Source organism: Microcebus murinus, chromosome 5, assembly GCF_040939455.1.
Source record: "Microcebus murinus isolate Inina chromosome 5, M.murinus_Inina_mat1.0, whole genome shotgun sequence".
Lineage (NCBI taxonomy): Eukaryota > Metazoa > Chordata > Mammalia > Primates > Cheirogaleidae > Microcebus > Microcebus murinus.
Window position 1 is genome coordinate 42,150,629 of NC_134108.1, and position 288,358 is coordinate 42,438,986.

Here is a 288,358-nt window from a genome sequence, read left to right on the forward strand (position 1 = left end):
AACCAGCCTGAGCAAGAGCGAGACCCTGTCTCTACTATGAATACAAATAAATTAATTGGCCAACTAAAATAAATATATATAGAAAAAAATTAGCTGGATATGCCGGTAGTCCCAGCTACTCGGGAGGCTGAGGCAGGAGGATTGCTTGAGTCCAGGCGTTTGAGGTTGCTGTGAGCTAGGCTGACACCACGGCACTCTAGCTTGGGCAACAGAGTGAGACTCTGACTCAAAAAAAAAAAAAAAAGAAAAGTGCATTTTGTGGAAAGATGGCTACATTCCTCTGACCAAGAAATACAGTAGCTGTATGTTTTTAATCTATTTAATACATTCCTGAAAATGCAGAAAATGACCAGAGAACAGGTGGACAGCAGAAACTTTTTTCCAGAAGAAACATCTTAGAGGTCAATTCTGTATGTCATACATCAGTTTTGTCAACATTTACTAACAGATGTTTAGTTCAAAACAAAATTTCATGTATGTGCTGCTCTCAATGAGAAGCTAATGTAATTAAGAAAAGGCCACATTACATTTGGCATAATTTATTTAAGAAAACAAGGAAGTTTATTTGGCACTTTAGATTGCCATTAAAAAGAGCACTACTACAAAAATATCTGGCCTTAAAGAGTTAACCCTCAGCAATCTAAAAAATAGCTATCCAGAACAACTCTTTTCTGTACCTTGTAGATTTCAAATTCTTATATTAGGGTTCGGCTTAACTTTATCTTGATGTTAGGCTAATTAAAATTCTGTGCAATGTTCCCTCCTCAAGGCAACTACACTTGTACATATCTTAGGTTTCTGGTGGCTAGTTTCAGCGCTCTGTCTCAATAGACCAGATAAGGTAGTATTTTAGTTAATATGTAGTAAAGTTCTCAGAGTGCTCTAACAAACTTCCTTGTCTTTAACTCACCCTTAGAGTATTTGTCTGTTAATTTCAGTTTTGTTTGCTCTTTAATTTAAAATAGATATTTGATTTCAAAGGTTTCTGTTTTCCCTCTCTGTTGCATTGCTTGATTTAGGTGCTTCTATTTTTTCGATAATTCTTTATTGTAATAGTGCTACTGTTTGCTATAGCATAGGTAGTTAAAATCCAATTTCCTATAGCGGTGGACGGACCTCAAAGAAGCAAAGCGGTGGAGGATCCACTTAAACCTTCCAGTTTCAGACTGTGCATGTGTCACACACTTGCTGAAGTGCATTTGTGTTTTCTACTTTGTATACCTTCCACGGAAAGTGCTCTTCTGAGATCTAACCTTTAGTCAGTGGGTGAGTTTTTTTATGGGAGTAAAAGGAAGCTAAGTTATGAAATAGCTGTTATGTGAATGTTAAGCTTTCAAGTATTCAAAGGTCTAAACTAAAAGGTGCAAATATTATCTCAAAAGGCAAAGAAATTCTAACACCTCAAAACAAAAACGACAAAAGAGCCATTAACTACTCTTTCAATTGAAGAGATGAAGCCCAGAGAATTAATATAGCAAAATGGAGAAAATTAGAAGACCGGCCATCTGAAACTCTGCCATTGGTGAAGTGATGAAGAACGTTTACTGGCTTAATCTGAAACTTGTCAATTTTGCAACTCTTGGCTGCCTATGGATTTCTCTGGGGCAGTGTACAGTTTTGAACAACTGCCTGAAGTCTTGTGTAACTAACCTGGTAAGTTTCACTGGTCCAATATTTGTGTTTCAGGAACTAAAACATATAGGATTTAGCTTGTTATAATTTAACTGATAGAGTCGATTTCTCTTTGTGAGATGCTTTCTCATGAGAAATGGTAGCAAGTCAACATAGATTATTTTTTCTGAAATAAGTTAGGATCTCTTATAATTACAGAAAATAGAGCAGGTTATTTGTTTAAGTTATCTGGTCATAGATTTTTTGGGGAAGGGTCATAGGGATTGAGTAAAGGACGCTTCAATGGAATCAATTTTGCACACTTTAAAACATTTCAATTTAAACTCATTTATTACAAAATCATTAATATTTGTCTTGAAGCATGAAATAGATTTGGCCACAGGGTAAAGCCTTCTAGTTCTAGACTAACAGTAGTAGTTATATTGTGGATGGATTGCTGTATGGGGAGCTGTATGAACAAGGGAGTAGATACATGTTGTCATGTAAAACTACATTTTATTCTAAAAGCAAGAATTATTTGTAAATTCCTTTATTTCTGTGTATTTGCAATTTTTAATTACCGAGTCTTTTGATATGGAAATTGATGTTTTCCTTTTCATTTCTGGGTGTTATCCTTTTGTATATGTATCGTGTCATCTCTTTTTGCTTAAAAGAGTCACTGAATCAACTTTAAAAACCAAATACTCTCTAGACAGGAAAAGATGCATTCTTCTTTTGTCTGAAGACAAAAGAAATAGCAGCTTACATATGCCACTATAGTCATATATTTTCAAATAATGAAAATGATAGCACCAAATACAGTAGTCATTATTATGCTAAAGTATTAGAGATAGAATTCTGTGGTATATTAAGAAAGAAACTTATGTTATACACTTTGGTTTAATTTAAACTGTAGTTTAAAACACTACTTATACTTACTAGGGATAGTGGCATTTTTTAAAGAGTTTGGTATTTTGTATAAATCTTTGCCTAAGACTTCATTGTCTTTAATATATAATTATATGCTTTGTTTTTTTTTTTTTTACAGTTGTAATACAAACTTAAAAATGGAAGAATGGGACTACTAAATGTTTTCTTTTCTAAAAAGATTTTAAATTTTTTGTGATCATAGTAAGAATATGTATTTATTATGAAATATTTATAAGATAAAGAGACAGAGAAGAGTAAAAGAAAAGGCCTATAATTCTACCCCTTTTAACTTCTGATTGAATTTTTTAGTATTTTTAGTATATATTTATATATGTATACACATACACACACACACAGTTGTGCACCCAGATTTTTCAAGTTATATTGTGAGTTTTCCCCTATTCTCTGATGTTTTTCTGAAAGTAGGATTTTTAATATGTTTAGAGTATTCTACCATAACTTATTTATAAACTTCCCTACTATTGAAACTGATTTTGCTTGTTTCCAATATTACAGTCTCTTATTTTATTCAAGTTTTATTTATTCTTATCTTTTTGCGTGGGCTCCTTGATGTCAGAGTTTGGCAGTAGGAGTAGACAGTTTGTTCCTTTGTTGAGTTGCCTTCCGTTCACCACCTACAGAGAAAGGCACAGCTGATGTGGTGGTGACTGCAGGAGAGACACGGTCTGCCAATTTGACCACTGATGTAACAAATGTTCCCTATCTGGGCCTCCCACACAGGCTTGGAGGGACAAAAGTGAGGTGAATGAACAATTGAATGCAGCCATGGATCAGGGGAGAGGTTATGCAAAGTGCCTGAGTTTATTATATTTTCTGTGCTATTTTTTAAAACATGAACATTTGCTGTGAAGGTCTTCTTTGACATCTTTTTTTAAAAAACACACACTCACCAAAGAGCGTTGTAAAAAAGAATGTTAGAATTGCTGGCCCAAATGCACAAATCATAGTGTTATGCTTGAGCATGAGTATCTTACATTGATTGAGGAATCTGCATGTATTAGTTGAATGTATTAACTGACTTAATATTTTTGAATTCTAGATGCTATGTGCTGCATAAAATGACAAATACTTAATGTTCTTGAGAACACTAGTATTGTGAGAATTTTTTTTTTTTTTTTTTTTTTTTTTTTTGAGACAGAGTCTCGCTTTGTTGTCCAGGCTAGAGTGAGTGCCGTGGCGTCAGAGCTCACAGCAACCTCAAACTCCTGAGCTCGAGTGATCCTTCTGCCTCAGCCTCCCGAGTAGCTGGGACTACAGGCATGCGCCACCATGCCCGGCTAATTTTTTATATATATATCAGTTGGCCAATTAATTTCTTTCTATTTATAGTAGAGACGGGGTCTCGCTCTTGCTCAGGCTGGTTTTGAACTCCTGACCTTGAGCAATCCGCCCGCCTCGGCCTCCCAAGAGCTAGGATTACAGGCGTGAGCCACAGCGCCCGGCCCTATTGTGAGAATTTTTATGAAAAGGAAAAACAATCATGGTCAAATGATTTGTGGAAGCACATTTTGCTATGCCCTCTTTTTGTAGATTCACAGAGCACAATAGCATATTTAAAGGCTTTGTTTGATCATAATTTCTCCATTTTCTTTGGCAACAAAACTCCTTCTTTGAGTAACAGATCCCAACAACTGAGGAAGTTGAGAAGTGTTGAGAAGTGATCAATTCATTTCAATAAATTTCCCTGGGTATCTGTGTATATTCATCTCTGTAGTGGATGCATTGGGAATTCAAAAGAATTAAATTATGTGATCAGTGCCCTAAACAAAGTTACAACATGTTGAAGTGTCAAGGTTTCTACCACTAGACTGTTAAAAGCTATTACAAATATGATGCATTATAGTTTTTCAATATTAGAAGATGATGGCAATACATTTTTCTTTTGGGTTGCATCTAAAATTCCAAAGGAATCCACTGAAAGGCTATTAGAAACAATAGGGTTCAGAATATTGTCCTGTTTACCAGACAGGTGATTTAACCAGCTAAGCCATGGAGCCAATTGTCCTGTTTATAAAACAGTAATTTACAAACATCAATACCTTTCTTGTATATCAATAATAACATTAAAGCAAGGTAATGGAATGAACCATAATTCAAAAATTCTATAAAATATCCAGAAATTAGTATAGTTTGATTGGTACAAGAATACACTGACTGGTAAAACAGAATATTATCCAGAAATAAAGTCATGCACTTAAAGGAGTGTGGAATATGATGAAGATGACAACTTCATCCAATGGGGCACTATCCATTTAGATTAAAAAGTAAATCCCTACATCACTACCAGTTTCAAATAAATTCCAGAAGGTATTAAAAAAAGGTATGATTTGAATATAAATAGACAAATAACAAAAATGAAATAAATAAGAGTTTACCTCATAAAAATATTAAAAGAAATTATAAGTGAATGTTTCTATAACCCTTGAGATTGCCTTAAGAAGCTGATTAAAAAATTCAGACTCCCTAAAATGAAATTATCAATCAATTGAATTACTTAGAAACTTTAACTGTTATGACAATAAATAGAATGCAATAAAAACAAAGTCAAAAAGTAGATAAAAAGCATTACATGTAATAAATAAAATTTTACCAACCCCGATATACATAAAAAGCATATAAAATGAATTTAGAACATGAACCACCACTTCAAAAAAGAAAAAATATAAATGGCTAAAAAGCATGTGATAGATGTTCAACCTCACAGCAACCACAGAATTTCAGAGGAAAAAGAAATTATCAATTTTTCTTCTATCAGGCAAAGACAAAAACATTTATAGTTGAAAAATGTATGCATAAGCTGACACTTTTATGAACTGTTGGTTGGGATGTAAATTGATAGGTTTCTATCAATTTAATAAATATCAAAATTAAAAGGGAGCATATACCTTTAACCCCATACAAGAAATTTACCTGAGATGATTGCTTAACTAGCCAAAGATATGTATGTAAAAGGCAATTCATAGCAAGTTGGTACATAATATTAATAAGAGATTTCTAAGCACCTATACTGTACTATAATAATTAATACATTTAGTTGAATCCTCACAGAAGATTATACATTAAATATAATAAATATATGAATATAATTAACTTACTTGTGTCTTAGATAAGAATACTAAGTTTAGACAGCACAAATAACTTTTAAAACATTAGTCACAATGGGAGCAATATCATATGTGGGATTAAAATGCAGATCATTTTGCTCTGTTTCATTTATTAGGGTAGGAAGTAAAGGATGAGATTAGTTGTGGCTGAGGTGGGTAGGATAGAAAAACCTGTGCCAAGAAGTAGGTGTTAGGTTAAGAGGGTCTGAGATCTGGGACTGGGTTTATCTCTTCAAAGTAGATAACTTGAGCAGTTTGGGCTGAGGTACCAGTTTGGAGCTTAAAGTTCAAAGTGAGAAATGTCATGTGATGCCTCCAGATTTATTCCTTTTGCTTAAGATTGCTTTGGCTATTCAGGTTATTTTTTGGTTCCAAATGAAGCTTAGGTTATTTTTTCTAGATCTGCAAAACATGATGTTGATATTTTGATGGGAATTGCATTGAATCTATAAATCACTTTGGGTACTATGGACATTTTAACAATGTTAATTCTTCCAGTACAAGAGCAAGAGAAGTTTTTCCACGTGTTTGTGTCATCTGTGATTTCTTTCATCAGTGTTTTGTAGTTCTCCTTGTAGAGATCTTTCACCTCCTTGGTTAAATACATTCTTAAGTATTTTATTTTCTTTGTAGCTATTGTAAATGGTATTGAGTCCTTGATTTTACTCTCAGCTTGACTGTCATTAGTGTATAGAAATGCTACTGATTTGTGTACATTGACTTTGTAACCTGAGGCTTTGCTGAATTTATTGTCACTTCTAGGAGACTTTTGGTGAAGTCTTTAGGGTTTTCTAGATACAAGATCGTATCACTGGAAAACATGGATAGTTTGACCTCCTCTTTTACAATTTGGATGCCCTTTATTTCTTTCCCTTCCCTGATTGCTCTGGCTAGGATTTCTAGTACTATGTTGAATAGAAGTGGTGACTTCAAATTATACTACAAGGTATAGTAAACAAAACAGCATGACACTGGTATAAAAGTAGAGACATAGACCAATGGAACAGAATAGAGAACTCAGAAATAAAACCATATAGCTATGACCAACTGATCTTCAACAAAGCAGACAAAAACATACACTGGGGAAAGAATGCCCTTTTCATTAAGTGGTGCTGATAACATTGGATAGTCACATGCAGAAGAATGAAACAGGATCCCTATCTCTCACCATATAAAAAATGAATTCTGTGGATTAAAGACTTAAATTTAAGGCATGAAACCATAAAGATTCTAGAAGAAAACATAGGAAAAATTCTTTTAGACATAGGCATAGGCAAAGAATTTATGATTAAGATCCCAAAGGGAATATAACAAGAGCAAAAATAAATAAATGGGACTTAATTAAATCAAAAAGCATCTGCAGAGCAAAGAAAATAATAAACAGAATAAATGGGTAGGTTTACAGAGTGGGAGAAAATATTCTCGATCTATACATCACACAAAGGAATACTATCCAGAATCTACAAAGAACTCAAACGAATCTGCAAGAAAAAAACCAAACAACCTCATCAAAAAGTGGGCAAAAGACATGAACAAAAAGTTTTCAAAAGAAAATATACAAATGACTAACAAACATATGAAAAAATGTTCAACATCATTACTCATCAGGGAAATGAAAATTCTTTAAAATTTTTATTTTTATTTTGTAGAGATGGTCAGGCTTGGTCTTGCTTAGGGTGATCTTGAACTCCTGGAAATGTGAATTAAAACCACAATGAGATACCACCTATCCCCTGTCAGATATTAAAAAGTCAAAAAACAGTAGATGCTGGCATGGATGCAGAGAGAAAGGAATGCTTATATGCTATCAGTGGAACTGTAAATTAGTACAACTTCTATGGAAAACAGTTTGGAGATTCCTCACAGAATTAAAAGTAGACTTATCATTCAACCCAACTGTCCCACTACTGGGTATCTACTCAAAGGAAAAGAAGTCATTTTTGTCAGAAAGATACCTGTACTCGAATGTTCATCGCAGTAATTCACAATTGCAAAGCTATGGAATTTACCTTAGTGACCATCAATTCATGAGTGGATAAAGAAATGTGAGATATATATATATACACATGCACACATACACACACACCACAGAATATTAGTCATAAAAAGGAATGAAATAATGTCTCTTGCAGTAACTTGGATAGAACTGGAGACCATTATCCTAAGTGAAGTACCTCAGGAATGGAAAAACAAATATCACATGTTCTCACTAATAATTGAGAGCTAAATGTTTGGTACACACAGGCATAAAGAGATGTAAGGGACATTGGAAACCAAGAAGGGGGGAGGGTGGAGGGAGATACAAACTTACTTATTGGCTGGGCCCGCTGGCTCACGCCTGTAATCCTAGCACTCTGGGAGGCCGAGGCGGGCGGATCACTCGAGGTCAGGAGTTCGAAACCAGCCTGAGCGAGACCCTGTCTCTACCAAAAATAGAAAGAAATTAATTGACTAACTAAAAAATATATATATAAAAAATTAGCTGGGCGTGGTGGCACATGCCTGTAGTCCCAGCTACTTGGGAGGCTGAGGCAGTAGGATCGATTGAGCCCAGGAGATTGAGGTTGCTATGAGCTAGGCTGATGCCACGGCACTCACTCTAGCCTGGGCAACAAAGTGAGACTCTGTCGCAAAACACACACACACACACACACACACACACACACAACTTACTTATTGGGTGCGGTGAACACTATCCTGGTCATGGGCACACTAACAGCCCCGACTTTAGCATTATAAAATGAATCCGTGTAACAAAAACATTTGTACCCCTTTAATATTTTGAAGAATAATAAAAAAACAAAGTGAGAAATGTGAATTTGGTGCGGATTGTGGAAGGCATATGGACATTGGCTAAGAGCACAGGCTCTGGAGGCAATCTTTCTGTCCCCTTAAATCCTAACTCAGGCAAATCACTAAACCTTCCTGTGCCTCAGCTGTAAAATGAGGTTAATTATAGCACTACCTTATAGGGGTGTTGAGATGATTGAATGATATTTAGTGTAAACACCTATAAGAGTGCCTGCAACACAGGAATAATTTCATAAATGTTAGCTATGATGACTATGAGGAGGAAGGTAGACAGAGTGGAGACTGGGGAAGGGTGTTGACCAAATCTGTTTCATCAGAAACCAATAGACTTGACTCTTGAAGCTACCTTGCGCAAGGCCACTGGATTGGTATTCTATTCAACCTGTCAAATTTAATCTTGAGAAGTGCCATCAGAAGGACTCATTATTGTTACAATGTGCCTTTATGGTCATCAAGAAATGTCTCTGTTGTCATATTATTTAAAATGGAACACAAAGACTACCCAGTGTTCACTCTTTTGATTTTATGATTTAAAGTACATTTTTGAAGGGACTGAAAAAATTTAATTATGAACTCACTATCTTTCACTTGATTTTATATGATTGTGATTTGATCATATAAATGGGAATCAAAACTTTATTTTGAACAAAATCATGGGAACAAAGTACTATGAAGCAGTTGGTTGCAAAATTAATCTAAAAGATATAGTTCTTACTTTCTAAATACTATCTAAAACCAAAATCATGTAAGCATCCTTCTTTCTCTACAAATGTAAGAGGGTCAGGAATGAAGTATAAAGGAATCTTTGCTCACACATCAAATGAGAAAAAAGAAAGGCAACATTTGTTCTTTGCTTCCTATGTCTGATTACTTTTTTTTTTGAGACAGGGTCTCACTTTGTTGCCCAGGCTAGAGTTAGTGCTGTGGCATCAGCCTAGCTCACAGCAACCTCAAACTCCTGGGCTCAAGCAATCCTGCTGCCTCAGCCTCCTGAGTAGCTGGGACTACAGGCATGTGCCACTATGTCCGGCTAGTTTTTTCTATATATTAGTTGGCCAATTAATTTCTTTCTATTTATAGTAGAGACGGGGTCTCGCTCTTGCTCAGGCTGGTTTGGAACTCCTGACCTTGAGCAATCCGCCCGCCTCGGCCTCCCAGAGTGTTAGGATTACAGGCGTGAGCCACCGCGCCTGGCCTGTCTGATTACTTTTGAGTAAATCCCCACAATGCTAGGCCACTGGATGATGCTTCCAAAGGACTTTTGGAGCACCCTTAAGTGGGATGCCAATTGAATTTGTGGATTTATTCCTTTAGTGTATATTAAACACTCATTTCCATCAGGCACTGTTCTAGGTGCAGGGATGGAGTGAGGAGCAAAATGGATGGGAGGAAGAGAGAGCTCGGTGAGCCTGGTGTGGGAGGGCTTCACTCTGCCCCTTGAAGAGCACAGGCTGTTCAGAAGACCACACAGATCCTTAAACCACTGCCCAACCCCTCCTCAGGTTTTCTACCATCTCCTGGGACATACCGTGTTGGTAGTGCTTGGTTAGCCAAGGATAGATGCCACGTCCCTTGCTGGATTAATCACTTCTCCTATTCAATGGCTCAAATTCAGCAAACCTTTGAGGGGAGATTCTGACCAGCATCAATGAGAGTTATTAAAAATATTCACTTAGCGGTGGCTCACACCTGTAATCCTAGCACTCTGGGAGGCCGAGGCGGGCGGATTGCTCAAGGTCAGGAGTTCAAAACCAGCCTGAGCAAGACCCCGTCTCTACCATAAAAATAGAAAGAAATTAATTGGCCAACTAATATATATAATATAAAAATCAGCCAGGCATGGTGGCTCGTGCCTGTAGTCCCAGCTACTTGGGAGGCTGAGGCAGGAGGATCGCTTGAGCCCAGGAGTTTGAGGTTGCTGTGAGCTAGGCTGACACCACGGCACTCACTCTAGCCTAGGCAAGAAAGCGAGACTCTGTCTCAAAAAAAAAAAAAAAAAAAAAAAATTCACTTAGTTCTCCTCTGCCCATAATTTTAAGTCAGTCAGTAAAGCACAGGATCTATGAATATTAGATCATATGCATGCAACACTCTGGGTTCCTATCTGATTATCATAGGCTCGGTATTGCCATCCTTTGTGAACCTTCCTGTTTATAAAGGACCCTACTCAAACTATGACCAAGGAGAGGATAAGTAATTTTAAGGTTTCTTAAAACTTAGTTTCCATTTCTTTTATTTTATCCCAGAATAAAAAGATCTTAAAATTTGTGAATATGTGAGAAATAGAGTAATCATATGTTTTATTATATATGACATTCAGAATTTGTATTTTCTCTCTGTTCTTAATGAGTAATTTTAAAAAAGAAAAAGCTGAACACAATTCATTTCTAATCCAGGATTCCTTTGACTTCATTAATTGACAAATGGCACAGGTTTATTTAGTTCTGTGTGAACATGTCTCCCTTGTTTATAACCATTCCTGATAGCCATGCCCTTGCTTCCACCTTTGTAGTTTCTGCAGAATTCTTAGATATTACATCTATGACTTGCACTGGCATTCTGTCTGGTTTTGTGATAAATTTAATGACTTTAAAACATTTGACTGCATCCTGTATAGATAAAAAACACTGAGGAGGCAACATAAATCTAGGAAGCTTTTTATTTATTTAAAAGTTGTGGTAGTTACACTGAACCCAATATATTGATAGTTGGTGTTTCCTTTTTCATTTTAGGGCAGGCAGCTCGACATTGGCACACCATATAATCTGAGTGAACCGGTGAGTAATGGCTTCTATTGTCAAGAATTTTACAGTGTTTGTTTTGATAAAAAAAAAGGGACGATGGTCAGGTTTTATGGCAATAAGAATAATTACTAAGTAAGGTTTCATTTATTTGTCTTTGCTGGAAGAAAGTCAACTGACAATAGTAAGAAGTTTGAACTGTAGAATTTATTTAAAAATGAAGTGTGTTGAGCTGGAAGCAGCACAGGAGCTAATTTAAGTCTGTGATTTTTGACTCTCCATAGCTGTATGGCTTTGGACAAACTACCTAATATTTCTGAGATTTAGACTTATTATAGGTTATCTGAGATAGTCACTAATGTTTCTTCTAACAATTACAGTTTATGGTTTTATTACTTTTCTGCACATATACTCATTCAAGAAGTGTTTAGTGACTCAAAGTGTAACTATGAACAAGGCCCTCTGCTAGGCACTAGACATTTACTCATTTAAGAATGAGTAAGATAGGATCTCTGTTTAAAAGGACTGTCAACCTTTTGGAATGCATAGTTAAAACAAGAGAGACAGACACATCCATAAAACTGTGGCCAGATAGCATCATGAAAACCAGAATAAAGAGAAAGTAAAGAGGAAAAAAAAGAAGAAGAAGAAGAAAAAAAAAGAAAACCAGAATAGTGGTGTAGGGTAAAAGAGAACATACAAGAGTAAAAAAGCACCGTACCTTTCTGCAAGGCATTCACACTAAAACTAGAACGAGGAAGAGTTTTCTAGAATGACTAGAGGGAAAAGATATACCAGTCAGAGGGCCCTTTGTGTCAAGACACAAAGGTGCATGAAGTAGCCTAACTTGTTCAGGAAAGTGAGAGTATTTCTGCTTGCTTGGAAAATGGGGCACATGTGTGGAGAGTGGGGAAGTGGGGCCAGATCATGAAGAACTCTGTATGCCATGCTTGATAACTTGGTCTCAATCCACAAGATGATAGAGGTATATAGAGTTTTAGAAAAGAGAAAGGTGTGACCGACCAGTTTTTGTTTTGAAAAGATTACTCCAAATGTGGAAACCAGAGGGGTCCTTCTCGAGGCTGTCGGTAAGTGGTAAAGGGCAGAACAGAAAATGAGGGGCAGTGAGTGAGGAACTCAGACGGATGTTAGTTAATGACAAGGTGAGTCGATTGGACTTGGTGACGGGAGGGGGAGGGGATGAGAGAGGGAGAAGGTGCCCTGGTTCCCAGCTTGAGCAACTCAGAAGATTGTAGCATGTTAACGGGAAACACAGGAGAAAGTAAATCCGAGGGTGGAAAATGAGGAACTACTAGGTTCACATGCTGAATTTGAAGTGCTTGTAGGGACTTCACTGGAGATGTCTAATGAGCAAGTGGACATCTGGTGTGGAGCTCAGGAAGGAGCCTCAGCTGCAGTCACACATTTCTGGGTTGTGGCCACCGATGACAGCTGAAGCTGAGGTAGCGGATGAACTCACTCGGGGAGAACTTGAACAGTCAGAAGAGAAAAAGTGAGAGGATAGGACACAGACATAAAAGGGGTGGAGAGACAGCAAAGGAGATTGAGCAGGAACTGGGAGGAAGGAGAAAGGGATCCAGGTGCCGCTGTGGCCTGTGGAAGAAACGGTCAACACAGTCACAGGCACAAAGAAATCAAGTAAGGTAAGGAGAAAGGTGTCAAATCTGGCCCACAGCAGGTCAGGGCAGCTTTGGGAGAACACTGTCAGGGGAGCTGAGGGCTGAAAGCCGGCTAGCAGGCAGCACACTCCCCAAACTGTCTACCCATTTAGGTTTCGACACGCTACCATCTGGTCCAGTGCCCAGTTGTGAGTTTTGCTTGTTGTATGAGGACACCTTGTGGACCCAGGATACATATTATACCATGCTGTTTTGAACTTCTCTGTTGCCAGCTACCCAGTGGGCAACGTGTTCCCTGAAGATTGGGGGTTCTCTGGATTCTAGGTCTGCCACCCAGGGCTTAACTCTACTCAGCAACCCTGCTGCCCTGCAGTGAGCCGCAGCAAGCCCTGCTCTGTCTGTAGACAGCACAGCTCAGCTTAGAATCCCAAAGGTCCTGATGCTTTGGAGGCCTTGGCTTCCTTGGTAGATTTCTATTTCTAAAACACAAGGTGATACTTTTTGTTACTGTGTTGCATTTTCAAGTGACAAGAAAGAGTCATTTTCTTCAGTCACCATTGTTTGTTAATATCTCTTGCAGTGCATTCAAGGATGTCATTTTTGGAACTCTGTAGATCAGGAGAATTGTGCTTTAAAGTGTGTAAGTATTAATTATGTTTCTGTTTTGATACTGATGTTTCCCCTCCAGAGAAAATTTGTCTAAGAGGAGTCCTACTTGCATGTCCATTGGTTTTCAATTTAGTTTGCCTGACTGTAAGGGGAAAATATGATAGCCTGAGTAATAAGTAGTAATGGAAAAGAAACTGAGATTAACATTGTTCATGCAACTAGAGGTCAAGGAAGGTTAATGTGAATCGTGGAACCCAGGATGCCCAGAGATATCCAATTGCTCTAAAACTATAAAAGCCTTTTGAATATTTGTTAAATTTCCTAGACCTGCACTTCTCAAATCTTAATGTGCAATTGTCTGGGATCTTGTTCAAATGCAGATTCTGATTCAGTAGGTCTTGAGTGGGACCTGAGATTCTGCACTTGTAACAAGTTCTCAAGTGATTCGATGCTGGTGGGCTCCAGATCGCATATTGGATAGCAGGTCCCTAGGTCATGTTCTAAGTTTCCATGCAGGGAACGTTGTAGCAATTCAATTCAGAGGTCACAAGCATCTGGTTTACTCCACTTTATGTAGGAAATACATCCTCAGATACTTTATTTTTCATTTTTAATTTACTCTGGGTTTACCACTTAGTGTGTAATTTGCTTAATCCCTTGGTACTTTACTTTCCTCATCAATAAATTAGGATAATAATAGGATCTCCCTTCCAAGTATAGTGTCTGATACTCTGTAACTGCTCTGATCTTATGGATATGAATTTTGTCATTTAAAAGTGTGTTGCTTTTTTCAGGTTGTTCATGTCATAGGTTAAATCAGTAAGAATTGTGGTAATCTTGGGGAATCCTTATGTCATTTTCTATTAGTGACTCAAATTATTCATCAAGATTTAACTAAGGCCATTAATCTTTCCTTATATGTGGTCCTCACAGTTTTTCTTACGTAGTGTGTTTTTGCAGACCTCTGTTACAGAAGGTAACTGTGCCCACCCTCACCTTTGTGGCTACATGTCTCACAGAATGGAAGTTGTCAAAAGGTGGAGCATATGTTACCTAGAGTTAGTAGCTATTATGTCTTTTTCAAAAATTGCACCTTAAACAATTATTTGTCTAGTTATGTGTTTAATATATTTTACTCCAACAGGTAAGTCCTACCAGGGCAGGCAGCTCTCTGTCTTTTTCAGATGGTATCTCTTCCACTGGGCACAGCATGGGGGCGTAGCAGCTGCTCAGTCAGCATTTGCTGGGGAATGAATGGGAAGCACCATTTGTTTCCAGGCAACAATCAAGGAAGTGGTGTGGATGGTGGAGGGACCAGTTTGGACAGAGGAATCTGCTGGGCTGTGTTAGCCAGAGCTGTTGGTGATTTTCATTTCCAGTTCTGTCTCCCTTGGGTATCTGCAAACACTCCTTCACTCTCTAACCTGATCCATCACAGATTACCTCACATCATGCTTTACATTTTTTCCAGTGATGCAAACAACGTAATTTCTAGAGTTGTTCATACAGTAGTCTCCCTAGACAGAAGGCCCAGCTCTAGGCTCCCTCACTTTTGTTTTTTTGTTGGTTGTTTATCAATGGTAGGACAAGAAATTAATTTGGATGAAATGTACAGCTAAGCATCACTGAAATTCTTTAAAACTTTCAAGATTTTAAGTCGTTTTATTGTGCTCTTTTTTTTCTATGCAGAACGATACCTATGCCACCGTTTGTGAGGTGAGTTGGCAATCACAAAAAAGATGTCTTGAATCACATATCTTTCTCTCTCATCTTTAAAAAGCTATTAAAATAAGAATGAAGAAAACTGAGGTATTCTCAGTTCACAGAGACATTCTTCCTGGGAGTGTTATTACTCTACATATAAAAATGACTCTACATATAGAAATTCCATTTTTGGTGCAAATATTTACTATGCTTTGTGTATCTATGTATATATACATAATGTATTAATATATAAAAATTAATGTATGTATATGTATACACACATGCTCACAAATCTACATATATATTACTCTAATCTGGTTTGGAAGGTTATAGTTCCTGGAGGCTGGGGAAGGAGCAGCAGAGGAGGGGGGAAAGGAAGGGGCACATGTAGGGATACCTCTGCTGATACCATTTTCTTCCCCACATGGTATATCGTGCTCTATCATTAAACATAGTGCATTAAAAGAGAACCCTTTGATTGCAATTTTATTTCTTATTCAACAACATTTTGAAACATAGCCACCCTCCACCCCTTTGACAATAAGTGACTTCTCATGCTGCCTTTGGCTGCCCTGCCCAGGTCTCCGCACGGTCTGCTCAGTCTGTCTCTGCTGCACTGATTTCCTCCTCTCCTTCAGAAAGACCTTGAGATTTTGATCTTTCCCTACTTAGTCTTCTTCAACTAAGATTACCCTTCCTAGATTTCCTTCTCTCAGAATAAGGTTATTTGACAATAGGTGATATGAAGAAGCTACATTGTTTCTTATTTTTAAACCTATGTTGTATTCTATTTAAACACCCTTGAAATCAGTGAGAAGAATGATCTTATCCCGCCTGGGAAAGGACTATAATTTTTCATCAATTATTAAACAGAAAAATTCCCCCTTAATAGAGAACAAAAATGAAAAAAAATATTATATTGGAATATTTTCTCATTAGTCAGTGGTTAGTTATTTTGTATCTGAGTGATTCTCCTTGGGAGTGGGTGGAGGTGGGAATTGGCTAAGAAAAGACACAATAGAGGGGAAAACTCACCCCATATATAAATAGACAATTAAAAGTATCTCCTGATTGAGATTTAAAAAACAAACAAACCTTGAGAACCTCTTTATGTAATTAAAGCAAAATTTCTCCCAAAGAACAGTCCCTGGGAGGATTATGCCAGTGTCAGAAAAACCTAGGAGAGAGAAAGTCTTGAGAGCACTGAAGCAGCCCAGCCTGGGGTTTGTAATGTACTAGCTCCTTATTAATCATTATGCTGCCCAGTTGTCTATGCTACTATAATGTGAATCTTACAGTGTTATAACTTACATAATTGTTCTATTCTCTTTATATTGTTGTACTTTAAATAAAGTAGAACTGAATAGGAACACATGCAATATAGAAGATGTAGAGATATATATTTTAACTCAGTTGTCCACACCTTTAGGAAATCAAATTATTGATCATTGATTAATCAAACCTTTAATCATTAATATTTCAACCTAGAGAGCTTGGGATTTTTGCAATTTGTATTCCCTGGAGGAAATAGTCTTGAAAGTGATAGCTTAGCAAAATATAACTTGGAAAATTATGATAGCAAGTGAGGTGACTTATTTGTGATAGTTTAAATCACAAGTTAGATCTTATCTTTTTTAAAAAAAATTTCAGAATATTACGGGGGTACAAATACTTTGATTACATAAATTGCCTTTGTATTGCCCGAGTCAGAGCTACAAGTGTGCCCATCCCACAGACTGCATGCACCACATCCTTTAGGTGTGAGTTTACCCATCCCCTCTTCCCTCCTCCCACCTGCCTGAAACCTGGTGAATATTACTACTATATGTGCACATAAGTGTTGATCAATTCATACCAGTTTGATGGTGAGTACATGTGGTACTTATTTTTCCATTCTTGTGATACTTCACTTAGAAGAATGGGCTCCAGCTCCATCCAGGATAATATAAGAGATGCTAGATCACTATTTTTTATGGCTGAATAGTACTCCATGGTATACATATACCACATTTTATTAATCCACTCATGTATTGGGCACTTGGAGTGTTTCCACATCTTTGCAATTGTGAATTGTGTTGCTATAAACATTCTAGTGCAGATGTCTTTTTTATAGAGAGAACATCTTGGCCTTCTGACTAAGATCAAGTATAGATCTTATAATTTCTAAAAACCTTTTCATGGCTTATTGCTGTTTGGAAAAAATTACAAACCACAAAGGTGTGCCAGTTCTACTGTGTCCCTGTCTGACCTCATCTTGCACCATCCCCTTCGTTTTTGTGCTGGCCACTCTGGCCTGGTCCTCTTCCTTGGCATAGGAGGCACACGCTTGCCTCAAGGCTTTCGTCCTGCCATTGCTTCTGCTCTTGCCCAGATCTTTGCAAGCCCAGCTCCTTCTCATGACTCAAGTCTTGGCTTGAGAATCGCCTTTGCACAGTTCTTCCTGATCACTCTGATAAAGGAAATCACCTTCCTTCCTAGTCACGCTCTGTGTTTTTGACTCATTTTATTTTTTTCCTAGCAATTTTCATTATCAGAACTTAAAAAAAGGTTTGTCCCTTAGTTATCATCTATCCCTTTTTAAGAGAATGTAAATTTCATGAAGTCAGGGAACTTACCTTTCTTGCTCACTGCCATATTCTTAAGACCTAAAACAGTGCTTGGCATATAAAAGGCCAAATGTTCAAATATTCTGGAATGAATGAATGATTTTTAAGGAAACAGTGTCATAATTCATATGGAGGATTATGGGTATGTCTTCCTTATGTTACAGAAGTTCTATAAGCCACTGGTATCACATGTGCCAATCTGGAAAAGCAAGGAACAGTAAGGGTGGTCCACCAGTGATGGGATAGATAGATAGGAGTATAAGTGGGAACAGAGGCAGCGGCTGGTGTAGCCCTGGGAAGAGTAAACTTGGCCTCCACAGTGGGAACAGCAGCTCAGTAACCTGTAACATGCAGTAAGAATGTCCCATCCAGGCGCTTAAGGCTCAGATTCCGTGAACTTCTTGAATCCAGCCACTTCTGCTTTCTCTCTAGGCAATGGGAGCTTGAGAAGCATTGGTTAATTTGCTGGAAGTCTAATGTTGAATTGGCTCCATGGGTGGGAAAGAGAGAGAGAGACAGAGAGAGAAGGAAAAATTAGCTGATAGCTTTGTTTCTACTTGAGATAATATTTAAACTCTCAGATAATGGGAATTTTATTACATATTTTCCCTGAAAAAAATCCAAGAAAAATAGGGCCACAATTTCCCCTGATTATCAGGATTAGCTGTATTTCCAAACATATCTCCTTTTTTTCTTCCTCAGTTTTTGTTGTTGTTGTTGTTTGGTTTTAATTTTAGAGATGGGGTCTCGCTCTTGCCCAGGCTGGTTTCAAACTTCTGAGCTCAAGCGATCCTCCCGCCTGGGCCTCCCAGAGTGCTAGGATCATAGGCATGAGCCACTGCACCTGGCCCCTCAGTTTTCTTGAAAAAAGATTTATATTATATTATAATTTTGCTGTCACTTTGTTTATTCTTTGTACTTAATGAATATGTTGAATATACTTTACTGAAATTTACAAAAAGGATGTGAAAAGTGTATAAAACTTTAAGTTAAATAATCCTGAGCACAAACTGAAGTATTTAAATTAATCCTTAACTAAGCAAACCTGGGCTTATCAGGTGTCAGTTCCTCTTAGAGCACAGATCAAACATTGGACAGTTAGTATTTGCTAGCTACAGCCCACCTTTTTAAGGCACATGTATTGTGCCATGGTTTTTACTATTATCGTGAGAAACAATAGCATGTTGTCTTAAGTATTAGAATTATAAACTGAAAGAGAACAGGAAGATGGATCATGATTGTGTTGTAGTTTTACAATGTGTGCATTTTCTCCAGGTGTGTGTATGTTTTGTAGCTAATGTTGATACATATATTAAGAGTTGCAGGAAATTTGTGTTTCAATTATCAAATTGTGTACTCTGTTTTCCTTTAATGAGATAAAATGTTAATCATCAAAAAAAAATGTTAATCATCATTAGGCTTTCATATCTTAAAATTCAACACTGGTATTAAGATAACCATTAAATGTTTACCTACTATAAAAATTTGTAGTCAACTTTTAATACTCTAAGGAAGGCATGGATATACAAAAAACTTAGGTAATCTCTAAGCATCATTTTAGGCTAGAGTTTTAAGTTTTTAGCTCATCAGAACTTTGACTAAGATGCAAACATATAATTGCACTGTTGAGCTAAGTGTTTTTTCAAACTGAGGGCTGTGACCCACTAGAGGGTCATAAAATCAATTCAGTGAATCAAGAGTCACATTAAACCAAATGAAACAGAATAGAATGGAGTAAAATCAAGCATATAAGAACACCTCACAGGTACAGGGTTCTTTTGGGGATGATGAAATTGTTCTGAAATTAGATTGTGTTATTATTACAGAACTCAGTGAATATACTAAAAGCCACTGACCTGTGTGCTTTAAATGGGTGAGTTTTAGGACATTCGAAAATATATCAATGAAACTGCTAAAAATCTGGGGGGGAGGTAAGTATTAAATATATATTTTTTTCAATATGTATGTGTATACGAAGTTGCTTTGTGAAATTACTTTTTGCTATGGAGCACGATCAAAAAAAGTTTGGGAAGTGCTGGTCTAATCTCACTAGCAAGTGGGAACCTAAAGTATTACGCTTGACATAGTTGATAAAGATATTCTTGTATATCAGGCATTCAGCTTTCAAAATTTAGTTGAAACTTACCAGGGAGACTAGAAGCAAGGCCGTGTTGACTGGTATGCTACCTGTCTTCCACAGCGAGAGTCCTGCGAGATCGGCTGCAGCAGCGCGGAAGGGGCCTATGAAGAAGAAGTACTAGGTAAGAAGGCACATGTGGCTGTTATTACATGTCTCTACACCATTCTTGGGATAACAAAACACCTCTTAAAGTACCTAGACGTCTGCATCTCAGTAAGATCAAAAAACATATATTTAAAGAGAAAATTCAATAATTTCAAACATGGAGGCAATTCTGAAAAAGACTAAGCATGACTCCTCTTTCAGAGCAAAAATGAGAAAACGTGGGACATGACTGATATTTAGAACCAGATTTTGTCCTCAAGTTCAGTAGTTGCAATTATTTCTAACTTAATGAGAGACAAACATACTTCCTGAGCAGATAGTGTCAGGGAATGCCACTGTTTCAAGGAGCTGAAAGTATAGGAATATTTCACTTAATGTGCATTTCATTACTCAACCATCAGTTATTCAATAGAGTGCCTGCTATATGCATGGCCCCCCCAGAGGCTCTAGAAATTTGTTAAATGTGTAGAAGCTATACTTCTCAGTGTTAGATTTTGAGTACATAGAGGACCTTGGTATATGTCAGCTCCCTCTGCCTGATTTCAGAGTAGGTAGGGCATGTCTAAGTGGCTTTGCCCTATTGTGTTAGTTTTCCAGGGGTTTCTAAGGGCCAACGCTTAGACAAGCCATAGTCTGGATGTTAGCAGATATCTTTTCTAGAACTCCTTAGGGTCTCCTCCCACCAAGAAATAGTTCCCTTCAGACTGGGAGACACTTGGCTTTTCCATACGTTGTAGTCCTTCTTTCCATGCCTTGCTCCTTGCTCTTATTGGCTGATGGAAAGTGGAAGGAGGAGCTCAGTTTGCTGTCCTGACTTGCTTCTGCCCTTTAGTGCCCCACAAATGCTCCTTGACATTTCCATAGAGAGGTAGTGATATTATATTTTTTTCTTCTATGTTGCAGGGGTTAGCTATGGATAAAATTTATATTTTGTGGTTTACGAACTGTGCACCAATGTGCTCCAGGGCATCACAGCAACCTCACAGGGAGATATGGGGTATTTTAAATGCTTTAGGGAAACTCAGGGATAGTCGACATCTATTGGACATGGTTGGATCTACCAGTTGGAGGCAGTTCACGGTGTAAACAATAGATCGTGCTACTTACATTTCTCTCCATGGTATCATACCTTTGCAGTGCTGCTGTATTTTTTGTTTTTGTAATTGCTGTGATTACAAGCAAGTACCACGAGAAACTTGACATGGAACAAGAAAGGAGGATGATGATGCCAAGTCTCATTACAGGAGTGGAGAAGTTGTGCAGTGCATAGCAGGCACACAAATCCCATTAGTATGCAATTAGTAGGCATCCTGTTTATTTAAGAATGAAATGAATATATGATTTTTATCTTTAAATTTATGCATTTTTCAAGTAGCTACTAATTTTTTTTGGTATACATCTTATTAAATTATAACCCTTAATAAATGGAACTGTTAGGTAATACTTTTGGTCCAAGGAACCATGAAAAAAATTAGAGAAACTAAGGACACCAGAACTGATGATGCTGGAAATCTTTGATTTACACTCTTTTCTTATATTCTAAAATTATCCTACCAATTTAATTATATAATTCTGTTAGAATACAAGCAGAATCAAGGGTTTATCTTAAATTTCTCATTGGCTATGGATCAATGCCTATGTACTACTAACGAATGAGATGTACCAAGTCCAAATGCAGGCATGTGTGCTTACAGACCAGATCTGTAGTCTGTTATAATGAATCTTTTTGCCCATGCACCTAAGGCTCTGTTTGTCTTTAACACATGGGGCACCTGGTATATTTATCTGTGGGTCTGCCATATTGTTTAATGTTAGATACCCTCCATGACCCTTTCCACATGGTTAGAAATGATAATAACTAATAATTTTTAAAAATAAATATAAATTTTTTATCAGACATTTAGAGTCGGGCACTTTTCTCATTAATTATAAGTATTAGTTCCTTTTGTTTTCAGAGGTATAAATACTATTAATGTTATTAACCTCATTTTACAGATGAGAAAAATCGAGGCATGAAGTTTAAATACTTTCCTGGGGCTGCATAGCTAGTAAAGATGTAGAGAATTATAACCCAGCTGTCTGACTGTAGAGCCTTTTCTTGCCTCCTCTGCCATGTACTGAAAGTACAGGTAGCTCAGTGCAGCTTCTCTTTCTCACTGGGCTCACTCTTGCCTTGATATTTTAGAATAAAACTACTTTAGCTCTGTTTTTAATATTCATCACTATGGCTTTGAAACGTATGTCTATATTTAGCTATGAAATTTACATTTACTTGTACTTATATAACTCCGACCAGTTCTGCCCAGTTCTCAACTTACATCATTTCTGATGCCTCCCGGTTATCGTTCCTCACTCTGCTGACAACTCCGTCATTGGACTCCTTTTTAGGGTGTCCACAGCATATTCCAATTCCTGCTACTGAGAATCTCACACCATAAAAGGAGGAAATGAGGAGCTGTGCTTTGCTTATGCAGTTATAATAGCCAAAAATGAACCATAATAGAAGAATCAGCAGAGAAGGGTTATGCTAGGCCTCTCTGTGTACTAGGTCTTTAGATGACAATGGCTTTTAAATTTCCTGGATCCCAGAGTATGGACTTTAATTAGTTCATATCTGATATCTGCAGTGATGAGAATTGTGTCCATTTTCTTTTAACCAGAAAGAGTGAAGTTCTAGGAGTTTATATTTAACCGTTTTAAGCTCCCTACCAAATTTACCATGATTTCTAAACCAGAGTGGTGATTTATTTTTCTATAAAAGAAAGCTGAAGCATTAAATTATTCACCATTTTGGCAAAATAGAAAAAGTAAAGTAAAATAATTGCATCCCAGTGGTACAAATCATTCAGAAATCTCACCCCTAATATAGTGCCTGGCAAGTGGCACCCAATAAATGTGTGCCGCCAATTGTAATGTCTCTAATGTTTAGAAGTTGTGAAATGTTTTCCAATGCAAAACAACTGGACAGAGTCCTTGCTCTGTATATACACAAAAATTTGTTGACAAGATGGGCAGTTGCAGCAGAATTATAGTATAAACTTTCAACAATATCTTGGGGTTGTGTCCTGGGGCAATGAATGGTTCTGTTGTGCTTCAGACATGCTCTTGGCACCTGCCCCCCTCGCATGTAAGGGCAGGGTATTGTAAGAGAAAACTGGCCAGCTCAGAACCCTCTGTGCCATCCGTTTGTAGAAAGGAAAAGACTATGTTTAAAGATAACAGTGAATTCTGTGGGGAAAAACCCACCAGATTGATTTTTAAAAATAAATCAATTGAATATGTATGTCATTCATCATACAGGTGAGTTACTGTGGCAAGATGCAGCTGTAGCAAGCGAAAGCTGAGAGTCCTAAACAGGTACACTCTCTCCTGCTTTGGTGGACAGGAGTGCATAGTGAGTGAAATCTTGTTTTCTCCCCAGAAAATGCAGATCTCCCCACTGCGCCCTTTGCTTCTTCCATTGGAAGCCATAGTGTGACATTACGATGGAAATCCACCAACATCTCTGGAGTGAAATACATCATTCAGTGGAAATACACACAACTTCTGGGAAGCTGGACTTACACCGAGGTATGAAAAGCTATGTTTGTACCTAAATACAGCCTTTTCCCCCCTCAAACCTTTAAAAGTGCCCAATTACTATGTATAATTATAGGCATTCTAGCGCTCACACCTGTAATCCCAGCACTTTGGGAGGCCAAGGCAGGAGGATTGCTGGAGGCCAGGAGTTGAAAACCAGCCTCAGCAAGAGCAAGACCTCATCTCTACCAAAAAAAAAAAAAAAAAAAAAATAGCTGGGCATGGTGGCGCATGCCTGTAATCCCAGCTACTTGGGAGGCTGAGGTAGAAGGATTGCTTGCAGCCAGGAGTATGAGGTTGCAGCGAGCTATGGTGATGCCTTTGCACTCTAGCCCAGGTGACAGAGCAAGACCCTGCTTCCAGAAAAAAAAAGGGGGCATTCTAAAAAAGATTCAAGCATAAAATGAGTGGTTGGATTAGATGGACTTTAGACTTTAATCTCTGCTACTCTGTAACATGCTATGTGAAACCCTTTATTTTATGAGGAAAATATAATACTGGACATATGCGTATATTCCTTCAGCACAGCACCATGGAACCACTCATCCTGTCGGCCATTATCTGTCCATCCCAGCTAAAGGGATTCCAGGTAGCATGGAGGGAGGGAGGAAGGTTCTCACAGGGGTTGGTCCAATTTAGAAGTGCTGCCTAGGGCGGTCACCCAGGATTATACCTTCTAGGAAAGCATAAGATTCATTAAAAATAGTCCCAAGACACTAAGTATGTGAACATGGAAAAATTTAAGTCAATCTTTGAGGTAAGTGCCAAATAATTGAACACATAATTTTGCTTTTTTGAAAAAGGAGAGAATTTCTGAGTCAGTTATGCAGGATGATATCCAGATGGCTCAGCTCTAAGCTCTGGGCTTCTATTTCATCGGGCCTGGCAGGCCCTGGGTGGCCCAGTGTCCAAAAGGCCATCCACCTTCTACAAATTCATCTGTGCTCTTACGTCACAATGTGTGGTGGTGATTTTGCCAATGCCGAGTGTTGGTCTCTCGTTGATCTAGACCGTGTCCAAGCCCTCGTACGTGGCAGAGCCCCTGCACCCCTTCACTGAGTACGTTTTCCGGGTGGTTTGGATCTTCACAGCCCAGCTGCAGCTTCATTCTCCTCCAAGTCCCAGTTACAGGACTCATCCGTATGGAGGTACGGTGTGCACACATGGCACGTGAAAGAAGGACCTTATTCCAAAGCTTAGCTTTAGTTCATTTTTATTTTAAACAATGAAATAAATCTATTTCTCTATTAATCGATTCATTCAACAATTGAGTACCTAACTATGTGCTGAGTAGTGTTCCAGGTGCTCACAGTACCTCTGTGATCAAAACAGACAATGGAGCTCACATTTTCGTGGAGGAGAAATACTCTACACAATGAACGTGAGAAATAAGGGAAGTACTATTATATTGTAAGTAGGATGGTGCTGCGTACTCTGGTAAGAGGAACATTTTTTGAGCAGGGTTTGTCCTTGGAAGATTGAAAATGGTGGGTGGGAAGAGAAGGAGAGGCCAGTTGCGGTATTAAATAAGGTGGCCAGAATAAGCCTCAGTGAGCTGATGGGGTGAAGTTTGAGCAAAGACTTGAAGGAGGCCAGGGAGTTGGCCAAGCAGATATCTGAGATACAGCCTTCCAGGCAGAGGGATGGCCCGTATGGAGGCCCTAAGGCAAGAGCATCCTGGGAGGCTGGTGTGGCTGGAGCAGAGTGAAGGGGGCAGAGGAGCATCAGATAAGGCCAGAGAGGTGGTGGGGCCAGATTAGTCTGCCTCAGAGGCTTTTGTAAGGACTGTAGCTTTCGCTCTGAGTGGAAGGAGAGTCACTGCAGGTTTTGAGCAGAGGAGTGACATGATTGAATGTGACCTGCTCTACACATTAAAAGTATCACCCTGATTGCTGTATGGAGAGTGAACTGTGCACATGTGGGACACAGCAGGGAGACCTGGGAAGAGGCCACCGCGGTGACCCTGGGAAGGGAGGCCAAGGAGTGGTAGTGGTGTGGTAAGATGTATTTGGATTCTATTTTTATTTCTTGACATGATTTTTAGTCTTTAGTTTCCTAGGTTATAAACATCCTTGGCTGCATAACAATGACATCTGTAAAAAGATTCACCTTCATTTTTGTTTTTTACAGGAAAGTTGGTTATTTTTGTATTACATTTTTAATGCCATTGAAGGGAAGGTTGGTACTTTTTTTTGCTTATTTAACAAGTATTCTGTAAGCACCTATTACATAACAGATGTTGTTCCAGGAACCAAAGATGATAAAGTCCCAACACTCCTGGGGCTTCCATTCCAGCTGTGGGAGACAGTCAGCAAGTAATGAACTGAAAGTGTTTGCTGAGGTCATGAGGGAACCCAGTAAATGGCATCCCTCTTTCCAGACTGAGTTCTGAACCAATAGGAGATAAAATGAAAGGGTGAGCAGGTGGGAGCAGGAACATCATCATTATTTCTGATAAAGACCAAGTTGGATGATGTAGCTTAGCATGAAAAGTGGGGTGAAATTGCTAACTCCTTGCTCCCCAGCTCTGACTTCAGAACAACCCACTGAAGGGAGATTTTGAGTCTACTGAGCAGACACTGCTGTCTCTTGCTGATTTTGCTAGAGAGGGAGGGATAAGGAGACTGAATTGCTTTTTTCAAGAACTGTGAATCATGACCTCCACCCTGTGGAGAACTGTGGCACACGGCTGCTGCCACCAAGCAGGTATTGGTCCTTCCCCATGGGGAGAAATGGGGTGGGGTAAGAGGTGGGAGTATTCACACAAAATTCATGGGTAGATGTAGCACTGAGGAATGAGGATGCACTTCACCAAACAATAGAGTGTAATGTCACAGAGGAGTGAGTGCCAGGAAGAACAAGTAGGATAGCAATAGAGAGGGCCAGGGGCAGGGACCTGTTTTAGGTGGAGGGCTGGTCAGGGAGGCCTCTCTAAAAATGACCTTTGCGCAGAGCTTGGAAGGACATGAGGCAAGAAGCCATGCAAATATCCAGGGATGAGTTTTCCAGGAAGAGGAAAGAGCAAGGACAGTGGCAATAAGTTGGGTGTATCTCGGAGAGGTTGGAGTGGCTGGAGCACTGTGGGTCTGATGGGGAAGTAGGAGAGGGGATCCGGCAGGCAGCCAGAGGCCTGGGCACATGGGGCACCAGGCTGTGATGAGGAGTACAGGCTGTATTCTAAGTATGACAGCAAGTCTTTGGAGAGTTTTAGGCAGGGAAGGGACTGGCTCGAGTTTCAAAACTTTCAGTCTGGCTGCTGCATGGAGAATGGACGGGGGTCTGGGGGGTGGGAGTGGGCGAGGGAAAGCGGAGGAAGCCAGGAGGCCAAGCAGGTTGTGATGGCGGCTCTGACAAGCATGGTCATAGTGGAGCAGGGGGAAAGCTTTGTCAAATATTCTGAAGACAGAGCTAATGGGGTTGCTGGATGGACTTGGTGAGCAGGAAGCAGGGAAAAGCTTGCTAACTGACTTTCAGTGTCACCATCCACTGAGACAGGCAAGGGTAGAATAGGAATGATTTTCCTAGAGAAAATCAAAAGTTCTGTTTTCGGGCGAGTAAAACTTGAGATGCCTATTAGACATCTAAGTGGAGTTTCTGAGGAGGCAATTAAATGTATGGATTTGGAACTCAGGAGGAGGTGGGAGACGTCCAAACACCAGTTTGGGGGTCATCAACATACAGTCTCTGTGTCCAGCATGGGCTTGGCAGGAACGTGGTTGAAAAGAGGAGCAGGTCAGGGTGTCAGCCAAAGAGTGTCCCAGTACGTGGTGACCAGGAAGAGAAGGAGGGACAGCAAAAGATACTGAGAAGGAGGAAACTCAGGAGCTTGAGGTGTCTAGAAGACAAGAGAGGCAAGTGTTTCAAAAATGAGGGCCATTGAATAGGACACAGTCACATTATCTCTGGAAAGCAACAAAAACCTGCTTTTCTGCTAGGTTCCAACTTCACCATTTTCCCACCTTTATTCAGAATGTAGCCCTATCAGAATACGGCCTTAACTTAGCTGCCCTCTGCTGAATACTAATATATTCTTACAGCAGTACTAGTTCTGAGCAAATGCTATTGTTCTCTTGTTCAAAATATATTCACGGGATATCTATAGGTGCATGCATGCTGCCTTTAGGAAGCTTACTGTCGTGTAGAGGAGATAAAGCATGTGCTTAACTACCCCCACACATGGCAACACGTGGTTGAAAACAGAGGAGAGGTACTGGTGCATTCCTATGGAAGTTTGGGGGAGGGAGATATTTCTGGAATGAAATATTGAAGATGCCTCTCTGGAGGAAGTTTCCTTTGTTGAGTTAGAGCTGAGGTGAGGAGAGGACAGAGCAGGCCCAGGTGTCTGCAGGAGCGGGGTCGTGGAGATTGGATTCTAAGGCGTGAAGGGAAAACGGTGATGACTCCACCTGCTGGGAGCACAGGACACAGGAAGAAAAATAGTGAGAGTAAAGTTGGGATGGCAGGCGAGGTCCGGATCACTAAGAATCTTAAATGCCCAGGCTGAGGAGTTTGGACTTTATTTAGAGAACGGTCAGAAGTTATGGAAGGTTTTAAAGCAGAGGCATCAATTGCTTTACATGCTTCTCAAAAAGAGAATTTTGGCAACTCCTCGTAGAATAGATTGAGAGAATGAGAGAGATTGGAAAGTACACAGGTAGAGACCAGCTGGGAGGTTATTACAATATTTTAACATTTTATCAGAGATGATTTTTAAAAGCAGTACATATCTTGGGACAATCTCTGATTTCTTCTTTTGAAGATGTGACTTCCACCCCAGGAAAAAGATTCTAGCCTGGAAGCCTCACGGGAGGCGAGTGCAGACAGACGCTCAGGGAGGGCTGTCCGGTGCCCTCATCCTCAGAGTTAGCTGAGGTGACCCAGGAAGACTGTCCCAGGCTGAAAGTCCCTAGCCCTCAGGTCTGGAGGTGCAGCTGTGTGCAGAGAGCCTCGGATTGAACCGGGCTTTGGACCTAAGCAGAGTTGAGCAGCTAAAGAAGTCTGTGAGGGCATTTCCCACTTTCCCTGACGAATGCCCTCTCCTTGCTTAGCAGATTTCAGGGTTTGTGTGGCCACCTCTGCTGATTATTCTCTGACCATCCTTGCTTAGAACTACAGGTCAGATGCTAGCCGAGGGCCATGTTTGAAATGTTCCAGATGATAGTAAAATGCATCCTTCCTTGTTCCAAGCAATGCCTCATGTACTCCAACAGTGCTGGAATGTTTTTAGTGCTGGAGAAATACCATGGGCCAGGGCACATGGCTGGTCAAATCAAAATAATGAAGAAGGCAAATTTTGTTTTCCATTTCTGGGCCTTTTTCCCAGATATGCAAGTGCACATGCCCTCCAGGTCTTCCAGACCCTACAGGGGGTGTCCTTTTCATGAATAGCACCTCATGCTTCTGATTCCTTCTCACTTTTCTAGCCACATGAAAACTTAGACACTTATTTATTTTGTGTTCATTGCTTCATAGCTCTCTCTCGTTCTCTATTTCTCTCTCTCTCTCTCTCTCTCTCTCTCTCTCTCTCTCTCTCTCTCTCTCAGTTTTGGAGACAGGGTCTCACTCTGTCACTCAGGCTGGAGTGCAGTGGCATCATGATAGCTCACTCTAAGCTCAAGCTCCTGGGCTCAAGTGATCCTCCTGCCTCAACTTCCCAAGTAGCTGGGACTACAGGCACATGCCATCATGCCCAACTAATTTTTCTGTTTCTTGTAGAGACAGGTTCTCACTCTTGCTCAGGCTGGTCTTGAACTCCTGGCCTCAAGCGATCCTCCTGCCTCAGCCTCAGCCTCTGCTTCTGGCCTCTATTCTCTTTTAGCTATGGGAATTATATGATTTTAGATGATGTTAATGCCTTTTAACTGGGGCCTTGCAGAAGATAATTTCTTAACAAAGAGGATTGATTGTTAGGAAAGGAATACCAGCCTTTCAGGGAGGATTTTTTTTGGTGGGGAAGATTTAGACATTGTATCTTGTCATGGCATTTAACTTGCTTGAAGTATAGCAGATCACCTTTGGGTGTTGATCCTAACAAGTTAAGTTTTTTGACATCCTGATTCTAATTCAGTGGGAGATATTTCCTTCTTCCATGTTCACCAAGGTGACTGACTCCGTGGAGCAGAGGAGGGACATAATGATGTTTGTGTTTACTGAAACTTAGTCCAAGAGTTGGAGAGGAATTGTAGCAGAGAAAGGCTGAGAGATCAATTAAGAGATCTTGTGAAAACTCATCTGAACTCTCTCATTTCTCCCAACTCCAAGTCAGTGGCAATGTAGAGCATTTGCCAAAAAGGTTCAGAGGGAGCGAAGTCTACTCAAGAGCAAAGTGACATTCGAGTGTGTCTTTCTATGTCAAGAGGAAATAAAAGAGTGTAGTTTCAGGAGTTTGGGAATGAAAAGCAGGTGGAGACATGGATGGGAGATAGGCTGTCAGATCATTTGTTTTCCTTTCTGTTCTTTGCCACTTAGGTAGCTCCTAGGGTCTGTGAGTGAGATCTCAATCATGTCTTGCACACTCCTTTAATAATGCCAGGGCAGGGGTGTTGCTGCAGCTCAGTCGGCCTGGATTCTCGGGACCTTGAGAGCTAGGGTGAGGAAGGTGTAGTTGGGCTCATCAAGAACTGAGGTCAAAAAAAGTGGAAAAGATTGTTCGAATTCTGGCTTATCTGAAACCCACATCTCGAGCTGGAACTAGTCAGGCTATAGCACAAAAGTGAGTAAAAAGGCCCCAGGACTGACTTTTGGCACTCATGTTAATCATCAACTCTAGTTCTGTTCAGATTCTTTTCTCCTTCCTAACCTGGTTCCATCCCAGGTTAAAACTCATTTAGGTCTCTAGAGATTTTTGACAAATTTTTTTCTAGAACATTTATCCTATTTGTACATTTCTGCAATTAATTTTATATTATTAATTAGAAGTGAGGAAAATAACATTTGCAAGAGCCTCTAGGGAAAGTAGTATCACTTAGGGATCAAGTGTTGCAGCTCATAGATATCTTACCACCTGCCCTCTAGCACATATTTTGAGTATTAACAAAAATATTTCTGTTAACTTTTCAAAAAATAAGACTCTAAAAAAAATCCTGTTTTGAAAACATAAACCCTGTACATTTTTCTGCTCATGATATCACCATTATCTCTTCCAGTTCCTGAAGCTGCTCCTTTCATTAGGAATATTGAGAGCTCAAGTCCCGACACTGTGGAAGTCAGCTGGGCTCCACCCCAATTCCCAGGTGGACCTATTTTGGGTTATAACTTAAGACTGATCAGCAAAAATCAAAAATTAGATTCAGGGACACAGAGAACGAGTTTCCAGTTTTACTCCACCCTACCAAATACTACCTACAGGTAAGAGTTAAGTGGTACAGAGGAAAATGTAACCTGCATAGCTGCAGGCATGATAATTATTTAAGAAATATGGTCCCAAATATTTTAAATGTACTTTGAGAAGTGCCACTGACTTCATGCTATTAGGTTGAAGTCCTTGTTGCTTATCTGCTTACTAGATTACATCATCCTAAGCATAAAGTTCTCAAGTTTGTCTTTTATATTCAGAGGATCCTTATAAATATGGGCTAATAAAAACATCATAAACCATGAATGCTGTTTTTTTGTTTAACTCAATATAAAAAAGCAGGTAGGTGAAGTTCTGTTAATGGTATTTTTATTAACCACTAGGGGGATTATTTTATTTTTGTTAGCTTTTCTAGCATTTACTAAGGCCTCTTTAAATTAGGAGAGGAATGAGGGTCGTCCAGATAGCAGAGTTCAGGTTTTGACCTCAGTGACCCTCAACTGTTCTCTGGGGAATGCAAACAAGGGTGTGATTGATGGTCATTTCAGTGCCGAGCAGTGGCACCAAGTAACCAGATACGTGCATTGCCACACGGTCCTTTAAATAGAAACGTTATTTCTCCTTCTATTTTTATCTCATGTTCACACCATGCCATGTGAAACACATCTCTCTAAATTGTTTTTGGAATAGGTTTTCTATTGCAGCAGTAAATGAAGTTGGTGAGGGTCCAGAAGCAGAGTCTAATATTACCACTCCGTCCCCAGCAGGTAACAGTCCAGGTTGCTCCTTCTGCTACTCGGGAATGAGGGCTGGCAAGGGTGGGCTCAGAGCCGGGCATCCTGGTCCTCTAGTAGACCTCAAAACCCCACCTCTTCCACCCAAATGAATGTTCTCTTTTGGGTTCTTGAAAAGTTTTCAATTTTAAATGAATCTAAGCATTTGGCAAATCGAATTAAGTTCTTACATTGAAAAATTTCAGATTAGAATTTGGGAATTTAAAATAAGAATGAAAAAATTTAGGGATTTAAAAAATGGCCTTAAACATATGCTTGGTTTCAGTTGAAATCACTAGTGATTGTGACTCAACATTTACACACTTAGGGGATACATGTAACTTTTCTGCCCTAATACCCATTTTACATTATGTATAATCATTTAATACATATCAGATACCTTTTTTATCATCCCCTTAAGGTTTTTAAATATATCTGGACTTTAATAATTTAAATTTTACCATTCACATTTGCATTTTATCATTTGCAAGATTATCTTTTGTTATTGTTTTGTAAGCACAATTTTTTTGGCTTTGGTATTTTAATGATTGCTTTGGGAGATTGAATACTTACTGTATGGTGCATATGTGAGCAGGATTATAAACAAAAATGCTTTCTAAGAAGAATTGGAAATTTTGGGGGAGACTAGTTTAAGAGTTTTGAATAACACACACTATGAGTTTATTTTCTATTTTCGCTGAAACCCCATCTGCTGACTTGACTGCCCCTTACTCTAATCTGCATATGCTATGCCAGTGCATATTAAATATCATCTATCACCAGCCTTTAGTTTTTTGGCTGTTCTAGGCCCTAGGAAAGGAGAGGTATTTTTGTTATTCAAGAAGCATGTCCAAAGGGCCAGTTAAATATAGAGCAGAGTTAAGGTTGTTGTTACTGTGATTATTGCATAACATTTATTAATTGCCCTAAAAGTATTTACCCATGCACCCTGCATCAATCTCCAAGTGAACAGGACATCAAGCAGAGTTCTGCAGCCTTTAAGTTTTGTTCTTCTAAGGACTTGTCTCCTATCTCAAAAGGAGAGAGGCTGAAGGCAACACAGAGACAAACAACGTCTGTCTATCTGTGTGTGTTATGCAATAACCAACTCTGGCCTGGACCCCTCCACCCGGCAAATTCTCATGGCTGAAGTTATGGGCTGAGCTCTTACTGGGGCAAGGCTATTGAGAATGGTGATACTTCATGTGATGTTATTTTGGGGCTCTTTAGGGGAACAGACACACAAATCTTACTTGATTGATCCTGTACTTCCTACCCCCAATCATGGAATAATGTGGATTATACCATAGATGCAATGCCCTGGTGCCTTCAGGGAAAATCTGACCAGTCTCTTTCAAGTACTAGTCCCCTGGCTTTGATGGGTGGGATTGATCTTTTTTATAGTAGTGGACATATGGTTGGTCTGTCTCTCTGCAAATCATGTTTTCTCAGTTCAAGAAGAGGAACAGTGGCTCTTTTTATCCAGAAAAACTTCTCTAAGAAAGAGATCTTTAAAACATTTAGTAGATGAAGCACATTGCCTTCAGTCGGATGCTATACACCACAATATTACAGGTCAGTATATCAGAGAGAAATGATTCCTTACTGTGAAAAGATCCAAAATTTCCCAAAGAAGTACTTCTAGAATAAAAGATTAGAAGAATATATTTTAGTATTTCTAGAATAAATTCTTCTAATATCTTAATATATTAGAAACATTTAGAGGAATTTTTCCTAAAATAGAAGAAAGACTTCCTTTTTAATTTCTTTATTGAACATTAAATACATAAATTCTCATTCTTACACGTTTTCATCCTAGTCATTACATAATAATGTCTGTGTACTTGCATGACTCTTCTAGGAATATCGGTTGATGTCCACCAGCAAGCTGTTTATTTCTCTGCGGGAACTCTCATATGGGTGAAGGAGGCTGCTGACATGTCTGATGTGTCTGACCTGAGAATTTTTTACAGAGGTTCAGGATTAATCTCTTCCATCTCCATAGACTGGCTTTATCAAAGAATGTATTTCATCATGGATCAACTGGTTAGTTTGACAATTTAAAGTGAATAACTGTTAATATGCATATCTTGGTATATTTGCAAGTAAACACAATTCTCCCATTCAATAAATACTCAAGTACTTACCATGCTTTAGACACTAGGTTATCAGTGAGTGATAGATCTGCCTATAGGAGGGTCTAGACTTTGCCTAGTACTAGTCCTTACCTACCATTAAGTCATTTTTATTTGTGATTTTTTTTAGAGTCATGGGCTTATACTAATGATGATTCATCTTCCATAAGATAGTAGTAGTACCTGTGTTATCATTAGGTAAAACTGCCCATCATAATCAAAGTCAGCTGCAAGCATTTTAAATTATATATAATAATGGGGGTAACTTTAGTGGGTATCTGAAAATACAGTACTACTGGAATCTTTGAGAAGACACAGTCTTGAAATGTTTCAAGTTCTACTTCTGTTATCACAGTGTGCAAAGCCATCACTATGGCTGGAAGCCCATACACTTGGATACAGTTTAAATGTTAGAAATAGTTGAATGTCTTTGCAAGACAGGAAAATAGGTACTTGTATCTCACTGATGCCAATAGTATATAAATTCATTAGGCTATAGGATATAAAACTTCCTTTAAGGGCTTTGTTATTTGTTTGTTTTGGAAAGCACTCAGTGACTAGCACAATTTCAAGCATGGACCAGATGCTCAGGAGATACTTGTTGGCCAGATTGAATACTAATCCTACTAATGTATTTTTCATTTTCTAGGTGTATGTCTGTGATTTAGAGAACTGCTTAAATATTGAGGAAATTACTCCACTCTCTCTTATTGCACCTCAAAAAATTGTAGCAGATTCATACAATGGGTAAGTGTTAGCCTTGTAAAAGATAAATTCTCCTCCATTGGCAATAATCTTTGGGAAACTTGCTTGTTAATGAGACATTGTAGTACCAGATGAGTCAATCTATGCATCTCATTATAGGTAAATTTAATTAAATCCAGGCAAAGTTTTCATTCTCTAGAGCCAGGAGAAATTTTTTTTTTCTTTACTTGATCAACTCCTCCTCTAGTTAAGTTATTCCTCTCTCTTTCACAGCCAAATATGGAAATATGGGAAAGACCTCTTGTCTGGGACTCAGAGACCTGGGTTGTAGTCCTGGATTTGTCATTTCTTTATGGTGGGACTCAGGGTCTCAACACACCCGTAGGAAGCACTTTCACAGCACCTGTTTCTTTTGCTGAGCAATTCAGCTCAAGTTCATCTTTCTCGGCTGGTTCTCATAACTATCAAGAAGGTGATTTAACAAGAGAGCTGCTAGCATCCACCTTAGGAGACAGGAATTGATGGTTAATAACAAGTAAAAATTTTCAGCTACAAATAACTTTTTTTCTCCTGTTGCAAATGAAATGGACACATTTTAGCTCAGTTGTCCAGTTAAATTGCAGTAGTACCTTGAGCAAATAACTTCATGTCTGTGACCATTGGCTTATCAATACATACAGTGAAGGTAATAATACTTACCCAGTTGGGTTATTTTGAAGATGAAATGAGGTATTTGCCTGGGAATGTATTTTGTGATCTCCAAATGAACATGAATGTGAAGGATAAAAAAATATAAAGTTATTATTAAGGTTATTATTTCTCAAATATGACCAGATAATAAGTTAATAACTAATAAGCAAGACCAATGTTTGTAAGGAATAAGAGTGGAGGTGCACCACATGTACTCATGGCAAATTGGTATTAAGTGACCAACACTTAAGTGCACATATGGTAATAACATTCATTGGGTCTCGGGCAGGTGGGAGGCAGAGGAAGGGAAAGGTATATTCACACCTAATGGGTGCAGTGTGCACCATCTGGGAGATGGACACGCTTGAATCCCTGACTTGAATGGGGCAAAGGCAATATATGTAACCTAAACATTTGTACCCCCGTTATATGCTGAAATAAAAAATAAATAAATTAGGATGGATTTTGAACTTAAAACATTTCAGACTGTGGACCATTAACTCACTAGGCCAAGAAAAACTGATTTTAAAGTTAAATGCCTTTGAACTTTAATTTGCAAAAAGTTTTTACTCATAAGGGCAAAATAATGATTTGGACTTTAATATATTTAGAATGTAATACCTCTAAATTTTGATATGTTAATGGGAGGCTGTTTATGTTAAAATCTGAGTCACTTCTGCAAGAAAAAAAAAAGAGTAGAACTGAATAAAGACCAGGACAATGATTTGACAGTTGTGATGAGAGGTTGGAGTGCTGCCAATCCTTGGGGTTGTGAAAAGAATTTTCCAAGCAAAAGTATACTTTTGTGAGCACCTGTCTCCATGATCACAAATTCTAAATTAGCTACATTCAAATTAATGGTTAGATGTTTTAGTTAAAATTTTACAAATTTGACTATCAATGAAATGTTTTGGCAGTATGTTTTCTTTTTCATTATTAAAAGACCAACCAGTTTGTTACTATGAGGTTTGATTCCAAATTAAGTGTGTTTCTTTAATTCTTCCATTGACTCCTTTCTCCTGATTGCTGGGTGATCCTGTCTAGCTGCTTTGGTGACTTGTGGGGTATTTTTTCATAATTTGTAAAATGGTAGCTCTAATGACTGACTCAATTGTAGACATTAAAAAAAATTTAGTCCACTACAACTGTGGTTTTGCTAGATAGTTGTAGCAAAATGATAACTGTGCAATTTAAAAAAATAAATGGTTTAAATGTTTTTGCTTTCTTCTATTTATCATTCACAATTCATGAGAAAATTTACTGCCAGAATTAGATGTAAGAATTTGTGCATTTTGGAGGAGAGTATTTTATAGTAAATACTATGTTAGCACTGCAATTTATATACATTGTGCTTTTCTTTAAAATCTTTAAAGGCTCTTTCTGTTCTTAAATTCTATGATTCCTTAAAAAGTCACTGAGAATAATTTAGAGACTAAACATTACAAGTGAGGCTGAAAATTTTCCAGTGTTCTAACTTCTAACTTGAATGAGTAGAGCGTATCTTTAGTAATTACCTTTACCCTTTTGCACCTTGGAAAATCCTATACTTAGTGACTCTAGAGATAATGGTTCCGATTGTGCAACAGAATAAGCAATGAGCTGAGGTCATTCATCAATCTTTGCACTGATTCACATCAGGCTCCTTTTGTTCCTGTGCTAGGTATGTCTTTTATCTCCTGAGAGACGGCATTTATAGAGTAGATCTTCCTGTGCCATCCGGTGGGGAGGCTCAAGCTATGCGCATTGTGGAGAGTTGCACATTAAAGGACTTCACAGTGAAGCCACAGTCCAAGAGAATCATTTACTTCAACGACACCACCCAAGTCTTCATGTCAACATTTCTGGATGGCTCTGCTTCCCATTTTGTCCTACCTCATGTCCCTTTTGCTAATGTGAAGAGCTTTGCTTGTGAAAACAATGACTTCCTTGTCACAGATGGCAAGGCTGTTTTCCAACAGGATGCTTTGTCTTTTAATGAGTTCATTGTGGGATGTGACCTGAGTCACATAGAAGAATTTGGATTTGGTAACCTAGTCATTTTTGGCTTGTCCACCCAGCTGCACCCTCTGCCTGGCCGCCCGCAGGAGCTGTCAGTGCTCTTTGGCTCTCACCAGGCCCTTGTTCAATGGAAGCGTCCTGCCCTCGCCATAGGAGCCAGTGAGTGTGCCGTCCTCAGGGTGGTTACTGGCTTTGCGGCTGGAAGGACAGGAAAGCTTGAACTGCTTGGCATTGTGATTTAATTCTGAGAGCCCTATGTGGTTACTCAGTCATCAACCAGAAGCAGCTACTTAGCCAAAAAAGGTGTTTATACACTTGTTCTGCATGTATTAGTTTTGCATTAGGAGAATGTCTATACCTCCCATATATATCCCAACAGAATAGTTAGAACATTTGTTGAGTGTCTATTAGGAACTAGGCACTGACATTCTAGTCAGGGTGACTAGTTATGCAGATAGAATACTTGGGTTGAGATGTTTGTATCCATCAAGATCTTGCATGAATTTGAGCAATACCCTAAAATCCTCTGTGCTTAACGCTCCAACTCTGGAGAGACAGTTTGTGTGGTGAGTTAGCAGGTGGACTCTGCAGTCAGCTGCCATAGATTCAGTGGCGGGTCTTGCCACTTATTAGCAGAATAACCCTGGACACTTTCCTTAACCACTCCATGCCTCAGTTTCCACAACTGGAAATGGGAATATTAATTATATCTTTTCATGGGATTGTCATGCAGATGAAATTAAGATACATAAGTAGCACACTCAGAACGGTGTCTAGCCCAGAGGTCAGCAAACTTTTTCTGTAAAAGAAAGGCCAGATAGTAAATATTTTCAGCTTTGTGGGTCAGCTGGTCTCTGTCACAGCTACTCAAACAGCCCTAGATGATATGTAAATGAATGACTGTGGCTATGTTCCAGTACAACTTTTTTTTTTTTTTTTTTTGAGACAGAGTCTCGATTGTTGCCCAGGCTAGAGTGAGTGCCATGGCATCAGCCTAGCTCACAGCAACCTCAAACTCCTGGGCTCAAGGGATCCTTCTGCCTCAGCCTCCCAAGTAGCTGGGACACAGGCATGCGCCACCATGCCGGGCTAGTTTTTTCTATATATATTATTTGGCCAATTAATTTCTATTTATAGTAGAGATGGGGTCTCGTTCTTGCTCAGGCTGGTCTTGAACCCCTGACCTCGAGCAATCCGCCCACCTCGGCCTCCCAGAGTGCTAGGATTACAGGCGTGAGCCACCGCGCCCGGCCTCAGTACAACTTTATTTACAAAAACAGTGGGCCAAATTTGGCCTGTGGGCTATAGTTTGGCAACCTTTACTGCCCTAGATAATAGCAAGTATTTAATAAACATTGGCTATTTTTTCTTTAAGACAAAATTAATTATGTCTGTTTGCTGCATATCTCAAAGATGGCTAAAAATGAACAGTCAATTTTTTTAATTGATTGGGCTTTTTGGTGGGAGGTACTATACAAACACTGGGAATTATTTTAGCAATTCATCATTAAGCATTTTTTTTATTAAGAGCCTGATGATTATACCTGCTAGTGTTACAGACAATCCCTCTGACAACTCTGTGCAGCTAGGCGTACATCTTTGCCTGAAGAGCAGTTCAAAAAACAAAACAAACAAACAAAAAGAGCAGTTCTATTTGTTTGGCATGAGATCTCCTTCAATGGAGCAAAATGACCTGCATGGAAGGAATAGACATTGTCCTAGCCTTATTGATAAACCAATGCTGGTGATTAGCCAGGTGATGGGTACTACTGCCCAATTACTCTCCCTGTTGAAATGAAGCTATAGATGAACTTACTGATAGTCCTTGGTTAGCCCTTGTGGATGTCATCCTGGTCAGTGATATTGTTGAACTCTTCTAATTAGGCCCTTCTGCCTGGCAGAACTGGACATATGAGGTGAAAGTATCAACCCAAGACCTTCATGAAATCACTCGTGTTTTCTCTAACATAAGTGGGACCATGCTTAATGTACCTCAGCTGCAGAGTGCTACGAAATACAAGGTTTCTGTGAGAGCAAGTTCTCCCAAGGGGCCAGGCCCGTGGTCAGAGCCCTCGGTGGGTACTACTCTCGTGCCAGGTGAGAAAATGTTCTGGATTTAGGGAGTGATTCTGACAAAAAGAGACTTAGCCCAAGTGTCCTTTAAAATTGCTTGCCTTAAATGTGGTCATTAGAATGAGAGTATGTTGCCCTCTTGAGTATGTGTTTATTGTCTGAGATTAGGAAAGCAAAAAAATCACTGTGTGCTTATTTAATTAATGTTTCTAACCTGGTATTTTAAACTTTCCAAGATATTTTTGAGGAAATACCATCATTTTCTTCTTCTTCATGGGTTCTTCATTCTCAGGGTTTATTAAGCATATTGCACTCCTGAACTCTGAAGGTCTTGCTGAGGGAAGTTGAGGGCTGTGAATTATGCTGAATTCTATCCTTCCATTGGCTGAAGGATAACTGTACCACTTACACTACTGTTGTTCGCACAGTTGCTTCTGGGCACTCTGAATGGGACCGTGACAAACAGTAGCCAAAACCAAAAACCAAAAACAAACAAACAAACAAAAAACCCAAATTCTGCCACGACCATGCACTGTTATAGAGGCAACATCCCCATATATTTCTCTTCACATTCAATTTCAAATATTTCTGTAAAAATCAGAAAGTATGCTTAATATGAGAGATTTTTCTATTAAGCAGATAATTACTCATATTCTTCCACAGTATTTTTCAAAATGCAGATATTCTTTTACTTTATAAAGAAAATCTTAGGGTATAAGATGAGCACCTAAAAATATGCCTTCTGTGATAGTTCTTTTAATTTCTTTTTTACCAAACAGCTACTGAACCACCATTTATTATGGCTGTGAAAGAAGATGGGCTTTGGAGTAAGCCACTAAATAGCTTTGGCCCGGGAGAGTTCCTGTCCTCTGATATAGGAAATGTGTCAGGTAAACACCAAGCCTTTTCTTCACTTGGGTGACAGGTTTCTACTCATAAGACTTTCCATGATAGTCAATAAATCAAAAGATTGAGTGTTTTGGTATTAGATCAATAATGAAAGGGAAAAATATTGACTGAACTATACTGCCAGTGATACTGTTAAGAAAAGGTCAGTTCTCAAGTATGAATTTTATTAATTCATAAAATGTGAGGCTATTTATTGATTTACACCCACTTCAGGAAAGCTCTGGTACAGTGCTCCTGTGTTCATCTGTCTTGCAGTCATAGCCTATCTTGTTCCACTAAAACAGTTGTACTTAAGTAATTTCCTATGCGTTTCCATAAGGCTGGAGCAAGACACTGCTGTATAGAGTTCTAAATAACATGTAAGAAAGCATTTGTTGACAAAGGGGATTAGTAAGTAATGAATGGATAACATTGTCTAGAAGGCATTAGATGGAAGAAAAGTCTTTTTTAATTTAATTTAATTTTTTTTGAGACAGAGTCTCACTTTGTTGCCCAGGCTAGAGTGAGTGCCGTGGCATCAGCCTAGCAACCTCACAGCAACCTCAAACTCCTGGGCTCAAGCAATTCTTCTGCCTCAGCCTCCCGAGTAGCTGGGACTACAGGCATGCACCACCATGCCTGGTTATTTTTTCTATATATATTAGTTGGCCAACTAATTTCTTTTCTATTTATAGTAGAGATGGGGTCTCACTCTTGCTCAGGCTGGTTTCGAACTCCTGATCTCGAGCAATCCGCCTGCCTTGGCCTCCCAGAGTGCCAGGATTACAGGCGTGAGCCACTGCACCCGGCCTGAAGAAAAGTCTTTATTTTAGGGTTGTGTAACAGTGATCTTGCCTGAAGATGACATATTCTATAATTCTGTAATTATATTATCTATTTTCTTGGGCATTAAAGTACAACAGCATTTCTGACCAATGTAGGAGCTGGCCTTAGAGGCAGTATAGTACTAATGGAAAGGATGTTCCTTTGGAGTTGGCTTGAACCTGGGTCCCCCCTCTTTTCATCTGTGAGGTCTTGGAAGAATAGGTAATCTCACCTTGTCTTAGATTTACCTTTCAAAAATGGGGATGATTCCTGCTTCATAACTTTGTTTCAGGAGTTAGGTGAGATATATAAAGTGCCTGGGACAATGTTTGGCAAAGAGGAGATATTCAATGTATGTTAATTCCTCTCCCCTGTTCCAAGGGTTAAGATTTTGGGATAATATTATTGCAATATTCTTGATAGATCCTTGAAGTTCTAGTGAATGTCTAGGTCAGTATATGCTTTAAAATTATATTGTGGTGCGTATGTGATTTGTTGACTCACCATGTTTCTGTTGACATATGTGAAAAATAACTGCTAATGATTTACTTTGTTTTGAGACATGGATTGGTATAACAACAGCCTCTACTACAGCGACATGAAAGGGGATGTTTATGTGTGGCTGCTGAATGGGACGGATATCTCAGAGAATTATCACATACCCAACATTGCGGGAGCAGGCGCTTTAGCTTTTGAGTGGCTGGGTCACTTTCTCTACTGGGCTGGAAAGACATACGTGGTGAGTTGAAGCCTGGCATTCTGGATGCTCTAGAAAAATGCCTGCCCACTGCAGTGACATGCATACATTTTCATGATTTTTTTCATACTTGGCGTATCACCTATGCTGTTATTTATTTAATGTTTGTCTTTAAACCTGCTCACTTTTAAAATGTGTCTATGTATAAATGAAATTTGGCATCACTGTTTGTTGTACTAGTTTGTATTTAAAATATTGAAAATATATTTCAAATGCTCCCCGGAGGGTCAAGGTCTTGGCAGGAACTCAGAGCACTCCAAAGGCACGATTCAAGGAGACTAAGTGAAGTGACTATTTTCAAAGGTGTGGACAGGGCTGGGGAAAAATGGACAAGGGATGGTGAAGCATCACCAGGGTTAGCAAGCATGGATATAACTCCAGGTGTGACAAGGCAAGAGGAAGAAGCGGGGGGATGTGGCGAGGGCTGTAGCTGCAGGGGAGCTGCTGACATGAACTGTGACTCTGTGTGCAGAAGCTCAGCCATTGTCAAGATGCCTGGTCTGGCAAGAAGTGAGCTAAGGGAATAAGTCCCCCAGCTTCTCTTTTCTCCTGCCTTCTGATCTCCCAGTGATTCCATTGGCTGAGCCTTACCAGAAGCCAGAGAACATGGCAGCCCAACTGATACTGTCTGTAGATATCATCAGCCTCTGGGGGAACAAGTAGGGTGGAGCAGGGTGGAAGGTAGACTGTGAGGAAACATGAAGACATCCAGCACACCTGTGGGGTGGTACACTTTGAAGAGAAGGGTGGTGGTTCATGATGAGAACACTGGCCTGACAGATCAAGAAATATGGTACTGAAATCATTTTCTAATCAGAAGGGTGTTTGTTGTCCATTTTTTATTTGTTTGACAATCATTTATCTACTACCAACATGTTGAAGGCCTAAGAGTAGGCATAGTAGGGAATATGAAGTAAATAGTAGACATAACTCTGCTCTTCTTAAAAAGTTTAACAGCTTTGTTGAGGTATAACTCATATACCATAAAATCCATCCTTTTATTATGTAGAATTCAAGGTTTTTCCATATTTTAAATGTTGTGCAGACATCACCACTTGTCCCTGCTCATTTGATGAGATAAAATATGTATACAAAATAATAAAAGAAAAGCAATATGGAGATACCTTAAAGCAATACAAGTGAATCTACCATTTGATCCAGCAATCCCATTACTGGGCATCTACCCAAAAGATCCAATGACACTCTACAAAAAAGACACCTGCACTTGAATGTTTATAGCAGCACAATTCATAATTGCAAGGCTGTGGAAACAGCCCAAGTGCCCATCAATCCAAGAATGGATTAATAAAATGTGGTATATGTATACCATGGAGTACTATTCAGCTCTAAGAAACAACGGTGATATAGCACACCTTATATTTTCCTGGTTAGAGCTGGAACCTATACTACTAAGTGAAGTTTCCTAAGAATGGAAAAACAAGCACCACATATACTCACCAGCAAACTGGTATTAGCTGAGCAGCACCTAAGTGGACACATAGGTACTATAGTAATAGGGTATTGGGCAGGTGGGAGGGGGTACATGGGTATATACATACATAATGAGTGAGATGTGCACCATCTGGGGGATGGTCATGCTGGAAACTCAGACTTGTGGAGGGAGAGGGGGAAAGGGCATTTATTGAAACCTTAAAATCTGTACCCCCATAATATGCTGGAATAAAAAAATAAAAAAAAATAATAAAAAGCATATGAAGCAGTGTATTTAGAGGCAAAGCAATAAGGTATAGTCTGGATCCATAAGTGCCAGAGATGTACAAGCAGTATGGAGTTGAGTGGGGTTAACCAGAATAGGTTAGTTACAAATAGTTTTGAAAAAGGAAGTGGAAAGTGGATATAAAAAATGGTGTCAAGTATTAATATTTGCTCTGTCTCTTATAACACTGTTTAACTCCAGGACAAATTGTTTGCTTAACCCAGTTTACTTGTAAAAAAACAGGGAACAAAAATCCCCATAGGCTTTATGTGAGGATTACAGGAGCAAATATTTTAAATATAGTACCTGGCACATTATAGGTCCTCAATAATGATGGCAATTAACATTAGGGAGATACACTGATAGAGAGGAGCAAGGAGAGATGTCATCACTTATAAGGATGCACACATTTTTTTTCAGGAGTCCAGGTGAATGTGTTCGTATCCAGCAGTGTTCTGATTGTCTGGATGTATAATTAGGAATAGCAAGTATTTTAACTCAAAATGAATTCACTTCCCTGCTTTTTGGAGACATGAAAAGAGATAAGCTCCATGAGGGCAGGTGCCATGCCTGTTTGCTGTTATGTTTCCAAGGTTTAGCATACTACCCAGCACATAGTGCTGACAGCTATTAACATTTGTGGTTGCATGAATGAATGGATGAATGTAGCAATTTACTAATACAATAAATTATTCTGGAATAATGATATCATTTGAAAATCATTAACTGACCAAACTATTATGTTTTGTAGATACAAAGGCAGTCTGTGTTGACAGGACACGCAGACATTGTGACTCATGTGAAGCTGTTGGTGAATGACATGGTGGTGGATTCAGTTGGTGGATATCTCTACTGGACCACACTCTACTCAGTTGAAAGCACCAGGCTAAATGGGGAAAGTTCCCTTATACTGCAGGCACAGCCTTGGTTTTCTGGGAAAAAGGTAACAGATTAAAAATGAGAATTGGTCATTTCATAATACTAAATGGTGCTATTCTATAGTTATGATAATATTATCTCTGCTTATTGTGAGTAGTTAGGATAGAATCTTAAAGGAAATACTGTTACAGTATGATCATACTATAATAAAATTTCTCTAAGCCTTATTTGATGGTCTTAATTGATTACATAAATTCAAATATATTAACACTATGGAGATTTTTATAGTTTGCTTTATTTTGAGTGAACCCACACTTAAAAGCATTTTAATTTCTAACTTTTTGTAGTCTTAAGGGCTTCTATTTAGTATTTCAGAGCTTCATATTGGGTGGAGATTAGGTGTTTTATTATTTTTAATCAGTTTTGGATACTGACTATTCTAAAAACTGTATGACACGTAAGCAAATTATTTGATTTCTCTGTGTCTATTTCCTTAACTGAAAAGTGGCATTATTAACTCTAATCCTACCTCTTAGTGTTGTTATGAAGATCATATGAGATAATTCATGTGAAGTAGTGGGAATAGTTCCAGGTACATGGTACATGCTCAATAGTTAAGCTTTTATTATTATAACTCAATCTGGAAAATACACCTGATATAGGAATATTTCTAAAGCAAATGTTACTTTTAGTTCCTCAACTTCTAGAAGCAATATCTATTTTTCTTAAACCTGTTTAGCTACCCCTTGGGTATCCATCTAAATTTCTGAATCTTATTTTTTTATCAGAATAATAATATATGTCCACTGTAGTAAACTTAGAAATTACAGAAAAGCATTAAGAAGAAATAAATCATTTATACCATTTCTACCTAATATATCCCTTAATTTTTCTTATTTTAAATCTTTTTTCTATGGAGATAAAATATATGTAATACAGAATACCAGACCATTTAAAAATATGTACATATATGAACTGATTGTTGAGTCACTTGATCACCTATTTCCATAGGATACCTGGGCCATATAATTCCTAGGATATGTAGAGACCTGATTGGTAATATAGATTATAACACAGATATTTAAGAGACAGAATTTATGCACCATATCCAAAGATTAGTCATTCTTGTCTAATTATAAAAAAATCCCTTAATTCTATTTTGGAGTCATTTGAATCTGAATACAAAATATATATATATGTTTTATGTCTCAAATATAATTGTTAGGAGAAAGCTCTTTCATTTGTTAAAAGCACATTGAAGATAATATATATCGCAAGAGTAACTGCCTCCCCACCCCCGGGGCTTTGTCAGTAATCTTTCCACTGTCCTTAAAGATACAGTTGTTTGAGTATTCCCACTAGTGAGGAAAAAGTTCTGGAGTGACCCTGAGGACTTTTCCATACATGAGTGGGCCATTAGGTGTCTCAGCATGTTTTGGGAAATACACCCTTCTTTAAATTCCCATTCTAAACCCTCTCCCAGGCTGGTGAGTGTTGTTGCTGCTTCTGCAAATCTATGTTCTGGTTCCATGGTTTGATGTCTGATGCATCTACCTTCATTAGTGCTGGTGGATGTTTGGAAGGCAAAGGTCTTCATGTCACTGTTGTTCATTTATGTCACTCACAGAATTATCATGTAGTAATAAAATACTTTGTAATCAGCAGATATAATGAAATACAATCAGCTGATTATTTATAGAAAGACACGATTATTTGTGTGATGAAAAAGGAGAGTGAAGTAAGACACTCATCTAAAGTGGAAGGATACTTTTACTCATGTCTGATGAGTTCAACTCATACTATATAGTACATTTTATCATAGAATTAAACTTTTAACATAAAAGATTTAGTTTGGCTCGAAGAGTTTGTTTCCAAGATATGGATGTTATTAGACATAACAATGGTTACCAAAGATGTATGGAACACCCTCTGACTCGGTTTAAATGTGAGGCTGCTGACTGATGCAGAGGAATGACCTGACACCTGAATTTTACTTATATTAATAGTTGGGATACCCGGGCGTGGTTGCTCATGCCTGTAATCCTAGCACTCTGGGAGGCCGAGGCGGGAGGATCGCTCAAGGTCAGGAGTTTGAAACCAGCCTTAACAAGAGCAAGACCGCATCTCTACTAAAAATAGAAAGAAATTAATTGGCAAACTAAAAATATATACAAAAAATTAGCCGGGCATGGTGGCGCATGCCTGTAGTCCCAGCTACTCAGGAGGCTGAGGCAGAAGGATCGCTTTAGCCCAGGAGTTTGAGGTTGCTGTGAGCTAGGCTGATGCCACGGCACTCACTCTAGCCCGGGCAACACAGTGAGACTCTGTCTCAAAAAAAAAAATAAAAAAAAAATAGTTGGAATAATTTGTTGTAGTCTAGCAAAAAGGAGTTGTAGAATCTCTGTTTTAAAAAAAGAGATGAAATAGAGTCAATTTGTAATGTAGAAACTCTAGTGCCTTCTTCTTATAAATAACCAAACATGATTAATCTGATTTCATGTTAATTGAAAAAAGTAATAACCTTCTTTTAGCATGAACAAGATATGATTCAACTCCAAAAAAGCTGGGAATTTCTAGAATAGGTTTTTATCTTCTGGGGATGGCGTCTGTAGAATTGTCCTGGGGATAGAAGGCTGTGATATATATGACAACTGAAGGGCTCCTGCAGTTATGTGCCTTATGACTGTTTCTTTGCAGCAGTATAACCTGTCAGGAAGTATTTTTAGTTCTCAGACACCTTATTGTATTCTTCTTACATTTTTCACTGGCTCGTTTTTGTTTAAATGCTACATCTTGCTAAAGATGTAGCCATCAAGTTAAATCCTGTCTGGTACCTCTCAGCCTCTAGGTATGCTCTAGTGAAACTTCACTACTCAGACCAGGTTCCTAGAAATCTCAGATTATTTGAAAAATATCTATAAAGCCAAAGAAAGAAAAAGGTTCTTTGGTAACTTTTATCTCATGCACTCTGTTTAATAGAAGAAGCAGCCTATCCTCATCTAGACAACTGGATGTATTAATATTAAGATATGGATTGCAACAAGAAAATAAAGAGCAGTAAGAAGTGGTTTTCAGATGTCATCTGGAAATAGGGCTTTATATACACATGACTGTTCAATTTTAACACATAAACACCCTATGTGTATGATCTTTATAAAGTATATCAGATTTTTTTTGCAATTAATAGAAAATACAATTCAAAATGGTTTAAAGCATTGGTGGCACACTGGAATTACATGGGGAGTTTTAAAACATGCTGGAGACCAGGTTCCATCCCCAGAGATCATGATTTAATAAAGTGCAGCCGGGGAATTGAGGATTTAAAAAGACTTCACAGATGATTCTAATGTGCATCAATATTGGAGAACAACTGGTTTAAACAACAATGAAATCAATTGGTTCATGTGGCTAAAGAATCTAGAGCCATAGCTAGCTAAAGCCATAAAGACAAGGCTTGACACAGGCTCAATGTTTCAGATTCAGTAAAGCTGAAGTGTGGTTAAGAATTTGTATTTGTACGAAGTTTCCAGATGGTACTGCTGTTGCTGGTCCAGGAATCACACTTTGATAACCACTGGAGCTAAGTGCATAAAAGTGAATAACAGATACTCCCTGATTTTTGGAGAATTTTAGGACACCAGTACTTATCGTCAAATAAAGTAGTAATAGGCATAATCACATAATTTTTATATTCAGCAAAAGGTAAAAATCACTGAGTTTATTATTCCAAAGAAGAAGTTAAAGAGAAATCTGTAGTTTAAGTGTGACTTATTCACAAATATATGCTTCAAACATACATTTGGTTCATTTTCTTACCTTATTTTCCATTTAGGTAATTGCTCTAACTTTAGACCTCAGTGATGGGCTCCTGTATTGGCTGGTTCAAGATAGTCAATGTATTCACCTGTACACAGCTATTCTTCGGGGACAGAGGTAAGTAGTATCCCTTAAAGGCAATTGGTTGAGAAGAAAACAACTTGCCCTTCAGTTATATAAATGATAATGCATGAAAATTCATTTATTCTTTGAATAAACATTTACTAACTATCCACTGTGTTGCAGCCATTGTGCTTGTGGGGAAAGGTAGGTTTGTAAACAACTAATTACAGTAGAGTATGGAAAGTGCTGTGATGAGTGCCTTGGAGACACTGTGGCGAATGCTACTCAAGAGCCCAGGAAGTGTATGGATGAGTTTTTCTGCTGCTTAATAAAGTAGTGTGTACATTATAGAGTGAAGGCAGAAATCTTCCTGTGATGTCACAAACAAAAACTAGAGAGTGGAAAAGACCACATGAGTTCTTCTTGATTTGTGTCCTCAAACTAATCCCTCTGTTCTGTTCTTGTTGGTATCTCTACATTTTCCATATTGGCACTGTCAGATATTTTTTGTATAAATTTTATACTTTCGTTATTTAAAATTAAGTATATTTTACATAATGTGAAATGCTCAGTTCTTAAGCTCAGATCTTAAGTGTTCCATTATATCAGTTTTGACAAATGCATTTTAAGGCAATAGAACATATTCATCATCACAGAAAGTTCCCTGTGCATTTTCCGAATAATTTTCCCCACCCCAGAAGTTTGTATTTTTTGTGTCTGGGTTCTTTTTTTTTTGAGACAGAGTCTCGGTTTGTTGCCCAGGCTAGAGTGAGTGCCGTGGCGTCAGCCTAGCTCACAGCAACCTCAAACTCCTGGGCTCGAGCGATCCTTCTGCCTCAGCCTCCCGAGTAGCTGGGACTACAGGCATGCGCCACCATGCCCGGCTAATTTTTTTATATATATATCAGTTGGCCAATTAATTTCTTTCTATTTATAGTAGAGACGGGGTCTCGCTCTTGCTCAGGCTGGTTTTGAACTCCTGACCTTGAGCAATCCTCCCGCCTCGGCCTCCCAAGAGCTAGGATTACAGGCGTGAGCCACCGCGCCCGGCTGTGTCTGTGTTCTTTTACTTAGCATAATATCTTTTAAGATTAGTCCCTTGTATGTATTAGTTTTTCCTATTTATTGCTGAGTAGTATTTCATTGTGTGAATATGCCATAGTCTGCTTATCCATTCCAGGATAAACATGTCTTGATGGGTATTTGGATTGCTTCCTAATATTGCTGTTGTGAATAAAACTGAATATTTGCATACAAAGCTTTTTGTGGATTTATACTTGGATAAATATCCAGGAGTGATATTGCTGGGTGATAGGGTAGATATATGTTTATATTCTTAAATAGTTGCCACCCAACAGTTTTTCTAAGTGTTTGTGCCAATTTACATTCTCATAAAAAATGTATAAGAGTTCTGGTTGCTCCATATCCTCCCAACAGTTGACCTTGGGAATCTTATTTATTTTCACCATTCATTGGTGTTAGTAGTAGTATATCATTGTGATTTTAATTAGCACTTTTCTGATGGCTATCAATTTTTATCACTTTTTCATTTGTTGTCAGTCATCTATGTGTATTCTTTCATGATGTGTCTGTCAAGTATTTTTCTCCTTTTTAAACTGGTTGCCTTTTCATTATTGAGTTGCAGGAGATCTTTGCCCTATATATAAGTATTTGGTTGAATATATGTGTTGTGAATATTTTCTCACAGTGTTTGCCTCACCTATTTATTTTCTTGGTTGTGTGTCTTAATGAGTAGAAGATTTAAATTTTGATAAAGTCCAATTTATAAATTTTTTTCTTTTATGGTTGGTGCTGTTTTCTATAAGAAATCTTTGCCTATCCAAAGGTTGTGAAGATTTTATACTATGTTTTTTCTAGAAGATTTATTGTTTTAGCTTTCATGATTAGATCTGTGATCCAGCTTAAATTGATTTTGGGGTATGGTGTGAGGTAGGGGTTAAGATTTTATTTTTCTTTTTATATGTATATCTAGTTGTTCTAGCACCACTTGCTGAAGAGATTTTCCCTTTCTTTATTTAATTGCTTTGCCACCTTTATTGAAAATAATTTGAATGTGTATATGTGGGTCAATTTGATGAAATGGGATCAGCTTTACCCAGGTGCAGAATTGTTAGTATTGTTATTTCCACAATTTATAGGTCATTAAAGGAGAAGTTAAATTATTTGCCTAAAGCCAAATATTTACTAATTGGATGAGCTGGGTTTCATGCAGTTCTGTCTGTTTTTGAAGCATCACCCACACTGCAAATTCATTAATTCACGGTGGGGCATAGTTTTATTCAGGAATGAGAATAACCATGTGGGCATGTAGGCCATGCCCTCTTTGCATTGTGTGAACTGGGTTAGGTGTGAGGTGATTGCTTGAAGAACGAGGTATTTGAGCGAATGTTCTTAGGTAGACTGGAAGGATGCCCACCCAGGCCAGTGCCAGAGCTGATGACAAACTCTGCTCCGACAGAGCTGTTATGTGTCTCTAGGGCCTGGAGTCCTCCTGGCCAACACATTCAGAAACTGTCGTCCCTGTGAATTCTGGATAAATGGCCATAAATTCTTGCACTTTGGGTGTCTCCTTTTTTTCAAATCTCTCAATACAATAGGCTTTCCTTTTAAAAGTCACAATTATTCCTGAACCCTAACTCTTACTATTTCCAGCATGATTTACTGCATTGTCTTTGGTTGGTCTCAAAGCCTTTCTGCTTCACATCTGTAGGCTATCTTTGAGCCTTGTGTACAGATGGCAACTTTATACTTTATACATTGTTTTTTACTGGTTTCATTTCTGAATACTAATCTTATTTCCAAGTCCTGTAAGTACCTTCCCTCACATCTTTCTTATGCTTATGCAACTGTTATAGGAGCACATGGAATAAACCAAAGATGTGATCTCTATACTAATCGAGTAATGAGAATTCAGCTTGTCTCTTTGGTGTAGAGTTTTACCAAAGATCACAAATCTTTTATAAAAGCTGAAACCTATGTAAACAGTCTTAACTATTGCAATATTACATTTATAAGAAAAGCCCTTAGAAAATTTACTTTAGCTCAACTGCTTTAAGAAAAGTGTAAAAAATCAACTTAACATGAAATTAAAAATAATGACAATTACTGTCGCAAAGTATTTTGTTTCCTTTCATACGTACATACACACACATACTCACAAATACATATTCTTAGGAGGACTTGCATGGACCAGCCCTTCCCCTACTTTAGACACACACACTAACTGTTGTTGTGTTTTAGCAGTGTTGGGAATACCATCATCACAGAATTTGCAGCCTGGAGTACTTCTGAAATTTCCCAGAATGCACTGATGTACTATAGTGGCCGGCTCTTCTGGATCAATGGCTTTAGGATTATCACAACTCAGGAAATAGCTCAGAGAACCAGTGTCTCTGTGTTGGAAGCAGCCAAATTTAATCAGTTCACAATTATTCAGACATCCCTCAAACCACTGCCAGGTACAATATTTTATTCCTGCCTACCCTTTCTCCTCTACACCTTTTGTTAAATAAATGGTTAAGATGGGAGTTTTTCTTAAGAATTATGTTTTAAGAGGAACAAAGCTTTCTGTTGGTTTTCTTGCAGTCAGTTTAATCTTAACCCAAATTTGTAGCCTTAAAAAGTCAGAAAAAGATAATTTTCAGGATATATTAAAGGAAAGAGCAATTTTGTTTTAGTTCTAATTATCAGTAATTTTTATAGATTTTCCATGATTTCTATATTGATCAATAATCCTAAGTCCTTTCTCCTTCTATTTCTTTCTTTTTTTCATTCCTTAGGGAATTTTTCCTTTACCCCAAAGGTTATCCCAGATTCTGTTCAAGTGTCCTCATTTAGGATTGAAGGAAATGCTTCAAGTTTTCAAGTTCTGTGGGATGCACCCCCTGCAGTGGACTGGGGTGCAGTTTTCTACAGTGTGGAATTTAGTGCTCCTTCTAAGGTATGGTGTTGGTTCTAGTAACTTCTACTTCCCACATAGACTGTACCATCAGTATCAGCCCTGCCCACATTGATTTGTACTTTCTTCACTGAGCCAACCCCATTTTTATCATTCCCATGGCATTTGGTTATTAAGATTATTCCCAAGAACACTTGTTTACAGCCAGGCTGCTTAGTGCTAACTGCTGTGTGGGACATACTTTAACTGGTCTGTGTAGTATAAAACATGGGACTGACCAAAATTAGCATTTCCAAAATTGCAAGTTTTGATTTTACATGTGAACCAAAGTTTGGAGATCTTAGTTAATAGGAACAAAGTATTTTATAATTCTCCCTCTAAGAAAATACTGTTTTGTGCTTATATTTTAGTTCTTGGCTAGTGAACGGCAGCCTTTACCTGCATTTACTGTGGAAGGGCTGGAGCCCTATGCCTTATTTAATCTTTCTGTCACTCCTTATACGTACTGGGGAAAGGGCCCCAAAACATCTCTATCACTTCGAGCACCTGAAACAGGTAAAGGGTTAAAAATCCCTTTTTTTTAAACAAAAGACAGAACCTCACTTTCTATGAGCTGGAACGGACAGTTAATAATATTTTAAAATAACTTTCAGTTTCATAGATGTGTTTAGATTCAATACCATTTCAATGACTTTTTGGAGATTAGAATAGCACCATTAACATAAATTTACATAATTTATTCCAAAAGAATATTTCAAAGATTTCTTAATGACTGTTTCATTTGATTGTAGTGATATATAAGATGCGGAAACATGTCTCAGGTAATTTATAAAATCCTTCATAAGGAAAATGGGCACTTAAGAGCAGAGATTTTTTTGGAAGGCAGGCTGTTCTCATAGATGGTAACTCAGAATCTTGTGAGTGAATAACCTATGTCTAAATTTAATGTTTTTGGGGGAATATATTTTATTTTTTTTATTTTATTTTTTTATTTTTTTGCTCCGCCCCCCCGGGAATATATTTTAAAAAGAATACTAGCTAAAAAGAATATATTACATGTATACAAAGCCCAGTTGTATGTATCGCTCCTTTATTAAAAATTTATTACATACTAATTATGTGTCAGAAACATCATTTCATTTGGTTCTAACACAGCTCTTTGGTAGGTAGGACAGATGATATTATCTTGTGATTATACAAGGGAGAAAATGGAAGCCCAGTAGTTGTCCAAATAAAATAGCTACTAAATGGTAGGGGTGGGACTTAATCTAGACTTTTCACTACAGTTTCATCCAATCTCCATTTAGTCATTGTTGCAAATGTTGGTAAATGAGAGTATCCTATTGATTTAATTCATGTAAACTTCCTAGTACAGGACCTGGCAGACAGTAAAAACTCAATAAATATAGATATCCACTCACCATTGCAATTTTTACTGTTAAGATCTTTTCAACACTATTCATCCATGAATCACACAACAGGAACATAGAGGAGCCTGGGAAGGTTCTGGAGCAGTTAGGTGTGCTCTGTTTGAGACTGTCTCAGGATATCAGCTTTGGTTGGATTGTTCTGTGGAAATGGACTTGACTGCATCCACCAGGGATCCGCTGGGGGCAAGGGTTAACTGTGCTCTGCTGGATGCTGGAGTGATAAGGAAGAATGATAACATTTGGCTTTTACATTCAGGAAATTGACAATATAGCCAGGAAGTTGTTCAAATTGACCAATATTTATTAAGCACTTACTGTGTGCCAGTCCTATACTAGATTTGGGGGGATTTAACAACGGATAAGAAAAGATGCTTTCTCTGATGGAGCTCATAAAACAGTGTAGAGATAAACACATACACAGCGAACAATAATAGAAACAAGACAGTGATAACTGAGTAGCAGTGGCACAGAGTGACTAGATGGGACTATGAAACCTGCACCTATGTCAAACTGACTCAGGCATTCTTAGGAGAGGGAGATGCACATGGACTTGCATGGCCAGGCAAGGCCTTAGGGGAGTGGGAATTTGAGCTGGGCCCTGAGGGATGGAGCCAGAGGAGATATCCCATGTGAGAAGCACAATGTAAGAAGGCCTGGAGATTGAATAATGGCGTGAGTGCTGAACTAAGAAGCAATGTGATTGGAATGGGGGAGGGGGTGGAGACCTTGTGGAGAAGTCCTAAGAAAGAAGGGGGACAACTAGGGTAGAATGACTTGGCAACCAGACAGAGGAATTTCTTTTGATTAAAGAATGGAGAGAGATTGAATTGCTTGGTTTGGCTCTAGAATAAATGAATACTCTCAACCTATACCCTTGGGGTGTTATAAGCCTTCTCTAAAACTTCCTGCCTTCTAGGGTATTCAGGGTGAGAGGGCCTAGATCCCTGAAATATGCTGTATTTTATACCCTGAACTAGCTGAAGGCTGATTAGAGTCACTGCCATCACTGCTGATGGCTGGCATTTCCACCTTCAGGGAAATGACTCAGGAAGAGAGTGAATAATACGGCACTTTATATGGAGAACCAGACACCTTCCATTTACACAGGGCACAGATAAGAAAGATGTGCTTAAGTGGTAGTGAGAAGGATTTGGGTTGGACATAAGGTAGTCTGCCTGTCAGTAAGATTTGCTAAAGTGTCAGGATAGGTTCCTAAAGAAATGGAATATTCTATGGAATATTCTCTTCTGAAGACCTTTAAGAATGAGATAGATATACCTCAGCTCTCTGGAATGAGAGGTATTTATTGTTCAGTTGTTCCACACCCCTGTCATGAGTGGTAAAAGTCGACTTTATATTCTTTTCTGCCCTGTGTGTCTGCTTTGCAGTTCCATCAGCACCAGAGAATCCCCGTATATTTGCATTACTAAGTGGAAAATACCACAACAGGAATGAAGTTGTGGTGGAATTTAGGTGGGATAAACCTAAGCACGCAAATGGTGTGTTAACAAGGTTTGAAATTTTCTATCAAATATCCAACCAAAGTGATACAAACAGAACATTTGACGACTGGATTGCTGTCAATGTCACTCCCTCAATGATGTCTTTGCAACTTGAGGGCATGAGTCCCAGGTGCCTTGTGGCCTTCCAGGTATGAGGGAGAAAACAGAGATATGGGAGTCTTAATCATGCAAACAGAAGGTTAATTAAAGGACTAGGTGAAGAATTCTGCCACTCTGTCAGGAATTTGGGGTACATTGTGATCAGAGGGGTCAAATGGGTGGCACAAATTCAGAAAGGAGAGGGGATGGTGCGGGTAAAGGACATCTGGACAACTTTCACACACTCAGGATACTTTTAAGATTCAGAGTAAACCATTCTTTTTCTTTGAATCTTTTTCAAAAGAAAAAGCCAGGTCTCTGGGTGTTCCAGTCAGTTACCAAAGCTGCAGTGCTGAGAATCATCTGGATGTCCTGACTTGGAGCTGCCAATGGGAATACAAGCTGGGGGTTGGCATAGGTGATATCTCACAGTTACCACTTATCTATGGATAGAGCAGAAAAGAGAGAATAGCAGTCAAAAAAATTCCATTGCCACCCTATTCTGACATTTTAAATTTCGTATGAAATAGCTCTCCACTTATAATAGATGGCTAGATAATTTTCATACCCTCATTGATGACTGTGTTGATGATAATGTACACATTTAGAGTTATTTTCCGTTTTTTTCTCAGGGAAAATGTTTTGAGAAGTGTTTTAGAGATTTGAGTTGCCTATGGATCTATTTTCTTTTTGTAAAATTCTAATTTAGTAACTATTTTGATAACTGATTACATATACTAGTCAAATAAGTTATACATGAAAGTTGAAGATAATACATATTCCTATTTAAGAATTATGAGTGTTCCAGTTAAGTAAATGTTCTGGTTAAGTGTATCTGTCTATATTTATATATAGTTTCAAATTTTAGTCACCATAGAACTGTGCAAAGTGACATGCATGGATATGTATGTTTCATTTAACACAGTCCTGTACAAAAGCAAAGACTGCTTATATATATATATATACATATATATATACACATATATATATGCACAGTTAGAAATTATACACAGATAGATATAGTAAAATACATTTATTTATTTATAATTTTTTTTTAGAGACAGGGTCTCACTCTGTCTCCCAGGTTGGAGTGCAGTGGCACCATCATAGTTCACTGCAGCCTTGAATTCCTGGGCTCAAGTGATTCTCTTGCCTTAGTATCCTGAGTAGACGGGGCTATAGGCATATACCACCAGGTCTGGCTAATTTTTTGTTTTTTGTAGAGATAGGGTCTTATTATGTTGTCCAGGCTAGTCTCAAACTCCTGGTCTCAAGTGATCATCCCACCTTAGCTCCCAAAGTAATGAATTACAAGCATGAGCCACTGTGCCTGGCTGTAAAATGTATTTAATACTAGACGTATAGGAAAAATAACCCAATGTTTTATTGATTGAGAGACTACTTGAGGCTGTATATTTTGATGCTATCATTACAGATATCAATTTTCTTTGTAGACTATTGTACACATGCAAAATTTGGAAATAGAAATTAAAATGATTTATCATACAATAAAAAATATCTATAAAAATGTTTAAAACTTTACTGTTAGGATGTGGCATAGTCCAGTGGGAAGAAAAACACACAGATCTCAGAAGACTTGGTCCTTATGCCAGTTTCTACATATGTCTTTGTGGATGAGTTACTTACCTTAATTATGATCCCAGTCAAGTCTACTCTTAGTATGTTGTGAGGACCAAAAGAGATAATGTATGTGAAAATGGTTTGAAATGTATAATCATTTTCAAATATAAAGTTTAATTATTTTTTAATAAATCCTCTTCTTAAAATGTACAGTAAATTTAGTTATTTGAAGCTTCTAACTGTTGAATTCAAGATAAATGCAAATTTACCATAATTTGTATAATTTTGTTTCTTTTAAACATTCTATAAGATTTAATTTTGGAAATAGCTGAAGACCTTTTAAAGTGTTTAATTGACAAATAAATATTGTATATATTCAAGGTGTATGACATGATGATCATACACACTGTGTAATGATTATGACAATCAAATTAACTAAACATCCATCACCACCCATGCTTTACATAGAATCCTCAGACCTTTTTTAGTAATGCTTTTGTTTGCATGAAATGTTTGCACCATTTCTTTGTACTTTTCTAGATGAGAAAACCCAACAACATGAGTATAGAGCTCTATATTTCCTCTTAGTGATTTATTACTATACATTGATGTAAAATAACTATTTAAAACTATCAGGAGTGACACATGAAACATTCAATTATTTGTCAATCTCAGAACTTAATCATTGCCGCTGAGAACACTGTTGAATGCAGTTTTTTATTGCCTTTGCTTAGGTTCGAGTCTTCACATCTAAAGGGCCAGGACCATTTTCTGACATAATAAAGTCTACAATATCAGGTATTTGTTATATAGAATCTGTGTGAATAACAATTTAAAAATGTTTTGTGCCCATTGGTATTTTCAGGGATATGAACACTGTCTCTGAGTTGAAGTTAAGGTCAGATAAAATTATCAATTTTGATTTTCAACAAAACATGTTTAAATAAACCTGGGGGTAGAGAGGCTACAGTCCTCACTCACTGAGACAATGTACCAGATGACCCAGAGGGAAGATGGATTTCAAAACTGCCTGATGCTGGATCAAGAGACTTTGCTAAACTTAAAGTTAGTTCCTCATACATATTATCCACTTGTTTTTTGTTTTCAGAAATCAACCCATTTCCTTACCTCATAACTCTCCTTGGCAACAAGATAGTTTTTTTAGACATGGATCAAAATCAAGTTGTGTGGACATTCTCAGGGGAAAGAGATATCAGTGCCGTGGGCTACACAGCTGATAATGAGATGGGGTATTACGCTGAGGGAAACTCACTCTTCTTTCTCGACTTGCACAATCATTCCAGCTCTGAGGTACTTCACTATGTAATTCTCTTAAAGTGAAGAAAGTGGAACATTTGCATATTATACTAACCTGTAATTAAAATAACTGGCTGATGGTTCTCATTAAGATAAGAATGATTGGGAAGGACAGATCAGATCTGTAATCATTTAGCCACAAATGAATACAGAATAGATTTTGGGAAAATGTCATTCAGGGTTAATCTAGCAAAACAGTTACTGGGTTTAAGGTACTGTATTTTATATCCTGAGAATATTGTGGTAAAAATTTACAGGCTTTGCTCTTAACAAACCCAGTTTGGTGTTAGTCTAGCACTAGGAAGGCAGTATTGCATCCTGATTAAGAGGGTGAGTTTTGGAATCTTACTACCTAGAATTTAATTCTGGCTCCACACTTACTAGATTTGTGACCATTGGCAAGTTATTTAACCTCTCTGGATAGGTAATAGAGGGTTCCTGTGAAGATTCAATGAGATAATCTGTGTCAAGCACTTAGCACAATGCCTGGCATATGGTAGGCATTCACTGCGTGTTAGCTAATGGAGAAGATGGACTAGTATGACTGCCACGCTGAGAGCAGGAGGTGAAGTCACAGAGAATGAGCACCCCGTCTAGACTGGAGTGGTGGAGGTAGGATGGGAAAACATCCTGGGGACAAAGATGATGAGCCAGGGAAGGTGGGCAGAGGCTGAGGGAGTTGCAAGTGCAAAGACAGGAAAACGAAGAGCCACAGCTCTTGGAATGAAGGTGGGGTGAGGGTTGAGGAGAGGTGGTAACACTGGAAAGGGAAGCAGGAGCCAGAGCATGATGGGCCTCCTTGCCTGTGCTAAGGAGTCAGCTGTCAACCTGGAAGCCAGCAGCAAGTCATTAAAGAAATTTAGCAGGTTATTAACATGGATGTGTTTTAGAAAGACCTGCCTGTTAGCAGTGTGAATAATGATGTGGGAAGGGTTAAATCTGAGAGAGACAATTAGGAGGCCATCCCAGAAATCCAGGTAAAAAATGAATGTCACAGCTTGAGCAGGGCCATGGCAGTGAGGTGAGAAGGAAAGGACAAACTGGAGAGAGGTTTAACGTGAGACTAGCTCACTGGAGGTAGAGTGTGAGGAAGAGGTCAAGGAGGAACCGCATTCATCGAGATTGGCTCATTGGGTGGATGTTGGACATCCATAAAAATATAAAATGCAGGAGAAAAGCAGGTTTGGGGTGGGTAATGAGCTCTGTTTTCTGAAGTCATTCATGTGGAAATGTCTAATAGGCAGTTTGACTTTTGAATCAGTAGTTCAGTGAAGGCTTGTGCCTGAAGGTGTGGATTTGCAGCAGTGGTCTACGGATTCTAGTTGAAATTATCTAGTGAAAATGTGAGAAGAGGGCCCATGTTATAATGGTACATAATCTGGAATTATTGATGTTTTGGACTACAAAGGAGAAGTGCAGTAAATAAGTGATATGCATGATTATAGAAAAGTCTTAAACTTTAAGAAGATAACCACTATCTCTTCAGCTGTGTTCTCTACCTATTGTTTAGCTCCTCCGAGATGCACTGGTTTTTGATATCACAGTTATTACAATTGACTGGATTTCAAGGCACCTCTACTTTGCACTGAAAGAACCACAAAATGGAATGCAAATATTTGATGTTGATCTTGAACACAAGGTGAAATACCCCAGAGAGCTGAAGATTTGCAACAGGAATTCAACAATAATTTCTTTTTCTGTATATCCTCTTTTAAGGTATGTAAGTGTATTTTTTTCTATTGTGATGAAATAGATATGAACATATTTAATTCAATATCTGTGGTTTAATATTAGAAGTTAATGACAGAAAAATAAGATGCTTAGGGTTGTTCTTGGCTCACTATATTATCTTATAGAAGTAATTATGCATATAAATTATGAGCCCACAACCACAATTGTGTAAACTTAATCCATACTGATAATTTGAGTAACTTAAAGTTAGGCTCGTTCCCAGCAGGAAACAGTAGCAGATTTTTATACTAGTGTATATAATAATATTATCAGTTGGTAAGGACTGAGAGAGTGGCAGGAGATAAGCAGGGAACAGAGGGGCAGCAATATATTTGCACAGCAAAAATTATTCTGGGCTCATCCATTTTAATTAATTAGTATCCTCATAACATAAGCTTTAAGGCCTCCATTCAGGAACTGAGTGACAATTTCCCAGGCTAGAAAGATATATTTTTGTTTCTAACACAAACTTGGGATTAGGCTATTTTGAAGCTAGATTGTTAACTAGTCTTAAGAAGCAGAAACAAACAAGAGGAGGGGAATAGAGATGGGCATTGATGATAAGTATGCAAATATATTTCATATTTACAGCTATTAATGAGCCATTTAATACATTGCCTAAAGTCATTATATAGCTCAAGGCTTTAGCTATAAACCCATTTATTTAAAAAATCATTGGAAATGCTATAAATTAGACTTCTGTGATCTTCCTCATCTCAGAAAGTTATTGGACACTTGGACATGCTCTTTCCAAAGTCTGCATTTGTCCCTCCAAGCATTAGGAATGGTTGATCTTCATTAGGAACCAATATTTGATTTTACACACTAAGTTAAAGGGACTTTTTTCCCCCTATAGTCGCTTGTATTGGACAGAAGTTTCTGATTTGGGCTATCAGATGTCCTACTACAGTATTATCAACCACACCTTGCACCACATTCTGCAACCCACAGCCACAAACCACCAAAATGGAAGGAACCAATGTTCTTGTAACGTGACTGAATTTGAGTTAAGTGGAGCAATGACTATTGATACCTCCGACCTGGAGAAACCACTGATATATTTTGTTAAAGCACAGGAGATCTGGGCAATGGATTTGGAAGGATGTCAGTGTTGGAGAGTTATCATGGTGCCTGCTATGATTGGTAAGATGCTGATGTGTGTACATAGATCTTCATTAATAACAGCAGCTTCTCCCATCCCATTAAAAAAGACTTACATTCCCCATATAGTCAAAGAATATACACATGGGATTTGCTCTGGACCGTGCCAAGTGTTCTTGTAGAATTCAAATCAAGCTGTTTCCAGGAAAACTATATGTAAGCATTCACATAATTTTCTAAATATGTGTTTTAAAAAAGTTTTGTAATTAATAATAGAGCTAAAATTTAATGAATTAAACTATATATTCTAGCATATTCTAATGCTACTAAATGCCTTATCTCCTTTAATCTTCATAGCACTTTGATGAGATAGGTGCTAATGTCCTCATTTTACAGATGAGGAAACTGAGGCTGAGAAAGGAAAAATAACTTGCCCAAGGGCCACAGTTAGTAGAGAAGTTGAAACTGGGCCTAATTACAACATCTACAATCTTACCAGTACCCTATTTTATTTCTATTTTGGATCCATTGACTTCACTTTCAACATGAGTTGGTCAATACTTGGCAGATCTAGCTGTTGAAATTTACATGCTTGTGGAAAAAATGTTTGAATGTTTAATACAATTTGGAAGTCTCCTAATTAGAAGTAATTCCAACAGAGAAAAAAAATGCGTTCCAAATATTTCATATACTCTTGAGAGTCTACTCTTCCTTGGCCAATATGGTCATCACTAGCCACATGTGGTGATTTAAATTATAATTAGTTAAAATTAAATAAAATGAAACATTTAATTCCTCAGTTACACTAGCCACATTTTGAGTGCTCAAAAGCCACAAATGGCTAATGGCTCCTGTATTGGACAACATAGGCATAAAGCATTTCCATCATCACTGAAAGTTCTGTTGTTTAGTGCTGGATTACACAGAGAAGTTTTGAAATTGCAATTACATGTGTGTTATAATTTCACATATGGTTTTGTTGACATGTCACCCAGAACCTTTTAGAAATAATTCCTATGTACTCTCAATGGGCTTAAGAGTACAGATAATGTTTTAAATTTCTCCTCTTGGGTAAATTGCTTGATTCTGTGAAATCTGTGATAAACACTCTTTTCTTGACCAAACTTTAGTTATGATCCTCTGAGCCTCTTATCATTTTTTTTTTTAGAGATAGGGTCTCACTTTGTCACCTAGGCTAGAGAGCAGTGGCGCCTTCATATCTCACTGTAGCCTCAAGCGATCCTCCCACGTTAGCCTCCTGAGTAGCTAGGACTACGGGTGCACATAACTATGCCTGGCTAATTTTAAAAATTTTTTGGAGTGACAGGGTCTTGCTATGCTGTCCAGGCTAGACTTGAACTTCTGGCTTCAAGCAGTCCTCCCACCTTTCCCTTGCAAAGCACTGGGCTTACAGGCATGAGCCATTGCACCCAACCTGAGCCCTCTTTTTGGCTACACCTTGACCTTGGCCTTTCCATGTCCATTCTTGCTCAGTCCAGTTTTAGTAAGAATCTTACTAAATCAGCTTAGATGGACTCCCCGACTTTTGATATCTGATCAAGTTCTTAGTGCCCCACCCTTGATGTCTAGGCCCTTTGCCTACCTTTAGCAAAGAATCCTGTTAGGCTGGTTTAACAAGGATCCCTCCACCTGTGATGTCCCTTCTCAGTAACTTTCCATCTGTTGACTCTCTCACTTAGCTTGTTGGCTATAAATCCCCACCCGTCTTTGTTATATTGCAACATCTGTCTCCCGTATTGCAATATTGCACTAGTCTTGACTAAAGTCTTTCTTTCCACTTTAAGAAGTGTCAGGATGATTTTTTGTTTAACATCTGATACGTAAGAATTACCTAGTGGGCCATTATCATATAGGTATGAAACTAGTCATTTTTTCATAAATCCATAATTGAAATGTATAATTTTATAATTAGAAAATTAAAATGACTTTAGAGATCATTTAGCTGTGTCATGATGTTGCAAGAAAGTTTTTCTACCAAAATAGTACTGGAATACTTGTTTATTAAAAAAATCACTACTTTATAAAGAGGTCTGTTTCATTTTGTGGACAATTCTGAATATTAGATTTTTTTCCCTTATATGTAGCCAAAGTCTTCTCTCCATTCATTGATCTTAGTTCTGACCTCTAAATTTATGAAGAATAAATTAATCACTTTCCACATGACAGCCATTCAACTATGCAGATGTAGCTGTCTTAGCCCATTCTGAGCATTTTCTTTTGAGGAAAAATTTAAGTATCTATAACAACTTCTCAGGTGATATGGCTTCTAGATCTTTCTTTGTCTTAGTTGCCCTCCTGTGATTTCACTCCATCTATGTTAATATCCTCTTAAATATTGCCCTCATAATGGCATGCTGTACTCTCAATGTGTTCTGATCAGTGCAGGGGCACTCTGATGCTCTGGGTCTTCTTTCTACTGTAGCCGAAAGTGGCATCAGGTCTTTGGGCTGCCCGCCACTGGAAAACCTATAGTCTTTTTCACATTAGCTATTGTTAAGCCGTATCTCTTTCATTTATCCATTTGTAGAGTTAATTTTCAATTTGAATTTAGGATGTTATGTTTGTTCCTATTAAATTTCAATCCATTTCTTAATTCTGTTGTGGTATTTTTCAATTTCAAGGCTATAACTAAACCTGCCGGTGATAGTAGTAATCATGTATTATCTGAAAACTTGATAAATATGTTTACTATGCATTCATTCCAAACCTTTGGTAAAAATGTTGAGTAAGGCACTGAGCCCCATATCTATTATCTAACACATCCCTCAGATTGCTTCACTTGACTTGCAGTCACATAGGTGGGTTTAAATCTTGGCTCTGCCCTTTGCTAATTTTGTGGTCTTGAGCAGATCATTTAACTTCTTCAGGTCTCAGTTTGCACGTCTACAAAATGGTGATAATAGTATTTACCTTATTGGCTTGATATGAAGCTAAAATGAGAAAATACCTCTAAAACCCTCAGCCAAAAGGCATAAAAGTATTTTTTCATATTGAAATAATAGATTCAAACTTTAGCAGTTATAATATAGAGAAAAATTTCATATATTATTTGAAGTGGAAAATTTAAGATATGTATTTTGTTCTTTACATTCTTTATGTTTTTAATCAACAGGAAAAACACTTGTTAGCTTAACTGTGGATGGGGAATTTATATATTGGATCATTACAGCAAAGACCAGCACACAGATTTATCAAGCAAAGAAAAGAAATGGGGCCATCTTCTCCCAGGTGAAGACCCTAAGGAGTAAGCATATCTTGGCTTACAGTTCAGTCATGCAGCCTTTTCCAGGTAATAAATTCACATGCATAATCAGCTTGTTCTCCCAGTTTAGAGTCAGAAAAATCTCATAATGTATCCTTTGCCAAAGCTGTCCTTCTAACCCCTTTGTTGCTCCAGTCTTCAGTGCACACTGTGATTGCTGTTTGCCCTGGATTACAAATTACCTCTTTGTGTATACACAGCTTGGGCTCTGATAGGCAACTTTAGACATGGGAATCCTGTGTCCTCTTGTTCTCTCTCTCCTCTTTCTCTTCTCAGTCCCATAATTTCTTCCTATCTTTTTTCTCCCTTGGTGATATTTATGGCCTCCCAGTGGTATCCAAAAGTATTGCATAAAACCTCATGTCTTTTTAAAAGTAATGTGCCATATTTGCTGTAATATTATGTATTATGCATTAAGTAGTATTATGCATTGAATTTTTATGTATTAATAAGTATTGTAAATATAGTATTGTGTAGTACCAATTAACATATGTAGATCTATGCCACCATTTTTATTAAATTCCTATCTTTTTTTAATGTGTCACTGATGAAGCTTTTTAGTGTTGTACCCCTAATCCTTCTTTACCCATAAGCTCTATGAAATTTATTATGTGATTTATTGTGCATTTGTATAATATAATGATTTATGGGAATACATGTATCATGTTATAGCAGAATTGACTATTTTCTACTGCGAGTCATAGTGAAATATTTTTGAAATGTCAAAAACACACAAACAAAAACATTATTGCATTGCCTCATTGTTCTCTTTCTTTATCATTAAGGTGTAAAAGTCATTCTAAATTAAGTATAGCTCTCCTCTTGGGAGGGACAGAAATGAATGAAACAAATTCTCTTTGTTTAAATGTATTTATTTATAAAATATGTAAATTAAAAAACAATTTATAAATAAGCTTAGTTCACATTTTTGTAAAATAATTTCTTTGCAACCTTGAGAAATTTAAGACATTTTAAAACTCTTTTTGACTTCTGGTTTCTGGCCCAATATATAAGAAACTTGAAAATTGCAACTCTCTCCTAATAAGTAAAAAGCTGAGCAAACTGAAAACTCAATGATTCTTAGATTCATAGAGAAGTGGGGTCACAGGCTGACTCCCCAAGCTGAAAAGACAGACAGGTGGATATAGAGAATCACTTTTACCAGAGCAAGAAATCATAAGCAGAAACCTTTGTGGGAACCAGTGTTGTGGGTAGGAAAGCCTAAATTATAATTGATGAATTGCTAGAGGCTCAGTGTGAGCAACTCAGAGTTAAAAACTCCAGGGGGACCCAGTCATAGGGGTACCCTCACTGTTTTGTGAGTTAGCTAGTCCAGGGGCATTCGCTAGTTCTCACAGTGAATATCTTAGAAAATCTCCATGTGTTTCCAGCAGGGGAAGGGTAAAAGGAGCCATTTGGAAATATGATGGAACATTCTGTTCTTAACAAGATCTGCCCTCAAGAGACATTATTTCATCAGAGCTAAACCTGCTGGGATTTTATCAGTGACTAATTACCTGGGGAAAAGAAAAACCCACCTCCATCCCACTCTAGCCATCCTGTTCCATCTAGGGGGGTGGAAGGGACTGAGAAGAACTTGTGAAGTTCACAATCCAGAGACAAAGACTCACTAAAAGACTAATCTAGGACTATAAATGCTTCCCCTCCCCCATCTTACCACTACACTACTAAAGGCCTATTTACAGTAATTTCTTTTACCTAGTACATTATGTTTAGCTATCAGGAAAAAAATTACAAGGCATACTAAAAGGTGTAAGACATGGATTGAAGAGACAGAGTAAGTGTCAGAACCAGACTTGAATATATGAGGGATGTTAGAATTATCATACTGGGAATTTAAAACAACTATGATTAACATGTTAAGGACTCTACTGAATAAAATAGTCAGTATGCAAGAAAAGATGATCAATGTGAGCAAGGAGATGGGAATTTTAACAAAAATGAAAAAGAAATGCTAGAGATAAAAGCACTGTAATGAATGAGGAATGCCTCTGGAGGGCTCATTAGTAGACTGGCCATGGCTGAGAAAAGAATCTCTATGCTTGAAGACATCTCAATAGAAACCTCCAAAACTGAAAAGCAAAGACAAAAAGATAGAAAATACCAGAACAGAATATGCAGGAACTGTGGGATGACTACAAAAAGTATAATATATATGTAATGTGACCAGAAGGAGAAGAAAGAGAAAAAGGAATAGAAGAAATATTTGAAAAAATAATGACTGAGAATTTTCCCCAAATTAATATCAGATACCAAACCACAGATATAGGAGTCTTAGAGAACACCAAGTAGGATAAATGCAAAAAGCAAAGCAAAGCAAAGAAAACCAAACCCAAAACAAACCCTACCCTAGGCCTATCATATGGAAACTGCAGAAAATCAAAGATAAAGAAAAAAATTCTAGAATGAGCCAGACAAGAAAAGCACTGTGCTCATTGAGGAGCAAATATAAGAATTATATTCAGCTTCTCAGAAACCATATAACTGAGAAAAGATAGGAGTGAAATATTTAAAATGTTAAGAGAGAGAGAGAAAAAATCCAACCTAGAATTGCATGCTCTGAGAAATTGTCCTTCAAAAGAGAAGGAGAAATAAATACTTTCTCAGACAAAATTGGCAGGAATTTATTGTCAGTAGACTTGCCTTACAAGAAATGTTAAAAGACGTTCTTTAGAAAGAAGGAAAATTATATAGGACAGAAACTCAGATCTACATAAAGAAAGAAAACTAGGGAAGGAGTAAGTGAAGGTAAAATAAAAGTTTTTATGTTTCTTATTTTTGGTTGATCTAACTGGTATAAGTTTATTCAAAATAATAATAGCAACAATGTATTCAATTATGTATGCTTATGGGTGTGTATGTGTTTATATATATATATGCTTATTTATGCTTATACATAAGCAAAATGAATGACATCAGTGATACAAGGGCTGGAAGAAAGGAATTAGGATTATTTTGTTATTATAAGGTACTTGCACTAGCAGTGAAGTGGTATAGTGTTATTTGAAAGTGGATTTAGATTAGTTGTAAATATATATTGCAAGTTCTAGGGCAAACCACTAAAAAAAAAGATAAAGTATAACTGATTCCTAACAAAGGAGAGAAGACAGAATCATAAAATGTTCAATTAAAATCACAAGAGGCAGAAAAAGAGTGGAAGACAAAAATAGGAATAAAGAACAAGGTGACCAATAGAAAACAGTAAAAAATATGGTAGATATTAATCCAGCTATAGCAATATTCATTTTGAACATCAATGTCTAAATGTACCAACTAAAAGAGATAATCAGAGCGAATCAACAAACCAAATTCAACTAACTATATGGTGCCTATAAGAAATCCGCTTTAAATATAAAGATACATAGAAATCAAAAGTAAAAGGATGGAGAAAGATATTAATATATCATGCCACCACTAATTGAAAGCAAGAAGGGGTAGTTATATTAATTTCATACAGAGCAGACTTCAGAGCAAGGAAAGTGATAAGAGGTAAGGAGGGACACTATGTAAATTGTCTAAGAAGACATAATAATCTTTAATGTATAAGTGCCTAATAACAGAGCATCAAAATACATAAGGCAAAAACTGATAGAGCTGTCAGAATCAGATGAAACCAGAATTATAGTTGGAGATTTAAGCACTTATCTATCAGAAATGAACAACAGATCCAGCAAGGAAGAAAATCAGAAAGGATATACTGATGAACTCGACAACACCATTAATTAATTAAATATAATGGATATCTATCAACTACTTCATCCAACAACAGCAGAAAACACATTCTTCTCAATCTCAAATGGAACAATTCACCAAGATAGACAATATTCTGGGCCATAAAACACACCTTCAGATATCTAAAATAATAGAAATCATGTAATGTCTGTTCTCAGACTACAATGAAATTAACATGGAAATCAATAACAGAAAGATAGCTGGAAAATGTCAAAACACTTGGAGATTAAACAACACATTTCTAAATAACACATGGGTCAAAGGAGAAATCTCAAGAGAAGTTTAAAAATTTTTTGAACTAAATGAAAATGCAAATACAATTTATCAAAATGTATGGGTATCAGCAAAAGCAGTGCTTAGGGGGAAATTTATAGCATTGAATGCATATATTAGAAAAGAAAAAAGATATAAAATTAATCATTTAAGCTCCACATTTTGAAAACTAGAACAAAGAAGAGTAAATTAAATCCAAAGTAACCAGAAGAAACAAAACAGAAAGAAGTGGAGCATAAATAAGTGAAATTAAAAACTGGAAATTAATAAAGAAAATCAATGAAACTAAAAGCTGGTTCTTTGAAATGATCAATAAAATTGGTAAGCTTCTAGCCTAGCTAAGAAAAAAAAAAGAATGGTTACAAATTATTAGCATCAGAAATGATGGAGGGGACATCACTCTAGCTCCCATGGACATTAAAGGGATATTCAAGGAATATTATGAACAACTCTATGCTCACAAATTTTATAACTTAGATGAAATGGACCAATCTCTTTAGAGACACAATCTGCCAAAATTCACACGAGAAGAAATAGACAATCTGAATATGCCTATGTCTGTTAAAGAAATTGAACCAATAATTAATAACCTTCTGAAGCAGGAAGCACCTGCCCAGATGTATTCAGTGGTGAATTCTACCATGTATTGGTGGAAAAATTATACCAAATTCTACAATCTCTTTCAGAAGATAGAATCAGAGAGAATACTTCCAGTTAGGCAATAGAACAATTTCATTCCATGCAGCCAGAATTACCCTAATAATAAAACTAGACAAAGATATTACAAGAAAAGAAAACTTTAGACCAATATCTATCTTGAATACAAAGGCAAAAACCTCAACCAGATATTATCAAATTGAATCTAACAATAAATGAAGATAATTATATACCATAATCAAGTGGGATTTATGCCAGGTATGCAAGTCTGGTTCAACATTTGAAAATCAATTAATGTAATCCATTACATCAACAGGCTAAAGAAGAAAAATCAGATGATCACACTAACATATGCATCAAATGCCAAAATATGTCACAAAATTCAACACCCATTCATGATTAAAAACTCTCAGCAAACTAGGAACAGAGAGGAGCTTTCACAAATTGAGAAAGAATGCCTATAAAAATCTAAGGCTAACAACATACTTAGTGGTGAGAAACTAGAAGCTTTTCCACTAAGATCAGAAACAAGGCAAATATGTCCACTCTTACCATTCCTTTTTAACATTATACTGAAAGTCCTAGCATGCAATAAGACAAAAGGACATATAAAGCATATTGACTGAGAAGGAAGACATAACATTGTCTACGCTCACAGATGACATGATCATCTACATAGAAAATCTGAAAGAACGGAAAAAAAACCCTCCTGGAACTAATAAGTGATTATAGCAAGTTGCAGGACATGAGGTTAATACACATAAGTCAATCACTTTCCTATATACTAGTAATGAACAAGTGGAATTTGAAATTGAAACACTGTAAATACTATTTACATTAGCACCACAAAATGAAATAGGTATAAATCTAATAAAATATGAACAAAATATATATAAGGAGAACTACAAAACTGATGAAAATAATCAAAGGACAACTAAAGAAGTGTAGAGATATTCTGTGTTTATAGGTAGGAAGACTCAAAATTGTCAAGATGTCATTTCTTTCCAACTTGATCTATAGATTAAATGCAATCCCAATCAGAATCTCAGCAAGTTATTTTGCAGATATTGACAAACTTATTCTAAAGTTTATAAGGAGAGGCAAGAGACCTGGATAGCCAGCACAATACTGAAGGAGAGGAACAAAGTTGGAAAACTGACACTACCCGACTTCAAGACTTTCTGTAAAGCTACAGATACCAAGACAGTGTGGTATTGGTGAAAGAATAGACAAATAGATCAGTGGAACAGAATAGAAACCCCCCAAAGAGACCCATGTAAATATAGTCAAATGATCTTTGACAAAGGAGCAAAAACAATACAATGGAAAATAGTCTTTTCAACAAATTGTGCTGGAACAACCACATCCACATGCAAAAAGTTTAATGTGGACACAAACCTTAACACTTGTCATAAAGCTCAAAATAGATCACAGATCTAAAGGTAAAATGTAAAACTATAAAACTCCTAGAAAATAATATAGGATAAAGTCTAGGTAACCTTGGGTTTGGCAAAGAGTTTTTAAATATATGATTCCAACTATATTACATTCTGGAAAAGTAAACACCACAGAAACAGTAATAAAATCAATGGTTGCCAGGGGTTAGCGAGAGGGAGGGAGGGATTAATACGTGGAGCACAGAGTATTGTCAGGGCAGTGAAAATATTCGATGTGATATTATAATGGTGGATACATGTCATTACACATTTGTCCAAACCCATAAAAGGTATAACACAAGATTGAACCCTATTTGTTAACTTTGGACATTGGGTTATAATGATGTATCAATGTAGGTTCATGGATTGTAACAAATGTACCATTCTGGTTCCAGTATTGATAATGGGGGAAGGCTATGCATATGTATGGGCAGGGGGTATATGGGAAATCTCTGTACTTTCCTTTCATTTTTGCTGTGAACCTAAAACTGCACTAAAAATATCTTTTAAAAAAGTCCATTCAATATCTGTTTGATTAATATAATACCATCATTCTTTTCTTTGAAAAGAAGTGTCAACCTTATTTTGCGACACTCTAGTTACATTATTAAAGGTACTTTAACTCCATCTGCTGGAAATTTTAAGCAATTACCAGTTATCTACTCATTTTCCTGAGGCACAGGGACACATGGAGAAGTAAAAGTCATTGGAAATCAAGAAGCGGGGTGGGGTAAAAACCTACCTAACAGGCACAATGAACACTATTCAGGTGATGGGCACACTTATAGACCTGCCTTAAGCATTATGAAGGCTATTTATGTAACAAAAACATTTGTACTCTCTTAATATTTTGAAATGAAAAAAAAATGGCATTATAAAAAGAAAGAAAAAATATTAATAAAAAAAAAGTCTTCTTGTCCTGAATAACATTCCTAACACTTCAGTATATCATATCACATTGGTTAAGTAAAAATAAAAGAATGACAAAGTACCAATGACCTTTGAGTCAGATTACTGTTCTGGCTGCTGCCATGAATGTTCTCTGTTTAGACTATAATCAGCACAAACTGAATACTATTGAATAAACATTGATTGAACTGGAGAATGGCCCATTTTGTAGCATTAGTGAAGTTCTCCATCTCCAAACTCTCATACTCCCAAGTATCTTCAAACTTAGATTCACAATCTCCTTGGGTATTCCCTGTTACTGGAAATTTATGACATAGTTATAATTTTAAACATTCTATTTTTGGGCTGGTTTATTATAAAGGAAATAATTCAGGAAGAGCCATATGGTAGAGATCCACAGGGCAAGTTATGGAGGGTGGGCAGCGTGAAGTTTCTATGTCCTCTCCAGGTACACCATCCTCCCAGCACCTCCACATGCTCAGCAGCCCAGATGTTTCTTTAAACATTCTTTATGCATTTTGGAATTCCTATTTGGAAGGCCCAGATCAGACCAGTATTATTTTCCCTAATTTTTCAGTAGTTTCACTAATGATGATGATCATGGTTAACATTCATTAAAAATCCTCACCATGTGCTAGCGAAAGAGTAATATAGAAATAGGTATCAAATATCTCTTCTTTACAGAGGAGCTGGAGTAACCTTCCCAAGGTCAAAAAGTTAGTAAGGGAAGGAGCTGGCTGATCAACTCATTTTGCATTTAGACATTTACCCCCTTATTTTCTTGTTCAATGCAAAGGATGTACCTTATATTTTGATATCACAAATTAATAAAGATCTACAACATTTATTAAATACCTAATATGTGTCAGGCATCCTCTTGGGGTTCTGGGGAAACAAAGAAAAATCAAGCATAGTCTCAGCCCAAGAAGCTTACGTTCTAGTGTTAGATAAAGAAATCACCCAAGGGAAAACCAAAACCAGAATCAAATGTGCTCTGGTAGAAGAATGTGTAGCATGTGGTAGGGACACAGAGTCAAAGATGGGATAGAGCAGTGGGCAGGAGCCAGATTACAAAGTGCTGTGTATGATGAGTCAAAGAGTTAGTTAATTAGTGTAAAACTGTTAGATTTCATATTAAAATCATATTTGGAGTTAGTTGCATATCGTGTTCTCTTTATGCGATGATGCTGTATTTTTAGATGATGTTTTACGTGAGTCTTTTTTTTTTTTCTTCCCTGAGACAGAGTCTCGCTTTGTTGCCCAGGCTAGAGTGAGTGCCATGGCATCAGCCTAGCTCACAGCAACCTCAAACTCCTGGGCTCAAGCAATCCTGCTGCCTCAGCCTCCCGAGTAACTGGGACTACAGGCAGGCGCCACCATGCCCGGCTAATTTTTTCTATATATATTAGTTGGCCAATTAATTTCTTTCTATGTATAGTAGAGACGGGGTCTTGCTCTTGCTCAGGCTGGTTTTGAACTCCTGACCTTGAGCAATCCGCCTGCCTCGGCCTCCCAGAGTGCTAGGATGACAGGCGTGAGCCACAGCACCTGGCCATTACATGAGTCTTAATCAGAGTGAATAGGTTAGAAGCTGCATTCAGCTGTAAGTGACATAAGCATGATTTCAGAGGCTTAAACTGAGCCTATAGTGTGGTTGTACCATTGTCATGGTCCTGTCCATGGCTGGACTTTACAGTGTTTTCCCAGTTCTTGGGCTCCTGACTTGGAGGAATCACAGCGTTGGCCGATGAGACGGAGACAGATGACAGACACCCAGCAAGTGTAGGTGAAGACTTTATTGAAGGAAAGTTTAAGAGTGCAAAGTGAAAGTACATTTCCTAAAGGGAAATCGGTCTGTCTCTGATAGTGGAGTCTTCTGCTATGTTTGTCCTTATATGTTAGTAGTATATGTTGATATAAAGGTCAGGTATAATTACTTATGATAATACGTCACGGGTTTTGGGGTCTGGATTTTTCCAGGTATGGACATAACTTAAAGGTTATGTTCCAGACATTCCTTTCTCCTATATGGGTGATGGGGAAAGTCACCGTTTATGGTGTTTTTCTATTTTCTCATTGGTGGTCCCTGTTCCATGGTCTAATTACCCCATTCTTTAAGACTGAGATAACTGTTTCCCTGGTTATTTTCTGCAACTATTTCCTTTTGGTTGTTTTTCTTTAACTGTTTCCTCCTTCTTGCTTTTCTGTCCCTAACACCACTGCACTGGTGTAGAGCAGACGGTTCCCACGGTAGTCTCCGTGAACATGTTCCCTGGAGTTGTGCAGGATGCAATGTGTTTGGTGGTATGTGGTGGCCAGGCGGCTCCAAAATAACATCAAGCACCAGGACTTCTGTCTTTCCACAAACTTCTTTGGTGTGTCTTTTATTCAGTTCTCACAAGATCGCTGCTGCCCCTCTAGGCATCACATCTGCCTCCTAGGCGGGACAGAGTGAAGGGCGGGGGTGTGGGGCGGAGGGTCAGCTCCTTGTCAACAGTCAGTCGATGGCTCCACCCACCTTGCATTTGATTGGCCAGACTGTGTCACATGCTTGCCTGGGCGGCAGTCAAACCTCAGAAAGTGAGTTTTTCCTCAGGCACATCACGCTGAACCGCAACAGAGGTATGTCAAGTAGGAGAGTATTTGGAGACTAGCAGTGACTGCCACACGTAGTATCAACATTAGCCATTTTTGTTTGTTCAAAGAGAACAAACATCATTTCAAAGGCATTTTCGTATTCATCCTTTCAAGCAAAAGTTATGTATATTCTACAAATTTCTTTCTAACTTTGATATTACCGTTGCTGCTAAATAAACCTACCGTTCCTATGTGATACATGTACATGCATATATTTAATCTTTGTTCTCTTCTTGTTTTAGATAAAGCACTTCTGTCCCTAGCTTCAGATATTGAGGAACCAACTATACTTAATGCCACCAACATTAGCCTCACAATCAAATTACCTCTGGCCAAGACAAATCTCACTGGGTATGGCATCACCAGCCCGACTCCAACATACCTCGTTTACTACACGGAAGTTAATGGCAAGAGAAACAGCTCCAACTTGAAATATAGAATGCTGGTAAGATTGGAGCTAGCGGTCTTTGTCTTTTCACACTATGCCCTTTTTTGACATCAAATTATCAGCCATAGTAAAATATTTCCTATATGGTCTGAGATGCATTATTATGCAAATTCTTACAGCTGTTGATTCAGCAAAACATATTGTGTTCTAGTCTTCTTGTCTGGGAGTAAGTTAAGCTTCAAGGAAGTATATTAGCCCTGGCTAGTTCATGTATTGCCATGGTAACAGTTTTCTGATTGTCATGAAAGAACTGGGTTCTTTCCCCTCCCTGATCATCTAATTATCCCCAGAGAATGATCAAGACTTATTTTTGTGGCATATCTGGCAGATTGAAGATTGAGGAGTAACAAACGAATTAGACAGAAAGAACATTGCCATATACCTCTTCTCCATAGCATTTATCTAACATGAAAATTTTATATTTTGTCTATTATTGCCTATCTGTTATGAAATGCACTGCTATGCATAACCTATGTCTGTTCTTCAATATCATTGTATCCCTAGCACCTAGCACAGTACTTGGCACTGTCTAGGCATTCACTAGATATTTCTTGAATGAATGAATGAATGGGCATTATTTATTCTATCATTGGCATTAGTGTTTCAGTTTCCTTAGAGATGGAATCATATGTATCCAATATTTTGCTTTGTGCTTGGCTTTATTTAGCCAATTCAAAACGTGAAATTGACTTATCATCTATTCAACATTAAACACTGTATGCTTTGCCATTAAGTATATGTGATTCTTTGTTACTTCATTTATTTTGTTTATTTTAACTTTTCTTTACACATTTCTAAAAGGAGTTGTTCCAGAGTTAGGTTGAAACATTTGGCTGACCAAGATTGGGTTTGTGGCATTGGACATTTCTGTTACTAGAGTTAATCTATGTTATTGTCTTCACATTGATTGATATGGGTCTGTGGCTGTGGTTCTCAACCTTGATGGCACAGTGGAGCTTTATAAAAATTCTGGGTCCAGTGTTCACCCCAGATAACTACCGTGTTTCCCCGAAAATAATACCTACCCATAAAATAAGCCCTAGCAGGATTTCTAAGCATTTGTGCAATATAAGCTCTGCCCCGAAAATAAGACCTAGTGATGGGCGTGGCTACACAGTGTATCTGCACAATCCATGCATTTCGTCTCGGGGAGGTAAAGAGGATGAGCAGCCCTTCTCATCTGCCCCATGGTGACAGCTACTATCCCAGAGGTGACTGGAAAGGTGGGGCAGCCCCACCAACAAGGTTGGCTCCCCCTGTCAGGTCCTGGCTATCCTGTGCTGCTGCAAGCTGAGGCTTTGAAGGGAAAATAACACATCCCCTGAAAATAAGCCCTAGCGTGTCTTCTTGAGGAAATATAAATATAAGACCCTGTCTTATTTTCGGGGAAATACGGTAGATCAGAATCTCTGGGGGTAGAATCCGGGCATAGTATTTTCTTAAAACTTCCTCGATAATTCTAAAGCACAACCAAGTGGAGAACCACTGGTCTAAGGAAAGTCTTTTTATTCTCTTAAGCTTTATTTCCCAGAATGATTAGATAATATAACTTAATATTTTGTTGTATTCATTTATGTGCAACATCTTTACAATACCAACTTGCTGAATTTCTACTGCAATTTTAATGAAATAGTGTCTTCTAGAAATTTAGCTTCTTATGTGAAATGAGTTATGCCACAAAATTGACTGAGGGCTGCCAATCATTTGACATTCATTCTTGGATTTATTAAACTTCTGAGGTGTGGGTAGATTAGGACAGTGGTATTACCATCAATAACCTAGAATTTAAAATAAATTAACCTTTTTGAGTCTTTAACTTTTTTCTCTTTGATTACATAATTTTTACTTATTTGTATCAAATGTAAGAATGAGATATTGATTTAAAAATTTAATTACAGGAATTTCAGGACAGTATAGCCCTTATTGAAGAATTACAACCATTTTCAACATATATGATACAGATAGCTGTAAAGAATTATTATTCAGATTCTTTGGAACATTTACCTCTGGGAAAAGAGATTTGGGGAAAAACTAAAAGTGGAGGTGAGTTATGGCCTTGGTGCGGGTTTCTAGAGTGGAATATTGTGATATGTGTTATGTCTATGTCCATATTTGTTTTTTTATCTGGATGCTAAGTAGTCTTATGTGAGATTTTTTTAAGTTTAATAAGAAAAATGTATTTGTAGAAAAATATGACCTGTTCCATATTCTAACTTCTGAAGATGACTCATAATATTCCATCAAAATGGAAGCAACTAGAAGGTGAAACATCAAAATCAATACTGTTTGACCAAGGAACACATTCTTTGATCTCACCACACAGTGTCACTCTTTTTCCATATGCTCAAAGGTCTCTGCACATGTGGTGAGCTGTAGGGAAGCCAAGCTTTTTTTCTTCGTGAATTTTACTGAGGCCACTGAGATTGAAAGTTTTATAACATTACTGCGTTAAAGAAAATAAGTCTAGAAACTAAAAACATGTTCTAGGAGGAGGCAATTATTATGAGGTGATGCCATTTCTTTCAGATCTCTCTGATAGTATTCACCACACTCACCTGAATTGGGTTTTTCATCATTGGCCGTATCCTTGAGCTAGAGTCAGAGAATGATTTGGTTATTAAGCAAAAATAAGCAAGAGCCTTTCAGCAGCCTGTTAACTTACCATTATATAAGACGCTGGCTTTCCTTCTGAACGTCTGTTAGTCATTCTGCTCACATGATATGATTATTCCTCAACCAAGACTCAATTACTTCTTCCCGGCTTTCAGCACTGTTGCAACATCCCTTATCATTCCTTGCTATTTTATTTCAGTACCAGAGGCAGTCTGGCTCATTAACACAACCGTGCGGTCAGACACCAGCCTCATTATATCCTGGAGAGAGTCTCCCAAGCCAAATGGACCTAAAGAATCAGTCCGCTACCAGCTGGCAATTTTGCACCTGGCCCTAATTCCTGAGACTCCTCTAAGACAAAGTGAATTTCCAAATGGAAGACTCACTCTCCTTGTTACTAGGCTGTCTGGTGGAAATCTATATATGTTAAAGGTACAGTGAGTATGTTGGACACCCTTTATTGCCATTTTCAAGGGCAAGGTTCTGAAAAGGTTAAGCAATTGTTCTTCTTTTACAAAAAGGTTTTGGCCTGCCACTCTGAAGAAATGTGGTGTGCTGAGAGTCATCCTGTTACTGTGGAAACATTTGGCACACCAGAGAAGCCTTATGCCTTGGTTCCAGAGAACACCAGTTTGCAATTACATTGGAAGGCTCCATCTAATGTTAACCTGATCAGATTCTGGTTTGAACTCCAGAAGGTAGACTTCTTATGCAAATCTTTATTTTATGATATAGAATAAATGGGAAGGCTTTTTCATATGTTTAGAGCATTCTTGTATATAAACAAACAATATATTTGACAACATTCATTGATTTAGGTTTGTCATGTAGAAGCAGTAAATTATGCAATTTTAATTTCTGATGGAAAGCATTCCCAGGAAAATTCATTTGCTTTTAAAAGGCTCCATGTAAAAGGGTATAAATTATAGGGTGTTGATTTCATAATATTTTACCTGTTTAGATGTTAACATGGTTGTCTGGTTTATAGTCCATAGCAATTTGGTGTTTTCTAGGGAAAAAAGAATGAAGGAAATGAACAAACAAAAAGCCAAGACCTTATTTAGGAGTGTCCTTCCAACCATTATAGGGCTGTGCAGTGACAGGAGAGAAGTAAAATGTAAAACCAGCTTATTCTAAAGTAGTTTGATGTTGGCTTATAAACTTCAAATAGTTCTTCATCTAGCATTCTTCATGCTTTAACCAATATAAAAATACCCATTGAATTTTAAGGTATCAGTTAATCTCATTACTTTACTGATAGGGAAAGTTGACATCGACTTTTATAGTGATAACACTTAGAATGGACTAGGGCCTATGTATACGTACACATTTGCAAAGATTGGTTAGGAATGTTTTGTTCAGTGGTAACTTAAAAGAAAGTCAGTATAGTCATGGTCTCACTATTTCTTTAAAAATGAAGTTGTCATCCAGGATGTTTTTAGAATTTATTATATAAGGTATATTTTATGGTCTTATACTTTTTAGATAACAACTATGAAAATGTGGAAGACTAAATATCAAGTTGATAAAACAAAAGGCCATAGCTTGATTGGGCTTTTTCCATTGAGCATGTTTCTGATGATTTGTTACCTATTTAAAAAAAATGGTCACCTTATAAAAATGCAGTTAAATTGGAAAAATTGGAGAACTGCCCTTTTTGGGACATTTATTTAAGTAAGCTTAATGTATAATAGCTCAGTCTAAAGTCAAGGAGAGGGATATAAAGTTTATTGCCTCTATCAAAGAAATGAAATGGAAAAGGACCTTACAGATGATGATGGTCTAGCCTCTCATTTCACTGCTGAGAAAGCAAACAGAACCCATGAAGAGCTGGATCTCACCAGCCAGACACAGAGAAGAATCCCAGGGCTGACTCACCCCTACAGCAGTCCTGCTGGGGTGCTGTCCATGGAAGGAATAGGAGTCATTAAGTCACCCATCCCACTCCTCAGAGTTTGGGGAGGACAGCAGACAGGAACCTCCTAGTCCAGTGTTCATGACTTTCATGTGATACTTTTTTGTGTGCAACCTTCCTCTGTTTTTGTGCTTGCTCAACATAGGTTCCAGACAGACCATTTAGAAAATTATGAAGCTGAAAGTGCAAGATATAGTTGTTATTCCGTGTGTGACCACCTATGAGTACTAACTGATGAGTACAGTAAGAGGCTGAGGGTCGATGGGTGACATCTAGTCAGAAAGCGCTGTCTCTTTTAAACAATTTGCACCTACCCTCATAATGACAGGATAACTGGGAATGATCTCATAGCCCCATACTGACACTCTAAGGGGTGGATAATGGGGGGGGGGGAGTATATGTTTTTTTAATTAATTTTTTTTAGAAAGAAAAGAAGAAGAAAATAATAAACTTTCAATCTGTCTTTTCTGTCAAAATTTCCTTATCTGGAAATGAGGGAATTATAATAGAACATAGGGCTAAGTCTCTATCTAGATCTTACATTCCATAGATATAAAAAAACAAAACAGTGTATAGAAGAACATATTCAACTTAAGATCGAGGAGAAAAAAGTAATTTTGCTTCTGTACATTTTTTTATGGAAATCCATTAAAATTGTGTTTTCCCCCATCTTTCCAGGAAAATCCCTTCCAGAACCCAAAATCTCTGAAGTTTCAGACTCTCAGACATCATAAGTCACTTCCCCCTCACACTCCACCCAAATAATTTGAAAATCTCTCTGTGGTAGCCTTCACCCCTGCACTTGTTGGCCTCTGACAAATGGAAAGTTCTGACACCCTGTGATTTACTGGGATAGCCTGTGGCTAAGTTGGTGGTCTGCCCAGACATTCGTTGCTTCAGTGAGGTCAATATTCTACAGTTTTCCAGCAGTGCCCTTGGTCAAACACCTCCCCAACATTCGAAGGACCCCTGATAATTTCTGGATAGTATGGAATGTTAGGTCACCTAGACTATTAAAGTAGTTTCTATACCAAATCATTAAGGAGGCAGGTGACCATTTTTTTTAAATAGGCAACAAGTCATCAGAAATATGCTCAATGGAAAAAGCCCAATCAAACTATGGCCTTTGGTTTTATCAACTTGATATTTAGTGTTCCATATTTTCATAGTTGTTATCTAAAAAGTATAAGACCATAAAATATATCTTATATAATAAATTCTAAAAACATCCTGGGTGACAACTTCATTTTTAAAGAAATAGTGAGACCATGACTATACTGACTTTCTTTTAAGTTACCACTGAACGAAACATTCCTAACTAACCTTTGGGGGCTGAGATGTTTTTAGCCAGGAATTAATTTTTTCTCTCTCTCTGAAGGTTCAGGGTAAATATTATGGATTCAATATACCTGTTTTATTAAGCTATATGTCTCAGGGATTGATACATTTATGACTTTAGTTCAGGCAATGTCCCTGACCTCAGCATTTCTATTTTCTTCTTTTTCATTCCCTCCACTCCCTTTTCCCCCTTTCTTTTTGTACCTGGTGGTCTACTTTCTGAAGGTGCTATGGAGAATCATTCCTAACGGAATAAAAAACTAATATAAAGTGTCCTTCTAATGAAATGATGTGACCTGATGAGTGTCAGTTGAAAAAGGAGTTATAAATTAAGTTTATTTATGGAAAATGGCCTTCTTAGGAAACTCAACCATGGAAAATACACTAAGAACCCTTGACAAAATGACACATCCTCTGTTTTTTCTTATTTGTATGTTAAGTAAAAAAAAATCACTATTTTCAAATAATGATATTAAGAATCCAAATACACATATTTTTAAAAAGCAATGTCACAGGGAAAGAAGTTTTAGATACCTATAATTAGAAGCCCAACATCTAAGGTGGAATGAAAGCAAGATTTCCTGTATTTAACTTCTAACCTTGCTACTCAGTAGCTGCCTGATGGTGGGGAAAATTTTCCTTCTTTTAGTGATCTGGGCTTCCTATGTATAAAAATAAGGAATCTGGTCACATGTCTGAAGAGGATGTTAGGAGGAAAGAAATGTTTTAGCTTGTAAGTTGCTGTGGATTTCTTCAAGGAAACAAAACGTATAAAAATATAATTATTATAAAAGTAGCAAATCTCTGGAATTGAAAGTTCATTGTTTTTATCCATCATTGTCCCTCAATGAATTTGCATTCTTAGCCACCTTGATTTAATGCAGGTATCTACTCTTAGGGATAACAAGAAGTCATAGCTCTGAATCCTCCCTGATAATGTATAGTCACAGGTGCGTTTGCTACCTTGGGTTTATTCTAAACTTAAACTGTCATTTAAGTCAGCTGTAGATTGTCACAAAAAATAAAACAGCTGTAAGTGATGGGATAATGTTTGGAAACAAACATTCATAAAGAAGTCTTTATTCTTTAATATAAGGTAAATGTTAAATTTTAATCACTTGCTATAAGCCTTAAAACATTTTTCTGTTTTAAGAGGATTTTCTTAGAGAAACAAAAATGTTTAATTGAGAATTCTTTTTCTAGTGGAAATACAATGAGTTTTACCACATTAAAGCTTCATGCAGCCAAGGTCCTGCTTATGTCTGTAACATTACAGATCTGCAACCTTATACTTCCTATAATGTCCGAGTAGTGGTGGTTTATGTGACAGGAGAAAATAGCACCTCATTTCCAGAAAGCTTTAAGACAAAAGGTGAGTACTAACATATTGAACACACAGAAAACCCTGTAAGTGTCTCAATTCTTTTCTTATCACTTTTTCCACCGATCCTAGAGGTTGAAAATCTTCTTTAAAAACAGTATATTACTATTCTAGAGCTTATGTGAAGAAATTGAGAAGAGTTAGGAGACCTCACAGGCAGTAATGAGGTAATACTGGCCTGGTCTTACAGGATCCTGAACTGGGAAAAATTATTTCTCCTTTCAGTATTCTGATTTTATGTCTAGCTTTGACATTTTGAAAATAGTGTTACTGAGTGTTCAAAAAATGCTTATTAAGTGGCTATTATATTCCAGATGCTAAAAATGAAAAATCTAAAAAGTCCATTAAATTAACTAGTGTTCTGAAAGATATACTATAACTTCAAGCTGGTCCCTATAAAAATGGAGAGAAAATGCTCCAAAACTTATGATAGCTTCTTTATTTGCATTTATCACTTATTTTGTGTTAAACAGAGATATATTGTTAATCCTATCATTAATTCATGTAATCCATTAATAATAAAAACTTTAGATACTCATTTAATCTATTGTCTTTCCTCTTAATAAACATGTAATATAGAAATATGTCAATGCCAAATATTTATACTTCTAACATGTCAATCAGTATTTTCTTTTTTCCTTCCAAAGCTGGAGTTCCAAGTAAACCAGGAATTCCCAAATTATTAGAAGGGAGTAAAAATTCAATACAATGGGAAAAAGCTGAAGATAATGGAAATAGACTTATGTACTACATCCTTGAGATCAGGTATGCCTGTTTGCAAAAGTGCTTTGTAAACTACAAAGAGCTAAGCAGTTGATTGTAAGATGATCAAAAGTAACAATGTATATTAAAGTATCTTTATATATAAACACAAAGGATCCTTAGTTTAAGGACCTTGTGCACATCACTACATTCTTTGTACAATTCCTAGAGGTCAGTCTCGGCACTCTAATTATAAGGCAGATCACATCATTTTCAGAACTCTGTAACTGCTTTCAAAACTTTATGAAAATCATTTGATCATAGGCTCATGCAACCAATATTTACTTAAATAACTACTCTGTTTAAGAAGTTGAGCTGATATTTAATGTTAGATAAAGGTAAGCATGTAAGTTTCTGATGATAATTCGTTTTAGCAAGATGAATGCTCTCTAGTGAGAATTGTAGATGAACTAGGCATTTTTCATAATGTAAAATTAGGTCAAGGTCTGAAATTGTCTGAAGTGTATAGGTCACACAAGATTCTCTATCCATTGTAAAGATTACAGTTTGCAGTGTGTTCCCAGGTACTGAAAATGCACCATCAGTGAAAACCAGCCTCTGATGAACATCCATAGACCCGGCCAGTATGGGGAGCTTGGTGAACCATAACTGGCTCAGAAGGACTTATTTCATGCCAACTTGAGGGGAGAATTCCAAATTCCAAAGTCCCTCATGGGACTATGAAACCATCTTTTAAGAAGCTCCAAGGACAAAAGTCACTTCCATAATTACAGTCCTCGCAACTTGAGCTTCAGATCTATTTTTGCTTCATCGTGCTCTGGCATTCCCATAACCTTAAAAAATTTTCCTGCTCATGCTAGAGAATTTTCTTGGCTGTATTTCTAATTGAAACTTTCTTGAAATTTCCGTTATGATTTTTTCATGAAGAGTGATACATTCTGACCTGCAGAATGGTGTTGGTTGTCTGTGGCTGTAATTGTGTTCACCAACCAGGCCACACTGTGGTTCTTGCTAGGACCACTTTAGTGTGTTCCTCTCAGTAACACCTTAAGTGTTACTTAAGTAACTACATCTAAATACTTTCCATACTCCTTGCCCCAGGTCTCCACTGTCAGGACATGGACTATAAGATGACAGAATGAATTGTTGTAACTTCAGTATCTCAAAGTAAGTTCTTTAGTCAGGACACTCTAGTTGGACTCTGTGTAGTGCAGTGATAGTGCAAAGTATACAAATTTGGGAGTTGAACAGATGTTATTAGTTTCCTGAGGCTGCCAGAACAAAGTACCACAAACTGGCTGACTTAGAACAACAGAAATTTATTCTTACAGTTCTAGAGGATAGAAGTCTAAAATCAAGGTGTAGCAGGACCATGCTCCTTCTGACTGTTCTAGGGAAGAATCCTTCCTTGCCTCTTCTTAGCTTCCGGTATTTGCTGGCAATTTTTGGTGTTCCTTGGCTTATAGATACTTTGCTCCAATCTCCACCCTCTTCATCACATGCTGTTCTCCCTGGGTGTGTTTGTGTCCAAATTTCTCTTTTCCGATAAGGGCACTGGTCATTGAATTAGGGCCCACCCTAAACTAGTATGACCTCATCTTAACTCGATTACATCTGTCAAGACTTTATTTCCAAACAAGGCCACATTCCCATATTTTGGGTGGGCATAAATTTTGGGGGGACACCATTCAATCTAGTACACAGACCGTGTTTAAACCTTTGCTCTTTCCCCTTTTGAACTTAAGTTTTCTCACTTGTAAAATGGGATGATAATATCTACCTCTTCAGGTTGTTGTGAAGATGCAGTGAATTGAAACATTATGCAAAGCACTGGTACAGTGTGTTATAAATGGAAGGTCTGAACCAATGTCAGAATTCTTCCTTCTCTTCCTCATGGCCAATAACTGTGAAGAGCCACTTCACAAATTCTTAAGGGCCTCTTTCTCTGGGATCCAAGTTCTTTGGAAATTGCCAATGTGTAACATGAGACTTCACAAAATGTACAAAAATGCTATGCTTTACTCAGGATGGACTTTAGGACCCTTAGTTCCTGGGAAAAGTTGTGACCAACTCTGCTGCCCTCATACCCCTCATGTTTTTGCCTGTTCCCTGCCCCCATGAGGCTCAGCCCTCACTGTCCTTGTTGATCTTTCAGAATGACCTCTCAGTTAGCAGGAGCAGAACAAGATTCTCCTACATATCCCTAAGCTTACTGTGGGTTGGTACCAAGTCCTGAAACTGTTGCGATCTGAAAATTTGTCAGTGAAATGTTTTTCAATGTCAGAGAAGACATAATTGGAAGAACTTGAGCTTGCCTTCCTTCAGTGATTCTGTTAAAAGCCATTCCGGTTATATCATTTGAACCCAGCTCTTGTGCTTTTTCCATGTTTCATATGGAGGACAGTTGGATTGACATTGAGGTAGGATGTAGGTCAATACAAAAGGAAGCAGTGAACCTTAGAATCTCAGATACAATGATAACTTTCGCAGCTGAACTCCAACTACTTCTTTATCAATTTCATAATTTGTATTTTATCCATACATGTATGAATAAAGGGCAAAAAATACAGGACTGAAAATTAAGAAAATTGAAACTTCCTAGTTATAAATTATAGAATAACTGTCTTATAAGTTTGGGATTCTGAATAAAGTTTACACATTCTAATTAGTAGGAAAAAGATCTTCAGATTTCTCTTGGCCATTGATTATTCATAACTTTCTTGGTGGGCTGAGTTGGTTAGCTCCATGCTCCATGCATCACTGGGATTTCTTTATAAAACCATGCTGTGTTCTGTAGCCAAATCCTGTGAGAGGTATGAGATCAAGGGCAATGTGCGTGAAAGTATGCTCTGGAGTTCTGTCATTTGAATGATATACGAGCAACTAGAAATAACACATATATTGTCATGATATTTTATTTACTATCTTACTGTTTCTTTTGCAGAAAGTTCACTTCAAATGATTCACAGGACCCTAATTTAAGTTGGAAAATGACATTTAATGGATCCTGCAGTGGCATTTGCACATGGAAGTCCAAAAACCTGAAAGGAATATTTCAGTTCAGAGTAGTAGCTGCAAATAATCTGGGGTTTGGTGAATATAGTGGAATCAGTGAGAATATTATATTAGTTGGAGGTATGTTACAATGTCTATCTACACACCAGCTTATTACATAAAAGTTCAGTCATAAAGATCAGTACATTCTTAACATTGGTAATAGATAAATGGTGACTATATATCTTATCATCCAAACTATCAAACTATTCAATTCCTCTGATGTGATCTTCCTAAAACATCATTATCATCATATCATTTTTCTCCACAGTAATAATCAGCTACTCCTTAATGCCTACCACACCAAGTCCATGCACCTAACTAGGCTTTCAAGGCTGTTTACAATCTGATCTGACTCTATCTATACAGCCTTATTATCATGTTCCTGCTACTCTCATCTTACACACAAGGCCTAAAACTATTCTGTCTCTTCTATTTCTATTTGAACTTGTGATACATTATGATTTTAATCATATAGGCTGGAAATCTCAGTGCCATCTGTGATTTTTTTCCACTCAGTCACCAAATTCTATCAATTTTACCATCTCAATTCCTCTCTCATGAGTTCCCATCTTCCTATTTCCACCCTGGCTTTCTTAATTTCAGGTATTGTTTCTTGCCTGTGCTCTTGGCTTAATCACACTGCTGACAGTTGATCTAGTTGAAGCACAAGCTGGAGTACTTAACCCTTCTCTGAAATACAATGTTCCTCCATTCATTGCCTTCAGAATCAACTACAAACTTGTGTGTGGCATGTAAGGCCATCTGTGATTTGTTTTTCAATTGTGGTTAGTCTTTGCCAATCTTTATCCCTATGCTGCGGCCATATAAGTCTGGTAAGAAGCTTTTATGTCATGGTCTTTGGCTTTGTGCTTCCCTCAGCCTAGAATACACATCCCTACCATCTACCCTGTGCCCGTTAGCTGGGATTTCCTTTCTTTCATTTTCTGCCAATTGAAGTTCTTCTCACTTTTAAAGATATAACTTAAATGAATCCATAGTGCTGCTTCAATGATGTTCCTTAGGCAAAGTGAATTATTGCATTTTACACATGCACATTCCATGTAAAAGTTAGATTATTATTATTTGTATTATAGTTAGTTGTCTACATATGATCTTAGCAAACTTTCTGTGAAAAGAACCAAATGGTAAATATTTTAGGTTTTGTAGGCTACATCCAATCTCTGTGGTGTGTTCTTCTTTTCTTCTTTTTAAAAACAGTACTTTAAAAATGTAAAACTTATTCTTAGCTCATGGCAGGGGTGTGACAGTGGGTACAAAATCAGGCTGCAGCCAGATTTGTCCCTCATGCCATAGTTTGCCAAACTCTGGCCTACATGTTTGTTTCCTCTACACAACTGAAACTACTAAGAGAAGGTACTGTATCTATTCCTAAGTTTAATACCCATGAAATTAAATGTGTTTGAGGATATTATTTAAAAAATCCAAACTATTTAATATATGTAGACTGAGATATCTTTGTCCCAAATTCATTAAAAAGATATGCATGTTCTCCCAGTTATTTATAGGTAGAAGGTGGAGTGGGTATATTCCAATGGTGTGTTGGTAAACTGGCTCTCTGGGAAAATAAAAGCAAAAACACCTTGATTTTGATTCTCCATGGTATAAATACTCTCTGCATGTATGATTTCAAGTTACCAACTGTTTAACAACTGGCTTGCAAGAATCTAGTAATAGCTAGCTCTGGCCTATCACTCTGTGTGTGCTAGTATAACTGAAACTACTTAGCTTTATTCTGTGTATCAATTTCTTTTTCTCATTTGTATCATTAGATGGTTTTGGGATACCAGAAACAAGTTTTATACTTACTGTTATAGTTGGAATACTTCTGATTGTTACAATCCCATTGACTTTTGGTAAGTATCATAGATTTTAAAAGTAGGTAATAAACTGTTTACTTGATTGTACTGATTAATTTATCTCTTAGTTTATCTAATCTCCTACATGAAACATTACCTGATTAAATAAGTTCATAAAATTGACAATGTTACCTTTGGTTATACTCTTACAACTACTAACTTCTGTGAATTTTTTTCTGATGTAGCTATAACTACTTAATGAAAAATGTACATTTCATGGTATACTTTAGTTAAAACTACATGAAAGGGCACAGACTTTTAGCTTTCTTTGAAACATTATTGTTTATGATTGGCTGCATAACAAGTGTTTTGTAGCTTATAGTTTGAAATAAGTAAAAGAAAAATAACCCTAGGTACGAAAAAAGTGTAGGATTAATGGGAGGCCAGTGACAATCTTTGGTCAGACTAGTTTTGGTTTCTAGGCAGACAGCCTGGTTTGGAATGAGCAGGGCCTCTTTTGTAGAAGATCCATTTCTGGCTTGTAGGATCTACTCTTGCTTTCAGACATTTGATCTGCTTATTTCAAGTCCCTCCTCATTTATAAATGACCAGGAGAGCAGAAGAATAGGTTAAGTAGATAGAAATTAGCTACTTACCACTATTCATTTTATACTAATATCCTAGTCCTAAAAAGTACTTTTTTTTTTAAAGATTTAGTTTAATGATGAGAAAATGCAGTGACAATCTCAAAAGGAATAGTCAAACATTGGGCCTGTAGGGTTATCATAGTGATTGTACGTTCTGCTTTATTCTTGTTTCAGCACAAATATTAATAGCACTTTTTTCAGTCTCCATAATGTCCTGATTTGGGTAATAAGATATATGGTCCCCTTATCTATTAAGAATCCTTGACACACCAAAGCATTATAAGAAAGGCATGGTACTTATCAGAAGAGAACACTTAAGCATGTATCCAGGAAGCTTATTTTGTTCTTAAATAAGGGAAAGTTGAAGGAAAGTTACAAACATAAAGTTAAACTCTCTCAGGATAAAGAAAGCCAATATTTCACTGTGTTCTAAATCTTTATCCTTTCTCCAAACTAAGTGGAGTTATAAGCTATCAGAATGCATTTTGAAACTTGATTTGAGATTTCTTTTCAAAGATTCCACCCAGATAATATGTGGAACTCCTTCAGCTAACTTGGAAAGCTAAAAATTTCAGCTGACCCTGCCAGGATTTTAACCTGTGGTTCCAGAGAGTCTAAGTATTGCACAGCTGAGGTTTGTGCCACTAAGCCAGCCCCTCCAGAATTACGCATATGACTGCAGTGCATTTGGCAGTTGGCATATAGGCTTGACTATCTGCTTTCCTACTGAGAAGGAGCATTGCATGAAGAATTCTTCATCTGACCTTTGCGAGCTTACTTGTATATCACCATTGTTTAAACCCATCACTCTAGTGGATGAACATGAAATAATTTCAGACAACCTATTGTGCTTTCAAGACATCCTATGGATATCTGACTTTCTCAGGACTTAAAGGTCTTTCTTCTGTTTGGAATTCATGGATTTTTGAGTATAGCTAAGCTAATTCAGTTCTTTGCTTTTAGTAGCAGTGCATGTGGTTTTGCTAATAAGAGTGTGTGAGTGCATGAGGAAAGATCGAGTCATTACAATAATGAAAAGTAACAATGATTTTAAAATTTGTATTGTGCTGAGGGCTCTCATCAGTTATATTTGTAACTATAAAATTGAGACAAAGTTTTAAAAATAAGCACTGGCAGCCTTTGCTTCAGTGAGTGGCCATATCTAACGTGCAACATTAGCCTTGTGCTAGGAGTAGAGGGAAATGTAAAGCAATAAAATACAGTTGCTGACCTCAGGATCTTGCCATTTAAAGATGGAGGCAAAATATACCTGTGTAAAATGATAGCAAAATATGTGCTAAATAACAGTAAAATACAATCTCACATGAAATATACAAGACAATGACAGAGAAGAAGCACTAAAAGGCACAATTGGTCTTTTAAGTTCATATTTGAGAAATCAGCAGAGGTTGCAGAGGTCTCAGAAAGCATCACTGAGCATGTGAGGCTTATGGTGGGCTTTAAAAAATGTATAAAAGCAAATTATGTAACCAAAACGTGTGTACCCCCATAAAACTCTGAAATAAAAAAAAATGAAAGGAAATGGTGACAGCACTTCAAGTTTGAAAAATTCCATTGGCAAAGGTAATTTCAATCTTTCACTTTGTGGTCCCTCAGATGGAATTTCACTTGAACAAAACTCTGACCTCTTGGGTACAGAAGCTACTGTGAAGTAAAGTTCGAATTGTAATGATCATCTCTCAAAGCATCCTCGCTGTTTTCAACTTCTGAGCCAATATTCTAGTACAGATGGGTGATCTTATTGACATAATTGTATTTTAACCTTAAAAAACCACTTTCTTTTATAAAAATACCTGCTAATTGTATGAAGAAGACATACAAATCATTCATAATTCCACAGCTGGGGGTGGGGCACTGCTACATTTGGTAAGCTTCATTCCAATAGTTTTCTATGTATTTGAGTATGTGAATATGAACAACAATGGATATACGCTTTTATACTATGCATTTAAAAAAATGTGCCATCATACTGAAAGCATTTCCTTAAGTCTACTGAGAAGTATAACCTGGATATGACTGAACTCAAAAATGAATTTGTTTCACTAATAATTATTATATCGTTTGTTTTGGTTTATTCTGACTCAGGTTTATGGGTGAGAAATCAGTTTTGAGAAATCAGTTTGAGAAATCAGTTCTAATATTAAGAAACTTTAATTTGTTTACTATAAGAAGTGAGATGAAAAGTCATGTGGTATATAAATTGTGTACTTTTATATGGCTTTTTAAAGCCTGGATTTAATTAGTTTTTCTATCATGGGCATATTTTTAAATCAAGTTATAAAAAATTCTACTCTGCAACTGTTCTACCAATTGTGTGCTTATTTATAAACATTTAAAATGCATTTTTGACATTTCCTAAAGGAAAAAAGAAGCAATATTTTATTTTATAAATTATGTCATTTTTTCTTTGTAGTCTGGCATGGAAGATTAAAGAATCAAAAAGCTCCTAAAGAAGGTCTAGCAGTTCTCGTAAACGAAGACAAAGAGTTGGCTGAGTTACAGGGTCTGGCAGCTGGAGTAGGCCTGGCTAATGCCTGCTATGCGATACAGTACGTAGCCTGGGCCATCATTGCGGAGCACCTAGACGAAGGGTGGGCAGCAGTGACAACAGTGCCCCTGTATCCTGCATTGCCCAGGGCAGTCCTGGTGTGTGCCTATTATTCTGACAGAATTACTAATAACTTCCCTTCCACTCTCAAATGTGACCTGGAATGGTTGGCAGATTATGGAGTTATCCTGTAAGGCAGGGGTCCCCAAACTGTGATGAGTTGTATAATCATTTCATTATATATTACAATATAAAAACAATAGAAATAAAGTGAACAGTAAATGTAATGTGCTTGAATCATCCCAAAACCATCCCCTCCTCCCAGGTCTGTGGAAAAATTGTCTTCCATGAAAATGGTCCCTATTTCCAAAAAGGTTGGGGACTGCTGCTGTAAGGGAAATACAGAAAAATACATTGTTTTCCAGTGTTTTATAATGTAGTTCAAAAATAAAGAATGAGATAAGCACTATATTTGAGAGAGTAGATGGTAACATGGTTGGTTTAATTGGAAGCAGTAATCGAGGGAAGAGGAATTCCAAGGGCCTTGTGTATGGGCTGTTAAGTCAGTCTGACTCTGTTTCAGAAGTTGCATGGTGATTGCCTAAAAAAACCTCTTTAAGAAAAATGAGTTTTGTACATCTGTTGTCACCATAATTAAGGAAAATATTTAAGGGTCTCATTGCATAAGATACTATATTATGATCTATGCAAAAAGGAATAATATATCATAGGTCTTGATTCTAGAGATTTATAATTCAAGATATAAAAACAAAGGATTTGAAGTAGACACAAAGGTGACATAAATCAGCCATTCAGAGGTGACTTTTCTTTGAGAAAAAACTCCGCATATCTGCTATTCAAGGTTCTCTATTAAAAACTCAAAGCATTTGTAATATAGAGGATTTTTTTTCTCACAGTATTCCAAGTGAGAAGATTAACTTTCTAAAAGTTAATCTAGTGATGATAGAGTTGATTTTTGTGGTCACAATAAATTTTGTTGTTCATAAGATATCAGGTGTGTGAAACAATTAAAAGGAAAGCTCATAGACTCAGACACATTTATTCCTAATTTGCAATAGCATTTACATAAATTGGCAGTTTGAAGAAGTCAATAACTGCTAACTTTGATAGGAAAAGCTACAATAAAAATCTTGAGGCAATGCACACATATGCATGTTTCTATCAAAATGAAGAAGGCTAGAAATGGGGACACATGTTCTGTCAGTAAAAGATGGTAGAATAGAAAAGTGTAATAGGAACACAAAATTCCATGTCATTATGTTGCATAGGATACACAGTGCTGCAATGCCATGAGATTTCTTTTTCTTGCTAAAATGCAAACATTGATACCAACACAAACTTGTAAATCATATGTATTTTGTTAGAACAAAAATATTGTTATTTTCTAGTACTCTTCCAACCCAAGAGGAGATTGAAAATCTTCCTGCCTTCCCCCGGGAAAAACTGACTCTACGTCTCTTATTGGGAAGTGGAGCCTTTGGAGAAGTGTATGAAGGGACAGCAGTAGACATCCTAGGAGTTGGAAGTGGAGAAATCAAAGTAGCAGTCAAGGTAATGTGGATCTTTGAACTCCTTGACATGTTATGTCACCATATCCACATGGATTTGCATGGATGCAATTATAATAAAAGCGGAACGCTCTTAGTTGAAAAGAGGACTAGTAGAATGTAAGCACCTATCCATAGCTATAGAAATCACATTTTTAAAAAAATTCCTACATTGGTTCAGTAATCAACAGAAAATCTTCAGGGTTTACATTACCTCCAAGGCTACTAATCAGCTAAGGCCTGGCAGACAGTTATTTTCCTTCAGATATACTGTAAGAGAACTGTAAAACAGTTTTATAAAACATGTTTGTAAAACATATTCTCAAGGTACTAGACCAGGGTTCATCAAATATTTTCTTAAATGAGCAGATAGTAAATATTTTAATCTTCCTGGCCATATAGTCTCTGCTCCAGGTACTCAACTCTGCCATTGTATTGTCATAGACAACATGTAAATGAATGAGTCTGGCTGTGTACCAATAAATATTTATGAACACTGAATTTGAATTCACATAATTTTCATGTGTCATGAAATAATATTCTTCTCTGGACTTTTTTTAACCATCTAAAAATGTAAAAACTATTTTGAGATCACAGGGTCTACAAAAATAGGTGACAGACTGGATTTACTCACAGGCTGCAGTTTGTCAACTTCTGTACTATACAAACATTCATCATGGTATATATTTAGTGTGTATTTAAGGAAGCACTGGATATACTTTCATTTTTATAAAACTTTCTTTTGTTGAGGGGTAATGAATCTTTTATGTAATTGAGAAATATCCTGATCACTGCTTGTTAGAGATTTATGGTTTTGAGGGTGGGCTATACAACTAGAAAAGATTGCAAAATTCTCTCCACTTTCAAATTATACCATTTAAAAGTTCTTCCACCTCAACTGTTTTAAACTAGTGTTTATTTTTCTCTCATAACAAGATACTTCTGGCTTTGGTGCAGTATAGTATGTCAGGTAAGAGCCCAGTTATCTCTGAGATTCTTGTTTTTTGTACATGCTTGCTGCCTCATGGTCCCTAGATAGCTGCCAGAGAATCTAACATCACATCTTCATTCAGGCCAGGGAGAGGGGGAAGGATGGTGCCAGATGTATATGTTCAGGAAAGCAAAAGTTTTCTGCAAATCTCTCTCTCCCGCTCAGCAGTTTTTCTCTTACATTTCATTGACCAGCACGGAGTCATATGGCCATTCCTTTGCAAAGGAGGCTGGAGAATTTCAAAATACAATTTTCATGATTAGCTTAGACCAATTGCTTAGGACTGGGCACCTTGTCTCTAAGAAATAAGGGAACGTATTATTAGCAAGGAAGTGGGGGAAACAGATACGGAATAAAACATTTTGAAAATTAAGAAATTGGCTTAATTTCCAAACTTGGTCTGTTTTTAAATTTCTAAATTTTGGAGGGACTCTGTTTTAAATTTTACTAGATCTTTATCTAGCAGCTTTTCCTACTTGAACACTAGCACTAACAGGAACTAAAGTTTGAGTAGGTTTACAGAGCACCTGTGCATGATTTATCTATGATCTGTTTCTAGCTTTGAGGGTAGATATTGCAAAACAAAATGAAACAGAACAAAGATTGTCTCCATTAACCCACTGAACTCACAGAAATGTCTGCTATACTGATTCCTGACTTGTTTTTATGTTGTACAGACTTTGAAGAAGGGTTCTACAGACCAGGAAAAGATTGAATTCCTAAAGGAGGCACATCTAATGAGGTAGCCCTGAAATAATTTTCTCTTGATGTGGGTAGGAAGCTTTTAAACCTGCTTGGTCAATTTTTAACACCAAAAAATAACATGAAATAGCAGATCATGCTTAAAACAAACATGGTTGAAAAGTTTAAATGAAAATATGTGTGTAGTAACAAGTAGTCTATAGAAGTCAGTCTTCTGAGCCTGGGTGTAATCAGTCCTCAGACAAAAGGTCCTCCTTTCTTTTATCTTCAACAAGGAGTATGTTTTGCAACTGACTTTTGAAGCTGTTCAGCTTTAAACATGCTTGTGTGCATCTAAATGTGTGATAATGGGTCAAATAGATATAGTAAGAGAATTTTCTTAAGTCCTAGGATGTCAGTGAAAATATCCCTTTTCATAGTAAACTTGTCTGCATGTTTGTCAGTTTATGGTCATGAAAACTGCTCAAGGACATCTTAAAGGGAAGACTTGAGGCAGTGGTCAATGGGGTCCTGAGCTCTAGGTTCCGATCATTAAATTAGGGCTCACTTGTTTCATGTCTTGAGAAAACTGTGTGGCCAAACCTGTATGACTGAGTTGTTTCTCTGAAAGCGAGAGACTATATTTCATACTTGTGATGACCCAAAACATGAGGTTTTCAAATATCTTTTCAAGAAGACTGTTGGTCAAAATTACTTTCTTTTCCAAAACATAAAATACTTAATATGAATGTTATTTCTTCTAAAAACCAACTTATTTTATCCATATGCATTGGCCACTAGGGGTTGCCATATTACCTCCCTAAGGCAAGCACACAAACCAGTACTCGGAAAAGGAAGCTTTCGTTTATTAGAGAAAATAAGCCAGGGGTTTTGAAGGACACTATGAATGGATAAGAATTGCTGTACTCCATTAAGACCCTCAGCTAGGATTCCTGTCGCTGCCTTGTCATCCAGCCTGTGTCTTTCTACTTTTCAGCAAGTTTAGTCATCCCAACATTCTGAAGCAGCTTGGAGTCTGTCTGCTAAATGAACCCCAGTACATTATCCTGGAACTGATGGAAGGAGGAGACCTTCTTACCTATTTGCGTAAAGCCCGGATGACACCGGTAGGCGGTGGAGTCCATGATATTGGTATTGGTTTTATAATGCAAATGCCCTATACTTTTCTACTAATTTTCCTTAAATTCAATAGGCTACAATTTTGGCTGGTGGTAAAACCTTAGAAGACTTCTATGGAAAGAAATCTTAAACTTCTTTCATGTTGGATTGGGGAAATTAGAACCCTGGCCCAACATCCTGGCATTTTCTGGTCATTTGAGTCTGTTTTTAGTATTTAATGGGAAAATACACCCCTTGTTGCCAGAATCATGTTCTTAGAGAGCATGGGGATCTTAGAGAGCAAGGTGTGTGGAGTTGGAAAGGTACATATGCCTGTCTGTCCCAAGAGAGGCTGAGAAATGCAGAGCAGCTATGATGAATGACAAGTGGCCCAGTGTGACTGAAGTACAGACTGTGAGAGGAGAAAACGGTAGGAAACAGATGGACTTGGAGAGAGGCTGTGCGGCATGGGGGTGCTGTAGGGGAGGCTGTGCTCAGGAATTTATAACGGACTGTACAGGACGTGGGTCACAGCAAAACAAAGTAATGAAAACATAGGAGACTGGAGACATGGGGGTCTTGAGGAACCAGGCTGGACTCAGTTTGCAGGGCGCTGGGACCTCAGGCAGAAGCAAGCAGTCACTCCAGTCTGCAGGGCTTTGGGGCTCTCTGTGGATCTTTAGGAGCTTACATTCCATGGGAAGTTTTTGAATGCATCAGATTAGGGATGATTTTAAAAGGCCTGAACCAGGGTAATTTTAGGGAAATGGAAAGGAGCAGATAGTGTGTGCATATAGCCTCAGGACAGGAACTTTAAATTTTTTCCCTATGATACTAATAAAAACTTCTACTGGCTTTTTTTTAAAAACCTAGACATCATTGCAACCACTATAGGCTCAAGTGTATACTTGTGTTGGCTTTCTTAGATGAGAGGAGTAATCTGTGACCTTGAAATAAAGTATTGCTAATAAATAATTTATATGGGGCTTATATGAGAAAAAAGCCCATTGTCATGACTGGCATGATAGAGTGCCATTGGGCCAATAGTTAAACTAGCTAGCACTGATTAAATGATTATTATTACTACTGATAAGGGCAGCTACTGTTCATTAAGTGCTTGTTACGTACCTGCCACATTACATATCTTACCTTGAATCTTGCAAGGTCAGTATTATTGCCCATTTTACATGTAAGAATGTTGCTTATGAGTTAAGCAACTTGAGCAAGTTCACACAACTAGTAAGAAGAACTAGGTTTCACATCTTGATCTGTTTGACTTCACACTCAGAGATCTTTCCAATAAAGATCCCATATTGTCTCTGCTTGCTACACATCGTCTGTCATTTATTTATGTATTTTGGAATAGAATGTATATAAATTTAGCTATTTCCTCTTTGAATTTTTATAACCATAACTAAAAATTTTTCCAAAACATCATATACATATAAAAATATGAATATTTATGTATCCACATATATTTGCACTTATATTGTATATTTTGTGCAAACTAGAAGAGCGCCTATAATTCTTCTTTCATTTCTTACAGTTTCATGGTCCTTTACTCACCTTGGTTGACCTTGTAGACCTGTGTGTAGATATTTCAAAAGGCTGTGTCTACTTGGAGCAGATGCACTTCATTCACAGGTACAATGATATTCTGGATTCAAGGTTATTGTGGATATTGGCACAATAATCACCTGTAGTTTGGGCAAAACACACAAGATGATTAAACATTTTCATTCCTTCAAAATAGCAATCATTTCTGTAAAAAAGTTTTTCTTCTCTACAGACCTACTAGTGTTACTTCTTTGATCTCTGGAACCTTATTATTATTATTGTCATTATTATTAAATATAGCTTCTTCCATAGGGATCTGGCAGCTCGGAATTGCCTTGTGTCTGTGAAAGATTATACCAGTCCTTCACGGATAGTGAAGATTGGGGACTTTGGACTCGCGAGGGACATCTACAAAAATGACTACTATAGAAAGAGAGGGGAAGGCCTGCTCCCTGTTCGGTGGATGGCTCCTGAAAGTTTGATGGATGGAATCTTCACTACTCAATCTGATGTGTGGTGAGCTTAATGGGACGCAGAGAAACCTGGGTAGAACCATGAAACGTCAGAGGCAGGGGGGATCTCAACAGGACATCTAATCTTGCTTTTTTTATGTGAGAAATCAGAAGGCCAGAGAGACTAAGTGATTTGTCTTAAGTTAAAGTGAAAATTGGTGGTCAAGGACTAATGATTCTTGATCTCAGCAGTTCACAACCCCCCAATCAGTTTTGATCCTTTTGGTTACTAATGTTTATGAAATAGATACATTTACTTCCAAATATTTTACTATATTCCAAAGATGTAGAAGCGTATAACTAATAGGAATTGGTACTTATGAATTAATGTCCAATTATATGCCCAAATGTCTACTATTGGGGGATGTTTTGTCATTAATTTATAGATAAATTTTAAATCATGGATTGCAAAAAGAATAGGACCTTGGGGAGGTTTGGGCATCTCCTTATTATTTGGATGAGACCCCTCATTTTTGCTTGTGGACTCCCAACTTTTCATTAGAACTGCTCAAAATGTAAAGATTTGTTCAATGACTTATAAGCTGGGCTTGCCCTAGGCAAGATTGGAGATGAGATAAAATTGGTCCTCAGTGCTGCTAGTTTCTACTCAGGCCTTCCCTCTCCATGTTTACTAGCACTCTCTTTTTCAAATGGGGGTGGGGGAGGGATGCTAAAATGCTCTCTTGCTCACTCCTAAGTATGTCTGCATATTGATGCTCTGAAAGCCTTAGGTAATGGAAGCCTGAAGTAGGGTTTCAGCCAGGGGGCGAAACAGAGTGAGCATGTGTGCAATTGTTTGCATGTATAGGTGTGTGTGCATATGTGTGTGTGTGTGTGGGTGCATGTATGCTCCTGTGTGTCTGAGTGTGTGTGTTTGTGTCTCTGTGTGTGTGCATGTACGCCCCCCAAGCCTCCCTATCACTTTTGAAATGTTGTTCATATGCAACGCTTGTCCTTCTCTTTTCTTAAGGTCAACTTGCTTTTAAATCTCCTTTTATGGGGCCTTATGCCAAACATAAAGTAGACCCCAAGAACCCCAGGAAAATGATGTCAGAGAAACTACTATAGACCTATGTGTGTAATAAGTATAATTAAAGCAAACTCTTTAATATCCTTAGGTCTTTTGGAATTCTGATTTGGGAGATTTTAACTCTTGGTCATCAGCCTTATCCAGCTCATTCCAACCTTGATGTTTTAAACTATGTGCAAACAGGAGGGAGACTGGAGCCACCAAGAAATTGTCCCGATGATCTGTAAGTTAATTATATTAACATGAGCACCCCCAAAACAAAAACATGTGTACATGCAATCTTAGGCCTCATTGGTATAGTTTGTTAAAATAAAAACTAGAATTTATATATTTGTACACCCCACATAAAATGTAAATTGATTATGGCACTTAATTTACTAATACATGGTTTCTTTTAGTTGTATATATACATGATGTTTTACTCAGAAAAAAAATTTTAGAGAGTAAGATATATTTATACTTCTGGTTAAGTGAATTCCAATAAAAGCTCTTTCTCTCTATGTGTATACACATACATGTTCATTTTATTTTGGGAGATCCGATTTGACTAATATCTTAATCTGCATACTAAAAGGTTCTACTAAATAGGAATATATTATTTAAGAGTTGGATTGCCTCCGTTGCTATAGCTGATATTGACTGGTTGGAGATAATATTACTAAAAATTGTTCAGGTTATGATCTGTTTATGAACTTAACACAAAGTGATTAAGTATTAGTGACCCTATCAAACTGATCTTGGCCACTATTCAATTCTCATAGTGATCCTTAGAAGAGTGAGTGATTTAGGTGTAATTATAAAAGAAAAAAATGCCAAGTTATTATGTCCAGTACTAATCTGCCTACTTGTGGAGAACTTCAGCAGAAATAGCAAGTCTTGAAACTTTTTCCAAGAGGCATTTTACCCAAGTTTCTAAAAGTACAAATAACCCACAAGTATAAGCTTTATTATGTGCACAGTACCATGTTAAGGGTTATATAACTTACAGAGGTATTTAAACCAGGGCTACAGCTCTTCAGCATCTCAGAATGTATTTTGAATGAAAAGACATGCACATGAAGCAGTTGGATGACAAGCCAGCATGTAATAAAGTGCTAAACTGTGTGGTACAGACAAGTGCAAAAGGAATTAGCAGTATGCGGATGCACCCCACGGCTGTACTGCCTTGACTATGCTGTGTTATTTAGAGGATTATTCAGACTGGAGCCAAAAGATGATTAAGAGCTGGGCACCTTGGTTGGATGTTCTACTGGTGAATGTTTTTGTATTATTTAAATCTTCCAGCTAGAAGATTTGAATCACTGCTTGTTTCTGATTTAGCTTTTATAGCCTCTGAGATATTTATAGGGAGATCAGATAGATATACATCTGACCAAGTTTGGTAATAATGCCTAAAAAAATAATTCATGATCTTTTTAGGGGGGAAATGAGAAAGAATTCTGTACATTAAGGATAAGAAATTATACAATATTTGAAAACTTTTGATGTGGAGCTTGAGGGAAAAAACCCCAGCATACTGAAATAAATTTTAAGTAAATAGCTACAAACTACTCACTGTTTTGTATCTCTTATACATCTATTAAATACTTAAGACATTTTCCCCAGAATTTCAATTGTGCAGAATTTCCTATAAGCTGTTAGAATTTTATATGGCACATTCCCCCCAGCACTCCTGCCCCAAGGGCTGATGTGCCTCATCATAATCATGCAGTAGTTGTGGACAGGCACCTTAGGAATCAATCACTGAATTACACATTTTCACTGATGTGTTTGATTATTTTGTTTGGGGAGAGGAGCTAAATAACAAATTGCTGAATTGTGGAGCAGGAAAATGTAGGTCTGTGGAACTTTGCTCTATCAAAAGGTATCCAAAAATGCAACTACAAGGATGAGGAAGAAGGAGAGCTAGAAAGCTGCTAGAAAAGTATTTGTGATTACGAATGGAAAAAGATAATATTCTATATAGTTTTATGTTAAATAATTTATCAGATGGATTGCTTTAATCTTTATAAAAATACAGTTTCCTTGGGACCAAAATTTTCCATTGGTGGTTTTGAGGTTCATTTGAACATTATTAATACAAAGTAAACAATGCCCCAAGAGCGGCATGACTCTTGGAGCCCCAGGAAGGGTTAAAGATCCATTGCCAACCAGGAAAACAAGCTGGGCTAGGAAGTGGAGCTCTCAGCGATGCCATTCAATCTGGCCATGGCCTTAAGTTGTCATGATAAAGATTAACTACTCTCCTTAGAGTACAGAGGGAACTGATTTTCATTTGAAGCAGTTTTCTGAGATCACAGGCCCAGCTTAGAGGGTTGAAAATCTGCGCTGAGCCGTGCTGCACCTTCTATTCACTGCTTAAATACTCAGCACCTGGATGCACTGTGGGTCGGTCAGGTGAGCCCATGGATGGCTCTGCTGTGCTCAGCTATTAATGGAATGCTGGGTTCAGAGCATTCCTGCCCTTGGCTCCACAGCCTGGGATGTAAACTGGAAAGCCCGCCATCTCTTCACCCTTTAGTTTGCACAACAACCACACCAGTCCTGAGAAGAAATGGGATCAAAGGGCAGTTTACTTCAAGTGAGAGCTCTTTGGGTTTCTGTGACAGACATATCACAGTGGCAACTGGAATTACTGGAGAGTCCCTCAGATGTAGGAGGCAATAACAAGAGAACATGGAAGTTCACCATCTTGTTTTTACCCCTTAAAAATGTGTACAGCTAGATGCTAAATGGGTCTCTCTAGGATTGGGTACAAGGAGTGAGGGAATTCTTGGAATTGTATTTTATGTGCTTTGTTTAAATACCTATAGAAACTCGACACTGAAAGGTACTATGATTTTTCATTTGTTGAACTTCAATTGCTTTGTGAATCCAAAGACTTCATTACTCATAGACACTAATACTGAACATAGCTAGTGAGTCCCATGCTATTTTGAAAAAAAAAATTGCAGCAAAGAGGAGTTAATGGTTCTCATGGTGAGTAGAGAAATTGGAACCTAAATCATTTAGCCAAATAAAATATAAGTGTAATGAGTGAGTATTTTTCTAGAATTAGAGCAACCAGCCCAGGTAAATGTTAACAAACTTGAAAGATCTGTAAGTTTATTTAGAGTAATATGTTTGATTATTTGTGACCATCACCTAGCATGCATAAATAGCATGCATATAGCATGCATGACGTGTAATGGTGACAAGTGCATATTTGTAAGGGAAGACCCTCTATACTAAAGCTATAGTTGTTGTTAATTTACTTGAAAGATATAGGGAATCATTTTTTAGGATTATTAAATTCTTAAAAGCTTCTTCATTTTATTCCATTGCCAGTTTATTGCGGAGAACACATATTGTATTCTTTATTTTTAGATAACTATTGCTTTATATAACTTCTCTTTTCTTAGTCTTCATTTGTCCCTGGATGGTGGAACAGAAAGATTTTATGTACTAACAGGTCTTATGTGTTTGCCATGAGAAAGTTAAGAACAATGATTAGATTCAATGTAAATTAAAGCCTCCGTAGATGAAAAAAGTTAGAGATAGCTGCTTAAGTGAAATGCACAGATTAAATAAGAGACTGAATTTTTGGAAGGTAGAGTGAGTGGGTGAGGGGCAGGTGGCTAAGAGGCAGCTGTAAGGATGGCTTCTCTCCCCTCCCTCTACCTCCCCTACATCCACTTCCTTCTTCCTTTTTTCATTTTCCTTTTTCTTTCTTTATCTCATTCTAGAAAATCTCCATTAAGTATCTTAAATCCTTTATAGAATAAAGCAGATTATAAATACATAAAGTACAGTAGTCTCCCAATATTCATGGGGGATACATTCCAAGATCCCCAGTGAGTGCCTGACACGGTGGATAGCACCAAACCCTACCTATACTATGTTTTTTCAATCATATAACTGAGATGGCTACCAAGTGACTAACAAACAGGTAATGTATACAGTGTGGATGCTCTGGGCAAAGGCATAATTTATGTCCCAGGCAGGACAGAGAAGGATGGCATGAGATTTAATCATAACAGCATTCAATTTAAAACTTGTTTATGAAATTGTCTATTTCTGGAATTTTCCATTTCATATTTTCAGACTGCTATTGCCCATGGGTGACTGAAACTGTGGAAAGCAAAACTGTGGATAAGAGAGGACAACTGTAAAAATGACATAAGTGAAATATGATGTCTTGAGAGATTCTATTATATCTATGCCTTGGCAATATTTTTGAATCACCACCTTATTTTAAGAAAAGAAATTCTTCCTGTGGAGAATTACAATAGTTTACTTTCCCTTCTCAACTCTGAGGACAATCCTTAGATTAGTCATTAAGATTTTACTTTATTGGTTTAAATTCCATGATCTGATATCAGTTATAATATCTTATTTCAAAGTCTAATGAGCCTTCATTGAGATCTCTGTACTGTTTCTGTTTCTAAATGGCACAGGTTATAATGAAATATGTAAAAGATTGTATATGGCACATGTCTTTTGGTTATTTCTTAGCTATTTTAATTTTTTAAAAAAGAGCCAAGTTTAGTACTCTATATCTAAAATGTAAATTATATATGTAATATATATGAAAAGTCATCAGCTCAATACATTGAAAACAGACCAATGTTAGGTTTCCCCATAATATTCTGATATTGAGTACTAACTCTGACCTGAGGTGCTTTTCAAGAAATAAAATAGATGGAAGTGGAGTTTGCTTGCCGTATTATAATGGAATAGAGATTGCATTACAATTCCTAAAACATATACTATCTATTTTAAATACAACACCTGTGATGATTTCTGGGCCATTTACACCAGTGATTGAGTATTATCGTGCTCTAGTTCCATTGGTGTTACCTTAGTCCAAACCACCATTATCTCTTACCTGGCCAACTTGCCCCTCTATAACCCATTGTCCACGTATTAGCTGGAGTAATCCTTTAAAAATACAGAGATCTTGCTGGCCTTAAAACCTTCAAAGGCTTCCCACTGTGGTGTCACAAAATCTGGCATTGTGCTTGGCCTATGAGACCTGCATGGTCTCACCTTCCCCCTCTGATCTCATGCTCTCCACTCAATTTACTGCACTTCAGTGACACTGGCTTTCTTTCAGATTCTAAAATGTGCCAACCTCTTTCCAAATTTAGGACTTTACACATGCTTTCCCCTCTTGTAGTGTGTTCCCTGACTTCCATCCACACCCTATTCCCATGACTAGCATCTTATTTTCCTACAAAGTTCTTAATGTCATCTCTGCAGACAGGCCTTCTGTGAGCAACTTCCCAAAAATGTTTTGTGTCTATCAAAACTCACATTTGTTTTCATTAGTACTTAGTAAAGAACTTATCATCATTTGTAATTGCATATTTCTCTGTTGAGGTAGTAGTACTAATATTTTAAATACCTCCCAATCTGTGTTTCTTTATCAGTTCTCTCTCAAAAAAGAGAATGGGTACTTGACCTTTTTGGTGAGTCAGTAGACTTAAAAACTATATTTGAAGGAGAGAGGGGGCTATCTTGTGTCTTTTAGCTCCTTGTTAGTGTATTAAGTATCAAGTGTTAATTGTATGTATAAAGACACACACTTTTATATAAGGATAGTCTAATAAAAAAGAGGAAGTGAGTAAAATCCTTATTCCTTCTGAGCCCTGGGGAAATTCTCTTCTGATTCTAGGGAATCAGAAAGAAGAGAATTTGAAGATAAAGGCAGGAGGGTGAAATATTGGCTATCTGGGTCCTGAAACGTCCTCTACAGACTTCAATTAGATTAGGCAGGCAACACCAAGGGCATGGAGTGATTGCCCACCTCCTCCCCATTTGGGAGGATGGCAAGTAGATCATTGAGCAGAGACCCCCACTTTGACAAAGGGAGACCCAGCATCGTTAAGAAGGGAGAATGACATGTCCAGACAGAAAAGGTCTAGCTTATGCTTCCAGACTTCCTTTGTTTCCCAGAGTATGAACATTTTGTTGAAAGCTAGAGATTCTGCCAAGAATCGCCATGTGAGCATACAACAGAAACAAAAATAGACTCCCTGTATTTTTTCAGTGCATATAGGGCACAATAGAGTCTCAGAGAATTCTTCAGCTAGAGAGAGACAATGGAGGACCAGTTCAGTGGGGAAGGGCCAAGAGAATAGAAAAATAATTCATGGACTGCTGATAGTAGCTGATGCCTGCAGGATGGACCAGATCAGTCACTTCTTACTGAATTCTAGATTGGCCACTAAAAGTCACACAAGCCTCTTACCTGATGTATAACCTTACACTGTCTTGGAAAGGAGGTCAGAGAGGGTGGGGATGGACTGAAAATAAGAGAGAGTGAGTTATTAGCCAGAAAAGACTGGATATTACTTAAAAAGATTATTTAAAATAGTGGATTGGACTAGGTTGGTTATAAACTGTATTGTATTAAATAAAGTTTCTTCTGCTAGGTGGGGACTCTGAAAAATACCTAAGTAGTTACAGACACTATAAATGAGTTGCCATTTTTGCTCATATGCATTGTGGTGTGATAAAATTTGTCATTGTCTTCCATTTACATATCACTTATGAGAACAGGAGCTACATGTCCACATCCCTAGCTTCTAATACACTGCTGGTATAAAGTAAGTGTCCAAAATCTTTGCTGAGTGAATGACTGAACACTAGCTAACAGTGCTGCATAGAAGTTTCTTAGAAAACCATTGAGGACAAGATAATGTTAAACAACCAGCTATGAATGTCTGGGGAACTAAATCTCATAATTAATATGATTGTGTAATAAAGAGTACCCAGTGTCTGATATCGACTCTGATTTCTACCACTGGTTCTGCCACTAAATATCTGTGTAGATTGGGGTAAATATTTTAAATCTCAACTTCTTCAATAGTTTTTATGGCTGTTAGTTTCCTTGTGTGTTGAGTAGACATTGTCCAACCATCTATTATCTATCTGCTTATTTGGAGCAATAACTGTTGACCTAAGACTAGCTTTTCAAAAGAAAGATATTATCTAATAAAGACAGTAATAATGCAAGCCACTCTTAAATAAGAAACAAAAGCCTTTGTTCTGATTCATTTATATAAATTTGTATTAATGGTGGAAATCTGGTAATAACTTAAATTCTTTCATTTCTGAAATGACCTTACCTAGGTTATCAGTAATGATATCCAATCACCATTTATGTTCTCATCTTTACCCATATATCCAGGTGGAATTTAATGATCCACTGCTGGGCTCAAGAACCCGACCAAAGGCCTACTTTCCATAAAATTCAAGACCAGCTTCAGTTATTCAGAAATTTTTCCTTAAATAGTGTTTCTCAGTGCAGAGATGAAGCAAACACCAGAGGAGTCATAAATGAAGGCTTTGAAGGTAAGTTTGATTCTTCAGAATTTTCTAGTGTTCTCTCCACTGTGAACTGAACAGAGTTAAAATGGAATATACACATAAGGCATTTTAAAGTAGGTAAGAAGAATAATGTGATTCTTATGATTAATAATAATCATCATGATTGTTTATTATATTCTTCTTTGAAAATTATTTTGTATTGCACACTAATTTAAAAAAATTAAGGATAGTGCTATGGTCCCTGGATTTATAATCTAAGGTAGTAAGGAGGAGAATGAACATGTCGGATGATATTTTCATGAGGTCTGTTCTCCTCCCCCTCCTCCCTTCCTCACACCAGTTTGGACCTCAAGTACAGGGTGGAGTTAATTATAGACTAGGATATGGTACACTGTCATCATTGATCTGTGCAGGGCTTCTCTCTTGTTTGTTTGTTTATTTAGTCCTTTATCCCCATATTTCTCTCCTGTTCTATTTCCTCCCTCCCCACTGCCAGGCTACCATTCTAATGTCTCTGGTCTGTTATCTTTTCATTTGTACATTTTTCTGCAAAATGCACATGAATATTTTCCTTTCCTATTTCATTAAGCACTACATATATATATATATATGTGTGTGTGTGTGTGTGTGTGTGTGTGTGTGTGTGTATATATATTTGAGTCTCACTCTGTTGCCCAGGCTAGAGTGCTGTGGCATCAGCCTAGCTCACAGCAACCTCAAACTCCTGGGCTCAGGTGATCCTCCTGCCTCAGCCTCCCAAGTAGCTGGGACTACAGGCAGGCGCCACCATGCCTGGCTAATTTTTTTCTATATATTTTTAGTTGTCCAACTAATTTCTATTACTTTTTTAGTGGAGACGGGGATCTTGCTCTTGCTCAGGCTGGTCTCAAACTCCTGAGCTCAAACAATCCGCCTGCCTGGGCCTCCCAGAGTGCTAGGATTACAGGCGTGAGCCCCAGTGCCTGGCCAGCACTATAATTTTAAGATCCACCCATGTTGCTATGTGTATGTCTAACTCTTTGCTTCTAACTGCTGAGTAATTTTGCTACAATTATTGCAGTGGGCCAGGCCTAGCTAAGATCTAGTCTGATTCTATGAGTTCAGTATTTTGGTAAATAAGACAATAATCTTCTGGAACCATTGTACTGTGATGGAGCAGACTAAGCTTTTTAGGTCAATGTATAGTAAGAAACAGAATTAGAGCATGTTAGTCACCTCATTCATTTCCCAAATCAGATTTACCATATGCTTGCCTAATTTGCTGTAGAAAAATGATTTTTAAAATGTTCCTCTTTAACACCTGCACTCGAATGTTTATAGCAGCACAATTCATAATTGCAAGGTTGTGGAAACAGCCCAAGTGTCCATCAATCCAAGAATGGATTAATAAAATGTGGTATATGTATACCATGGAGTACTATTTAGCTCTAAGAAACAATGGTGACATAGCACATCTTATATTTTCCTGGTTAGAGCTGGAACCCATACTATTAAGTGAAGTTTCCCAAGAATGGAAAAACAAGCACCACATATACTCACCAGCAAATTGGTATTAACTGAACAGCACCTAAGTGGTCACATAGGTACTACAGTAATAGGGTATTGGGCAGGTGGGAGGGGGGAGAGGGGCGGGTATATACATACATAATGAGTGAGATGTGCACCATCTGGGGGATGGTCATGCTGGAGACTCAGACTTGTGGGGGGAGGGGGGGAAATGGGCATTTACTGAAACCTTAAAATCTGTACCCCCATAATATGCTGAAATAACAAAAATATATATATGAAAAAATGTTCCTCTTTAGCTGCTCTAGAACTCCTTCTTTTTATTAAAAATTTGAGAGCCCGTTTGTTTATTTAAATGCAGACATTCTTGCTTAGAAATAAATCTGGTAAGATGGACCCTGACTCAAAATCTCCTGGAAATTAGGCCTCTTGCTATCGGCAGTGACTGACTATAACAGGGCTGATGGCTGTGTGCCGTCATCTATGCTCACCGTGTAGCGCACAGCAAGACCTTCACCTTGAGAGCTGGTTTGCAGATTCTAGCCGGGGAGCACAGATATTGTGTATCTTTGAGCAAAGAACAGTCCTCCTCTACTGGGGAAGATCATCTTATGCAGCTTTGGGAGAGAGACACATGAAGCAGTGAGGGAGGAAGGGGACACCTGCCTAGCCAGACAGATAGCTGTACCCATCCTGGAGATCAATGGGGTGACAGATGTCACAGCCAGATCACCCTTACATCTGAGACCTTCACTTTGAGTGGTATACTTGACTAACAGCAGGAAAAAAGAAGAAGCCTGAGGACAAATATTTACTTGTCTAATGCTTCTGACTACATATTTTGGGTGACTTTAAATCATGATGCGAACATAAACTTCTGATCATGTAAGTTCTTTAATGTAAACTGCTAAGTGACAGATTAAAAAGAGCTGTGTTTGCCTTGGCCATGCATCACAACTCACATCAGAACAAACCTTGTTAATAGTCTCACATTGGCTCCACCCACCTTCTCATCTTGGGGCTGAGCTGATTCTAAGAGAGCCAATGGTAGAGCACTCTGGAGTTATAACTGCTACAGCAACCACACCCTTTTGGAGAGTTCTACACCTAGCCTTGCCTATGTGAAGATCACATGGAATTTGGAAAAATATATCCTTTCTCATTTTCTAGACATTTACTTAATGAAATATTTTTCTGAATTAAATTTTGGTAGTTAAAAAAAACTATTTCAATGGATAGTTGTTGACTTTTGGGCAAGGCATAGTGGTAAGCACCTATATTTAATGTGCTCCATTTGTCTGTTTTAAAGAAAAGAAAGAAGCAAGAATATTTTTTTCCCTTGAAAACTGGAGTCAGTTTCTTTAATTTTGTATGCAGAGTTTAATAGTGAACTAAGCTTTTAATGGTGATTGGGAAAGTTGTTCTTGGCATAGGACTGTGTCTCTATCCACAGGAAAGATGGGTGTCACCAGTTCACTATTGATTAATACTGTTTCACTCAAGCCATATAAATCTGCTCCTGCCTGGCCTGGTTCTTATTTGTTACAAGTTCAAATATGGAAACTGTAGAAGAATCATGATCCAGGGTGGGTTGTCAATATGTAAAATGAACTCTTTTGTTCCTAAGACAGACAAATGGCTGTAACTGGGTTGAGTTGAATGTATGGATATCTGAAAGGTAAGCGGCACATGGTTTTGTTTGCTTGGCATTGAAAGCCTCTTTTTCTGACTAAATCACTGCTTTTATCATTAGAAAGCAAAACTTGACTGTTAAGACTCAAATTTGCTTATGAGTATCATTTTTGTAGATATAGATTGAACATAATTAGTTATATTTTAAAGGTATAAAAAAGAATTTTATGTTATTTTACATCAACCAAAAAAAAATGACTCCTGATTCCTTTATGGTTTTTCTTCTAACTTTTCTAGTAATTAATCTCTCAGTAACTGTCCTTGCTATATTATTTTATAACTGTACCTACATTTTAAAAATCTTTATTAGAAGAGTAATTTATGCTTCTTATAAAAAGTATAAAATTATCTAAGCAGAGTAAAAACTAAAAGTTTTCTAATTCTTCCCTATCTCATTCCCCAGTGCTAGTCATAGTTAATAATTCAGTTATATACTTGTAGATATTTTGTGCGCATATATGACCATTAACAGAAATGCTGATTTATGTATGTTTGCATACATATTGGGTGGAATAAGAGATAAAATTTATGTTATCCAGAGGAATTGGTGGTCTGTAGGTTCTCTAGTCAGTTCTTCAAGATTTTTTTCTTATACATAAGCTTAGTTTTAAGGATTTAGTGAACAGATGATTTTATATTACATACTCTGCCAGAAGCCAGGAGAACAAGCACTGTGTTTTGTTATCGAGAGGGAATCCATGTTCTCTAGGAGCCCGGAGGAAGATTGCTGAGTCCACACTGTGGCAGAGGGAGAGTCAAGAAAAGCCACAGGGAGGCTGTACTTCAAAGCTGGGTTCTGCAGGGAGGCGAGAAAAAAGTACTTCAGGATAGAAGGAGCAGGGTGTAGAAAGACATGGAATTTACACATGAGGGTAGGAAATGGCAAAGGATGAAATTAGAGGGATATGGATCATACTAATCAAGGTAAGAAAAGAAAATTAATAAAAGCTGAATTAACGAATGATAACAGGTATAGAGAGAACGAAAGTGAGTCCAGAGTTACCACAGAGGTAGGTGTGATAGGACTTGGTGACCAACTGGGTGAGGAAGAGAGGGGAGACAATGGTGATTCCCAGTGAGTTGAGAAACTGGGTGAAAAACAGTGCTGTTCCTGAAGATAGGAACAGATTTTAACGTGGTTTGAGCTGCCTGTGGGTTACCTGAGTGGGGAACCTGAGGATACAGTTGAGAGGGTTTGTGCTCAGTGTAGCCAGGTGTAGCTGCAGTCATTTAAATTAGAGTATGGGATAGGAAGAGAGTGAACAGGAGATAGGACCCAGAGAACAGCCGGTATAGGAGGGACTAACAAAGAAAGATGGTGGGCGTGAGGAGGAGAAGCCAGAAAGGGAAGAGGAGAGCTGGAAGAAAGTATTGCTGTGGAAACCCAAAGGAAAATAGTTCACCAAGAAGGAAGTGGTCAAATATTACAGAGAGGTAAAGCATTCCAGAGGGATGCCTGGATTTTGTGGCTGACTTGTATTTTAAAATTCAACTCTTTGTTCATGAAATCCGTTCCTTCTAATGTGTTGAAGACATTTTATAAAAATCAAAGAGGCTGTCATAATGGATGATAGTAGGCCTAAGAGCTTAGCTTTACCTTAGGTTCTTCCAGAAGTCTCCATGGACCCTTGAGAATATCTTTTTACTATGTTGCATTGCCTAGTTCATCTACAAGGCTGAGATAGGTAACAGATAATGCTCACACTAAGTATACATAAGAAAATCCTTTTTGTGTAAAGTTTTAATTACAATCATAGCTAATTTTATTTTAACATTTTTTAAATGCTACTCACTGTGCTATGTAGGTTAACTCTGTAAATCCTCATGACATTCTTATGAAATGGCTATTCTTAGTAACCTATTTTACAGATGAGAAAAGTGAGGTATATTAACTTGCCCATGATCATACTGCTGAGATGGGGCTAGAGTTTGGCTCTATTCTAGAGCCTTTGCTCTCAGCCTTCACAAAGCCAAGGCTGTGGGAAGGAAACTGTCCACACAAGCTCCCCAACTATGCTCTCAATAGTGTGCTGCACCACTAAGTATAGTGAAAGAAATTATTGCTTATGGCTTGCTAGAAAAGTTGCACCATTTTTTCCGCTGGTTATATCAAATTTATTTAGGTGCCAAGTTGTTGGCAGAAGGAATTAAAATTCTGAATAATATTCATAAAAATAGAGAAGCATACATAAATATTGAGAATAATGATACAGGAAGAGTCTAAAAGGGAACATAATCAAACTATGATAATCAGACAGAAATAAGCAATTCTGGGCAATACAGTTTTAGTAAAAGAGAAATCATCATTTTATTGCTTACAATGAATGTAAATCTTGAAGGTAAAGAATGTAAAGAGATACAGAAATCACTAAAAAAATTTGATAATTGAGATTATGATTGAACAAGAGAGGCAGGGAACAGACAAGAAATAGAAAGGCAGAGTTTGTATATTTACGAAGGATGGAACTAATGGAATGGTCCCTTCAAGGCGAGCCTAAACTTAATTATGTTTTTAATAAAAGAGAATGTGTTTAATAATAGTTTGCTGTTTTGCAGACTGGTGGGCATATTTAGCCTAGCAATAAGATGTCTGTCTTCATTGTTGTTGTGAGAGATATATAAAAAGATAAGAAAAGCCATTGGAAGGACTTTTTTTTTTAAGAAAAAAAAAAACACCAAGTGAGGGGGCTTAGGATTACAGGGACCAATAATACCGTGCCTATCCTATGGTCCTACTGACCTAATGGGGTGTAAAAGGGATAGAGAGAGAAGATTAGTAACATATCTGTGCATCTAGTAAAAATATCCCAGTGACTTCATCCAAACATTTGTGTAAACATCACCTCATCAGTCCCAGAGAGTTCTACAGGAAACAAATCTAAATGCTCCTCTGCTGTTCTAAACATAGCCAGTCAGCCGGCATATGTCTCGTCTGCAAATACCCTGTCTTAGTTGGAAGGCTTTATTTTAATATTTGCTCTTAAAGAGGTTGCTGAGTGCAAGCTGTTTTTATTGAGGATATCTGCTTTAAGGTCTGACCCATAGGTTTTCTATTAAGTAATTTTTAAACAAAAATAAACAAACAAAATGAAACAACCTCTTGCTACTGCCATGGTCTCTCATAAGCTCTTCATGCAATGAGAAGATGTACTAATTGCGGAAGGCTGGCCAGGGTCAAGTTACTAAATATTGCTGCAAGTACTATGAACCAATAAAGTAGTTAGCTAATGATTTTTCTTTGACATGTGACAAGAGAATTTCCAAAATGAATTTATTTGCCTCATATAAAAGATTCTTTTTAAAAAACTCAAAGCAAAAAAAAAAAATTAAAAGTTAAAATAATCTTTTGGTAGGAAGTTTTCCAATATACTATTTATGGGGTTAAAGGTATGGCAAGGAAGCTACTGATATGAGTGGGTAGACTATATTGTAGATTTAAATTTTTGTCAAAATTCTAAACTTTTCTTTAGCAGAATTTCTTTTAAGCCTGTTAAGGACATCCTAATTTCCTCAATTATCTGGGCTACTGGACTACTTAAAGTCAATTACCTTATTTCTTCCTAATTTTTTTTTATGTTTTCCGTTGCTATTATTACATCTACCAAGTTATTCTTAGAAGTTTCTCAATGGCTTAGTATATATTGTCCAATAATTGTAATGATTGACTCCTTCCACAGGTATTCAGCACTTAGGTATGAACCAAACTTGGCATCTGAAAAAGTTATTTCTATTGGGGAGCTATTTTATAAGTCTAACTATTCATGGGGTTTGAAATATACTATAATGATATTTCAACAATGAAGAGGAAAATGAGATGAGGCCAAAGAGCCCAGGAGCCTGTCTGGCCATCTTGTTCTTCAGCAGTTTGGGGGTCTGCAAGAGAAATGCACACGTGATACAGAGCAGGGATGTAGCTCATATGCTCTTACAATAAAATTAGCTTTGTAGTTCAGGTATGGAACTTGAAAAATAGGTAAGTCTATTAAAATTCCATTGGGAAAAAATAGGTACAATGGTGCTTCCCTTAGTCCTTTGAAATGATTTCATTTTCCTCATATTTTAGTTTAAGTTCATTTCAAATAAACTAAACTTGGGGGTACATCAGGGCTAAGCACAGAAACTTTATTTCATTCATTGCTGTATCATAAATACTTAGAACACAGCCTGGAATGTAGTAGGCATTCAGTAAATATTATCTTAATAAGTGATTAAATTACTAGATCTAAAAGTTAAATCTTTAAAAGTAGACATTTCATCTGCTGCTGAAAGATGAAAGAATGAGTATTTTACACAAAAGGGCCTTCCTAGGGCCACTTAATTCCTATCACAAAGACCACGACCTGTTCCAGCTGTTATTTTAAAGTGGATGCCACCCTCTATAGCAATATGTCTGCTTCCCTACTAGACTGCAATAGCCTCAAGGAACAGGAGATGCGTCTTATTTATCTTTGTACTCCCAGCACTTAGCAGTGCTCATAAATGTTTGCTGAACAATGTGTAAAGTTGGTGTTGCTATAATTCTCATACAGCCTATAAGTTATTGCAAATAAATGAAAATAAGTACATGCTAGAATAACCTTCGTATTTTTTCACAGGTGAAGGTGGCAATATGATTTGCGTGAATTCAGGTGACGCTATGTCAATTGCTTTAATGGAAACCAAGAACCAAGAAGGGTTAAACTACATGGTACTTGCTACAGACTGCAGCCGAGGTGAAGAAAATTCTGAGGGTCTTCCAGGCTCCCAGGACTCTGAATCTTGTGGTCTGAGGAAAGAAGAGAAGGAACCACATGCAGACAAAGATTTCTGCCAAGAAAAACAAGTGGCTTACTGCCCTCCTGGCAAGCCTGGAGGCCTGAACTATGCCTGTCTCACTCACAGTGGATGTGGAGATGGGTCTGATTGATAGCGCTGTTTGGGAAATACAGAGTTGACATAAACACTCCTATTAAGTAGTTACTGAAAGAAAACTCTAGTAGAATGATAGATGTCATGGTGGTCTGCAAGTCCAAATTAACACTGCAAAGTTTCTGAGTTCTAATTTTGGTTCTGTGGGCCATTTGGTTTCAGTCTAACAATCCCTGTACCAACTGCCTGACCTTCAGTAGAATTATGAGATGAACCACTAAGCATGTGGAAAGCTTAGGAAGACTCATAAGTCTGGAAAGGAAACATGGCTCTCCTTCCCCCTGAAGGTCCTTTAAGCCATTGCCCACCCTTCAGTCTGGGCTGTAATAAAAGCGTCTTGACCAGATGGTTAGAAACAGAAATAGATATGTTTAGGGAACTGAAGGAGAAGAATAAGAAGTAGGTTTAGGGGGCCAACAGAACTACAGATAATCTCAAAGGGGGAAGAGGAAATAACAAATAACTCTACAAATACAGAAGAAACCAGCACCTGTGACATGAGAAAACACTTGGAAAGCTATTACTACAATAAAACATTATCTCTAATCACTGCTGTAAAATATGTATTTTTTGTGATTTCTCTTTTTTTATTTCAAAATATTATGGGGGTACAAATGTTTTTGGTTACATGGATCACTTTTGTAATGCTTGAGTCAGGGCTATAAGTGTGCCCATCACTCAGATAGTGTTCATTGTACCTGTTAGGTGGGATTTTCACTCATTAATATATTTTGTATTTTGGAGGCTTAGAACAACAGCTTCAGTCATATTGATAATAGGATTACAGACTTGAAAAGGCAGAACCTATAACTGGTGAAAGTTTATTGGAAAAAGCTGATTAATAATCTAACCTTCATCTAAAGTTGTTCAAGGAAAAGAAATAAGCCATAAGAAAAATCTTTGAAAATACAGTATAGTACTGGAAGCAAATACTATATTGCTTATGTTTTAACAGTGCCAGATGAACAAAAATTTACCTAGATAAAATCAATATGTTGGTATAATTCTGATTAAAATGCTTTACTCAAAACGTCTTTGAGAAAACAGCCTGTTTATGGCCCCAGATGCACTCTATATTGCTTATCCACATTGGCTTGCCTTCTCCTAATGGAATTTCCTAGCCTATTCTTCTCTGCTTATCTACATTCCTCTCAACCTTTAGGACTAGCTTATATTTCAACTTTTTGGAAGTTCTGCCCTAAGCCTCTCACCCCTCTCTTCTCAGAATGGCTATCGCATTTATTGTCTTTACATCTCATTTGGCAGTAACCACATATATTCTGTTTCTATATTTTGCCCTCTTAAATAAATTGCAAGCTTTCTGAAGATACAGTGGTGTCTTCTACCCCTTCGTATATTTTCTATGCCAAAGTAGGTATTCTTGTTTAATGGACTGATGGGTTGATTTTCTTATCATCTTTTCCAAGGATATTTTAGAACAAGTCTTAGCTTGTGGCTCACACTGGGCATGCCAGAAAATTGGTCTAATGACAAGGGGGACCCATGAATAATCTTTCAATCCTGAGTCATCTCTTCAGACCTAGACAGACAGATTATAGGAGTCAGGGTAGACCTTTGAGATTCACATCAGATGTAGGGGAGTCCTGCAATTCTGGAAGCCCTTGAAATGATGATGAACATATGCTAAAGGAGGCAAACATTTATTTTATCATTCTCAATTTCTCCCCTGTCTCAAATCCATATTTTATCCTTAGAATGGCCTCTATGAATGTAGGATAAGTGTTAGATGCCTCTGACTTCTCTATGACATCCTTTCCTTGGTAAAAGGAAGCATGTCCAACATTCCTTTTTGCAGTTGGTCAGGGCTACAGGGAGCCTGGTCAGATGCCTTATCCCAGTCCTTTTAGGCTTCTTTACATACAACCAGAAGAATTAAGGGGCCAAAATATACTACCCAAATGCTATTTATGCTATTGTAAATCTTTTAGGATATTTTCTTCCGAAGTCTTTTTTTTTTCAATGTGAGCTTATTTTCATGGATGGGATAGGTGTAGTTAAACCCTCCAAATCTTTTTCACTTAACATTATTGCATAAGCTTTCCCTCTTATCGATGAAAATTCTTTGTAAATATTTCTAATGGCTGCATAAAATTCCTTAGGATGGATATGCTATAGTTTAATGCTCCCTTATAGCTCTACACATTCATTCATTTGCTCATTTGATAAATATTTATTGAGTGCCTACTATGCAGCAACTACTGTTATAGGTACTAAGAATAGAGCAACAAAGAAAGCAAAGTCTCTGCCTTGATGGAGGCTACATTCTAGCATTCTTGTTGGAGGAGGAGATATAATAAACAAAAATATATATACAGCTGAGGAGTAAACTCAGCAGTGTTGCAGAGCTCAAGATGTTTATATGCTCAGTCAAGGTAGGTCTGTTGAGAAAACTTGGGACCATGAAATATAGGATAGGGGTACTTGAATGGATGTTTCCAATATTTTGGCTCAGCAGACCCTTCTGATCCCTCAGAGCTGGTAGAAGTAGCACACCCCTCCAAGGTAAGAGCTGACACTTTCTCTGTAGAGAAAGATATTAACAGAGGCCTCTTCCCAACCAAGCAACAAATACCCCCTTAGGAGCTGCACTCACCTTCTCTCTTGACTGCCAGGTCAATAACTATGCTGGATAAACTTCAACATAACTTGATTACGCTGGGTCTAATAAACAGGAAAGAGATTAAATCTCAAATGAGCTCTGAGAGTTAGCTGACATGTATTGCTGGGAGCCAGGGTAGTTATGCTGGGATTACATTCTGAAGATGCTTGATCAAGGGGATGGGAAGATAAGACTGGGTAAGCAAGAATTCATTCACCAGGTGAGACTCTGCTGGGACATGAGATTTAATTTCCTGGAAAAGACCCATGGAGATGAGGCAAACTTGTGGCTAGAGTGGTCTCAGAAGCCAGGAGAAAATGAAGGCCCATGCTGAGTTTCCTTGTCAGAAGGTAAAGGAAGGAATAAAAAGGATGAGGGAAGCAGGAATGCTGGCATGGACATATTATGCGAGGCCAGAAGACCCGCCAGAGCACACAGCATTCACCAATGTCATCAGGAAAAGGGGCCTCACTAAGAAGCTCAGTGATGGCCTATGCTGCTGACCACAGCTGTTGGCAGGAGAGGCTGTCCCAGAGCTGGACTTGTTAACATTCATGGGCAAGCCTGAAATCGGAGAGGCCAGATGACTACATTTGCCTTCCAAAAACCATGGACCTGTATCACCATGCTGATGAAGAGGCAGCCAAAGGGCTTGAGTATAGAGAGTTATGGAGACAGTTAATAAGGCATGTTGTCCCTTGGACAAAACAGATGGGCAGCCAGTCCTTAACATCTGTAATCACTAGAAGGCTATGTCAGTCAGAGTTCTCCAGAGAAACAGAATCAATAGAATATAGAGATAGATGATAGATAGATTGATTGATTGATAGATGGATGAGAGGGGATTTATTAGGGGAATGAGTTCATGCTACTATGGAGACTAAGAAGTCCCATGGCATGCCATTTGCAAGTGGGAGAACCAAGGAAGCCAGTAGCTTGGATTAGTCCAAGTCTGACAGCCTGAGAACCTGGGGAGCAACTGGTGCAAGTTTTGGAATCTGAAGGTCAAAAACCCTGGAGATCTAATGCCCAAGGGCAGGAGAAGATGTGTGTCCCAGCTCCAGAAGAGGGAGAGACAAATCTGCATATCCTCTGCCTGTTTGTTATATCCCAGCACTCGGCCGACTGGACAATGCCTGCCCATGTTGGGTGAGGGTGGATCTTCTCTACTTAGTCCACTGATTCAAATGTCAGTCTCTTTCAGAAACACCCTCTCAGACATACCTAGAAATAAAGCTTTACCAGCTAACTGGATATCTTTTAATCCAGTCAAGTTGACACCTAAAATTAACACAAAGGCAAAAATGGAGGAGCAGGGGGCTGATGGGGTCTCTCTGATGAGAATCACCATCCTCGCTCAGTTCCCAGATCTGAGCCAATGTTCGAATCTGCAGCTCATTGACTGAAGAATGGGACAGTTCCTAGGTGGAAGGACCCTGCAAGATCACTGCATGTATGTACTGTAATGATTCCTCCACAGGAGGAATCATTACAGTACATACAGCCACTTACTCTGGTGATTGTACGCTGAAGGAAGGGAGAATTCCCAGACATTCCAGATGACTGGACACAGTGTCTGAGTTGACATTGGTATCCAGAGACCTGAAGCACCTTCAAACCCTCTCTGTTAGAGTGGGGTTTATGGGGGTAGGTATTATATTGCATCCTCACTAAAGTATAAGCCATAATGTGTCCACCGGGTCCACAGCCCCACCCAGTGGTCATTTTCCCACTCTCTAAATGTGTAACTGGGATCAACATACTTTGTGGTTGGAGTAGCTCCCTCATTGGGTCTTTGGCCTGTGGGGTAAAAGATACCACAGTGTAGAAGGCCAAGTGGAAAGCTCTGAAGCTGGCTCCATTCTCCTTCCCTTCCCTCAGTCAAAATTGTAAATCAAAAACAATATAGAATTCCAGGGGGTTGACAGTGATTAGCACCACCATTAAAGATCTAAAGGTTGCAGGGTCATTGGTTTCTACCATATCTACATTTAATTCACTGCTTCTGCAGAAACTGGGTAGATCCTAGAGAATGACTGTAGAGTACCACGTGTTAAACCAAATAATGACCCCAATTACAGTTGCTATGACAGATGCAGTATTTTTGCTAGAACATATTAATAACACTTCAAGTGCATGGTATGTGTCTTGGCATCTGTTTCTCAGAGGATTGAACTGATGTTACCATCCCATTGATGAGACAATTAAAAAGACTAATTAGAGCTGATCTTCAGGTTGAGCCATGTGTAGCTAACAGCCTTGATGAGTGTGTGTGCAGGGGAAGCTAAATCAAAGTGGGTGCAAGAGAAAATAGAAAAGCAAATGGAGAGAGAGGAGATGACTGATGTAAGGCATCTCGCCATTTCAAGGTAACAGAGAAATGAGATAGCAATGAGATGGGTCAAGGGAGGGGTTTTTTGTTTGTTTGTTTTTTGGTATTTCTTTTTTCCCCTGGAGACAAAAAACATTGCAGCCTGTTTTATATTAATGATTCAGTAGAGAGAGAAAAGAGATGATGCAGGAAGAAGAGAGAAAATAATTGTTCAAGTGATGTCCTTGAGCTGAACACAGAGATGGAGGCTTGGTATGTAAGTGCAGGAAAAGGATATTCGACACTAATTGGCTCTTACTAAATGTGACAGAATCTCTCCCCACTCATTTTAGTATGAGGATTTTCTTTACTGGAGCCAGCTTCAAGCCAGCTTTTTTTTTTTTTCCAATTTGTACTCCAAACTTCAGATCAGCCTATATTTTTAAATTTGTTTGCACATAATAAAATAAAATATTTTAATGCAAAAATTAGTTTTTTTCATAATAGTTGGTGGTACCCGCTCAATGTACTTAATATCTAGTTAAGGTTGAAAAATATTATAAGTAAAGAGTGAATAGGATGATCTTCAGGACTACTGCAACCCTTGAAAGCCTAAAGTTGCATCAGAAGACTTTATAGTTATATAGTAAATGCCAAATAAATGGTATCGACATTAGGTCGTAAGAATTCCCATAAATGTGAGACCACTCATTGTGGTCTGGTGTAGAGACCAGGCTTCATGGAAAAGGTAGAACTAATCTAGACATTGAAGAAGAGATAACATTTGGATAAGAGGTCAGTGAGTGAGATGAAAATTTTCTAATATGGTGGGAAGTAGGAATTTACAAGTACCTTTTACAGAATATAAGAGAAAACAGTTGCAAACTGCTGTAACCCAGGGGAACGGTCAACCAGAAGAATTATGTTTAGGAACTCTGGTAATTTCTAGATTGTGTACCATTGGGCTGAGATCTTTTTTTTTTCTTTCAGCATATTATGGGGGTATAGATTTTAAGGTTTCAATAAATGCCCCTTCCTCCCTCCCCCCACAAGTCTGAGTCTCCAGAATGACCAGGCCCCAGATGGTGCACATCTCACTCATTATATATGTGTATACCCACCCCCCTCCTACCTGCCCAATACCCTATTACTGTAGTACCTATGTGTCCACTTAGGTGGGCTGAGATCTTATCCAATGGTGAGCGGCACATCCTCCTGACAACTGAGACAAGATAGCTCTAACTTCATTCGGAGCACTGATATGGACATACAGGAGAAGAAAGCACAAGAAATAGATCAGGAAACTAAAAGCCAACATGCAAAGCGTTTTTTAGTGTTACTTTTAATTCAATTAATTGAATTCAAATTAGAAATCCCTCTGATAAAGGAAGTGACAAAAATTAAATATGCACTTTAGAATAAGACTAAAAAATGTAGTCAGAAGCTTTTATGGAGCTTTTATTTAAATAATGTAAAATCGTATAATTTTGTTTTAACATTTAATGTCTTGCTCTTGCTGCTGTTCTGAGACACAGGAAGATTCAGTGGTACCTACACTTTCTGCTTCATTCTCTTAAGACCCAAAGCCTACATTAACTGGCAGCATGGGCAGATATAATAATATGGCTGTGAAGCATTATTTATTTTTCTTTTTTAGTTTGAATACATTTTACATCTCCAGCAAAAGGGGGAGATGGCTGTATCCCATGGTGGATTTTTAAAGTTTTCAGTCCTATTAAAAAATGACATCATTCCTTTATCATCAAATGACCAGACATCCCAAGTTTCAATGTGGGATAATAGTCCCAGCATTGTTGTTTTTATTAATTAACTAGATAATTTAAAACTGTTAAATTTAAAATTGTGAATAAATTGCCATCTCACCAATTCTAATAGAATATAATTTCTTAGTTGTTTTCCCTCAGGATGTGAGTCTTTTTCCCTAGATCCTTTTTTATGCTCTTAAAAAAGTATGAGTGAGGAATATTTTTTAAAAGAAGTCTTTAAACAAGGAAAAACAAATATCATAAGCTCTGTTCTCTATGTTTCTTACCAAAATGTGTCTGTCAATGCCCTTTTGTTATTTTCAGAGTGTGGAGAAGAAACTGCCTGAGGTAAAAATGGAACTTCATACTCCACAAAACAAGGTGAAATAATACTAATAATACAGCACTTTTAGGCAGTGCTTCCAAACATATCAGGAAATTCCATAAAAACAGGTACAATGGGAAAAAAGTCAAATGATATTAAAAGAAAAAATATCCAATTGCTTTCTAGGACAGGTTACACATTGGGTAAATTGCACTAGAAGAAAAAAAGGGAAATAGGATTTTACCTAGTAAAAATAAACATTTTCCATCCCATTTCTTGATAATACCATTATTGGCATAGGGATGATAACGAAGTTGCCAAAAATAAGTGCAAAACTGACGTTTGAGAATCAGCAGGAAAAAAAATGAGTTTGTGACATTCTCATCAATCACCTCAATCATAATTATTGTTTGTAGCAAATCTGTGTTTAAAATTTTAAGATTCTTGGCTGGGCGCGGTGGCTCACGCCTGTAATCCTAGCTCTCTGGGAGGCCGAGGCGGGCGGATTGCTCAAGGTCAGGAGTTCAAAACCAGCCTGAGCAAGAGCGAGACCCCGTCTCTACTATAAATAGAAAGAAATTAATTGGCCAACTGATATATATATATATAAAAAAATTAGCCAGGCATGGTGGCGCATGCCTGTAGTCCCAGCTACTCGGGAGGCTGAGGCAGAAGGATCACTCGAGCCCAGGAGATTGAGGTTGCTGTGAGCTAGGCTGATGCCACGGCACTCACTCTAGCCTGGACAACAAAGCGAGACTCTGTCTCAAAAAAAAAAAAAAAAAAATTTAAGATTCTTGATATTTTTCTTTAGTGAAAATGATTTTTATATGAGGTATTCTAAAGAAGTTTTCAAATTATAAGTTAAATGATATATTTTCCTAGTTGTAAATATAGAGATTAAAATATGTACACCAAAAATCCATGTTGATAAAAATTTCTAATAAGTAACTAGAGTGGTGCAAATATAATCAATAAATAAATTTAATTCATTAGTTTTTTCCAAAGTTTAGTTTAGCTTTAACCTTAATTTCTTATATGTAATAATTATATATTTATTCATTTATGCATTTTTGATAGGAAATGGAAATAATGGTAGGAGGATAGTTTGAGGAAAACCACATTAGCCATTTTGCAACACTTGGAGAAAAGTAGAACTAGAACTTACTAAGAGATTCTAGGATCAAAAGAAATGGAAAATATGCTTGCTGTTTTTCTAGGTGAAATAACTGAATTCCAGTAAGGTAGAAGAAATTCAGTTGCCTTAATTTTCTTTTTTAGAGGAGCTTAGTTTCCATAAGAACACATAGGAAAACTCAGAGAAATACTGAAGTTTGAGATAGACCTGACACTGTATTGTGGAGAACTTCAGATTTTTCTCTTACTGAGTTTTTTTTTTTTAAATGAAAAATTCCAAATGAAGGGTAATATGTTTTAACAAAGTAATAATGATTCTAGTAAATTCCATATATATATATATATATATATATATATATATATATTTCTCTAAAGGCTAAACATTAATTCTTCAACAAAATATTTTATTCTTTTCTCCTAAAAGAAAATTTGCCTATCTCTTAAAGTAAACTTGGAGTAGCAGAACCACCTCTGCCGGCTCTAGTCAGGGGCCACTCTGCCTGGATGCGATGTTTAGAGGTCATGGGTGGAAACAAATGGGAGCTGTTTTTGGAGGCTGCCTTGCCTTTTTAGGTCATGAGGGTCTCTCTGTGTTTAGGGTAACATGATTGAAGGCTCCACTCCAGCTCCAATTAGCACCCTATAATTTATTAGCTTCTGCTTTAAGATTATGCGTTAACTTCACAAATATTTCAACCACGGAAACAGCAGCTATCAAGTGTCTCTTTCCTGATCCAGCCCTCTGGGGCTGGATTGAAATACAAGGAAACAGTGGTACAGTTGGTCTGTCAAGTGAGAATAATCATTTGTGCCTGTGCTTGTCTGAGGGCATGATGTCTCTGATTTCTCTTTCGGTCTGCATCTGTGTGAGTGTTTGTTATATCTGTGGATAAATAGATTCTATTGTGTGGATACCATATTTGTATTGTTAGGGTTTCATTTATTTCCCGGCAATAAGGAAGAGCCAGTATTTAGGAAAAGTGAAATTTGTGTTTGTTTAACCCTGCTGCTTGTGTAAATGTCACAACTTCAGTTACACACAGACAGCAACTGTGATAATGTGAAAATGTCTTTAGGGACATTTATTCCTTTACTTAAGATTTTAGGAAAATATAATAAATCCTAAAATTCTAGCAAGGAAAAATGGAATATACAAACATTTTGACAAGTACAATCAAAATGTGAATTATTCGCATGCAAATTGTCAACAAACTGTTAAAGCAATTTTATAAAGGGATCTTACATTTTTCAGTTTCATTTATTTTTAAAGTCTTTTCAAACACCTTTCAATTTTTCTTCCATGCTCATGAATTACATTAAAATGCACTTCATGGAAATGGCATTTATATAGAAAGCAGTTTGTCTAAGATCTATCTATTTATTTTTATCTCCCCCAACTCCAAAATAACCAATCACTATGGCTTAGAAAAAGGAACTTTATTTTGATAGAATATGTATGGGTGCCTGCATAGAAATGCAGGCTTTGTGATTCTAAGCAAAATGAAAGTTAAAGTTATCTGAAGAGTTGTTTCCTCCAGATGCAAAAGGACACAGAAAATACAGTACTTACCCCAGGAATCAGTGAAAAGAGAAGTGTTCAGTCAGGGGGTCTGGGTCCCAACACCCACCACCTCTGCCCTCTCTCCCATCCAGGCCTGAATTAATCTTAAGTCATCGCTAGAATTTGCCATGCATTGAAATAGAACTTCAAAGGGGAAATGAGATGGGATGGCAACTCCTTTTAAACTGAAGGAGTAGAACAGATAGAGTTCCCTGAAGCTGGGTGACTGAGTTCTCAGCCAGAGGGCAATCGGCAAAAGGATTATGTGGTGGTGGAGAGCCATTTCTCCCCTTTTCATCACCTCTCCCCTGGCCTAGGCCAAGTGCCAAGGGAAAGCTGTGAGTGAAGGGGACACCGGTGCCGTGGGGTACAAATAGAAGAGAATGCAATATCTCAGACCCTAACCAGGTATAACACATGTAAAAAGTCACATTTGCCTTTTCTCATGCCATCCCTCATTTCCTTGAATGTCCTTTTATCAACTGCTGGAACTTTCTCTAATCTACATGGTTTCACTACTATTAGGAAGATAGGCATTGAAGTTCACATTTCGTGTGACTTGGTGGGCCAGAAGAATGTCAGTAAGGGCTAGTAATTCCCCAGAGTTCTCTTGGATGCCCTGATTACACAGAACTAAATCATTATAGTTCTAGGTCATCTTGCATCTCCACTTTAGGAAGGTGTAAACTGCAGGGAAATGCTGTGCTTCATGTGTCATACGTGCCAGGTCTCTGGAGCCTGGACTGGCTCAGCAGTCTGGACGGTCTGTTCGGGATTGCCCCAAAGGCCAGTTCCAGTGAATGAGTCTCCTCACCAGCAACCTGATATTCGGGTCAGATGCAGCTGAGGAGAGAGGTTGCAGTAATCAGAGCCTCGTGGCTGGGAAAAGGCTCCCTGTGGGTCTGACCACAGACCTTGTGTCAGTGCAGGTGGGGCACAGCTAAAGAGCCTCTTCCAGTGACGAATACTTACAGAAGATGTCTAGTGGAAAACGCACTGCTTGTTTTCTTTAACAGCATACTACGTAGCAAATTCTGAAAAGCGCACTGAGGCTGAACGCATTCTATTTATGCTTGCATATACCAGTGATCCATGCCAGTGGAACATGGATTAAAAAAATCCATAGAGAAGTCCAAAGTTAATTTTAGTTATTGCTTCAATGTCCAAACCTCAGGCTAACTCTTACACCGCTTGGTTAGATTGGGTGTGAAGAATTTCAGAGCAGTGAGGGCTGTTAAATACTGATGTGAATTAATAAGAGAAGCAATAATACTGCCCTCCTGGAGAATAGAGATCTGCATGAATGGTCTAAAGGTAGTGCCATTTGATGGAGTTAGGACAATGTCCTAAGACAATTCCTTTGAGATCTGGGATACTGTAAGTTCTACAAAGCATTAATCTTTGCTTTCCTGTCTTTTTTCCCTTCTTACTCATCTATTGTAATGGAGAAAATAAGACCAAAGTTGAACAGCAAAGAGACAAGTAGTTACTGCAATGGATAGCAGTGCAGTCATTGCACCTGGGCTACTGCGTTGGCATTCTGGCTCTGTTACTGACGAGCTTCGTGACTGAGCAAATTATTTCTCCTCTGTGTGTCTCAGTTTTCTCATAGGTAAGAAGGATATTATAATAATAACTACCACATGGAATTATTGAGAGGCTTAAATGAGTTAATCTGTACATAAAGCCTTCAGATCAGCACCTGATGCATGATAAATAATTAACATTAGTTATTATTGTTGTTATCACATCTGGTACAGCATGATCATAGTTATAGTACCTTCCATCTAAGCAAAAAAAATACCATTTTTGTAATGATCATACCTACTTCACAGGTACCCAAATGATAGAAAGGGGATGGGTAACTCTGCCAAGCTTATGCTTGGAATGAGGTCCCTTAACTGCTTCCAACTCTTGAGACTATTATAATATATATAAGGTAATATATACATTATATTTGCTTCTTATGTTATAATGAAAATCAAGATTTATACTAATATTATTATGATTCCATAATGTGCAAGGGCAATTTGCACATCATACAAAATCTTTCTCCTGGGCATTACTGTGAATAAACACAACTAACTTTGGTATCAAGAGAATACAAAGAAAAAGACTCAATTTCTCAATAATCTTTTTTTCCTAGTGGAAGGTTTGGTTTCTTAGCCTAGCTTATTAAAATATAAAATAACCAATATTTCAAAAACACTTTTAACCAATGACTCTACTGTCTTAAGAGCTTAGAATTTTAGAAGTAACAATAATTCCCTCCTGTCTGACTGAATGGTCTGTACACCTCTGTTTCTAACTCGCTGAATGCTAACAGGTAAGCGCTTGGCTTCTGTGGCCCGCAATGTTCTCATCTGTGAAACAGAGAGAAGGTACCTAACTTCTCATCTCCAGGGTTGATTTAATGTGGGAAGAGGTTAACAGATTTCACAGCACACACTTTGGAATAACAACAAAAAGTGTATCTATATATGCATATAGATACATATGCACATGTGTAATGTAATATCACCGACATTGGATCATACTACCATAAATTATTTTATTTTACTAGAGAAAAACTAAGGTATTTATTTTCTTTTATGAAACAACATAGTGAACCCACAGTAAACAGACATCTTTAATGTTCATTTCTTCTTCCTCGTCACCTGCAGCTTTGCCCACACACAGACCTCTTCCCCTGCCCCAACACTAAAGTGACCAAATCACAACCATAGAGACAGAAAAATATTCGAGGTATTGGAAGCTCCATGGACATTTCTTCCCCTTGTGATGGTTCTCAGTTCTTTTCCATGGAGATCACTGGGGTCTCTTGTTGCTTTTTGCATCCAGAGGATAGAGGGAGGGACAGAAATTGTGGGACAGAAGGCAGAGAAGGGTTTCTTCTTTCATCGTAAAATGTTCCTTGTAAAAAATATGATATATATACATATATATATAAAATATATCCAGTGCAATTGCAATTGTTCTGCCAAACACTGGGAAGTGCCACCTTGGTTGATGTATTTCTGGAGTTTTAAACAGTTGTCCTACAACAGCTGCCTTGCAGTAAGACTTGGGCAGGTGGCTCCAGATAAGCCACTTGCCACTCACATTCAGGCTGAGGCTTCCATGTTCAAGGTCCAGAGGAAAAAGTGTGCCTCTGTGTCTGGAGTGGGTGTTGTGGGGTGGGGATGGGCAGGGAGGGAGCTGGAGGCTGAATGGTGAGGAAGAAGGAATTGACTTCTCTTTACTTCTCTACCACAGTCTTCGATGCAAATACACATACTGTTTTAAATCTGAGGATATCCACAACGTCAGTAGTGCTATGCTCACACTACCTAATGAAAGAATTCACATCAGCATAAAAAAATATTCACACCAAAAAGTCTCCTTTTCTTTCTCCCTTTCCAAAAAAGCTTATGATATCCTGTCACCTGACTAAGTGATCTCACCACAGATATTTCCAGTGATTTGGCCAACGTAATTCAGAGTCTTTGGATCCACTCTTTCAGCAGCGGGAAATTTCTGTAGTTGTGGCTTTTGGTTTTCCCCATACACCAAGAAGTTTGAAGTCTCTGCCTTTCCCCCATGTCCTCATCCATGAAGTGAGAGGGCACAGGTGCTGAGCCTCCAGGCTGGTCAGAAGAGACAGGGAAGGGGAAACCCTGGGTCGGCAGATCAGCTCAGGAGGGATGCACCACAGAGGGAATAGCGGCGAGCTGCAAACCAAGATCACAAGCTGTTACAAACCCACTCCATTTGGGCTCTGAGTGCCACAACTGCACTGCGCAGAGACCTACAGGGGAGAAGGCGGGCTGTCTAAAACCAGTACACATCCTTGCTTTTGTCCTGGGGCTGCACACCTGAAAATAGAAGATGAGAGAAAGAGAGAGAGAGAGAGAAGAAGAAAGAAAGAAGAGAGAGGGAGAGAGAAGGAGTGGGGGAGGGAAGGCACAAGATATGTAAGGAAAGAGAAAGACAAACACCAGTTTTATTGTGAAAGTCCTGGCCTTCACCAAAAGTTGGGTAAATGAAAGTAAACACAAAGCAAACAGAAAAGTCAAATCTTCACCTGAGGGAAGAGGGAGTGGGCAGACTACAAGGCAATGAATGACTGCACTTATTGTATAACTATCTTTTCATTTGCCCTAAAAGTAAGAAAAGAAAGCAAAAAACCAAAGCCTTATTTGGAATACTTTTCAAATTCAACTCTTTAAGCCAGAGATTTAGTATTATCATATTCTTAAAGTTTTACATTTTTAAAAGACCTATTTAATTTGGCAATTTAATTGATATTAGAGTCACATATTTTTCTTTCCTTTTAACTGTGATTAGGTGACAAGACCCCGCTCCCCAAAGCCATAAAGGATTTTAAACTACACTCTCTGCAGGTACTCTAGATCAGTGCTGTCCAATAGAAAACAATGGGAGCCACAGGCATAATTCTAAGTTTTATACCAGCCACAGTGAAAAGAAGCAAAACGAAACAAATGAGAATTCATCTTAATAATACATTTTATTTAACCCAATATATTTGATATGTAATGTGTTGAAAATATTTCAACAAGCAATCAATATAAAAATATTAATGAGATGCACTTTGCATTCTTTTTTCACACAGTTTTTGAAATCCAGTGTGTATTATACAAAGATGGCACATTGTAATTTAGTCTAGCCTCTTATCAACTGCTCAGTTGCCACATGTGGCTAGTGGCTACAGTATTGAACAGCGCAGAGCTAGAACTTTTCCACAAAATTTTATTTTTAAAAGAAGTCTTCTGGAATAGTTACCAGTCAGCTTAGGGCAGGGTCCTACCGTCTCATCCCACCCACACCGATAGCACAGGGTCATCTACCAGCGGAAACGCAGCCATGCCATGCAGACCCTCCGACCACAGAAATGGGGACCAGGGCTCAGCTCAGGGTTGGGTACAAGACCAGGGGGGGCTCCAGGAAGGTCACACTGCCTCCTCTGCTTACCTGAGTCCACGCTGAGGCCCAAGCCCTGGGCCACGTCCCCCGCGGGGCTGGCGAAGGGCCCCCCGGGCGCGGCCCACGCGGCGCCGGCCGGCTCGCTCTTGGCGGAGAGCTCGCAGGGCGGGCTGCCAGGCGCGGGCGCCGGGCCGGGTGCGAGGCGGGCCGGGCGCCCCGAGGCTGTGGGCATCAGCAGCGGCCCGTAACGGGGATCGAAGTGGGGCGCGTAGACCTCGTGCACGCCGGCAGGGCGCGGGTAGGCGGCGGCCTGGGCGCCGAGGGCGCTGCCCAGCGCGTAGGGGTGGTGCGGGTGCGCGTGGTGCGGGTGCGCATGGTGCGGGTGCGCGTGGTGCCACGGCTCCGTCGTGCCCTGGTGCAGGTGGCTGTGCAGCGCGGCCGGCGAGTAGGGGTCGGCGGCTGCGAAGGGCAGCTCCGAGTGCGCGGCGGCCAGAGGGCTGCCCAGCGGCGCGGGCACCGGCGCCTGGTACGCGCTGTTCCAGAAGGAGGCGGGGAAGCTGCGCTGGCTCATCGGGAAGGAGCCGTCTGCAGGCCGGGGAGGCGGAGAGGAGGAAAGGAAGAGAGGTGCATGTCACCGCCACAGGACGCGAAACGCGAGCCCCGACTCGCACGGCTGAGAGCTCAACTGGCCTGCAGCAGCGCCTTTCTAAGGGGGGTGCAACTTGTGAAAGCGACATCAGGGCACCCCCAAATGAGGTCTTCCGGGAACCCCAGGGAGGAAGTCCGCTTCCTCTGATTTCCCAGAGGCGTCCTTAGCGCGGAAACCCGGGGAGTGTGTCAGGGAGAGAAAGATCGATCGGAGAGCCCTCCTCTCCCAGACCCAAGTTTTGGGGCGCAGGGAGCTTCCCCCGACTCTGGGCCGAGGTACAGTGGTAGCCTCAGGGCAGACGCGGCCTCCCTTTCCCAGCCGCAGGCTCTCCGCAAGCTAGATACCTCTTCCCACTTTCGGTCGGCAGCCTGGGGATCTAGCTAGCTAGCCACTCTCGCGTTTCAGCCTCCCGTGCTCCAGAAAATGTGCCCCTCCAAGGTCCCTGATAGACTGAAAGCCATCGGACATATATCGAAGTCTTGCCATGATTAGTTTTCTTTCTAGAATCCTTCCCTCAAATATTTTTTCCCCAAGAACTCAAGCAAAAGAGTAAACTAGACAATATTCAAAGGGTAGCTGTATTATTAGCATAGAGAGACATGAAGGGACAGGTTTTTCTAATTGAACTTTCTACATCAAAGTAAGGACACAAGGAGTAATAATTAATAATAATAATTGTGAGTATCACTGTTGACCTCTATTCTCTGGTAGCATTTTAAGAAAAGAGCATTTACATCAATTTATTTGTTGCCATTAGTAGAGAAGGAGAGAAAGACAGATATTTAATTCAGGGAAGCTTTATTGAGCATCTCCTCTGTGCTGTATACTAGGGAATTCGAAATGATTTGAAAATGCATTCTAAATGGTTAACAGTCTTCCTGTTAAAAATATTTTGCCAACTGGAGAATAAAAAGAATGTTCTGTATTTAAAACTAATGCTTTTGGATCTTGTCTAGAGCAAGGCTTGTGCAAACTGCCAGGCTCTCTTAAGGAAAAAATGTGTGTGTGTACCGTGTGTGAGGGTTGTTATTTCCTTCCAAAAGACAAATGAAAACAAATGAAAATTTGTTTTCTTTTCTTTTTTCTTTTTCTTTTTTTACAAGAAAGTCCTCATTTCTCAGCTTGGTATACACCAAAAACAGCTTAGGTTAATGGTTCCCCCACCCTTTGTCTTGTTGGTAATAAAGGGAAGTAGAGATTTCAGAACAGCAGGGAAATTTACTTGGCTTGTCCAAGAAGTCATTGTCCTAGGCTAAAGTAGTGCTTTGTGAGGAAGGTAGAAAAATGAAGAGGAGATGTGTTGTGGGAAAAACTTTAGAGATATTTTGGCAGTACCTACATTTTTCTTTCTTTGTTACTCTATTTGCTTATTGAGATACTCCTGCTTCAAGATTTCACAAGTAATTGGAACTTGGCAAAAGGTATAGGTCAGCTTTAGGCCTCTCCAGTAGGTTTTGCTTGCAGGGGAGGTCAAGCATTTTTTCCTCTGAGCAAATTTTCAGAAATTGGAGAGTTGCTCTATAAGTTGTTGGTGGTGAAGATTCTCTACCTCCTGGTTTGGGAGAGTGTTGGAAACCTCACATTTTCCATAGCACATTTACATACATTTTAATGTTAAGTCTTACAGCCTTCTCTGGGGATAGTTAGGAGGGCAAGCGTTATTCTAATTTTAGATTCCAGTAAATAGAGTGACCTTACAGAGGTTAAGGGACTTGCCCAAGGTCATACTGTTTGGAAGTGGTGGAGCCAACACACAAACCTACGCCTTTCAATTCCAAGGCTAGTGTTTTTTCTGGATTACTGCTCTGCCTCTTTAATGAGATCTTATACCCATTCCCTTTCCCCTTCATTTTCCTTAACCTCCTCTAATTCCTCCCCCCCTCCTTCTCTGACACCTGGTATTCTTTCAGCTGCATATCGTTGGGCCTCTGTAGCTGGACCCCAGGCAGAGAGGGCCCTCCTTCAGGCCCTCCCAGCAGGGCCCCACACCTACCTTGCCAGGGCCCAGAGTTCCTGGGTGCTTTGCTACTGGTACAGCTGGGGGAGTAGCTGCTAGGTTGGCTCAGGGCCCTGCTGAAATGTTCATCCACCACGGAGCTGATGTCCCCCTGGAAATAGGTGAAGAGCACGCAGCGGGAGTTGATGTACTCTGCCTCTGGTGGGCACTCTTTCTCTGGGCTGCCTTCTTCCTCTTTGATACTGGCTGGGGTTTGGCTGGAAAATGAGGAGCTGCCGCTGCCACTGCTGCTGGGGCTGGCATTGCACTCTTGAGCTTCCTGCATTTTGGAGTAATAGGCTAGTTTCTGCTCAGAGAAAGAAAGAATAGAGAAGTCAGTTTCAAAAGAGTGTTTGGACTGAACTCCCTCATCCCAATCTCTAAGATAGCCATGGGGAAACTGGCATCTGTGCCTAAGTCTTGTGCTCTCAGCATAAAACTAGCAATAAGAGGGTGACACAGTAAGCAGTCCTCCCAACCTACACCCGAGCAGGAGCAGGGTTCCATGGAGGAGACTGCTGTCCGTGGTTGCTCAGTCCCTTCAGAGTTGCTGCTGGACCACAGGGAAATTTCTCTTAAAATGTCTGGGTGAAGGTCTCAGAAGACACCTAAGCAGCCAGATTATGAGCTGAGTTTGACCTCATAGCTGGGCTCAGGGCGGATATATTTTTAAAAGCAGACTCCAAGGGTAAAGGGCGCCCAAGTCCAGTTTGGGCCTGACTGTTCCCTGCCCGAGAATCCAGGGCAGAAGCACAAAATGCAGGACTAAATATCCTCATGATGGAATGGAGGAAAAACACCCACAAAAATCCACTCCCTGCAACCAGGAATGTAAAAGAACTGAAATGCCACAAAAAGTTTGAAATACATCCATTTAGTAATGAATCAAATGGGGTAAAAATGTGGGATAACATTGTAATTGGGGAAAGATAGATGATTTTAATAAATGCACGTTGACATTTGTTTGGTCGCCCATAAATTGTCCACTTAAAAGTCTCTCCGTTTTAAAATATATCTCCTTTTAAGTAAGGAAAACAAACAGTGGATTGTGAATATTTCCACCCTCACCATCTCCACACACATTGAGGAAATAATTAAAAGGAGCAGAAGGAAGAAATGTTAAGATTCTGGCTGTGGGGTTGGGTAAATCGTGATGTCTAATAGTAATTTTAAAAACTAAGTGCAGCTGCTGAGAAGATTTTCTTGGAAATGAGCAGTAGATTGAATGTGGTGTTAAAGCTCTCTGCAGGCAGAGATGGCCTTGAAGGGGGGCCCAAGTAACATAAAAATGAATGGAGATCTTAATGCAATAGATTGGTCCAGGGTCCAGAAGGAGAAAGGACCAAAGAGAAAACCAACCCACTTCTCTCCTCTTTGCAATAGTCTCATCCTGGGAATGAGCTCCAGTAATTTAGTAATATCACCACTTCCTCAATGCCACATTCCCAACTGGTTTATGAGGGACTCTGGTGGTTCCTAAAATTTACATTGAGACTAAACAAACTCCAGGCTGAAAAGTTTAAAAGAGAGAAACAGGAGGGAAGAAAACTAAAAGCAAAACCTACCCGTTCTATCATTAATTCATCAAGCAATTTCCCAGTAGATATTCTGAATTTGCAGACAAAATTAACGAAAGCATCGACCAGAGCGTTGGGGCATATTTCAATTTCCCCAAAGCAGGAGTCCAGGCCCTCACTTCCCAACCTGGTCTGGACTCCTACAACCTCCCCAGGTGTATGATTTCATTGTTTTCCTAGACTACTGTCCTCGGTTTCTGCTCTGTCAGCTGACGAAATGGAAGGAAAAACTGTTCATCCAGACGCAGCCCAAAGAAGAGAAACTGGTATAATTAAACGGAACTTGAAGAGTTTACAGAACCAAGGTTAAATGGCCTTAGAAGTGAGTTTGTTGAAGGTAGGGCTAACTGATTCAGCTACTCATCAGGGTCAAGAAAGGCGAAGTATTGTCTAAAAAGCTCGCCTCTGTCTGGTCAATCGCACCGCAATAATACTTCCAGAATGTTGAAAGCAAATACAACAAAACGAACGGATTCTGAGCAGTGCCCTTTGAAACGAACTCGCTGGTTCTGGAATTAATTGTTCTGATAGCCCGAGAATTGAAATGGAAGAAATTATTCCGGAGATAAGCTTGCAGGCATGAGAACGCGCGAGCCTTTGCATCTCACAGAGAAAGAGACTGGTCTTTGCCGTTTTGTCACTTTCACCTTTTGGACCACGGTTTGGTTTTCCCCTCTTGAGCTCTGCCCGCAGTTCCCCACACCTGCCCTCGGCTCGGAAGAATCTGGAGTCTGACATACTGCATGAAGAAAATCCAGCCTGTGCCACACGCATCTGATTATCCCAGGGAAGACCCAGGCGCACATTAGCAGGATTTAGCTGCCTTCCCGAGAGAGCAAATGGGCGCGCTACAGGGGTTAGCGGACTGTGCGACCAACTGTGGGGCAGCGCGGCAATCCCCGCATCCGGGCGGCGCCCGCCGCTGGTCCGACGCCCGGGACGCGCCTGGGACGTCGGCGCACAGGGAGGCTGCGGTAAGCTGGGGACCCGCCACCGGCCCCCACAGTCCTGGCCCTGACCCGGAGAAGATACGTACCTGGTGGTAGGGGGTGTAGGCGGCTGCGAAGTAAGGCTGCGGAGGACCGTAAACTTGGTACATAACATCCAGACAGCTCATGGCTCTCCGCAGCGGAGACGGTCGAGTGTTTTTTCATCAACGCTCCTTCGGCGGGGCTCAGCGGGGCTGCATGGGCGGCGCTTGGGCCCGAGCTCCCGAGTCATCGGCGGCGGAGCGAGGGGCAGCGCGCTCGGCGGCTTGGGATCCCGCTGGCTCGCTCCCCTCCCACTCTGGCGACTCTAGCCCGACCGCGCTCCGGGACGGAAGCGCCTGGGCTCCCGCTAGTGGACATTTAAACCCCACGCCCGGCTGGCGTGCTGACGCCACTCCGGGCCCACGGAGGGGGACGGGGCGGTGGGGGGCGGGGACCGGGGGGCCAATGGGGAGCGAGGGACGCTGGTCGGAGGGGCCACCGGTGTGTTTCCTGAGACTCCCCGCAGCGCGCCAGTGGCCAAGGGTGCGGAGGACCGTGCAGTCGGAGCGGTGGGAGCCGCCGGCTTCGCACCGCAAACAGGGGTCTACCAGGCTAAAACAGGAGAGGGAGGGCGGGTTTGGGGCTCTTATACTCAATCAGAGAAAGAAAATTGGGGAAAAGGTCTCCTGGAAGAGCCCTGGTCTCACACTGGACAGTTGAATGTGCGCGTCTAGTAATAACGAGGTGGGGCAGGCTCTGCGCTCATGGTTCCTGGCTGCGCTGGGTGGACAGGGACTGTGCGGTCCCGTGGAGTCACCTAGCGGACCCGAGTCGTCGCAGACAGGACGTGGAAGGAGTCTGGGGACTCCTCCCGGGGCGGAGGAGCTCCCTCTGCGGGGAAACGGTAGTCGCTGAAGCCTGTAACCGCCGTGCCCTGCTGCCCGTCCTTCGCGCACTCTCCGACCCGGTCCTCTTGCCGCCTGCCACTCACCCCAGTCCCGCTCCCCTAGGCTGTTCCCTCAGGCTCCTCTAAAGTTCAATCCTGCCTTCTTCTCTTCGCGGTCCTCCATCTGAATGCGCTACGTTCGCGTAGATCGCGCCCGGCCTCTAGCCACTCGGGTGGGAGCTGCTTTCGAGGAGTGCGGGAGGCCTCGCCCAGCCCCCGACACCTGGCTCTCCATACCCGGGTCTCTTCGGCAGGCGCCCTTTAAAGTTTTGGTCATTTTTAAGGACAGGGACCCACTGGCTCTAAACAGAGGCATCCTAGGAACTGCACGCAGTCAGGGCTTTCCGCTGCCTCTTCAGCCGCAGATAACAATAGCTGCGATGCTGTGGTTGATTTTAGAGAGGTGAAAGAGCATGCACTTCAGTTGTGAAACACCCACAGCAGTTCTTTCTCCCGCCCTGAGAACTCTGCTGGCTCTGAGCTCCTTCCTGACGTTCCCTCCATCCTCCCCAAGCCTTCCCCCCAAACCCTGGGAAACGGGGTTTAACAGTGTGGGGTCCTCAAGTCCTTCGAATTTAGGTAGGCACTAAGACGAGGCTCTCTCTATTGGCTGGGTCAAGTGGCGGGAGGGGCGTCACGGGAATAGTGGCGGGCCAGGCTCCAGGGGCTGGGGCACAGGCTGGGAGCACTGAGGGCCCAGACCCAAGAGAGGGGCGGCCTGGATTACTGCCACAAGCGAACCCTAGTTATTCTCCAGTTTAAATTCAAAAGAAAGTCTTTTGAATTACATCAATTCTCAGGCTATAAAACTGTGAATAAATGCAACTTTGAAAATACATTTGTGTTTAAAAAGTGACTATTTTAAGCCAAATTGTTTCAGGGTTGAATTTTTGGTTTTGCCAGATTATAGTTGGGGAATGGCTCCATGTCTCCAACTCGGTTTATAAATGGTGAGCCGTCTTGAACGACTGGAGAGTTTCCTTAAGTAGCTGCAATGCACTCTATTTTAATGAAAATTAAAAATGAAGACACTTCCCTAGGACAGTTTTACGCAAGTCTCTTTTAAGGGGCCAGGCTATCTAAAGGCTGAGTTCCGCCGGCTTCTTGAGCTTCGGAGGATCCAGGTGCACGGGTGAAGCTAGACACCCCGCCCACCTCCACCCCAAAGTGCCCGGCCAGGAGTTTCGGAGGAGGAGCACAACCATCTATCTGCATTTTTGGGGGGACAAAAGAGCAAACTGTCACTCAGAGGGCCACAATGCACCCTTCTGGATGCGGAGGGTTGGGCACTCCAGGTCCTAGTCGCACTCGCCCCTGCTGCACATCCTCGCTGCGGGGCTGCTCCGCCCAGGCCCGCGCCTGGCTCTAGGCTTGCCCTGGCCGGCGCCCTGGGATCAGGTCTAAGGACTTGCAGGAGCCCGGGTGTCCACGCTGTCGCCGCGCCCAGGATGCTACGCAGCGGCCGGTCGGTGCGGCTCCGTCGGGTCCCGCTCCCCCTTTCGCGCAGGGACTGCAGTCCATCCTTGCACACAGAGGTCCTGCTTTGGTTTTCTCCTATTCAGGACATCTCTGGGCGGGAGCACCAGTCGCCAAGGCGCGCTCCTTCCTGCGAGGCCGAGGATCCGCAGCGCGGAAGGCGGCCCGCTAGCATCGCGCGGGAAAGGGGCAGGAGGCAAGCACGGGAGAGCTCTGCTAGCCAAGGCACAAAAACTCTGCTCTTGTCCTCGCCTACCTCCCAATAGCTACCTGCTATCCCCTGTACCGCGCACTGTCACATTTTTGTTTTACTTTGGCCATGGGACTAAAAGACCTTTGATTTTTCGGCAGATTCCGGAGAAAATCACGACGACCTCTTCGAGTTCAACAAGGCCCACCAAACAGTTATTTTCAAAAAGGATTACAGAAGCAGCGATTTCACATGTTTTGAAAGAAGAAAATAGAGAATGTTATTCTAGTTACCAACGGGTGCTTTTTGTTCACTTTTCTCAATCTCCCCTTACTTGAAACTTGTTTTTTTTTAAAAAATCTCACTGTGACTGAAAGTATGGACAGCACAGGAGTTTAAAAGGAACATAAGGAACTGGGTCAGTGAGCATCAATCTTGAATTTGGGCAGGAAAACATTCCTTTTCCACTAAATCCAAAGTGAAGGAATAAAAATAAACAGCCCAGAATTTTAAAACACACCCCAAAATAGGGAGCATGTTCAGTCTCTTCTCTGTATCTGGAAAGCTGTCATTTACACGAGGATAGTACTTTTCAATCTTAGGAGACAGCCTCTTGTTTCTGTGCTGAGGCAGAAAGTAAAACACAACTAAATTTAAACCCCTCCACTCTCCCAGTCATACAAACCACCATGACATTAACATGCTCAAATAAGCCACATTTGTATTCAGAGCCTTGGGAATGGGCTACATGTTGAAGAAAAGCACAGAAAATTCTGTCTCCCCTTGCCTCTCGCTTCCTCTCCCCAAGAAAAGACAGAAAACCAAAGAGTTAAAGTACCTGAATTGAGGTCCCAGGAACAAATGGATGGACACCTGCAGAGAAATAAACTATTACCCATCTCATTGAATTGTCTTTTAACTCCCTAATTGGGCAGAACAAGTGTCAAAACTTCTTTTAGAAAGGAATTCCACTTTATGATAGATTCCAGGCAACTTACTGTACTGCCAGGAGGGAGCCATATGGAAATAATGTTAATCCCACACAAATTTCCTTTTAATACCCTAGTTCTAGCTTGCAATTCTAACAATACTAAAGTTGTGAAAATAAAAGTTACCTTTATTCTCAAAGTTAATAAGTGAGATTAAATTATTTTTGAATGAATGAATAGGCTTCAAGATAGCATCACAACGAAATACTTTGTTTTTGCTTCAGAAATATTTGTTTCTCATTGTTATAAGCTAGCTGATTTCATTACCTCCAAATTTCTCTGTCACCTGCATCATCTTATTCTGAAAACTGCACAGACATTCTTTATGGGAAGGACATATGACCTGATTCAGTTGGGGAACTGCCTTGCAGCCAGCCAGGCCCTTCCTTGTCCATGGTTTATTTGGAAAATGAGAGTTGGTATTTCGTACTGCCTTATTCTGTCAGCCAAAGGGGATAAACACAATGCTAACCTCATAAATTTTATCCTGAACCAATTTTTTTCATGTGTTTTAATAAGGGTAAATGTGTTTGGATTTAAGAGAGTAGCTGACAAGGTTTCGTGGATTCAAGCTGTTCATATTAATAATATTAATTGAAAGCATTTCTGCAAAATCCAGGTTTTTAGGCATGGGGTCTATTACTTGATATTCTAGTAATGGCCAATCTGAATGGTTATTTTATTTGAAAGAATTAAAGGGAAAAAAGAGAAATCCATATACTCTAAAACCTCACTAAGAAGCTAAGTGGAGAAATTACAGTTGGCTTAGTGAAAAAACATGAAAAAGAGAGTTCAATTATTTTCATACAAACTTATAGTAGCTCGTAAAAGTGTTTCCAAGTAAAAGTCCTCCATGGCTAGTTCAAATGAACAGATGAGACTCCTTTATAATTATTGTCATATATGTGATTATTATAAGAATGTTAAACTTTACCTCATTTATATTTTTAAAACTCTATTTTCATGTTATGTACAAGTCAACTTTAGCTTTGGTGAAATGATCACAACTTTCTGAATTTAGTTTTCTCTTGAATTCATGTTGCCGTAAATGCCCATTTCTAAGATTGAGAAATATAATTAAAACCATATTCATCTTTCAGAAATGAGCTTTTTAATGTGTCTCTATGAAATGGTTAGCAGATATGATTACATAAATTCAATTCATATGACCCAATCCTTTAAAATGACAACAAACAGCAAAAAAGGAGATTTGACATAGATACATGTCAAATATTTTGGCTTGTCATATTTTTATGAGAGAAAATATTAGAAGAAAATTTCCATTCTATAACATTTACTTAGACACACAGAGTTAAGTCAGAGAGCATATATATCACTTATTTCTTAATAGGAAGAGGTTGTTTTTTGTCTTTACTTTAAAAAGTCAATCCAATTGCCTATAATTTCTGAGCCTATTTAAAACTTGTATTTTTCCTTGAAGAGACAGCCTGGAGATAATACCCTAGTAACTAACATACCTATGAAACTGCATTTGTAAGATTCAGGGACATAGAGGAATTTGCAGATTCAGAAGGTGAAAGTAGATAGAAGGATTTAAACTGCTGATTTAGATATTTGACAGTATTTGTGTTGACCCATTCCCAAACTCCTGTTTATAACTTGACTTCAGCAGGATGCTAAAGAGATTTAAAGGAGACCACAGCAGTAACAGACAGAAGGCGAAGATATCTGAGTGTGATGTCATGTCACATGCTTCAAGCGGTCTTGAAACAGCTTCTTAGAAAACTCTCAAAGGAAGTTTCTCTTGGCATACATAGAAGTTTTAGCATGGACTGCTACATTGTCAATGTTAATTTTTAATCTCTTTGGTTGTTTTGACTGATTTTTAAACCAATTTCATGATGACATACATAAACTAGGTTTATCTATGCCTTGAGTATGTCATGTAGTATGAGGTTTGATGATGCATCAGGACACTAAGCCTAGCAGGCTGCAAAGTAGACTATACTTTTAAGTTTTGTTCTTAACTTCCTATGATAAATACTGTTCATCATGTTTTAAGGTGAAAGTCCAGTTGTTGACTATGAAAATTTTCTAGTTAATCAATAAATTGGATTATACCTCTATTTTCTTTGTGTAAAGGAATATTTACACAAAGAGCTCACTTGAGAAAAACTTTTATAACTCAAACGACAACAAAAATGTCTTTTGGGCATTCTAAATTGTCAGGGCTTCAGATAAATTTAGGTGTTTCTGATACTACACTTGAATAATTGCATTAATAATAGATAACATCTTGAATATGCAGTACAGTACTTTATATATATTTTATTCAATCTTTCTAACAGCCCTATTATTATTTTCATTTTCTATGTTAGGGGACTGACATTTAATGGTTTAATAATACTTCTGCAGTCATAGAACCAAAAAATGAGAGAGCCAGCACTCAAATTTGCATTTCACTGATTTCACAACCCCTTCTCTAAAGCTAGTTATCATGGTTTCTTACTCTGAGACACAAGGATTTGCTTAGATTTAGGTTCTATTTAGGGAATTGCTCCATAAATGCTCAATTAAGATCTTAATGGTTGTGCAATGTTCCAGTAATTTGCTTAGCAGGGCCTAGGATTTAAACATATGTTTATATCTGGTATTTTGATACACACTGAACTGTACAAGTAACTTGAAAGTACTAACCAGATTTCAACAGGTTTATCATAGCAACATCTTTTGTATTTATTTTCTTCTTATGTGTAAAAACTATGTCCCCATTACAATCTGACAATAAGAAATTATAATTTTTATTACATAAGGTTAGAGGTTATTTGTCATTTTTATTAGGTTTACCTTGAACTAGATATTCTTATATTTTGTAGACAATAATATGGGTCAGAGTTTCATGGAATAAGTGTACAATTCACAATCTAAATCCTTGCAATTGTGGAAATGAAGAGCTGATCTACAAGATTCAGAGATTTAACAGACAGAAAAATATCTGAATTTTTAATTTTTAGTTTTTTAAAATATTGAGATGGGAATCTCACTATGTTGTCCAGGCTGGTCTTGAACTCCTGGGCAAGTGATCCTCATGCCTCAGTTCCTGAGGAGCTGGGACTATAGGCATGTGCCACTGCACCAGGCTGAATTTTTAAATAAAGCATTTTCTTCCACATTTTTCTTAGTTTTATTGTTTGTGATGGACATTCTTGATATATTGTTTGGTTTTGTCTATTCATAAACTACATGTAAATTGATTTATACTGCATGTGTTCTATGACCTGTTTCTTTCACTCAAATTTTAGGTTTTCATCGTTTATTCATGTTGATATGTAAATTATAGCCCATTTATACACTGCTGTATGATAGTCTATTGTAGAGAATAGCACTACAGTTTATTCATTTTATTGTTAAGTTCATTTGAGATGTTTATAATTTTTGATATTTAAAAACTACAGGCCAGGTGGTAGGTGGCTTACGCCTGTAATCCCAGCACTTTGGGAGGCTAAGGCCAGAGGATCTCTTGAGCCTAGGATGTTGAGACCAGTCTGCACAACACAATGAGACTGTATCTCTACAAAAAATAGAAAAATCAGCCAGGTGTGGTAGTGTGCGCTTATAGTCCCAGTTACAAGGGAGGCTGAGGTGGGAGGATCCTTTGAGCCTGAGAATTGGAGGTTACACAGTGAGCTATAATTGTGCTATTGAGCCACTGCACTCCAGTCTGGGCGAAAGAGCAAGACCCTGTCTCTAAAAAATAAAAATACAGCTATGAACACGTCTCCTGGTACATATGTGTACAAGAAGTTCTCCAAAGTGTATACCTGATAATGAAATTGCTAATCATAGGGTTTATACATGTTTAACTTTCTGAAGTAATGACAAAATGTTTTTCTAATTGATTGTACCCATTTATACTCCTAATGGAAAGGATGAGAGAATTCCCTTTCTAAATTTTCTTGTCAACTCATGGTCTTGTTGATTGTTAATTTGGCTGATATGTTATATGTGTATTGAAATCTTTTTTTTCATTTTCATTTCCCTGATTACTGATGACAGTGAAGCATTAGTGTTTCCTCTTCTGTGTACTTTGCACATTTTTTCTAAGACTTCATTGCTTATCTTTTTCTTGTAGATTTATAGGAGTTTTACATATATAATATATGGATACTAATCCTTTGTTAAATGTGATATAAATATCTTTTCTCATTTGTAACTTTTCACTCTTTTAGGTTTCTTTTGATGAACAGAAGCTCTTCATTTTAATGTTGAGAATCATTTTTTCTTTTATTGTTTTGCTGCTGTGCTTTGCTTACTAAAATCTTGTCTTTCCTGAGATCATAACAACATTGTTCTATGTTATCTTCTAAACATTTTGGATTCCTTCCTTTCACATTAATTTCGTTAACTCATCAGAAATCGATTTTTAGTGGTTTTTAGTAGAGTGTGAGGTAGAAATTCATATTCTTCTATATAAATAATCTACTGTCCTAGCAACATTAAAATATAATCTACTATTTTTCTACCAACCTGCTGTCTGACAAAAATCAAATTTTTATATATGTATGGATTTGTTTCCTGACCCTCTCTTCCGTTGATTATTTCTTCCTTAGCAAATGCCACATTGTCTTAATTAGTGTAGCTTTATAATAAGTCTTTAGAAATGGCAAGGCATGTTTCCACACCTTGTTCTTCATTCTTAGAGTATTTTGACTATTTTTGGATTTTTTAATGACTATATAATTTACAAGTTCCACGACAAATCTTCTAGATCAATTTGGGGATAATTGACATCTTTTTGCAATTGATTCTTTCTATGCAAGAACATGAAATAGGTTTTTATTCATTTAGGTCTTTTAAGATGTTTTTAAAAAATGTATTACTAGGCACTTTACATTTTTTGTTATTTTTGTTAATGGTATTTTTCTAAAATTATGTTTTTAAATTTACTGATGCTGGTGAAGAAAGACATACTTGCATATCAATTTTTTTGTATCTAGTTATGTTGCTAAACTTATTTATACATACCAACAATTTACTTATAGGCTTTTGCATATTCTATGTGGACAATAATATCAACTGTAAATGGTATCAATTCTCTCTCTCTCTTTCCTTCTTCCCAAAATTATAACTTTTGTTTCTTTTACTTGTCTTTACTGTCTGAGAACTATGGTAAAATGTTGAATAAAAATGGCACTAGATGACATTCTTGCCTAAATTCTGATTTTAAAGCGAATATTTCAAACATTTAACCATGAACTATGTAATTTTTCCCTCAGGTTTTGTAGATGTCCTTTATTGGTGAAAAGAAGTTTTTGTCTGTTTCTAATTTGTTAAGAATTTATTTTTAAAATTAGTAATAGTTGTTGAATTTTATCAAATAATTTTTCTGCATCAATTAAGGCGACCTGATGAATTTTCTGCTTAGTTTGTTAATGGAGGGAATTACTTAATTGATTTTCTAATATTAATCAACCATGGTCATGATGTCTCATCTTTTTCACACCTTTTAGAAAATTTTCCATCCATGTCCATGAGTGAAATTGTATTGTTATTTTCCTTTATTGTAGTATCTTTAGCTGGTTTTGTTATCAAGACTGTGCTAGCCTCATGTAAAGAGTTGGGGAATCATAACTGCATGTCAAGTCTCTGATCCTCAGCTGATAGAAAAGGAAGGAAATAGACTTTAGGTAATCAAATACATTTTGCTCTGAAATTCAAGGAACACAGAAAATTATCTTCTTTAGGAGGAAGTGTTCCTTGTTTAACTATTGCATGATAGAAGCCCATAGTTGTTAGATTGGGTTACCATACCAATTTATTCCAATGGACTATCATGGCAACCAATTCAGTGAAACATTTCCCATAAAACCATTTTTGTAAAAATTCAGCTCATTTACAATTGCAAGAGGATTAGGTTACTGCTTGTAGTAACTGCTCATTTATGGCTTCAGTCTCATAACAATGACTTTAAAAACATTTTACTTAACACATTCCACTTCTATATAAACAAGATAGGCTTAAAATGAGATGCCTTTCTCATCTGGGTAAATTTGAGACATAAGTGCACTTCAGAATTTAAATGGAGTGGAATAAACAAGTGAACCATGCAAAAGTGACCTAACTTGCATCTGCATTTCCAGTCTAACTGCTGAGGTTTGTCAGGAGAATGTGAAGACATCACTTTCTTACACTTACTCTTGATTTCCAACTTGTAGTTAAGACCTATCTAAATAACACAGGCATTGATGGGGTGTCAAAAATTGAAGATGTTAGAAGTTGGAGAAAAATTATCTACTAAGTTGCAGCATTGCAACATTTCTTTATATTTTCTTCCCTTTCTCTTTAGGTACATAAAAACAATTTTTTATTAAGGTGTAACTTATATACAGAAAAGTTCATCCTTTGCAGTGTATAGTTATGTCAGTTTTGGCAAATGCATACAGCATAACCCCCAACACAATCAAGATATAGAACAACTTCATCACTTAAAAAAAAAAAATCACCTCGAGTTCATTTATACATGCACTCCACACCATCAATAGGCTGTTTTGTTTTCTTGCCATTTGTGTATTTACTGGAATTGGACTTTTAATTTCTTTCAAGAATTTTTCCTTTGCATTCACAACTTGGTTAACTTTGGCACAAGAAACTGGCCTAACTCAGCTTTCTACATGCCTTCCTCACTAAGCTTGATCACTAAGCTTTAAGGTTTTGACTTAAAGTGAGCGATATGTGACTCTTCCTTTCATTTGAACACTTAGAGGCCATTGTAGGGTTATTAATTGGCCTAATTTCAATAATGTTATGTCTCAGGGAATAGGGAAGCCTGAGGAGACAGAGGGAGATGGGGAATGGCTGGCCAGTGAAACAGTCAGAGTACGTACAACCTTTCCCATTAAGTTCACCATCTTACATGGTCACAGTCTGTAGTGCTCCAAACAATTACAATAGTAATATCAAAGGTCACTGATCACAGATCACCATGATAGATATAATAATAATAAAAAAGTTTGAAATGTTGAGAGGATTACCAAAATGTGACAAAGAGACTTGAAGTGAGCACATGTTGTTGGAAAAAATGGTGCTGATAGATTTGCTTGATGCAGGGTTGCCGCAAACCTTCAATTTGTAAAAAAATTGCAGTATCTACAAAGGGCAATAAAAAGATGCACAATAAAGTGAGGTGTGCTTGTAGTCCACTCCTGCCCCCTCTCATTCCCGGACTCTGGCAACCACTGATACCTTCTCTGTCCCTGTAGTTTTGCCATATAAACAGAATCATACAATATGTAGCATTTCTTGGTGTGGCTTCTTTCACTTAGCAGTATGCATTTGAGATTAATGTAAGTTGTTGTGTCAATTAAAAGTTTCTTTTTTTACTGCTGAGTAGTATTCCATTGTAACCATGTGCCGCAATTTGCTCACTCATCCACCAGCTGAAGAACATTTGGGTTGTTTTCTAGTTTTTGTATATTTCGTTTTCCTTTTTTTTTTTTTTTTTAAGATCAAGAAGTAAGCCACAATTTACACCTCAATAAAAGTATCTGGTAGGTTATTTCCCAGTCACACAGTGGGTCCCTTTTAGGCTTGAGATGTGAGCTGCCTTTAGATACAATGCTGAGCTTTTTTCTTACTTGTGCTTTCCTTGGGTTTGCCTATTACATTTTAAACTTTTGTGTTACGCTGCACTTCAAAACCACCTTTTCAAACCTTTCCACGTGGTCAGTCTTTTGAGTAAAGCCATGCATGGGACAAGAGTGCAATTGGAAGCCCTCGTAGCTAGCGTTTGTCTAAATATTTCACAGTAAAAATCAAGCCAACAAACTGTTCAGTGGAATAGATTCTATCTTCCTACTTTGAAAATATACTTTATAACAATGCATAAAAAAATAATATGTGAAACTATATTTGTGTAACTTAAATTTGCAAAAAAATAGAAGGCAACCAGATTATGTTATTGCACACGTTTAGGCATTTTGTTAATGGGGTGATGATGTTTGGCTGAGTAACAGTTTAGCAGAATATGAACTTATTTACATATGAAACTTATTACAACTTGTAATATGTAATATGAACTAAGTAATATGAACTTATTTCAACTTATTTTTTTGCTTTTATTTCAGCAAAAGTGGTACTTATGTCATCGTGAAAATTTTAACATAATTTGTTTTCTATTAATAATAATGTTAAACTGAACAACTTTCCTTGAGTCATTGTAGTTCTTTGATAGTTTTTATTAATTTCAATTTGGAGGAACTTTGCTCTACAGAGGCAGTAGCAGCTGGTACTGTCAATAAGGTTCTTAAAGAAATAATTAGATTTGGAAATGAACCATGAATTTCATAAATCAGGCTTAAATATTGTTATGGTTTAACATATAAGAAATTACTATTATTACTGAAAACATTGCAAGATGTTTTAATTTTACCATATAAATTTCTAGTACTTATATCATAATATCTAAATCTCATACAGTACTTATGTCTTCTTTCAAAAATTTTAATGTCAATGTAAATTAAATTGTATTTAATTTATATTAAATATTTAATATAATAATATATTAAATAAATTAAAATATATTAAATAAATACAATTTATTGTATTTATAAATACAATAAATAAGTTTCTTGTACTTGTAAATAAAATTTAAGAAGAACAATATATCAATCAAGTATAACTTGATCTATAATGGCCAGAAAATAGTATAAATAGAAATTTGTTTCAGAATTATTTGTATGTGAATCAACTGCAGTCACATAAACTTCCCTCATGCTTTAATTTCCTTATAATTTATTGGAATGTTACTTTTATAGCATATTTTACATTTTTTAACTTAAAAATTGTTTTAAACTTAAAAACTTAAAAAATTCTTTAAACAGTGAAATCACTTAAGTTCTGTTCTCCTTTTTGATAAATTTTTCTAATATTATTAATAGCAAGAAGCAGTTCATACCAATAACTATGGCTAGTTCAAGAGCAAAATAAATTTTACTTCCTGCCAATGTCTATGACTCACTCTTAGAGGATCTTTTGTGATTTGGCTTAATTCTCCTCATGTATCTCATATCTTGACTAGATTAAATTTAATTGCTTTAACAACAGTTTGTCAGGATTCCTCTCATGTGTTTGAGAGTGGTTTTCATATCACATTTATTTCATCAAGACGTCCTATTCTTGAGCAGATCCAGAAAATATTGTATGAAATTAAATTTTTTCCCAAAAAGTCATTATTAGCTGCAAAGTTGGACAAGTATCCTAGTAACAAATTCAAAGTATGCATTGTACCTGGCAAAAAGAATGCTTTCTGGCCGGGCGTGGTGGCTCACGCCTGTAATCCTAGCACTCTGGGAGGCCGAGGCAGGCAGATTGCTCGAGGTCAGGAGTTCGAAACCAGCCTGAGCAAGAGCGAGACCCCATCTCTACTATAAATAGAAAGAGATTAATTGGCCAACTAATATATATAGAAAAAATTAGCAGGGCATGGTGGCACATGCCTGTAGTCCCAGCTACTCGGGAGGCTGAGGCAGGAGGATCACCTGAGCCCAGGAGTTTGAGGTTGCTGTGAGCTAGGCTGACACCATGACACTAACTCTAGCCTGGGCAACAAAGCGAGACTCTGTCTCAAAAAAAAAAAAAAAAAAAAAAAAAGAATGCTTTCTGGTTTTCAGCTAAAATTCTGGCTTGTACACCTTTTTCTTTACCAGCAACATTAGTGTCATTACCTTAGGCTTCTCCTCTAAAACTTTTAAAATTACTTTTTCGTTCTTTCAGTCAAAACCAAGGAAATATTAATTAATTGCGATATTCTTGTTTTCTTCTCTAGTAGTTTGACAATAAATGAAATCAGTTATAATTTTTCTACATGGATTTATCCCTGGTACAATCTAGTTGAACTAACACTTGCTTTTTCAAATCATATCTATGATAATTTCTTATTTATCAAATCAATAATCCCACTTTGAATTCTCCACACTAGACGGTGATTATTTGATTTACTCTGATTATTTTCCATCTATCTTAAGTGTTTGGCCATTGTACCATTGCATTTTGAAATCCATTCTATTAAATCTTGATATTGTCCACTGGTTATTATATATATTATACTGATAGTTCTGACACTTATTTAAACAATGTTTATATAGTATTATTTTTTAAACAAAATTCTACATTAACATTCTATATTGACATTTAATTTCTTTGTTGAACCCATTGTTTTGCTGTTTATTCATTTCCTTTTTCAGTTCTAGAAATTGTATGTGTACTTTTTTTAACGTGTGTGGTGACATTTAGTGTTCTTTCAATTGAGAAGATAACTATTTCCTGTCAAAAATAGCTTGACTGGCTAAAGCTGATTTTGAGGATTGGTTGTGAAACATAAAACAGCAATAGCACAACACTCTGTATTTGAAATTGTTATTTCTCTGCTTAGAATGCCCCTGCAGTCCTTACCACAAGTTACTCCCTCCTTAATACAAGCCTTGTAAAAATAGCTCCTCAAAGAGGCTCTTATCAGTATTCAGTAGCACAATAGTGTGACTATAGTTAACAACAATTTATTGTATATTTAAAAATAACTAAAACAGTGGAATTGGAATGTTCCTAACACAAAAAAATAATAAATGCTTGAGGGGATGGATACCTCAATTACACTGATTTGATTATTATACATTACATATGTCTGTATCTAAACATCACATGTACCTTGTAGGTATGTATAACTATTAGATGTTCATAATAATTAAAAAGTAATTCTGATGCATGATAAAGTTAAAAATAAAAAAACTTTAAAAAGGCTCTTACTGAACACCAGGTCTAACAGCATCCAGCCCCATCACTTCCTATGGTATTTCCTTATTCTACTTTATTTTTCTTCATAGCACTCATGACTAAGTGCTTATCATGCATCTCTCCCACTAGGACTTTAGCTCCATGAGGACAAGGACCCCACTTGTTTTGTTCACCACTGTATCTATAGTACCTAGAACAGTTAGAGTGGGGACTTAAAAATTTTTTAAGGGAATGTGCTCTCTATTCTAAAACTTCTTTCTTTAGCTCACTAATGGATTTCTTTGGTCTAGGCCAAAGGCCCTTTGTTATTTCCTATTATCTTAATTCCTCTCTAGTGGTGATTCTTATATAGTAGTCCCCAACCAGCTGCATCAGCATCACCTGGAAACTTCCTGGAATTGCAAATGGTTAGGTATTACCCCAGACCTATTGAAGCAGAAGTTCTGGAGGTAAGGCCCAGAAATCTCAAAATTCCTCTAAGTAATTCTGATGCATGATAAAGTTTGACAACTGCTCTATGCACAAATGAGTTAATGTTGTAAATTACTTTCTTAATTTTACAGTTCCCCTGTGATTTGTATTAAGGGCACTAGAATTCTTTTTCTTCCTTCTCTTTTTTCAGTATGAACAATTTGGATGTAATCGATCAGACATTACCCTAGAACTCCCACTTAACCCTATTCATGAATCAAACATGAAAAAATCTTTGACTATATGTTTAGAAATAAATTAAAATTATAACCTCTTGTCTCCTCCTTAGTAAGATAGTAAATGATGCAATTGGTTTAATATATTTTACAGTTTATTTGTGCTCGTGACAGATGACTGCTTCAGGGCTATGGTTTTTTATTTATTACTATTTTTTTCTATTTCTTTCTTTTTTTTATTTTAGCTCCTGCAACTTGAGAGGAAATATATTTGAGGGCAGAAGAAAAATCTGTCCTGGGATCAAGCTAGGGAAAGAGCCAAAGCTTTCACTGCTGTACTAGTAGAGAGAATAATTAGGATCATAGTGGAATTTCCATTTTATAAATTCTTAACGGTCTCATTCCATATCCCTAATCTTTCTGACAGTTATCTAAAAAAGATCAAGAATTTTATTATTCTTTCTTAACTAATGTGCTTCATGGGTTGCTTTTGTGATATGTCATGCACTCTAGGGTTTATGAATTAAAGTGTGCTAAGTCTTACTTTGAGGGCCTGTGAAAGTCTGTCCAAGCTTCATGTCTAATCCAAATCTCTTAATTGGTGTGGAAAGTCAAAACAGCACAAAGATTGTCCTCAAAATGATGAAATACTGGTTAGTCATGCTGTTTTACTTTATTTGGCTTAAGCTGGCAATGGAATACTTTTTTCTAACATGTGTTTGAGAGTGTGGGGAAATATATATTGTCATATATTCCATATTTATTAAAAGAGAAAAAGGTTAAAGAAAGAGGTTAAAGAGGTCATTTAAAAGCACGGATTCTGAGGGAGGGAAATTAAAAATATGGCATTTGTTGGAAGTTGGCAGTTGTTTGAGGACAGCTAAGTTTCTTCTCTCTGTTTGATTTGCCGTATTTAAATGTCTTCCTGCATGAATTCTACTCTTAAATGTTATCAATTGTTCTCTGTGGGCTAATAAAGTGAATCGTATTGCTTTTTAACACACACACACAAACACACACACACGCGCGCGCACACACACGCAAGCACAGAGCTAGCTCCACCTTTCATATCTTCTCAGCATAAATCTGCTGACTTTTCCTTTTTCAGTTTTGAAGGATTTGAGAAAAGGACACCAAATCGCAAATGAGAGAGATGTTCTTCATAAAAGGACTGAGGTTTCTCAGAGATTCCATTTCAGTAGTCATTGAGCCAGTGAGTGGAAAGATTATAGTTTCGTCATGCACACATACACACTAGTGGCGGATGTAACTTCCTTCATGGAAATGACGGCATGGCAGAAACATGCCCTAAACTTCTCAGGTGCTATGCATTTCACCTTGTCCCTACTTCTGGATCACAGCTGACTGGTGTTACTTGAATTGTGGACAGGGCTGATGTAATGTGAGCTTTGAATGTGGAAAGAGCCCTGGATGTGGAAACATAACATCTGAGGGCACGTTTCCCCGTGGCTTTTTTTCAGCTCTGCTATCTGGGGTCTCTTTTGACCTTCCATGTTTTCGTCTCTAAAGTGGAGATGCCATCATGTGTCATTCTTATTTCCTAGGTTTTCAGATGAAGTTGTGAATGTGGAAAACTTTTGTAAATGCTGTGCATGGCTCAGAAGGAAGCTATTATTAGTAGTATTATCATTATTAATAACCGTAAGGCTTTTAAGAGATAAGATGTGGAAATGGTGGTGGGGGCAACCCTGAAAGACATCCACTCACCCCGAGCACAGGGAGAATTGGGTCCTGTTGAGAGCAATTGGGAAGCATTGAATGATTAGTTGCTCATTTCCCACGTTCTCTAAATGACATTTCAAGGCTCCTAGGGACCCACGGCTTCTCACTGAGCTTTCTGCATTAATCCCAAGGCAGTGAGGAAACTCTGAATTTCTCCCTGGGCTGCCACTTTGCTTTCTTTTTCTCAAAACATCCCTATAACTCTCCTAAAGGCTGTGTTGTGCAAGGATGTTTAAACCTTGGACTTCTCCAGTGAAGGGATGGGGAAAGTGGCTGCACACTGAAAAATGCTAGGCATCTGGAAAGCGTGCCCAGAGGATGTAATGTGCCTTGGTGACCAACTGGCTGACTGTATCCTGTTCTCTCATTCTTTTATTCCCTCCAGACATCCTCGGTTTCTTTTCCAGCCCTGAGTAGTAATGATTTCTTCATCTGGTACAGCCACTGGAGAGGGAGAGTGAAGGCCTTCTCAGGCCACACCAGCTACACTCTATTTCTATTGGCCAGGGGGGATGATGGACGAGCAGCAGATGTTGCTGTCAGCCCAGCTCCATGGCTTGGCCTTGGGAGATTATTGATACTTACCGGAGGCCAGTCAGCTGCTCAAGTGGAGGACCCCGGGGTCAACATGGATCCCAAATCCAGGCTAGTATCCACACAGACATCACCTCAAAACTTGAGGCAGAGTATACCCCTCAAAGTCTGTACTCTTAGAAAAGCAGCTATATAACAGTCACTGATCTCCCCATTCTAGAGTCCCTCAGAGGTCCTAACACCAAAGGAATGTTGCCTCTTTCCTGCCCCACTTCCTGTTTATCACCCACACTCTATCACACAGATTTAGTGAATGCAGAGCTCCTAAGACATGTCTGGCAAGAGTAGTAAATACAAGTTCGTGCAACACTATTCACAGTGTTGAACTGGCTCCAGGATGCCTGGTCAAACTCTTTACATTTTGCCTAACTTTTGCAAGCCAGCCAAAGAGTTGCATCCAGGAACTAAGGTTAGCCTGCTAATCACCAGTTTGCACACAAATATGTGATATACCTACAATACTAAGACCTAGTTTGTGCTTTGGGTTTATGGGCTGGGGGAGGTGAAGATAGGGCTGGAGACTGTTTCTTCTTTGAACCGGGCATTGCTAGATCCAGTTCCTGTATGTACACAAGATGCCAGCCCTAGAGGTCTCTGATGCATTTCAATCAATCATCTTTTTAGGTTGAAAGTAGAGCCTGGGACTGATTGACAACAGCAGCTGCTGCCGGCCGTCACTCTCTGCATGGCCAATAAGAAAAGTGCAGGTCCTGCCTGTGTAGGAAAGGCAGACTGCTGACTGACAAATGAAGAAATCATTACTCAGACTTTCAAGAAAACCCCGCAATGTCATGATGGAACATATGAGTATGTCAGTCCTTTGTAGGTCCAAATACTATTCAGATTTAGAAATATTATGTCTATTTACAGTGTATTATTGCATAGTAATTTCTCAACTTATTATATGATTGCATGGTTTAGGGTCAGTGTGTTATTTTGGGCAAAATGACATAGCTCATAGGGCTTCCTAAATATATTTTCAATGTTGAGGATTTGAAATAAGAAACATAAGTTATTATACATTAAACATGACTGGTAAAACACATTATAGAACTAATCTATCCTTTAATGTATTAGCAATAGACTAAGAAGTGAAGTGAATATCTTTAAATTGGCATTGCAATAAAAAATTTAATTTTTTCCCTAGCAGTGAGTGACCCTTCTAGAATGTAAAGGTGAATGGAAATAAAAAGAGTTCCCAGGAGCAGCCAAGATGGCTGACTAGTGACATCGCTTGTTGGACTGTCCCGGCTGGAAGGTGGTATATTGGACTGAGGAAAGCAGAGAGCAGGTACAGTATAGGTGGGGATTTCAGGGAGAGAAAGCAGAAAGCACCAACCAAGAAAAATGGTGAATCTGGAAAAGAGAAAGATAAAGAGGAGAAGACAGCAGCATGGACCAAACCCAGAGAGGCTCACAGCCCAGTGAAAGATTAAGGAGAGACTTCCCTTACCCTACCTAGGTACCTTCAGTGGAAAGTGGGACACAGACATATTGTGGGTGCTTCTACCCTCTATGAGCCCAGGAAAGGCAGCTAAATAGGACTAGTGAGGTGAACCAGTGAATCCCAGGAGTCTGGGTATTAAAAAGGGACACTCCATGGGAGCGTGCCATGAGAGACTTGAGTGCCAGCTTTCTTGCACCTGGACACTTCCTCCTCTGTACCTCCTCTGCTTATGGTATCAGGAAATGTAATTTTGGCTCAGATTGGCTGGTAGCAGTGGTCCTTCCTCCCTTCCCCCATGCAATCATGACAATACTTTGAACCAACAAACACACTAACCGCTGCTTCTCTAGGATGAATGCATATTCACGGCCAAGCCTGCCACTGAGAGTGGGGCTGCTACAATTTACGAGTACCCTGCCTGCTGGCATTTTGTGGGATTGGGTGCTAGCAGGTTGGACAGATGGGCTGGACTTGATGTCCCATAGACATGAGAGTGGTGCAGGGGGATGAAGGGGAGAGATCTTGGTCCCAGACTTGGGTGGTGAGGAAACCCTTGCATACATATCCATTGGGGGATTGTGGAGAGGTGCTGAAGAATAGGGATCTATGAGTATGCCCATCCTTCACCCCTGCTGGAGAACTGCCATATTGAATAGGGACACAGCATCAGAGTAAATTAGACTAGCTCTTGGTTCCATAACAATCAAATGTCCTGGACTATCAGCTGAACGGGAGCTGTGGTCCCTTCCCCCAGTTATTATAATAGGGAGTGCAGCCTGAGCCAAGAAACTTGTGAGTGGCTGCCTCTCCCCAGCAGGAGCATAGCCCTGGAAGAGGCCCCTGCAGACACAGAGGCCTACTTCTCTCCACTTGGGGTCTTATGGTGAAACAGGAGTGGACAATAGGGGATCCCTCTACCTACCAGCACCCTGTGGAGATGCACGCTAGTGGGTCAGACACATGGACTGAGGGGTAGTTCTAGGGTTGGTCTCAGGTGGTGAGGGAGCCCACATGGACTGTTCTGATTGGATAGTACTGTGGAGTTTCAGGGAGATAATATGGAGAGCACTCACCTCACCACACAGAGAAACTGTGCTAGTGAACAAGGGTGGAAAGAGTCTGGTCTGGGGCCTTGGCACTCAAGTGATTAGGCCCCTCCCTCAGGAACAGCCTTCCTGGCTTGGAGAAATTGCCCTGAACTTCATCCAGCAGCTCCCCTTTAGTGGCTGGATAAGTAAACTGTGAGCATCACTGAGGTTTAGGAAAGCCTCTTAGGCTCTCATAATCCAGCTATGATTTGTCTTACTCCTCCCCCATCTCAGGGGGCATAGAGATAAAGCAAACCCCTGGGAGCTACAGCGTCCCTCCTAAATCTTGGGGTATTCATGTGCCCCACCTGGGATACCAGAGCTTAACCATGGGCACAAAAGACCATCTTGGCAGCTGGCTTTTCCATACAAACTTCAATCAATAATGGGGGAACAATCCACAGTTAAGCATAGTGCCTTCCAACTCAAGCAAACAGGGAATGAATGATTCATACTCAAAAGTACCACTCACCATCTCAGAGATTAAGCTGGAGGGCCTAACTAACTACAGACTATTGGGAGGAGGTTAGAGGCAGCAGCTAAAAAGTAACCTGAGAGGTTCATCAAGCCCGCTAGAACACTCTAGCAACAACTCATGATCAACACTCCCCTTCGTGGCATGCTCAGGGATTGATCTTTAGGGAGCCAGAGACATGCCCATAAGCCAGGCCTATCACCCCTAGGTCTCAACTGAGAGATCAGATGAGAAGGAATCAGTGAAAGAACTCTGGATATATGAAAAATTAGTGAAATAATTTGACCAAAAGAAAACAATAATTCCTTACCAAGGGATATCAACCAAAACAAATAGATTGAATTGACAGATGAAGAATTTTGAGTATGGATTGTAAGGAAGTTTGGTGAAATGAAGAGAAAATAGAAGCCCAACACAAAGAAACCACAAAGCAATGCAGGAAATTAATGAAAAATTCCCTATAGAAATCGAATAATAAAAAAAAAAATCAAGCAGAACTGCTAGAAATGAAAAATTCATTCAAGGAAATACAAAACACAGTGGAGAGCTTTAAGATAGGCTAGATCAGGCAGAAAAAAGAATCTCAGAGCTTGAAGACCCCACCTTTGAGCCAAACAAGTCAGTCAAACAGAACAGAGAAATATGATGAAAAACAAAGCCTATAAGAAATATAGGATTATGTAAAGAGGTCTAATATAAGAATCATAGGTATCCCTGAGGGCAAAGAAGAAAATACACAAGGGTTAGAAAACCTATTTGAGGGAATAATTGAGGAAAATTTCCCAGGCTTTCCTAGAAATCTAGATATCCAGGTACTAAAAGCTCAAAGGACTTCTGAGAGATTCATTGCAAACAGACAATCACCACAACACATAGACATCAGACTGGCCAAAGTAAAGATGAAAATTCCAAGATGGCCTCCTACCAGGAGTTACTGGCCTGGTGGGACAGGGCCGTCAGTGAGTTCCTGCATGTGTATGCCAACAGAGAACATGAACAAACCTCAGAGGACAATAGGATGAGGAATGTCAGCAGTCCAGGGAAAGAGGTTAGACAGATGGAGAATGGCATGCTGGTGATCAATACCATGGACAGACAACTACAGAGACAGCTCAACTTAAGATATCACTGTGTCTGGCTACTCCATTAGAGCTCATTGGGGGAATCTTTGCTTCCCACTTTCTGCACCTGGATCTGCTGCACAATGCCCTGTGGTTGCTCATGGAGTTCTTTGAGTGGACCCCAGTGGGAACCTGGTGAACCATTTCTCTAAGACTGGACACAGTATACCCAATGATCCTGCAGGTTGTCAAGATGTTCATAGGCTCCACTCCTCCATACAAAGTGTTAAGGGACCCTCTTTTGAATCATAGATAACACAACAAATAAACAAAGCCCTACATCTAGAGTGAAATTTACATACATTCCGGAGCTGATACAAAAAAGTGGGATAGGGTATTGCCACTTGTCCTCCTCTGGATAAGGATACCCCTAAAAACAGGCTTAAATTAAGCCCCTAAAAATAGTTTATGAGAGCCCCTTCCTGGCACTCTGAGTTAAGTATGGTAATATAACTGAGTAAAGAAAGCAGAGGAAAACAATATGTCAAATGAATGGGTCAGGTGCTAACCACTATACACATGAGTTTGCCTCTTTCAGGTCCCTGCCCTAGTTGGAAGCAAAAAAGTGAAAAGGACCCTACGAAGTGTCTCTAACAATTAAGACTTTATTAAAATTTTCACAAATGAAAACTATGGGTCCATCATACCAGAGTAAAGAGGTGTCCCATGGAAAAAGATGACCCAAGATCCCAATGGAAGGGCCAGCCTCTAAGTGATCTAAAGTATGTGTTTAAGAAAAAGGAAAAATAAAAATGTTGATATTTTTGCTAACTTTTATTTGATTGTTTATTTTGTCTATAATAAAGAGGGACAACTTTTTAGTGAGGATTTTCCCAGGCTACAGCCTCTTCTGTTGATTAGTCTTGCTATTGGGTTCGTCATTGTAAACCTTGTTTGGTACAAATATTTCTGAATTTACAGAAGCTGGTTTCTTGGATTACCTACAGGGCACAACCAATAGTTCTGTACTCAGAGGTCCCATGTTTCTTTCTAACCCTTCCCTGTATCAGTGTGTACAAGGCACCAGTCCATTTTGCATTGTCAGTCCTCACTGTTGTAGTTGTTGCTTATGACTTTTTTCACCTGGTAATCTGTTGTTGTAAATATACTGCAAAAACTGTATAATGACATACATAAATATAAACCTTCCATCTAAAACATCACCCCAATTCAACAGAAAATAGCTTGATGATTACATTGTCCCTCCTCCCATAGACATGAAAGCATAAAATTGACATGGGAGAAATATGTACCAGAGAGAATGGCCTGAAAAAGTGGGAAAAATGTTTTCTGTCTCTTTAAAACATTACTCACTCTTTTTGGGGATTAAAACCTGCATCTCTGCTTCAGGCCAGTGGTTAGGAGGGGCAATGTTTTTTGTTGTTTGTGCTACAGGAGATGTCTCAGTGGAACTGTCCATGAGGGTGGAGATCTGGGAGGTCTGGGTGGGCCTCCCAGGTGGGCAAGGATCATGAGATTGTCTTCCCCAGAGATGGGATGGATCAGAACCATCAACGTAGTTGAACAACAATTACCTAAAGCTGAATGGCCTTCCTTTAAAAATGCTGTGTTTCTGCTTATTATTGAGAAATTCGTACTTTGAGACAGGAGTCTGCCATTCTCCCCTTTGCTGGCAAATTAATATATCTCTCTTTCCTTTTCCCCAACCACTTGTCCTCACTCTTCTGATGTAGCCTTGAAGACAAGTGTCGAGCTTTTGGTAACAGTGGTGCTCCTGGAGAGGGCATGGAAGCTTTGTATCTCCGCCCTGTACCCTGCACCTATGAGGCCCCATGCACCTCTTTCATCTGGATTTTTCTGAGTTTTATCCTTTAAAATAAACTGATAATAGTAAACTATTCCCCTGGATTCCATGAGCCATTCTAGCAAATTATTAACCTGAGGGAGGAGTCATGAGAACCCTCATTTATAGCCAATTGGTCAGAGGTGCAGGTGATCCAGGACTTGCAACTGGCATCTGAAGTCAGGCCAGTCTTTTGGGACTGAACCCAACATTTGTGGAATCTGACAACTCACTCAGGTAATGTCAGAGTTGGATTAAATTGTTGTACTTCCAGCTGATGTCAGAGAATTGGTTGGTGTAGGAAAAAATATATTTTGTGTCATAAACATTGAGAAAGAAAAGAAATGTTTGTGTGAGGACTGCAAGCTTATTCTAAATTATCAGGCCCAGAGAGGCACTGGAATGAGACAGCAGTCATGTCCTACTCCCCCCCCACCCTTGGGCTAAGTAATTATTGCTTGAAATTGCTTGTTATTACCACAAGTAACTATAAATTAACCTAACAATGCCACACATAACAAATATAATGTATAGCCAATCACTAATCAATGTTATTTCCATAACCCAGTGAGAATTTCTGACAAACAACTTTGCATCAGCCCACTCCATGTCCCCTCCTTTTGCCTTTAAAATCTTGCTTGTAACAGGCCTGGCACGGTGGCTCACATCTGTAATCCTAGCACTCTGGGAAGTCAAGGTGGGATAATTGCTTGAGCTCAGGAGGAGCCTGAGCAAGAGCAAGACCCTGTCTCTACAAAAAATAGAGAATTTATCTGGGAGTGGTGGCAAATGCCTGTAATCTCAGCTACTTTTGAGGCTGAGGCAGGAGAATTGCTTAAGCCGGGGAGTTTGAGGTTGCTGTGAGCTATGATGACACCACAGCACTCTAGTCAGGGTGACAGAGCAAGACTCTATCTTCAAAACAAACAAACAAACAAAAACAAAAAACCCAACTTGCTTCTAACAAAGGAGCTCATAACCAAGGATACTTGGGTGTGAGTCTTCTGGGCAATTGTCCTCATCTTGCCTCAAGTAAACTCTTCAAAATTATAATTTTTGCCTTAGCTTCTTCCTTTAAGTCAACATTTCTGGTGCTGTGAGCAAGATTCATATTTGACACTCTCCTCATACTCAGCATCTGGCCAGCTAGAACCCATTGTGTTGTTTCTCTGGCTTCAAGAGCATTGTTGAGTTAAGGGATGAGTCCTCCTGAATTTGGAGCTCCTGAACTTTGTTTGAACTGTTCTTTCCAACCCTTCCTTTCTAGAATGAATGTTTCTACCTCTGTTGATAGACAGGAAAATAAAAGGAGAATTTTCTCTGTTTTTGTCTCACAACAAAATGTCTGGGTCACAGTATTTGACAGTCTGGCACTGGTGGTTTCACTTCGTTTGGCCTAAAATCCTATAACATGCTTTTAAAATTGCAGCTGCTTATTATTTCTTGTAATTTGGACTTTTATTTTTATTTGTGACCAATTTCTGTTCATTTCAAACTGAAAGGTGCATGAGGGTGAGTTCTCTCACCCCAAAGTTAAGAGACATCTGCTCCCTTTAAACCCAACTGGGTGCTCTAGGTGGCTAGAAATTTTGTGGAGGTGTCAAGACATTTGTCTGTGATGTGTAGTGGTCTCATGGGGCTTTCCCCCAAGAAGAACACTTGCAGAGACTCTGCTCAGCCAGAAGGTATGCATAAGAGTTGGCTACCTGGTATTTTGAGCACTCTGCTGGCAAGGTGATAAGAGATTACAAGTCACGTAAGAGAGCAATTCATGACTCTTGGGTGACACCTTGAGGAGTGACACTCATAAGCAGCACACTTTGACCCAAAACACATTTCCAGTCTTAGCCACTTTTGAAAAGTTTCTAAATTATAGGGACTCAAGCTTCAAAATTTGAGTGCTCTTTTAAAGGACATTATGTACAACATTTTGGGACATCCTCTTGTAAATATCTAGGAAAATGGACCCACATGACTCAGAATGGTCATAAGCAGCAATGACTGAAATGAGGGTCCTTTGAAATGCTTAAAATAGTTTATTTGTAGACAAAATTGGAAACAGCTGGTTTTAGAACCAGACAAATTGGGAGACTTACTTCCAATGACACCTAGAAACTACTAAAAGTAATTCTGAGAAAATTGCCTCCATTCAGGTGGTAAACAAAATGATATCTGATGTTATTTCTGAAGTAGAAAAGACTTTACAGAGCTTCTTTCTTCCACATGGAACTTCCACCTTTATGTCTTCTCTTATCTTAACTTCTCTGGCCTAACTTGTTTCTCCTTCTACCACCACTACCTGAGGAAAATATCCATGTCTCTGACCCCCTCCATAAAACGCTTATTTTGGCAGCTCCTTTCAAGGTAAAACCTAAAGAAAGAGGTGAGCCTGCTATGTATATGCCTTGCACAAAGATTGAACTTAAGAATATCATAAAAGATTTCCAATTCTCAGACCCAGTCCAAGATCATATAGGGTTTGCAGAAGAATTTGTACAAGTTATCTAAGATAGTGCCTTTAGGAAGGTAATTAAGGTTAAATGAGGTCACAAGGGTAGACCCTTATTGCAGTAGGACTGGTGTCCTTCTAAGAAAGAAAAGAGACACCAGAGATCTCTCTGGGTTAGGCATACAATAAAAAACCAGTAAACGTTAGCTGTTATTATTTTAGAAAAATAAACATAAATGCCCAGATAAATTTACATATGAGATTTACTATGATATTAATTGTATAATAAAAACATTAAATAACCCAAGTGTCTAGCAACAGAGAAATATTTAAATAAATTGTGTAATATTTATAAGATGGCATGTCAGTTAGCTGTTAAAACAATTTTTTTCTGAAGAATGTTCACTGACATGGGAAAATGCTAATTATATCTTAAATGAAAAAAAAATAGGCCATACAATGATCTATCTATGCCTACACCTATTTCTATATATATTTATATCTATATCTATATGTGTATACATATATACATATATGTAATATATATGTAATCTCAATTATATATGTCATATATTAGTCTTACAGATTATGGTTCTATATGTAGATTATATTATATACTAATATTATAGATAATATATATAATTACTGAGATTATATATATACACGCACATATATACGTATATGTATATTCCCAATCTTGTAAAAGAAAAATTCTAAGTATACAAAAATGGCTGGAAGGAAATTACCAAAATATTAACAGTGGTTATCTCTTTAGGAGATGAGATGGCAGGTATTTTTTACTGTCCTCTTCATTGAGCTCATTTCCTCCCTCAGTGTGAAGAGATCACTTTTGCAGGCTCTCATTTGAGGACAGTACCCCCTGAAATGAAGCTTCACCCTCTGCAACTCATGGCCACCTCTCAAGCCCTGCCAGAGACCTGCAGCTGATCTGTGTGACTGAGGGAACCTGGAGAGAGAAGAAGGGAGCAGAGAGAGGAGGAAGACAAGCAGACGGGGAGGGACCACTGATACTCCACAGGGCAGTAACACATGAGCAGGAACAGTGAGGTGTGGCATCCAGTATGTAAGACTCTGTAGAGGCTTCACAAGGTCTGGTGAGAATTGAGGAGTAGGGAGAGGTGCATAGAAGGCACGCACCTGGAAGTGTAGTTTAGGGGGTCAGATATCTCCCACAACATGTAGTGTTCCTTTCAGAAAATCAAGCAGGTATTCCTTTCCTCTGCTTCGTCCTTCAGATCCTTCTCTTCACCACACAGGGTATACAAATGCCTTTCAGTGCTGCCCTCAGCCTATGACTGCCAGTCCTCCTTTAATCCCTATCTTCCAGCACCCTGCACACCCAGCGCTCCACACATTCCCTGGGGCCAGTACCAGCTCCCAGGGTTCTGTCATCACTGGAAGATTAGATGGTGGTTGCTAAGAAGAATATCCAGGCATAACTATAGCCAATTAACTCCAGCTCATTTATGGTATTTCTCAGTTTGCCTGGATTATGAGTGGGTGAAGCAATGATTTTTAAGTTCACTGTAAAAGCTGATGTCTCTTGATGATTTATGAAAATGATAGTTATGTTCTATGACATTAATTTTACTCCAACTCCAGGATACAAACCTTTATTCAGTTTATATTATTTGCAGAATAATAGTATAGTAGCATAGTAGGAAGCACCATTATATGGACTTGAATGTATATTTGAACTTTAATTCTGAGAAATGTCTAAATTTGCCCATATTCCTTTCTTAAGGAATAATATACCACAAGAATTGGTACAATGGGAAATGGAATGGTCAATTAGAACTTTGTGTTCTAAAATAATTTCTGATTTACTCAAACAGAAAGTAATTGAATGCCATTGATTGTGGAGAGTTGTCTCAAGACCTAATGAAATAGTTCAGTTGGACTTATTTTCTACGTTTTTACATATATGACCAAATATATTCTAATACTATCAATTTCCAAGACTTAATGGTCAAATGGACAGGAAAAATCAGATTATTAAAATACCAAGTATGCTGTCTTTTTCATAGTAGACATTCAATGCATTTTTGTTGAATGATGATTGCATAGTGGTTTTCAGAATGGAGGCTGGTACTTCATTTCCCTGTGTGTGCAGCCCAGGGATGTTCATTGTGGAAGGATTCTCAACTTTTTGGTGGTAAGGAATAGAAGAGCTCTTTAGAAACCTTTCTCTTGTGGATGACAGGCTGTTGACATTTATTGGATGCTGCCTAGGTGCTAATCACCTCACTCGTTTACATCCTTATTTCTTTCATTTTCCTTAACCTTGCCTCCTTATGGGCTAGTCCTGAATTAAATGAAGGCAATGTCTCCACAGCTTGGAAAGTACAGACATTTCCATGGCCTTTGGGGTAAATTTATAATGATTGGAGTTGGGAGAGGGGAGTTGGCAGGGTACCAGCTTGGGACCAAAAAAAAAAAGGAAAAATTAAATCAAACCAAATCAAACCTGAGCATCCTGAGACTAGGACTAGGGAAGTAGTGAGGACAGGAAAGGAGTATTTATAGTGTGCTGTCATATGTGACCTTGAAAGGGTCTACCGCAAGTCTCTTCTTTTAGAATTTGGCTCTCTTTATCTCATAGGATCTTTTTTCCAGTTTGTTTCTGTTGAAGTATAATTGACAAATATTGTATGTATTTGAGGTACACAACTTGATGTTTTGATATTCATATAAATTGTGATGTGATCACAACAATTAAGCTAATTAACATATCCAAATTGGAGAGTTACATGCAGAAGAATGAAACTGGATCCCCATCTTTCACTATATACAAGAATTAACTCAAGGTGGATAAAAGACATAAATGTAAGATCTGAAACCATAAAAATTCTAGAAGAAAACCTAGGAAAAACACTCATGAACATTGGCCTAGGCAAAGAATTTATCCTAAAGCAAATGCAGCAAAAACAAAAATAAATAAATGAGGCAGAATAAACTAAAAGTTTCTGCACAGCAAAAGAAATAATTAACAGAGTAAGTAGACAATCTATAGAATGTGAGAAAATATTCACAAATCATACATCTGACAAAGAACTAATATTCAGAATATAAAAGGAACTCAAGCAAATCATTAAGAAAAAAACAAATAATCCCGTTATAAAGTGGGCAAAAGACATGTACAGACATTTTTCAGAAGAAGATTTACAAATGGCCAACAAACATATGAAAAAATGTTCAACATCTCTAATTATCAGGGAGATGCAAATTAAAACCACAATGAGATACCACCGTACTACAGTCAGAGGGCTATTACTAAAAAGTAAAAAAAAATGATAAATGTTGGTGTGGATGTGGTCAAAAGGGAATGCTTATACACTGTTGGTGGGAATGTAAATTAGTACAACTTCTATGGAAAACAGTATGGAGATTCCTCAAAGAACTAAAAGTAGACCTACCATTTGATCCAGCAATCCCACTACTGGGCATCTACCCAAAGGAAAAGAGAAGTGCCCTCTTGTTTTTATTGCAGCACAACTCATAGTTGCAAAGATATGGAATCAACCTAAGTGCCCATCAACTGATGAGTGGATAAGGAAAATGTGGTATATATACACCATGGAATACTACTCAGCCATAAAAAGTAATGAAACAATGTGTTTTGCAGCTACTTGGATGGAACCAGAAACCATTATCCTAAGTGAAGTAATGCAAGAATGAAAAATTAAATACCACATGGTCTTACCTATATGTGGGAGCTCAGCTGTGGGTATGTAGGGACATACAGAGTGGTACAATAGACATTGAACACTCAGAATGGGGGAGATAGGAAGAAGGCTTAGGGAAGAAAAGCTATCTATCAGGTGGAATGTAAACTATTTGGGTGATGGATACACTAAAAACCTAGACATCACCTCTATATAATTCATTGATGTTAACCAAAAACCACTTGTACTCCTAAATCTATTGAAATTTTTTTTTAAAAAAACCACATCCATCACCTCATATAGTTACCATTTCCTTCCTTCCTTCCTTCCTTCCTTCCTTCCTTCCTTCCTTCCTTCCTTCCTTCCTTCCTTCCTTCCTTCCTTCCTTCCTTCCTTCCTTCTCTTCTTTCTTTCTTTCTTTCTTTCTTTCTTTCTTTCTTTCTTTCTTTCTTTCTTTCTTTCTTTCTTTCTTTCTTTCTTTCTTTCTTTCTTTCTTGTGGCAAGGACACTTAAGATACATTCGCTCTCATGGAAAATTTTTAGTATACAATTTATTGTTATCAACTAAAGTCACTGTGATGTACAATAGATTTCTTGAATCTGTACATCTTACAAATACAAATGAAATAAATATGAATTAGCCCGAAGACTTGGAGGGTGTAGGACAGGGAGGGGAAAATGTTAAATGAATATTAGATTCTTTCTTCTTCCTGAAGCTTTGCATAGATCTGTCACCACATTCTGGGGTGTCTTCTTTGAGCTGAAAAGGAATGGGAGGAGGAGGGTGAGCTCAGAGCTTAAAGCTGACTCTGCTCTACCTACCGTGACCTTCGGCAACTAGACCCTGATACTTTCAGCTGCTTCAGTTACAAAATAGGGATAATATCCACCTTATGGGGCTTTTGAGGATTAGAAATAATGTGTTAAAAGTGTCTACCACACATTTGGTACTCAAAATACCATGGTTATTTCTCGATTGCCCCTAAATCCAGTCCTTCAAAATCAAATCACTTTCCTAGACTATGTAACAGTTCCTTAGCTGATTTATCTGCTAGTCTTTATGCTTGATTAGACATGAAAGTAAACTTTCTAAAATACAAATTTAATGTTCCTTCCTTGCTTTGAAATCTTTTGTGCCTAAAGGATACCATGTCTTTGTTAAGACATTCAAAGAACTTTAAAACCTGTTCCCTACTTTAAAAACTCTTTCCTACATGGAGTTCCCTGTCCCTAAGGCTGGCTTCATGGGCAAGTGGCTGTGCAGTCACACAGGGCTCCTGCACTCTAAAGGGATTCCATGCTTGGTTTAATCCTCTGCCATGAACTTCTTGAAGTTCTTAATGATTTTATCTTTGAACTTGTGTTTTGTAAGCCATGCCACATGAAACAATGGAGTGTGGGCATGAGCAGCGGGGGCATGCCAGGCAGCAGATTGCACATGTGTGGGCTCTGGTCCGTGGCAGCAACAGCTGGGCAGTTGGCCTAGCTCCCTGGCACACATGTGCCTAGGGAGCCTGGGGGTCCTGGGTCCCCAAGGAGGTGCCCAAGGCTGGAACTTGTGCCCGAATTGGCAGTGACAATGGCAAAGCAGAAGCAGATGCAGCAGCAGTGGCCATGGCCCTAGGATAGAGGAAGGATTTTGCCTGAGGCCAATGCCAGGACCCTGGTGGGAGGCAGGCTTGCCTGCTGATCCCACACGGGTGCATCTGCACGAATGGGAATTGTCCAGCCTGAGCACAGGGTCAGGAACTCTGGAGATCAGGCAGTAAATATTGTTAGTAAATTATTACAAAATAAATACATATATACAAATATTGCATTGAAGCATATCAGGCAATTATCAGAATTCTGCAGAGTTTTGAATTTCAGGTTTTGAAAACTCCTGCAAAAAAGCAAAGCAAAGCAGATATCCACAGGCTTTAGAAATAGAAATTAAATTAAAAGGTTGTCACATTTGACAGAAAATAATGCTATTTTTATATGAAACTGCACATGAACCATTAATTAGGAGGACAATTTTAAAATTAATTTTTCCTTGTAATGGAAGACAGAGCCAGAATGCTTAACACGTATTTTGAATTATATGCAAATTGTGAAGCTGCTTTCAGTTTCTTGTACAATCTCCAAATTTTAAGAAATGTCAGAGGAAACATAAAAATGGCATTGTATAAATTTATATTTAAAATTAAATTCTGATTTACATGGAGTTGATTTGTATGAAGAGTCAAATCTTTTAAAAAATGTTTCCACAAGAATCATCAGCTCTAGATATAATTTATATTATGAAATAATTGATCAGAAATGTATCACAGTGTTGTCTTAGCCTGCAAAATAACTAACACTTCTAGTAAGTTTGCATTAGTGGAAAGATCATTCCGGAAATTTAAAATTATCAAAATTTATTTATAATCTTGTATTTGGCAAGAATGGTTGCTTTTATTTTATTTTTTATTTTTATTTTTTAATTAATTATTTATTTATTTTATTACCTCATATTATGGGAGTACAGATATTGTTAGGGTTACATATCTTGCCCCTGCCCCTCCGTCACCACCCCGCTATGCCAGAGCTTCTAGCGTGTCCAGCCTCCAGGTGGTGCGCACCATACCCACTGTGTAAGTACATACCCTTCCCCTCCTCCCCACTTCCACCTGCTCACTTCCAGATTACAGATTTTTTTTCCAGACATTTTGGTTACAATGTATATCTTTGCCTCTCCCTAAAAAGGGATAGAGGTAATCCCCTCCCCTCTATAATGTTCACCATTTCCTTAAAATGTGGGTCTCTCCCCCAACTCCCTGTTGCACACTACCATTTTTTGGGCACCATAGTTTTAGTCAGTCAGTACCAATTTGATGGTGAGTAGATGTGTAGCCCATTTTCCAGATCTTGTGTTGTCTCACTTTGTATTATGGGCTTAAGCTTAATCCAGGATAGCATAAATGGTGCTAGCTCACTGTCATTTCTTAGAACTGAGTAATATTCCATTGTGAGCATATACCACATTTTAGTTATCCACTCATGAATTGATGGGCACTTGGGTAGTTTCCATGACCATGCAATAGTGAATTGTGCTGCCATAAACATTCGGGTGCAGATGTCTTTATAATAGAGAGACTTATGTTCTTTTGGGTAGATGTCCAACAATGCTATTGTTGGGTCGAATGGTATTTCTATTTCTAGCTGTTTGAGGTATCTCCAAATTCTTTTCCACAAAGGTTGCACTAATTTGCAGTCCCACCAGCAGTGTAAGAGTCTGCCTGGCTCTCTACAACCTCGCCAGCATTTGTTGTTTGGGGATTTCTTGATACAGACCATTCTCACTGGGGTTAGGTGGTATCTCATTGTGGTTTTGATTTGCATTTCTCTAATGATTAGAGATATTGAGCATTTTTTTAAATGTTTGCAGGCAATTATTCTGTCTTCTTTGGAGAAGTTTCTGTTCATTTCCAATGCCCATTTCTTGATGGAGTTGTTTGATTTTTTCTTGTTTATTCTTTTAAGTTCTAGATAGATTCTTGTTATTAGACCTTTATCAGAAGTGTAGAGAGTGAATATTTTCTCCCACTCTGTGGGTTGTCTATTTGCTCTAATTATTGTTTCCTTGGCAGTGCAGAAATTTTTTAATTTGATCAGACCCCATTTGTTTATTTTTGATGCAGCAGTGATTACTTTGGGTGTCTTCCTCATGAAATCTTTGCCTAGACCAATATCTGATATGGTTTTTCCAACATCTTCTTCTAGGATTCTTAAAGTTTCATGCCTTAGGTTTAGGTCTGTTATCCATTTTGAGTGAATTGTGAGAGGTGAGAGGTTGGGATCCTGCTTCACTCTTCTGCATGTTGCTAACCAGTTTTCCCAGCACTATTTATTGAAGAGAGAATCTTTTCCCCATAGCATATTTTTGTCTGCTTTATCAAAGATTAGGTTATCGTATAGAGATGGTTTCATCTCTGGAATCTCAGTTCTATTCCAGATATTGATGCTTCTGTTCTTTTGCCATTGCCAGGCAGATTTAACTATTATTGCTTTATGGTACAGCTTGAAGTCAGGAAGACTGATGCCTCCCAGTTTGTTCCTTTTACTTAAGATTGCTTTGGCTATATGTGGTTTTCTCTAGTTCCATACAAAGTGAAGAATTATTTTTTCTAGATCTGTTAAGAATGCTGATGGTATTTTGATGGGGATTGCATTGATTCTGTAGATCACCTTAGGTAATATTGACATTTTAACAATATTGATTCTACCAATCCATGAACATGGTAGATTTTTCCATCTGTTTAAATCATCTGCAATTTCTTTTTTTAGTGTTTCATAGTTCTCCTTTTATAAATCTTTCATATCTCTCGTTAAGTATACTCCTAGGTATTTAATTTTATTTGGGGCTATAGTAAAGGGCATTGGGGTTTTGATTTGAGTTTCTGCTTGTTGGTTCTTGGCATATATGAATGCTTCTGATTTGTGTATATTGATTTTATACCCTGAAACTTTACCGAATTCATTTATCAAATATAGGAGTCTCTTGGATGAATCCATGGGGTTTTCTAAATATAATATCATATCGGTGAAGAGTGAGAGTTTGATCTCATCTGCTCTGACTTGGATGTCCTTAATACCCCTCTCTTGCCTGATTGCTATAGCTAGGACTTTGAACACTGTGTTGAATAGGAGGGGGGAAAGTGGGCATCCTTGTCTAGTTCTGGTTCGAAGAGGGAATGATTTTAATTTTTCCCCATTTAGGATGATATTAGCAGTTGGTTAGTCATTAATGGATTTGATAAATTTAAGGTATGGGCTGTCTATGCCTATTTTGTTAAGAGTTTTTATCATAAAGGTATGTTGGACTTTGTCAGATGCTTTTTCTGCATCTATTGACAGAATCATATTGTCTTTGTTCTTTCTTTAATTTATAAAGTGAATTGCATTTATAGACTTGTGTATGTTGAACCAGCTTTGCATCCCAGGAATAAATCCCACTTGGTCATGGTGAATTATTTTTTTGATGTGCTGCTGAATTCTATTTGCTAAAATTTTATTTAGGATTTTTGCATCTATATTCATAAGGGATATTGGTCTGTAATTTTTGTTGTTGTTGTTGCATTCTTTCCTGGCTTTGGTATCAAGGTGATATTGGCTTTGTAGAATGAGTTAGGCAGAATACCATCCTTCTCAATGGTGTGGAATAGTTTCTGTAGTATAGCTATGAGTTCATCTTTGTATATTTGGTAGAACTCTGAAGTGTAGCCATCTGGCCCAGGACTTTTCTGTTTCTGGAGGTTTTTAATTACTGCTTCAATTTCTGAGCATGTGATTGGTCTGTTCAAGAACTCAGTTACCTCCTGGGTGAACTTAGGGAGGTTGTATGAGTCCAGGAATCTGTCCATTTCATCTTCATTCTATAGTTTTTGGGTATATAGATTTCTATAGTAGTCAAACATAATGTTTTGTATTTCTGTGGAGTCTGTTGTGATCTCTCCTTTTTCATTTCTTACTGAGTTTATTAGAGTCCCTTTGAATTCCCTTTGAGTTCTTGTCAGCCTAGCCAGAGGACTGTCAATTTTGTTGATCTTTTCAAAAAACCAGTTTCTGGTTTTGTTGATCTTCCATATAATTCTCTTGTTTTCCATTTCATTTAGTTGAGCTTTGATCTTAGATATCTCTTTTCTTCTGCTCGGATTAGAATTGGTTTGGTCTTCTTTTTCCAATTACTTGAGTCTATTCATTAGGTTGTCAATGTCTACTCTTTCTATTTTTTGCATGTGAGCATTTATTGCTGTTAGTTTTCCTCTTGGATATGCTTTTGCTGTATCCCACAGGTTTTGGTAAGATGTGGTTCCATTGTCATTTTGTTTAAAGAAATTTTTGATTTCCCTCTGAATTTATTCCTTGACCCAATAGTTATTCAACAGTAGATTGTTTAGTTTCCATGATGTAGTGATGTGGTGTGTATTTCTGTTAGAATTGAACTCTAATTTTATACCACTATGGTCAGAGAAGACACATGGTATTATTTTTATTTTCTTGAATTTTTTGAGGTTTGCTTTATGGCCTAGTATGTGATCAATTTTGGAGAAGAATCCATGGGCTGCTGAGAAGAATGTAAATTCAGCTTTATTTGGGTGGAATGTTCTGTATAGATCTGTCAGATCTTTTTGGTCAATAGCTTTGTTTAGGTCCCTTATTTCTTTACTTAATTTCTGTTTGGGGATCTATCCAGTTCATTTAGTGGTGTGTTGAAGTCCCCTGCTATTATGGTAGTATTGTTTAAAGTAGTATTTAGCTCAGACAAGGTTTGCTTTATGTAATTGGGTGCTCCTGCATTGGGTGCATAAATATTAAGAATTGTTAGATCTTCTTGTTGGATTTTCCCTTTCACCATTATAACGTGGCCATCTTTATCCTTTTTTACTTTTGCTAATTTAAATCTAATGTTGTCCACAAATAATATAGCTACCCCTGCTTTCTTTTAACTTCCATTTGCCTGGATGATAGTTTTCCATCCCTTGATCTTCAGCTGGGTGGCATCTTTATGGTTTAGATGTGTTTCCTATAGAAACTTACTAGGCTTATGGAATACTAGGCTTATGGAATTTTATCCACTCTGCCAGCCTATGTCTCTTCAGAGGACAGTTTAAACCATTTATGTTTATTGAGAGGATTGAAATTGGAGTAAGATTTCCATTCATATTGATGGGTGAAGTCCTGTTGCTTTGTCTTAGACCTTGAGCCATCATGAAGTTCAAGGTGTAGACTTTAATTCTTTGAGAATTTTATTTTGAGGAGTGTCTATTGCCCTGTTCACCATGGAAGGCAGGTCTGAGAATTTCCTGTAGGGCTGGTCTGGTCTTTGTATATTCCTTCAGAAATTGCTTGTCTGAGAAGGATTTTATTTTGCCCTCATAGATGAAACTTAATTTTGCCAGATAAAGGATTCTAGGTTGGGATTTGTTCTGTTTTAGAAGATTAAGGATAGGCACCCACTCCCTCCTGGCTTGTAAAGTTTCAGATGAGAAGTCTGTGGTTAGTCTGATAGGCTTTCCTTTATAGGTTATTTGTTGTTTTCGCCTTGCTGTACAGAGGATTGCTTCTTTCACATTTACTTTGGTCAGCTTAATAACCACATGACAAGGTGATTGCCTATTCACATTGTGTCTCCCAGGAGTTCTGTGCACTTTTTGTATTTGGATATCCAGCTTTCTAGCTAGGCCCAGCATATTTTCCTCCAGTAGGTGGTAAAATAAGTTTTCCAACCCTTGTGAATGTTCCTCTTCCCCTTCTGGAATCCTGATCAATCTGAGATTTGACTTTTTTTACATAATCCCACACTTCCTGTAAGCTTTGGTCTTGTCTCTTGTTTTTGTGTACCCTTTCTTCCTCTGATTTGTTTAGCGTGTAGGTATAATCTTCAAGCTCTGAGATTCTTTCCTCAGCATGATTTATCCTGATTTTGAGACTTTCCACTGTATTATGGAGTTCCTTGAATGTTTCCTTCATTGCCAGAATTTCTGCTTGGTTTCTCTGAAGGTTGCTTTTAATTATATCATCTGAATATGAAGTTCCTGAATGTGTCCATTTTTGACCTTATAAATGAATTTGTAGAAAAAGAGCCAGAAAAATCATATAATCAACCAAGATATCACATTAACAAAATATTGTTATTCGTTGTATTACATAAAATCATGAAACCAAAAAAATATATTTTTTTACAATTTACAAGTTTATTAGTTATATATTACTATTATTCCATTTCTTTTTTTTTAAGGAAAAAGATTTATATGTCAGTATATCTCTAATTGAATTTTTCTCTCTGCTGTTTGAACCATGGGCCTCACATTTACATTTTGAACAAGGTCCTACAAACTACATAGCTGACCCTGCCCCTCCACCATCACTCATCTCCAAGAAGTAGGCACCTCACACATACTTCCTTCTACCACCAGTGATGTCTTCTCTTTGGTTATGTTGTGTCTCCTGATTACAATGCCCTTCCTGCCTCCTCTCCAAAAAAATCCTATCACATTTTGCCCATACATTTAGTATAGCTTTAGTATTTTGTGCCATCATTAACTATTTGTGTCTCTCTCCCTTTTGCTGGACTCTGATCTCTTTAAGAGCAAAGACTTTACTTCTTCAATAGTTACTATTTCTTAATACTTAGTACTGTACTTTTTATGTTTTAGAAGCTTAATGAATATGATTAAACACAGAGATTAAGGAGAACACCAGTCACCCAAATTAATAATGAGATGCAGATAATTTGGCTGAAGCATTATCAGAGTTTCTTCAGCTAATCTGGTTGACTCAGCAAGTGTCCTGTTTTACTGCTTTATTCCTGGAGAAGTGACATGGAATTTAAGACCTGAAGGATAAGGAAAGTTCATCAGCAAAAGAAGATTGGGGATAAGAGCACAGCATCAAAAGCAGAAGGGATGCCAGGTGCAAAGGCCCTGAGCAAGAGAGAGCACAGTGAGTGTCAGGAACTCTAGGGTTTTCCTCCTCAAGGTATGCCCTTTTTCCAAGAAGATGGCCTTCGTAGAGAGGGAAGAATTTTTTTTCTTTTTTCTTTTGTCTAAGAATATAAGATTAGCTATTTCCCCTCCCGGGACCTCCAAATAAACTTCCAGGATCCATCTCTGGGTCGACAATGACAGTGAAATATTTCACAGTCAAAATGTTTAATGTAATGCTTAGAATTTTCCTTATCATTAAAGTTTAGATAACTAGATAAGTGTCTGGATCATCTCCAGGTATTAGCTTATTAGCTAATATTATTAGTCCAGTTAAATGGTTCACTGGATATTAGTCTGCATAACAGAGGTTCATTTCTGGGTATGTGGTAGAATGGTGTGACTTAGATCTGTCATCAGAGATGGTTATCCTAACTTCCATATCTGGAGTACAATAGGAAATGGGTAGGAAGGAAAAATCATGTCAATTCCATTTCTATTACCAATGGAAAAATCTTAAAGGCAATGCCTACAGAGAGGAACCCAAGTGTGGTTTTCTAGATCTAATGTGAAGCTCATATATCTTTCTGAGTTGAACACAGGTGACATATCTTAAGAGTTTCCCTATTTTTTTTTAGAATTCAGAACTTTAATTATATTTTAAAATGTGATTGGTTGTAGTATAGGTTGATTCTTTGATTTTTGCAACTGTACATAACTAATAACTATAAAAATTTGGAAAATTCAAAAAAGGATTTTATGCTATATTGGGTTACAGTCTTCTCTATTTTTTTCTGATCCTTGAGGTGGTTTCATTCTTATATACATTTTCTTAGGCGTCCCAGGGAATCAGCCATAGGAAAAAAACACATTTATAAATGTGTTCTTTTTATTTTTGGCTCTATAGCCTTTTTTCCAGCATATGGCAAAGTTTCTGTGAAAGAGGCCCTAGAAAGTTGGGGAAACATGAAAATATAGCTAAATTTAAATATACATAAAGTACAAGGTGTATTTATAAATATATAAATAATTTTCTCAGTAGATATACTTCTATTAATAATCAACAGAAGGAAAGAGTGGTGAGTATGGCAGTTTATACTTAATATATTAATACAAAAGAAAGGCCTAATGAGAGAGAAAGAGTGAAAGTAGATCAAGGAGTTTATTTCCTACAGCAAAAAAAGAACTACTATGTGTTATATGCTGAGGTTGTCAAAGGACTCTAAAGATGTACCCTGTGAAATTTGAGAAGTTATTAATGAAATAGTATAGCAAGGTAAACTACATTAAAATATTTTTTCCAACCATTCCAGAAATCATAGTCCAAGTTGGCATGTCAAGGCTGGTAGGTCATGCACTTTTGACTGTAGCTCAGATTGCTGGGAATCACATCCTCCTTGTTAGTTTCAGATGACAGCTCACGATACAGGAGAGATCCACTTGTAAAGAAAGAGAGAAGAGGGAGAGGAAGATTTAGCACTGCATTTTCACGGGGCAAGAAATTCCAACCTAGCTCCAATGTGTGTTGGCCTGTTGCCTGGGATCTTGTTAAACACATGACCATCACTCTTCTGCCTATTTCTGGCCTGGATTTGTAGCTTGGTGGCTAAACAAACCCCAGTTGGAGCTAAAATTAGGCAGCCAAATTGTGACAAGACATACTTGTCTTCAACAAAGAAGAGATGTCTATTTAAGAAAAATTGGATCTATTCGCACAACGCAGGTCAGAGTAAGTCATATGTATTTTAGCAGACTGTTTCTATTATGCAGAAATTCAATTCAAATGGACCAATGAACCAGACTGCTTTCTGGCTTCCAGCTGTCTATTATTGCCACAGTAGCCCAGTTGTGTTGTAAATGGTCATGTATGCCTGTAGGAGAATTTAAGGAGTAGAATCAATATAAGAAACTATTGACACGGATGATGAAAAGCAGATCAAATAGATATAACCATATCTTTCAGATAATGTAATTTAATTATTTCAATGATGAAGGGCTTTTATATTGTGGGAGAAATGTGTTTGGGGTTTGAGAGTTAAGGCATTCTCTTCCATTTGACTAGTATCTGATAGAAGAGGGATCATCAAATTTATAGCAAAGGACAGTAAAAATAATTCTTTATATTTGTGTAATTAAAATATTTTACATATATTTTTTCAAACTTCTCACTAAATATTTTTTGACTGCCCATTTCATGGGTATGGTATTATGGAGGAAATCAGAGATCAGAATTTTTTTTCCATCAAGGAACATAGATATATTTAGAGAGGCAAGAAACAAATGCAGGAAAAATTAAACAACAGCAACAACAACAACAACAACAAGGACATAATTCAGAAGTTTCATATAACAGCAGCACAGATAATTACAAGGTAGTGAGTGTTTAACTGACTGATTTTTTTTTTTTTTTTGAGACAGAGTCTCACTTTGCTGCCCAGGCTAGAGTGCCGTGGCATCAGCCTAGCTCACAGCAACCTCAAACTCCTGGACTCAAGCGATCCTTCTGCCTCAGCCTCCCGAGTAGCTGGGACTACAGGCATGTGCCACCATGCCCGGCTAATTTTTTTTTTGTATATATATTAGTTGGCCAGTTAATTTCTTTCTATTTATAGTAGAGATGGGGTCTCGCTCTTGCTCAGGTTGGTTTCGAACTCCGGAACTCAAACGATCCGCCCGCCTCGGCCTCCCAGAGAGCTAGGATTACAGGTGTGAGCCACCGCGCCCGGCCTTAACTGACTGATTTACTGCTACATGCCATCTATAGAGGAATTTAGAGGACAATAATCACTTCTGTTTTCTGTGGATTATGGAGGAGAGATTTTCAAGAATGTGTAGGTGGAGATTGATGGAGAGAGTGAAGTAAACAAAACAGGGAGGCTAAGAAAGGGTGGAGGGAATGGTGAATACCTTTCTCTGATGGAAGCTTATATGGGGAAGCGGTTGTCTTCATGTAGGACACATATATGGAGGTGCACAGTTGTATATTTATTTGAAAGGTGGAGCCATTGGAAGTCCAGAGGAAGCCTGAAGACATAGAGCTCATTGTACCTGTGCAGGGACTCAAGCCTGGGCAACAAGATTCAAGCTGTTACTCTTTTCATCATTTAATACTTAAAATCACAGGGAACACACAAGCAAGTGAAAAACAAACCAAACAAAATCAACCACATTAACACCTCCCCTCCAAATATAATCACTCCAGAGTTAAAGAATCTATTCCCTTGGTAATGCTAGATTGATTTCTTCCTTCTAAGACTTAGCTGTGAACCATCCCTTTCTCTCGACACCTCCAGAGTTCAAGCACAATCTATCACTAGGCTTCCAGAATGGGCACCTTCCCATAGGTACCCAACACTTGTGTTACACTGCAACCTTCAAGCTTGAGATACTTTCCACCTGCAATAAATTATTTCAATACTTTACCATTTGGAGTTGTGGCCCGTAATCCCTGGCTGCAGAACTCTGCTGCCTCCTCCCACCTCCCACCATCGTCCCCCTACCTCCCACCATCCTCCCCCCAGTCTGTGGAAAATTTTCTTTCATGAGACTTAGGAACTGGGAGCTGCACAGCAGGAGGTGAGTGGCAGGCAAGCGAAGAAGCTTCATCTGTATTTACAGCCACTCCCCATGCTTGCATCACTGCTGCCTGAGCTCTGCCTCCCCCGTCCCTTCTCTGTGGAAAAGTTGTCTTCCATGAAACCAGTCTCTGGAGCCCAAAAGGCTGGGGACTGCTGATGTAGAGGATTTAGTTCACTCTCAGTAGTGACCAAGAAGGACACAAGACATTTAAATATGTTGGGCTAAAAACATACCATGTTTTAAAAGTTCCTATGTGTTTCTAGCCTTATGCATGAAGAAATATATGAATGGGGAGTTGAAAAAGGTTTTGCTGGGCATCTTTCATTAATCAAAATTCCATAGTTTGATTATATATCCAGATAGAAATAAAAATATGTTTATTCCATGAAATGGCTACTGTCAAGATTGCAGTGATCTGGTTAAAACCAATGGACACATTTTAATGCTGATTTTATTTGATCTCTCAGAGGTGTTCAATTGATGAAACTCCCTTCTTTTTGAAATATTCTTTTCCTTTGGCTGCTATAACACCACACTCGCTGAGTTTTCCTCCTACTTTGACCCCTTTTTCTCTTTGCAGGGCTTTTCTTCACTTGGGGTTGTGTCCTGGGCATTTTTATACACCTTCCCCAGACAATCCCATCTATTTCCATTATTTAAATTAACTTCTCTATGTCCATGACACCATTAAGTTTATCACTAATCCACACATATATTCAACTTTCTTCTGGAAGTCTGTTTGGATGGCTCATGAGCACCTCATTGTGGCTACCCTCCTGTCTCTGCTCTTCTTCCAGAGTACCTTAGCTCTGTGAATTGCACTACTGTCTGCCAGTCATCTATGCCCCTCTGTCAGGATGTGGCTTTTGTCCTGTTGATTCCTTGTCACTTCCATCCTCATATCTGGTGGGCAGGAAGAGAGCTAGCATGCTCACATCAAAGTTATACTCTGGGAGAGATCACTATTAGGAGAAGAGAGGTGTGTTTAGACTGTAAGTTCTTTACTCTGAGAGATACCAGGATCTAATACTGTTATCCAGGGTAGAGACAAAATGTGGTTTTGCCAGCCTCTGACAAAATGGGTTGGAATTTCACTGGCCTTAGCCACAAGGAGCAGATGCAGAGTGGAGCCTGGAATAAGAAGGAAAGAGACTCTGGGCATCTATCGGAGAAATTTTTGAATTGAAACAGTAAAAATACATTTCGAGCAGGCGACTAACTCCCAATAAGGCTAGTTTCTTTCTGATGATGCACTAAGACCGCATGGCTTTTAAACACCATGGGACATGTAAGAGCAGGATCACACTAGAAATCTTTGAGTCACTATTGAGCCTTCCTTGGTCCTCATTTCAAGCATTCAATTGGCTATTAAAATTTACAAATTCTTTCTCTTAAAGATTTTCAAATCAGTCCAACTCTTTGCAATAATCAATAACAATCTCTCATTCCAGGGCAAAATCAGCTGCCGCTGAATTCCCAGCACAGCATCTTAACTGGCTTCACTACCTTTAGCTTGTATCTCCTCCAAACCCCATGTGGCAGCCGCCACCTGTAAGCGGGCCATTCCCATGCTTCAAATTCTCCTTCAGCTTCCCACTGTCTGGATCAAAAACATTCTGAAATCCTTTCAGGTTGTCAGATGTGCTCTCCCCTCTTCTTAAAATCTTTTGACATTTTGCCTTATTAGCCTAGAAGATAAGTCGCTCTGTTTTTATTTCACTAACTCCAACTCATGTGTCAGGTATATTCCTGTGACTGCCTTTGAGAGTCTTTCCTTATGCCTTCCACTCCCTAACCTACCTTAGATTAGATGTCCCTGTTCTATAGCAATTTTCATGTCCCCTCATAGCACCCATACTTGTTTTTAAGTTATTTTTAAAAGGCAGTCTTCTTCACTGGCCTAGAAGGTCTGTGGAGTCAGGAACCATGCTATCTTGCTCACTACAGCGTATCCATGCCAAGCAGGGTTCCTGAGAGTTGATGAATGAACACTTGTTCTGCTAAATCCAAGGGAGACCCCACAAGTTATGCTGTGAAAAAAATGTAAACCATTTTATATGAGCTTTGAAATAACCTTATAATGAATGTATGAGGTATTTAAAATAACTACACGATAATTAAAATAATCTAATCAAAGTACCTAAGCAAGGTCAAAACTTCTACTGACCTTGCGTATTTGCAGCCACACTGAACAATTATATTCCTTTATTCAGACTATTTAATGAGCACCTATGTACACTAGGCTTTATTCTAGGTGTTAGGGCTACGTAAGTGAACTCAAGATTTTTCAGGTAGCTATTACCTGTGTTTCATGGGACTTCCATGCTAATGAGGACAGATAGACAATAAACTAATAAGTATAAATGAGATAATTTTATTAAATAAGTGCTGTGAATAAAACACAATAGGGAACTATAATAAAGGGGGAGGTTGGAAGGCTGTTACCTAGGAAACGAGACCTGAAAGATGAGAAGGGTGGGGGAAGATAAGGCAGAAGCAAGAGCAGGGCCTCTTCCAAGAGAAGTAGGTGCTATTTTTCTTAAAGGTCTACTTTATAGAGGAGGAAACTGACTTAGAGAATAAGTGATTTTTTCACAATCATGTAGCTAGCAAATGTCAAAGCCAGGCTGTTGGATTAGAGAGCCTTTGCTTTCACCTCCAGCTGCGCAGCCGCCATTGGTGTTTGGCATCTTCCACACCCTCGGGACCAGGGCCCTGGCATGGCCTTTGGCTGCTCTCTGTGCTACTGAAGTGTTCTGTGCCCCGAAATTGCCTCTCATTTCCTACCACGGCATCCTCTGACCTCAGAGCTCCCATTCCTCTCCTGTGCCAGAGCTCAGCCAAGAACCTTAGAGAAACAGAATCTGATTGATTGAACTCCCACAAAGTTGTGACAGTTCTTGCCTGAAAAAGGTGTTTTCATTTTAAAAATGGAATTTTATTTAGGAAGGGCCCTGCATTTCAGAGCTTTTCCATAGTGCTTTTGATATTAAGAAGCTCATTTAAACCTCCCTCTTTGCAGTACATTTTAAAAAATATCCATTTTTTAGCTTAGGGAACTGAAGCTTCAGTAAGCTAAAGTTGTTAATCCAAACAAACTGCTTACTGGTGGAATTTCAAGCAGGCAGAATGAAGGGAATACTGTCCCCAGTGGATGGATGTGGCTTTCAGGCATATGGCCTGCTCTACTTGTATATACATACAGCAACTGCTGGCCCAATCCCATTTTTCTACTTCCTCTTAACAAGTAGGGACAATTTCTTCACCAGCTGCCCGTGTCTCTGTTGACACTCCCTGATGCCATGCTCCTGGTGCCATGGAAAGCTCTCCCCTCTGCACCACCTGCTCAAAACCAGGTTTCCCCTTCAGGCCCTGCTCAAACACAACAGCCCTTGCAAACATTTCCAACCTCAGCTGTTAAACCAGAGTCCATCAGATGGGTAAATACCCGTGACAAACAGGTGAGTAAATTATTTTGCACATCACCTCTCTTCCCAGTTATTCTTGCCATCTCCTTCCCACCTTCCTGTTTATTAGACTCTTCCCTTTGATTCTGTGCCACAAAAACCAACACTCAGTTACATGGCATTTAGTTATTTTCATCTTTAAGCTATTTTAATCTCATTCTCCCAGTTCATGTAAGTTATAACACTTTGCTGTATACTAGCAATCCTCAAGCTTTTTGATTTCAGGACCCTTTTATACTCTTAAATACTATCAAAGAGCTGTTGTTTATGTAGTTATATCTATTGATATTTATCATGTTAAACATTAAAACTGAGAAATTTAAAATATTTATCTATTAATTTATTTAAAATAATACATCCATTATATGTTAATATAAATCACATCTTTTAATAAAATATAACTACATTTTCTGAAACAAAATTTATTTTAGTGAGGAGGGTGGCATTGTTCTACATTTTTTTTTTCAAGACTCTTCAATATCTGGCTGAGTGTGGTGGCTCACACCTGTAATCCTAGCACTCTGGGAGGCTGAGGTGAGAGGATTACTTGACCCCAGGAGTTTAAGACCAGCCTGAGCAAGAGCGAGAACCCGTCTCTACTAAAAATAGAAAAAAATTAGGCAGGCAACTAAAAAAAAAAAAGTAGAAAAATTAGCTGGGCATGTTGGTGCATGCCTGTAGTCCCACCTACTTGGAAGGCTGAGGCAGGAGGATCGCTTCAGTCCAGGAGTTTGAGATTGCTGACACCACGGCACTCTAGCCTGAGCAACAGAAACAAAGCAACTCTGTCTCAAAAAAAAAAAAAAAAAAGATCTGCTTCTGCATTAGATCTGTTGTAATATCACATGTGCTGCACTCTCTAGAAAACTCCACTATTTACTCATATAAGAATAAGAGTGGAAAAAGCAAACAGCAACTGAGTAACATTATGAAAATAGTTTTGACTTCATGGAGTCCCCTCAAAATGGTTTCAGAGAGCCCTATGGTTCTCAGAAGCACATTGTGAGAATTATTTCTTTATAATTTTCTTATTTCTATCTTAATGCTTGTTTCTCCCCAAGTAGACGCTCAATATATACTTATTTACTCATAGACATTGAAATGTGATTGAACCTTTTCTGCTTGTGATTTTCTTTATTGAGTTATTCTTCCACATAACAGGATACAGAACCCCATCAATTCCCAGGCAATTCAGCATGATAATGGTTTACTTTGCAAAGCAATGAATGTATGTGTGTAGAGGGGTGGCAACAAAATGAAACATAAACCTTGCACTGTGTCATGTGAGGAGGGCAGTGCATACTCGAGCAGGAGCATGAGAGGGTGCAGGGAAGGTGGAATGGGGCCAGGGCTTGGTGTGTTAGTGCAAGAGGTGCTCAGTCAATGTGATATTAATGCTCAAGAGCATAGCGTGAGAGTTGGTGAGATCTCAAGGGTCATGGAAGACCCACTTGCAAGGCTGGAATGAAACCTTGCAGAGGAATTTTCTCTCTAATCAGGTACAAGTTTCAAATGACTTGACTTGCTATTAAAGTATTTTCAGATTTTGTATGGCATAGATGTAATAGCTATTAGGTTATTAAGTATGAAATATCTGATTTCCTTGAGTACTAAGTTTGACAGTTGATATCTTTGATATTTCATTCTGACACTTCCTGTTTTATTTATATTGTGAAGGTATATCTTTATTCTTTCAAACATATGGTTTGGTTTACGATTATCTTTTGAAGTACTTTTAGAGCAATTTTTGTGAAACTGTGGATAAGTAAAAAATTTGTGTTATTTTCTAATATGACTTCCATCATGGAACCAATTCTATGCAGACAGCTCAAAGTATCAACAAAGTCTTTCAGAAGGATATGGCTAATGAATGCATAGTATGGTGATGGTCTGAGAAGTTCCGTTCTGGTGATTTTAATCTTGAAAATGAGACACATGGGCAGCCTGAGACCAAGGTGAATAATGATGAACTGAAAGCTGTAGTGGAAGCAAATCCATCTCAACCTACGCATGAATTAGCAGCAAGGTTTGACATTACTATTCCAATAATATTGGACTATTTGAAACAAATCAGCAAAGAAACTGGATAGACGAGTACTGCATGAATTAAATGAGCCTCAGAAGAGAAATCCTCTCAAAGCTTGCCTTTCTTTGCTGTCACTATATAAAGGTGAACCATTTCTATATTGTATTGTTATGTGTGACAAAAAATGGATTCTTTTTGACAATCACAAGTGTTCATCAAAGTGGTTGGATAAAGATGATGTTCTGAGACACTGTCCAAAACCAAATATTCATCAAATAATGGTGTCTGCTTGGTGGTCCAGCACTGGTATTAAACGCTACAGCTTCACAAAACCTGATAAATTCATTACAGGGGATGTCTGCTGCAACCAACTGGACAAAATGATGAGGATGTTTGTGATTAAGCAGCTGAGATTGGTCAACAGAGACAGGCCAATCCTCTTGCAAAACGATGCTCAACCACATGTCACACAAACAACACTGCTCAAACTACAGATGCTGGATTTGGAAACTCTCTGTCATTCACTGTATTCACCAGACTTTTCACCAACTGACTACAACTTCTTCCAGTCCTTGGACCACTTCTTGCCAGAAAAAATATTCAATTCTCAATAAGCTGTGAAAGACACCTTTTGTGATTTCATTGCCAGTCGCTGTCCAGGCCTCTTTGCAGCTGGCATAAACAAATCACTGTTAAGGCAGCAAAACTATGTCAATAGTTTAGGTGCATACTTTGATTAATTGTACTACTTCTTGTTTGGGATGTAATACCCTAAACTTTTGATTTGAAGTTAAACATTTCCTATTTAATGACCTAATCATAAAGTTTAGTAAAAGATATAGAGATGCCATGTAATTGGGTACTCTTGAACTCTTTACAAATAACCTTTGCAGAAGAGCCAATCAGACATGGCAATGAGAGAGAATCACATAATCAGAGGGTGAGGACAGTTTTCACTGTGGGAGCTATGCCCTGGTAGGGAAGCCTCCCAGCGCAGATTTACTAACAAGCCAGGAAGTTAATAATCACTAACTGGATGGGTTGCTTTGAGGGCACATTCTCATAAATAGGAATGGAAACCTCCATAGTATTTTATGCAGCATGTGACAACTTTAAGTCATGGTTTGGTTTTAGTTACAGCATTCGCAGGAAAGGTATGTGAATATAAAGCTATTCCTTAAGATTTCAAAAAGTTTGTGAAAGTACCAATTGACTTCCCAGAGCTCCAGGACTATTTCTTTAGAAAAACATCAGAAAAGACTATAGCAGAAAACTGAGGCACCAATGACATTTACAGTGAAATTTGTGGTCAGCCTTTGTGCAGGGTCACAGGAGTGACTGTAATTCTTTGGTTAAAAATCAGACATCAGTAATGGGAAGGGCAGAAGTTCCCACACTGGTGGGAATTCTTAAGGATTTATGTGCCAAAGAATTTCCCTGGTAAGGATGCATATTTGTCCTTCATAAAGGAACTAGAATGCAGGTGAGATTCTCCTTTGAGACATAGCCTTGTGTTGCTCAATTCAGGCATGACCTTGACACTTGAGAAGCTGTGCCACTCTGCTGCTTTTCTGAAGCCAGCTGTTAACACCAGAGGTGTCCTGACAAAGGGGAAATGAGATTTAAGGCTGACCAAGAAGATGGAGAGAGGGAAAATGTTTTGTGACCATCTTATAACTTCATTTTGTGCACATCTTATAACTTCATTTTATATTATCTTTTCCTGGTCTGGAAGTTCAATTGGAAAACAGAGAATATTTAATTGACTCTAAGATATTGTTGAAAAGTACAAAATTTATGAATCATCCAGTCGTGCTAATGTGACTGACTTTTACCACACTGACCTTTTCCCCCCTTTCACTGCATTAATTATGTGTTGGTATTAGCTGGATGTAACCTTAACATATTAAGTATTATTAGTTGTTTTTTTTTTTTATTTTGCAGAATTTCTTAAAGGAATTTAAATTCAGTAATCCATAACAGGATGAAAACATATTTCCTTGGCATTCTACAAAACAGAAATTTCACTGTTTTTCTTTAAAGAAATGACAGGGAAGACTCCTTTCTAGTTTGTGGGGAATCTCAAGGAATTTATGAAATGTGTTCTTTGAGTCATCAACAAATTGGAAAAAATAGAAAATGTCTGTAGAAAATGAAACAACCTCCCCCCAACTCCCCACCAACCAAACAATGAAGGACAGCTGCTGACAGGGAGACTGGATTAACAAAGGAGCAAGTGTATGCAACGCAGCGGTATTTGCCCAGACTCTGCGTTTCTTTCAGCCTCCCAGGCTGGCAGTGGTGACAGAGCCATCTGTCCTATCATTTTGCCCTCTGTAGTCAGCCATTAATTTTCCACAAGGGCTCTCAGTGACAGCTACCTCATACTGACCATACTTGGACACACGGTGTATGACATGCTTTAAGAGAGTAGCTTCAAGGATTCAAGGCTAATGACACTGAGTCAGTGGAGAAAGAGAGGTAGAGAAATTTCTAGACAAGACAAAGGTGGATGAAAAGTAGACAGACACTGAGTCACTTGGGACACTGCTATTTACACTTGTGTTACATTTTGTCTTGAAATCCCGTGCCACATGGGTATAACTCTTGTCCACATATATTGGGGCTGATAGACAATGGAAGAGTTGTCTGAATAAATAGAAAGAGATGCTAATAGGTTATTCCTTAAAGCCAGAGAAAGGACAAAAACATAAACTCTCCTTCATCATGCTTTGACATGATTTTTCTTTTTTATAACAAGGTCTACAAGATCGTCCTTTCTCTACTTCCCAGTGTGCATTCTCTCTCTCTTTCCCTCTCTCTATCTCTCCCCCTCTCTCCTGCAGCTGTTCTACCCTCACTAGAAATAATATGCATAAAAAGAGTATTCTGCAAATATGCATCAAAATTGTCATGCTATTTTCCTCCTGCTTACACTGATGCTACAGAGTGCTCAAGTTTGGTTTTTAGAGCTCTAGGTTTCATGAGGTAAGATTTCAGGGATACATTTAAAATAATCTCCTCAAAATGTTATTCTGATAAAAGAACATGAGGTCATTGAGAATATTCCTGGAAAACCAACGTTTCATTTTAGGGAGTATTCAATAACCTTCTTGGAATTTTTTTGGTTGTTCTGGAATTTTATCATTTTCAATGCTGCTCATAATAAGTGAGCTACTTTTTCTGGGAAAAAATAGAATCATTTAGTGGTTTGGGGGATATGTAGAAATGTGGCAACTTGAGCTAGGAATTCTACTTCAGTTTTTTCTGTGTGTTATGGAAGGCAAAACTTTGTATGTCTAACTGAGATCACTTGCAAAATGTCTTCTTAAGACTCAGGCTGGAAATTAGGCAAAACTATAATCTAGGAAAAGAGTTTATTAATCAATACTCTTGATTATTAGTTTCAGAAATTATTTAATATAATATCATCAAACCTCAGAGGTCATTGAGAAGGTTGGTAGACATATGAAAATCAAAACGTTATACAAGTAGAACTATGATTTGACCCAGCAATCCCACTACTGGGCATCTACTCAAAGGAACAAAAGACACTCTATAAAAAACACATCTGGACTAGAATGTTTACAGCAGCACAATTCACAATTGCAAAGATGTGGAAACAACCCAAGTGCCCATCCATACATGAGTGGATTAATAAAATGTAGTGTATATATATACACCATAGAGTTCTACTCAGCCACAAAAAACTATGGTGATCTGGCATCTCTTGTATTATCCTGGATAGAGATGGAACCCATTTTACTAAGTATCCCAAAATAAGCACCATATGTACTCACCATCAAATTGGTATTAACTGACTTAACTAACCAACACTTTAGTGTACATATAGTAGTAACATTCATCAGGTGTTGGGCAGATGGGAGGGGGCAGGAGGAGTTGGGTATATACACACCTAATGGGTGTGGTGAGCACTGCAGGATGGACACACTAGAAGCTCTGACTTGGGTGAGGCAAAGGCAGTATATGTAACCTAAACATTCGTATGCCCTTAACCACTTCGGCACAGCGCTTACCGGCCAGGAAACCTTGCCCACAGAGGGTACTCAGAGTCCGCACGATAGTTTGTGCTGTGCATTGACGACAAATCCATTTTGCTCCTGTATGATAAGGAAACCTTTAAAGCAGTGAAAGCTTGTTTTACTATACAGGCAGCTTTACTTGTAATGTAAATCAGAATAGGTAACATATACATATATGTTTTCATTACATTATTTTTAAATGTTCACAATTGTATTTTGATAAATGAAAAATTAGAAAAGTCATATCACGGCTGTCGGCTAAAGTCGACGCTCAGCTGTGCGCGTTCATCTGTGGCCATCAACTATAGTCGACGCTCGTACCCAAGTGGTTAATATCCTGAAATAAAACAATTACAAATTAAAAAAAGTTATAAAAACAGAAACGAAATTGGGAGAAAACACAAAAATAAAGGAAAATTACTTGCAAATAATGAACTCCTACAAATATATATATAAGAAAAATATGTAAGAAATATATGTAAGAAAAAGAAAACACTAAAATGGGCAAAAACATGATCAGGTAATTCACAAAAGAATACTAAAAGGCAAATAAATATGTGAAAATATGTCTAACCTTACTAGTAATTAGTGAAATTTCCCCTCAAGGGAAGATTTCAATAAAAAACAAAAGGCAATTTTGCCCATTGTTTGGCAAGTATTAAACATACATCTAGCGTTGCAGAGGGTCTGGAAAAACACCAAAATGTATTATGAGGACCTTCTTTGGTCTAACTGTACAAAGACACACCAACTGTAAAGAATATCTTTGAGATAATTGGAGAAATTTAAAATATGGATTGGGTATTAGTTGACATTAGGGGATTTCTATTAATTTTGTTAGGTGTGATACAGGTTCTGGATCTGTAAAGAGAACTTCATATCAGTTAGAGAAGCAAAATGAAATGCGTACAAGTGAAATGGTGGATGGTCTAGGATTTGCTTTAAAATTCTCCACAATAAAAAATATGTGGTGCAGGATAGATGAGACAAGATTGACAAAATGCAAATAATTGTTGGAGATAAGTAATAGATATATATGGGTTTATTGTACTATTCTCTCTATTTTGGTAGAAAATGAGTCAACTTTTCCATAACACATTATTTGAAGAACATTTGAGCATAGTTCTTTAGAAAATAGTATCTTTCTTCCTATGTATTTGTATTTATCTAATCTATCCATCTATATCTATTTATATCTATTCATCTATCTATTTATGTCTACTGTGTTTCCCCGAAAATAAGACAGGGTCTTATATTTATTTTTCCTCAAGAAGATGCCCTAGGGCTTATTTTCAGGGGATGTGTTATTTTTTTTTAGGTATGGTACAACAATCTACATTTGTTCAAATATAGTTAAGTTGTCTTCTGGAACATCATCATAACTCTCCAAACCCCGAATTCCATCCTGAATTTCTTGAGACTCTATTTTCTTTAGAACCATTGGCCCCAGTCTCTCATGTCGAGCAATAAAGCTCTCATGGGGCAGATGAGAAGGGCTGCTCGTCTGTCTTTTTTACCTTTTGGGATGAAATGCATGGGTTGTGCAGATATGCTGCGTAGCCACGCCCATCACTAGATCTTATTTTCAGGGTAGGGCTTATATTGCCCAATTGCTTAGAAATCCTGCTAGGGCTTATTTTATGGGTAGGTCTTATTTTCAGGAAAACATGGTATCTATCTATAACTAGCTATCTACATCTATTTATATTTATTTTTTGTCTATCTATTTTCATCTTCACTATCATCATCTAATCTATCTCTGTAATTGTATAAAAATGGAAGCAAACAAACCAAACTGTTAGTTACTTCTGGAAAGGGCAATGTGACAAGGGGAGGAAAAGGGGTCTTTATGTTTACTTTATATTCATCTATTAATATATGTTTACCACATATTTTTTCTTTTGCTTCCTCTCTCTCTTTCTTTCCCTTGCCTCTTCCTCCCCTGATTCTCTGTTGGATTGATAATTGTCTTTGCTTCTTTTTTTCTCCAGTGCTTGGGATCTTATTAGATCTGATTTTAGATCTTTGTTCTTCTGGTTATTATCCTTAATATTTTAACACACATTTAAAAAGTTGATGTCTAATATTAATTTATATCTATATTTTCTCCATAAACAAACAAAATATATTACTATACTTTTATTTATCTATTTGTATCCCAATTTCTAACTCACAGTTTGATTGATTTGTTTTTATTCACTACAATTTCTTTAACACTGTATCATTCTTTTTTCCCCCCAGGACAAGGTTTGCTGAATATAGGAAGGTACATTAAAAATAATTTTTTCACAAGTCTTTAAAATGTAGCTCTGTTGTCTTCTAGCTTATATTATTGCTGTTTGATAGTCTTGAACCAATTGGAATTTTTTTTTAAATTTTAAGTAACCTTTCCTCTCTTTCTGGAAACTTCTAGAATTTTCTCTTAATTTTTGGTATTTGAAATTTCACAATGATATACTTAGCTATAAATCTTTTTTACTTATCATGACTGGCATTGATGGAGTATTTAAAATTGAAAATTAAAATTAAAATTATGCTTTTCTACAGCTCTGGAAAGGTTTCTTTGATTACTTCTATATTTTTGCTCTTTTCATCATGAAATACCTATTAACACATATACAAATTATAGAATTTCTGGATATAACTTTGTATCTCTTTTTTTTCTATTTTTATGCCTCTTTTTTCCATAACATTCTGGGATAATAACCTTGTTTGGTGGGCCAACTTACTGACTTGCTTTTCATTTATGGTTGCTCTACTGGTCAATTCATGTATTGCGTTCTTTTAAAAGGTAACAATGAGATTTCAAAATTTTCTAAACTTTTTAGTAGTTTCTTTTTCAAGGATGCCCCATTCTTTATTATCTCTCTGAGAATGTCAATTATATTTATTTTAAATTATTTTTGTTTGTCCTGTTTCATTTAAAGTCTATTTATTATAATACATTTTCTTCTTGATTATCAGTCCTTTCTGTTTTCTTCAGACACTTGGTGCTACCTGGGTGTGCACTCAACTTTGTATTTGAAAATTCCTATTCATGTGGACATGGAGGCTAGATCTGTGTAAAAAATGGTTTACAAATGTGGCTAGATGTGGTGTCGGGTGTGCATATATTTCTTGAGGGAGGGCTACCTATTCTTCTGGTGTAACTAATCATTGGGATGTACCCTGCCTGTATGGGCTAAGTTCTCATGCTTACTGTTACTCAAATTTGCTATAATGGATCTATTTTATTGTTATGGTTATTTTTATGTGTCAGTTTGACTGAGCTTTGTATCAGATGCCCAGATAGCTAGTAAAACATTTCTGGGTGTGTCTGTTAGGGTGTTTCTGGAAGAGATTAACATTTGAATTAGTAGACTGAATAAAGAAGGCTTACCCTACCCAATGTGGGTGGCATGATTGTGAACCCAAATGGAACATAAGAGTGGAAGAAGGGTAAATTCTCTCTATTTCTCCTTGAGCTGAGTTATCCATCTTCTCCTGCCCTTAGACAACAGAGCTCCTTGTTCTTGGGCCTTTGGATTACAACTGAATTACACCACTAGCTTTCCTGTTCTCCAGCTTTTAGATAGCATATCCTAGGACTCCTTGGTCTTCATAATCATATCAACCAATTCCCACAATAAATTTCTTATGTATCTATATATGACTTATGGTTCTGTTTCTTTGGAGAACTCTCAATAATACAAATACTTTGTAACTTTAAAAACAATAAAAAGTAAATTTCGATGCATTAAAATATTTTTAAAAATGCAATGTTACTGTTTTATTGCAATAACTGACTTATGATGGTTCAACTTATAATTTTTTAACTTTACAATGGTGCAAGAGCAATATGTATTCAGTAGAAACTGTACTTTAAATTTTGATCTTTAATCTTTTCCTAGGCTAGTGAGATGTGGTAAGATACTGTCTTGGCTGCAGCTCCCAGTCATGTTAATGTAAATGTTCTGAACATGTTTAATGGCTAGGCCAAGCTATGATATTCCAATTAATATATGCAGTCTTGGTTTACAATATTTTGACCTTCACTTGGGTTTATTGGAGCATAACTTTAAGTTGAGAAGCATCTGTATATGTGGTTATGGGGGAGGTGAGAGAGGGAGAGATAGAGAGAGAGGAAGAGACAGAGAGGTAGGGAGGAGGGGAGATACAGAGAAAGAGAACATTTATATATGCCAGAAAAAAGAAGATAGATTGATAAGGGGATGTTAATATTACTATTCCTTCTTTGATGTTGGTGGTCTAGGGAAAATTCTTACTAACTCAAATTTTATTTATCAAGGCAGGAACTAAATACTCTACACTTTTTAAACAAGCACCTCTTTGAAAGGTCAAACCAATCAAGAATTCTTAATAGTAAGACTTCAACACTTTGAAAGCAAGCCAAGTATCTGCTGTCTCCAGGAAATACATCTAACCCACAAGGATTCATTCAGACTCAAGGTGAAGGGATGGAAAACACATATTTCATTCAAATGCAAACCAAAAGAAGGCTGGTGTAGCAGTTCCGATTTCAGATAACTTAGTCTTCAGATCAACAAAAGTAAATAAAGGAAAAGGTGATCATTACATAATGGATAAGGGAATAATTCAACAAGAAGACATAACAATCCTAAATATGCATGCACTTAACACAGGTGCACCCAGATTCATAAAGCAAACCCTACTTGATCTAAACAAAATTATAAACAGCAGCATTGTGATAGCTGAGGACTTCAACACCCCACTAATAGAATGGGACAGATCCTCCAAGAAGAATATAAACAAAGAAACTATGGACATAAATGGACCTAATGGAACAAATGGACCTAACAGACATTTACAGAACATTCTAACCAAAAACTACTGAATATATGTTCTTTTCATCAGCTCATGGAACATTCTCTAAGATCGATCACATTCCAGGCCCCAAAACATGTCCAAATAGATTAAAAAAAAATAGAAATTATACCAAGCATCTTCTAAGACCATAGTAAAATAAAATTAGAAATCAATTCCAACAAAAACACTCTATACAAAGTCATAGAAATCAAACAATTTACTGCCAAATGATTATTGGGTCAAGGAGGAAATTAAGGTAGAAATCAAAAGATTTTTAGAACTAAATGAGAAAAGAGATGCAAGTTATCAAAAATCTGTGGGATTCAGCAAAAGCAGTCCTAGGAGGAAAATTCATAGCCTTAAGTGCCTGTATCCAAAAGACAGAAAAATTACAAATCAAGAATCTAACAAATCATCTCAAGGAATTGGAAAAGGAAGAGCAAATCAATCTCAAACACAGCAGAAGAAAAGAAGTACTTAAGGTTAAGCAGAACTAAATGAAATGGATAACAAAAGAATTATACAGAAGATTAATAAAATAAAAAATTATGTCTTTGAAAAGATAAACAAAATTGCCAGTCCTTTCACTAGGTTAACCAAAAACAGAAAGAAAAGGACCCTAATAAGCTCAGAAATGAAAAAGGAGATATACAACTGATGCCACAGAAATACAAAATATCATCTCTGAATATTATAAAAATCTCTATGCACATATACTCGAAATTGTTGAGGAAATGGACAAATTCTTGGCAGTAGACAACCTCCTTAGGCTCAATCAGGAAGAAGAAGAACTCCTGAATAGACCAATATCAAGTAATGAAATTGAAGCAGCAATAATAAATCTTCCAAAAAAAAAAAAAAAAAAAAGTCCCGGAACAGATGGCTTCACAGCCACATTTTACCAGATGTACAACAGACCTACAATGAAGAACTGCTACATATACTGCATAAATTATTTCATAACATCCAGAAGGAAGGAATCCTGCTCAACTCATTCTATGAAGCCCGTATCACCTTGATACCAAAGCCAGGAAAGGACACAATAGTAAAGAAAACTACAGACCAATATGCCTTATAAAATAAGGCAAAAATTCTCAATAAAATCCTAGCAAACTGAATTCAGCTTCACATAAAAAAATCCATCATGATCAAGGGGTCTTCATCCCAGAGATGCAAGAATGCTTCAACATATGCAAATCTATAAATATGATTCACCACATAAATAGAAGCAAAAAGAAACACGATATGATCCTTTCAATAGACACAGAAAAACCATTGACAAAATTCAGCACCCTTTTATGACAAGAACTCTTAACAAAACAGGCACATACCTCAAAATTATGAAAGCCACATATGACAAACCCTCAGCCATCATCAGACTCAACAGGGAAAAATTGAAAACATTTCCTCTTAGAACTGAAACCAGACAAGGATGCCCACTGTCATCACTTCTATTCAACAGTGCTGGAAGTCCTAGCAGAGTGATCAGGCAAGAAAAGGAAATCAAAGGTATCCAAATGGGGAAAAAAGAGGTCAAACTATTGCTCTTTGCTGATGATATGATTTTTTTTTTTTTTTGAGACAGAATCTCACTCTGTTGCCTGGCTAGAGTGCTGTGGCATCAGCCTAGCTCACAGCAACCTCAAACTCCTGGGCTCAAGCAATCCTTCTGCCTCAACCTCCCAAGTAGCTGGGACTACAGGGATGTACCAGCATGCCTGGCTAAATTTTTTCTATATATTTTTAGTCAGCCAATTAATTTCCTTCTATTTTTAGTAGAGATGGGGTCTTGCTCTTGCTCAGGCTGGTTTCGAACTCCTGACCTTGAGCGATCCACCTGCCTTGGTGATATTATATCTAGAAAACCCCAAAGATTCTGCCAAGACACTCCTGGAATTGATAAATAAATTCAGCAAAGTCTCAGGTTACAAAATCAATGTGTGCAAATCAGGATTCCTATACCCCCAAAACAGTCAAGCTGAGAATCAAATCAAAGACTCAATACCTTTCACAATAGCTACAAAGAAAATAAAATACCTAGGAATATATTTAACCAAGGAGGAGAAGAAAGACCTCTACAGGGAGAACTATGAAAGATTGAGGAAGGAAATTACAAAGGATGTAAATAAATGGAAAAATATATAATATTTATGCTTTGACAGAATCAACATTGTTAAAATTTCTATACTATCCAAAGTGATTTACAGATTCAACACAATCTCTATTAAAATACCAATGTCATTTTTTTCAGATCTAGTAAAAATAATTCTACTTTTTGTATGGAACCAGAAAAGACCATGAATAGCCAAAGCAACTTTAAGCAAAAAGAACAAATCTGGAGGCACTACGTTACCAGACTTCAAGCTATACTATAAGGCTATAGAGACATAGAGACATACACCAATGATTAAAAACAGAGAACCCAGATATAAAGCCATCCTTCTATTGCCATCTGGTTTTTGAGAAAGCAGACAACAACATACACTGGGGAAAAGAATCCCTTTTCAATAAATGGTTCTGGGAAAATTAGAGAGCCAGATGTAGAAGACTGAAACAGGATCCACACCTCTTACCACTTACCAAAATTATTTCATGATGGATAATGGACTTACACCTAAGGCACGAAGCTGTAAGAATTCTAGGAGAAAATGTTGGAAAAACTCTTATATCAGACTATGCAAAGAATTTATGAAGAATACCCTGGGCCAGGCGCGGTGGCTCACGCCTGTAATCCTAGCATTCTGGGAGGCAAGAGGAGAGGGGATTGCTCAAGGTCAGGAGTTCAAAACCAGCCTGAGCAAGAGTGAGACCCCGTCTCTACTATAAATAGAAAGAAATTAATTGGCCAACTAATATATATAGAAAAATTAGCTGGGCATGGTGGCGCATGCCTGTAGTCCCAGCTACTCAGGAGGCTGAGGCAGAAGGATTGCTTGAGCCCAGGAGTTTGAGGTTGCTGTGAGCTATGCTGACGCCACTCTAGCCTGAGCAACAAAGTGAGACCCTGTCTCAAAAAAAAAAGAAAAAAGACCCTAAAGGCAATCACAGCAATAACAAAAATAAACAAATGTGACCTGACTAAATTAAAAAGCTTCTGCATAGCCAAGGAAACAATCAATAGAATTTATAGACAATCTACAGAATGGGAGAAAATACTTGTATGTTATACATCCAGTAAAGGGCTAATAAGCATAATCTACAAAGAACTCAAGCAAATCAGCAAGAAAACATCAAATAATCCCATTAAATAGTGGGCAAAAACATGAACAGATGCTTTTCAAAAGAATATAGACTGATGGGCAATAAGCACATGAAAAAATGCTCAACATCTCTAATCATCAGGGAAATGTAAATCAAAACCATAATGAGATATCCACTTAACTGTTGTGAGAATGGCTTTTATCAACAAGTCCCAAAACAACAGATGCTGGCATAGATGTGGAGAGAAAGGAACACTTATACACTGTTGGTGGGACTGGAAATTAGTACAACCTCTATGGAAAGTAGTATGGAGATACCTCAAAGAACTGAAAGTAGACCTACCATTGGATCCAGCAATCCCATTATTAGGTATTTACCCAAATTTAAAAAAGTCATTTTATCGAAAAGACACTTGCACTTGAATGTTTATTGCAGCAGAATTCACAATTACAGAGATGTGGAATCAGCCCAAGTGCTCATCAAAATATAAGTAGATTAATAAAATGGAGTATAAATATATCATGTAGTACTACACAATCATAAAAAGGTGAACTAATGCCTCCTGTAACAGCCTGGATGATACTGGAGACCATTCTTTTAAGTGAAATATTGCAAAAAGGAAAAACAAACACCACATGTCCTCACTATTAAATTGGAACTAATTGGTCAACACTCAAGCACGTATGGAAGTAAAAGTCAATGGAAATCAAACAGGTGGGAGGGGGGAAGAGGAGATGGGTAAATTCATATCTAACGGGTATAATGTCCATTATCTGGGTGATGGGCATACTTATAACATTGACTCTAACTGTACAAAAGCAATTCATGTAACCAAACATTTGCACCCCTGTAATATTCTGAAATAAACCCCCCTCAAAACCAAATAGAAATGTTGTCTTAAAAGTAACTTTGATTCTAGATGAATAGTTTTTGTTATTCTTTGTACTCTATTGGTTCATTCTTCTATTAATTTAAGCACCATCCACTCAATTGACCACCTGATATGAAATACTCATTAAACAACATAATTCTATACTTGTGTGAGGCTGTCACAATGGTATTCATTATTAATTTCCCGGGTCAGTTTAAAAAAACTAGTAGAATTTGAAGTTTAGTTTCAACATGTATTATAATGAGATGTTAAACTACTTTCACAGAACTTTCCTTTAAAGAGAAATGATAAATGAAATAGTGTTAAACAAATTTTTGACCATAGGACTTTGCAGAATCTTTACTGAGCTGATTTTCACTGTTAATATTCCAGTGGTGATAACATGATGAATTTCTTAAAGTTATTTCACCAAGATATATACATTTTTTTGTCTCCCAAGGAACATCTTGTGCACTAGTGTTCAGTGGACTATACCTGGCATTGCTAGTTTACTTGAGAATTACCTTTTTGTTTTCAGTCTTGTGGAACATGCTTTGTTATTTTCTTCTTGAATACTCCAGTAAAAGGTAAGCAGAATCAAGAACTTTCTCTTTAATTTTTTAAATAAACCATTCTATAATCTATCAAATAAACATAGCATGGTACTCATATAGGGGAATCCGAGTGTAGACATTATTACGAAGGAAGGTATTGTATCTCTAATACGCTTTTTTCTTTGATGGCCACATGGGGGAGCTAAAAAGAGGAAAAGATTTCAATTTTTTTTCTCAAATAGGCCATTTTATGCACTTTTATATTTCCAGCATGAAGGATTTAATGGCAGCTGCTACTTTTTTTCAAGCTCATGTCAAAAGGTCTATTGACAATATTATATAGTGGAGAAGAAAAGTATCAATAGAACATCAACTCTACATTGCTGCAAAATTCAGGGGTGTAAGTGGGGGATGGTGTGTGTGTGTCTTAGTGGATCAGAGACTAAGGAGGTATAAATTTTCATAAGGAAGCCTTCTCTATTTATTTAAGTAAGAATTGTCAGAATTTGTGTTTCAATATGACAGGAGAAATACAGGCAATGATGTAAAACATTTTATTATGTACTATTTTATATGCATTAAAAAATGAATGTAATAAGTAATCAAGCATAATAATAAAGTAATTTTAACCAGAGGTAAACACTATCCTGGGTTTTGTGTTTATTATTCCCAGTCTTAAAAACATAACAGTTTTATCACATATAAACAAAAAATATTTTTTAAAAGTTTTTTTTCTTATTGAGCTTTATAAAATTGCTTTTGATTAGTCTTTTGAGCATTTTCCCCCCAACAACATTATGTTTCTAAAATCTATACAAGCTATACATACCTGAAGCTGTACTTTGTTTATTTTCATGGCTGTATAATATTCAATTTTTTGTCTGTGCCACAAGTAGTCATCTGTTTTTTTGTTTATATATACTTAGGTTTCATTCTTTTTTTCTTTTTGTGAATATTGTGTACATTTTCATAAAATGTCTTATGATGCAAATCCAAAGGAATTTTTTTTTGGTTTATAGGAGAGATAATATTTGAAGAGAGATAATATTTGAAGAAATATTACAACATATAAAAACTACATAAAGTCTTAATGTAGGGGTTCCACATTTCAATGGCCCACCATGTCTCGGAGATGCCTGCCTGGTGGAATCCCTCCGACATTCCCCCACAGCCAGAAAACACGTCCAGGCTGCACAGTTTGGGCAGCTTTATTTCTGTCTCTGTTTTGCTCGGCTGAGATGTCGAAGATCTGGGCTTGCCTTGCCCTTTCCCTTTGTTTTCAGGGCTACAGGCACGGTTTGGAGGGTCTTCAAAGCTTTTGTTCTTTGCATTATAGGCCTCCAGAAGGTAGAAGTGGTCCAGGCTGCCTGTTGAGTAGTCCTGGACACACTCAAGCAGGTCCTCCCTGTACTCTAGGGTGCAGTGGCCCTGCACAGCTCTGAAGTCCACCACGGCCTCCTTGTAGCTCCAGTAGAGCAGGTTGATGTCTGAGTGGTAGCTCGCTGGGGTGGGTTTGTGAGTGTTCTTGGGCCTGTAGAACTTGTTGAGCCTGATCTTGATGTTGGCCTCATTGGGCTTGCCATTGCTCTTGGGGCAGAAGATCTCCTTTATCCGGCTGATCTGATAGGGCCCAGGGGCGTCCAGGTTGCTCCCTTTGATGTAGTTGGAGTACTTCCCCTAGTGCTCCGGGTACAGGTCTTTGTCCACAGGCTCCTTCTGGGGCGTTTCACGGGGCTGGACAGCTTGATATTGGACTTGGAAGCCTCCAGCGGCAGGTACATGCCCTCGCCCACCTGATGCTGAACCCCGTTCTTGGTGGCCCAGTAGTAGAGGTCATTGAGGCCGTCCAGGTCATTGAGCTGCTCCAAGACCCTGCGTATTTCTTTTTGCCTCATTTCAGCCAGACAGACACAGCTTGCACAGAATTTGTACTTGTTTTCCTCTGTCAGCTGGGTTTTTGGAGGTGACTCAAATCTCGTATAGTCTTGATGGTACCACAACTGGTAGAAATAGGTCTTCCTGTCATCCCCTGCCAGCAGGGACTCAGGACCTATGCCCCCCTCCAAGGCCCACTTTTCCAAGGTAGCTTTATAAATGATCTTCACTTTGCTGTGAATATACGAAAGCCGCATGTCCTCACATTCCTCTACCAGGAACAGCTCCAGAGGGGCTGATGTGGCCCCAAGGACGGTATGGTAGCTGTCCTGGCACAGAACCAGTGGGCATGGAACATCTGCTGTCCTCCCACAGTGCTGTGACCCTTGCCAGATACAGCAGTTTGTAGGAATCATCTGGAATAACGGATACACAGTCCCCTACTTCCAGGGTTTCTGCATCAATGCAGACTTTCTTGTAGTAACTCTTCTGCCCATTAGTCTTGACTGCTTCTCCAACCCAGGAGAGATCTGATTTTTGTTTTGTTCCTTTTTCTTCCCCTGGTGCATTTTTTTGGGTGATGGCATCTCTGGGATATTTTCATCAACTTCATCGTCGTCTGCCTCCTTCACGGCCATATTGGGACACCTCTTCTCCTGGCACGCCTGCTTGCTCTGTCCACTGTCCCCAACCTTGACCATGTCCTTACAGGCTTTACACTTTCCACACTCGGAGTGTTGACAAACCTTGTGGATGCCACACTGCCAGCGTTTGAAGGCATTCTCCTTCTCTTCTCTGTCATCCTTTTCGATTTGCTCTGTGAAGAAAGTGTCAAAGATCTGGTAGACCAGCTTGGTGGTGGTGGCTTTCATGAGTCCTTTGTCCTTCTCCTTGCAGACTGCCTGATGGTCTGATGCCTCTCAGCTCACCTCTGTCCTGAGCCACCCCAGCCAGATCAAGCAGGGCCCTCGTGCAGGGGCTCAGGAAGGTGGGCTGTTCGTCACTGTTCCTGGAGAGTCATAACTCTCCACTTGCTCCACACAAACTGCGTGTGTCGCAGAAGGGAATCCTCTGTGAAGCCGGTCAGGTTGAGTCCCGAAGGAGGAACAGTGGTCTCGATTTTATTGATCAGGTCCTTGTAGGTTGGTTGGGATTGCTCTGCAGGAACTCGACCACGATCTGGCTCACGTAGATCTTCTGCATCAGCCCGAAGATAGACGTGTACTCCGAGCTGGGGTCCATCAGAACATACTTGGCAAATGAGGTGCTGAAGCTGATGAGAGCCTTTTCACCTCCGTCAAAGCCAGTGATCCATCACTCATTGATGGGAACACCTTCAAGAGATAGGTCATCGTCACAGATTGGTTTTGCTGAACTGGAAAAGGAGAGCTGGCCATTCTTCTCAATGAGGCTGGTGTTGATTTGGCACAGGTGACCATACTTGCAGTACACGCTGAAGCACGTCAGTTTGTGCTGGGGAAGAGCCTCATAACTATAAAAACCAGATTCGTTGGCATCAAAGATGCCACCCTCCTTAGCAGGGCACAGGCAGTGGTAGAAGGGACCCTCAGGTGTGGGCTCACTGCTGTCTTGGTTGTTGCAGGGGTTGCAGCTCAGGGAGCAGCTGCTGGCCAGGAACAGGCACTTGGGGCTGATGAAGTGGCCCAGACACAGGCAGGTGGGGCTTCTTGGACCAGAGATGCACGTGGGGCCTTGGAGACAGCTCAGGTTGCCACAGCTGCGCGTCGTTCTCACTCGTGTGCCCTGGAAGCCCACATGGCACCTGCAGATGAACCCACGGGTGGTGTTGGCAGCCACGGCACAGGTGCCCCCATTCTAGCACCCCCTATGTTCCTGGGGGCAGGAACACTTGTAGGCATTGACAAGGTCGATGCAGGTGCCCCTGTTCTGGCAGGGGTGTGACAGGCACTCACTGATCTCCTCAGAGCAGTTCACCCATGGTTACCAGCCATGCACTTGCAGCAGTAGCCACCCAGGTAGTCGGTGCAGGTGGCCCCATTCTGCCAGGCAGGCAGTCCCAGAAAGCCATGTTGACACCGTCTGTGCAGGAGCCACTGTTGTGACATGTGTTGGGCTGGCAGTCGTCGATGTCGGTCTGGCAGTTGCCCCCGGCGTAGCCGCCTGGCAGTGGCAGCGGTAGCTGCTGTGGGTGTGCAGGCCGGACGCGCCATGCCGGCACGGGCTTCGCACACTCGTTGATGTCGATCTCGCAGGTCGGCCCTTGCCAGCCCACCGGGCAGATGCAGGAAAAACTCTCGTAGTCCACTGCCTGCTCTTTCTGCAGGGGCTGGGGGCACATGGGGCCAGGACCACCTCAGAGGTGGCTCCTGAGTAGGGCAGTGGGCAGTTGCACTTGTACCCGGCAACGTCGTCAATGCACCTGCCCTGGTCCAGACACGGGTTGGACGCGCAGTTGGTCGCTGTTGGTCCGGCGGTTGGGGCCGCTGAAGCCTTCCCGGCACGTGCACCCAGAGTTGCTGACGCAAGGGTTCGACTCACACTCGTCGTTACTGACGTCACAGTTGGCCCCACTCCGCCCAGGGTCACACTTGTACCCGTTGAGGGTGTGCCCATCCCTGCAGGCCCCGTGGATGCAGGGGTTGCTGCTGTACTCGTTGACCTCGGACAGGCACGTGGGGTCGTGGTGGCCCTTGGGGCAGCGGCAGGTGAAAGCATTGATGCCGTCCTCCCAGGTGCCCCCGTTGTGGCAGGGGTTGCCCGCACAATCGTCTTTGTTGATGTTGCATCACGCGGGCGTAACCGACCAGCTGGCCGCTGGCGCTGGGAGCTGCCGGGTACTCCTCAGGGGACCCCAAACCCAGTCGTCCCCCGCGCCCCGCGCCCCTGCGGGCGCCCGGCTGGCAAGCCGCGCTCCGGACCAGCCCAGGCGACGCCGCCACAGCCCGCACCCAGACACAGATGTGGGAAGATAAATGAAGGGGGCTAGAGGTAAAATAAATGTCAGTGGAAAGGACAGCTACCATCACTAATGGCTGAAAACAGTGAAATCACTTTCAGAGTTAAAAGACTGTTAAGAACCCAAGACAGGGACTTCTGGTTCTGGTAGGAAAAGAACACCTGTGAAAGACCGATTTTCTGCAGAAGATGAAGCTTTGAGTAACATTGCCAGAGAGTCAGAGGCAAGACTGGCAGAAGTGGGGCGCTGTGCTCCCTGCTTGAGTGCAGTGTATCTACATAAATTATTTGGATTTCTTCTTCAAGGGAAATTTGTCTCTTCTTACATATTTATTTATTTACCTGTTCATTTAACAATTTATTTATATCAGTATGGACTCATGGGTATTTGTATTACACTTTAGGTTATAATCCAATTCAACTTTATTTTGTTGCTCAAATTTGTTCATCTTTTTGTCATTTGTCATTTGGAGCTTGGCCATTTGGAGTTCTTTTAGTTTTCTCCTGTGTCCCTTAGATATATTCCCATCAAGATAGGTTTTTAATTTGTAAATTAATTAAAAAATTTTGAGCACTTCCTTACTTTTTGGCTTTATAACATGCTCCAGGCTTATCTTGTGTATTTTATGCCCCAGCCTCAGCATCAGTCATTTCTCAAAGAAGCACTGATTCCTTTTATTGGAAAATGGTGTTAGAAACCAAGATCTGGACACTAGGTGTGCTCATTGCTACTGGGGTGTCATTGCTTCTAGGCATTCTCTGCTGAGAGAGTAATGAAATATACGTGTATATGCAAACCCATATGAAATATATATATATAGTCACATATCTATAAATATTTCTATATGTAACTATCTGTATTTATATTAAAACAAATGTAAATACATTTCTAATCCACTACAAAATGAATCATTCTAGCCTCCTCCCCTTGCTTATCTGTAAATTACCAATCCAAGTGTGAGAAATCTGGCTGTCACCATCCATTGACTTAATTGTTTAATTCTAGTGTATGTGTATATTGGCATCAGAATTGCTAATCTGTATCCCCTGTTGTAAATCACTGTATCAGCTAAAAATCCTCTTTATAAGCTGTTCCTTTTGCCTTTAGCTTTATGGACTCTACTATTTTCTAAAGCTACTGAGGGGAGCACCTTCCTCCCCATGCTCCCCAACTTCAATGTGGTTATTTCACACATTTGTAATATAGTTAGATTGTTTGCTACATTCTGCATTCTATCCTGTGGTTTCCTCAACCTCCTGAATTATTTTTTAAAATTCGTATACATTAAGAATCATTTTTTTATGCTATAAAGTTATATGGGTTTTGACAAATGCATAGTGTTATATACCTGCAATTACAGTATCATACAGAATATTTTCACTTCCCTAAAAGAAACCTATACTTTGCATAATCAACCCCTCCTTTTTATCTCCAAACCTCTGCCAACCACTGATCTTTTTACTTTTGTCTTTGCCAGGGTGTCATATAGTTAGAATCATACAGTGTGTAGCCTTTTCTGATTGGCTTATTTCACTTAACAACATGCATTTAAGGCCCATGTATGTCTTTTTTGTGGGTTGATAGCTAATTTATTTTTATTACTAAATAATATTTTCTTTATGGGTCTATGGGTTTATCCTTTCGCCCACTGAAAGACATCTTAGTTATTTCCAGTTTTAGGAGATTGTGAATAGAGCTATTATAAACATTTGTGTGCAGGATTTTGTGTGCACATATTTTCAAATCAATTGGGTGAATATCCAGTAGTACAGCTGCTAGATCATATGGTAAAACTATGCTTATCTTTATAAAAAAACTATCAAACTGTCTTCCAAAGTGGCTATATTATTTTGCATTCCCAGTAGCGCTGAAAGAGAGTTCCTGTTGCTTCACATCCTTATCAGCATTTGGTATTGTTGGTTTTTTGTATCTTAGCCATTCTAATAGATGTGTAATGGTATCTCTTTGTTGCTCTTAAATAGTTATTAAATAATGAATTAAATCAAATAACCATTTGTATTAGATGATATATCTGATTATCATTTGAGTGTTTTTAAAATGACTGAATTTTTAAAAATACTCTATTGTGTATGTAATGAGTGAGATTTGCACCATCTGGGGGATGGTCATGCTGGATACTCAGACTTGTGAGGGGAGGGGGAAAAGGACATTTATTAAAATCTGTACCTCCATAATGTGCTGAAATAAAAAAATCCTTAAAAAATACCCTATTTATTTTATTTTGAAGATATACATATATATCTCAATATGTTTAATGAAATGTAAACACTTATGGCAGCTATAGTAAGGACAAGAATGTGATTCTTCTATATAAATACTTTTAGATCATTTGTCTCCTGTAAAATACACTATTAATGCAAAGATTGATTTTAAATGTTCTTATATGGTATGTTGATAGTTCAGTTTATTTAATAGAGGCTTAAAATCATTATTATTTTTCCTTTTTTATATTAAAATTTTGGTTTCTTTAAAAGACCAAACTCATGGAGGGGGGCAGGGAAGAAGCTAAGATATTTATATATTCCCCCAAAAGAAAAATTCTGTAGAAGTAAAATAGCACAATAATCAGGCAACAGAAAAATGTAGAGGGGATGAACCTGTGTACTAAATTGTTTGATTATTAAATATTTGTTTAATGATAAATGGAATCATTCATTCAATTCAACAAATATTTTTTATGTTGTTCCTGCATAGTAGACAGAAACTGAGACACTGGAGACCCAGCAGTGAATAAAAACAGACAAGGATTCTTTCTCTTAAGGAGCTTCTGTGCTCATAAATGAAATTAGATGATGAATTAACAAATACTACAACATTCTTTTATGGTCGTGTCACAAACTCTTGTGGTCCTTAATTATCTGAATAAAACATTTGAAATTTTATTTCACCATATGCTACTTGTGCTTTTACTTTTTTCTTTCATTCATTTTTTTTCTGCCTTTTTTTGTAGTGATTTTGCCCTGGAAATCCCCAGGCTTGGTCATGTGTGTGTCTGCTTCTGCATAGTAATAACCAGACAGCTTATTACATCCCTGCACTGGGGGCATGGGGAACATGTTTCTGGGAAGAGTGAATGATTTTTCACTTCTGTCAGAGAGATCAAATTATCAGCAGGGCTGTTAATCTGCCTAACTGCAAAAATAGCTAGAAATATGCACAAATGTAAACATTAAAGGGAACTCTCATAATTTGCATAGTTCTCATGTTTGTCCATCAGTCATCCTAAATGCCTGTAAGCTGTTAGGCTGGATGTGAATGCGCTGCAGCTTGGGGAATTGCCATTTTATCTTCCAATAAGACACTTTATTATCACCATTAATTGATTAAACATTTTCAACACTCTCTCAGTAAACCAGTCACACCATCTATTTCTACCTTGGGCTTCTGTTCATGGTTGGAGCGTGCCAAACATCCAGACTAAATGAAAATACACCCTCCAGGAACCATGCGTGGCATCTCTCATAACAAGCTGCAGCACCTCTCTGAAGCACGGCTGCTATGCCATGGGGAATCCAGGGAATCTTTAGCCTAACTTGCTGTGTCTTGGAGCCTCTGGCAGGAATAGAAAGGGAGTAGTGGGAGAGGAATCCTGTGTGTGGATGACTGTCATACTTACCTCTCTCATTTTGAGGGAAAAGGAGCAGTGGTTCAAGGAACAGACTGGGTATCCCTCAGATAACTGGGATTTGTGGAAGCAATCTTGGCAGTTCTACCAGCTCTCTATGGCTGCCCCAGCACTGAGTATCTATGGTCCTGTGGATCAAAGGAGGGTGTTGTTCACCAGTAGCTTGTGCCTTACCCATTTGACATTCACTATCAAGTCTAAATAAAAAGATAAATGATTCCTGATTGCCTCTCCGTTTCAAAGATAACTCTAAAACCTGAGAAGGACAGTGGGGTGGGGAGAGCTTGGCTACATCAAAAGTGTTGAGATGATTCAAAGGGCTCGTGCTGACAGAGCAGGGGTGGCTTGACCTTCTGTGGGGGCCACGTAGGCAGCCTCCCACTGGTTGTTATTTTGGGTGCTGGAAAGCCTGCCTGCCCTGAAATATCTCTCCCTGCTGTCTTGCCAGGTTCTGTAATTCCCACCACGAGAGCCATCCTCTACTTAAGGCATCCTGTCTCCAGGAGGTCCAGGTTATAGTGCATCCATCCATAGGCAACGCTGCACATTTAACCCCTAATCGCCCATGAGACTGGAGCCTGCCTGCAGAGAACAGCTACCAGCTGTTCGTAACTTAACACTGCTTTGCTAAGAGAAGCTTATTGACAGCCTCTTCACATAAGTGGGGGAAATGGGTGCCGTAAAGCTACGGATCAGGAGCACAGTGGCTTCCATGGCAGAGGCCAAGTCATTGCAGTGATGGTGCCTCCACTTACTACTCCCAGGGCATGGGGAGATTAGACTTTGGATTCTAGGGGAAATGTGGAAATGCAAATGGAATCAATAAAGTGCCCCTAAGACCATGGATAATGGATCTAATGTGGAATCAGGGAATGCTTGGGTCATACCCTTTATCAGGCCTTATCTCTAAGGAAAGAAGACAACTATCTAATCAGCTTGATTTGATGTTCCCCCCAGTATCCTGTCACTGGTCAGCAAAATTGTAATTTTGAGAATTACTTCCAGATGATAGTCAATATTCTTTTTTATGGTTTGATTTTTTTAAATTTTTTCTTTTATTTCATCATATTATGGAGGTACAAATATTGTTAGGGTTACAAATATTGCCCCTGCCGCCCCTCCCTCCCCCCGATGTGTCCAATCCCCTGGTGGTGTGCATCACACACGTTATGGAAGCATATACCCCTCTCCTCCTCCCCGCTTCCGCTTGCCCACCGCCTGATAAAAAGTTGTTGTTGTTTTTTTTACATTTTGGTTACATTTATTCTTTGGAATGTAAACCTATTTTAATGCCAAACCACCTTAGCTTTTGTTTCTCAGTGTTCCTCAGCGGCCTGCCTCTTATTAATCTCAGGCTTTTTTATGATCACTCTCATTTCGATAGAATTTAGAAAACTAAGTGTGGTTGGATTTTCTTCGAATTCAGTTAGTAATGCCCAGAAGGAAAGTCTCTCCAAGCAGTCCCCCTTTCAGGTCATTTTTATGTACCTTCATGTTGTCCACTATCCCTGCCTGGACACTGAACCTTTTGTCTAATTTTTCATAAAGGCTTGATCCATTGTTGTTCCATCTTCACCCTCATTCCAGAGCAGAGGACTGTCTCTGTGGACAACGAATCAGACCATATTCACCATCATTTCTAAGTGAAAGGTGTCTGTCAGATAAAATCTTTTTAAAAGTTATTTTTTCAAGATGCTAAGCAGAATAATTAATTTAGGTTTTAAATGTTCCTTGTTAAAATGAGACATGGAAAGGAAACTTACAAAAGACTAGAGTGTCTATAAAAGTGAAAAGAAAAAAAAATAAAACAAAAACATACAAGCTCAAATGTCAGCTCTCCAGTTTAAAGAATGAAAAATATAACTCACGATGAGCTGCAAAACCTTCAGCCCAGGACTAATTGACTTACTTGATATTCTGCCTTGGATACAGTAATACTCACCCAGTATGGTTCCTAAATTCGTAAAAAGATACACTTTGCAGTAGCAGAGGCTAATGAAATTAGTTTGTTTTCTCATTAATATGACCAGTTTCAGTCCACTGGTTCACGTGTATGTCTACTTTATATGAAAGAAAAAGTCTGCCTGTAAAATAAATTTTGAGTTTCAATTGAAAAAAAAAAAGATGCCTGAGGGTCTCATTGTAATTACTCCTTTGAGCATAGAGTCATCTGTTAAAAGAAAAACATGTTATTGGTGGGAATAACCAGGTATTTTTCAGAATTGAGAGCATTCATGAGAATCAGTCCATCTCAGATGATGGCCTTAGGGAAAGTTTAGAAGGGTGGGTGCTATTACCACTGCAGCTGTGTGTGAGAGAAACATTCTTCACACGGTGCTGGAACTACTGTTGGTACCCAACAGCCTGTTCTGGGGGTGAGCCAGCTTCCTACTAAGTGTGGTTAGCGGGTCACATACTCCCTTCACGAAACTAAATTCTTAGGATAGTATTCGGGGTTGCCTTTTTCTTCTTGTGGCTTTGCTTCTCTTCTTTCTTGGGCTTGGTTTCTCACTCTGCATTCCCTGCAGGGTCTCTTTCTGCATTCCCTACACATTTGCCCCTCTGCTTCCCTTTCTTTCTACTGGGGACTCATGGCGTGACTCAGAGCCTGGCTGGACACAGCAGGTGCAGACAGCTTCCCTCCCGCAAAACACGCTTCTGTGGTGGCAACACGCCTGTGCCTTACAGGCAGCCCACTGGCAGCGTGGCAATTTAAAAGCAGAGTCCCCAAAGCTGTTCAGCTAGTAGATCTGCTCTTAAGGCAACAATTATGGGTCACCAACAGAGAGAAGGTAGAGAGCAGGGTCCGCCTGTAGGTAAGCAGGACAGCAAGTAGAACTAGAACTTAAAAGAAGTCAGATCCACTTTGGTTAAAAACTTTGTAGCTGTGCCACCTTGAAGAAGTTACTTAATGTCTTTGAGCCCTAATTTTCTTTTATGAATTATCATGATAATTATGAGTTCATGATAATGTCTGCTTCACAAGGTATAATTAAAAACAATCACTTTTATAGAAGTGATCATCACTATGATTTTGGTCCATAAAAGGCATTTTAAACTGTTAGTTGTCATTATGCTTATTAAGAGCATTTTCCACAGAGTGGTGAATAGAGTAAATATTGGAAGTTAGGAAGGAAATTTGATTGGAAAGGGAAATAGAGATGTGGTGTTAACTTATGGTTTAGGCGGGACTGAAGTAAGGATTTTTTTAGGATGAAAGAAACTTGACCATGAGTGTATATTCAAAGAAAACAACCAGTAGAGAAGTTAAAGATGTGATATTAAAGCAGAAGAGGAAACAATTTTTAAATCAAGCCGCTGAAGGACTGAATAGGAGGTGGATATGAACTTAATTAACAGCAAGGATCGGCATTGGAGACACCACTTACTTTCAAAGAAAGGGGACATAAATTAGGATAAATATTTTAGGAGTTTGGAAGTGGTGGAAAAAGAGAGTACAATGGTACAAAACAGAGGGGTCTGTGTGTAAGAGAGAGAGAGAGAGAGAGAGAGAGAGAGAGAGAGAGAGAAATAGAGAGAAATTTATTTTAAGGAACTGTCTCTTGTGAGTGTGTAGGCTGGCAAGTCCAAAATCTGCAGGTAGGTCGGCAGGCTGGAGACCCAGAGAAGAGCTGATGTTGCAGCTAAAGTCTGAATTCTGCTGGCCGAACTCCCCCTTCTGCTGGGGGATTCAGTCTTTGTCTTTTTAAGGCCTTCAACTGATTGGATTAGGCCCACCCACATTATGGAGGACAATCTGCTTTACTCAGAGTCTACTGATTTTAATGTTAATCTCATTTAAAATATACCTTCACAGAAACGTCTAGAATAATATTTGATCTACTATTTGGGTACCTTGGTTTAGCCAAGCTGACATACAATTAACCATCATACCTGGTAATACCTCTCTCTAGACTTTTACTACTGCCTCTTGATGTCAAAGAAGAAACCAAGTAGGGCTTTCCAGGGTGGGGATGGTCACCCTTTCTGCCATGCTACAGGGTGGCCATTTTAAAGCTTTCTTTTTCCCTCAAAACCTTTACCTCCTGCTCTTTCCCATCTTTACTGACCACATCTAGCTCTTTGGACCTTGTTTATGAAAACCCAACGCTCTGCCTTACTGCCCTCGTAATTCTGCCTGTGTGGATTCTCAGAGGCTGATTCTGAGAATGACCCCAGGGGCTGGGCCCTGGTGGGGCTTAGTCAGCAATGTGAGCAGAGCTGGTCCCTACTGTGCCGGAGCTGCCTCATTAAAGACAGGGCTTGGAGGTGAAAAGCTTTATTCCTTGTTATCAGTCCATTCAGTCATTTAGTCTCGGCCTGACTCTGTAAATGTGACATTGTTACTAACAGCTTGAGCCAAATTTGATTTATTGGTGAAATTAAATTCTATACTTCTACAATGATGTCAGTACTTCCTGGGTCTTAAACAAAACAAAACAAAACAAAATGAGGCAGAGCAGCAACTGCAAGCTTAACCGGTTAATCCATAAGTTGTTCAGGGCCAGTTGCTCTCTAGATGTCATGAGAACAGTGCCCATTCTTCTTTGCTGAACATAAAGAAAACCCTCTTCTTAAAATTCCCAGTGCAGTCTAGCCGTTAAGATAAAATACTAAATACAAAGTACTTTGTGAAATCCTGTGATTTAAATTTCTGGGTGTCTGTTAATGACAGGATTGATATTAAAGCAAATTTTCTTCAGAATGTGACAAATTTTCTTCACAGAATGTGACAAGATTTTTAAATAAGTAGATAAATATTTGAGGCATAATAGATTATTATTGATGTTCAACTGGCAAATTTGATTGATCTGTTTAATAATATGAAGATGACAATAAGTTAGCCATATGTCATGTTAGCCACATAATAAATTAATGTCAGTATTTCTACACTCTGTAAAATCATTTCTGTCATTTTTACACTGAGGAGAGTACAGCTTCTTCTATACTTTAGCAAAAGCCAGCTATGAAAAAGCCATTATGTAGTTAAATAAAGTGAAATTTATATAATCCCAACATTCATCTAAAAAATATTGAAAAAGTCTTGGGGGAGGGACTCAGATAGTCCATTTTAGTGGGGACACAATCTTACCGCCTGGTAAGTGGAACTAATGGGGAAAGACAGGATTGTGAAATCTGAGATTCCAGTGGCTCCAAAAAACTTAGGTTTTTACTCATAAAAGTAAAATAGGACTTGTAACAAGTAAGTCTTCATATAAATCTATTATTTCTTTGTGTACGTGTAAAGTGTGACTCTGATCTGCAGCCTCATGGTTGGCTTTTTTTTTTTTTTAATTGAAATTGAGTAGCCTGTTTAGAGCAAGAGCCCACTGGGGGCTTGGGAGATTGCATACTAGATTTCAATCTAGTATAGGCAATACTTTTAAAGCAAGGTAAGCTCAATAATGTAAAAGTATTTTGTATAAAGTTTCCAGTGGTAATTTGGGAAAAGACTTTCTGGACCATGGGCACACAATAAGGTTAAGTAGATCCAATTAGTGTTGTATATGCAGGACTTTGCTTCTCATTGACTTGACTGCCCATTACTCAGATCCCCTGAGAGGTTTCTGGGACACAGGAAGTCATTTCAGTCCATCAGTGGTTGGACTGCGATTTTTGCCATGAATTTCAGCCATTTCACACACGTTCTTCAATCCCAGGAAAAGAGAATTATAATAAGGTGACTTAACTCATCAATACCCTGTGATACAAAGGTATTCCATTCTTAAGAAATCTGATGGGAAGAGAGTAAACATGAGAGTGCAGGAAAGTGAGGCAGAAGTTGAATACAGAATGCACAGAACAAAATATTAGAATGGATTCTGATGTGTATTTAAGGATATCTATGTCCTGTCTAAAGGATCTGGCCCAGATTTCCTCAGTCTTTCACTGAGCCTTTGCTACGGAAGAATGATCATTATTTTAGGCCAAAGTCAATTTTTAAAATTTTCTTTCATGGTAAACATATATTTGTAACCAGGAAGAAAACTATTTGCAAGAGTTGTCACACTGTTGAAATGAACAGCCTTTGTTTATGCTATTCAGAGCTTTCTTTAGGCTTGATTTTTGTGAATCTCCAATATGAGATAGTACTTGAACTAGAATTTAAACTAGAAATTTAACATTTCAGGAAAGAAATAAGGAGAATAAGCCATCTTGTACAAAAACAGGGACAGGAAGGCCACACAATTTACATGGTTTTCCATCTCTGAGCACTAGTTTATATTATACAGAGTATGGTACACTAGAATCTACATCCGAGAACATAGGTTTTTCTCAAGTCACATTTGTTGAACTATTTCCACTATACCCATAAATTAAAGGAACTTAAGTTTTTCTTTATTAGAATCAGCAAAGCAAAAGATTTCCCTAGAACTCCCTATAGACTCACGATCTGTGTCATGTGGCCACCACTCCAGGCTGTATGTCACATGGAGCAAGTGAGTATTCAACTGGGCCAATTTCCCCAACAGCAGAATCAGAGCTCTGCTGGCAAAGAAGAAGACAGGACAGAACACGGGGTAGGCAACGGTGTCGGCCACACTAATCATAATAAACAGCACTTGTTGGCTGATCTTAGCAAACTTCATTAATAGATACCAACCCATATTTAATAATGATCATCGGTTCTCTGAGGTGTTATATAATAACTAACACCACATAATTAGACTACAGAGCTCCTAATATTTCTCCATTAATTTAGAAATATCTAATATGACTTTGAGAGAAAAAATGCCATAAAACTATATCCTATGTAATGGTAAGAGAGAAAAGGAGAAAAGGAGAGATAATATCCCTGTGGATAGGAGAATGGGGAAACTGAGTCAAACAGATTAAATAAGGTTAATCGGGTTTCTTTACTTCAAGGCCTTTCAGAACCTTTGAAATATAATACGCTTTGAGAACCTCCAAAGGTAGTATTGCTTTGTATTTCTTCTCTTTAAATAACCATCTATTGTACCATTTACTTAATAAAACTTTGAGGGGAGAGGGAAAAATAGTACATTAAATATTGAGACTGGATAATGGCATGTTTATCCACATGATTACATTTTTCTTATTTTTTTCTTTGCTCTTTTATGGTAGCATATTATTTTAATATATTACTTCATGTTTCATTTTACTTTCTGGTAATGACTTTCATTTTTCCCCCTAAATCTAGAAGTCCTTCCACCACTAAAAATAGACCAAAATGAACCCTTATTGGTCCTAGGGAAGGAAACATAATCCCAAACTCCTGGAAGCAACAATGGTTCAAACTCTTGTTTTTTGAACAATTAAATAGACCTTTCTAAATTTATACTCTCCAGAGACAATGTGCAGGAAAGATACAACTTTCCAATGGAAGAGGCAGCTGGGCCCTCGGTAAAGTGATTTTGGAATTTGTTTACAACTATTTCTTGAGTACTATGTGCCATGAACTGTAAATATCAGTAAGCAAAAGAGCCAACCCCTTATGGAGATTATATCGTAGCAGGGAGAGGAGGACACGAACCCAACGAACAAGCCAGCAGGCCAGAGGCGTGGTGGGTGCTGTGCTGTGCCGCCCAAATCCTCTTCATGAAGCCCCGTTCTTTCACCCGGCCACTGATTCCAGTCAGCCTTCACTGTCTGCCCTCTTTTGGGATCCCCTTGGCTAAAGAAAACTACCTCAGCCGAGGTCACATTTGCTTTTAGGGACAGCCCGCATCCAGGCATGTGAAAGCCCACGCCTGTCACCCCACTCCGAGTGTCACGGCTCCAGACCTCCCTGTGCCGCCTGCTGAGACCTTCCGTGGGCAGCTTCCCGTTCAGCTTCTCCCTCTCCCCGTGTCCCGCCAGGCTTCCCTGCCCTCGCTCGCTCCCAGCAGTGCTGGTCTCATGCACTCCCTGAAGAGCATCCTGCTCACTAATCTCCATCCCAGAATCTGCTGCCCAAGGAACCTACTTGAGAGAGCAAGGGATAAATATCAGGATAAAAAGGAAAAGGGGGTGAGCAGCATTGTGGGGGCAGGTTGTGGCATTACCCAGGGTGTCCAGAGCATGGAGGAAGTGGGAGCTGAGCAAAGATGGGAAGGTAGTGAGGGAGTTATCCAGGTAGGATTTAGGGAGCAGAACATTCCAGGAAAAGAGAACAGTCGGAGCAAAGGCCAGGAGGTGCATGCATGCCTGGCATGGGGAAGGAGCACCAAGAAGGTCAGTGTGGCTGGAGCTGAGTTGAGGAAGCCAGAGTTCACTGGGGTGGAGGGGTCTGATTATGTGGGGCTTTGCCATCACCTTTATTGCATGCAATAAAGAGCAATTGCTAGCTTTGAGCAGAGTGTCAGAATCTGACTTGTATTTTAGGCAGATTGCTCCAGCTTCTGTGTGGGACACAGACTTCATGAGAACAAGGGACGAAGTGGGGAGCCCAGGCAGGAGACGATTGCAACAGTCCAGGTGGGAGGTGGATGGCTTGGGCCAGAGCATGGGCAGGGGAAGCGGTGGTGTGATGTAGTTTGATTCTGGGAACACTGTGAAGGTCTCAGAGCCAATATGATTTTCTGATGGCTTCAGTGTAAGGGCCGGATTAGAATTTTAAATAAGTTGGCTTGAAAGATCAACTGCCAAATACTAAATAAAGAAACCATACAGTTTATGTCTAAATAATACATTGTGAGGAGAATATACCATGAACCAAAACCTAGTTATGACTCAAAAGAGGACTAAAAATTTGACCAACTAGTGGCAAGAAGGAGATTTGGAAAGGATGTAACTCATTTGTAGTATGTTTTTAAGAAATGTGCAGCACCCTGACCTTTTCCTGAGCTGAAACCCTGGGGGCTGACTGGGCAGTGAATACTCAAGATAGGTTTAGGGAAGTCCTTACACAGATGGGACTTCTGCCAGACTTCCCACGGTGTGGCCTGGAAGATGGCCAGACGCAGGCAAAGCTCCTTATCCAACAGAGCCCCTGAACAGAGGATCATCAGTGAGTGAGGCAGGCTTCTAGGTAGACAGTGTCCTCTGATTCCTGGGGAGGTGTAGGGGGCGTTTGAAAAGAGGGTCATGGACAGAGTTGCTGTAGTAGAGATCTGTATGAATGAGAAGGACCCAGAGCATGGGACCTCTGAAAATAGAGGCCACGGAGGGACCAGCAACCTCAGCAGTGGCTACCTGCACATGACAACAGATGGGCCGAGGCAAGCTGTCCCTTGGCAGTGGTCAGCACAGATGGAGGAGTGCATGGAGCAAGAGCCCCTATCCGGGTACCAACATGACACACAGAGTTTTACACTGGAAGAGACTGGCTTATCTTGCATTGGCCACTTTAAGGTTTTTTTAATATGTAAATCGACAGTTTATAATTGTATAAATTGATAGGGCACAAAGGGCTGTTATTCATGAATACAATGTGGAATAATTAATTCAAACTAGTTAACATATCCATCATCTCAAATACAGTATATAAAATTTCTTGTGGTGAGAACATTTGAAATTTACTCTTAGCAATTTCCTATGATCAGTGCAAATGAGAGCTCGGGAGCTAAATTAATTCCACTTAAAAAAATAAAGAAAATTACACTTTTGCATACTGAATTTTTGTGACTATGAAATTCATATGTGGTACATAATTATTCATCCTTTAAGATCACAAAGTTTGAGCCTAGACCTTCTGCATTTTCAGTGTCTAAAGATTTATGAATTATTTTGGTGATAGCACTCATACATAGCATTCTGATGACATGCTGTTTTTACAAACTGGCTATCTTGACCTCTCCAGCATCTTTAGGGTTGATTTTATGAATCCGAAGCATATTTGAAGAATGCTGATCATTTTGACTCCATTTCCTGATTAGATCTGCAGTTACTCTTTCCTCCCCTAAGTAAATTATCCATAGCTAGAACTTAAACTCCTTCATTCGAAAGGCAACCCAAATAAATTTTTATATTGAGGTATAATTTACACCTAATGAAGTATAAAAATTAAAGAAAACATTTGAAATTACGATGGGATGAGTTCTAACAGTGTAGACACCCATGAAACTATCGCCAAAATCAAGATGCAGAACTTTTCCATCTCCTCCAAAGATCCCGCATGCTTTCCTGCAATCTCTCTCTCCCTCAGCCACCAGCCCCTGGCAACCACTGATCTAATGTCTACTACTACATAATAATTTACACATAAAAGAATTTTATACAAATAGAAATCATAAGTATGTACATTTTGGGGTCCAGCTTTTTTCACTTAGTATAATGCCATGTTTGTTGTTTGTGTCAGTAGTCTGTTCTTTTTTTACTGCTAGGTAGTAATTCCATTGTATGGATTCATTCACTTATCACAGCACAGTGACAAGTATAGTGGGTTGAATTGTGTTCCCCAAAAAGATGTGCAACATTTGGGGGATGGTCATGCTTGAAGCTCTGACTCGAGGGGGGAGGCGGGGCAAGGGCAATATACATAACCTTAACATTTGTACCCCCACAATATGCTGAAATAAAAAAAAATAAAAAAATAAAAATAATGTAATGAAAACATAAAACAAAAAAAGATGTTGGAATCTTAACCTTTAGTATCTGACCTAATTTGTAAATAGGGTTTTTGCAGGTTTAATTAATTAAGTTACCATGCAATCAACTGGATTACAGTGGGCCCTTAACCCAGTCACTGGTATTCTGATAAGAAGAAGACAGATACACAGAGATACATAGAAGGTCACCTGATGACAGAGGCAGAGATCAGCCACTTCAAGCCAAGGAATGCCAAGGGTTGCTCAGCAACCACCAGAAGCTAGGACAAAGGCATAGAGTTGATTTTCTCCTAGAGCTTCCAAAAGGAACCAACCTTCTGACACCGGTTTCAGATCTCTAGCCTCCTGAACTCTGTGAGAAAAAAATAATTCTGTTGTTTAAAGCCACCCAGTTGGTGGAAATTTGTTATGGCAGCCCTAGGAAACTAACACACTAAGTTTTGGGCTTTTTGAATAAAGGTACTCTAATATTCACACACATGCTTATGTGGACGGATATTCTCATTTCTTATGGATAAATATCTAGGAGTGGAATGGCTGGGGCATATGTTTAACTTTTAAAGAAACTTTTAAGTTTTCTAAAGTGGTTATACAATATTACATTCCTACTAACAGGATATGAAAGTTCCAGTTGTCCCATCTATTTTCTAAAATGCTGGTATTTTAAGTTTTACCCATTCTAATATACATTTAATGGCATATTTTTGTGGCTTTAATTTGTATATTCCTTATTCCTATTAGCCTTTTATACGTCTTTTTTTCTCTGTTCAGATCTTTTGGGAAGTTTGCCTTGTTATTATGGATAAAAGTCCTTTGTTAAAATACATATTGCAAATACAGTCTTTGTCTTATGGCTTGCTGTTTTATTTTTTAATCAGTGAATTTGGGGAAGAAAAAGTTTTAAATTTTGATGAAGTCCAACTTACCAATTTTTTGCACGTTTTCTGCTTTTTATATCCTTTCTGAGAACAGATGCAAGTTCACTTGTGCTTCCAGTGACTATTATTTGCTGCACTTTTCTTGAATCTATGTTCCACAACCCTACTTTTATGGCATGGTATGCACAAATCAATTTTCATTTCAATGTTATAGCTCATTGCAATATTTCAAAGATATTTTAAGCACAATTAAAGATCCAGATTTGAGTTTAATTCAAATAACTCAACCCAAGTGACAACTGAATCACCTGCTGTATTTGGCAAATCCATCACTGAGATCACATGTGCTTTGCATCCTTCTGATGGTGGGCAGTGTGTTGAAATGCTGGCCTTCATTCACATCTCCACATCCACTCGATACTGGTGTGTATTAACACTGGAGCCCCAGCCTTGGCCTAGGGAAGGAGAGATGAAGACAAAGACAAGGAGTGTGGGTAAGGAGCAGTGGTGAGTAGTGAAGAGCTTTTTGAGAGCCAGCTGCAATTTTAATATAACTTTGGTCAGGACAAAAGCACTTTCCACTTAAAGAATCTTCCTTTGGCTGCAACAGTTGCTATTTTAGAGTACTAAAAACTGTGGATAAGTAAAACATTTTTAAAAAATTGCACTGTGTGTTGGTGTGAGCATGGAGGGAAGGTTTAATTCCAAACTATGGGAGAGGAGAAACTGTAAATTCTAAAGATGCTGCTTAAATTGAGTGTCCATTCAACTCCCATTGATGCATAGTTAGATTCTAATTAAAACATCCTAATTCTACAAATGGCAAACCTATAGCAGTAAAGTGCCCATAAAGCTTAATTAAGGACATATAACTGTATTCATCTATGATAGGTTATTCAAGTTTATATCACAAGGAAAATAATCCACTAATTATTTTGCAATTTTGTTTCAATATTATGAAGCTCAATTCTCTTTCCTTTTCAAACTCTCTGGCACTCCTTGAAGCTGGGTTGAAGGACCAAATGACAAATTGGGAAGAGGTGTTAAAAAGTTTACATTTTGCAGCCATAAAAAACAGCAAATGTGGTGGAGCTGGGATTTATGGAAATTGCTGCATTGTGGAATTCCAGAAGGATTTAGTCAATTTGATTTTGTGTTTGACTCCCAGTAATGGGAGTAATGGGAGACATTCCAAATCCATTGCTTTTTGTGGATCAAATGTATTGTTTTTTGGCCACCCAGCTGGGACTCAGCTAGAGTGAGAAATTATCTCCTAAAGTTTTGAGTGCCTGGAGGAGGGATGAACTCTCCTGCTGGAGTTTGAGCTATAAAGGCATTGTAGAGAAATGTCAGAGAAGAGCAAAGACACCTGCTCTGGGTTCTCTGTAAGAATGTCATGCTCCCAGTAAGAGGATGCCTTATGTGATTTAGCATTGAAAAGGTCCTAAGCAACTGAAATGAGAATCCAATTGGGAACAAGGAATCTGCTTGTGCCTCAGCAGTACTGTAACAGTCTACAAATGTAACAGCAACAACCAAGGAAACATTTCAGGTACTTGATTGCTGATCTTTCAGGTTACTCAGGGTCTTCTCTAATTTCTATTCATTCATTCAACAAATATCCACAGACAACACACTATGTAGCCAGGCACTGTTGCTGGCACTAGGGGTACTGCTGAGAATCTAACAAAATTCCTCCCCTAACATTCCTCCAACAATTCCTCCCCTAACATGTTAAGGAGCTAACATTCTAGGTGGTGGAAACAGACCATAAACGAACAAACAAATATTAATAATTACATATTCTATGCCCAATAGTAATAAATACTATGGGAGAAAAGTACAGGATAAAAAGGATGGAGAGGCAGTTTTGGAATGAAACTTTTTTGGAATGCAAACAATTTTTCCTCTTCCTTAAATTTTCACAGTTCACAATGCATTAAGGCAAACCAAGATGTCCCGACAGACACAGTCCTTAGAAAACATGTTGATATAATGATATCTATAAATGTTTTGTTTCCACATGTATTTTCTTATGTGGTCATCATGAGCCCTCTCATGGGGTAAGCAGAACAGGTACACTCCTCCTGGTTTTATTGATGGGACTATTGAGGCTCAGAGAGGTTAGTGATCTGCTCAATAATAAGCAATTGGTTAGAATCAGACTTTAAATAATATCATATGCTGTGCTTATACTACACTATTTTTTCATCCACTCAGAAAATATTTATTTAGTGCCTATAATGTGGTGGGTCTGGGTATGGCTATAGTGTCAGTGGCAAAGAAAACACTCCCCTAGACTCTCAGTTCTTAGAGTGTAGTGGAGCAGATTTTAAGCAAATGATTCCAGGTGAGGTGAATACTGTAAAAAGTGTTGTATGCTGGGGAACTGAGAAATGGGACCTAACTTTGGCCTAAGAAATACAAAAGAATGAGAATGAGTCACTGAACAATCCAGATATGGTTAGGTAAACACAATTTAACATTGCTCCATTAAAAAATCCTAAATATAGCATATTTAAAGTGAATTGGTTAATCAAATTGTATTTATGTGTGCACCATTTTAAAGATTGAACTTCCATTCTCAAATACTTGGTATGTATGCAATTCTTCCTTAAGCCAAGACTGGATAGCTCTGGGGTCAGAACATCTTTGGGGTACACTCACAGGTAGTGAGGAAAGGACCACTGCTTACTCATCAACTTTTTAGCCATATCCATAATAATTACCCATTGTATAAGGTTTCACAATGGTAGAGGAATGATTTACCCATGATATTTTAGGATTGAACTAATTTATGCAAACATTTAAGGACCTGAAATACATCCCTTAAGAACAAGCTAGACAGGACCATTGCCCATGGGGTACAAAAAGAGGCCCCTGAATACTATATAATTTGGGAGAGTCCTGTTCTAAATGGAAAGGATAGTCAGAGTTTTCTATAGAAACAAAGGGTTTGAACCGGGAAAACAACATCATGGTGAAATACGAAAGGAGGAAATGGTAGTAAAAACAGATGAACAAGTAGTGAAGCGGGAGCCAGGGCTACCAAGAGTAGGTCAAACCAGCAATACATGAGTCAGTTCAACAGATACAAGCATGTTTCTATTTTGTAGGGCCAAGCATGGTAAGTTAGGGCAGCTTAAAACAGTCATGCTTTTAAGATAAAAAAGTAAAAAATGTAGGTAATTTGATAATTGTGTGCTCAAATCCTAAATGGACACCTTAGTGAATTTCTAGAGAGGGAACATAGCACCAAGATCAAGAGGCAAAACTTACTTGCATCCCAGAAGGCCCCCTCTTTCTCCTCCACCTCGCTAGCCTAATATCCTAGTAGTATATATTAGCACTGCCAGTTTTTAAGATTGACGTAAACGGAATCATATGTAATGTAGTCTGGGGTCTGACTTTATTTATTTATGTTTGAGACAGAGTCTCGCTTTGTTGCCCAGGCTAGAGTGAGTGCCATGGCGTCAGCCTAGCTCACAGCAACCTCAAACTCCTGGGCTCAAGCGATCCTCCTGCCTCAGCCTCCCGAGTAGCTGGGACTACAGGCATGCGCCACGATGCCCGGCTAATTTTTTATATATATATTGGTTGGCCAATTAATTTCTTTCTATTTTTAGTAGAGACGGGGTCTCGCTCTTGCTCAGGCTGGTTTCGAACTCCTGACCTGGAGCAATCCGCCCGCCAAGGCCTCCCAGAGAGCTAGGATTACAGGCGTGAGCCACCGCCTGTCTGACTTTCTACGTTTAGCGCTATGCCTGTAAGACTCTTCCGTGTTGTTACCTGACAGTTGTTTATTCCCTTTGCTATGTGGTATTCCATTATGTAAACAGCACATGCATCCACAGCCAATTTATTCATTCCGCAGTTGAGGGGTGCGTGTGGGTGGCTGACGATCTCCTTCTGAAGTCTGTCTTGGTAATAAAAACAAGCTGGCAGTTTCATGATTTGTTTTTAGCCCACATCAAGGCAGCCGAGCAAATCATCCTTGGGGTTGAAATGGCAAGTAGCATCTCATAAGGGCTGCATCAAAACGTCAGGTGAAAGCGGAGGGTACCTGTTGGGGAGGGTACCGGGCGTGTGAACCCTCGGCATAGATGTTCGTTACCTGTACTTGGCAGGCGGAGGCGGAGGCTGTGCTATGGCTGCGCATTAGGAGTGTGGTCCGCGGTAGAGCGGCTCAACGCTGGAGCCATAGCCGGGGAAGGGCAGATCCACGCGGGAGCCAAGGGGAGGCGCCCCAGCCGTGTGTGCGACCCGGCCAGGCTTGCGGCGCTGGCGCTCGGGGAGTGGGCGGGCCTGGGGCCTGAGAAACACAGCGGCGTCTCCAGGACAACGAGAAGGACGTGAACAACGTGGGCCACATGCATTTCCTTTTCGCTCTTATAGCAGCAGGACATGCTCACCGAATGGAAAAAGAAAAAGAAGAAAAAAAAAAGAAATATTCTAAAGGGAACCACCTTTAAAACGCATACATATTTCTGTCTTTTCTTCCTAAACATTGTTGTCTTCAATTTATATCCTACTCTTTTCAAGGATAAAGTCACTGTTCAGCCGTTTCCTTTATTATAACTATAAAAACATCATTATATCTGCATTATTTCATCTAGTGGAGACCATGTATTCTCTTAATCTTGAAAAATTTCATATTCTTCACTTTATTTTCTCCTAGTTTTTTGAAAAATTCATTAAAAGTAATGTGGAAACAAAGGTCTTTGTACATAGAGTTTTTCCTCCATTTCAAATGACCTCTTTGTAATAGAAGCTCAGAAGTTAAGAGCTTCTTAAGAATTATAGGGCCTGAGAATATCACGATTTTAAAAACTCTTGATGCTACTTTGGGAAATTTTTTAACAAAAATATTTTGCTAGTTTTCTCTCTTATGCCAAGAAGGGAAAATTCCCTTTCCAGAGAATATACTTTTTATTACTTTTGTTTTCTGATGGAGTTCAAAGACCCTTCTAATGACAAAGAACTAAAATGACTTCTGAATTTTTAGGTCTATCATAGCTGTACCTTTTTTTTAAAAATAGGCTCAATATAGGTGTAGGTGGTAATGTGATGGATAAATCGCAAAATAGGCTCCAACTGTTTTCATTGTACACTCTGTCAATAAAAGATTTTTGAGCACACATATTGAGCACTAATATTTGCATGTTTGTTTTAAAATAGATATATGTACTACTCTATTATGCATGTTATAACACATAGACAAAATATACATTTCAAGGGTCATATATAGATAAAATACATATTTAAAGTGAATTCAATTTATTAAGAATATAAAACCCATTTGATCTCATTACAAAATTTTAGCAATAATATTTTTGGAGGTGAATCATGTGATGGAAAATGCTTATTACAGAAAATCTTGGTGTAAACCTTTGTGAGACAGACTTTCAAAGACCTAGTACTAAGTTAACTGTAATGGCTGAAAAAAAAATACTTCATACATAGTTCAACAGGGAGGAAGTTTCGTTGGCTGCATTTACTAAATACAATGCTTACTTTTCAGTCCCATTCAGTCCTTTTATTGTGGTTGAAATTTGGTTAGTACATTTCTGTCTTCCCAGATGTCAATCAGCTTTTCATTGAAACTAAGGGAGAGATAGTGCATTTTTATATTTTTAACAAAGTGGTTCAAAACCCGATGAAACTCTTCAACTGTAAGCTTTTTGAACTGATTTTTCTAGGTGATAAAAATAATTTTCAGCAACAAAATCACTCAGTAATAGAAACTTTTCCAAACATTCATTTGAGTGGACTGATTTCAGGCTTGCTTGGAAGGAGGAGCAATGGTTTACTTACATTTCCCTCCTTGCTTCTTAAAAATATCTTATTTGTTGGACCTGCATGCTTGAAGGCAGGGTTCAAACATTAGTTGCATCAGAATTACTGGAGAGTTTGTGAAAAGGTAGATTGCTGCACTCTACCTCCAGAGTTCCTAATTCAGCAGGACTGAGGTGGGGCCCAAGACTGCATTTTTAACAAGTTCCCAGGTGATGCTGCTGCTGCTGCTCCACCTTGAGAACCACAGCTTGAAGGTAAGAGCTAAAGGGGAAAAGATGAATAGGTTTGAAAGACTCTAGGCTGGAAGCCACAGTTTGCTTTAGCTGATGGGTAAGGAGTTGCCTTGCCTTTCCTGGGTGAGGAATATGGAGGGCTGCCCTGCCAAAGATCGCCACCCTTGGCAGGCTCTTTCAGATACTTAACGTGGCTCTGAGAGGAGTGTCACTGTCAAACTTCCCTTTGAGAGACTGACAGACATATCACATCTATACATTTTGGGAAATTACGTAGAGGGTTTCTCTCTCTCCTTTTCTACTGTCTCTTAATGCAGATAGATAAGTTTATACTGAATAGTTATATGATTGTTAGTTTAGATCTGATATATATATATGTAAAAATATGTATACAATCAATACCCTTTTAATCGTTTCCTCTTTGTATTGTAAATCTTGTTAGGAGAAATGACCTTTATGCTTGATTTTAAAAAACTGTGCTGTCGTAAGTGCCCATATTACCTAGAACACTTATTGTTTAATACTTCTAAGCACTCATTTCCATCATGATGCTGGTTGCTTAAACACTACAGGGCTCCATATTTATTTACTGAGGATATAAGTTATAGATCTGTAAAAAGAGGGAGCAGACATGTAAAGAGTAACATCAGTATTGATAAAAGTGAGTTTTGTGATGCTAATTAAGATTGTCTAAATGCTACATCTAATATTAATATCTGGGCTCACTCAGAACTAGAGTCAAATGTAACTATCCTAACTTTGCCAGCTAAATGAATTGCCATCCAGAAGATACTTTCTCTTAAATGTCACCTACAGCTGACTCAGTGAAAGTGAGCCATGAGCATTTGAACTTGATCTTGAGAACCAAATTTTTTTCCTAAATAATGTTATTATTATGAAAAAGACTATGTGTGGTACCATAATCTCTGCTGTAAATATTCTGTCTGTCATGTGGAGAGGTGTTATTCTGGCCATGAAATCCTACAAATTGCTTGCAGCTGTTCTTCCTGTTCCCACCTTGCATTACAAAATGGCCACTGGGAACAAAAGGCTAACTATTTTGAAGTCCTGGTCAAATGCTGCTGTTTTGACATCTGCTGGGATCTTATCATGCTGGATTGTTTTACTGGCCCCAATTCTTTACCCCTCCTGGTACTCAGACACTTTGCCATGTAACTGTCAGTATTCTGTAACTATGGGAGGAGTGTCTCTCTCTGCAGCTTAACTTGGGGCTTGGTATATCATTTGTGCAGGCCAGTAGAATGAGGCAGAGATGAGAGTGTGTGAGTTCTGTGCCTGCCTCTCAATGCACCGTATATGTTTCTGCCTATCCTCTTGTACCTCCCACCATGATAAGAAATAGCTGGGTTAGCTTGCTGGTTCCAGAATGAGAATAAGAGATACATGGACTAGAGCCGCCCTTGCCAAGTTGTGTCAGCCAAACCCAGCTTAAAACAGAGCCCTTATTTGATCCTTAGATGCATGAGCAAGCCAAGCCTAGATCACCTGATCCCCAGGTGACCTGTAGATGTGTGAGCAAGGCTACCTGTGATCAGCAGAGAATCCCAGCTGAGCTAAGCCTAGGTCAGCCAATTTCTGGCCAACCCACAGGGGTGTAAGCTGTAATGATAGATGATTATTATTTTAAGCCACTGAATTTTGGAATAGTTTGTTATGCAGCTATAACTAACTAATACACTTATTGATGCCAAAAACATTGCCAAAATGTGACAAAAAAGGAAACAGAAATGGTGTGAAGGACTGAGAGCAACATGTCACAAATTTCTGCATAAAAAAATTTCATTAGTAAAGTAAATGAGATTTCGATAAGGAAAGAAAAGAAAAATATACAAAATATTTATAAAGGCAAATATACAAGGATGAACTAATGTAAGATAAGAATAGACATGTCATTTGGACAAATGCACATTGGATAGTGAAAGGAATGGTGTTTGAAGAATTATGGAAAATCCCCAGGCTCTCATTTAGACAGTTAAGCTGACTTTCAGAAAAGAGATCTACTCTAGGAGGTATAAGACAAAAATGTTGAAAAATTTACTTTTTTACAATATAGCTTTAAGAAGTACTTCATTTATTCAACTCAATGACTGCTGATTTCTAGGCATTAAATATTAATAAAATGGTTATGGTTGAAGGCATTTTGCTGAGATAAAATAAAACTATCTTTAATCCATGACATTTAAGATGACTTATAAGGGACTCTGGTAAAAGCTTTTAATACAACATAAACCCTTGGGAATGTGTGAACTTTTGTTTATTTATTTATATTTAGACTCAATGTAAATAACATGAAGGAAAACGTGAGTTAATAGAATCAATATGATAAAAAATGACTAATATTTATGTGATCCCTTCTTAATTTGCAGTATATTTTCATATATTTTATTTACAAAATTATTATTGAAGGAATTATTATCTTTATTTTACAAATAAAATATCTGAAGCTAAGATAATTTAAGTAATTCAAAATCCAATTACATTTGGCTCTAAATTTAGGTAGGGATATACACATCAGCATTGCCCTTTTTCAGTATAAATATTGGGGACAGAGACAAAGTTTGAGGTAAGTCTTCACTCTAAATTATAGAAGAAGTTCAAGTTGAAGTATTACCATTCTAATATAATATACGAGAATTGTGTAAGCCTTGAAATAACATACATTAGAAATGATTAGGACTTTTAGGAAAATACTTAAAATATTGTGTTCTGAGAAAGCTAAAATTTATCATATATTTAGAGTGCCATAGTGAATAAATCCTGAGAATTTAAATCTGCACTGTTTGGTTTTGGTACTTAGTCACAAAGTGATTTTTTCAATATATTTTTTGGATATATCATCTTATAAATCTATCATTTATAAGACCAGGAACCTAAAGTATTTTTTCCATCTAGAGCAGCAACGTGTGCCTTGTGGTGCTTTGGAAATGCCTTGAGACTTTTACTCTATTTTTACCTATAAATAGGTTTGCACTCCATCTAAATCAATTTATGATTATATTACCCTTTATTAGGCTTTGAAATATTACCATAAATCATCATTTGATTATTCCACTCTTGTATTCCCTAAATGCCTTGGATGGAGCTAGACATAACAGATATGTACGATAAAAATATTCTTGAGGTCTTTCACTAGTGTTATTTTTCTTTTTTTTTTCTTTTCTTCAGGTGAATTTCTCTTAAAAAAATATATATCATTACAGAATATTACAAGGGCACAAATGTTTAGGTTACATATGTTGCCTTTGCTCTGCCTGAGTCAGAGCTTCTTTTAAAGGATGCCAGGCTCAGAGCAGGTAGGAAACAAATATTTGTTAAATTAATATATCTAGCCACGTTAAGAAGCAGCTAGCTGCCAGCAGTAAGTCAATCTGTGTGATAAAAACAGATTGCCATTGTGCTAGGTGCCTCACTCACGTATGTCACCTCAATTCATCCTTATAACAATACCACACAGTAAGCATTTTCTCCCTGTTTGCAGATGAGGAAAATAAAGCTCAGAAGTAATTTGCCCAAGTTCATGCAGCAGGTAAGTGGCTGAGGCTGGATTCATACTCAGGTTTATAAGACCAGGAACCTAAAGTCATTTGTCTCTAGCTCCTTTCCTCAACAAATCAGGACATCTGAGCTATTTCCTTACATCATCTCTGTAAAAGTGGAGAGTATAAAATGAATTGTAAAATACAGTTTTCAATGTGTTCTCTTATTACTTAACCTGAAGCAGATCTTGCAGATAGGCCAGAGATTTTAGGACTGAGTGCAGGCTCATGGCTTTCACCATCTCCTACTATTCAAGCCCATGAGCTGAAGTTTTCTAATGTTTATTCACAAATACGCATTCTGATGAAACACAGAGCTTTCTAAAATACTTGCTTGCCAGTGGATCTTTAGAGATTTTCCAACAGCTGAGTACCCTGGAGAAAACTCCCTCCTTTCATTCCTTTTTGGGATCTCACACGTCCAGACTCAGCCCAGTGTGTGGGATGGTACAGACAGGTAGGAGAGGAGGGCAACAATGGGGACATCCACCTTCAGAGGACCTTACAGCAGAGATCAAGTTGGTGCACACAGTGGCTGAGCTGAGATTAAAAGTGAAATATTTGATGATTTCCAGCTATTTTAGTGACCTCCTCCTTGAGCTTCCAAACCTTTTGTCTTCCCTTTGGATTCTTGCAAAGAAGAAAAGAAGAGCCCAGAGATATGCCTTGATTTCCACCAAGATTTTATATCCCATGTATTAGAAAAGGCCATAAGTAGGAAATAATAATAGGAAATAATAGGAAATAATAATAGGAAATAAGTTTGATCTGGAACGGCCAAACAAAAATTGGCATAAGAATTCAGTGTCCACGTTTTATAGTTGCATTGCAATCACCCAGCAAGTCAATAATAATAATTTCCCAAAGCTGCCTTGGCCAAGTATAGCCCCTTTGCCTTACAACACGCTTCCCTCTTGATGTCATGCTGCCTCCTCTTTGGCATTTTACTAGATCTTGTGGGGCTCTGCCAAGGGCACCAGACAGGCTTTCTGTCAGGAGTTTTTCCAGGCTAGGAGCCAAAAAAGTGGTTTGGGGTTGTCCAGAACCTCCTTAACTGTTCTTTTCAGCTCTGATCATTTATAACAGAGGCAGGACATAATGGCTTATGTCATTCGGTGGTTTCTGACTGTTTGTTAATAGGCAACATATAGAAATTTGTGAGAAGAATGTGGGCTAGCAATACCAGCATGCAAGTTATAAGGAAGGAAGGTTTTAAGAATGCGGTAATGGGAAATATCTGCCAACCTGATCTGTCCTCACAAAAAGGAAGAAAAAATCCTCTAGTTTTGCCAGTGTGAAAGCTCCAATTGCAACTAGTAATGAACCTGATATTTGAGTCTCTATGTTCATTGTGGCTTTCCCATGGTGTGAAGTTGGCTAGACTTGCACTGAAACACAGACTTCCCACTGGAACTCTCAGACCCAAGATGGAAAGCTGAGTTGCCTATCAGTAAGCAATATTTTTTTAAATCTTGGAACCTTTTCACCATGACATCATTTGGTCTCACAGCTCAAATTGCTTCCTAGCTGGTATTTTTTCCATCTAGAGCAGCAACGTGTGCCTTGTGGTGCTTTGGAAATGCCTTGAGACTTTTACTCTATTTTTACTTATAAATAGGTTTGCACTCCATCTAAATCAATTTATGATTATATTACCCTTTATTAGGCTTTGAAATATTACCATAAATTTGAATGTGGAATAAGCTATGATGAGACCAAATTCAGCTGACACAAAAATATTAAGCAAAAAACATCAATTTAAAGTTTATTTAATTTTAAAATATTAGCTGGGTAAATAATTTTTATTTCAATTCATTTCATCTAACTCTTGATTTAATTTGTTGTGGTTTCCATTTTGTATCATTTTTTTAGGGATGGTGGTAGGTTATTATTCATTGCATTCTGTGGGATTATTTGGTTTGAATTTTGATTTGTGTTGTTTATCCAAAGGATACCTGCAATTGGTAGTTTAAATTGCAAATCACAGTTCAAAAATATACATGCAGTTTCAGATAAACACTACCCTAATTTTTTCATAGATTACTTGAGTTCTGTTACGTTCAACTGCAAAAAGACAAACAGAGAGCGCCTTCAGCAAGATGAGCCATTGCTTTATTTTTAAAGCTCGCTTATGTCAACGCTTCCTATCCATGACTAGGTTGGCCACCATTATTCAGGGGTGAGATCAGAGTCCTTTTCTTTCCTAGAGCTGCTTGCCATTTTCCCAACACCTGCCTTGCAAGTGACAGCTCTGTGGGTGTCCTCATAAATTACAAATCATGTGCCTTGGTCCTGATGCCTTGGGACAGGCACAAAGTTAGAAACTGTCCTGTAACTTTAGAACTGTAGCTGCAGGATGGGACAGCTGAGCAGAGAACAGAGATGCATATCAGCAGGGGTCCTGTTAAGACTCTATCAGGCCACCTGCCTGATGCTGGTGGACAATTTGTACCACTGGAAACTGAGTCGAAGTTATAAAATGAAAAGCAATGGCAGGAGGAATGAATGGATGCATCTAAGAGGAAGGGTTTTTATTTCCCCCTTTTAGGGTAATCTTTGTGACTATCATTATATTGTAAAAATGAGCTCCCATTTAGCACCGTCATTTTGTTTAAAAACTTTTATTGTATTTGCTAAGACTGGTGATGACTTGCTGATATATGAATGGGATAAGGATTTAACTTCCTCCTTTTTTAAACTTTCTTTTTTCATGGATTCCATAATAAAAGCTTGAAGTAAACATAAGAACAGCCAAACAGTGTAAATTATATAAAGAGTAACTGTCTTTCCATACCATTTATCCTACATATGTTACAGTGCTATAATAACTGATATCCAAATAGGAAAACATGATGTATAAGTTAGCTATGGCTGTGTAACAAGTCACTCTAAAAAACTTAGTGACTTAAGGACCATTTATAATTTTCTCATGGTATACAGACCTGATGGGCATTTCTATTAATCTAGGCTGCAATCAGCTGAACTCACTCAAGAGTCTGTGGTCAGCAGTAGGTCCACTAGGCAGCATTGATAATCTTGGCTGAATTCTCTCACATATCTGGGGCTTTAGCTGGGATAACTGAGCAGACTTGGCTGTCTTTTTCATATGTTACATCTTCTAGCAAACTGTTCTGAGCATGTAATAATGATGAAAACATAGGGACATGAGGAGAATCATAGACATACAAAAGCTTGTTAAAGTTTCTGCTTATGTCAAGGTTTCTATTGTCCTATTGGTTGATATGAGTCATATGGCAAAACCAGAGTCATTATGGGAGTAGACAGACTAACAATGAGTGTAGACACATGAGGCACGAGCAATTGACCATACATGCACAATGGATTTTCCACACATGAAAAGAAAAGCATAGGTTTTCCATGTGAATTATTGATGTGATATGTATGATTAGGATTTATTTTAAGGATTTTATAATAGTCAGTTTATAAATCAATCATCTAAAATGATTCAAAAATTAATTTTCAGGAAAAAGAATACCAATAATTCAACATAGATAAAGAGATTAAAATACCTTGGCTCTCATAACACTGAGAAAACACCTTTGGACTAAGATATATGCAGGCAGTCTGAAATACCTCTTCCCATTCCTTCTCCCCACAACCTGTTAGGTGCTATTTTTTCACTTAGCATACGTTTATTTATAATATTAGGACTCAGACACAAAACTCATGTTCTTGAAAATACTTGGATATATTATAACAGCAGATCCTGATATTTCTAGTTTTAAATGAGAAAAAAGTTAGAAGGAGGATTAGGAGCCTCTCCTTTCTTCCACACCTGAAATATGTGTTTTCCAGGGATCAGGGCTGCTGTTGACCTGCATCGATATTTAATATTACATTCCTGGAATAAATTAAGTGATTTGCTAATGCTACGCATAGCAAGAGAAAAAAAAAACTAATCAAGTTTCCTGATATATGGGTTTTGGCAGGTGTCTAGTCTGGTCATAGTGATATAGGATTTTCTTTTTTGACTCCTGCTGGAGTGGAACTAAGACTCAGGGCCACACAGGCAGGCATGCACTATGTTCTGATTTAACAGCAAACCTCACTTTCTTCTCCAAGACAGAGCAAAAGTGTTCATGATCTTGATGAGCTCTGTATGCTCTGTTTATGTTCTCTTAGGAGAACAATTCCCCTAGTAGATACAATTCTAGAAAAAGGAAATCCAGTGATCACCTGTTGTGTGCGCATTTATTTTTCTTTTCTTTGTTTTTTTTTTTTTTATTAAACCAGCTATCATTTGGCTGTGAGTTCTGCTATCCCTAAAGCCACACTTTGTCCTGGGAATCTGAAAATTGAGTGACAGTTTAGTGCACCAGCAGCATCAGAGTCATCTGGGAACTTGCTATGAATGCAAATTCTGGGACTTCTCACTCCATACCCACTAAATCAGAAACTCTGGAGGTGGGATCTAGTGCTGTGTCTTAACTAGCTCTCCAGGTGATTCTGATGCATGCTAAACTTTTAGAACCACTCATTGGAACTTCTATAGCTGTGATATCCAATATGGTAGCCACTAGCTACATGTGGCTATTTAAATTCAAATGACTTAAAATTCAGTTTCTTAGCTATACTAGCCATATTTCAAGTGGTCGATACCCACATGCAGCTAGAGGTTACTATTGGATGGCACAAATATGGAGAATTTCATTCATCATTACAGAAAATTCTATGGGACAGTTCTTTCTATAGCTTTTTATGTCTCTAGCTGAATTTCTGGAGCTCCAGGTCCTCCCAGCAACCTTTGCTAGAGTGCCTCACATAATGATGGGGCAGGGCCTTGGCTTTCCTATACTTGGGGGTCATTTATTATCTTCAGACATCTGAAGGTATTTGGACATATTGAGGGGTTCCTTTCTTCCTTGTATATCTCTTATTTGCTGTTTGTTCCTTGAGGCTAGAGGTAGAAGCCAGGCAGCCCATGTTAGCCATATCTCACTCACAGATGTTCTAATTGGCACTTTAAAATTGGGATACTTTACATAAAAATTAAAAAATTTTCCTTCTCTTGAAAAAATTGGAGCATCTGGCAACTTACTTTTCTCATGGATATAATCTGCTAGGCTTGGAAGCAGCTTCCCCCTTTAGCTGGATGGGAACACCTGAATTTGCCATAGGCCTCACCTGCCCAATTTCACTCACTCATGTTCCCTGTATCACTCCCCATTTGAATTTGAGCAGGATGCTATGGGCTTTCCATCCTTTCTTCCCTTGTTCCTCATTTCAGGAGCCACTGGGATTCTCACCATTTCTAAAAAGCAATCCTTGACAAGCATTCTGATGACAGAATGATTTGTAATTCCTTGATGCAATAGGTTTTTTTAAGGAAACTTTTACCAGGCCCTCTAAAGTAACGAAATGGAGTAGACCAGAAAAACACAAGTGATACATTCACAGATGCCTTCTCACTTCTGGGGCAGGATCTAGGACTAATAACTCCCCCTTGACTCAAAGCGAGACTTTCTCAGTTTCACTGCAAAGCCTGTAAGTCTCTTCCAGCCTCAGGAATCATGAGCACTTTACAAAAACACCAGAATATTCTTGTTAAGTCCTTGTAGAGAGCAGAGAAACCTGACAGAGTTGTATATGATGGCAATGGAAATCTTGTATTATGAGAGAGAGAAAGAAAGAAGTTGGTGCTATTTTTTAAAAAACACTACTACATTTTACTCAAATAACTGTTTTGATAAATTGCAGAACTTTCTTTTTACTGAGGATCTCTCTAAAGTCAGTCTTTATTCCAGATTCATTTATTTTATTATATACTTTATTACACCAACATTCATCATGGAAATACATAAACTTTGCTGGGATTTTATTCTCTTCTCTGAGGTTGGAGAGAGCATCTGTCTCATGGTAGACAAAACATCCCATGAGGAAACATTACCTGAGTATGAACTGGCGAGTGATGTGTAAAAAGCAGATATTCCATCAGTGTCATAGAGGGTTATTGGCCCAGACTCACAAGCCAACATCGACTATCTTAATTTTGTTGGTTTTGACTAACTAGGTCTTGTAATGCTTCTTTTATCACACTCTTAATGAAAAGTTGAAAGTTAAATAGAACACCCAATAGAATAAAAGAGAGAAAACAGTTAGAAAATGTAGAGTTATTCAAGAATCCTTTCCTAGAGAGATGAGTTAAGAACCTAGTCTTTGGGTAACTTAGTTTGGGAGAAAAGAAATAGGAAAACATTTAATCCCTCCAGTGTAGTTTTTTTCTGAAATCCAGATCCGATCATATCACCTATCTATTTCAAACCATTTAATGACTCCTACTGTTTGTCACTAGGATGAAGTAAATATTCTTTAGTCTCTTCCAGTCTGGTCCCAACTTGCCTTTCCAGTTTCATTCCTTATTGCTGCTTCTGTCACTCATACCCCTAAGCACACTGACATACTCATTTCTACCAAACCCCCTGGTAATTATGTACTTTAGCGTGCACTATTCCTTCTGTCTGGAATACTAATTTCCATTTTTCTTTCAAAATTCTGTTCATCCTTGAGCACCTATCTCAGATTATCTCCTTTGTGAAGCTTCCCATCTCTGTATGCAAAATTGATTGTGTTTACATTTGGGTTCCAATATCACCTTGAGTATTTTAGCAGCTGTACTCTTTTGTAGCTGTGGATGTGCATAGCTCTACTATTGGACTGTGAACTTGCTGATGGGAGGCTCTTTGCTTTATTCATCCTTAGTGCCTACATTTGGTCCTGTAACACAGCAGGAAGACATTGAATATTTGAAACAATGGTCATTAGAAATATTAATCTCTAAATACATTCAAGTGTGTGTATATGTGTATGTATATATGCATATATACACATATATTCATATTATTTCTGGTATTTTTATATTGTTTCTTAGGAAATTATGTCCCATGCTTTTAAGTGACAAGCCATGAAAGTAAAAACTGTAAGTGTATAATTTTCTTTGTGTACCACTTTGAAAGTATTTCATATAGTGTGGATACTTGTATCAGTTAGCTACTGCTCCATAACAAAACACCCCAGAACTTAATAGTTTAAAGCAACAATGATTTAATATTTATTCCAAGTCTTTAGTTTTTCTAAAGAGTTCGGCTGATCTTGGCTGGCCATGCTTGTGGGTCTGCCAAGTGGCTGTTTGAGGGCCAACTGCACTGTGATGGCCTTGCCTGGAGTGTCTCGGCACTGCTCCAGGTAGTGTCGTGTTAGTCCAGGCTTGTTTTTGTGGTGATGGTGAACGGACAAAGAGTAAAAGGAAATATGCAAGTGATTTTTCAAACCTCTGCTTGCATAATGTTTGCTACTTTCTCACTGACTAAAGCAAGTACATGGCCAACATTAGAGTCAATGTGGGAAGGCACTACTAAGGATTGTGGATACAAAGGTGTATAGAAAATAATGCAATCAATCCATCACAATACTTAATAAATACATAAAGATAATTATATTTCACATGTTGAAGTATAATAAATAGAAGATGGTGCTTTTCTTCTAAGGCCTATTGTAATCTTAATCCAGTTTAATGAATTCTTTTAATCCTTATTTTCCTTCATCTGTAAAGGATAATAATACCTACTATATAGGATTTCTTTGAGAATTACATGAAATATTTAATATGCAATTCTTGACATGAAGTCATCTTTGACATTCATGTGTTTCTTGTTTCTACCCTCTTCCTCTCTCTAGACTCCAGTGTAAGCACACTCAGTTTTTCACTGTCTGACCATGTTACATGAGGCTACTAAGAAATATTTCAGTGGTAGAATAGATGTATTTCAGAGATGAATCAGCTGACTTAGACATACAGAGGTAGTGTCACCTTGAAACGTCTCGAAAAGAAAATTCTCATATTGTATAACATCGGTGAATAGCATAATTCATCATTATTACATGTTGCAGTCTTTGCCAGGAGTTGTGGGCACAATCTGATCCCACGTACTTTGTTTTATGTGAAGATGTTGCTTAGTAACCTTGTGTTAAGGGAAAATAGACAAGAAAGCTATCTCAGGCATTTCTAACTCAGGTCAGCACCATTATACACTTGGTATGAAACTGGGAAATTTTACTCAAAGTCAGTGGACTCAATACTCTTTCGTGGTTCCAGCATTTTATTCTGTAACACAAGATTTAAACTTGGAACATTACTTACTGAGAAAGTTTAAATCATTATTAAATTTAGGTAGCGTAGCTATTGTTCTTTAGTATCTTGCACTTTACTTGACACATAATAAATACTCAGAATTGGTAGATATTGATTGCTCAAAATCTAACAGCTATTATAGAAAGTCTAGTTAATAAAAATTTTTATTTAAAAGTCAAAGGTATAATGATGAGTATGTATTTGTTTATGAAAGGATATTAGTAATTGATTCATCATTTATTCAATTTTGTTTATAAATGATACTATTAGTGACAGTTTCATGAATTCAATTCAATTAAACAAATATTTTTTGAGTGCCTTTTAAATGTCAAATACTGTGCTGGCCACTGGGTATGCCAAAACACAAAGAAACATCCCTTATTATGTGGGTCAGTGAAAAGCACTGATGACGGGCCTTGTGGTGACAGTGAACCAGGAAACCCCTAATTCACGATGACTCTTGGCTGTCATGATTGCATCATGTTTTCCCTTCATGGATTCAGTTTCCACTGCAGGTCTGGAGTCAATTTTGCAATAGGGGAAAGGTTAGTAGATAAAGGGTACATGGCTTTACTCCAAAACCCTAATAGCTAATTATCTAATGACTGGCCAAATGTGGGCCACATTCTTATTCTTATGCTATTGTGTGTTGTTAGGAGGTAGGACTTGGCAAAGATAAGATCTAGGACTCCTTTGGATTTTGTTCTATCCCATTATGATGACACACAATGGGATGAGTAGTTCTTCAAATGGAGAACTGGGAGCGGGGGATGTGGAAATGGATACTGGCTGGATAAAATATAACACATGTCTAGCATAGCAACCATTTGATTCCTAGCTACCTTAATGATTTCGTGATATTTGTGTCTCTTAGAATACTATTACCTCTTTGGCTATATAAATCTCCTCACCCTTTTAGGCCTCCTCAAATTTTACTTTTTCCCTGATAAACCTATAACTTTTCGAGACAAAATAAGAAATCAATCATACACTGTCCAATGGTACTCTCTGACAGACACTAAGCTCCCAGAAAACACAGACAGTATGTTACACATCTTTGGACTTTCTACAGGAGGGAGCTCATTTCTCACACTACTTCTGTCTAGCCAATCTCAAAAGCCTTCAGGCTGGCTTCTAGGTAATAAGAAGGCTGCCTACCATAATGCCTACCTTAATGAAGGGGTCCCAGAAAAATCTGCCCAGTACATGAGCATTAATTTTTCACCTCCCCTTTGAAAAGGTTTTTCTTTCTATTTCCATGCTCATTTATACTTTCTAATGGATTTATAGAGATGTAGACATGTTTACCTCTTCTAACTTCTAACCTCTAACTTCTTTTAACCTCACTAAATTCATACGGCACATAAATTTTAAATGTGCAAAAGTCCCCATAAGGTGCAAATTAAAAATCACCAAAGGAAAAGTTATTTTCCTTAAGAAGACAAAGTAATGCTGTCTTAGGTAAGTTCCTGTAAAAGCAGACCTGAGACAAAGAGGTGAATGCAAATAGCTTATTTGAGAGCTTATCTCAGGGAATGGCAGGTGGGGAGTAGGGAAGTGAGACTGTTGGAGGAATAAGATTCTAAAAGGCACATTTTTGAGCAGGAACTGAGCAGCTGGGGCTCAATGCCCAAGGGAATTTTGACTGATTGGTCCAAACATCCTTCATAGGTTAGGGGAATTTATCCTCCATTCTCTCTCATTAGTCATTGGCTGAGGGCTGGTACTGAGGGTTTAACTCTAGTACTTCCAGCCTGCCCTGCATACTAGTTGGGAGAAAGCCCACAGACATCCAGTTGCAGTAGGATATTGTTAGTCTGTGTTGGGACCATGAACACTGATGGGAGATGGGCTTGGGAACCCATAGAATCTCCTAGAAATGCAGGAGCTATCAGTGGATTTAAGTTAAATGAGATGATTTGGGTCTGTTTTCCTATTTTGTTTGTGAGTGCTTTAATTTGGAGACAATAAACAAATACGTTTCTTCTAGGATTACAGATTACACAAAGATTCTATAATACTACTGGATGAAGTTTGTGTTTGTGTACATGTGTATCATGTGTATATTTGTATGTGTCCTAAAGATTAAAGACAAATTTTCAGTGAATCAAAAGAAATTTACAAAGAGTTTAGGTTAAATAGTTTTAGTGGATTTTACTTATTTGCCGGAAAACTAAATGAAGTTACTCAGTAAAAATAGCCCTTGTCTCACTAATGCCCACGCCAAGCTCAGGCAATTATCGAAAATGTAGCAACTTTTTCTTTGGTCAGCAATTACATCTCCTACAGGGATTAGCACTCTAACAAATGTTAGTGCTTAAGTACCACTTAAAAGATTTTGAGAAAGTGTGATCCCTGAGATATGTATTATTTTAATTATAAGTTTAAATATTTACAATAGATTTACTATCTCACATATTGAAAATATCAGCATTTACAACACATCAACAAAGCTGTTAACAATCACAATTGGAAGTCTTTTATTCACAACACTTTCATACTTTTTTTGGAAAAAAGTATACAAACTGAAAAACACTTAAAAATATTTCCTTAAGGAGAGAAATGTTAACACTCTTCTCAAATCATGGTTTTTATTATATTTTGTTCAAATTTTATATTTTCAATAGCTCTCAAAATTTCCCTTGGAATATTGAGGGTTTACTTAATCCTATACTTTTTCAATAAAGTAGGGAATTTCTGTTTTGAGTCTCTATAAAATAAAATTCCTTCTTCCACCAGAGTGGAAAAGGATAGCAAGTTGGATGTTTGGTTTGCAGGGAAGGGGACTAAGTCACAGTGCTACTAATACAAATATTCAACCAAATCCTCCAGTTTTTCAACTTCACCACTCACTGTGGTGCCTTCTTCACTCCCTGGTGCTCCAATTCCTGGAAACTTTCTTGAGCTTGCATTCCATCTGCATCTCACTTTTAGCACTTCAGGTAGCTTTCTCAGCTGTGCTAAGGCAATGGGAACTTGTACACCTATTTTCCTTCTTCTGAATATGTTGGTGGCACCTCTTAACTGTTCACATTTGTGGATTAAATATTTAAATACCTTTTACTGTTATTCTAGTAAGGAGGAAGTAGAGATAGAATACACACACACACACACACACACACACACACACACACACACACATAGACAAGGGCTTTGCCTGACTCAGGGACTCATATTCTCTGAAGTATACATCAGAGAGATATTGGACCTCTTTAATCCCCATGACTTAGTGGACACAAATATTGGCATGACTATATGATATTAAGAGAATAGTTTTAATTTTCCTCTTATCATTTTCAGAAATTGAATAAAATATTTGAATTGATGACCTTCTGCTGGATTTTAATCATTTTAAATTGTGTTTTCTGTAGAAATGGAGGTCGGTCTTATGGGTAATTTTTCTATGTGGCTTAGGGCTAAGTGGTCTTCTGCTTTTTTTCTAGGTGGAAGAGTCAACATAGTTATCTTACTAAAGTTGGAAGAGGAGACTGTTGCTTCTATTTTCACCCTACTTGAAAGATAAGCAAATAATAAACCATGGTTTTAGCTATAATTGTGTAGGGACAAGGACATGCATGTACACACAAACCATTTTTTTTTCCTGAAAACTTGGAAATCCTTGTAGGCATTGCACTTTACACAGAAAAATTTGTCTGCTCTGTAAAAACAGGAATTATCTAATTTATAGAAGGAACTATTTCTGGTTGCTTCCATATAGACATGAGGTATAGGAATAGAAGTGCAATGAAAAATTCACCCAGAAGAAAAGCAGAAGCCTTGAGCCTGAATACACAGCTTTTCACTGAGCCAGCTGCTCAGGAAACATCAGCTTGAGATATGTCCAAATACATCAATTTGGTCTCTAATTCTGGGCTTAAATTTACCAACCATTATTGAATGTCACTGAAGTTCCCAGAGACTAAAGAGGCATCAACCTCTCTGTGCAGTCTGTAAGGCTCCCTGTGAGGAAACCATTATTCTGCTACTCAATTAACTGCTAGGGAGACAGAAAACTATGTGACCAGGAGAGAAAGCCTTCCTTTGTGGGCTAATCAAAATCCAATGGCTTCTGAAAAGGGCTTGAAAAGATCATTAATTAGGAAGGATGCCTAAATTTGGCATTCAAGGAAATGGTGTACAAGTCTAACAAGAAAGGCACAAAGAATAAAGTCTAGGGACCATAGGATGTCCAGACTCTCCTCCCCAGCAAGGCTTCCGAGCTCCATTTGGATCTCTAATTATTGGTTAACCATTCACATTTGATTATAGATTTCTGAGGCTCTATTTATGTGTTTATCTCTCTGATGTTTATTTAATCTCCCCAAAGAACAATGCATCAGACCAGGAATGGGAAATAAAGGTACAATTTATGTATGAAATTGCTATAAGCAAAAAAATTAGAGAGATGGAGGAAGCATGGGAGGCATGCTATCTCAGCCACCACTTGCAGATGACTTTTTGACTTTAACTCCTGGGCTATAGCTGATGATCATTAATGTTATTTGCATAAATGATCAAAATGACTTTTTTTCCTTTGTCAAAATCATTCTAGTTAGTCATAGATGATGCATATTCCTTAATAGTATGTGAAAAAGTGGAGAATGCAAAAGTTGAATGTGAAGACACTCAAGTGGATAGAATCAAGTAGTTCTAAATACCTAAGCAGATTCTCCTTGGATTTCTGTTTTGCCTCCATATTCACAAAGCAGCTGAAAGGGACAAAGTGTGAATCTGTAAAGTATTGGAGTTCAGAGAAAAGTTTAATTATAATTTTGGTATTTGTGGGTTTTTTCCATCCATAGACCATTTCCTGAAGACAAAAGGCCCACAACTATCCCTACTTGACATATGAACATAATGAATTAGATAGAAATTTTTTTCTGGATTTAATGACTGATGGTTTTGATCAATTTTAAGAAATGTTAATTTATGTTTTGTTAGTAGTTCAAATTATGAAGCTATCTTAGATAAAATAAGAAAATAAGACTTGGTTGCTTTAACAAAGACACTAACACTATTTTAGTGGTTTAAAGTTGACAGCTTCTTTACCTTTCCTGTGAAAATTCAGGGAGGGTAATCAGAATTGGTGGATTGTTCTGCTCCACATGGTCATGGGACCAAGGCTCTTGTCATTTGATTTTTCTACTATCCCTCAGGCATTCTACTTGTTTACATGGGTCAAAACTAAGTTGCTGTCACATTGGGTTGCAGTTGGCAAGAGAAGGGCTCCCCATTGGCCTGAAAGGCCAGCTGTACATGGCATACCATTTCCACTCATTGGCAAGGGTTTAGTCCATAGCCAGGCTTAACTGTGAACAGGGCTGGGAAACTGACCCAGATCAGTGGGCAACAAACTTTTTCCATTAAGGGCCAAATAGTAAATATTTTAGACTTTGTGGACCAGACTCTACCATTATAGCATAAAAGCAGCCATAGACAATAGTAAACAAATTGTTGTAGCTGTTTTAATTAAATTTTATTACAAAACAGGCAACCAGCCTGCCAAGCCCTGACCTAGACTGCCACATGTGCAGCTCCAAGCCTATCGCTGTGGAAGAAGGGGGAAGAAAACTTTGTTCAAGGCCAGCAGCTCCTATTACAGCAGTAATATTTTTAAAGCCAACTTTAGGCTTCTTAGGTAACTAGAATTTTTGCCAATTCTACATAGGAACCACACCAGTCTCATATTTGATTTGTAAATCATTTTCTAGATTAGAAAGAGAGAATAGAAACCAATAACTACTACAAATCATGATATTTAATAAGACAAAAAAGCTTCATTTACTGTTTCTTCAAACTGCACTGACTTTGGAAGTTGGAGAATATTTTTATTCTCATGAGGTTTTCTAGATTTCCTTATGCTGAATAAGAACATACTTATTTTTCTTTTAATTTTAATATTTTCCTTATCTTGTTTGATTGACAATTCTAATACCTTTTACTATTAGGCTAACTCTCCAATAAAGCTTTTGCAATATTTCCTGTCAATGGATGGATTTAAAGTCTGTACCATATAATCAGACTCTTGGAATACATATTCTGTACAGCAAAAGTGATTGTGATAAGGCTAGCTATAGATTGTTCATGCTCTTCCAACCAGAAGTGAGGTGTACCTTCCCTCCCCGGTTGAATACTAGGATATGGCAGAAGAAATCCTGTTCCAGTTTCTGGGACCAGTCTATGTCTTTTTTCTTGGAACATTCTCTCTGGAAGCCCTGATCTACTCTGTAAGAAGTCTGATGACACTGAGACCATGTGCAGGAGGCTAGTGTAGATGCTCCAGTTGACAACCCTAGCCTAGCCCAGTTTTCCAGCCATCCCAAGACATAGACTTGTGTGAAGCTGCCCTGGACTCTCCAGGTCAGCCAAGTAGCCAGCTGAACCCTAGCTAGTGACTTCAGTCAAAGCCAATATGGAACAGAAAAAAGGACCAGCTAAGTCCTACTTTAATTCTTAATCTACAAAAATTATGAGATATAATAAAATGGTCATTGTTGTACACTGCTAAGTTTTGGAGTACAGCCATGCATCACTTAATGACAGGAATATGTTCTGAGAAATGCATCATTAGGTGATTTCATCACTATGTGAACATCATAGTGTTCTTATACAAACCTAGATGGCATAGCCTACTGCACACCTCTGCTGTATGGTATAGCCTGTTGCTCCTAGGCTACAAACCTGTACAGCATGTTACTGTACTGAATACTGTAGGCAATTGTATTATAACACAATGGTAAGTATTGCACATCCAAACATACCTAAACATAGAAAAGGTACAATAAAAATACTGTATTATAATGTTATGAGACCCCCATTGTATGTTGTACATGCAATTTGTCATTGACTGAAAGGTCATTACAGTGTGCATGACTGTAATTTGTTATGTAGCAATAGACTCCCAGAAAAGGAAAATAAAAGGAAAAAATCTCTCCATTTGTTCAATTATTGCTATGTAATTTTTTTCTTAATTTGATGCTAACCTTAGTTTTCATTAACAACTTAAATTTTAAATTAGGTTACAATGACACTTGAAATGTATTTTCATAGTGACAATATGATCAAAAACTTTCCATAAGGAAAGAAAGCTGTTTCCCCAGGGATAAAAATGCCTGGAAATCAAAACACTGTGAAACTCAACAAAAAGGACCCTGACTGAAGGTTTATATATATATCGCAAAATGAAAATCTATAAAGAAGGTTAAAATATCAGAGTAAAAAGAGAAAAGACCTTGCAGGACGTTTGTAAGGTGGGAGGTGGCCTGTTTTGTAGAAGGGCCAAGTGCTTTGCTGTGAGACAGACCCAAGGTCACAATCCAACCAGTGGTTGGTGACCCAGGGCAAGTTACTTATCCTCCCTGAGCTTGGGTTTCCTGAGCTATAAAATGGGGATAAAATTGCCTTCCTCATAGGGTTACTGTGAGGATTAAGAGAGATAATGTAGACAAAGCACTTGGCAAAACACCTGCCGTGTGGTAGGTGCTTAATGAATAGCTCTTTCCTTCTCTTTTTCAGCAAGTAAGTAAAAAAACCCAAAAGCAGTGGCAATGTATGTACAGAGGGTAGCTCTGCACAGAAAAACTCTTTGGCTTCTGATTGTGGACATTATGGAGAGATCCAATTTCCTAATGTGTGACTATTCTGCATATGGGCAAATCATAGAGGAGAAAAAAATTCCAGAGGCAGATGTATTTTTTGTTTCTGTGGAAAAAGTGGGACTTTAAACAAAAGCATGAGCATTTTTAGAAAAATCTTCATTTCCTTCTAGAGAATGCTATGTTCTTCCACATTTTATGGAACTTTTGTTTTCAGTGTTAAAAAAGACAAATGTCAAGTATTAGCTTGGACTTGATAAAATGGCAGAACACTAATATGTGATGAAAATAGTGAAATATTATTGGCTCCCTAGCATTAGTTTTAATGGAGTAAAGTATCTAGAATAAAATAACAACAAAACCCAAAACAAACCAAAAAAACAAACAAACAAAAAAACTCATGGCTTTTCAAAGCCACAAACCTTCTTAGCCAGGATGTTGAAAATTACTCTCTTCAGATAATTGTTTTCATGATTACCTCATTATTTAAAGTTCTGTTGTATGTGACAGTAACCCGGAATTATAGGCATGAAAAGTCAACTTTTAACATTGAATTTCTAGTTTTACATATAATATGACAATAATAAAGCAGCATCAAAAATGTGAGGTGCTATTTTTTAAGGACCTCTCACCAGGTGGGCTTAAACCACTAATTATATCTTTGTGTTTTCCGGGGCAATTAAATCATTGAACATAGTTATTTTCAGTAAACAAGATTCATTAAATCCACCTACTTTTATATATATTTATTTTATTTTTTGTTTATTTCTATTCTATCTCATTCCAAAAAGGCTTTAAAAACTAATATATAAAATAGAAAATTGCATAAAAATTAAGATTAATGAGAAAGAGAAGGGCAGCCAAGTTTAGGGATATGAAATACAGCCAGGATTGCAACTATCACAACAATATATACAAATAGATTTTTGTATATTTGCTACTATTTGACACAGTGTTGATATTACATTTATGAGCAGTCAATGAGAAAATTAAGTCAGTGCCCAAGGGTAGCACAACCATTGCTAGTGCTAAGATCAGAAAAACATTTCTTCCTATGATCTTCATGATGAGGATAATGTGTAGCATGCTCTTGTTTAATAATATCCTTACAGATTTTTCTAAAAATAATCACACAAATCATAATGATATTATCTATCTTGGTTTGGCAGTCAGAAAATATTATATATTTATATATATAAATCTGAGTGATATATATCAATCTGAGTGAGTTTTCCAGGCCCCACAATGCCTCTGAGGAAGGCAGCAGGTAGGGAAATGTTCGCTTAGCTGAGTCAAAGGGTGACAACCTTACTCATTACCACTACCCCATCCTCCAATCACAAGAAAGGATAGTGGGCTTGCTCCTCTGTTCTTCTGCAGACATCTCTCGGGTTTCTACAGTGTCTTTCACCTACTAGAATCCCCTTTGTGCAAGCTTAGTTTGAATTCGTCTATGTGAAGTTTTCTCTGGCCCTTTCCACATTCTCTTCCCTTTCCAGGTAGAATTCGTCCGCCGTTCCCACTGCTCCTGCAGCACTTTGTCCAGAGAGGCAGCACAGCGCGGATAGTATTTTGGACAATGTCTCTTTATTCCCCTCCTCACCCATGGTTGTAAATTCTTTGAAGGCAAACACTGTGCCTTTCTTCTTTCTTATTCCATTTCCCCTTTCCCACCACAACCCACTGTCAAGACTTTAGAATACTGCCCCTAACCCATGGTAGGCATATAATAAAGCTTACTTTGAATATTCAGGGTCGTTCTTGGTATATAGATCAGTTATATCAATTGAATTATTGAGATGAGGGAAACACAGAGGAGTGATTTATTCTGTACACCGTAATCCTGGGTAAAGCCCCATCCCTAAGGTACTGCAGAATTCTATTTTAAGGTACTAACTTGGCTTATATTCACAGGACAGCATGGATCAACCTCTGCTTTTTGTGAAAGGAAGCCCCATGGCTTCTTATTCCACGTCCTCCAAGTCTGGTTGATTTCATTAAGCATCACGGACTTTGTATTTTCATTATTTTTTTAAACTTTATGACTTGCTTAGCATACTGTTCAAAGCCATGAATAAAAATCAAAAGCCCCTGGAAGCTTTGAAAATCTACTCCCCTCTTAACTGGCAGGTGTGTGGAGCTTGCTTGTATGCAGCAAAGCTTTAGAGGCAGCAATGTGTCCTTTCAATGAAGGGAAAATGTTGGGCTTTAGTCTTGTCTGTTGAAAAGACATGAAAAGAAGCCTAAAAACACTTATGGAAAAGGAACGGACCAACAGAATAGCTGAGAAGTCACAAAAGGAAGATGTCAGTGAGGAACACCCCTGACTATTCGCTAAGCAGTTTCTAAGCAACTTTTAATGGAAGGTCAGACATAAGCAGGATAAAGGGAGGAGGAAACAACATTATTTCAGACAATAAAGTGACTATGAATGCTGCCAGTTAAAGGGGAAAATAGACTAGTCAGTCTTGGCAGGTATTGATGTGTGGGTTTTTTTTTTGTGTGTGTGTGTGTGAATATGAATGAAAATCTTTCATAAAAGAGCCTATCAAATATCAGCAAGTGTGATAATTCTGACAACATGTATATATTATGAATTAAAAACTTTTCGTGAGAAATAGTGGTGATTTGCCAATAAATATAGACACTTCATTTCCCCCATTCCAATCCATAGGCATTTCATTAATTTATTTATTACATAAATATTTAATGCGCTCCTCCTCTAGGTCAAACACTGTGCTAAATCAATAGGCAAGAGCCCGAGGCCCTGGCTCTGAGGATAGAGAAGGCAGAGCAGAGAAAATCTTAAATGGCTTTCTCAGCTCTTCCTTTGTTTCCTTCACTCAGATAACTTAAATTTTTTTTTTTATTTCACTAAAAGAATAAAAAATTACCTTTCCCTTTCCTTTCACTTGTCTATGTAGAAGAGAATGTTATGTGAGAAGTCATGAATACTTCACTGACATTTGCATAAAGTCATTAATAATGTCCCAACTGCCAAATTTAATGGCCTTTTTGAAATCATCATATTTGACATGGACTCTTTGGAATTATTTGATGTGGTGTACCACAACCTCAAGGCCCTCTCTTCTCTTCTGCAATGGCACTAGACTTTCCTAATTATGCTCCTACCTCTGCATCTTATCTGTTTCCGTCCCCCTTCCAAGTCCCTGTCTCTCCTCCTTTCCCCTGACTACACTCTTTCCCCCAGTAACTTAACATTTTCTGATGCCTTGAACTCATATCTAACTCATATCTTTATGCTTACACCTCTAAGAACTTTAGCTCTGTCTTCTGTCTCTTTTTTATTATTCCTTTTTTTAAAAAAGTTCAGACTATTACAGAGGTACAAATGTTTGGTTACCTGGATTGCTTTTGTACTGCTAGAGATAAAGTTATAAGTGTGCCCATCACTCAAATGGTGTACATTGTACCTGTTAGGCATGATTTTACCCAGCCTCCCCACTCCCCTCCCACCTGCTTGATTTCCCTTGAGTTTTACTTCCATCTGCGCACAGGAGAGCTGTTCAGTTAGTTCTGATTTAATAGTGTAGCTCTGTCTTATCATATAGGGCTGGAGCCTATGGACTTCATACCCTAACACTCGCCATCTGGGCAAACTCAGGCCTCTCTGGCAGATCTCCTCCCACTCAGGTCCTGTGGGGTGGGGGAAGCCCAATTCCAGCACCCACGGCCTCTCAGTTCTAGCTGTGGGGGCTCCTGTCCTGCTCCAAACCCAGCACTCCAACACCTGGCCTGAGACTTTCTAACTCCCATGGCAGCCACCGCTGCTAGGTCCTCTTAGCTTGGGATGAACCAGGATGGAGAATGGCATCTTCCTTTTGGGTCCCAGGTTTGGCAAAACGCCTGGGGCTCTTCCCGGTGCCTTTCCTTCTCACAGTCTCCTGGCCTCTCCCCAAGTTAGATCCAGGGCACCAGAGGGACAAGGTACTCTCCTGTGGCCTGGGTGCACAGGTTCCCAGTGGAAAGGGGGATTGTAGAGGGACATGCTCTGAGTCTCTCACATATTGGTGCTTCACTCACAGTTCTCAGCCAGACACTGCCACACGGGCTGCCTACCCACCTTCTCTTCCCTGGAATCTGAAGTGCACTTTGCTTTTCCATTGAATTCCCATGTTCCTTCTTGAATAAAAGTTCACAATGTGCATCTCTACACACTATTTTACTTCTTTCAAGTGGGCAAGGCATGCTGGGAAAGTCTCTAATCTGCATCTTGGGAAAAAAGTGACCAATATTTGGTGAAGTAAGACTTATCTTCTTGATATGCATTTCAAAATACTTCATTTGAGAAATGAAGTAAGGATTTTTGTTTTGGGAGGAATAGTTTCTAGATATGGAATATCAATAAAACCCATGAAAAGTACCTAAGTTCACAAGAGAGCCCTAGATCAGTTGTTCTCAAAGTGTGGTACCCAGACCAGCAGCATCTGTATCCCCTGGGAACTTGTTAGAAGTGGAAATTCTCTGGTCTCACCCAAGATTACTGACTCAGCTATGTGTGTGTGAGTGTGCATGTGCTCTCACACATGGGCAGAGCAATCTTTGTTATAACTCACCCTCCAGGTGATTCTGATGCCCACTAATGTTTCAGAATTACTGTCCTATATAATCCAAATAGTCAAAGGTAAAGAGTTTATTAGGCAAACTGTTGGCTAGTGCAATGGAATATCATGTTGTCATTAAAAATGACAATTTTTAGATGAATGAAGTAATATAAATTTAAAAAATGAACTCTGAATTATGTATGAGTTATAATATAAGGAAATTAAAATTGTGTATAAGAGGAAAATTGGGATGCCAGACTTGTAAAATTGGGAATTTACAAGATTGCCTTGGTTGTGCGTATATATGTGTGATTATTTTGTAATGCTATTGTTTAGTAGCAGTTTATCTTTTATTGTTAAGGCAAATACATGTCAAAAAAGAAAAATACTTTGTTTAAAATGCATAATAAATAACATAATTATTTGTTAAAAATGCATAAAATACATATGAATTATCAGATGAACAATATTACATCAAGTTGAAAAGGCCTGTTGCTTCTGGGGCATCTCTTTTGTTTTTAAGTAGAAAACATACAGCTGAGAGAAGCAGAGGCTACCCTGGCAATACATCTGCTTTCTTTACATTGTCCATAAAATACTTCACACCCTCCAAGCTGGAGACCAGCTTTCCCCAGGGGGCCACAACTGAAACATTCCAGTTAAAATACTACATAACATTTAGAGCTTGGAATCCACCTCCACCTTTTTTCTTTTTCTCAGCCTCTGACTTTCCAAAAGGGAAAAATCCATGTATTCTGATTTCATGGAAATAAATGCTACCACAGAAACAAATGTATAATGTTTGAGTCATTATAGTTTATAGATATGAAAGATCCAAGATTGAAAAGTTCATGATGTCTGAGGATTGGGTTATCTGAGAGCTTTCACTAAACAAGGGCCTTTCACCTCAAAATCATCATTTAGAATTTAGACATGGACAATGATAAAATGCTATAAACTCCTGACCCCTAAGATTTGTTCCAGTTCTGAATGCTTGGTAATTCTATGATTCTACTGCTGTTTCATGGCTAGAAATATTGCATAGCTCCAATGTATTTTGTGGAACAGAATATATATATATATATATATATATATATATATATATATATATATATATATATATATATAATATAGAAAGACATTACAATTGTCCAAGAGTGAGGTCATATTCTTCTGCCTGGGGAAGTGGCAAGTCTAAATATTTAGAACTAAATATTGGAGGAGATACTATAAGGACTCACAATCTATTTACACAGACACCTTAGATCCTCATGAAAGAATGTTCAAAAAAATAAATTTTCAAAAGCAAAAATAGATAGAAAAACCCTCCCCTTTAAAATATAACCTCATCAGACTCAAACCGATTAATGTTCTAGTAAGTCATAGAGTGTTTAGAGCATATATATATATATATATATATTTTTTTTTTAATGGCTTAATCTAGTGGTTTCCAGTAATCAGGTCTATGTACCCAGGGGGCGCTTAAGACAATCCACTGAAATGTGGAAAGAATATATTATATTTATGTTAATAAATACCGTATTGGTATTTAACATACAAAATGGCACATACACTCTGACAGGAAGCATGCAATGTATCCTGAGGGGAAGGTGAAAAGTTCTGACAATGGAAGGGTTGATGGTAGCAGCTTCCTTCATTAAATTACTCATTTGAAGGTCATTTTGATATAGTTTAGTTAAGTGGATTTAGGGACCATAGTATTGAATAGTCACGAAATAAAACTGACAAGTACTTAAATAGATCCATGCCCCCCAATAAAAAAAACAAAATGTGGAGTGAAGATGATACTGATAATGCAAATACAAGAGAAAAGTGGCAGAGCTGACAACTCTATTCAGTCTGACAAGTTTTGACAATCATGAACACCAGGGAATCAAATCAAATGCATTGAACATAGAACAAGACCTTAGAATTGTTGTATTACCAAAGTATTAAATCCAGGTTTTTCAAAAGTAATGAAATGTAGTCAGATTGTTGACACTATTAAGGAAAGTAATATTGTTTTTAAATATTGTGCATTTCATTTTTAGTTTATGATTTTAAGTTGGTTTTGGGAGATACATTTTATGTAAAGTTCACTCCACTTCAATGTATAATTTGATGAATTTAAATGTGTATACATAGTCATGCAATAATCATTTAATGTTACAGAATAATTCTAGTGCCCCCAAAAGTTCATTGTTCCCCTTCAGTAGTCACTAAGTCTCCCCACAACCTGAGCCAGTGAAAACAACTGATTCCATCATGTAAATGGAATCATACAATATGTAGCTTTTTGTGTCAGGCTTCTTTCACTTAGCATAATGCTTTTGAAAAAATTACCTTGATGTAATTGTAGATTCACATGTAAGAAATAATAGACTTATATATCCTTTACTCAGTTTCTCCCAGTGGCAACATCTTGCAAAATTATTGCACAATTTCAGAACCAGGATATTGACATTGACACAGTCAAGATACAGAACATTTTCATCACCACAAAGATCTCTCTTACTGCCTTTTAATAGCCACATTCACTTTCCTTAAGTCCTCAGCCCTTCTTTAACCCTCGGAAACCAATAACGTGTTGTCCATTTCTATATTGTCATCTCAAGAATATTATGTAAATGTAATCATGCAATATGAACCCTTTGGGAATTGGCTTTTCTTTACTTCACATAATTCTCTGGAGATTTTTTTCCAGGCCATTGTGTGTCTCAATAGTTTGTCCCTTTCTACTGCTTAGTAGTATTACATGGCATGTGTGCACCACAATTTAATCATTTACTCACAGAAGGCCATTAGTGTTGTTCCCAGTTTTGAGCTATTATGAACAAAGCTACTATAAACATTTGTGTACAGGTTTTTCTGTGAGCATAAATCTGCATTTCCCCAGATTAAATGCCCAAGAGTATAATTACTAGATCATACTAATTTGTATATTTAGTTTTTAAAGAAACTGTCAAATGGTTTACTAGAGTAACTACCATTTCACATTTCTAATAATAATTTATGAGTGATCCAGTTTCCCTGCATTCTTGCTAGCAGTTGTCACTTTAAAAAAAATTTAGTCATTCTAATAGGTGTATAGTGATATCTCATTTTGGTTTTAATTTTCATTTCTCTAATGACTAATAATGACCATCTCTCATATGCTAATTTGTCTTCTGTATGTACTCTTTTGTGAAGTGCCTCTTCATATCTTTTGTCTATTTGCTAATTGGAGTGTTTGGGGTTTTTTACTATTAAATTTTGAAGATTTAAAAAATATATTCTAGATAGCAGTCTTTTGTCAGATATGTGGTTTGCAAATATTTTTTCCGGCTCTGTAGATAACTGGTCTTTTCATCCTCCTAATAGGGTATTTCACAGAGCAAAAGTTTTAATTTTGATGAAGTCCAATTTATTAATTTTTCCTTTTCCTTTTGTGGATTATACTTTTGGTATCAGATCTAAGAACTCTTTGCCTAGCCCTAAAGCTGAATGTTTTCTCATATATTTTCCTAAAAGTTTTATAATTCACATTTAAGTCTGCGATCCATTTTAAACTATTCTTTGTATAAGGTGTGAGACTTGAGTCAAGGTTAATTTTTTTGACCTGTGGGTCCAAAGCATCAGCAACATCTGTTGAAAACTCTACTTTTTCTCAGTTGAATTGCTTTTGTACTTTCGTCACAAATTAGTTGGAGATATTTGTATGGATCTATTTCTAGGTTCTCTGTTTTATTCCATTGGTTTCTTTGTCTAACTCTTCACTGGTATCACACAATCTTGATTACTTAGCTATACATGAAGTCTTGCAGTTGGTAGACTGATTCCTCCCTTTTTATTCTTTTTAAAAATTGCTTAGGTATTCTAGTTCCTTTGTCTTTCCATATTCACTTGAGAATAATATTACCTATATCTACAAAAATCTTGCTGGGATTTTGATAGGAATTGCACTAAATTTATATACAAATCTGGGGAGAATTAACATCTACACTATATTGTGTCTCTTAATCCATGAACACAGTATGTTTCTCTGTTTATTTAGACATTTCTTGATTTCTTCTATAAGTATATAGTTTTCAGCATACAAGTCTAGCACGTTTTGTTAGATTTATAACTAAGCATTTCATTTTTTGAGCAATTGTACAATAATTAGCATTATGTATTTAATTTCAGTGTCCACATGTTGTATGCTTAATCTTGTGATCTTTTTCTCTATTGATTGATCATGTGATTTTCTTCTTAGCCTTTTGATGATCGATTACATTGATTGATTTTTTAAAATATTGAACCAGTCTTGCATTCCTGGAATAAATCCCACTTTGTTGTGATACATAATTCTGAATTCTATTTGCTGATTTTTTAAAATGGAATTTTGCAATATATTCATGAAGGATAATGATCTGTATTTTTCTCTTTTTGCATTGCCTTTATCTGGTTTTGGTTTCAGGATAATACTAGCTTTATAAAGTATTCATTCATTTTCTATTTTATGGAAAAAGTTCTATAGAATTAGCGTTAATTTTTCTTTAAGTGTTCAATAGATATCTTTAGTGAAACTCTCTGGGCATAGAGATTTCTGTTTTGAGAGTTTTTAAGTTATGCATTAAGTTGTCTTAAACATTTTAGGGCTATTTAAGTTATCTATTTAATATTAAATGAGTTGTGGTGGTATATATTTTTTGAGAAATTGTTACATGTTATATATATTGTCAAATTTATGTATGTAAAGTTATTTGCAATATTCTTTTATTATCCTTTTGATGTTTGCAGAATCTGTAGTGACATTCCTTCTTCATTGTTGACATGGTAATTTGTGTCTTCTCTTTTTTATTCTTTGTCAGTCTGTTTACAAGTTAGCCAAATTTATCAATCTTTTTAAAGAGACAGCTCTTTGTATTGCTGCTTTTCTTTATTGTGTTTCTGTTCTCTAATTAATTTCTGCTCTATTTAAATTACCTACTTTATTTTATTTGCTTTGGGCTTAGTTTTCTCTTCTTTGAAGTTCCGAAGATAGGAGCTTTGATTATTTATTTGAAAGTTTTCTTTTTTCCAACATATATATTTAGTACTATAAATTTGCCTCTTGGCATTGCTTTAGTTGTGGCCCACATATTTTGAAATGTTGAATTTTCATTTTCATTCAGTTCACTGTACTTAACAAATTTCCCTTGTATCTTTTCTTGGATCCATGGATTATTTAGAATTATGTTGCTTAGTCTTGAATATTTGGAGAGTTTCTTGTTATCTTTCTGTTATTGTTTCTAAGTTCATTTTATTATAATCAGAGAACACACACTGTATGATTTCAATTCTTTTAAATTTGTTGAGGTTTGTTTTATGGCCCAGGATATGGTCTATCTTAGTATATGTTCTATAAGCCCTTGAACAGAATGTATATTCTGCTCCTGTTAGGTGGAATGTTCTTTAAATGTCTATTAGATTTTGTTGGTTGCTGGTTGTTTCTGTGTTGACAGTTCTTTTCTTTAAGCACTTGAAAAATCTTATGCCACTTCCTTCTGGCCTCCATGATTTCTGATGAGAAATTGCTATCATTTGAATCATTTTCCCTAGATGTAAAGTGTTTTCTATAGCTACTTTAATTTTTAATTTTTTAATTTTTATTCAGTTTTCAGAAATTTAATTGTGATATGCTCTGGTATGTATTTTGGGGAGATTTTTCTGTTTGGGGTTTGCTCTGCTTCTTGAATCTGTAGGTTTATGTCTTTTTCCAAATTTTGGAAGTTTTCAGCCATTATTTTTTAAGTATTTTTTCAGCCCTACTCTATTTTTCCTCTTTTTCTGGGACTCTGATGACTTAAACAGGATCTTTTGCTTTAGTCATGAATGTTCCTAAAGCTCTATTCATTTTTTTAATTCTATTTTCTCTCTATTATTAAAATTGGGTAATTTCTATTATTTTATCTTCCAGTTCACTGATTATCTTCTTTGTTCCCTCCATTTTGCTATTGAATCCATTCACTAAGCTTTTTATTTCAGTTCTAAAATTTCCATGGACATTGGGCATTGAATTGTTTGTAGTTTTGGGTAATTATGAATAAAGATGGTGCAAATAGTCACTTACAGGTCTTTGTATGGACATTATATTTCTATTTCTTTTGGGTTGTAACTAGAGTGGGGTTTATGGATTATATGATCAGTGTATGTTTAACTTTTTAAAAATCTGCCAAAGTATTTTTCAAAGTAGTTCTACAATTTTGCATTTCCACTAGCAGTTTATGAGAATTCTAGTTGTTCTGCATCAGTATTTGGTAGTATTTCTGCAGCATCTGGTATTATCAGTCATTCTTATTTTAGCCATTTTGATAGCTGTATAATGCTATCTAATTATGTTTTAATTGCATTTTGCTAATTTTTCCAATAATGTTGGACATCTTTTCATGTGCTTAATGTCATCTATGTCTCTTCTTTAATGAAGTGGGGGTTTTGGGCCTACTTTTTGAATTGGGTTGTTTGTTATTTTGTTTTGTAGTTCTTTATATATTCTAGATGCAAATTCTTTAATACACATTTGCAAATACTTTCTCTCAGTCTATTATTTCATTTTTTATTTTATACATATTATATAAGGCATATAATATGTAAAGAATATAATATAAAATAATAGAAACAGCCTACCGAGTTCCTGTTTCCTTTTCACTCACACCCAAGCTCTTTCTCTCTTTTTGTATTTTATTCCTACAGTAGTTACAGATTATTTCCAACTAGTCTTTCCCACTCCCTATCACTGTAAGTTTTTTATTTCCCTTTGTGGTTGATGGATTCAGTACCCCAAAAGTAAGGAGGGTACATATGTAGATTGAGGTAGCATCAATTTCATAATATCTAATTGATTATTTCAGGCAAAATATAAATACTTTAAAAACATTTTAATAATTTGTCATTGAATGGTCCTAAACACCTGAAGGCAGGAAAAAGGTGTGAATGGAGAGTTTGGGAACTTCATTTATATCTTCATTTATAACCAAACTACATTCTTTCTGTTTTGTGAGAAACAGAAAGTTTTCCTCCTCTTGTCTCCATAAATGGTATCATAATGAAATAGTCACTACAGCCAATAACCTGGGAATTATCTTAGACTCTTCTTTTCTCACAAATGATTCATTATTACATCTGCCAATCATGGCTTATAAGCATTTCTGCATCTTTTCTCTCCCCTCTATCCCTCTACCACTGTCCTACTAAAAATTCCTTTTATCTATGTTCTGATCCAGTGGTTCTCAAACTTCAGCATGGTCTGAATCACCTCAAGGGTCTGTTAGAAAAGATTCTTGGGTCCCATCCCCAGAGTTTCTGATTCTGTAGGTCTGAGTGGGGTTAGTTAATTTATATTTCTATCAAGTTCTTGAGTGCTGCCCAGGTTTCTGGTTCAGGAGCCACACTTTGAGATACACTGACCTAGACTATTACACAAAGTTTCCACACACCTCCAAAATCACTGTCCACTAGCTTAACAAAGAAAATTCAAGCTGCTTACCAATATTTAATCCATCCCTATTTACAGAGAATGAGAGTGGGACAGGCACTATGGTCAGTAATATTGAGGATCTGGGGATGAACAAATCACCCTTTGTGCCTTAAGGTGCGTGTAGTCTGGTGGCTGTGCCATGAGATCATGGATGGCAGAAGGGCCGGCTTCTGATCACATAACCTGTGCGGTTGAACAGAGCCTGTGTCTAGAACAGGCTCATGAGTGGTTTAACGTTCTGCTGTTGCCATCTTGAAATTCTTAATAATTTTGAATAGGAGTTCTTGAATTTTCGTTTTGCATTGAGCTTCACAATTATGTAGCAGTCCTTGGTGGCAGGAGGGCCAGCCCCAAGATAATTTACTTTTTCGGCTTTTACTGCCCTCATGCTGACTCTGATCAGGGCTTTTATTTTAGTGCTTCTTCCAACCTTTCCCTGATGTCTGAGCCTCATAATACTTAGCTGACCTGTGTTTACAAAAGCAATGCTCTTTGCTAGGCAATAATGGCGATAGCAATTCTGGTTGGTGGCCCTGACTATGAATGCAAAAATTGTCTTCAGCCCCTGAAAGCATACTAGGGAATGTTACCTGATAGTAGGTCTTCTGGAGAATTTCTCAACTTTGCTGAAAACCATGAATCCTTGTGATACCCTATTTTCCTACCTGAGAACTGGACAGTATGTCTGCCACCACACACATATGGTGATCATGAAATCATGACATATTTAGGGCTGTGAGGACTCATAAGTGTCAGCAGTTTATCCTACCCAGTCCCTGTCCATCACTAGACTCTAAATGGGGCTGGTGAAGCAAAAGGCCTTCCATCAAATAACCCCACACTCAAGCGTCATCTTTCTCATCTTGAATCATCTATTTGCTCTGAACTAATAAAGTCATAAAACCTGAGAATGTCATCCAAACTGGTGATGTGCTTCCTGCAAAAAGTTATCTTTAGGCACTTCTGAGGGCAGCACTTCCAATACCTGTTGAAGGGGGTTGCCAAAGACAAAGGGGTTGCCAGAGTCAGATCCTCCTGTTTCTGTGGGTCTTCCCATTTAAAGGTCTTGTTTTATGAACGAAATAGTGGAAAATTACTTCTCATTGTCCATGCGCACGCGTGCGCGCATGTGTGTGTGTACATGTGTGGTGGTGGGGGTTGGGATGTGTATGTTTAAGTGAATATTAAAGCCTAATTGTATGATTTAACATTTGAAAATTTCACATTCCTCCTATGACTTGAGGGAGTAAAAAGAGCCTATTATCATTTCCAGGCCAGATGTTTTACTTAACCAAGCCAGTCTGATCCCTGCACCTGTCTCGGACCAGCAGTTGCAGGATTAGTGTAAGAGGTCGAATTTAAAAATCTGGACAACTGTTAGTGAACAAGCGAATGGTGTGAAAATGAACAGGCTTTCAGCATAAAGGATTTACTATTTATGACATAAGGCAATGCACATCACTGGCAGGGGAACGTGAGCATGCCCTGTTACCTCTCTGCCGTGCATGCTCATATACATTACTAAGTGACAATTACAGGGACTTTGAGTGAGTGGAGAAACAGAAATAGGGGAATGGGGTTAGAGTTGGGGAAACAGAGACATATTATCCCATCCATCTGTGAGACAGCCATAGAGTTACATGGAATTATGTATTATTTCTGGTGGATTATGACAATTATAAAAGGAAGAAACCAGGCCCCACCCTCATAAAGACTTTTTTTAACCATGCATCCTCAAGGAAGAAATGGCTTGTTAGCCAAAAGTAATTCTTTCCTAAATGATAATTTACTTTTCTCATCATATAGAAGGCAAACATACTAGTTTTTACAAAAGCAAAACAAAAATAAACTTCTCATCTTTTTATTGAGGCTCACCTAGATGTGACTGGGAAATCCTGACTGATCTCAAAAAGTAGACTTTTTTCCCACTTTAAAGGAAAACATACACATGCACTCACACTTGAGTGCATATTTGCTTCACCCATCTGGCTAAAATATAACGCTTAATACTATCCTTTAGAATAACTGAATTCTAGTGTGTTCTCCATTTTTCACCTTTTTGTCCTATCTGACTATTATGCACACACATAGAACTTTAAATAATATTAAAATGACTACTGCCTTGTTTAAGAAATAGGGAAAAATTGTTAATGTGGACTCACATGCTAATTATCTTTTGGATAAATACACTGGATTCAGAACCTGGCAACTGGGGTTATGTCCTGACTCCACCTCACCAAGTGTATGTGATCTTGGGCAAGACACCTCCTTGAGCCCTAGTTCCTCAGTCCTGGAATTTTTGTTAGGATTAAGAAAGCTAATGTATATGGAAAATATGTTCCAATTAATAAAATGGCTTACACATGTTAACTCTTACTTTCAATTAAATTTATGGAAGGAGATCTGAAGCTAGTTTGTGTTAGATTATTTTAAGAAGGGTGATGAATAACAAAATTCATTTATAGAAAAAGCAATTGTTGTATACTTCAAACACATACATGATACATGAATTCCCTCAAATAGGTAAAAAAAAATACATTTTTCCTTTATGAATTTTAATCATGCCAGAGTACTCTTACTTATTCATTCAATCAGTAATATAATCAGCCATCTAACTTGTGGCAGCCGGAGGGAGAGAGTGATAAACAAGACACATTTCTTGTCCTCATGGAACTTCGGACTGCCTAAGGAAGGCAGACATCAAACAGGCAATTACATAAACATTTTATTACAAGTGTGAAGTGCTATGGAGGGAGAGGTTTAAGTGCCAAGAGAGGATATAAATGTGACCTGATCCGATGGGAGGTGTCAGCCAAGGCTTCCCTGAGCAAGTGATGTTTAAATATTATAGTTTTTCATATAACAGAAGTCACATACACTTGTCTTTAGTTTTGAACTGTCATTTACATAGTTCTTTCAGATGCTGTTTATTAAAAATGTAGGGTTTAAGTTCTTTTGTTTTTATAAAGTTATAATTAGGTTATATGCTGTGCTTTTTTTCCAGGCTTCTTTTGTTTACAAGTGATATCTCAAAATTGACTTTAGCAAAAAAAGAAATATTTTGACCTACATAATTGAATAGTACAGGGATTCTACTTCCAGGTATGGCTGGATGTTGGGGCAAACTATATCATCAGATTTAGGACTCTCTCCATCTCTTAGTCTCTACTTTCCTGTGATAGATTTATTCTCCAATGGGCTTTCTCCTTGCATGATCTCTTTTCCAATACTTCCAAAGGAAACTCCAAATTATTTTGGCCATAATTGAGTCATGTACCCACTTTTGAGGCTTTGACCTTCGACCTTATAGCTTTCCATACTGCTTGTGATCTTCTCTTCTCTTGTTAACTAACCACAGGGGGCTTTGGCCTAAATCTGGTTGCTGGAGGCACAGAATAACCAATTGCTGAGACAACAAGGATTGCCAAGGAAGAAAGGAAACTTTAATAGAAAGGATGTCTGTCCGAGAAGCAGCCTCAAATCTGTCTTTCCCACTAAGGAAGTTTATCTTTGTAACAATCTGCAGACCAGGAAAAATATAAATTGTACTGTGTTGATCATGTTTAGAGTTTTTTCTTTTGATGAGGCTCTCTTTTGTGTTTGTTTGCAATTATGGGTTGCGGATTTAAGGAAAACAAAACCTAACTTTGAAAGTTTTATTCATTTTTTTTAGTACATGAATTTGGTATTTAGAAAAGAAATGTAATCCTTTTCAATCACATCTCTTCTTTGAGTCAATTGCACCCTGATTGCTGGTGTTAGGAGGAAATCTTGGCAGACAAAACACAGAATTACCTGGTTAGTCTTGTCACATAACTCAGCACTGCCTTACCTATAGAACCTCATGGAAAAGCCTTTGTTTTTGTTACTGTGACCTAATTCAAGCCAACAAGAAGGCTGACTTTTAGAAGCAGAAGAGAAGGGATTAAGTTGCCAGTTTAGGTAACATATCCTTAAGGTTCCTGTTCTTTCAGTACAAAGCAAAGTAACTGCACCAAATCTTGAGGATCATTCCATTCCTCAATGACTGACATTCTGTGGACAGCATTTATTTTTTACTTAAAATGTATCCACCTTCTGTGGCAAATACTCTAGACAAAAAGAAGGCTGACTTCCGTAAGACATACAAAGAAAGTAAGAAAATGATGCTGTTACTTTTAAATAAAAAAGTCTTAGCATTTCTTGTCTTTGTTTTTGACTTTTTATTATTAAACTTTGTAATTCATAAAGCTTTAAGAACAATTTTATGACATTATTATATATTATTCTGCAAATAAGAAATCTACTAGCATCTTTAGTCACAGCTTGTCTAGACAACTTTTTTTTTTATAAATGGCTTTATGGGCCATACCCATCTCTGGTGCAGCTAAACTGGACTCTGCCATTATAACTTGAAAACATCCATAGATCACACCTAGACAAGTGGGTTTGAGTGTGCTCCAATAAACACTTTATTTACAAAAATATGCATCAAGAGTAATAAAAATGTGACATTCAAAAGCACTCTACACCAGACCAAACCTACTTTTTCAGACTTACATCTTACATCTGCCATGTATGAATCTTTTGCTTCAAACATAGTGACTTGCTTGTTGTCCCCTAAATCATCACTGTCTCTTCTAGAAGTTCACTTCTTTTCTTTTTGCTTGTAGAAATTTTCCTTCCTCTAGGAAGACTTTCCTGGCTTCATTTTTCTCACTATTAAAATAAAGGGCTTCTTTTCAGCTTTCAGCTTCTTTTTAGCTTCTGTCTGTCTCTCTGTGCCTCTCTCTCTCTTTCTCTCTCTCAATACTTTAGATCACACTTTTATATTTAAATACAGAAAACCTCATGGTCCTTGCGCTTAAGGAGGCCCTCACTCTAGAATCCTACAATTGCAGGGTGAGCACTCTCAGACCCTGAGAATGAGCTCCTCCTTCAACTCTTCACCCCTGGCACTTCCCTGCCTCACCCCAGTGCCAGCTTTGATCACCTCTTCATTTATAAGGACACTAGTCCGACTGGATTAGAGCCCCACTTCTATGAAGTAATTTAACTTTAATTTAAACCGCCCTAAAGGCCTTATCTCCACGTACAGTCACATTGTGGGTTAAGGCTTATGAATATCGAGGGCCACATATCATATAACACAGCACAGCCAGGTAGCTACAATACATGACAGGAGATAGAGGGACCTAAAATGAAAAGAGCTGTAAAGATGGTTGATAGGACATGGTATCCCTGGTGGAAAGATAGGTGAATAGCCAAACATCAGTATTATTCCATCTATACAACCCAAAGAAATCAAGGATAGATGATAAGAAGACTGAGGGCAGCTGCTCAGATAAAAGATAAAATTGTTAAATCCATTGCTCTGAATCTGGGCCAGTTTTCAGATCCAGACCACTGATTAAAAGAGAGGCCAGATCCCAAGGAGGAAAGACCCTGCAACATCACAGCAATTATATGTGGTGATGATTCCCCTGGTCCTTCCTCAAAGGATTTAGGGCCATTTATCTAGAAACCATACATAGAGAAGAGGAATATACAAACATTTCAAGGATTGTTGGACTCAGAGTCTGACTTAACATTTAGGGTTGCTACTTAGGGTTAAGAGTCTTTATAACCCTCCAAATTAGAGTGGGAGCTCATGTGGGTTCTTGTTCATGACAATTATTTTCCCAGTCCCCAAATGTATATTAGAATGTGCATAGTTGGGAGTGGACGTTGTCCCCACATTGCATTCTTGCCCTGTGGTGTTTAGAGCCATCATAATGGGAAAGGCTAAGTGGAAGCCTCTGAAACTGCCCCTATCCAGCCAAGACAGTAACTCAAAAGTAATACCACAACCTGAGTGTCATGGTAGACATAAGTGCTACCCTTAAAGACCTAAAGGATAAATGGAGTGAACCCCATTATATTTTAGTTCATCAGTCTGGCCCCTTCAGAAGGCAAACAGATCCTGGGGGATAACTATCACAAACTCACAGTTAGTACCCCCAATTGCATCTGTTCCATCAGATGTAGTATCTTTGCTAGAGAAAATTAATGTGAACTCAGAACATAAACGTACTCATTGATATGCCAAAGGTGTTCTTTTCCATTACTATCAAAAATGAAGATCAGAAATAGATCTCATTCACCTAGAGTGTGCAATAGCAGGTGCCGATAAGCTTGCCCAAGAACTATGTTAATTCTCCTTCCCTCTGTCATAATGTAGTCCAAAGAAAGCTGGACTGTCTACTATAGCAATGGTATCATGGCTAATTAGACCCAATAAGCAAAAAGTGATAAGTAATTTCGGTTCTTTAGTAAGACACATGTGCTCCAGAGTATGGGAGACATCATATAAAAATTCAGGAATATGAAAGAAGCATCATCAGTGAAACTGATAGGGATCCAGTGGTCTGGGAAAGATGGAATATCCTCTCCAAACAAAAGGGAAATATTTGCATCTCCTATTTCCTCCAGGAAGAGGGAAGAACAAAACCATATTTTTCACCTTTGGCTTTTGAAAACAATGTTTCACACCTAGGAATACTGCTCTCACCCATATACTGATTGACAGAAAAAGCTGCCAGCCTCACTTTGAGTGGGGTCTAGTGCAAGAAAGGCTTTAAAGAAGGTCAATACTGTAGTGTGAGCAGCCCTGGCACTTGGTGCACATAGCACAGCACAGTCTATAGCAAAGGAAGACTCTGTGAAAAATGGCAGTGTGTAGAGTTTATCACAAACCCCAGTAGAATAGTTGCTGTGTAGACGTTTAGGTTCCAGAGCAAGACCATGCCATCTAGGGAAGAGAATTACATACCTTGCACAAAACAGTTCCTTAGTAGAGACAAGAAGCCCGACTGTCTACTATGAGCTGGGTATGTCAGACCCACCAAGTCATAAGGTTAAATGGCCCCTTCAGTAATCCATCATAAGATAGAAGTGGTATATCTGGGACCAGGTAAAAGCAGGACTGGGGATCACAAGAAAGCAGCATTAGCAGGTGATTCAGAGACTCATGTGATTCACTAGCACCTGTTCCTCAACTCCCACCTATGTCTTCATGGGTCCTGGGTGTGGTATCCATTATGTATGCCTGACAGGGTAGGATAAAAGGGCTGATTAACAGAGGGGTTGGCATGATATGTGGGCCAAACCAAAAATGAGCAGTGGCTGCATCTCAGCCTCAGTCAGAGGTGGCCTTGAGAGGAAGTAGTGAGGATAAGCCCTCTCTATTGGCAGAGCTTTCCCCTTTGTGTAGTTAGAATATGCATAGGCAGTGGTGAACAGCTTGGCTAGTTTTTCAGGAACCTAAAAGGAGACTGGGGTCAAGGAAGTCTGAGGTATAGGCATTTGGATGGACATTGGTGAGTAGATATGGTGTGTGAAGATCTTTGTCTTGCATATTAATGCCCACCAGAGAACATTTTCATGGCACTGGCACTAAACAAATAAATAGGCACAGTGACTTGTGTTGACATCAGTCCACTGCTGTCATCAGCCGCCCCAGTGCTGGTGCAATGGGCTTATGATTACAGCAGCTATGGTGATAGGGACAGAGGCCATGCATGGGCTCAGCAGTAGAGCCTCCCAACTCATCAAGGCTAATCTCACTACTGCTGCTGCCAAATGCCCAATCACAGAGACCAACACTAAGCCCCCGTTGTGGCAGCATCAGAACACCACCCAGCCACTTGGTGACAAGTTGATTACATTGGACTTTCTTGGAAGAAGTAGAAATTCATTTTCATTGAAACTGATGATCATACACAGACTTTAGCCAGTGTATGAACTGAATGTTTGTGTCCCCTAACATTTGTATGTTGAAATCCTAACACCCAGTGTGATAGTTTTAGGAGGTAAGACTTTTAGGAGATAATTAGGTACTAAGGGTACTAATTCCTCTCACGATTGTGATTAGTACTCTTGTAAGAAGAGACACAACACCTTGCTTCCTATCTCTGCTTTCCACTTGTGGAGGCTACAACAAGAAGACCTGCCCTCTGTAAGCCAGAAGTAGGCCCTCACCGTCCCCTGGATCTGCTGACACCTTGATCTTAGACTTCCCAGTCTCCAGACTACGAGAAATAAATGTTTGTTATTCTAAGAGTGCTGGTAATTTGTTATAGCAGCCCCAGCTAACCAAAATGGCCAGCACCACTATCTGAAGACTTACAGAGTGTTTGATCCACCAACAGTGGCACCCTTTTAATATTGCATAAGACTGAGGAACTCACTTCACAGTAAAGGAGATGAGGCAGTGGGCCCAAGGAAACGGGATTTAATAGTCTTGTGACTTATCTCACCACCCAGTCTGAAAAAATGATGGAACAGCCTGTTGATATTACAGCTAAGGCACCAGCTCAAAGATGATACTTGTGAGGATGGACCACCATTCTTCACATGACACTGTTTACATGCTATGACTCTATGCAGCACACAATCAGCAGCCATCATAATTGCTGTGACTTCAATAAGTAGCATACATGCATGTGGAAACCAAGAGATGGAAGTAGAATGGCCCTACTTGCCATCACTCCCAATAGATTTGGGGATTTGTGCTACCTGTCCCCACAACTCTGGCCTCTGTGGATTTAAGATCCTGGTTTACAAAGAGGGAAAGCACCCAACAGAGGATTTGGCAAAAATCCCATTGAACTTTAAGCTGTGGCTGCTGCTCAGGCATTTTGGGTTCTTCATGCCAAGGACCAGCAGACAAGAAGAGGAGTCACCATCCTGGCAGGCATAATTTACCCTGATAGTTTACCAGAAGGAGTTAAGGCTTCTGCTATACAGTGGCAGCAGGGAAGAATATAGTTGCCACCCCCCTCTCCCCAATGATCCACATGGGTGTCTTTGGACACTCTTTGCCTAATTTTGGCAATAAATGGACAAATGCAGCAACCTCAGTCTGAGCACAATATGGGGACGAGGGACTCAGATACCTGAAATCTGAGGGTCTGGTTCATCCGTCTAAATAAGCCAATAATGTCAAGAAGTATTACTGATGATGAGGAGAATCTAGAATGGATATTAGACAAAGAAAATAATGGGTATCGTTTATGGCCCTGTGAGCAATGGCAGCAGAATGAGCTATAGCTGGCCTACTAATCTTCTTCTTGTAAATTACCTCCAGGAAAAGAGCTCCCCAGAATCCTGGAGGAGCTGCTTTCAGGACTTATGGGAAGAAATGGAACTATGTCATGTAAGTTACCACTCAGGAGTGATGAACTTATCCCTTGCAGCTTCCAAGAGTGCTGCTAGCTGACAATCTTCAGTAGCTTCCACCAGCCCTCCCTGGAAACTGCTCTGGCTGAAAAGAGCCATTTGGCTCAGGTTACATCCCTTTCCTGGGAACTGCATCCCATAATCTGTTGATCCAGGACAGAGAAAGAATGAAAAAGCCGGGCCCCTCTGCCCCAACTTGGGACAACTCTGAAGGGTCACTCCAGGTCCAGGGCTCTCTGCAGGGCTGACCAAGATCTTTGTTGTGGCTACATCACAGCCAATTTTTCCCTCTGCCCAGTTCTGCTTCTTTCTTTTCCTTCACAGACACTGATTCTAAGAGCATACTCTAATAAATGCTAATTTCCAATTCATCATCTGCTTCTTGAGAAATCTGACCTATAACTATGTTACTTTTCATATTATTTCAAATAAATGTGGTGACTCCATTCATTCATTCACTCATTCAAAAATATTTATTGAGTGCTTAATACATCTCAGTTCTGTTCTAGGTTCATACTGGTGAACCGGTCAGACAGTCACTGATCTCATGTAACTTATATTTTAAAGGTAGGTGATAGATAACAAGCAAATAAACTGGTAATGAATAAAAGGACTATCATATAATTATTGTGCTGTGACAGACAGTGATTGAATGGCTATTTTTCAAGCCCTTTCTAAAGAGATGCCATCAAAGGTGAGACCTGAATGTCCAGGAATCAGCCACATGAAATATGCAAAAGCATTGAAGGCAGAGTAGTGACTCATATAAAGCCTTAAGGTTCACATGGGTTTAGTGTGTTCAAAGAGCAGGAAAAAAATCTAGTGTGCCTAGACCTTAATGGGAATTGACCCTGATCATTTATTTCTGATTATTTTCGTTGTTTATGGGAGTGACAAAGAGTGTAGCAAAAGATAATCAGAGGTAGACAGGGCATAGGAAATGTGGGAGGTTTTGGAGGGAGAGTTTATTTGGAGAGTAGAAAAATTTAAAAATTTCTAATCAAATGTGGTAGAATTAATAGGTAATATTGAAAGCTCATTTAACTTAGAGGTCATGGATTTAAGGTAAGTGAAAAGAACTGCGTATTTTTTCCAGCAATGTTCAGCCATTGATGCAGGCAAGAAATGAGTAGGTGGCATGCCATGTGTTGAGCTCTTTGGCACATTAGACTGATGGAAGGGGAGCAGGTGAGAGAATTAAGGGTTTTGTTGTGGGAGAGATAGGACCCAAGCTAGGTAAGAGTGCCATGAATTAGTAATACCTATTGAAAGAATAGTTGTTTAAAAGAGCCTGGACACTCCCTTCTCTCTCTTGCTCTCTCTTTCATGATGTGACAGATCTGCTCCCCCTTTGCCTTCTGTCACGAGTGAAGGCTCCCTGGGGCCCTCATCAGAAGCAGGTGCTGGTGCCATGCTTCTCATACAGCCTGCAGAACCATGAGCCAAATAAACTTCTTTTCTTTATAAATTATCCAGCCTCAGATGTCCTTTATAGTAATGTAAATCAGATTAATACACTTATTCATATAAAGAAACTCTTTAAATATTAAGAAAATTAATCACTCAAATTTAGTGACTCAAAACAATAACAACCACTAGTATTGCTCTCAAATCTGGGGATTCACTGGGATCAGCTAGGTAGTTCTTGCCCAGGGTCTCTCATGGGCTTCACTCAGATGGTGATTGGGATTGGAGTCATCTGCAAGGTGTTTTCATTCATAGGTCTCATGCCTGGTCTAGAAAATCAGAGAAGTCACAAGTCAATGTCCACTGCATGAATTGTTTAAGACACAGACCTTTGTGTATCCATTTCTTGATCTATGTATTGGCTCTGCTAGGTAGGGGAGTTGAGTGTTATCAACAAGGTTCCCTTTGACTGTGGATGGGGCAGAACCATGAAATATGCCTCTTGTAGTATTAGGAGTGATGCCTGTATAGCAAAATGATCTTGGAGGTAGAAAATAGTAATAATAACTGCATATTTCTCTAAATATTTATGCAGCCAATACATTAATATATTAATATTAATAATTATAATTACAATCGTATATAAATATATGAAAATTTATATAAACATATATATTTATATAATTATAATTAATTAACAATTAATATTAATATACCTATATATTAATATATTAATTATTATCTTCTAGGTAAGTTCCAAGTACTGGGTCTTCTGCTAACAAGGGGTGTGAAGGGAGTATAGATCAAGGAATTACCTTCGTAGAGATTACAAATAAATAAATAAGTATATAACACACTATGTCAGAGTGGATACATTCATTTAGGGAGTGAGAGCAGATAGAGAAAAGGTACGAGGACTGGATTGTGTGCCTTCCAACGTTTGGAATGTTGAGATATGAGAAGGAATGTTTTCTTTTTCGAGACAAGGTCTCACTCTGTTGCCCAGGCTGGAGTTCAGTGGTGCCACCATAGCTCACTGCAGCCTCAAACTCCAGGGCTATGAGAAGGAATCAGAAGACGACACCAAGAAGGGATAACCTGTGAAGATGATGGAGAATCAAGAGGCAATGGCATCCTGGAAACCAAGAGAAGAACTGTTTCAAAAAGGCTGATTAACTGATTAACTGTGCCACAGGATTCTGATCAGAAGACAGAACTAATCACTGAATCTAGTCAACGAAGGGTATCAGCTTCACAAGAGCTGTTTCGGTGGAGCAGTAAAGGAAACAAGAAGGGAGGAGGAGGAGACAGGGTATACACTGCTCTGTAAGTTTTGCTATAAAAAGTAAAAGAGAAATAGAGATGTTACTGGAAGGAACTATGGGGTGAAGGCAGATGTTTTAAAAGATGGGTAATATTTAGCACAGCTGTGCACTAATGAGGATAATTTTATCAAGTGGGAAAATTTATATGAGAGGCAAAATTCAATTGCTGGAGTGATTTCTTTAAATAGGTGAGAGAGGATGGGCTTTGCAGAAGTGGCAGGGTTTTGCTTAGAAAGGGGCATGGACAGCTCATCCATAGGAAGAGCTAGAAAGGCAAAGTATATGGGCACAAGAGCAAATAGGTGGGCTCATGTTGTGGGATGGGTAGAAGTTCTCATCTGATAGCATCCCATTATTCTGAAATAGAACCAATGTCATCAGCTATCTGTGAGGAAAGCAGTGTGAAATGAGCATCCGGAGGAGGCCATGAGGGAATGAACAAGGGAAACAAGTGTTCTGGAAGAGAAGCCTACAGACCACTTGACATAAGTGGGCATGAACTAACTTAAAGGGAGACAGTTTTTCGAGGTACTGAACGATAAAGCAACAACCTTAAATGTTTTCTGTTATTAATATTAGGTCTGTGGCCCAAACTAATTTGTGACAAAGGTAGATTAATACACGTTATTAAAATTAATTTGAAGAATAGAAGATAAGACAAAAACACATGAGTCAGCAAATGCTAACTATGCTTTTGTTATATGCTTGGCATTGTAGCTGAATAAAAATGGTAAATAAAATTGGGGAATGATTATATTTCTATTGGGTCTAAAATAAGATGTATTCAAGTTGAAATTTCATTTATTCCATGACTCTTATTGACCACACTCTGGTTAACTGCAGTGACAATCAGGGATATATGTCAGTTCAGAGCCAGTATATAATATTCTTTTATCATTATTATTATTCCATCATATTATGGAGGTACAAGTATTGTTAGGGTTACAAATATTGCCCCTGCCCCCCCTCTCCCCCCAATGTGTCCAATCCCCCGGTGGTGTGCACCACACACGTTATGGAAGCATACACCCCTTTCCTCCTCCCCCCTACCGCCTGCCCACCACCTGATAAAAATTTTTGTTTTGTTTTGTTTTTTGACATTTTGGTTACATTGTATATCTTTGCCTCTCCCTAGGAAGGGTTAGAGTTATGCCCTACCCCTCCAAAATACTCGCCACCTCCCTAAGATTGGGTGTCCCCCCCCCCCGAATCCCTGGTGAGCATTGCCACCATTTGAAAACCATAGTTTTAATCAGTCAGTACCAATTTGATGGCGAGTAGATGTGGAGCCCATTTTTCATGTCTTGTGTCGCCTCACTTTGGATAATGGGCTTAAGCTTAATCCAGGATAGCATAAATGGTGCTAGCTCACCGTCATTTCTTAGGATTGAGTAATATTCCATTGTGAGGATATACCACATTTTAATTATGAGTGCATGAATTGATGGGCTCTTGGGTTGTTAATATTCCATTGTGAGGAAGTAATATTCCATTGTGAGGATATACCACATTTTAATCATGAGTGCATGAATTGATGGGTTCTTGGGTTGTTTCCATGACCGTGCAATAGTGAATTGTGCTGCTATAAACATGCGGGTGCAGATGTCTTTATAATAGAATGTCTTATGCTCTTTTGGGTAGATGCCCAACAATGCTATTGCAGGGTCAAATGTTATTTCTATTTCTAGCTGTTTGAGGTATCTCCAAATTCTTTTCCACAAAGGTTGCACTAATTTGCAGTCCCACCAGCAGTGTAGGAGTGTTCCTGTCTCTCCGCATCCTTGCCAGCATTTGTTGTTTTGGGATTTCTTGATATAGGCCATTCTTACTGGGGTTAGGTGGTATCTCATTGTGGTTTTGATTTGCATTTCTCAATAATTACAGAAGTTGAGCATTTCTTTATATGTTTGCATGCCATTATTCTGTCTTCTTTGGAGAAGTTTCTTTTCATTTCTGTTGCCCATTTCTTGATGGGATTGTTTGATTTTTTCTTGTTAATTCTTTTAAGTTCTAGATAGATTCTTGTTATTAGACCTTTATCAGAGGTGTAGAGAGCAAATATTTTCTCCCACTCTGTGGATTGTCTATTTGCTCTACTGATGGTTTCCTTAGCTGTGCAGAAACTTTTAATTTGATCAGATCCCATTTGTTTATTTTTGATGCTGCAGTGATTGCCTTGGGGGTCTTCCTCAAAAATTCTTTGCCTAGGCCAATGTCTGATAGGATTTTCCCCACATCTTCTTCTAGGATTCTTAAAGTTTCATGCCTTAAGTTTAAGTCTGTTATCCATCTCGATTGAATTTTTGTGAGGGGTGAGAGGTAGGGATCCTGATTTGCTCTTCTGCATGTAGCTAGCCAGTTTTCCCAGCACCATTTATTGAAGAGAGATTCTTTTCCCCAATGTATATTTTTCCCCAATATTACATTTTTGTATATTCAGCTTTATCAAAGATTAGATTACCGTATACTGATGGTTTCATCTCTGGTATCTCAGATCTATTCCAGATATCTATGCTTCTGTTCTTGTGCCAATATCAGGCTGATTTAACTATTATTGCTTTATAGTACAGCTTGAAGTCAGGAAGACTGATGCCTCCCAGTTTGTTCTTTTTATTTAAGATTGCTTTGGCTATACAAGGCTTTTTTCTGGTTCCATATGAAGTGAAGAATTATTTTTTCTAGATCTGTAAAGAATGCTGATGGTATTTTGATGGGGATTGCTTTGATTCTGTAGATCACTTTAGGTAATATTGACATTTTAACTATATTGATTCTACCAATCCATGAACAAGGTAGATTTTTCTATCTGTTTAAATCTTCTGCAATTTCTTTTTTTAGTGTTTCATAGTTCTCCTTGTATAAATCTTTTGTATCTTTCATTAGGTATACTCCTAGATATTTAATTTTCTTTGGGGCTATAGTAAAGGGTATTGCATTTTTTATTTGAGTTTCTGCTTGATGGTTCTTGGCATATATGAATGCTTCTGACTTGTGTATATTGATTTTATAACCTGAAACTTTACCAAATTTGGTTATCAAGTCTAAGGAGTCTCTTGGAAGAGTCCATGGGGTTTTCTAGGTATAATATCATATCATCGGCTAAGAGCGAGTTTGATTTCATCTGCCCCCACTTGAATGCCCTTAATACCCCTCTCCTGCCTGATTGCTATCGCTAGGACTTCAAGTACTATGTTGAATTGGAGAGGAGATAGCGGGCACCCTTGTCTAGTTCCAGATCGAAGGGGGAAAGATTTCAATTTTTCTCCATTTAGAATATTAGCAGGGGGTTTGTCATAGATGTATTTAATAAGTTTAAGGTATGAGCCACCTATGCCTATTTTGTTAAGAGTTTTTATCATAAAGAATATTCTTAAAGGGTATTTATATTGCCCTATTTCCTAATGCACAGTTACCTTGACAAATGGCTGAAGGTCCATTTCAACAAGATGAAGAAGTATATTTATAACTCTCTCGTGACAGAATCTCAGGGTCCTTCCTCAAGGATACCTATCCTGTTTATTCAAGGGGTACTAGGATTATAAATTGACTCATATCTAGGAATAAGTTATCTTCATTAGAGTAGGAAGGTTTTATTATACAGCATAAGTATAATTTTACTGTCAATTCATAGACATTAAAGATTTCTCAGGGCCAGTTTTGTTAGCTATACTGCCTTCGCTATATTTACTGTGGTACCAAACTAACTTAACCTCTGTAGGATAAGTGCCACTATTTTGTCTCTGCCATTCTGTGACTTTCCAGTCTCCATGGTAATCAAAGAGCTCATTTCACCTGCATTGTCTTTTATTATCATTCACTACATACAAAAAATAGCTTAATGAAAAGCTTTTTAGAAATACTGGCTTGCTCCATGCCAATGTCTATTTAAGGCCCCAGAGTAGAACATGTATATGCTCTGGTTCCTCTCAAGAGACATAGAGGATGGGTGACTAAGTGATGCCTTATAAATCTATGCCAGCATTCATCTCTCTGAAACACATTTCCTTTACATTTTTATAAACATCTCTAACATACCACATTCATTTAGAATAAGCCACAATTAACACCAGGTTATCACAAACCACTCAAGTAAACTATTAGAAATATGTCCACATGTTAATTTGGTATAGGAGCCTTCTCTTTAAGCCTTTGATTTAATAATAATTTAATAATAAGCCCCCTAGGGCATTCATGGATTTAATTCAACTGACGACAGAAAACAAGGTGGGAAAGTGAAATACTAATATATGAAAACTCCTGAGTCGAGGAAATTACAATGTTTTCACATAATGCTGTAATTTGACATTAAAGTTCAATTCAAGAAACAGAAACCACTGTAGATATCTTAAGCAGAAAAAAAAGTCACTGGAGGATTGTAAAGTGTGACTTTTGGCTGAGGCAAAGCGTGAGAAACACCAGAGCTGTGATGCAGAAGTCAGAAAACTGCTATTGCTACTGTTGCTGCTGCCTTAGCTCCTTTCACCCATGAAGCTGGTGACAGACAGTGGAGCCTTATGTCCAGCTATGTTGGGTCACATCTGCTGGAGCTAGCTCATGTACTTACCCCACTTCTATAATTTATGTGCCTTGAATTGGTAGAACCAGGGATTTAAAGAAGTACAGTTTTTAGCTTTCTGACCTTCTTACGCTGAATACCTTCTGGATCATGCCTTACATCCCTGGACTCTGACCTGTGTTAATAAACTATAGGTCTGGACAAACTAGGGTGTCAGGAGTAGGAAGGAGACAGACAGGGCTGTGAGGTCGGAGTTTTTATTACCCTGGTGCACTCCCTGTGAGGCTGTTGCCAGTTGGCTGCATTATTTTTTCTAAAGTCTGAAGCTCCTTCCTGGTGGCTCTGAATAGCTCTTTCTGTTTCTTGGTTCTGGTAACTTCTCTGCCTCCTCACACCTTCTGGTTTATGAATGGTAATAGCTCCCAGTTCTTACTAATTCTGTGGTATTATAGTTTCCCTTCACCCTGCACATAGCTTTGTCAATAATTTCTTTACTAAATTCTCCTCAGAGTACTCAATTTGAACATGTCATTCATTTCCTGACTGGAAACAAAATGGTTTCTTTTCCAAGGTCAAATACAGTAAAACAGTATGTTGGAGAAAACAATCTAAGTATCCTACACATTTGGTGACCCACAAGTTCAAACTTGGATTTTTGTTTTCTTTTAGCAAAATTTATCTGGAAAAGAAATGATATTTTTTTAGCATGGATATGGAAAGTCATCAGGTCTCATTCTATGCCTTGAATTGACAATGGGGTTTGTCATGCTCTTTATTTAAGCTGTCCAGAGTCCTAGGAAGCAGGTATCCAACATACAGTCCTAGAATTCCTCATGCCCTTTATAGTGACACGTGGTAGCTACAAAGTAAACCCTGAAGTATTGCCCTTTGTGGACAGACTCTTCCCAAGATGTAGTGGGGCCCAACTCATGAAAGATGTGGTTGCTGTTAGATACTTATTCTTGACCTAAAATTAGTACTAGGTCAAGGTTGCAACTTGGGCAAGACAAGGCAAAATCACAATTACATAAATAGACAAATGTGGACACAATCTTAGAATATGAGTGGTATTTGGCAGGGAAAATTGTGCAATTTCTGTGGACTCTACTAGGAAATTCCTTTCCTTCCTGGCTAAGATTTCTCCCTAGAAGTTATAAATAAAACACAAAACAATTTTATTAGTGTTTTTTGAAAAGCATGTATTTTTGAAAAATAGGTAATTTATTCACTAACAGTTATCTTTCTAATATATATAAAATATGATGGGATAGGACATACAAAGAAATATATTTTTCAGAAAAATACATAAGTATCTAGATAATAAGGCAATCAATGCTAAAAGTAATATTATGCTTATAGTTCATCATTGTAATACATTGATAGTGTTTTAAAATCACCATACACCTAAAATAGGCAAATAGTAGTGACAAACAACATACTTTAAACAATAAGAAAAGACAACTAGAGAAATTTTAAATAAGGTTTTCCTAAAATGCAACTTACCGTTAGCCCAATATGAGAAAAAGATCAATGTTTTTTCTTTCTAGTATATGCTGCTTTGGGAGAAAAATCAAGGAGCACTATCCACTGCACTTGCTTTAACAATGCTTCCATGAGTAGAACTATAACAGTATTTAAGTGGTTTCCTTTCCCTTGCATATTGCCACTAGGTTTAATAGCTTTAGATCTTTTATAACACAAAAACAACTTTTAAAAGCAAAGGCTGCCTTGAACTTAGTATTTTATCAAATGGAAACTCTTTTGTGTATTTCTGAATCCCCTTGGCTTTTATGTCTTGAAGGAAAAAGGTGCTGGTCTGCTAACTGGGTGTTTTTTGTGTGTGTGTTGTTGTTGTTGTTGTTATTTTTTCTTTAAAAAAATTCAATTAAGTTGCACAGTTCTCATGATGCACTTCTGGGTCTCAGCTAACCAGTTCAAGAAGAGGCCACCGTTAAAGTTTGGATTTGCCTTTATATCCTCACATCATCCTCACGTTGATGTCCTACTGTTTGCTTATCTCAGCTCCAACACTAACAAAGAGAGCCTCTCCTGAGATCACTAGGGCTGCTACTGATGAGGTCTGGAGATCCCTCTGACCTTGGGTCACCTTTCTCTCTACTGGTTCTTTTCCTGTCAGTATTTGTGTGCCCAATTTTCTCCCAAGTTAAAAAACAAAACGAAAACTCCCCCTCCACCCTATATATACCTGTAACTACTCCCCATAACCAATGGTGTAGCCTCTGTCTCAGTTTCTCAATTCTCACTTACCTTCAACCTGCAATTGCTCATTCTCCCCCATACTTAAAAACATCTAGGTCAGTGGTGACTTCCTTACTGCCACATCAAATGACCCTTTACAGTCCTTATTAGTTTGACTGATTAGCAGCATTTGAAACACTAACCACTAATCTAACATAATTGAAATAATTTTTCTTTTAGCTTAAATTATATCATACTAAAAGGATGGGGTTTTTTTGTTTTTGTTTTTTTTTTTGCAAAGACTGTGAGCTTTGTATCCAGAATGCCTGGCTTTAAATCCTAGCTTTTCCACTTAGTAGCTATGTAATCCTAAGCAAATTTCATAATCCTTTAGCCCCTCGATCTACTCTACCATGGGGAATATACTAGGTTTATTGTTGTGATTGAAGATATTAAATGTAAAAGCACTTAGAACAGTACTCACCAGGCTTATGGTAAGTATTCAATAAGTGTTACCTATTATTAAGATTGATTGATTGATTTTCCTCCTTAAAACTTGTTCTGCCTGCAGTCTTCCTCGAATCCAGGTAAATGAGATTAGGTGTTTGACACTTTTACTTTGAAAGCCAGATTTGGTGAACTAGATCACAGAGTTTCTATTAATATAAAGGAGGCCGAGGCAGGAAGAGGAAGTGAAGGAATCCCAGTCCCATCAAAGAAGACTGATGTGGAGTCAGAGGTATGTTCAGATTTCTGAATTGAAGAACTGTTAGCTAAGTGAGATGGAGAATTGATTTTGATGGGCTGTGAACCTCACTTTTTGGCCATTCTGACTTCTTGGGTGATGTGGGTGGGATCTAAAACTTCTTGCCACTATAGTCCACACCCTGCCCGAGGACGGCTGAGTAGGAGTTAAGTTGGGAGCCACATGGCTGGCCATGGGGAGGATAATGAGACCCATAGCAGAGGCTGGTGCAGACCACCCAGCCTAGGATGCCTGAGGAGGACCTGCAAGAGACTCAGGTGTTTGTAGTACCACTGAGAACCCTGAGGAAAGCTGTCAACGCAGGTGTGTTACCAGCTCTGACCACAGTGAGAGAGAACAGATTTGGAATTACACAAGCTGCTGACTTTAGCATTGGAGGCCAGTGGAGTGCTAGAAACGGGGAAGTGTGGGAGGTGGGGGATGGGAGGTAGGGGGCAACATGAGGACATTGCTTGGATCTGAGGACTTTTCATTCTGAAGTTGTAAGTTCTCCTGAGTCCTGATGATTATTTCTCCTACATAGCTCTTGAATCTCTCTTCTTTATTCTTGGACTAGGAACCTTCACTTATTGCCTGGATTCCTGCAACAATAATTAGTCCATCTCTCTCCAGGTTTGCTGCTTGCAATCCATTTATAACACTGTGGACAGAGCATGCGTTCTTTTTCCTTAGACTAATCTTTAAAATTATGCTATGGTCTGAATGTTTGTGCCCCCTTCCCAGTCCGCAAATTCATATGTTAAAATCCAACCCCCAATGTAACAGTATGAAGACATGGAGCCTTTAGGAGGTGATTAGGTTATGAAGCAGCAGAATGAATGGGATTAATTCCTTATAAAAGAAGCCCGAGGGAGCTTGTTTGCCCCTTCTACCATCTGAGGATGCACATGTTATTTACGAGCCATTCAGTCTATGGCATTTTTATTATAACAACTCAAACAGACTAAGACAAATTACAAAGCTGATTATGTGACATTTCAACTAAAACTCTTCAGAGGCATCCCTCACTTTCCTCAGAAAGCCAGATTCCTTCATACAGTTTATAGGACTCTTTAGAACTTGCTGGCTCTTCTGGACTCCTCCCTTTCCCTCTCTTCTCCTCTTCACACTCCTGCCCTATTGAGCTACTCTGAGTTTCCCTCTATGGTCACACTGACCCAAATGCCTCTGTGCCTGCTGTTTCCTATTCCAGGAATGTGGTTTTGCTACAGTTGCTTGTGCCTTTACCTGGGTAAATACACACTTACTTTCCATATTTTTTGCAACAGGCCTTTTCTGACTCTGAGTCTTGGTTAAGGTCCCTCTCCTGTGTGTCCTCATAACGTATTATACTTCCCTTACCACAATGATCAGCATAGTCACTACATTTTAGAAAAATTGTTGAGATTTTGACTCAGTAACTAACATCCCTCTATCCCATCTCAGCTTGGAACCATGGAAAAAAGGAAATAGAGGAGTCAAACTTGTCTGTTTTCAATTTTTAATCTTTAAAACTATATTGAAGGGCATAGCTTAGGTGAGGACAAATGGAACAAACTCTCCCTTGAACTGAAGTTATCCTTCAAAACGTCATGCATCCCATAGGCCAAGCATAGATGATGACAGTGGGCAGTTGAATCCCCAAGGACAGAGAAGGAGAAGCCAACTGTCTTAATCTGTTTGAGCTACTAAAACAAAATATCATAGACTGTGGCTCATAAACAATAGAAATTTATTTCTCACAGTTCTGGAGGTTGGAAAGCCCCATGTCAAGGCTCCAGCAGATTTGGTTCCTGATTCCTGGTGCCATTTTGCTGTGTCCGAATATAGTGGAAGGGACAAGGCATCTCACAGGGGCCTCTTTTATAATAAAAGCACTAATCCCATTCATGAGGACTCCATGCTAATGGCCTAATCACTTTTCCAGGCCCACCTCCAAATATGATCATATTGAGGATTAGGTTTCAACATACGAATTTTGTGGGGACACAAATATTCAGATCATAGCACTAACCTATACACTCCTAGGTCATGCATCTCAAAAACTCTCCAATCAAAGAAGTCACTCTTATGCCCTCCCCAACCCAAGAAAGAAAAGAATGAGAGAAAGGAACTAGAGTCCAGGAGTGTTATACTAATGGAGCTCCCATCATTCCTCTTGGAAACAAAAGCTGTGAGATAGGGTGATGCCTGTTCTCCAACTTTCTCAAAAGAAGGACTGCATCTGTTCACTGTCATACCCTTACCACTTAGCCTAATGCCTGGCATAAGCTGATAGTTACAGTAAATGTTCATGGACCAAGTAAGCATCTTCAGTGGTTTTTATGTAGATCTGCCTGCATAGAAGATCGGGGCCAATGACATCTTGCAATTTCCTATCAGTGCCATGATCTTAAGGGTGAACATCTGAGTGGCTGCATTTTTTTCAGACTCTGTTACTATGTGGAGATCATAATTTGGTGGCCTACAGTTCTAATCTTGTCAGCATGCCTTATCTGTTTGCTCTGTCTAGTGATTTTAGAAGATTTTTGAATTACAATATCAGAAAATTTTACATAAATTTGTGGCTTTCCATCATGCCTTAAAATCTCAGAAGATATGGTAAAACGGACTTGTCTTCTCAAATTCAATGCACAGACTGAAAGCTGAGCAGCAGTTAGTTGCCCCTTTAGTTGGGACATGACTTTGCATGTGTGCCCCTGGACTCCCTCACCCCCTACTGCCATTATTGCTCTATACCTATACTCATTCTGTGGTTATGTTTCCTGTCTTGTCCTGTAACTGTCAGATTTTGTGACTCTTGTACAATGTTTCAGATAACTTGCAAATTTAGGTCTTCTCTGGCATATTCAAAATAATTTTTCCCAAAATATGTAGCACATATTTTATTATACCTTTTTAAAACTCAGTGGCTGTAATCAACAGGATATGAAATCAGTCTTCAGAATGCTTTAAGGTTTGATTTGACATGAAAACAAATTCTTTATAAGAATCTTTGAGGTAACTCATCTATTGCATAAAGCAAGGCATATTTGATAATTGAAAAATTACTTGATTTTTTGATTACTTGATTAGAAGAACTTAGCCCTCTTGCTGTCCTTGTAGCTTGTCCTTAGGTATGATTTAAGAGTTGCTTTTGCCTGACAATTTGTCTGAAAGGTGGCATTGCTATTCTTCTAAAATAAGGGCAGTGATTCATATTGGCTGGGGTAAACGGTGTATTTGCAAAATGCTTTGAGCTTCTCTTATCAAAGGGGCTATACAAATTCTCTGAAAGGAAAAACATGATAATTGTAATCCCATGATCATAGAAACTCATGTCTCACGTGAGGAAGCAAGATGAGTATTTATAACAAAGGCATTCACAAGGATTCGTGTAATTCAGAACCAAGGTAAAAGGGTCTCATGTCAGAAATAGCACTATTAAAAGCCAGATCATTATAGAGGTTGTTTAATTAATTCTTTACTGTGAGGAAAAATGCCATTGACACTTCATTATTTTGATACTGAAACCACAATTGGGAGCTTTCAAAATGTGTATCTGAAACCACAAATAGATCCCCTCAGTTCTTTGTGAAGGAGCTTCTGTTTCTCTATTCAGAAGCACTATCTGCTGGGAATGGCCTTGTAGTTCTCTCCTTATATACTTTTGCACTTTGTCCCTGGGGATCTATGTTTACATGAATTGTTATGTGCTATTTTCAGAGTTTAAGAAATCAAATCTTTCGAATAGGATGGGAAATTTTCTGAAATGTAGATTACCCCAACAATTTATTAAAATCATTTCATTCAAACAACCATGATACTCATTACTGGGACAAAAGATTCTTAAAATAAACTGCTATTTTATAGAATGAAGAACAAACCCAAACCCAAAGCTTTCATTATTATTATAGTTTCTACTTTCTTATTACTTGAAATATTTTATATGGTTCATGCTTAAAAGATGGTGATTTTTCTATAATTTTTCCATTAAAAAGATGGATAATTAAGAACCAGAAAGTGATTTTAAAACTATAAATTTGTATTCTTAAGCTCTTTTATTTCAACTTACGTTTTAAAAAGGTAAATTATTCACTCTTCTAGATATTTCCAAGAAATCATCCTCTGAATATATTTTTAGTTCTATGATTTAGGAAGGCATCTAAAGACATAAAATTTTTTTTTTGTCTTTACATTTTCTTCTCACTTTCTTTATATCCAATATTGCTTATAAGTGAATCTTTAATTGTTGCATGACTGGTAGAAATAAGTTGTATTAAAGTATTGTGAAAAACATGGACAAGCATTAACCAATAAACGATAGTAAGAATAAGGTAATAAAGAGTTTTGTCACACATTATCATTCAATCTCGAAATATGTTTTAATCTTTTATTCTGTATTCAGCATCTGAAAACTTGGCAGAAAGTGTTATAAATAGCAGAATGGGCCTGGCAACAATGAAACTAAGGAGTGAATGGCGTTAATGAGTGGCTTTTATAAAGTGATCCATATCACTGCTCAATCTGCTTTTCCTCTTGCATCCTCTGAATTAAGGAACAGCAAAGATCTCACAAGTCTACCCTAAGGTCATCTTTGGTTCTCTACTTGCTCGTACCTTCGACATTTAATGAATTAAAACATGTTGTCAGTTCTTACTCCTTTGGTATCTGCACAGATTTGATTTCTTCATCCCTCATATGACCTCTTGGAATAACATTCCTACTGGCCTTCCTGCCTCCAGTGTTATTTTCTTCCAATTCATTCTGTATATTGCTACCAGTGTACAGGGTTTTAAAAAATCAAATAACATATATGCAACTGCACAAATGATAACTGTACAACTCAATAATTCTTAACAAAGTGAACATACTCATGTATGTAATCAATATTAAAATCAGAAAATAAATCATTACTAGCACTTTAGAAGGTCACTGAGTATAGAAATCTATAAATATTACTCAGGCCAAGTTGTTTAACACTAATGATCAGATTATCTATGACCTTACTTTTTTTTTTTTTACCTTAGTCACTCATCAATTACCAATACAGGAATATTAGAATCTCCAACTTATGATTGCGAAATTATTTATTTTTCTCTTTAATTCTGTCATTTTTGCTTCGTACATTTTGAGTGTTTGTTTTTGAGCCTATACATATTAATTATTATTATATCTTCCTGATGAGTTGAACCTTCAATCATTATGAAATATCCCCTTTTATTGTTGGTAATACTCTTTGTTTTGAAACCTATTTTATCTGATGTTAATATAATCACTCCAGCTTTCTAGTGCCTTCTATTTGTAAGGCATATCTTTTGCTATCTATGAGCTTTCAACCTACCTGTGTTATTAAATTTAAAGTCTGTCTCATGTAGATAGCATGTAGTGGTTCTATTTTTCTTAGTCTATTCTGATAATCTCTACCTTTTAATTGGAGTATTTAGTCCATTTGCATTTATTACAATTACTAATATGATTGGATTTAGGTCTACCACTTTATTAGCTGCTTTCTGTTTGTTTCCTCTGTTTTTCTTTTTGTATTCCTAGTCCTTCTTTCCTTCCTTCTTTTGAATTATTTAAATAACTTTTAGAATTTCATTTCAACTTATGTATTGACTTTTAAGCTCTTTGCATTGTTTTATTGGTTTCTTTAAGGATTACAATATACATTCTTAACTTTTTCCAGTCTACTTAGAGTTAATATATACCACTTTATTTAAAGTGTAGGAATTGCAACAGTATAGTTTTATCCCTACACTTTTATGCCATAGTTGTCATATAGTTAAGTCTACATATTATAAATTTATAAGAAAATGTTTTAATTTAAATAGTCCTATGTTGTCTAGAGAAATTAAGAGAAAAATAGTATTTTTTATTTTCTTAATATTTCTCTTTATTTCTAATATTTCACTCCTTCCTAAAGATATGATCTGGTAGCTTCCCTCAGACTAAAGAATGTACTTTAATCTTATATGACAGGTCTTCTGTCAGTGAGTTTTTTTAGTTTTCTTATATCCAGAACTGTCTTCATTCCCAAAGTATATTTTGCTATATATAAAATTCTGGATTAGCAGTCTCTGTTTTTCTGCACTTTGAAGATATTCTACTATCTTCTGTTCTCCATAGTTTCTGATGATAGTAGTAATTTCAATTGTTGTCCCTCTATGTGTAATGTGCTTTTTTTCTCTAGATGCTTTCAAGAATTTGTCTTGATCTTTGATATTCAACAGTTTGGCTATAATTGGCCTAAATGCTAGTTGTGGTTTTCTTTGTATTTATCCTGCTTGGTGTTCACAGAACTTCCTAAATTTATTACTTTCACTACATTTGGAAAGGTTTTGGCTCACTTTTTTTCACCTCAGTCTCTCCTATTCTTTTGAGATTCCAATTATTATATGTTAGATCTTTTGAAATTGTCCCATGATGCCCTTGAAATACTATTCATTTTTTCAACCTTTTTCTCTCTTCTTCAGATTGGACAATTTCTATTGCTCTATATTCAGATTCACTATTTCTTTCCAGTTTTTTTAGTTCAGATATATTTTGAGTTCCATAATTTGCACTTAGTCTTTTTTTGTTAATAGTTTCTATTTCTTTACTGATAGTTCCTATGCTTTTATTGATAGTAAGCATACTTTCCTTTATGTCTTTGAGCATAGTTGCAGTTGTCATTTTCAATATTGTCTTTTAATTTTGGGTCATCTCATGTTTAGACTTCATTGATGACCTTTTCTCTTATGAATGGGTAATATTTTCTTGGCTCTTTGGATGTGGAAATATAGTTATTGTGTCTACAGCAATGTGGACTTTATCTTGGGGGGACTCTGTATTCTGTTTGATTAACCTTCAAGAATGTTTTATTAGGTAAGAGAAGAAAAAATAGACAATAAAAGCAGATTGACAGACTGTGATATTGCCAGTCTTTTCATATGTCTCTTATGATCTTTTCTGTATTTTCCATCTTTTTTATTTCTATTCCTTAGTCTGGATATTTTCTACCAATCTATTTTCCAGATTATGCATAGTTTCAGCTGTGTCCAATCTGCTGTTTTATTCACCTTTTGCTTTCTTAATTCAGTTTTGGTTTTATTCAGATTAGAATTTCCATTTGATGCTTTCTTGTAGACATCAATTCTTTGACAAAATTATTGCTTTTGCCATCTATGTTCTTGAACATATTAATCATAGATATAAAATTCTCTAACACTTGAATTAGCTGTGAATGTTCCTATTGCCTTTTTTTTTTTTCTTATTTTACTCCTGTCTCTTGGTTTGTCTGGTAATTTTTATTAAACCACAGACATAGTAGATGCAAATTCTAGCATCTCTGAATATTATTATTTTTTTCCACTAAGGAATTTGTTTAATTAATGACAAAGTTAATGCAGGTATATATTACCTTACTCTAATCAAGGATTGAGCCAATTAACCCTTTGCACTCGGATGTCGAGTATGACTCCATATGGTTAGCAAAAATTATAGAGATTAAAACTACTCTTTAAATGTATCAATAATTTGAAATGTTAAAATCCAAATAAATAAGTTTGTATGAAAAGAAACTCCAGTTTTTTATTCTACTGCCACGCTTTGTAAAATCTGGGGTATTTAAAAACTTAAATCCCTAGTAGAATAAAGGAATCGAGAAAAAAGCAAGTGAGTGCAAAAGACTTCCTTCTAGTCTTGGTAAGGCATTCTCTATATTTATTACTTGCTTTTGCCATTAGTGAATAGTCCTGTAGGGCTCCAGACTGAAAGCTTTGAATGTTTACCAAGTCTCCCCTTCCTCGATAGTCCATGAAGTCCAATTTTTATCTCCCCAGAACTGTGATATGCTAATATGCCTGTTCAGGTTTTCAGCCGCCTGGTAGTTCCTTTATACTTTGTTTCTCAAACTTTCTGTACTGCTTTGGATTTGTATGAATGTCTCAATGGATAAAGAGGCTCACACTATTGGGCTTACTTATCTTTTCTTACCTTCTCTCTTGTATGTTGGCACCCTCTCCAGGTCCATTAACCCTATTTGCATGTTACCTTCCAGACAAACTTACTACTTCTCATTGGCTAAACATACTCCTCACATCTTGTTGATTTTACTCACATGAATCCCTTTGCTGAGACAACCCCTGTGCCAATGTTAGCCTGATCGTTAAACCTGCAGTAATTGCTTTTTTAAAGAAGGATGACATCTTCTATGAGACTCCAACCCAAACTCTATCCTCCTTGGACTTTCCTCATCCTCAGTACATATTTCTTTCATAGTACTTCATTGAAATATATATGTATAGACAATATACAGATAAATACATAAAATCTTCCTCTGACTAGGGACTTTATTAATTTGCAAAGTCCTTGAGGAAAGGACTGTCTTTATATTCCCAGTCTTTTGGTATATTATTAATATGTGGCTTATTTTAGTGGAAGGTCAATAAATACCCATTGAATAAATGAATACTTTAAAAAATATTTTCATTCTAACTTACCAAGTTGTTTCTACTGATTTTTACTATTTTATGATAGTCACCTGATGATTTATAGACTCAGAATGCTCCTTAACTAGATTTGCTACATCTATTAATTATAGTTAATCTAAACAATCCATCATAATCCAAATCATCTTGCTTCTAAAAAGCTGTGAGTCTGGATCAATAAATCTAGCATCCTATGTGAGAAACAGGAAGGGTTTACACAGAACTCTTTTACTCTTGATAATTGTTGTATTCTGTTTCACCTAATTAGCAAGATTACTGGAAACAATTTAAATTTTTCTGCAGAATTTGTTCATTTATTGTGAGACACCACCTTAGAGAGGAGTTACATATAGGATGCATTTAATAGATTCCATTTTTTAAGTTTCCTTCAAAGCCTTTTTTCTAAAACCTGTGTAAGAAATTAATACAAATAAACTTTTGAGAAAACAACTTCTGATCCTAGAATCTGAAATACAACTCAGGTATATTTAAATCCTCCAGTATGCTAATGAAATCACAGATTATATCTGTTATATTCAGTATTGCATTCCCAGAACATTTAATAGAGCTTGGCACATAGTACATTCGCAATATACTTTTGCTGAATTAATGAATAAATCAATGAGAAGTAATAAATATAAGTCCTTTAGTCATTAATACCCTGGAGATACAAATCTTCCTCTAACCTATCAGTGTGACAGGATTATCAAGAGCCCTGAAGAGGCAACTGAACAAGATGGATAATGACTTTCAGAAATGAGATTTTTCAGACAAAATATGTTAAAATCCAATCATTGTTTTAACCAGATATAATTTAGTATTTGTATAGACAAATTCCAAACATCTTTAATTAGCATATTATTTCATCTTTTAAGCATGTTTTTGTATAAAAAGTAAGCTGTTTACTAGAAACTTATATACATTTTTATATTGGAGTTGATTGGTTGGTTGCTATAGTCATCAAAGTTTTCCAGGCCAAGGTCAACTGTTCTATGCTTTCTGGTATGTAACTTTGGAATTTTAATAGGATATTTAGAATATTTGCTAAAATACTTGAAGAAATCCCTAAAGAAATAGTCCTTAGAAATTTTTTTTATCCATTCTATAACTGCTTCTATTAATACAACAAAAATATAAATCAAGCCAGTTTATTTTCATAACAAAATTTCAACATTTCCTCCTATTCACCTGGAATCTAAAAGCTATGGATATATGTTCAGTGAACAGCAGAACACTTTTCTTGTAAGCACTTAGTCAGCACAAACTTATCTCAAACTTAGTCGCCATGTCAGGGGCATTGCAGACACCACTGATGGGTGTTGGAGTGTTCAGAAGCTATGCATCATAGTCATCTTTGCAGCTTGCTAGGAACATTGATTCTCTGACCTTGTCTGAGGAGATTCTAGTTAAGGATTCTACAAATTTTTATATTTAAAGCACTCATCTAAAACAGAGAAGTATACAATAATAAAACCATAGTGCTGAAGGGAGCTTCACTCAACTCTAATCATCTCAAGTAGAACTACTGACTGAGCCATCACAGAGGTAAAACTCTTTCCTGTGTATAAATCCAGTAGAATTCCATTAACCAATTTCTCTTATACTCCATCAGTCACTAGCACCTTATATTTGCATACTATACATTATATGTTTTCAAATGAGGAAAGAATATTTGAAATTAGAAGATGAAAAATGTTTTTCCAAATACATTCATTTTAGTCCATGTTTGTGGAAATGGCAAGGCTCTATTTTAGGTGGTCTATCCAAATATATCCTTGAGCATGTTTGGGCTGATGAAGGACAGATTTGCAAAGAGATTTTTCTCTCTTTGTTACCATAGTTGTTTTTTTCCAGCACAAACCTGTGAAAGCTTTTGCACTTTAGTTTGTTTACTGTGCATTCTTAATGCCTACAAATGCAAACAGACAGATTAGGAAAATAGTCAGCCATTCCTTTTAGCAGAATTTGCAAGTACCAGGCAAATTGCACCTCAAATGCCTTCAGGTGTGGAAAGAACTGCATCTCCTTTTGTGTAATTGTTAGGCCAATAATCAGCTTCAAACTAAAGAGGGACTAGCAAGACTTCCTCTTCTGATCAGACACAGATAAGAGTGAAACACTACCTGTCAGACTTTGCCCATGATCCTCAGACAAAATGACAATCTTAATGGACTATGCTAAGCTCATTTACCTTGGAGGTGAAGGAAAACCCTTAACAATAAAATATTCCCAAGAACCGAGGAATTCAAAGGAAGTATCAGAGTATATATTTATCGTACTTATTGAATGAAAGGGAAATTGGTAGATGAGGGGCAATGAACCTGCACTTTGGGACACAGAGGGAGGGGAAAGCCAGGATCTAGAGTTAGGGTTGAAGGAAAAGGAGTGTGAAATATGTGCATAAATTGTAACTGCTGACTTTCGTTCATTGGAACATGTCTACAGGCAACATTTGAAACTCACCTTTGGGGAGAGGCTGTCTTGACACTGATGTCAGATACCTAAAAAGGAGGCTCAAAGGGCCATCATCCTGGGCTGCAGTGGGATGCCTTGTTGAAGCACGATGTCACTAAAGAACAGTTTCGCATCAATAGCTTTCTTGGTCTCCCACTCAAAAACCTACAGTGGAAATAGAATACCTCTGCTCTTTTACCGTGCACATGAAAGGAAAAGAGGTAGAAGCTTTCTGACCCTTTAAAACAAGCTCCCAAGCACTTTACTCTCTTTTGAAAGGCCTGTGAAGTTTCCTCCTGACACACAAGTCTGAGTTGCATTGTGTCAGGTGCATTAACCCAGTGCTTGTTCTGCACTTAGCCTGCAGCCTGGTGCAAATGTCCACCTTTGTGAGTCCTTTTTGCCACGAGCCCTATTCTCCACCTCAGCACTGGCACGCAGGGTGGGGCAATTGAAGCCAGCACTTACTGTGGAGTGACAATAGTCAGGTAGCTTGGGTTCCATTCCCTGCTTTTCCACAGTTTTGTGCTCTGAGCAAGTCACTTTTCCTCACTGGCCTCTGCTTCTATATCTGTAAATCAAGAGGGCTTGACTGATTGACTATTGAGGTGTATTCCACATCTGTAATTTTAAATTTCTATTTGGCAAAATAGTATTAATAGGCAATATTTATATTTGAAAGCCTCTCTTTTTTCTTTCTGCAGCATTTTGACATCCCTTCATGGAAGAAGATAACTTTCCAAGTGTTATTTTATTCTTTTAAAAAGTCAAACAGACCCTGTTCATGTGTAATTTAACATTTAATTGTGTGCAGTTTGGCTTTCATCTGTTTTCAAGAATTTAGCAATGACTTAGTAGAGCCTCATTCCACTCAAACTAGCTTTGATTTGCTTTCCAGAATTATTTACAAGGAGAAAATATATGAATGATAGGTTTGAATAGATATTTAAAGTGTTTAAGGTAGTTTTTTGTTTTGTTTTGTTTTTTTGTCACCCACATCATGGGAGACTGGAGACTCTGGCTGAGCTGTTTTCAGAAAGAAAATCCTCCCTGTATGGTGTTCTCCATTGTTTAGTCTGCTCTCCTAAGATTTAGCTTAGGGAGGGGAGATCAGCATTTAAACTAAATCACTGAACTAACCAGCAAGCAAGTGGAGAGACAGTGTTTATTGAATAAAGGTTTCAATAAGGGTGACTGTTATCCTTTTATCTGACCTAGTTCTCTGGATGGGTTCATTACTTTTATAGTTTTTTCTCTTTTAAATTTTTATTGTCATCAAAGTTATATATAGGATTAGTTTAAAAGATTAAATCATTCTGGTAGGCTATTGCAATAAACTGTACAGCAGTTCCTGGTGCCCCTTGCCCCTGCTGCTGATTCCAGCACCCCAAGCCAATCAGCTTCAACTCCTGGTTTGTTCTCCTGCTAACTACCTCCATATTTCCACCTAAGTTTCTGTGGCTATGACTTGATTATCTGGTTTTGGAAACCAGTAAATACTACTGGTGCTCACCATGTTAGTTCTTCTCTTCTTCCTGGTTAGAAGAGGAGGAGGAGACTCCTCGGGAGTTAGGTTGGGACCAAGAGAGCAGACAATGAGAGAGAAGATAAATCTACACTTTTTAAGAGACCTTTTTTTCCTCAGAGACATTCCTCCTGCTTGTCACTCTCCTGTCCCAGTAGTACTGACTGCTGCTCCTGAGGCTGGTTACTGTCATCCTAGATTTTCTTCATCATCATCCTGGGAATTTCCTTCCCCTCTTCCCTGTGCCAGATGCCCTGAGTCCAGAATCCTATGTGATCCCCTTGAACAATTCCCTCATTGTGCTGGTGAACATGTTCCAGTAGCCTATTGAGAAAGGCTGTCCATTCTCTTGGCCCTTGTAGATTTAGATACTTGTTATACTTTGCTCTCAATTTAGTCAGGTTTCAGAAGAAAACAGAGATTAATATGTTTATTCAATCTGCTTTGCTCAACCAGTAAGAAGGTGGCCAGTGTTTTCTTTGCAAAATTAAACTCAACTTAGGATAAATGTCATTTCAGTGGTGAGTGAACAAGGCATGCTTAACTTCATTGGGAATAATGCCATTCATATTTCTTCATAAATTGTGGACCAGTTTGTTTCAAAAGTATTTAGCAAAATTAACATTAGATTTTTTTTTCTGTGTTCTCTATCTCAACATTAAAATTATATTCATTCTTTTCTGCTCCCAAATCTATTCCTCCTCTCATGTTCCACTGAGATCAATAGCAGTCAAACATGCAATCGATCAGATTTCAAGACTCAGACATGTTTGTCTCCTCCTTCTCTCCAACCCTCATGTTCAGAAATGCAGAGTCCTCTCTATCTTACCTTTTTGCATCTGGTCCCACCTTTCTATTTTCAGTGCAACCCCTAAGCTTTGCTCAGTTCTTTGTTACAGCTCAAATTGCTGGTTCCTAACATCAAAGGTAGGGTGATTTCAGCTGCGAGAACTGAATGATGGACTATACATTTTCTTGATTAAGTTTTTATCTTCACAATCAAGAAGTCCAGAGGTAAGCAGTTGCTGGGTTGGTTAGCAGCTCAATAACGTCATCAAGTACCCACAGGCTCCTGCTATTTTTCTGCTGTATACTCTCAGTGTGTCAATAACATCTCCTTTATAGTCACAAAATGATTGTTGCCGTTCCAAGCATGGATTCTTCCCAGTCCCTTGGTAGAATTAATTACAGTCTTCATTTCGTTATATTTAATAGTGGACACATCTACTTTACAGAGTCATGAATTTCTTCATGGCAGCAACCAGTACCTGTATGTATCCCCAGAGTGTCTTGTTCATAAGAGGTATTCAATAAATGTGCATTGACTTAAATTGTCCAACTGAAAATACTTGAGAACTTTAACTCCAGACATTCTACCAACTTTGAAAGTGTCCTAATGAACTTACCTCTCACTAAAATGAGCTAACCTCATTCTTCATGTAGAGATTTGACTCCATGAATGATATATTGCTGTTTGGTTGGAATGCAATTTACATATTTGGAATTCCAAGAAGTTCAAAGTAAACAATATACAACAATTGGAGCAATTTAAAACAAACAATATGATAGACATGCCACATTCACAACAAAGTCAAGTGCTGAAGGAACACTTATGAAAGGTGTTGATTTCTTCCCATTCTTCCCAGCCTTATGTAGCTTTAAAAGCAGAAAATAAAGATTGTTCTTCCATTTACTTTTATTAAGTTGTTCAATTAACTTATTCATTTAAAGGGCACTCAATACATGCTAAGTAAAAAGAAATGACAATTTTTACTATAGTGGCATGGCAGACAAGTGTATCAATGACTATAACAAGTGCACCAATAGCTGTAACTTAAATTTATTTATCCAGTTACTTGAGTAGCATAGGTATAAGGGGAAAAGAATTAAAGAGAGCTATGGAACATTTCTTCAGTACATGGGCTCTTGTAACAGTAGGAAAATCTCAGGTTCTTTCTGGACTGCTTCTATCTACAACAGATCTTCCACGTGAAAAATTAAGCCCCTTGCTTCCATGGTCTTGTGTTTGGGTCCAGATGTTTTCCACCACTGGCTTTTGACTTTCCAGCATTAAAGACAAAACTATGCTCTCCTGCAAATCTAGTTATAGGACTTTCATTAGATTCACCTGGTTTATCATTGCTGGCTGTACTCATCAGAAGTAATTGCTTAATGCAACCTTCATTTAATTATGAGTATATCTGTATCTACTCATGAGAGTATACATTTTTTCTATTTCTAGCTATTGATCATTTATAATAGTCATTTCTTGATTAAATATTATTAACATAGTTTCATTCAAAGTCAGAAGATTTCATTTCATCTAACTTTTTTTATTACATAAACTCTGTTTTCTCCTCTATAAAATGGGAATAATAGAATAATAGGTATGCCTAAAATAGGGTTATTGAGAAATTAATATATGTAAGTAAACCATTTAGAATGCTTCCTCATAGCTCACACATACTCAAAAAATGCTAGCTTGTCTTAGTAGATTTTAAATTTTAGCTAACACTTTTTTAGTTGACATATCTAATTTTCTACAAAATTAAAGTATCACTGAATTAATAGAAGATATTTACTGACTTTTATATCTCTGTCCCATCTGAAGATTTAGAGTGATGATATTAAGAAGTTACAAAATTAATAAATTTTTCCAAAAATTTCTCTTCCTCCAAATGTTTAAGGTCCTTTTGGCTCTACATCATGGATGAAGCAAGTAAACAAAATTACTGCAATTTTAAAGCACTTATTTTTTTTTTCATTTTAAAAATCATTGTTAGTATTTTATACATAAAAGATCAATTTCAATTTATACATAAGCTAGCAAAATGCAGTCAAATTCAGCTAACCATGTTTAATGAATTAAATTAATTTTTAAAAGAACACTAAACTTAGTTATTAAAATATGCATCTGGTCAGTGTTAATAATTTTTAATTGATTTATAGACTATTATTTAAACTATAAGAATTCTATAGTTGTATTTTTATAATAATTACAATATTAGGAATTAAGTATTTACATTGCAAGCATCTCAGGTTTTCACATTTCTATTTTAATTATATTTACAAGTTCTCTGCATTTTGAGATTTTAGTCATTTTAATAGAAATTCTTATAGCAGAAAAATTATTAAGGTTGTTCCTTAAAAAGGAAAGTGTCAACTTTATGTAAAACTGTAATTTTGAGGATGAATTTTGTCCACTTAATGTAGAAAACGGGTATGTAGTCTTGAACATTAAAAAGAACAGGATTGTCTTTCTAAGCTATTCGCATTCTTGTGAAGTAGCCACTTTTGAAACAGAAACTTCAGGATTGTTTTGTTTTCTGTGAAGCAGCATGTTTGGTAAACAAATGCAGAGAATGGGAACATTTTTCAGCTTCCTGCAAAACCTTTAGATGCATGACTGCACATCATCTCTACAGAGAGAAATACAAATGAGAGCAACTACTTAAAAACGTGTCCAAATATACACATTTCTTATAAACACAAAAATTATGGGAGAGACTCCTTGCTACTATGAATCATTATCATTCATTAGACTTTGAATTTATTTTACAGAGTAGATTTTTTTCAGCTGCTTCAGAGTTTGATACACTAATTTAAAAAGTTAAAAATTAATTTATCTGACTTAGAGTTTAAAATGTTGTTTGGGTACGAACCTCCCAATTTTCAACAAAACACTTATGATTATACAGAGAAAGATAAGAGATCATATCACCACTGAAAATTAAAATTGATAATAAATCCATTTCCAAAAAATGGGCAGAAATGTTACTAATCATAAGAATGAAGGCACAGGATCAGGAAAAACAGTTGACAGCTCACCTATTCTTCACCTATCAAAAGAATCAACTGTAGATGAACACAAGTGAGGAGACTTCCATATCACTCCCTGACTGTAGGGACCTGTACTGTCTAGTTATTGTAGCCACCAGTCACATGTGACTATTGAGCACTTTTTAAATGTGGCTACTAAAAAATTTAAAATTACATATGTGGCTGGCATTTGTGACTCTCATTTACATTTAGACAGTGCTGGTCTACATCATGAGTCAGAGAGCCACAGGCTATACTAACCATAAAACTGGCCAGCTTGGAGGAATTTCTGTTTGAAGTGGCTGGGGTACTTTTCTTTTCTATTCCCTACCTTTATTTGCCCATGCAGTGACTTGGTCTCAGAAAATAAGACAGAAATTAGAGGACAAATAGGGATGGGTGGTGGTTAATCCCTAATGGTTTATTATATCAGGAAATTTTGTATAAAGGGGCAACAAGGGAAGAGTCCTAATAACAGTGAATATGATGAAATGGCAGTTTGTCATTTATAGCGTCCTTGCAACATGTTAGAGAAGAACAAGGTAGGGTGATAGGGTAAGCACTGTGTTGCATAAAACACTGCTATTCGATGAAAGTAAACTGGGTGTTAGGCTGTTCATCTGCTTTCTAACTATAAATGAGAAGTGGGGTTTATTAACTCTCATGTAGAATTAAGGGGAAATTCGTGTGCTTTGTCTGTTGACAACCTCCAAGTCTGGGTAGTCTTCTCCTTATTCACATAATTAAAGAGTGGACAGAAACAAATAAAAGAAATAAACTACTTGGGCCAAAAGAAAAAAAAATCTCATGATGGAGACTCAGACTTTTGGGGGGAGGGGGGAAATGGGCATTTATTGAAACCTTAAAATCTGTATCCCCATAATATGCCGAAAAAAAAAAAAACTCACCTTTATCATAAAAAAAAAGAAAAAAAAATCCCATAGAACAATAGAATAGAAACATCATAATGAAGTTTTGATTCAGACGCATAATTGTGAAAAATAATTGCAATGAGCTTTTACATTCACCTTATAATTGCATTGGAGAACTTCAGGAAAAAATGATTGTCTGAGGGCTTTAAATTCTGAGCTAAAGACAAAGTAAAAATAAAAAACTAGCAAGTTTCTACATTGATTTTAAATAAGACTGTTTCTTCTACAGCCACAGAGCTAATGTAACTATAAATGAGAGTCTGATGAATTACAAGGTTGGTTGATGTTATAGCATTGTCATGTTTCATGCAAAAACAAAGGCTTTGGTTGAAAAAAATAAGACACTGAGATTTTAAATGGCCAAATTTTAAAGGATTTAGATAACTCAGAGCACCTCAGATTCCCCAAATCCCTCTGAGATTCCTGCATCAATAAAAAGAGCCTCTGTTTGAGAGCTGATCTTGCCTTGCTTAGAGATTCTATTATGACTTCACTCAAGGTAGACAGCTTGGAAGAGAATCTCAAGTTTCCATATGATCCAACTTTACTGCCCTTGATATCTTCAGTTCGATAAGCAAGACCTCAACAGTGGCATATTCCAAAGGGCTACCTATAAGCAAAGCTAGGAGGAAAAGGCTTACAGTCCAAAGACTGTAACATTTTTCTAAGATATTTTAGATAAGGCCTTGGAGCATGTATGAATGGCTTCCGAGGGCTCTAGACCAGATAGAGTGAAACATAATGTTAGAGTTTATTATTGGGTTGCATGTCCCAGGAATTTTGGATTTAGTGTCTTAGCTTGAGGGGCTGGAAATTATTTTAATTGTTTGCTCAGCCGGTAAATGAAAACTGGACTCATCTGTGGCTTAAACTGAATGTACGTGAGATACTGGACATTTGCCTTAATACAAAACAAAATGCAAATGTTTAAGGGTTTTAAGGATAAGAATGATGGGGTGGATTTATCATGTATAACCAGTTCATCCTCCAATCCTGGTCCCTGAGAGAACTTAGAAGACAATCCTTTCTCAAGACACAGACAGGTGCATTAGGTAAGGGGAGTGCCAATTGCCTAGAAAAGTGCTGTAGTGGTCTTGTCTGAGGCT

At 38.0% G+C, this 288,358-nt stretch overlaps 2 protein-coding genes and 1 pseudogene across 2 annotated transcripts; 1 reads left to right on the forward strand and 2 right to left on the reverse strand.

The window, feature by feature from the left end:
* The first annotated feature begins 993 nt into the window (after positions 1–993).
* On the forward strand, positions 994–113,746 carry ROS1 (ROS proto-oncogene 1, receptor tyrosine kinase). The gene is given in 43 exon segments (XM_076003030.1): positions 994–1,653; positions 11,210–11,254; positions 13,439–13,498; positions 19,978–20,038; positions 23,444–23,592; positions 24,611–24,749; positions 30,747–30,948; positions 31,586–31,662; positions 33,121–33,243; positions 33,530–33,714; positions 34,453–34,550; positions 36,859–37,355; positions 39,030–39,293; positions 40,049–40,159; positions 41,543–41,721; positions 44,208–44,399; positions 48,168–48,268; positions 51,479–51,693; positions 52,015–52,175; positions 52,544–52,688; positions 54,952–55,214; positions 57,480–57,543; positions 57,854–58,056; positions 59,573–59,778; positions 60,650–60,936; positions 64,028–64,204; positions 74,085–74,287; positions 76,189–76,333; positions 77,103–77,335; positions 77,425–77,601; positions 81,360–81,528; positions 82,185–82,302; positions 85,205–85,395; positions 87,108–87,191; positions 90,216–90,351; positions 91,760–91,922; positions 93,587–93,651; positions 94,588–94,717; positions 96,256–96,353; positions 96,579–96,782; positions 97,897–98,031; positions 104,983–105,146; positions 112,916–113,746. Coding segments are annotated over 43 exon segments (7,053 nt in total). The 5' UTR covers positions 994–1,530; the 3' UTR covers positions 113,227–113,746.
* An 11,102-nt stretch (positions 113,747–124,848) lies between these two features.
* VGLL2 (vestigial like family member 2) lies at positions 124,849–133,418 on the reverse strand. Its single transcript, XM_012753856.3, has 4 exons — positions 133,130–133,418; positions 130,514–130,823; positions 127,920–128,456; positions 124,849–126,658 (listed from the first exon to the last, which is right to left on the reverse strand). Exons 1-4 carry the CDS (start codon positions 133,208–133,210, stop codon positions 126,618–126,620), a joined length of 969 nt encoding a protein of 322 aa, XP_012609310.1. The 5' UTR covers positions 133,211–133,418; the 3' UTR covers positions 124,849–126,617.
* Positions 133,419–194,542: 61,124 nt separating this feature from the next.
* Positions 194,543–197,678, reverse strand: LOC105865344 (DNA (cytosine-5)-methyltransferase 1 pseudogene; annotated as a pseudogene).
* Positions 197,679–288,358: the final 90,680 nt, after the last annotated feature.

Bases quoted from the DNA above. Each gene is read 5' to 3' on its own strand.
- VGLL2 (XM_012753856.3), bottom strand. From the start codon at position 133,210: ATGAGCTGTCTGGATGTTATGTACCAAGTTTACGGTCCTCCGCAGCCT. The intron at 128,457-130,513 runs GTAGGTGTGGGG...CCCGGCCTGCAG, and splicing joins GAACTCTGGGCCCTGGCAAG to ACGGCTCCTTCCCGATGAGC. The intron at 126,659-127,919 runs GTAAGCAGAGGA...CTTGGTTTGCAG, and splicing joins GGGCCTCAGCGTGGACTCAG to CTCGCCGCTATTCCCTCTGT.